General features: G+C 50.1%; 4 protein-coding genes across 22 annotated transcripts; 2 read left to right on the plus strand and 2 right to left on the minus strand.

Moving 5' to 3' along the window:
- Positions 1-2,524: 2,524 nt before the first annotated feature.
- Positions 2,525-70,304, plus strand: CASTOR2 (cytosolic arginine sensor for mTORC1 subunit 2). The gene is made up of 9 exons (XM_054496598.2): positions 2,525-2,783; positions 46,888-46,958; positions 56,221-56,414; positions 56,613-56,745; positions 57,600-57,723; positions 58,883-58,993; positions 60,704-60,786; positions 63,312-63,406; positions 63,509-70,304. The coding sequence occupies exons 1-9, from the start codon at positions 2,671-2,673 to the stop codon at positions 63,572-63,574; spliced, it is 990 nt and encodes a 329-aa protein (XP_054352573.1). The 5' UTR covers positions 2,525-2,670; the 3' UTR covers positions 63,575-70,304.
- A 7,432-nt stretch (positions 70,305-77,736) lies between these two features.
- On the minus strand, positions 77,737-111,338 carry RCC1L (RCC1 like). 3 transcript variants are annotated; one of them, XM_063668241.1, is made up of 12 exons: positions 110,900-110,971; positions 108,143-108,272; positions 105,009-105,198; positions 104,239-104,367; positions 102,104-102,170; positions 100,818-100,869; positions 98,723-98,807; positions 96,050-96,231; positions 92,986-93,073; positions 91,371-91,544; positions 88,057-88,142; positions 77,737-78,669 (listed from the first exon to the last, which is right to left on the minus strand). In XM_063668241.1, exons 2-12 carry the CDS (start codon positions 108,248-108,250, stop codon positions 78,592-78,594), a joined length of 1,239 nt encoding a protein of 412 aa, XP_063524311.1. In that variant the 5' UTR covers positions 108,251-108,272; positions 110,900-110,971; the 3' UTR covers positions 77,737-78,591. The 3 variants fall into 3 exon arrangements, with proteins under 3 accessions (XP_063524311.1, XP_054352574.1, XP_054352576.1); XM_054496599.2 differs by lacking the exon at positions 105,009-105,198 and having other exon boundaries at positions 110,900-111,337; XM_054496601.2 differs by lacking the exons at positions 91,371-91,544; positions 105,009-105,198 and having other exon boundaries at positions 110,900-111,338.
- Positions 111,339-129,767: 18,429 nt separating this feature from the next.
- Positions 129,768-187,473, plus strand: LOC129041219 (general transcription factor II-I repeat domain-containing protein 2B). 17 transcript variants are annotated; one of them, XM_054496605.2, is made up of 16 exons: positions 129,969-130,230; positions 146,962-147,065; positions 150,777-150,915; positions 159,299-159,418; positions 161,227-161,410; positions 161,579-161,607; positions 164,018-164,072; positions 164,443-164,486; positions 171,066-171,143; positions 172,753-172,809; positions 174,520-174,585; positions 176,675-176,752; positions 178,738-178,821; positions 180,113-180,296; positions 181,585-181,613; positions 185,349-187,473. In XM_054496605.2, the coding sequence occupies exons 2-16, from the start codon at positions 146,967-146,969 to the stop codon at positions 186,950-186,952; spliced, it is 2,850 nt and encodes a 949-aa protein (XP_054352580.1). In that variant the 5' UTR covers positions 129,969-130,230; positions 146,962-146,966; the 3' UTR covers positions 186,953-187,473. The 17 variants fall into 17 exon arrangements, with proteins under 17 accessions (XP_063524320.1, XP_054352580.1, XP_054352585.1 ...); XM_054496602.2 differs by lacking the exon at positions 129,969-130,230 and adding an exon at positions 130,457-132,485; XM_063668250.1 differs by lacking the exon at positions 146,962-147,065 and having other exon boundaries at positions 129,768-130,230.
- Positions 187,474-194,073: 6,600 nt separating this feature from the next.
- On the minus strand, positions 194,074-209,497 carry NCF1 (neutrophil cytosolic factor 1). The gene is made up of 11 exons (XM_054496612.2): positions 209,369-209,497; positions 206,109-206,189; positions 204,281-204,356; positions 204,015-204,180; positions 202,598-202,653; positions 200,380-200,502; positions 199,809-199,916; positions 198,145-198,262; positions 195,369-195,473; positions 194,757-194,902; positions 194,074-194,419 (listed from the first exon to the last, which is right to left on the minus strand). The coding sequence occupies exons 1-11, from the start codon at positions 209,438-209,440 to the stop codon at positions 194,298-194,300; spliced, it is 1,173 nt and encodes a 390-aa protein (XP_054352587.1). The 5' UTR covers positions 209,441-209,497; the 3' UTR covers positions 194,074-194,297.
- Between the last annotated feature and the right edge of the window lie 7,118 nt (positions 209,498-216,615).

The following is a 216,615-nucleotide window of genomic DNA, read 5'->3' on the forward strand; positions in this document are numbered from 1 at the left end:
TTGGCCTCCCAAAGTGCTGGGATTACAGGCGTGAGTCACCGTGCCCAACCACATTTCGAACTATCTGATAGCCAACTGCTTCACACATCTGTGTAATCTGTCTGGCCCCTGAATGCATTTCTGTTTGGGATTTCTAGATCTCTAGATTCTAAAGGCATAGATAGGTGCTTTGATGCATTCCACAAATATTGAATGAGTGTCTCTCACAGGCCAGTCACTATTGCTGACAATGGGAACACAGCCGAGAACAGACAAAAATCACTGCCTTTGTGGTGGTGAGATTGCGTCGGGGAGAGACAGATAAGCTTTAAAAAAAAATGCTGAGGCTGGAGGATCACTTGAGGCTGGGAGTTTGAGACTAGCCTGAGCAACATAGTGAGACACCCCTCTCTACAAAAAGTAAAAAAAAAGGCTGGGCGTGGTGGCTCACGCCTGTAATCCCAGCACTTTGGTAGGCCGAGGAGGGCGGATCATGAGGTCAGGAGGTCGAGACCATCCTGGCTAACACAGTGAAACCCGGTCTCTACTAAAAACACAAAAAAATTAGCCGGGCGTGGTGGCGGGAGCCTGTAGTCCCAGCTACTCGGGAGGCTGAGGCAGGAGAATGGCGTGAACCTGGGAGGGGGAGGTTGCAGTGAGCCAAGATCGCGCCACTGCACTTCAGCCTGGGTGATAGAGCGAGACTCCATCTCAAAACAAAACAAAACAAAACAAAAAAAAGGCCAGGCATGGTGGCTTATGCCTGTAATCCCAGCAGTTTGGGAGGCGGAGGTGGGTGGATCACCTGAGGTCAGGAGTTCAAGACCAGCCTAGGCAACATGGTGAAAAATACAAATATTAGCCGGCCGTGGTGGCCTGCGCCTGTAATCCCAGCTAGTTGGGAGGCCGAGGCACGAGAATTGCTGAACCAAGGGGGCGGAGGTTGCAGTAAGCCAAGATCGCGCCATGGCACTCTAGTCTGGGCGACAGAGCAAGACTCCATCTCGGGGGGGAAGAAAGAAAGTAAAAAAAAAAAAAAATTAGCTAGGCATAACTGTAGTCCTAACTGCTCGGGAAGCTGGGTTGGGAGGATCGCTTAAGCTCAGGAGTTCGAGGCTGTAGTGAGCTATGATTGAGCCCCTGCACTCCATCCTGGGCAACAGAGCTAGACCCTGTCTTTAAAAAATAAATAAATAAAAGAAAAAGAGTAAAAGAAAATAAAGTGGGAGGGGGATATGCATGCTCTAAGATCTATCTACCACAGATTACAGGCTTTTCACCCTTTTGTGGAAATGGCAAAACCTAGTATGTTCCTACCTAACAGAGGAGGGCTGAGGGAAGGTGAGGGAGCACAACTGCAATTTTCCCCTAAAAGAGAGTTCTCAGCCTGCCCTGGCAGATAGATCTCACCCATCGCGTCCCCAAATTACTCTGCCAAAGGTCGAAGCACCAATCACTTTAACCCAGAACATTTCAAAACCAGACAGCCGTGAAGGAGGAACCTCTGTGGACTGGGCGCGTGGGCCCTGGGGTTGGAAGTGCCTCAGACGCACTTTACATTTTCCCCGAGTTCAGCCTTCGCAGTCCCCATCAACCGCTCTCCGGTGGGATAAATGGCCACCTCATTAGCTCTGCACACATGACCCTCCCGACCTGACTCCTGGTGACTATGCCTGCCTTATCTCTTTTCTCTCCTCCCTCACATTTTCCGCTGCAACAAAGCCAAACACAGCACCGTGGGGGCTTTCACGCTTCTGTGCCCTAGGACACGCTGTTCCTGCAGCCTGGAAGGCCTCTGTCCTTCATCCGCGCGCCCTCACTCCCTTGCTACGAACTCCCATTCATCCTTCAAAACCCAGCCTGAGTGTCCTCTCCCCCAGGTCACCCCTTTTGACCTGTCAATCCCATCCCTCCGGGTCCCCAGCAAGCTTTTCGGTTTGGCTTCTCTGCACTCTCATGACCGATTGCCCTACATCTTGGCGCTCCCAGACTCGGGCCTTCTCCAGCACCGGAGTCGTCTGGTTTGCTCGCTTTACATCCAAGCGCCTAGTACCGAGCCTGAGTGGGTGCCAGAGGGCGCGCCTAGGCTCAGGCTGGCTCCACCAGTCCCGTGCCTCCCCTCGGCCTTCCCCGTGGTCCTGAGGTTGCCCGCGCTCCTGCATTTCCCGTGCACCGGGCTGCCGGTAGCTCCGGCCGCCCAGCCCCCGCGGCGGCGGCAGCAGCAGCAGCAGCAGCACCACCACCACCACCACCACCACCACCACCATCACCACCACCACCACCACCACCACCACCACCGGGGGATCCCCCCCCCCAGGCGGACTACAAGTCCCGGCAGGCCGCGCGCGAGCCGCGCATGCGCACCGGGGACCGGCGTTTGAGTGGCAAGTTGTTTGTTACAGCGAACACCAGCTGCTCCCCGCGCCGGGCGCCGCGCGCCGCTGCTCCGCCGCTCGGCCCCTCGGCTGCTGCTCCGCCGGCGCTGCCTCCCTCACCCCGCGGCTCCCCCTTGCAACTTGGCGGGCCTCCTCCCTTTTGTCCGGCCCGGCCCAGCCGCCGCTGCCCCCCGCGCCCGGCGCCGAGCTCCCGGGTCCCCGGGCCGGCTGTCGGTGCCGGCAGGGCGCGGAGGGGGCGGGGGCCGCGGCTCGTCCCCCCGCGGATGAGCCGCCGCGGACGGGGCGCGGGCGGACGATGGAACTCCACATCCTGGAGCACCGGCTGCAAGTTGCCAGCGTCGCCAAGGAGAGTATCCCGCTGTTCACCTACGGCCTGATCAAACTTGCCTTCCTGTCCTCCAAGACCAGGTGAGCGCGCGGGGACGCGGCGCCGGCCGGGGACAGACAAAGGGGGCGCACCCCGGGCCGCTGTCCTCGCCGTCGCGCCTCGGAAAACAACTTCGGGCCCCGGGAGCGCCCCCGCCCCGCCCCCGCCGCCGCTTCGCTCGCGTCTGACAAAGCCGGAGCCGCAGGGTCCTGGCTCCCGGACCCCCCGCAACCCTCCACCCCCCGGTGCGCCACCCCCCACCTCTGTCGTCCCCCCATCTCTCACCCCCTCCCCCATCGCAGCCCCCTCCCCGAAATCCGGGGGGCTGGGGCGGCTGCAGTGACGGATCCGTGAATGGATGAAGGAACGAACGAATGAATGAATGAAAAACAGGTGTGGGGAAGAGGCCGTGGAAAAAACAAACTAACGCCCCCATCCCCCCATCCCTCGGTTGGGCCGGCCCCCGTCGCCACGGCAGGGGGAGGGATTCCGCTGAGCGCGGTTACCCAGAGCAGAAAATCATAAAATCATTAGTGGGTGTTTATCTCAAGGTGCCTACGAGGCTTGCTGCGGACGGCCTGGAATTGGGAGGGGGGGGAAAGGGGAGTGGGCGAGGGCCAGGGAGGGGCTGCAGAGGATGTGATTCTTTCTCCTTGGGGTCCTGGAAAGGGGGTGGGGGGATGTTTTGCCCAACCGTAGAAGGGGAGGAGCAGGCATGTTTATGCATCTGCCTTGAGGCTGGGCTTGGATGCTGCAGGGGGAAAAATAGTTGAAGGCCTTGGAAGGTAAAAGAGGGAATCACACACACACAGACACTCACTCTCTCTCTCACTTGGATTTTCCCTATGCCAGGTAAGGGTTTGACATTGTGAGCCCCGGTGGGTGCTTGCATTAGGGTTTCGTTGTTGTTGTTGTTTAAGGAGCCTGAGCCGAGGGGAGTGTGAAGTGCCAGCTAGCTGCTGTAACTTAAGTCTCGTTTGCCCACCATTGTGACTGTTAAAAGGGAATGATAAAGTTGTTACTGGTTGGTTTTTCGCGGTTTGGGGCGGTGGTGGCTCTCCCTCACTGCAAAATGAATGAATACGTTTCGGGTCAAGGTTAGCGTGAAAATGACAGCCCCCTTAGGCTGCCCCCTTTGGCACTGAGCTCAAGGGACACAGGGAAATAATTCCATCCCAGCCTGTTATCTGCCTGTGAAAAGTTCTTGCTTGGAAATCTCACTTTGATGTGTGTGTCTGAGCCGGGTGCTCAGTCCGGCTATTGTTTGCGAGATGGAGCCAGATCTGCCGGTGGCATCTTGTTTACTTTCTTCTCCGGCTGCTCAGTAGGGTATGGAGATTTGAAATAGTCGCCAAGCCTCTGCCACGGAGCCTGTGCTCCCCGTTGATTGCAAAGGGTAATGATTAAACAGGTCATTTGAAAACAAAAGCCAACAGCTCGGATTCTGAACCGCGCCCCCACCCCTCACACAAAGCCCCCCTCTGGCTGTTGACACCTTCAGATCCTGCTTCTGCTTGCCCTCTGCCCCCCACTCCCTAGCCGGCCTTGACGTTCCACGGCTTGGAGGTAACAGAACAGCCTTGTTTTTCCAAGCCTTGGCCCTCAGCCCTGGGCAGCCCCCTGGCTGATTTCTCGGCCACCATTCAAATGAGGATGATGACTCAGGCTGCGGCTGTGCACAGGGCCTGGATGCTGGAAGGAGGGGGCATTTGGGGGCTTCTTAGAAAGGCAGCAAAGGGCAGGGTCCCTCAGCCCCTTTCCATTGGCGGAGAGACTGGCCTTCTTCCAGCCCCCAACTCAGGGTCCCCTTTGGGTACTCATGGATAGGCATGTCTCTGGGGTCAAGCCCCCCTGCTGGCCTCTGGGAACACAGGAAAACCTGCCCGTCAGTGGGTCCCCCTTCCTCCCTCCTGCAGAAAGCAGCCTGTCCTGTCCCAGGCCCAGGTGACCCAGCTGACTAGTCCAGTTTCAAGATGACTCAGAGGCCAAAGGCCGTCTCTGTGTTTCCATGGTCTGGCCTCAAAAGGTGCTGGAACATTCGTCAAATGCCTGAGGACCTGCCACCCCAAGCACTCTGAGCCCAGATCGTGGCTTCAGGTCATGTGTGACCAGAGCCCCCTGCCTGCATGGCTGAGGCGAAGTCTGTCTCCTCTGGCTCACACTTTGTCCGTCTGTAAAATAGAGATAGCACTACTTGGCTCCCTCATGGACACAGAACTGCTGTGTGGATGGTGTGGGATGATTGTGGGAAATGGCTTTTTAGCAAGTGTTAATGGGTCGCAGCCTGCGGACATAGCATTTAAACTGTTTTCAATAATCAGCCATCCAGGTAGAACCCCTTAGATTCTTCCTGCAATACCTGCCCCCAGGTGGTGACCCATAGCTCTGTCACCTCCCTCTCCAAAACCTAAGTTTAGCCCAGACTAGCACAGCATGCCCTGAGGGTCCCTGTACCACCTGTTTACTTTTTTTTTTTTTTTTTGGAGATGGAGTTTTGCTTTTGTCCAGGCTGGAGTGCAATGGCGCCATCTCGGCTCACTGCAGCCTCCGCCTCCCGGATTCAAGCAATTCTCCTGCCTCAGCCTCCCAAGTAGCTGGGATTTACAGGCATGCACCACCACGCCTGGCTAATTTTGTGTGGAGATGGGGCTTCTCCATGTTGGTCAGGCTGGTCTTGAACTCCCGACCTCAGGTGATCCACTGGCCTCAACCTCCCAAAGTGCTGGGATTACAGGCGTGAGCCACCGCGCCCGGCCTGTTTACAGTTTTGTCAGTCACTCTATAGCATCAAATCGTTGACATGGCATTCGAGGCCCTTTGGGATCTAGATCCTGAATCCTCATCTTTATTTTTTATTTTTCTCTTTTAGAGACAGAGTCTTGCTCTGTTGTACAGGCTGGAATACAGTGGCGCCATGATAGCTCAGTGCAGCCTCCAACTCCTGGGCTCAAGCAGTCCTCCCACCTCGACCTCCCAAAGTCCTGGGATTACTACTCCTGGCCTTGAATCCTCATCTTTAGCCCTCCCCCAGCAAATACACAATTTCCCTTATTGCTCCCTACATACCTCTGTGCCTTTGTATCTACCTCTCTTCCATCTGCCTGGAATATTCTCCCCCACCCACCCCTAGTAAATTCCTATTCAATCCTCAAGAGCTAATGATAGCACGCTGAAACCTTCCTGAACCTTTCCCTCCGCCCCTTAGCAGACTTAAGTCACTTCTCTCTCGTGGAGTGGAGTTGTGGAAAGGGAATGGCATTAGGAAACATTCACTCTGTGTAGGGGTGTGGCTGGGTCCAAGGGATGCAGAGATACCTTGCCCCTTCCTCTGCCAAGCCCTAGAGCCTGGTGGAGGAGAAAGAAAGAGGCCATCACTCTACAGCAGGGTGGAGTCAGGGAAGGGATGGTCTAGCAGGGTACCTAGAAGGCTGGGTGCCTACCTGTAGGAGGTGGCACTAGATCTTAGAGCTTTTTTGTTTGTTTGTTTTTAAGAGATGGGGTCTCACTCTGTTGCCCAGGCTGAAGTACAGCGGCACCATCATAGCTCACTGCAGCCTCGAACTCCTAGGCTCAAGCAATCCTCTCACCTCGGCCTCCCAAGCACCTGGGACTGCGGGTGCGCACCACCACACTCAGCTAATTTTTACATTTCTTGTAGCGATGGGGGTCTCACTGTGTTGCCCGGGCTGGCCTTGAACTCCTGGCCTCACATGATCCTCCCACCTCAGCCTCTCAGAGGTGCGTGCGGACATAACATTTAAACTGTTACAGGCATGAGCTTACAGGCATGAGCCATTGGCCCTTAGGGCTTTTGAAGTAGGAAAGCCTCACACTTGGAGTTAAAACTAGTTGGAAGAGAAGTTCTAGACCCCAGGACCCCCACGTACGTTCTGTGTATTAGGTATTAAACCTGCTTTGCAAACCAGGAAGCTGGGGCTCAAAGATTAAGTGACTTGCTCAAGGTCAGGCAAGAAGTGATAGATCCGGGATTTAAATTTGCAAATCTGCACCTTTCTGGCACAAGCTCCGAGTTTTTGCTATTGCAGGTTGCGAGAGATGCCCCCATTAAATGGTTATGTCCAGCCCTTCTGTCTACAGCACAGTGTTCTGAAAGGCTTAGGAGCACAGAACTGAAATGCTGGCCTTTCTGTATTCCTGCCTACTTGGCCTTGGTGGGCCTTTTCTTTATTTTTTTCTCTTTCTTTTTTGTTTGGAGATAGGGTCTTGTTCTGTCACCCAGGCTGGAGTGCAGTGGCGTGATCACGGCTCACTGCAGCCTACACCTCCCGGGCTTCAGTGATCTGCTACCAGAGCTGTTTTCTTCTCCCAGGGATACTTGGTCCTTATCACTCCCATCTAGATGGTCTACTTCTTTTTTTGTTGTTTTTTTTTGTTTTTTTTGAGACGGAGTCTTGCTCTGTCACCCGGGCTGGAGTGCAGTGGTGCGTTCTCAGCTGACTGCAACCTCCACCCCGAGAAGCTGGGATCACAGGCGTGCACCACCACGCCCGGCAAATTTTTGTATGTTTAGGAGAGACTGGGTTTCGCCATGTTTGTCAGGCTGGTGTCGAAGTCCTGACCTCAAGTGATCCACCCGCCTCGGCCTCTCAAAGTGGAGCCTCCCGCTGGGATTGCAGGCGAGAGTCACCACGACCTGCTTAGACATTCTACTTTGTTATAGCCTTAGATCCTATCTCAGATACTTACTTCCAGGCACCTTGCATATTTCTCAACTTTAGCCCATAACAACATGTTATTGGCTTGTCTTTTTCTCTTACCTAGATTATCAACCTTCAAGTTTTTTGTGCATGATTTGATCCACCCCTCCCCACCACATCACCACAGTACCTACCGGTGGTGATGAGAGCTACCGTTGACTTTGCCATATTTTGCAGAGCGGTGAAGACACTAGCTTTGGAGAAGTACAACGGCAAGGTCGCACAGCTGGAAAGAAACAGAATTGGGATTTGAACCAGGTCCCGTCTCCACTGTGTGTAGCACCCTGCTTTGTAGGCACTTAGTAAATGTCTGTTTGATGGATTTCTGACCATCAGAGTGATCCAGATTTTAACCCAAGTATTTGCCAGAATCTCATAGGAGTGCCCTGGGGCTGGAAGATACATCGTTGTAGAAGGCAGAATCACACCTGGTAGAAGCAGAGCCCAGAGACCTTGTCCCGGGTTTGCTGAACCAGGCCTCTGCCCAGGACCTTTGGAGGAGCATCTGGGTGTGGCTGGACTAGGCGAGGAATGCGCTTATTTATTCTCAGCATATAGCCAGAAGGCAAGACCCTGGGTAGGTCTGTCCGATGAGCTTCCTTTGTCCTTTGTGGTAACCCTGAGGCTCTGTGACCTAGCTGAGGGCCCTCTGTGGCACACCTCACCTTGTCTCTCCAGCCTCACCTCGAAGCTTCCAGCCACACCCTAGCGTGCCTCCAGCCTTCAGGCCTTTGTTCTTTCTGCCTAGAGTATTACTTCTTGCCTTACCCCTTTCTTCCCCGTGCATCCTTTTAGATTCCATTTCAGCTTCCCTGAGGGCACGTTGGGCTCAGTCTTCTTCTGGTAGGATGGGCTTAACTCAAAACGCTAAGGCCAGGCCCAGTGGCTCCTGCCTATAATCCCAGCATTTTGGGAGGCTGAGGTGGGAGGATCCCTTGAAGCTAGGAGATTGAGACTAGCCTGGGCAACAAAGCAAGACCCCATCTCCACACAAAAAAATTTTTAAATAATTTTTAAAAAAATAGCCAGGCATGGTGGTGCACACCTGTCTCAGGAGGTTTAGGTGGGAGGATCACTTGAGCCCGGGAATTTGAGGCTGCAGTGAGCTATGATGGTGCCACTGCACTCCAGCCTGAGCGACAGAGACCCTGTCTCTGAAAATAAAAAAAGAAGAAGAAATGTAACCAGGGGCTATCAACAAGGATGCTTTGTGGTTTTTGTTTGTTTGAGATGGAGTCTCACTTTGTCGCCCAGGCTGGAGTATAGTGGTGCAATATCGGCTCACTGCAACCTCCGCCTCCCTGGTTCAAGCAATTCTCCTGCCTCAGCCTCTGGAGTAGCTAGGATTACAGGCACCCGCCACCATGCCCAGCTAATTTTGTATTTTTAGTAGAGACGGGGTTTCGCCGTGTTTCTCAGGCTGGTCTTGAACTCCTGACCTCAGGTGATCCTCCCTCCTTGGCCTCCCAGAGTGCTGAGATTACAGGCGTGAACCACTGCACCCAGCCAGCAAGGATGCTTTGAGCTACAAACAACAAAAAGCCAGGACATAACCAATAAGAAGTTTGAACTTTGTGTGATCGGAGTTTATGGGTTGGGCTGCCCCAGGCTTGGGTAACTTAAAGGCTTGATGAGGTCATCAATTTATGCTTGGCTACCCATGGCACAGAAGCATAGCCCCACTGTAATGGCTGGGGTGACTCCGGGCATCCTGGGCAGTCAGGAGGAAACTCCATAAAGGAAGGAGCTGTTGCCTCTAGGGTGGCCCTGAGAAAACCTTTCCGGGGGTACTCCTATCCCTGCACAGACTTCCTCATCTCATTGGTGAGAACTGGGTCACATGAACATGCCTCAGCCTATGACAGGCACAGGGAATGAGACCATCATGGACCAATCAGGATTCACCACTCAAGGTGGGGCCTGCCATCCGGATGGATGCTGTCCACCACAGGGAGGTGGGGGACCCAGAAGCTGTGGGTGATGGCTATGTGGACAGTAGGACTGAGGCACTCAGTCCCATAGCTGACCTACCTGGGACAGGCCTGGAGGCTGACTCAGGTGTGAGGGGCAGAGAGATTACTGGGCACAGACCGCTGTGTGACCCCAGATCTAGGTGGGATCCCGGTGTGCCCCATCTGCCTGGCTTACCCCGACCCCTCTGGAACCTGCACCTACTCCCAGAGTCCCCTCTATTTTTTTATTAATATTGTTATGCAGCCACCTCTTTATCTGTTTATGTTGGAGACGGGCTCTATTGCCCAGGCTGGAGTGCAGTGGCACCATCATAGCTCACTGCAGCCTCAAACTCCTGGGCTCAAGGTATCCTCCTGCCTCAGCCACCCGAATAGCTGGGACTACAGGCATGCAGCACCGCACCTGGTTAATTTATTTTACTCTATTTTTAATAGAGACAAGGTCTCACTGTGTTGTCCAGGCTGGTCTTGAACTCCTGGCCTCAAGCAATCGTCCCACCTTGGCCTCCCAAAGTGCTAGGATTACAGGTGTGTGCTACCATGCCTGGCTAATTTTTGTATTTTTAGTAGAGATGGGGTTTCGCCATGTTGGCCAGGCTGGTCTCGACCTCCTGACCTCAGATGATCCACCTGCCTTGGCCTCCCCAAAGTGCTGGGATTACAGGTGTGAGCCACCATGCCCAGCCAAGCAGCACCCTCCTTTTTGCCCATGAAATGCTGTTATCTTTAGACTCCATTCTAGAAAGTCCATTGGATTGGTAACAACTACACAGGCAAGTATGTAGTAAGCATGGGCCCATCGAAACTTCCTGCTGCCTTCCTGGGCTGGATCTGCTGAATGCAGGTCTCTGGTTTGTTTTGGCCTGCACTGGGTCATTCGTGTTCCTACCTGCAGGAAATCTTGCAAACGAGCCATGGTGAACACTAAAGTCTTTTGTTTTTGTTTGTTTGTTTGTTTGTTTTTGAGACAGAGTCTCGCTCTGTCGCCCAGCCTGGAGTGCAATGGCGCAATCTCGGCAGCTAAAATGCTCTAGGACCACAGAGCTGCAAGCCAGTAAGGCTTCCTAGAGGAGGCGGCACCATCTGAGCCAAGAAGAATGGGGTGATGGGTGGCATGAGAAAATGTCAGGAGGTGCTGGGGATAAAGCAAGATGAGCAAGCAGGGAACAGGAGTGGGTGGCTACAGATGGATCAGGGGAGGGGTACGGGTGAAGAGGGTACGGGGTGAGCGCCAGAGCCTTTCGTGTGCCCACTCAGGACAGCCATAGTCTGCTGCTGCCCAGAGAAAGGGGCTGGCTCAACCCTAGCTCCCAAATCTTTTTCCTATGCCTTTTTCCTTTTTCCTCATCTCCTTCCTGAACTATCCGGATATCTTCCTGCCTTCTGCCTATAGGGCAGCCCAAATGCTCATTGCTGCCCCATCCCTCTGGGCTGGAGGAGCAAATGCCTGGAGGCTGGAAAGAGAAAGGTGTCTGCAGGGAATAAGCTGCTGTCCTGTGGCGGGTGCAAATTGGTATGCTCTGTTCACGCAGAAACCCCACAGTGTGTACCTGTTGTAGGCAGGGCCCAATAGGAAGCGCAAAAGGAGTTTCTGTCCCATGGGAGGAAAAGACGTGAGTCCTGTGTGTTCTCCAGCAAAGGTAGAGGGTGAGAGGACCAGAGGCCCACACAGGGGGCATGGCTGGGAGTGCAGGGGCAGGGGGGAGCCCGGGAAGATGGAGGGACACAACTGGAGTGGGTGCTGGGTGGACTTCGTGCATTCCTTCAGAATCCCTGGCCACATCTCTGCCTTGTTGGTTTTGTTTGTTTTTTTGAGACAGGGTCTCACTCTGTCACCCAAGCGGGAATGCAATGGCGTGATCTCAGCTCACTGCAACCTCTCCTTCCTGGGTTCAAGTGACTCTTGTGCCTCAGCCTCCCGAGTAGCTGGGATTACAGGCATGCACCACCATGCCTGGCTAATTTTTTGTATTTTAATAGAGACGGGGTTTCGCCTTGTTGGCCAGGGTGGTCTTGAACTCCTGACCTCAGGTGATCCACCCACCTTGGCCTTCCAAAGTGCTGGGATTACAGGCGTGAGCCACCACTCCCGGCCTGAATCTTTCTTGATCTTCTATCTATCTGTCTATCCACTCTGGCTCTGTCTACTCCCTTCCCAACACATGCCCTATTTTAGGTAACCATGGTAGTTTTGTTTTGTTTTGTTTTGCTTTTGTTTTTGGAGATGGAGTTACACTCTGTCTCCCAGGCTGGACTGCAGTGGCACGATCTCGGCTCACTGCAACCTCTGCCTCCTGGGTTGAAGTGATGCTCCTGCCTCAGCCTCCTGAGTAGCTGGGGTTACAGGTACCACTACCATGCCCAGCTAATTTTTTGTATTTTTAATTCAGATGGGTTTTACCAGGTTGGCCAGGCTGGTCTTGAACTCCTGACCTCAAGTGATCTGCCCACCTTGGCCTCCCAACGTGCTGGGATTACAGGCATGAGCCACTGCGCCTGGCCAACCGTGATAGTTTTCAGATTTTTTGTACAGAGGGGGTCTCACTCTGTTGTCCACGCTGGTCTCAAACTCCTGACCTTAAGTGATCCTCCCGCCTTGATTTCCCAAAGTGCTGGGATTACAGGCATGAGCCACTGCTCCCAGCTGCTGGTGGTTTTAAAAGCTAGGATCAGCTGGGTGCAGTGGCTCACGCCTGTAATCCCAGCACTTTGGGAGGCTGAGGCGGGCGGATCACAAGGTCAGGAGATCGAGACCATCCTGGCTAACACGGTGAAACCCTGTCTCTACTAAAAATAGAAAAATTAGCCGGGCGTGGTGGCGGGTGCCTGTATTCCCAGCTACTCAGGAGGCTGAGGCAGGAGAATGGTGTGAAGCTGAGATCGCGCCACTGCATTCCAGCCTGGGTGACAGAGCCAGACTCCGTGTCAAAAAAAAAAAAAAAAAAAAAAAAAAGCTAGGATCCCTCCACCCCCCTCTCCTTTAAATGTCTGTCTTGGCTACTTTCTTCTAAGTCACTAGGAGATGGTAAAAGCAATACTGCGAGACTTCCGAGGCTAGGGCACGAAAGGATAGCTTCTGCGTGGAGCTCCCTCTCTCCCAGATCCCTTGCTCTGTGGGAAACCAACCCCCAAGGCCTGAGGACACCCAAGCAGCCCCATGGAGAGGCCCATATGGAGAGGAACTGAGGCATCCCACCCTCAGCCGGCAGAGCGGGGCTTTGAAAACAGATCCTTCTGCCCCAGGCAAGCCTTCCAATGGATTGCAGCCCCAGCCAATGCCTTGAATTGCCAAGTTCAGCCACACCTAAATTCCTAACCCATAGGAACTGTGAGAGATAATAAAAGTTTGTTGTTGTTTCAAGCCACTAAGATTTGGGGTAATTTGTTATGCAGCAACAGATAAGGAATGAAATGACCCTGCCATTTATCATTGAGATGGGAACAAACATTTTTTAGAATAGCAGGAAGTACTTAAAATAATTACTAGATTGGCCAGGCGCAGTGGCTCACGCCTGTAATCCCAGCACTTTAGGCTGGTCGCTTGAGCTCAGGAATTGGAGACCAGTGGAGGCAACATGGTGGGACCCCGACTCTGCAAAAAATACAGAAAAATTAGCTAGGCATGATGGCGCCTGCCTGTGATCCCAACTACTCAGGAGGCTGAGGTGGGAGGATTGCTTGAGCCTAGGAGGTAGAGGTTGCAGTGAGCTGAGATTGCACCACTGTACTCCAGCCTGGACAACATAATGAGACCCTGTCTCCTCATCACCATCATCATCATCATCATCATCACAATAATAACAACAGCAACCTGCAGACAATAGGGCAAACCTGACTATGTGATCACGCCACCTTTAGTCCAGCCAGAGAACTCTCATGAGTCCTTAAACCTAACACAGACACTTCTTGAGGTCGGCTTCAGCATCCTCTCCTCCAGGAAGCCACCCTGGTGCCTGGTGAGTGGCTTCCTGGGATCACCCATGCCTCGGGGTGCAGGATGAGAGGGCTGGTCCTGATCCCCTTCTGTCCTCACCCCCAGGTCCATGTCCGGGGCTCAGGACTGGTCATCCCCCGGTGTTGACTCATCTCCCAGGGATCAAAAAAGTCAGTTGTAGCTGGGCGCGGTGGCTCACGCCTGTAATCCCGGCACTGTGGGAGGCCCAAGCAGGTGCATCACATGAGTTCAGGAGTTCAAGACCAGCCCGGCCAACAAGGTGAAGCCCTGACTCTACCAAAAATACAAAAATTAGCCGACATGGTGGCAGGCACCTGTAATCCCAGCTACTCAGGAGGCTGAGGCAGGAGAATCGCTTGAACCCGGAAGACAGAGGTTGCATTGAGCTGAAATCATGCCACTACACTCCAGCCTGGGCTACAAGAGTGAAACTCCATCTCAAAAAAAAAAAAAAAACCTTGTAAAAGGTTTAATTGGTCTCTTTTGAGCCTGCACACGGCTGGAAAGGTTTTCTCTTATAACAGATCTGCAGTATGAGAAACCACCCCAGTTGCATCCGCGCTGGTCCAGTGGGATTCTGGGTGTCCAAGGTCCCTGTGGGCCATCCACGGTGCTAAATTAAAATTTTTTGAAAAACATTCTTTTTGTTTTTGTTTTTGTTTTTTTTTTGAGACGGAGTCTGGCTCTGTCGCCCAGGCTGGAGTGGAGTGGTGCGATCTCGGCTCACTGCAAACTCCACCTCCCGGGTTCACGCCATTCTCATGCCTCAGCCTCCCGAGTAGCTGGGACTACAGGCGCCTGCCACCACTCCCGGCTAATTTTTTTGTATTTTTAGTAGTGACGGAGTTTCACCGTGTGAGTCAGGATGGTCTCGCTCTCCTGACCTCGTGACCCGCCCGCCTCGGCCTCCCAAAATGCTGGGATTACAGGCATGAGCCACCGTGCCCAGCCTGAAAAAAATTATTGCGACAGGGTGTCACTCTGTCACCCAAGCTAGAGTGCAGTGATGCAATCTCAGCTCACTCCAGCCTCAATTTCCCAGGCTCCAGCAATCCTCCTGCCTCAGCCCCACTGAGTAGCTGGGACTGCAAGCACTCACCACTACACCCAGATAGTTTTTGTTTTTTTTTGTAGAGATGGGGTCTCGCTATGTTGCCCAGGCTGGTCTCGAACTCCCGGGCCCAAGTGATCCTCCTGCCTCAGCCTTCCAAAGTGCTGGGATTACAGGCGTGAGCTACGGCGCCTGGCCTGAATGGAAAACTGGTGTCTAGGTGCCGTATACTCAGCCTTGCCCTCATCATAACACATTGAACGTACTCCAACCTCTGAGCTAGATCTCGGCTTAAAAACCTGCGGTTTTGCTTGCACACCCACTTTTTTTTTTTTTTTTTTTTTTTTGATACACAGTCTTGCTCTGTCACCCAGGCTGGAGTGCAATGGTACGATCTTGGCTCATTGCAACCTCCATCTCCTGGAGTCAAGCGATTCTCATCCCCCAGTCCCCCAGGTAGCTGGGATTACAGGTGCACGCCACCAAGCCTGGCTAATTTTTGCATTTTTAGTAGAGACGGGGTTTCACCATGTTGCCCAGGCTGGTCTTGAACTCGTGACCTCAAGTAATCCACCAGCCTTGGCCTCCCAGAGTGCTGGGATAACAGGTGTGAGCCACTGCGCCCAGCCATGCACCCACATTTACAGCAACCTTATTCACTAGGGCCTAAAGTTAGAAGTGACCCAGGTGTCTACTGATGGATGAACAGATCAACAAAATGGGATGTATTCACACAAAGGAATATTATTCAGGGGGGAAAAAGGAAGGAAGTTCTGACACATGCTACAACATGAATGAACCTTGAAGACATCATGCTGAGTGAAATTAACTAGTCATGAAAGAACAAATACTGCATGAGATCCCACTTGTATGAAATACCTGGTGCAGCCAGTCATAGAGTCAGAAAGGATGGTGGTTGCCAAGAGCTGGGGAGTTGGTGTTTAGTGGGTATGGAGTTCCCGTTGTGTAAGATGAAGAGTTCTAGAGATGGATGGTGGCAATTGCTGTCCATATTGCAAATGTGCTTAACACGATTGAATTGCACACTTAAAGATAGTTAAGATGGTAGGTTTTGTTGTGTGCGTTTTACCACAATTAATAAAATTTGAAGCCAGGCGTGGTGGCTTATGCCTGTAATCCCAGCACTTTGGGAGGCTGAGGCGAGTGGATTGGTTGAGCTCACAAGTTGGAGACCTGCCTGGGCAACATGGTGAAACCTCATCTCTACAAAAGATACAAAATGTAGCTGGGCGTAGTGGTGTGCACCTGTGGTCTTAGCTACTCAGGAGGCTGAGGTGGAAGAATCCCTTGACCCCAGGAGGTGGAGGCTGCAGTGAGCCGTACGTGCCACCGTACTCCAGCTAGGGCAGTAGAGCCAGACCTTGTCTCAAAAAAATAAAAATTAAAATTAATGTTTAAGATTTTATTTTATTTAGATTCAAGAGGTACACATGCATGTTTGTTACATGGATGTATTGCATACTGGTGGGGACTGGGCCTCTAGTACGCCCATTACCCAAATAGTGAACATTGTACCCGACAGGTAATTTTTTTTAACCTTCCTCCCCTTCCCAACCTCCCCTCTATTGGAGTCCCCAGTGTCTGATGTTCCCATATATATATTTTTTGAGACGGAGTCTTACTCTATCACCCAGGCTGGAGTGCAGTGGTGCAATCTCGGCTCAATACAGCCTCTGCCTCCTGGGTTCAAGTGATCCTCCTGCCTCAGCCTCCCTAGTAGCTGGGACTACAGGCATGTGCCACCACACCCAGCTAATTTTTGTATTTTTTAGTAGAGATGGGGTTTCACCATGTAGGCCAGGCTGGTCTTGAACTCCTGACCTCAGGTGACTTGCCTGCCTCGGCCTCCCAAAGGGCTGAGATCATAAGCGTGAGCCACTGCTCCCGGCCACGGCAGATCCTTCTGGAGCACCCACTATGCATGAGGCCTCCGCTGGGAGTTCCCATCATTCACCCTCATAGCAGTTCTACAGGAAGGAGCTGTCTGCCCCCAAGTCACACAGTGGACAACAGCAGTTTGGGGTTCAGCCTTGGCCCCCCCACTCCCAACTCCTCGCCGCCTATGCCCTCCACTCCTTTCCACTGTTAACCCAAGATGGAAAAGCTTATGCCAAGGGTCATTTCTCAGGATGTGCACATAACAGGAAAATGTGTTTTTATCCAAATTCCCACAACCCACCAGCCATGTGATCTTGGGCAACTTAGAACCTCCAAGGAGGGTCTGGCTCTGTTATCTATGCTAGAGTGCAGTGGCGTGATCATAGCTCACTGCAGCCTCAACCTTCCAGGCGTAAGCAATCCTCCTGCCTCAGCCTTCCAAGTAGCTGGGACTACATACAGGTGTGCACCGTCATGCCCAGCTAATTTTTAAAAAAGATTTTTAGTAGCAACAGGGTCTTACTATGTTGCCCAGGCCAGTCTCGAGCTCTTGAGCTCAGACAACTCTCTTGCCTTGGCCTCCCAAAGTGGGGGAATTATAGGCGTGAGCCACCACACCGTGGCCTGGTTTCAACTTTAAAATAGGGATAAGGTGAGGCATGGTGGCTCACACTTGTAATCCCAACACTTTGGGAGGTCGAAGCGGGAGGATTGCCTGAGCTCTCAGGAGTTTGAGATCAGCCTGGACAACATAGTGTGACCCCATCTCTATACCAAAAAATAACCGGAGATAATACTATCAACATCTTGGGTGGTTGCGAGAATTAAATGGGGAATTTTATGTTAGGGACTTAGTGAGGTGTTGATTACATAGTGAACCTATTATTCACAGAAATTCAATGGATGTTTATTGAGGTGTCCTGTACTTGATGCAAACCTCGGCGAGGTGGCAGTGGTGGCCTCTGTCCCCATGGCGTGGATGGTCTGTTCTGCTTTGGAAGCACTGGAAGGGCACATCTGACAATTGCAGGATGGCTGATTTTTATTGGAGGAAGGGAAGCTGTTTATTTGTTTCAGATTGACTGAGCTGTGGGGATGTGGGAGGCTGGCAGGAGGGGAGGGCTCTATAGTAAGGAGACTGGAGAAACTTTGGGGCCAGGCAGGCAGCCCCCTGGTAAGAGCTGCTTCTTGGAACACAAAGAGCCGTTGCGTCCTCCAGCCGGACTTGAGGAAGGTGGGACCTCTCTGCTCCCAGCAACATCTTGGGGACCCTTCTCTGCCCTGCACACCAGCTCTGCCTGCAGGGTGCCTGGACACTCTGGGTGTCTACTGTGTCCCCATATGGTGCTTGCAAGTCTTCCTCCCAGATTGCCCCCTGCTTCTGTGTCCCCTCCCTGGTGCACAGCACCACACCCAGCCCACCCAGGTCCTGCCCATTTGACCCCCAGTCTTTCTCCAGTCGCCCCTCCTCTGCATGTTGACTGCCATGTCTTGTCCTCTTTTTCTTTTTTTTTGAGACAGTGTCTTGCTCGGTCATCCAGGCTGCTGGAGTGCAATGGCGCAGTCTTGGCTCACTGCAACCTCCGCCTCCCGTGTTCAAGTGATACTCCTGCCTCAGTCCTCCCTGGGACTGCAGGTGTACACCACCATGCCTGGCTAATTTTTATATTTTCAGTAGAGTCAGGGTTTCACCATGTTGGCCAGGCTGGTCTCAAACTCCTAACCTCAGGTGATCCACCCGCCTCGGCCTCCCAGAGTGCTGGGATTACAGGCGTGAGCCCCCATGCCCAGCCTGTCCGCTTCTATTCTAGCTCCCCTACTCCTGATCCCCTGACCCCGAGGCCTCAGGACGAAGATCTCATCCCCTCCAGGCAGACTCTCCTTGGCAGGGCAGCTTCAATTTGTATAGGAATCAAATCCATCCTGTTGGGGTTTTACCATGTTCCCCAGGCTGGTCTTGAACTCCTGGGCTCAGACAGTTCTCCTACCTTGACCTCCTAAAGTGCTGGGATTACAAGTATGAGCTACCACGCTGGGCCTATTTTTTTTTTAATAATTTTTTTTTCTTTTAATGTGGGAGAGTTCAAATGTGAAATCAAGGCCCGGTGCGGTGGCTCACGCCTATAATCCCAGCACTTTGGGAGGTGGAAGCAAGAGGATCGCTTGAGGCCAGGAATTCACGACCATTTAGGGCAACATAGCCAGATCCCGTCTCTCAAGAAATTTTAAAAATTAGCCAGATGTGGTAGTGCGCACCTGTAGCCCCAGCTACTCTGGAGGCTGAGACAGGAGGATCACTTGAGCCCAGGAGTTGGAGGCTGCAGTGAGCTATGCTCACACCATTGCACTCCAGTCTGGGTGACAAAGTGAGACCCAGTATCAAGGAAAAAAAAAAAAAAAGTGGGAAGAAGCGTACCCCACCACCCTTCTTTGGGGTTAGAATTTTGGGCCTGCACTGGAATGTGGAACGCTGATAGGGCGTGGGGACAGGTGGAGGTGTCAGTGGCGCCCTCAGACTCTACCCTCCTTCATTGCCTTAGAGGTGAGGCTGGGGAACGACCCTGGGGTAAGGGGATTGCCCGTGCCCACTCCCCTGCATACAGGAGCTGGATCTCTGATTCACTCTTTCCTTTTCCTGATGGGAACTTGCTCCTGCATTTGGCCCCTGGGCCTCCAGGTAACCTGCCCCAGCCACCGCCCCAGGCGAGTGCATCTCTAAGGGCAGATCCCGCGGTGAGCTTACTGGGTGACTCCTTTGCACACACCCAGGCTGGACTCCCTCCACCCCCTCCCAGCTGAGCAATGCTTTTGGGCTGTTTCGTCCACTAGAGCAGCACAGTCAAGAATGACGGGGTGTATGGGCTGGGCGCGGTGGCTCACGCCTGTAATCCCAGCACTTTGGGAGGCTGAGGTGGGCAGATCACGAGGTCAGGAGTTCAAGACCAGCCTGGCTAATATGGTAAAACCCCGTCTCTACTAAAAATACAAAAATTAGCCAGGTGTGGTGGTGCACGCCTGTAATCCCAGCTACTCGGGACGATGAGGCAGGAGAATTGCTTGAACCCGAGAATCGGAGGTTGCAGTGAGCAGAGATCGCACCGCTGCGCTCCAGCCTGGGCAACAGAGTGAGACTCCGTGTCAAAAAAAAAAAGAATGAGGGGGTGACACCTCGGAGAACAAGCTGCAGGCCTGGTGTCACCTGCAGATGACAAGGCCACTGTATCCATTCCTCAAGTCAGGCCTCTGAGGAGCCCTGGTGGGTAGGGTGCTGGAGGGAGAACTCGAGCTTGCAGGCAGTAAAACGCATTTTTCTTTTTTTGGTGACGGGGACAGAGTCTCACCCTGTCGCCCAGGCTGGAATGCAGTGGCGCAATCTCAGCTCACTGCAAACTCTGACTCCTGGGTTTGAGTGATTCTCCTGCCTCAGCCTCCCGAGTAGCTGGGATTACAGGTGTGTGCCACCACACTCAGCTACTTTTGGCATTTTTAGTAGAGACGGGGTTTCACCATGTTGGCCAGGCTCGTCTCAAACTCCTGACCTCGGGTGATCAACCCGCCTCAGCCTCCCAAAGTGCTGGGATTACAGGCGTGAGCCACTATGCCCGGCCACATTTCTTTCTTTTTTTTTACTCTGTGCTTTTCTCCACCCTCTTCAGACTTTGTTCTAGTCCACAATTTCCCTCCTGCAGCTTCTCTCTGATGACGTCCCCGCCCCGCCCCCCACCCAGCCCCTCAGTCCAAATTAGCCTGGTTTAACTGCCTTTATTTGTCAGTTTCTGTAGAAAAATGAAGAAGGTGATAGCACCCACGTTATAGGGCTGTTCACGGGAGGTTTAAGTGAGATCTTACAGAGAAAGTGCTTAGCAGGTGCCCCAGGTCCAGAGTCTGGGGTTGGCTGTGAGTTGTGTGCATCTCCTGTCCTGACCCCCTCTGCAAACTTGGTTCTGAGTGCTTGAGTGAGGCACACTTGACCTGCTTATGTGATTCCCATGGCAGCATGGTGTGGGGAATGTCTCCCAACAAGGCACCTTATCAAGCGCTCTCTCTCCACTCTGCTGTTCCTACCACATATCCCCAGGCAGGTCACCCTGCCTTTCTTGTTTTCTTTTGAAGACAGGGTCTCGCGCAGTCACCCAGGACAGAGTACAGTGGCAAAATCATAGCTCACTGCAGCTCCTGGACTAAAGGGATCCTCCTGCCTCAGCCTCCTGAATAGCTGGGGCCGCAGGTGTGCGCCACCACACCTGGCTAATTTTTACGATATTTTGTAGAGACAGGGTCTCACTTTGTTGCCCAGGCTGGCCTCAAACTCCTGGCCTCAAACGATCCTCCTGCCTCGGCCTCCAAAAGTGCTGTGATTTCAGACGTGAGCCACCTCGCCTGGCCTGACCTGGCCTTTCTGAGCCTTCAGCCCTCACCTGTGTTTGGGGGCATTCTAAAAACCAAGGAATAGAATACCAGGGTCAGACTCAGACTTTGCATTCAGCAGGCCGTCAATACTTAGGTTTTCACTCAGTTTCTGGGGCATTGAGACTGATAGAAGCAACTGACCCCCTTAGCTAAGGCAGGCAGGCAGGTATTGTCACCAAGAGACCCTGGAGATCAGGAGAGGTTATTTGGGGTTGGGGATCTCCAAGGAGGGACAGGGAAGTTAGTACCATCATCGGGCTGGAAATGGGAAGTGTTTGGCTTGATGAAAGTGGTGAGGCTGGGGTGTGGGACCCTGGCCATGTGACCTACATGGGGTGATCTCAGTAGAAATTGGGACCCGCCAACCATGGTTGCCTGGGAGAGTTGAAATGCTGGGTGATACAGAACGACAGGCCAGCTGCCGTCTCCCCACTTTTGGGAGGGCACTCTCTGATGATGGATCCCTGGAGGAAGGTTCCCAGGGACCCAGGAGCCAACACCTCCCTTCCTGCTCCTCTCACTGCTGTTGATGAAGATGACAGTGAGGCCCACCTTGACTCAGGTTCCTGTGGGCCAGGCCCACCGCCATGCCCTTTGGATGCATTATCAACTCAGGTGGGTATGTGACCTCCCCCTTGTCACAGATAAGGAAACTGAGGCCCCAGAGGGTGAGGAACCTCCCTAAAGCCATCTGTATAACTTAGTCGAAGAAGCTAGCTTTGGGCTCAGAAGTCCGATTTAAGAGCCACTCGGGCACAGTGGCTCACACCTGTAATCCCAGCACTTTGGGAGGCTGAGGCAGGCGGATCACCTGAGGTCAGGAGTTCAAGACCAGCCTGGCCAATGGGGTTAGTAGAAACCCCATCTCTACCAAAAATACAAAAATTAGCTGGGTGTGATGGTGCACACCTGTAATCCCAGCTACTCAGGAGGCTGAGGCATAAGAATCGTTTGAACCCAAGAGGTGGAGATTGCAGTGAGCTGAGATTGAGCCACAGCACTCCATCCTGCGCGACAGAGTGAGACCCTGTCTCAAAAAAAAAGAAGAACCACTCTAGACTGTGCCACTCGTCTCTCTATGCAGGGTGGGCCAGTGAGGCTCTGAAAGATGGGAGGTCTAGCCCCTTCTCAGGGCAGGTCTGGTTCTGGTCCTCAGGGCTCCCACAGAAGTAAAAGTTGAGCCCCTTTCAAGAGTCACTGTCAGGGGGTTGGGGGCAATGGCTCACACTCAGCACTTTGGGAGGCTGAGGTGATGGAGTTGCTTGGGCTTAGAAGCTCGAGACCAGCCTGGGCAACATAACGAGACCCCCATCTCTACAAAAAAATATACAAGTAGCTGGGCATGGTGATTCCTGCCTGTAGTCCCAACTATTCTGGAGGCTTAGGTGGGAGGATTGCTTGAGCCCAGGAGGTTGAGGCTGCAGTAAGCCAGGATCATGCCACTGTACTCCAGCCTGGGGGACAGAGATTGAGAAACAGCCTGGCTCAACAACAACAACAACAAAAATCATTGTCAGGGGATCTCAGTTCTGCCCTGATCCTCTCATCCCAGCTCTGTCCTCGCTAACTGTGACGGTGAGCATGTTCCATTACCCCCCAGGCCTCAGTGTCCCGTCCGCAGAGGGGCATGGCAGAACCTTCCTTAGGGTGGCCTGAGGGTTAGATGGCATCACGGACAGACCAAGCCCAGCACCGCATCTACCAGAGGTGGTTGCTCCAGATGGATACCTGGATAGCTCTTTTTTCCTTAAATCATTTTAGCCAATTTCAGCTTTTCATTGACTCCTTCAGCAGATGCTCACCAAGACACCAATGACACCTTTATTTATTTATTTATTTGGATTTTTTTGAGACAGAGTGTCACTCTGTTACCCAGGCTGGAGGGCAGTGGCACAATTTTGGCTCACTACAACCTCCACTTCCCCAATTCAAACAATTCTCCTGCCTCAGCCTCCTGAGTAGCTGTGACTACAGGTGTGCACCACCACACCTGGCTAATCTTTTTGTATTTTTAGTAGAGATGGGGTTTCACCATGTTGGCCAGGCTGGTCTCGAACTCCTGACCTCAGGTGATCTGCCCGCCTTGGCCTCCCAAAGTGCTGGGATTACAGGCGTGAGCCACTGCATCTGGCCAGCTCTTTTTTTCTTAAATCATTTTAGCCAACTTCAGCTTTCCATTTACTTCTTCAGCAGATGCTCACTGAGACATGGATGCCACCTTTATTTATTTATTTATTTGGATTTTTTTGATACAGAGTCTCACTCTGTCACCCAGGCTGGAGGGCAGTGACGTGATCTCGGCTCACTGCAACCTCCACCTTCCCAGTTCAAGTGATTCTCCTGCCTTAGCCTCCCAAGTAGCTGTGACTAGAGGCACGCACCACCACACCCAGCTAATTTTTTTGTATTTTTAGTAGAGATGGGGTTTCGCCATGTTGGCCAGGCTGGTCTTAAACTCCTGACCTCAAGTGATCAGCCCTCCTTGGCCTTCCAAAGTGCTGGGATGACAGGCGTAAGCTGCCGCACCCAGCTGGTTACTGTCTTTAGAACATGCCTGCGGGGGTGGATCACGAGGTCAGGAGTTCAAGACCAGCCTGGCCAAGATGGTGAAACCCCATCTCTACTAAAAATACAAAAAAAGAATTAGCCAGGTGTGGTGGTGGGTGCCTGTAATCCCAGCTACTCGGGAGGCTGAGGCAGAGAATTGCTTGAAGCCGGGAGGTGGAGGTTACGGTGAGCCGAGATCGCGCCACTACACTCCAGCCTGGGCAACAGAGCGAGACTCTGTCTCAAAAAAAAAAAAAGAACATGGCTGCAAGTCTCAGTGTTGCAGAAGGTTCCCATATCTAGAGCCCCAGGGGCCATGCACTGAGCTCAGGTACTGCCTGTGGTACTTCTGATCACCTGCCCCTTATGCCCCCTTCGAAAAATGTGGGTCTGGGAGAAGGTGGTGATTTTAAGACAGCGCAGCTCCTACCTGTACTGCAGGCCCTGCCCTGCACACCACTTGTGTTCCTAGAATATCCCATGAAAAACAAACGGTTTGGCCAGGTGCAGTGGCTCACGCCTGTCATCCCAGCACTTTGGGAGGCCAAGGAGGGAGGATCACTTGACATCAGGAGTTGGAGACCAGCCTGGACAATGTAGTAAGACTCCCATCTCGATAAAATTTTTTAAATTTTTAAAAATCAGCCAGGTGTGGTGGCACACGCCTGTAGTCGCAGCTACTCTGGAGGGCAAAGTGGGAGAATCTCTTGAGCCCAAGAGTTTGAGGCTGGCAGTGCACTCCATCGTGGGCGACAGAGCGAGACCTTGACTTTAAATAACAACAAAAAAATTCAGCCATTAAGATCTTCCCCTGTGTTTATGCTACCAAGGAGTCTTTGTTCTCCAAAGCCAGCACCGGCCGGGCGCAGTGGCTCACACCTGTAATCTCAGCACTTTGGGAGGCCAAGGTGGGCAGATCACTTGAGGTCAGGAGTTCAAGACCAGCCTGGCCAACATGGTGAAACCCCGTCTCTACTAAAAATACAACAATTAGCTGGGCATGGTGGTGGAAGCCTGTAATCTCAGCTACTCGGGAGGCTGAGGCAGGAGAATTGCTTCAACCTGGGAGGTGGAGGTTGCAGTGAGCCAAGATCATACCTCCAGCCTGGGCAACAGAGTGAGACTCTGTCTCAAAAAGAAAAAATAGATGCCAGGACCCCTAAATCCTCCCATAGAAGAAGGAAGGTTCTTAAGTCGCTCAAACACACACATCTGTTGGGAGGGCAGATTCTCCTGCAGTCTGGCCTTTCTCCCGCAGAGGGCAGGGACAGGTGGCCCAAGGGAGAGCAATTCAGGCAATTTGTGTGATCCAGGAAGGCCATGCCTCTGGTCTCCCGAGGGCCTGTTCACACCCCCATGGGGAGTCAGGCCCCTCTCACAGTGGCTGGGGAAGACAGAGACTGAGCAGTGAGAAGGTTCTGTCTGGTTTTCTTTTTTTCTTTTAATTTAATTTTTTTTTTTTTTTTCGAGATAAAGTCTTGCTATGTCACCTAGGCTGGAGTGCAGTGGCATGATATCGGCTCACTGCAACCTCCACCTCCCAGGTTCAGGCAATTTTCCCACCTCAGCCTCCTGAGTAGCTGGGATTATAGACACGCACCACACAGCTGGCCAATTTTTGTATTTTTAATAGAGACAGGGTTTCACCATGTTGGCTGGGCTGGTCTTGATCTCTTGACCTCAAGTGATACACCCGCTTTGGCCTCCCAAAGTGCTGGGATTACAGGCATGAGTCACTGCACCTGGCCTTTTTTTTTTTTTTTAAATAATATTTTACAAAAATTGATATTAAAATGTTCTCACTCTTGGCCTCTGGCTTTAACTGCTCATTGCTCATCTGTTGTTCAGAGATGGCCGATGGTCACGAGCCACTTCTTTTTTTTCTCTCTTTTTTAAAAGAGATGGAGTCTCGTCCTGTCACCCAGGTTGGAGTTCAGTGGTGCCATCTCGGATCGCTGCAACCTCCGCCTCCAGGATTCAAGCAATTCTCCTGCCTCAGCCTCCCAAGTAGCTGGGATTACAAGTGCCCGCCACCACACCTGGCTTATTTTTTTTATTTTTATTTTTTATTTTTTTTGAGACGGAGTCTCACTCTGTCGCCCAGGCTGGAGTGCAGTGGCGTGATCTCGGCTCACTGCAAGCTCCGCCTCCTGGATTCACGCCATTCTCCTGCCTCAGCCTCCTGAGTGGCTGGGACTACAGGCGCCTGCTGCCACGCCCGGCTAATTTTTTTGTATTTTTAGTAGAGACGGGGTTTCACTGTGTTAGCCAGGATGGTCTCGATCTCCTGACCTCGTGATCCACCCGCCTTGGCCTCCCAAAGTGCTGGGATTACAGACGTGAGCCACCACGCCCGGCCACCCGGCTTATTTTTGTATCTTTAGTAGAGACGGAGTTTCACCATATTGGTCAGGCTGGTCTCGAACTCCTGACCCCACCTTGAAGGCAGCCCTGGAGCCCTGAGTCATCCTGCAGGGACTTATCTCCACCTCTTTGGTGCTCTGGGCACTGACCTCACCAGTGGTCACACACTGCCACTCATTACCATGCAGGAAGTCAGCTGCCCTTAAAACACAAGGCACTGAGCGCCTTTGGGGGTCCAGGAAGAGAAAACAGCCTATCTCTAGGCCAGGCGTGTTTTCTTTGGCCCACCCAGTGTGTTTTTAAACAATTCCACCAGCATTTAAACATTGAGAAAGAATATACAAATCTGGCTTTCCATCTTTTCTTGAAAAACTGGGAGACCTTGCAACTCAGGGCCCATAACGGCAACAGTTTATCGGAGCAAAGTGGCAGCTGTCCCCTCCTCTTTCAGCAGGGAGGGGGCCCCGGGTGGCCTCAGTTCCTTCCACTCCCGGTGTCCCCGACACGGAAACCAGGTCATGGGTGCATTTGTCATGGTACTCGTACGGCCCCGTTCCTTGGGTACAGGAAACATGTCTCTACTGTTCCTTCCCAAAAGCGCAAGGAAGAGAAATAGACTCAGAGGGGCCCCCTGTTTCTTCGTGAATGTGGAGAATGTTCCTGGGTGTTTACTAGGCAAATTCTGTCTGAGCCCATCTCTTCACCTGAGTATCTCAGCTGCCTGCCCTTTGCAGGCCTGAGCTGCAACCCCTGCTCTAGACGCTTCTTTTGTTTGTTTGTTTGTTTTGAGATGGAGTCTCAGAGGGGAGTCTCGCTCTGTCGCCCAGGCTGTGGTGCAGTGGTGCGATTGCGGCTCACAGCAACCTTCGCCTCCCAGGTTCAAGCGATTCTCCTGCCTCAGTCTCCCCAGTAGCTGGGATTACAGGCGCCTGCCACCACACCCAGCTAACTTTGTGTATTTTCAGTAGAGATGGGGTTTCACCACGTTGGCCAGGCTCATCTCGAACTCCTGACCTCAAGCGATCGTCCCGCCTCAGCCTCCCAACGTGATGGGATTACAGGCAGGAGCCACCAAGCCTGGCCCCTGCTCTAGACGTTTCCAAGTTCTTCCTTGATTGAGGTCCTCTCCCTCCTCCTCCACCGCCAGAACCTACTATGGAAACACAAGCATATCCGTGTCCTGACCCCCATCGCTAGCAGAGCTCTAGCAGGCACTGTTGACTTCAGTGACAGTGACGGCTGGGTGGACTCCTCTTGACGCTCCTGGCCATCCTTCCAGGCTCTCAGCTGGAGGGGCACAGAGGCTGCGGTCTGCATCCGTGTCAGCCCAGACTTGGCCAGGCTCAGGGGCTTTGGTTTCTGGGCCCTGCATCCCCTGGGGTCTCTTCTTTGGGCCACAGTGGATGGAACCTGCAATGGTTCATTTTAGGTGGCCGCTTGCCTGGATGAAGGGATGTGCAGATAACGGGTAAGGCGTTATTTCTGGGTATATCTGAGGGTGTTTCCAGAAAGACTGCCATTTGAATCAGTGTGGACAGGCACCATCCAGTCAGCCGAGGGCCTGGATAGAACAAAAAGACAGAGGAGAGCTGAATTTTCTCTCTCTGTCCTGGAGCTGGGACACCGTCCTTCTCCTGCCCTTGGAAATAAGGACTTGGGGTTCCAGGCTTTGAACTCTGGACTTGCACCAGCGGCAACCCGGGTTCTCAGGCCTATGGCATGGGATTGAGAGTTACACCATCGACTTCCCCAGTTCTGAGACCTTCAGACTTGGACTGAGCCACAATACCAGCTTCCCTGGGTCTCCAGCTACAGATGCCCTCCTGGGGGACGTCTCAGCCTCAATAATTGCACGAGCCAATTCCCCTAATAAATTCATTCTTACGTATCTCTGTTTCCTAGTGGTTCTGTCTTTCTGGAGAACCCTGACTAGAACAGATCCTGAGCCTGGCTCCCCTGCTTGAGAGAAGACGGAGCCCAGACAGGAAGCACAGGGGGGTGTTTAGAGATTGAACAGGGTAGCCCTCCCTGAGCTGCAGGAACCATTCTTTTCCAAGCAAGTGAGCTGCTTAAAACAGATCACATCTAGGCCAGGAGCGGTGGCTCACACCTGTAATCCTAGCACTTTGGGAGGCTGAGATGGGTGGATCACTTGAGGCCAGGAGTTCGAGTCAACATGGTGAAACCCTGTCTCTACTGAAAATACAAAAATCAGCCGGGCGTGGTGGCGGGCGCCTGTAATCCCAGCTACTCGGGAGGCTGGGGCAGGAGAATCACTTTAACCTGGAAAGGGGAGGCTTCAGTGAGCTGAGATCGCGCCACTGCGTTCCAGCCTGGGCAACAGAACGAGACCCTGTCTCAAAAAAAAAAAAAACAGGTCACATCTGCTGTCACCTACCCTCAAACATTTCAGACCCTTTTTTTTTTTTTTTCTTTGAGACGGAGTCTCACTCTGTCTCACTCTGTCACCCAGGCTAGAGTGCAGTGGCACGATCTCGGCTCACTGCCAGCTTTGCCTCCCGGGTTCACACCATTCTCCTGCCTCAGCCTCCCGAGTAGCTGGGACTACAGGCGCCCGCCACCACACCCGGCTAAGTTTTTGTGTTTTTAGTAGAGACGGGGTTTCACCATGTTAGCCAGGATGGTCTCGATCTCCTGACCTCGTGATCCACCTGCCTCGGCCTCCCAGATTGCTGGGATTATAGGCGTGAGCCACTGCACCCGGCCCAGGCTCCTTTTTTTAAATGGACCTCAGGCGTGCAGAATTTGATGACTCAGAATTTTTGGTTCGTGACATACTTATTGATCCTGCTTTTACTTTATGTTTGTTTATCATTTGAATAACACTGCCCCCCACAGCGACCATGACATTGATGGTAACTGCTGTCTACCTACATTTATCTTTCCCTTGATTTTTGCAAAGACTTTCATCCCATTTATACGTATGGAAAAGATACCTGGCAGCCTGCGATCTTCTGAGGCATGCTTTTTTTTTTTTTTTTTCCATTCCACATTGCATTTCAAAATGCAGAAGATATTCTGTGTTTCTATTACTGTAGGATATTAGGGCATTCAGCCATAACACTGGAGGGAATTTTTCTTTTTTCTTTTTTTTTTTTTTTTTTGAGACGGAGTCTTGCTCTGTCACCCAGGCTGGAGTGCAGTGGTGCGATCTCGGCTCATTGCAAGCTCCGCCTCCCAGGTTCATGCCATTCTCCTGCCTCAGCCTCCAGAGTAGCTGGGACTACAGGCGCCCGCCACCACGCCCGGGTACTTTTTTTGTATTTTTACTAGAGACGGGGTTTCACCGTGTTAGCCAGGATGGTCTCGATCTCCTGACCTCGTGATTCGCCCATCTCGGCCTCCCAAAGTGCCAGGATTACAGGCGTGAGCCACCGTGCCTGGCACCAAAACATGTTTTTAATGAGATAAAATCTGAGCTTGGGTCATGGTTTCTTATAGATATGTATTTTTTTTTAACTCCAAACTCGGTTTTACAATTGCAGCATAACTAAAAATACAAAAAATTAGCCGGGCATGGTGGTGGGCGCCTGTAGTCCCAGCTACTCGGGAGGCTGAGGCAGGAGAATGGAGTGAACCCGGGAGGCGGAGCTTGCAGTGAGCCAAGATGGCGGCACTGCACTCCAGCCTGGATGGCGAGACTCCATCTCAAAAAAAGAAAAAAAAAAAAAACAACATGTTTTGGCTAGGTGCAGCGGCTTATACCTGTAATCCCAGCAATTTGGCAGGCCAAGGCAGGAAGAGCTCTTGAGCCAGGAGTTCAAGACCAGCTTGTGCAACATAGTGAGACACTGTCTCTACAAAAAATAAAAAATTAGGCTGGGTGCGGTGGCTCACGCCCGTAATCCTAGCACTTTGGGAGGCCAAGGCGGGTGGATTGCTTGAGGTCAGGAGTTTGAGACCAGCCTGGCCAACATGGCAAAATCCCGTCTCTAATGAAAGTACAAAAATTAGCCAGGTGTGGTGGTGGGTGCTTGTAATCCCAGCTACTCAGGAGGCTGAGGCAGGAGAATCACTTGAATGTGGGAGGCAGAGGTTGCGGGGAGTTGAGATCGTGCCACCGTACTCCAGCCTGGGTGACAGAGTGAGACCCAGTCTCAGAAATAAATAAATAATAAAATAAGAAATTAGTTGGGTGTGGTGGCACGCACCTGTACTCCCAGCATAGATAAAATAAAAAATTAGTTGGGTGTGGCGGCATGCGCCTATAGTCCCAGCTACTCGGGCAGGAGGATCACGTAAGCCCAGGAGTTAGAGGCTACAGTGTACTGTGATTGGTGCCATTGCCCTCTCAGCCTGGGTGACAGAGCATGACCCTGTCTGGAAAAAAAAAAAAAAAAAAAAAGGAAAAGAAAAAGAAAATCCCCACGCACCTAACCACCAGCCACACTATAGTTGGGCGAGCTGGAAGGTGTGAGCATCTGTAGGTCCTCAGCCCATGAAGGTGCCCTGCTTGCCTGGTGGTGGGAGACGCAGTGGCCTTTATCACATTCTCCATAATTGGATATGCGGGAAGCATGGGACCATGACCCCTGGAGGGACTGCAGGGATTGCCCACGCCAGTCATCTCACTGTACAGCTGGAGAAACTGAAGCCAGAACAAGGAGTGGGCCAAGGTTCCGTAGTGAGCAGGGGATGCTCTGTCTGTCTGGTGCACCACCTTCCTGTCCAGCCCCCAGTGCCCCCACCCACCCCACCCCAGGCCAGGAGCAGCCCCTGGCACCCAAGGCAGGTGCAGAGTCAATCAGCAAATACTACAAGGCTCGCCCAGAACTGGGAGCTGGGGTAGCAGTGACAAAGCCTCCTTGGTCTCTGCACACTCAGCAGCCCAGGCCAGGGTGGAATTGGTCAACTTCAGCGGTGATCTAATGGCCAAACACAGGTTGGAGGGGAAGTATGGGTAGTGTTGAGGAGGGGACGTAGTGGAGCATGGTTCGTGAAGGTGTCAACCCTGAGACCTGAAGGCTGGGGAGTGGAATGAGGGTCCCGGGGGAGGATATGGCACACTAAGGAACGAGGAGGGGCCCAGCAGTGGCCATGTGGGGGCAGGACAGAAACAGCCCAAATCACAGAGCTGGAAGCCATCCTGGGGCCCTTGATGTTATCGTGGAAACAGTGGGAGCCCCGGGAGATGCTTGACCCAAGGAGCGAGGTCATCACATTTGTGTTTTGAGAGGTGCCTTTGCCTGTACTGTACAGCGTGGATGGACAGGGTCTCAGGAGACCCAGGAAGAGGCTTGGGAGATGACAGCAGGGATGAAAAAGGCTGGATTTGAGGTCCCCAAGGGGTCAATCGAAGAGGGCTTGGTGAAGGGCAGGCTGGGGGCATGGTGAATCGAGTGGCACACAGCAGGTGGACACCAGGAAGAGTTTGGGTGGGGGTCAGGGGGATGGGTCACTGCTGGAGGTGAAGGGTCTTCCCAGTTCTGGTCGTGGCTCGTGCAAAGTGTGACCTCTGGCAGATCCCATCGCTTCTCTGATCCTGGGTTTTTGTCTAAAGATGATCTATTCCATGCTAAAATTCTTTCCCCTTAAGATGTTAATCAAGGGACTGTAGGGCCCTGTATGGTGGCTCAATCCTGTAATCCTGACTCTTCGGGAGGCAAAAGTGGGAGGATGGTTTGAGGCCAGGAATTCAAGACCAGCCTGAGCAACATAGTGAGACACTGTCTCTACACAAAAAGATTTTTTTTTAAGATGGAGTTTTGCTGTGTCACCCAGGTTGGAGTGCAGTGGCATGATCTCGGCCCACTGCAACCTCTGCCTCCTGGGTTCAAGCGATTCTTCTGCCTCAGCCTCCAGAGTGGCTGGGACTACAGGTGCACGCCACCATGCCCAGCTAATTTTTGTATTTTTAGTAGAGACGGGGTTTCACCATATTGGCCAGGCTAGCCTCGAACTCCTGACCTCGTGGTCCGCCCACCTCGGCCTCCCAAAGTGCTGGGATTACAGGCGTGAGCCCCCGCGCCCGGCCTCAAGATTTTTTTAAATCAGCCTGGTATGGTGGTGTGTGCTTGTAGTCCCAGCTACTTGGGAGGCTGAGGCAAGAGGATTGCTTGAGCCCAGGAGTGCACGGCTGCGGTGAGCTATGATCGCACCACTGCACTCCAGCCTGGGAGACAGAGTGGGACACTGTTTCTTAAAAAACAAAAAGGGGCTGGGCATGGTGACTCATGCCTGTAATCCCAGCACTTTGGGAGGCCGAGGCGGGTGGATCATGAGGTCAAGAGATCGAGACTATCCTGGCCAACATGGTGAAACTCTATCTCTACTAAAAAAATACAAAAATTAGCTGGGTGTGGTGGCGCGTGCCTGTAGTCCCAGCTACTCGGGAGGCTGAGGCAGGAGAATCGCTTGAACCCAGGAGGTGGATGTTGCAGTGAGCAGAGATAACACGACTGCACTCCAGCCTGGCGACAGAGCGAGACTCCGTCTCAAAAAAAGAAAAAGAAAAAGGAAGGCACATAGAGCTTCTAGAAATCATCTACCCCCAGGATGGAATTAATTGCTCCAGAAAGAAGTGAGTTCCCCATCCCTAGGTGTATGCAAATGCAGGCTGGGCCACTCTGTTCAGGATTCCAGTACTGGAGGAGGCAACACAGAATAGTTTTCCAAACTTGATTCTGGGCTTCCCCATGCCCCACCTGTACATCTGGGTGGCTCCCTGAAGGTCCTTGTTTGTCTTTTTTTGAGAGTGAGTCTCACTGTGTCACCCAGGCTGGAGTGCAGTGGTGTGATCTCTGCTCACTGCAACATCCACCTCCTGGGTTCAAGCGATTCTCCTGCTTCAGCCTCCAGAGTAGCTGAGATTACAGGCACCAGCCACCACACCCAGCTAATTTTTGTATTTTTAGTAGAGACAGGGTTTCACCATGTTGCCCAGGCTGGTCTCGAACTCCTGGTCTCAAGTGATCCACCCACCTCTGCCTCCCAAAGTGCTGGGATTGCAGGTGTGAGCCACCGTGCCTGGCACCCCCCTTTCTTATTTGCTGGTGAACTGGTGGTAAACTGTGCCACAGATTAAAAAACAAACAAACAAACAAAAACTTGTAATTCTCTTCTCTCTGCTACTTTAGCTGGTTCATAAATCTGACATCTCAGAAAAGGTTTTGCCAGGCAAGTTTACCTGGAAGTGTCTCTCCCCTGCTGCACCCTCCCTCCCCCTCTGCCTTGGGGTTTCAGGTCTGCTGCTGGAACAGGGCTCTGGCTGGGCCAGGGCTCCTCGCCCAGGATGCCCGGGGAGAGGCCCCGTGTGAGGGCCTCACTCTGCGGGCTTAGGAATCCCAGAGTAAACAGATCAAGTTACCCGTGTCAGCCGGGCCGTCCACAACAGGCAGCCGCAGCGATTGAAGATGGGAATGTTCTTCTCAGAGATGACTCAGCTACTCAGCTTCTCTGCCCAGATCAGGGGCCGCCCTGGGCCTCAGCTCTGCCCTGGTGCTTGGCTCTAGGCCAAGGCCGGGGTTGGATGGTGGGGGGAACAATGGATTTTGAGAGTCAGCGACTGGTGTGCAATTCTCTTTCACCCCGTCAGGGTGAGGGCACATGTCAACAACTCTGGCAGAGTGAGGGGACCAGCTGCGACCTGGGTCATCTGTAGGGTGGTGGCTCAGCCTCTCTAAGCCTCAGTTTTCTCATCTGTCAAATGGGCAGCAACAACTATGTCAGAGAGTTGATGGGACGAATGAATCAACCGCCTGGGTGTGGTGGTTCATGCCTGTAATCCCAGCACTTTAGGGGGCCGAGGCGGGTGGATCACTTGAGATCAGGAGTTCGAGACCAGCCTGGTTAACATAGTGAAACCCCATCTCTACTAAAAAATACAAAAATTAGCCAGGCGTGGTGGCAGGCGCCTGTAATCCCAGCTACTTGGGAGGCTGAGGCAGGAGAATTGCTTGAACCTGGTAGGCAGAGGTTGCGGTGAGCCAAGATTGTGTCACTGCACTCCAGCCTAGGCAACAAAGCAAGACTCCGTCTCCAAAAAAAAAAAAAAAATCAACCAAGGCGGTTGAAGCCAGGGTGCAGGGAGAGAAGCGCAAGTCTGCAGGGAGAGCCTGGACCACAGTGGTTGGAAGCCCAGGAGTGAGCATCTGGGGACAGAGTGTAATAGGAGATGAGAGAGGACCCCTTGAGAGCTGCCTACGCTGGAGAGGAGAAGAGCAGCCACCACAAAAAGCAGAGGACTGTCAGTGTCCAAGACGTCAGAGGAGACCGTGCGGGAGATTGCAGATTCCAGGGAGGCCTTGGCCAGCCATGTGGGTCCAGGCAACAGGTCAAGGGCAGGAAGGCATGAGGGAAGACGTCATTGGGCTGGGCTCAGGGAGGTCACTGATGAACGGAGTGGGATGCCCTGGAGGGCTTGAGGAGGTGGCCCAATGGCAGGGGGTCGGGGTAAGGAGGTGGCCTCAGGAGGAGATGGGGATGAAGGAAGACTTTTTTTTAGGACAGAAGAAACTTGATCCTATTTATTGCTAAGACTAAGAAGCCAAGTATGAAACCGACAGCTCAGGGAGGTGCTTGGGAGGCTCATGAAAGGAGGAAGGGGTTTGCCAGGGTGCTGTTTTCCTGAGGCTAGAGAGAAGGGATCAGATGGGTGGACAGGCCTGACACAGTGGCTCACACGTAACCCCAGCACTTTGGGAGGCCGAGGCGGGAGGATCACTCGAGGCCAGGAGTTCGAGACCAGCCTGAGCAATATAGTGAGACCCTGTCTTTACAAAAAAATGGAAAAAAAAAAAAAAAAAAAAGGCCGGGCGCGGTGGCTCACACTTGTAATCCCAGCACTTTGGGAGGCCGAGGCGGGTGGATCACGAGGTCAGGAGATCGAGACCATCCAGCTAACACAGTGAAACCCTGTCTCTACTAAAAATACAAAAAATTTAGCCGGGCGCAGTGGCAGGCGCCTGTAGTCCCAGCTACTTGGGAGGCTGAGGCAGGAGAATGGCATGAACCCGGGAGGCGGAGCTTGCAGTGAGCCGAGATCGCGCCACTGCGCTCCAGCCTGGGCAACAGAGCAAGACTCCATCTAAAAAAAAAAAAAAAAAAAAAAAAAAAACTTAGCCAGGCATGGTGGTGTGTACCTGTAGTTGCAGCAACTTGGGAGGCTGAGTTGGGAGGATCCCTTGAGCCCAGGAGTCTGAGGCTGCTGCAGTGAGCTATGATTGCACCACTGCACTCCAGCCTGGGCAACAAAAAAAAAAAAAAAAAAAAAAAAAAGATGGGCGAATGATCAGAGACTTTCTGAGAGGGTGCCCTCCTCAGTTGGTCTGTGTCTTAGGAAATCTGGGGTGTGTGATGGGGTGCTGAGCATGGCAGAGGGGCAGGGGTGGAAGAGGTCTGGGGGAGGGAAGGTTAAGCTGACCCAGCAAGGGGTAGATGGGCCCTGGTGGCAGGAAGGGGGATTTCTGAGCTGCATGTCTTTGCTGAGGGTGGGTTTGGGCAGGGGTCATCTAAGGATGGGGCCAGCCGAGGGGGCCCCCAGGAACACCGAGCCCCACAGGCCAGCAGTACACGGTAGGGTTGGAGTGGTGGTGGCTGCAGGAGATGAGTGTGACCGGGAACCAGGGCCATTCCCAGAGTTACCAGGTGACAGGACAACAACTCCAGCCCATGCCCCAGCGTGTCCCCAAAGTCCTTTAATAGCAAGGCCTCCAGAGAATGTTTCGTCCCAATTCATAGTGTCAGGGCAGGACTGCAGGTTGCTTTAGGGTCAAATATTTCCATTGTGGTCTTCAGCATGTTGACACAAACTGTCTGCGTGCTTGGAAAGGTCAGAGGTTGTGTGTCTCAGTGTGCGTTCTCAGCTCTGGTGTAAGGAACACAGAAGGTTGAATGAGCTTCTGGTTATGTCGGGAAAACACCAGGGAAGTGTTGTGCCATTAACCAAAACCAGAAATGGATGCTGTTTATGAAAGCAACCATAGCATGCCTGGTGCTTTTTTTTTTTTGGAGACAGAATCTCGCTCTGTCACCCAGGCTGGAGTGCAGTGGCGCGATTTCGGCTCACTGCAACCTCCGCCTCCCAGATTCAAGCAATTCTCCCACCTCAGCCTCCTGAGTAGCTGGGATTACAGGTGCCTGCCACCACGCCTGGCTAGTTTTTTTTGTGCGTTTTTAGTAGAGACGGGGTTTCACCATGTTGGCCAGGTTGGTCTCAAACTCCTGACCTCAGGTGAACCACCCCCCTCGGCCTCCCAAAGTGCTGGGATTGCAGGCATGAGCCACTGCGCCCAGCAGCCTGGTGCTTTTTAAATTTTATTTTTTATTTTTTGAGACAAGGTCTTACTGTCACCTAGGCTGGAGTGCAGTGGTGCAGTCACAGCTCATCACTGCAGCCTCGACCTCCTGGACTCGAGCAATCCTCCTTCCTCAGCCTCCTGAGTAGCTGGGACTACAGGTGCATGCTACCAGGCCCTGCTAATATTTTTTTTTAGATTATTTTTTGTAGAGACAGGGTCTCACTGTGTTGCCCAGGCTGGTCACCTGGTGCTTTTATCTACAAAGGGACACTGATTCCTCACTCTGGTTTCTGAAGGCAGACAGTATACCCCTCTTGGAAGTTTGGGGAACAGGCTTAGGAGCTGTGTAAATATGCCCAAGACCACAGGATCGGACCGCCAACTCCAAAGCATTGCCTTTTTTTTTTTTTTTTTTTTTGAGACAGAGTCTCGCTAGTCCGGAGTGCAGTGGCGTGATCTTAGCTCACTGCAGCCTCGATCTCCCAGGTTCAAACGATTCTCATGCTTCAGCCCCCCCAGGTAGCTAGGATTACAGGCATGTGCCACTACGCCAGGCTAATTTTTGTATTTTTAGTAGAGATGGGTTTTCACCATGTTGGCCAGGCTGGCCTCGAACTCCTGACCTCAAGTGATCTGCTTGCCTTGGCCTCCCCAAAGTGCTGGGATTACAGGCATGAACCCACTGTGCCTGGCCAGGTGTTTTTGTTTTTTTTTTTTAATCATAGGTACTTGTAACTCTGTAAAAAGTGTACCCTGCCATACACAATGTTTGGGGACTTGTTTTTCCACCCACAGTGCTGTGGCATTGCTGACACTTGTTTATCTCTTTGCTTAACACTGTGGATGGTTCATGTTGCCTACTGGGTAATATTCTGCTATTCTTCATGTCCTCTCCTGCTGATGGGCATCTGGGCTGTGGCCAGGTTTTTGTTACTGAGAACAGGCTGTCACGGATCCTCTTGTCTGTGTCTCCCGTTACATATCTGTAAAGGGCGGATGTCTCAGAATGGAAACGCTGAGTCATGGGGCGTATGCTACAAGTCCCCCCTGCCTTCAGGAAGCCCCCAACCCGTAGAGGCAGCTCAGCCCTGGCTCGGGAGACCCCAGGCAGCTAACTCCCTTAACCCAACTGAGCTTTGGTTTTCCCTTCTGTGAAATGGGAATCATTCTACAGCACATTCATTAGGGTCACACTGATTACAGACCTCGTACCAAGCCCTGTGCTGGGCATGGCGGCCCTGGAGGAGGGAGATGCAACCTTGTCTCTTGCTCGCAAAGACAGAAATGGGGCCGGGCGCGGTGGCTCACACCTGTAATCCTAGCACTTTGGGAGGCTGAGGTGGGTGGATCACCTGAGGTCAGGAGTTGGAGACCAGCCTGGCCAACATGGCGAAACCCCATCTCTACTAAAAATACAAAAATTAGCCGAGCGTGGTGGCACACGCCTGTAATCCCAGCTACTTGGGGGGCCGAGGCAGGAGAATCGCTTGAACATGGGAGTTCGCAGAAGTTGCAGTGAGCCGAGATCGCACCACTGCACTCCAGCCTTGGCGACAGAGTGAGACTCCATCTCAAAAAAAAAAAAAGGCAAAAAAGCAGACAGACATGGAAGTGATTAATGTCAGTACTATGATGGATATCGCCATGGCTGGGGAGGTGATAGGCTGGTGGAGGTGAAAGGAAGTCGGGCTGGGGACCATGAGAATTGGGGAGATCCAAAATCAGTGATCATTTTGCACCAAGACCTGACAAGCAGAAGGTATACTCTTGTCTACAAGGACTGAGATCTCCTGGGAGGGAGCCTGGGTTCCTGGGGCTTTCCCCAGATCTTTGTGATTTCTTCTGCCCTATCCGTCCCCTTTGGTAGCCCTGCCTCTCCATAATCACCCTGGAATTTGCCAGACACCATCACCCACACTGTCTGATTGGATTCTCCTGGTCGCCCGTGACACAAGCACATTTTATTTTCTATCTTTTTTTTTTTGTTTTTTGAGATGGAGTCTCACTCTGTCGCCCAGGCTGGAGTGCAGTGGCGCGATCTCAGCTCACTGCAAGCTCCGCCTCCCGTGTTCACGCCATTCTCCCGCCTCAGCCTCCTGAGTAGCTGGGACTACAGGCTCCTGCCACCGTGCCCAGCTAATTTTTTGTATTTTTTTTTTTTTTAAGTAGAGACAGGGTTTCACCGTGTTAGCCAGGATGGTCTCGATCTCCTGACCTCGTGATCCGCCTGCCTCGGCCCCCCAAAGTGCTGGGATTACAAGCGTGAGCCACCGCGCCCGGCCTTATTTTCTATCTTAAGGCAAAATAACTCCTGTTCAGGATCGCCCTTCCAATTGCAGAACCAATTAAGGGCTTTTTTCTAAGTAAAACTTGAAAGGGCAGCTTCTAGTTGCTAAAGACAGGAGAAATGAAATGTAAATAACACGAGAGACCCATTGAAAACCCAGGAGAAACAGATGAGGAAGCTGCAGCTGGTTAGCAGAACAAAGCCGGGCACTCACCCTCCCCCTGATTTTCCTCTGGGAAGAAAAGCCCCATGAACCGTGGTCCTGAAACACCTCTATCACTCACTCCTTTTTTTTTTTTTTTTGAGACGGAATCTCGCTCTGTCTCCAGGCTGGAGTGCAGTGGCTGGTGTGATCTTGGCTCACTGCAACCTCTGCCTCCCAGATTCAAGTGATTCTCCCGCCCCAGCCTCCCGAGTAGCTGGGACTACAGGCGCACACCACCATGCCCAGCTAATTTTTGTATTTTTAGTAGAGACAGGGTTTCACCATGTTGTCCCGGATGGTCTTGATCTCTTGACCTTGTGATCCGCCTGCCTTGGCCTTCCAAAGAGCTGGGATTACAGGCATGAGCCACTGCGCCCGGCCACTCACTGCGTGTTTTAAAAGGCCCCTGTCAGCCGGGTGCACTGGCTGGCACCTGTAATCCCAGTACTTTGGGAGGCTGAGGCTTGGGAGGATCGCTTGAGGCCAGGAATTCGAGACCAGCCTGGGCAACATAGCAAGACCCCGTCTCCACAAATATTTAAAAATTAGCCAGCCATGGTGATGTGCATCTATAGTCCCAGCTACTCAGGAGGCTGAGGTGGGAGGATTGCTTGAGCCCAGGAGTTGGAGGCTGCAGCGAACTATGATCATGCCAGTGCACTCCAGCCTGGGTGACAGAGCAAGACCCTGTCTCTAAAGGAATGAATGAAGGAATGCTACTATTAGCCACATCAGAAAAACATCAGCAGGGAGGCAGCCAGAAGTTGGCTGGCAGGGGCAGGGGTGGGCGGTCTCTGGAAGCAGGTGAGGCCCTGATCCCTTCATTCCCTCACTTGGATAGGCTGCAGGAGATGTGGCCAAACCTCCCTCATTCCAGACAGGACGTGCCACACTTTGCAAGAAACACCCCTGTCCTTCCAGGCTGGTGCTGTAATCCCAAGTGGGCTGAGAAAGGACCTGCTTTAAGTAAGGCCCGAGAATGTTTTGTAAACAGGCGCCCATAACATCCAAGACGCCTGTCTTGGGGCCTGTTTGCAGAGCCTCTCTGGTTTGGGTGGGTGGCTCACTTGAGCAGTGAAGGCTCTGGGCTTGTTTCAAAACCCTGCTGGCCAGGCTCTTTTTTGTTTGTTTGTTTTTGAGATGGAGTCTCGCTCTGTCACCCAGTCTGGAGTGCAGTGGCACGATCTCGGCTCACTGCAGTCTCCACCTCCCCAGTTCAAGCAATTCTGCGTCAGCCTCCCGAATAGCTGGGACTACAGGTGCGCGCCACCACGCCTGGCTAATTTTTTGTATTTTTAGTAGAGGTAGAGATGGGGTTTCACCATGTTGGCCAGGCTGGTCTTGAACTCCTGACCTCAGGTGAGCCACCTCCCTCTGCCTCCCAAAGTGCTGGGATTACAGGCATGAGCCACTGCACCCGGCAGGCCAGGTTGTTAATTCCAAAGGTCCTGGCTTGTTCCCAGGCAAGCTAGCAGGTGACCTTGGCAGAGTCTGGCTGACACAGGGCATGGTGACCCTGCAGGAATCAAGCCTGCATCTTTTATTTTATTTTTTAAGACAGGATCTCACTGTGTCACCCAGGCTGGAGTGCAGTGGTGCAATCACGGCTCACTGCAACCTCTGCCTCCCGGGCCCAAGTGATCCTCCCACCTCCACCTCCTGAGTAGCTGAGACTACAGGGGCACACCACCATGCTCAGGTAATTTTAAAATTTTTTTGTAGAGATGGAGTCTTGCCATGTTGCCCAGGCTGGTCTCAAACTCCTGGGCTCAAGTGATCCCCCTGCCTTGGCCTTCAGAAGTGCTGAGATTACAGATGTGAGCCACCACGCCTGGCCTCCCACCTGGAGTTTCTTAACAGCACTTAGCACCCACACTGGGTACTTTCTGGCATTTGCTCCTCTTTCCAGCTCTTTGTAGACAGAGTACAGGGAGGCCACAAACCCCGGGGGCCCGGCATCTGGGGTGTGGACCTGGCCATGACTCATTAGAAAAGGCAGAGAAAGAATTAGAACTGGAGACCTTAGCCTCTCCAAGAGGAGGGTTAAGTCAAGGTGATACCACATGAGGGCGGGCAGGGTTTGTTCTCATTGAGGCTTCTCTGATTTTGAAGGCAAGTGTGTGGCCACAGTCCATCCTTTTGCTCAGCAATCCTTGAGTGTTGATTCCATGCCCAGCCAGTGTCAGATACAAGGTGTGTGTACAGAGGACCCTCTGTCCTTGCTTCTGAGAGCTGTGGTCTACTGAGGGAAGTAGACCCTTAAAGTATGATTTGTAATAGATTGTGGGAAGCACTCGGCACTGTCATGCGCAGTTGCGTGGGTTGTGCACTGCACAACTCTAAGGGCATACTTCACATAGACTGTGAGATGAACTGTGTCTTAGGGCTGTGATGCACCACCAGCCCAGCTGTCCACAGTGGCCTGAAAGTCATCTCATAGACATAGTATGGGACTGTAGGCTGTCAAAGGAGGACAACCTCTATGATGGGAGATGAGGGAAAAGAGGTGGCTGGTGTTGATCAGGCAGGGTTTTATTTTATTCTATTTTTTGAATTTTTAGTAGAGACAGGATTTCATCATGTTGGCCAGACTGGTCTTGAACTCCCAACCTCAAGAGATCCATTCACCTCCACCTCCCGAAGTTCTGGGATTACAGGTATGAGCCACCATGCCTGGCCAGGAAAGGTTTTACCCCAGAGGAGATGTTTGAATTGGGTCTTAAAGGATGAGCATGAAATCTTCAGCCAACAAAGTTGGGAGGCTATGCCGGGTAGTTGAAAGAACATTCAGGCGGGGCGAGGTCGGTCATGCCTGTAATCCCAGCACTTTGGGAGGCTGAGGCGGGTGGGTCTTCTGAGGTCAGGAGTTTGAGACCAGCCTGGTCAACATGGTGAAACCCCCTCTCTACTAAAAACTCCAAAAAGTTAGCTGGATGTGGTGGCGGGCACCTGTAATCCCAGCTACCTGGGAGGCTGATGCAGGAGAATCGCTTGAACCCCAGAGGCAAAGGTTGCAGTGAGCCAAGATGGCACCACTGCACTCCAGCCTGGGCAACAAGAGCGAAACTTCATCTCAAAAAAAAAAAAAAGAAAGAACATTCGTCACTGTTGGAGGCATGAGACTGTGGAGGCAGTGGCGTTGAGGCCAGGAGTGGAAGAGGGAGACAAGACAGGAGGGTAGTCCAGCCTTGAGTTTGCTTTGTGGGGAGTGGTGGAGAGGCGAAAACGGATCTCAGAGTGACCTTTGAGTAAAGAAGACGTGGGGCCGTGTGGAGTGGCTCACACCCATAATCCCAGCACTTTGGGAGGTGGAGATGGGAGGATCGCTTGAGGCCAGGAGTTCAAGACCCACCTGGGCAACATAGCAAGATCCCATCTCTATAAAAATTTTAAAAATTAGCTGGGTGTGGTGGCGTGCACCTGTAATCCCAGGTACTTGGGAGGCTAAGGATGGCCCGCAAGGGGGTGCTGTGCTTGGACTGGGGAATGGCCAACTGCCCAGCAATAGGGGGATGACTTCCAGAAGCAAGGATAGGAGGGTTAAGCTTGATAAGACAAGAAACGCAGCAGATGTAATCCAAAGGCAAAGGGGGACCTGTAGCTTGAATTAAGAAGTGGTGTGGGCCGGGCGCAGTGACTCACGCCTGTAATCCCAGCACTTTGGGAGGCCAAGGAAGAAGGATCACTTGAGCTCAGGAGTGCAAGACCAGTCGGGGCAATGTAGTGAGACCCTGTCTCTACAAAAAAATAAAAATTAGCCGGCCGGGCGTGGGTAGTGCATGCCTGTAGTCCAAGCTAGTTGGGAGGCTGAGCTAGGAGGACTGCTTGAGCCCAGGAGGTCAAGGCCGCAGTGAGCCAAGATCACGCCACTGCATTCCAGCCTGGGCAACAGAGCAAGAGCCTGTCTCAAAAAAGAAAAGAAAAAAAAAAATAGGCTGGGCACGGTGGCTCATGCCTATAATCCCAGCACTTTGGGAGGCCGAGCTGGGTGGATCACGAGGTCTGGAGATCGAGACCATCTTGACTAACATGGTGAAACCCCGTCTCTACTAAAAATACAAAAAATTAGCCAGGCATGGTGGCGGGCGCCTGTGGTCTCAGCTACTCAGGAGGCTGAGGCAGAAGAATGGTGTGAACTTAGGAGGCGGAGCTTGCAGTGAGCCGAGATGGCGCCACTGCACTCCAGCCTGGGCGACAGAGCGAGACTCCGTCTCAAAAACAAAACAAAACAAAACAAACAAAAACAACAGGGAGGTCAAGGAGAGGGAGGGGTCTGGGGGCTGACTCCTGAGGGTAGTGACCAGAGCGATGGCAGCAGGTGCCTCCGGCTGATCTGCCCTCCCCGAAGCCCACCTGTGCCAAGGTGCACATTCTGAGATGTCCCATAGCTGGCAGAGCCACAGATTCGCTCAGCCCCTGGGGACAGGTCACTTCAACAACATATTTATACTCCATTTACACACAGGCCACTGTTGCCTTCTGCTGGTGTTTATGCCCTCCGGAATAATTTGTGTGGTCTATTTCTGGAATGTCCCTCAGAGCTGAGGGCACCGGGAGCAAGGGCCGTGTCTGTTTGCCTCCCCAGGACTCTCGGGCAGCTGGGCAGCCCCACCCCACCCAGGGAGTACCAGCTCATGGCAGTCTGGTGACTGTGGGAGTCCAGGGCTCTTTCTGAGTTCATGGGGGTCCCTAGGAAGGGTCCAGGCCTGACCAGTGATTGCCACTTACTGTGGTGATAATTTGCTGTTGTCCTCAAAGCAATTATAGATTTCACGTATCCAGGCAATACTTGCAAATTGGATATGGGACAGGCAGGGACAGAGACGTAATTTGAAAACCGAAGAGCCGGAGGGAAATTGATGAGCGTGGGTGGTTTGTTCCAGCAGAATGCCTTACACCCCTCCCAGGGGGAGAGAGGCCACCTCATGGATGAACCTAGCACAGGATTTTTTTTTTTTTTTTTTTTTTTCCCTGAGACGGAGTGGCACTGTTGCCTAGGCTGGAGTGCAGTGGCACGATCTCAGCTCACAGCAACCTCCCAGGTTCAAGTAATTCTCCTGCCTCAGCCTCCCAAGTGGCTGGGATTACAGACGCCCACCACCACGCCAGGCTAATTTTTATATTTTTAGTAGAAATGGGGTTTTGCCATGTTGGCCAGGCTGGTCTCAAACTCCTGACCTCGAGTGATCCTCCCACCTCAGCCTCCCAAAGTGCTGGGATTACAGGCATGAGCCATCGCAGCAGGCCAAGCATTTTCTTTACATTCAAGTTTATCAAGGTATGACTTAACATACAGCATAATTCACAAATTCACCCCTTTTTAGCAGACAATTCTTTGGGTTTTGACACATTTATATGATCTTGTGAGGTTTTTTTTGTTTTTTTTGAGATAGAGTCTGAATGTAATCACCCAGGCTGGAGTGTAGTGGCATGATCTTGGCTCATTGCAACCTCCGCCTCCCGGGTTCAAGCGAGTCTTCTGCCTCTGCCTCCCCAGTAGTTGGAATTACAGGTGCCCACCGCCATGCCTGGCTAATTTTTGCATTTTTTTGTAGAGACAGGGTTTCACCATGTTGGCCAGGCTGGTCTCGAACTCCTGACCTCAGGTGATCCGACCACCTCTGCCTCTCAAAGTGCTGGGATTACAGGCGTGAGCCACCATGCCCAGCCTAAATTTATGTGAATTTATATGATCTTGTAACCACCGCCACACTCGAGGCCCATCCCCCCAGAATTTCCCAGTGCCCCTCTCTAGTCAGTGTCTACCCGTCGTCCCCTGATAACTGCTAATCATTTGTCCCTATAGTTTGGCCTCTTCCAGAATATCATATGAATAGAAACATACAGTATAGAATCTTTTGAGCTTGGCTGCTTTAACTTAGCAAAATGCACTTTAGATCTGCCCGTATTAATGCATGACTCAATAGTTTATTCCTTTTAATTGCTGACCCGTATTTCCTCATGTGGACGTGCCTTAGTTTATCCTCTCTCCAGTTGAAGGAAGGACATTTGGGTTGTTTCCAATTTAGAGCAAATACAAACAGGCAATATGTATTTGCATCTAAGTCTTTGTGCGGGCACCTGTTTTCACTTCTCTTGGATGAATACCCAGGAGCAGGATAGCTGAGGCTGGGTGGTCAGTGTGTGCTGAACTTTATAAGAAATTGCCAGCTGGGTGCAGTGGCTCACGCCTGTAATCCCACCACTTTGGAAAGCCAAAGAGGGAGGATCGTTTGAGAACAAGAGTTAAAGACCAGCCTAGACAACATAGCAAGACCTCATCTCTACAAAAACAACTTCAAAAACTAGCTGGACAGTCTGGGCACAGTGGCTCATGCCTATAATCCCAGCACTTTGGGATGCTGAGGCGGGTGGATCACCTGAAGTCAGGAGTTCGAGACCAGCCTGGCCAACATGGAGACACCTTGTCTTCACTAAAAATACAAAAATTAGCCAGATGTGGTGGTGGGTGCCTGTAAGCCCAGCTACTGGGGAGGCTGAGGCAGGAGAATCACTTGAACCCGGGAGGTGGAGGTTGCAGTGAGCTGAGATCATGCCACTGCACTCCAGCCTGGGTGACAGAGTGAGAGACTCTGTCTCAAAAAATTTAGCTGGACATGGTATTATGTGCCTGTAGTTCCAGCTACTCAGGAGACTGAGGCAGGGGGATTGCTTGAGCCCAGGCATTCAAGGCTTCCATGAGCTGTGATTGCATCACTGCACTCCAGACTGGGTGACAGAGCAAGACCCTGTCTCTAAAAAGAAGAAAGAAACTGCCAAATGAATGTTTGAAGGGTTGGGCCATTTTGTACTCCCACCAGCAGCATAAGAGAGTTCCAGTGGCTCCATATCCTTGTGAAAATTTTCAGGAATAAGTTTTAAAAAGGAGCTGGAGAGGTTCTGTAGATGAGGGGGCTGCAGGGCAGCTGGCAGGAGAGAAGGCCAGGGAGGAGGGCGACCCATGGATACACCAGCCATCCCCGTCCCCTGCAACACTGTCCACTCAAAGATCCCTTTTCCATTTGCATCTTTGAGAGAGTGATACTTGCCGTTTGCCTGGTGATATGGTTTGGCTGTGTCCCCACCCAAATCTCACCTCGAATTGTAATAATCCCCACGTGTCAAGGGTGGGGGCAGGTGGAGATAATTGAATTAATTGAATCATGGGAGTGGGCTCCCTCATACTGTTCTCTGGCAGTGAATAAGTCTCACGAGATCTGATGGTTTTATAAAGGGCAGTTCCCCTGCACATGCTCTCTTGCCTGTTGCCATGTAAGACGTGCCTTGGCTCCTCCTTTGCCTTCCGTCATGATTGTGAGCACCCTCCCCACTCCGCCCCGCCAACCACCAGCCAGCCATGTGGAACTATGTGTCCATTAAACCTTTTCCCTTTATAAATTACCCAGTCTTGGGTATGTGTTTATTAGCAGCATGAGAACAGACAAATACACCTGGGTTACTCGTGGGCTTCTTTCTATCCCAGCTCCCCTCAATGGGTGGGGGTGCAGAGCCAGTTCCCGGCTTTGTGCTGGAGAGCGGGAACACCAGATAAGTGGCCAGGGGTCAGTTTCCTGCAAGCCTCTGCCTGTGCACGCTTGAACTTGCCATCTCTGCCTGCAGTACTCTCTAGGGTGCTGTGGGGGTGTGGTTCTGGCTAAATGGGGAACAGGGACACGGGCATTGAGGGGGTGATGACCCCCATCACCCAAGGACCAAAAGCCTTGAAGCCCACCCCGAGGGCCGCCTGGACACAGACCTGGGCACCAAAACCATGCCCAGGACCGAGGCCAGCAGGGTCACAGTTCTGGTCCCTGTTTTTGGGGAATAGGTGGTCTCGTTTTGGGGGTAGATGAGCAACATACCTCCCAGGCTGAGCAGTGCTATCAGAGGTGATGTGAGGTGGGGCAGAGATCTATGTCCCAAAAATGTCACGGATGGCCACATTCCTCTCTCTTTAGGGATGGAAAGTAAACCGAGGGCTGGGCTGTCAGTCAGCTGGTGGGAATTAGGCATTTTTATGACTTGGAGCTCCAGAGTTGCTGAGGAGGAGGGCCAAGACAATGGGAGGGGAGATGGGAACAGACACCTAGAGGTTACAGTGACAGGGCCATGGAAAAGACGGCTCCTCTGCCTGACCCACACTGGAGCCACCCTTCGGCCACTTCTTCCCTCCGAGAAAACTTGGGATCTCGGGCCCTCAGGCCTGGACACAATCATAGGGGCTGACTGGCTCAGAGGTCCCCAAAGATTGCGGGGGTACAGTGGGGACAATCAGCATCTCTGTGCCTCTCCTGAGTCAGAACTGAGTAGGGGGACATGAAGGGAGAGACAAACAACTTACCCGCAGTCACCCAGCAGCCTGGGGCCGGAGCTCTGGGTAAACTGAGTCATCATCTCCGGGGCACGGGTGGGCAGCTGCCCCAGGGGACCTGCCTGGACTAATGAGATATTCTGTGTCTGTCTGTCCATCCATCCAGGTGCAAGTTCTTCAGTCTGACTGAGACGCCAGAAGATTACACTATCATTGTCGATGAGGAAGGATTCCTAGGTAAGTGCTTCTCTCCCTAGGGGCTCGGCTGGACCATGCCCTGAAGTCAGGGCTGGCTGCCCACCTCCTTATTTCTGTCCCCCACCCACTTCCTTATTTCTGCCCCCACCTACCTCCTTATTTCTGCCCTCATCTGCTGGTCAGCTAGAAAAACAGCAGAGTGTATTTCCTTATCTCCCTGGGTTCTGGAGGGTCCCCTGCCCTCCTGCTCTTGAGATTGCCCTAGGAAAGACTCCTGAGTAGTAAGTAGGTACGGCGCTAACCAGCTGAGAATTAGATCAACCCAGAAGAAAAGGAACATGTTTCACTGAAACCTGCAAAGTGCTTTAGAACATCTTCAGTCAGGCGCAGTGGCTCACGCCTTTAGTCTCAACACTTTGGGAGGCTAAGGTGGGAGGATCACTGGAACCCAGGAGTTCGAGACCAGCCTGGGCATAGTGAGACCCCGTCTCTACTAAAAAATTACTTTAAATTAACTGGACATGATGGCATGTTCCTGTGGTCCCAGCTACTTGAGAGACCGAGGCAGGAGGATCGTTTGAGCCCAGGAGTTGGAGGCTGCAGTGAGCTGTTGTGGAACCACTGCTTTCCAGGCTGGAAGACAGAGCAAGACTCTATCTCTTAAAAATAAAAAAAAGAGAAGTGTCTAGCTGGCAAGGGCACAGTTTAGGAGGACTTCCCAGAACTCAAGCAACACTTGAAGTGAACCCAGCTAAGAGTAAAGAGCCAGGCATGGTGGTGTATGCCTCTACTCCCAGCTACTTGGGAGGCTGAGGTGGGAGGATTGCTTAAACCCAGAAGTTTGAGACTGCAGCGTGCTATGATCATGTCTGTGAATAGCCACTGCACTCCAGCCTGGGCAACATAATGAGACCCTTTTTTTTTTTTTTTTTTTTTTTGAGATGGAGTCTCACTCTGTCATCCAGGCTGGAGGGCAATGGCATGATCTCGGCTCACTGCAACCTCCGCCTCCCAGGTTCAAGACATTCTCCTGCCTCAGCCTCTCAAGTAGCTGGGATTACAGGTGCCCGCTACCACGCCTGGCTAATTTTTGTATTGTTTAGTAGAGATGGGGATTCACCCTGTTGGCCAGGCTGGTCTTGAACTCCTGACCTCAGGTGATCCACCCACCTCGGCCTCCCAAAGTGCTGGGATTACAGGCGTGAGCCACCTTGCCTGGCCTGAGAACTTTTTTTTTTTTTTTGAGACGGAGTCTCGCTCTGTCGCCCAGGCTGGAGTGCAGTGGCATGATCTCAGCACTGCAAGCTCTGCCTCCCGGGTTCACACCATTCTCCTGCCTCAGTCTGCTGAGTAGCTGGGACTACAGGCATCCGCCACCACGCCCAGCTAATTTTTTGTATTTTTGGTAGAGACAGGGTTTCACTGTGTTAGCCAGGATGGTCTCAATCTGACCTCGTGATCCACCTGCCTCAGCCTCCCAAAGTGCTGGGATTACAGGCGTGAGCCACCATGCCCAGCCCTGAGAACCTATTTCTAAAAAAAAAAAAAAAATTAAGTGCCCCTCCCGCCCCCCACCAGGTGGAAAACATAATGGAGGGGCACTTTCCAGGCAGATAGAACCCCATGTGTGTACAGCCACAGCTTCTAGTACTGGGGACACACTTGGCATCCCCAGGGAACTAGAGTGTGGGAAGAGAGACAGGAGGACAGGGCTTGCCTGGAGGAGGAGGGATCTTTCCTGATCCCTCCATGTGGCTGCACACACATGGGCTTCTCTGCCTGGAAAACACCCCTCCCTTTATGGTTTCCACCCGGCATGCGGGCACTTAAATTTTTTTTATTTTTTTTATTTTTATTTTTTGTTAGAAACAGGTTCTTGCTGTGTTGCCCAGGCTGCAGTACAGTGGCTAATCACAGATGTGATCATAGTGCATAGCAGCCTCAGACTCCTGGGCTCAAACAGTCCTCCCACCTCAGCCTCCCGAGTAGCTGAGAGTAGAGGCGTGTACTGCCGTGCCTGGCTCTAGACTTTTTCCTGAACTTCCCTCCTATACTTTATTTGGGTTAGAAGCAGCATGGGGAGACTTCTGCAGCATGGCTCTTTCTGGGGGCTCAAAAGAGGAAGTTCCTGGTAAGCTCATGTGGTCATGGAGGACTTCCTGGAGGAGGTGATATTTTTGCTGGCCTTTTGGGGAAGGAAGAAAACATGTCAGAGGAGAGTTGAATGAGAAAGTACAGGAGCAGAAGCAAGGACCAGGTCCAGCCTCTAAAAAAGGGGAAGACAGAGGTAGGCAGGGAAAGTTTGGATCTTATTCTTTAGGCATTGGAGAGCCATTGAAGGTTGTTGGACTGGGTTAGGGCTGAGTTGGGGTAGAGTCCCCTGGGGTGTGTGTATGTAGGAGAGGGAACGGGGAGTGAAGTAGGAAATTCCCGGGGGTGAGTAAGCTCGGTTCAAATAGAGGTCCCTGGGCCCAGGCTGAGACCCTCAGCTTGGCCCAGGGAAGGAATTGCCCGCAATCCCTCAACCCTGCCATTCCCCAGAGACATCCATAATGGCCTTGTGACTTTTGAAACTGCCTTGCCCTGCCCCTCCCTGAGCCTTTCCCAGCTGCAGGCGCAGCACTGGGGAAGCAGATTTCAATTAGCCCAGCAAGGCCGGAGGCTAGCCAGCCAGCCTTACCTCTGTGACTTCAGGGTAAGGCCTTCCCTTCCAGGGTGTGTTTCCTGGTCAGCAAACCAGGCTGCTTGGAAATCCATTATTGCTCAAGAAAAAAAAAATTGAGTGGATTTGTTTTCTCTCTCTCTTTTTTTTTTGAGACGGAGTCTCACTCTGTCACCCAGGCTGGAATGCAATGGCATGATCTTGGCTCATTGCAATCTCCACCTCCCAGGTTCAAGTGATTCTCCTGCCTCAGCCTCCTGAGTAGCTGGGATTATCACCCGCCACCATGCCCAACTAAATTTTTGTATTTTTAGTAGAGATGGGGTTTGGTTTCACCATGTTGGCCAGGCTGGTCTCAAACTCCTGAACTCAAGTGATCCGACTGCCTCGACCTCCCAAAGTACTGCCAAAATATTAGCATTTTGGCCAGGCACAGTAGTTCACATCTATAATCCCAGCACTTGTGAGGCTGAGGCAGGCAGATCACCTGAGGTCAGGAGTTCGAGACAAGCCTCGTCAACATGGTGAAACCCCGTCTCTACTAAAAATACAAAAATTACCGGGGCATGGTGACACATGCCTGTAGCTCCAGCTACTCAGGAGGCTGAGGAAGGAGAATCGCTTGAACCCACGATGCAGGGGCTGCAATGAGCCAGGATCATGCCACTGCACTCCAGCCTAGGCGATGGAGCAAGACTCCATCTCAAAAAAAAAAAAAAAAAAAAAAAAAAAGGAGTTCGAGGCCGAGCGCGGTTCCTCACACCTGTAATCCCAGCACTTTGGGAGGCCAAGGTGGGTGGATCATGAGGTCAGGAGATTGAGACCATCCTGGCTAACATGGTGAAACCCTGTCTCTACTAAAAATACAAAAAAAATTAGCCAGGCGTGGTGGCACGCGCCTCTGGTCCCAGCTACTCGGGAGGCTGAGGCAGGAGAATGTCATGAACCCGGGAGGCGGAGCTTGCAGTGAGCCGAGATCGTGCCACTGCACTCCAGCCTGGGCGACAGAGCTAAACTTTGTCTCAAAAAAAAAAAAAAAAAAAAATGGAGTTCGAGACCAGCCTGACCAACATGGAGGAACCCCGTCTCTACTAAAAATACAAAATTAGCTGGGCGTGGTGGCGCGTGCCTGTAATCCCAGCTACTCGGGAGGCTGAGGCAGGAGAATCGCTTGAACCCGGGAGGTGGAGGTTGCAGTGAGCCGAGATCGCGCCATTGCACTCCAGCCTGGGGGACAGAGTGAGACTCTGTCTCAAAAAAAAAAAGAGTAAAGACCCATTTTACAAGCGAGAAAGCAAGCAGACATTAACTTGCCCAGAGTTAGTGAGGGACAACCAAGCCAGGACGGAAAGTAGGAAATGCTCTCAAGGCGTCTCTAGTCTAAATAAGGAGAAAGTGCTGCCGGAAAGTAATGTGAGAAGACGGTATACCACCATGTGTGGCCTAGGACAGTCTGAGAAGACTCTCAGGGGGCTGTGGCAGGATTTGGGGTGGGCCTAGGGGCTGCAGTATGAGGCTAGGAGGACAACTGTACCCCTCATCTCCTTGGACGTTCTGAGTCAGAAGGATAATTTAGTTTTTGTTGCTTGCTTTTCTCGACGCAGTCTCACTTTGTCCCCCAGGCTGGAGTGCAGTGGTACAATCTCGGCTCACTGCAGCCTCCACCTCCCGGGTTCAAGCGATTCTCCTGCCTCAGCCTCCTGAGTCGCTGGGATTACAGGCTTGCACCACCACACCCGGCTAATTTTTTTTTGTATTTTTAGTAGAGACAGGGTTTCACCATGTTGGCAAGGCTGGTCTTGAACTCCTGACCTCAGATGATCCTCTTGCCTCGACCTCCCAAAGTGCTGGGATTACAGGTGTGAACTACTGCACCTGGCCCACTGGCTAGTTTTTGGGATTTTTTGTTTTTTGTTTTTTTATTTTGTTTTGAGATGGAGTCTCGCTCTGTTGTCCAGACTGGAGTGTACTGGCACGATCTCAGCTCACTGCAACCTCCACCTCCTGGGTTCAAGCGATTCTCCTGCTTCAGCCTCCTGAGTAGCTGAGACTACAGGCATGCACCGCTATGCCCAGCTAATTTTTGTATTTTTAGTAGAGACAGGGTTTCACCATGTTGGCCAGGCTGGTCTCGAACTCCTGACCTCAAGTGATCCACCCGCCTCAACCTTCCAAATTTCCAAAGTGCTGGGATTATAGGCGCGAATCACCGCGCACAGCCCACTGGCTAGTTTTTGTGTTTTTTGTAGGGGAGTCTCACTGTGTTGCCTATGCTGGTCTGGAACTCCCGGCCTCAAGCAATCCCTCACCTTGGCCTCCCAAAGTGTTGGGATTACAGGCGTGACCCCAGGAAGAAGGATGCTGGCTCTGGCATGGGGAATGAAGGCCGGTGCCCTGTCACCCCATTCTGCAAACCTTCAGCGCTGCAAACATTGCTTTCCACCAAAGGGCCTCTTCTGCCACTCTTAACATGAGCCAGGGTGCGTGTTCACTGGCAGCTTTGATATTTAGAAGCTAGCAGCTGGCCAAGGTTCAGTGGATGCTGGGTCTTTCCTGGGATGGCAGGGGATGGCTTGTAAATGACATTAACCAGCAGAGTTCCTTGTTCAATGTGAACGTTGTTAAGAGATTTTGGTCTGAGCACAGGGGATCATGCCTGTAATCTAGCCCTTTGGGAGGCTGAGGCAGGTAGATCGCTTGAGCTCAGGAGTTCAAGATCAGCCTGGGCAACATGGCAAAGCCCCGTCTCTACCAATACAAAAATTAATCTGGTGTGGTGGCACATGGCTGTGGTCCCAGCTACTTGGTGGGCTGCGGTGGGAGAATCACTTGAGCCTGGGTGGTTGAGGCTGCAGTGAGCCATGATTGTACCACTGCACTCCAGCCTGGGTGATAGAGCAACACCCTGTCTCAAAAAAAGAAAAAAAGAAGGTCTTGGCTCAAATGGATGCAGTAAGTCTGTGTGGCAGACAGAGGGGTTGTACATGTGTATATTCTGATTTTTTACGTGTGTGTGTGTCTGTGTGTGTGACTGAGTCTCACTCTGTCACCCCGGTTGGAGTGCAGTGACACAATCTCGGCTCACTGCAACCTCCGCCTCCCGGTTCAAGTGATTCTCATGCCTCAGCCTCCTGAGTAGCTGGGACAGGTGCCCACCACCATGCCTGGCTGATTTTTATATTTTTAGTACAGACAAGGTTTCACCCATGTTGGCCAGGCTGGTCTTGAATTCGTGATCTCAAGTGATCTGCCTGCCTTGACCTCCCAAAGTACTGGGATTACAGGCATGAGCCACTGTACCCAGCCTCTTTTAAGCATTTAATGAGCACTGTGTGCAGTGCTAGGTGTCCTGACAGATTCAGAATAATGTTAGAAGCCTCTGGGTAATGGGTGGAAGCTTAGACTTGGAGTTAGAGGGTCCCAGTGCTCATTTAGGCTCCACATCACCAGCCCTCAACCCATCACAGTCCCCTTGTCTGTGAACTGGGGACAGCGGTACATCATTGTGATCCATGCCACGCGTGGCAAGGCATGGTCAGCAGGCAGTGACCGATCAAAAGGTGGAGAGGTGGCCAGGCAAGGTGGCTGACACCTGTAATCCCAGCACTTTGGGAGGCTGAGGCGGGCAGATCACTTGAGGTCAGGAGTTCGAGACCAGCCTGCCCAACATGGTGAAACCCCTTCTCTACTAAAAATACAAAAAAAAAAAAAAAAAAAAAAAAATGAGCCAGGCATGGTGGTGCGCACCTGTAGTTCCAGCTACTCAGGAGGCTGAGACACGAGAATCGCTTGAACCCGGGAGGCAGAGGTTGCAGTGAGCCGAGATCGCACCACTGCACTCCAGCCTGGGCGACAGAGTAAGACACTCTCGCTCAAAAAAAAAAAGCAGCAACAGCTCTGGGTTCTTCCCACGGCTGAGGCCGTGAGCAGGGTGGGTAGACCAATCCATCAGACAGGCTGCCTGCTTCTGGCCAGCTGCTGATTGACCTGAAATCCTCCAGCCAGCAGCAGCCGCCTGTTCCCCCGCACCCATGTTTCCAGCTGGTCTCAGGCCTGGGCTTCTCCCCAAGACCACTCTGGGAATCGTCCAAACCTGCCAAGAGACTCCTAGTGGCAGAGTCTTGGTTATGTCAGCACCCCCTCAAGGTGCACATATGCACCCCAGCACTTCACCGCCTCGGAGGCTATATCAGCAGCCGCTTCCGCTGGGGAGGACAGAGCCAGGATTGGCCCCTCAGAGCCCGAAGCCTGCGCCTTTGATAAGAGACAGGCCTCCCACTGCTCAAGATTGGGGCCGCCCTTTCCCATTTCTGTGCAGCCGCCTGCCTCTCTAGCCACCCACTGGCTGACCACTGGTCCTTCTCAGCCAGCGGGACCAATGGGCTCCCTGGGCTGTGGTCACCATGGTGACCGGAGCTGGGCAGGTAGGGACAGGCATGGGCCTCACTCAATTTCCCTCCTGTCAGGCCATCTTGCCTGCCAGCAGAGCCCAGCCCGTCTTTCCCCAGGAATCTTCATCACAGCTGCCTTAGCTCACCCATCTCTGAGCCCCTCTCTCCCTTTTTATCGATTTATTTTTTGAGACAGGGTCTGGCTGTGTCACCTAGGCTGGAGTGCAGTGGTGCAGTCATAGCTCACTGCAGCCTTGAAATCCCAGACTCAAGCTATCCTCCCACTTCAGCCTCCCAAGTGTCTGGGACCACAGGCATGTACCACCACGCCTGGCTCATTTATTTATTTTTTTTATTTTTTTAGAGATGGGGTTTCACTACATTCTCCAGGCTGGTCTCAAATTCCTGGCCTCAAGCGATCCTCCCACCTTGGCCCCCCAAAGCAGTGGGATTACAGGCGTGAGCCACTGCCTCCAGCCTCAGCACCTCTCTTTTTAGCCCCCTATTTTCTTAGGGACTTGGTACTTTTCATTTGGTGCCCAAGATAGAGCCTGGGTTCTTGAGCCAGACCCGCACTGGAATCCCGGCTCTGTTATTTCCTAAGTGATCTTCGGCAAATCACTGAGCCTTCCAGGTCCAGGGTTTCTGGACCGTTGAGTGTACAGTGAGCAAAATAACCCTGCCTTGGCCAGGCGCAGTGGCTCACGCCTGTAATCCCAGCACTTTGGGAGGCCAAGGCGGGTGGATCACTTGAGGCCAGAAGTTTGAGACCAGCCGGGCCAACGTGGCGAAACTCCGTCTTTACTAAAAATACAAAAATTAGCCGGGCCAACGTGGCGAAACTCCGTCTTTACTAAAAATACAAAAATTAGCCGGGCCTGGTGGTGGGTGCCTCTAATCCCAGCTACTCGGGAGGCTGAGGCAGGAGAATTGCTTGAACCAGGAGGCAGAGGTTGCAGTGAGCCAAGATCATGCCAATGCACTCCAGCCTGGGTGAGAGTGAGGCTCCTTCTCAAAAAAAAAAAAAAAATCCTGCCTCCTTGTGGGATGCAGTGTCAGAGTTCACCTCCCTGTGCCGGGCCCCCTTCCCACTCGGGGCCTGGAACTGGGTGGGTTTAGGCAGGTGCCCGGTGATGCATGAAGAGCCCCGAATGCAGCCTGGGCTCGAGTCTGCGGCTGTGTGTGGACACACGTAGTGTGTGCCTGTGTCCCACGTTCAGGGCTACTCAGGGACTCTGTCTGCAGGGCAGGGTGAAAGGGATGGCTCCGACGTTTGGATTCTGGGTTTTCATGAGCTAGGTAAGGAGGCTTAGCAGTTGCTGCTGCTCTGGCCTCCCCACCCTGCCAAAGTCAGTGCCAGCCCCCGGGACTTCCAGGCTCTCAGGAGGGACATGGGTGACAGTCACTGCCCCCCATGATGCAGCATCTTCAGGGGCCCTCCTGGAGTTGCCTGTTCTTCCAGAGAAGCCCAATGTGCAGGGCTGGCTGAAGGGGGAAGAGAAACCCCAAAGCCCCACCCAGCCTTTTGCTGGCCTCCCCTCCACCCAGAGCCTCCCTGGGAGGTCTCCAGGAACCCAGTTTGAAAGCCAGTTACACGTGAGACAATGGGCATGATGACAGCATCAGACCCACAAAAGGGTTGTAAGAACTAAAGATAAGGGCATTACCCACTACTGATGCCATCGTTTTACGGCTGAGGAAACAGGCTCGGCGCAGATCAACCACTTGCCCACGTGGCTGCCTGGGATGTCCTGTGTCATCTGAGGGCCTTCCCTGCCCAGTCCTCCCAGAAAGCAGCCTTTGATTCAAATCCCATCCTGTTGAAGGCCGGGCGCGGTGGCTCACGCCTGTAATCCTAGCGCTTTGGGAGGCCAAGGCAGGAGGATCCCTTGAGATCAGGAGTTCGAGACCAGCCAGGCCAACATGGGAAAATACCATCTCTACTAAAAATACAAAAATTAGCTGGGTGTGATGGTGCATACCTGTAATCTCCGCTACTCAAGAATCACTTGAACCCAGGAGGTGGAGGTTGCAGTGAGCCGAGATCGCGCCACTCCGGGCACTCCAGCCTGGCGACAGAGCAAGACTGTCTCAAAAAAAACAAAAAATCCTGTTGGAAAGTGAGGCAAGGCACAGGGTGGAGCTGGCCCCAGAGCCTCACTCTCCACCTCTCTGGCCTGCCTTGCCCTGCCCTTGGGACAGCTGGAACCTCAGCAGTCACAGGGCTGCCTTCTGTGTCTCCCTCCAGAGCTGCCCTCCTCGGAGCACCTGAGTGTGGCGGATGCCACCTGGCTGGCCCTGAACGTGGTGTCCGGCGGTGGCAGCTTCTCCAGCTCCCAGCCCATCGGCGTGACCAAGATCGCCAAGTCAGTCATCGCCCCACTGGCCGACCAGAACATATCCGTGTTCATGCTGTCCACGTATCAGACAGACTTCATCCTGGTGAGCTGACCGTCACAGACACGCCTTGCACACTCACGCCTGCCTCTGACACACTCACTCCCATCTCCCACCCCTTGCAGCCTTGCCCTTCCACGCTATTCCAGGGTGGGGGCAGAGTCTCAGGGTGAGAGGTCGGTGCCCCAGACCCACATCCCCCAGGGCCACCAGGCACACACGGCCTCAACTTCTTGCCCCTAGGTGCGTGAGCGGGACCTGCCCTTTGTCACCCACACGTTGTCATCAGAGTTCACCATCCTGCGGGTCGTCAATGGCGAGACCGTGGCAGCCGAGAACCTCGGCATCACCAACGGCTTCGTGAAGCCCAAGCTGGGTGAGCTGGGGGCGGGGGTTTGTGCAGGGGAAACCTCACGAAGTTACCAGGCCCAGCCGCAGACCAGCCTTGCTCTCAGCACGGTCTTCTGCCCACTGAGTACGAATGGAGTGCCAGGCAGAACGGGATGCAAAGGGCCCGGCACGGTGGCTCATGCTTGTAATCCCAGCACTTTGGGAGGCCGAGGCAGGCAATTCACCTGAGGTCAGGAGTTTGAGACCAGCCTGACCAACATGGAGAAACCCTGTCTCTACTAAAAATACAAAATTAGCTGGGTGTGGTGGTGCATACTTGTAATTCCAGCTACTGAGGAGGCCGAGGCAGGAGAATCACTTGAACCCAGGAGGCAGAGGTTGCAGTGAGCCGAGATCATGCCATTGCAGTCCAACCTGGGCAACAAGAACAAAACTCCATCTCCAAAAAAAAAAAAAAAGAATGTAATGGAAAGGTCCTAGGCAGGCCCTGCTGCCATGTCTAGCAAGGGTGGTGGATGTGCATGCAGGCAGCAATGGCCAGAGGCCACTCCTGCTGCAGTCCAGGTGTCAGGGTGGGTTTCCCAGGCAGGGACTGTGGTGCTGAAGCCTGGAACACAGGTAGGAATGGAGCCAGGTGGTGCCGGTTGGGAAGGGCATCCCAGGCAGCCAGCCCAGCATGTGCAAAGGCCCAGGGGCCTGAGGGTGAGATGGAGAATCAGGACGGTGGTAATTGGTGGTAGAGGCTGGAGAAGCAGCGGTGAATGAGTCTCTCGGGGCCTGTGGCTGAGCCCTCCCCAGCCCTCTTCCCAGGCCCTGCACTCACCAGAGCTGCTGCTTTCAGTCCCAGCCTCAGTGCCTGACATCTTTGTGCTCTTACAGTCCAGAGGCCGGTCATCCACCCACTGTCCAGCCCGAGCAACAGGTTCTGTGTCACCAGCCTGGACCCTGACACGCTGCCTGCTGTTGCCACACTCCTCATGGATGTCATGTTCTACTCCAATGGGTAGGGCTGCCTTGGGCGTGAGGGCTCGCAGGGTGGGCCAGAGGGAGGCACGGCTCCACCTAGGAGTCTTAGTCTGATGGGGGAGGCTTTGCCAGGAGCTCATCTGAGGGAAGAGACATAGACCTTCCTTGGAGCTAGTCTGAGCAGGGAGACATGGACCCACCCCGGAGCTAATCTGAGTGGGAAGGCAAGGACCCGTTCCAGAGCTAGTCTGAGGGGGGAGACAAAGACCCATCCCAGAGCTAGTCTGAAAGGGGAGACAAAGACCCACCCCGGAACTAGTCTGAGGTGGGAGACTTGGACCTGCCCCGGAGCTAGTCTGAGGTGGGGGAGACAGACCTGCCCCGGAGCTAGTCTGATGGGGGAGACACGGACCCGCCCCGGAGCTAGTCTGAGTGGGGAGACAGAGACCTGCCCTGGAGCTAGTCTGAGGTGGGAGACATGGACCTGCCCTGGAGCTGGTCTGAAGCAGGAGATACAGACCAGCCCCAAAGCTAGTCTGAGGTGGGAGACAGGGACCTGCCCTGGAGCTAGTCTGAGGTGAGAGACACGGACCCGCCCTGGAACTAGTCTGGGGTGGGAGACACGGACCCGCCCTGGAACTAGGCTGAGGGGGAGACACAGCTCTACCTAAAAGCCCCAGTCTGAGGGGTGAGACATCCTACCCTGGGAACCCCAAAATTTGGTGAAGCCCCAAAGACACATTGGGAGCTGTAACAAACTCCCCACTCCCCACTGAGCTCCAAGGACAGGCACAGTCTGTTGAGGAGCTGAGAACTCAGATTTTTTTCATTTGGTGAACAACAGACATTGTGTCACTTCCTCAGTGGATTTTGTAAAGTTTAGGCCAACACGAGGTGGGGCGGGGCAGGGTCCAGCATGCTGACAGTCACCACAGCCTGTGCCCTGAGATGCGGGCAGGGGCCGGTGTAGCCTGCGTGGGAGGCCGGCCGGGCCTCCAGCACTGCAAAGTGTAGCACCCACCTCTGTGAATGTGGTGAAATCATCCCCATGGCATAGCGAGCAGGATGAGAAGGACACTGGCCCAGGGTCACCCAGGTGGCATCAAAGCCTGGGCAGGGCCCAGCTTCCCTGGGCTGGTGTGAATGGGGCAGGGGCCACAGGGGCCCCATCCTTACCAGCTGCCTCCGGTCCCCAGAGTGAAGGACCCCATGGCCACTGGGGATGACTGCGGCCACATCCGCTTCTTCTCCTTCTCCCTCATCGAGGGCTACATCTCCCTGGTGATGGATGTGCAGACGCAGCAGAGGTGAGCCAGGGTCCTGGGGTGGACATTCAACCCAGGGTGGACCCCGGGGTCTGGGGGGACTATGTGATGGTACATCACCCACTTTGTCTTTTTTGTTTTTTTGTTTTTTTTTTGAGACGGGGTCTCGTTCTGTCGCCCAGGCTGGGGTGCAGTGGTGCGATCTCGGCTCACCGCAACCTCCACGTCTCAAGTTCAAGCAATTCTCCTGCCTCAGCTGGGACTACAGGCATGTGCCACCATGCCCAGCTAATTTCTGTATTTTTAGTAAAGACAGGGTTTTGCTATGTTGGCCAGGCTGGTCTCGAGCTCCTGACCTCAGGCAATCCGCCCACCTCAGGCGTGATTTTTTTTCTCGCCCTGTTGCCCAGACTGGAGTACAGTGGCACGATCTCGGCTCACTGCAAGCTCTGCCTCCTGGCTTCACGCCATTCTCCTGCCTCAGCCTCCCGAGTAGCTGGGACTACAGGCGCCGCTACCACGCCTGGCTAATTTTTTGTATTTTTAGTATAGACCGGGTTTCACCATGTTAGCCAAGATGGTCTGGATCTCCTGACCTTGTGATCTGCCCGCCCCAGCCTCCCAAAGTGCTGGGATTACTGGCGTGAGCCACCGCAACCAGCGTGATTATTTTTATTTTTATTTTTGTTGAGACAGGATCTCGCTCTGTCACCCATGCTGGAGTGCAGTGGTGCAGTCTTGGCTCACTGCCACCTCTGCCTCCCAGGTTCAAGTGATCCACGTGTCTCAGCCTCCTGAATAGCTGGGAGTACAGGTGCCTGCCACCACACCTGGCTAATTTTTGTATTTTTATTTTTATTTTTTATTTATATATTTATTTACTTTTTGAGACATGGTCTCACTCTGTCGCCCATGCTGGAGTGCAGTGGCGTGATCTCAGCTCACTGCAACCTCTGCCTCCCAGGTTCAGGTGATTCTCCTGCCTCAGCCTCGCAAGTAGCTGGGACTACAGGTGCACACCACCATACCCTGTTTATTTTTGTATTTTTTGTAGAGACAGGGTTTTGCCATGTTGGCCAGGCTGGTCGTGAACTCCTGACCTCAAGTGATTCATCCACTTCAGCCTCCCAAAGTGCTGGGATTACCGGCATGAGCCACTGCGCCCGGCCAGTTTTTGTATTTTTAGTAGAGATGGGGCTTCACCATGCCGACCAGGCTGGTCTCGAACTCCTGACTGCAAGCGATCTGCCAGCCTTGGCCTCCCAAAGTGCTGGGATTAACGGGCATGAGCCACCACACCCGGCCACTTTGTCTCTAATAAACCCTCACCATAGCCCTTCATCATAAGTGAGCTGGTCCCCCAGCTCAGAGAGGTGCAAGGGTTGCCCGAGGTCCACTGTGGGGTGGTGGCAAAGTGGGGATTTGAACCACAGCCCCGGTGCTATTTCTCCCTCAGCTTCTGCTCTGGACCTGGGAAGAGGTGTCCAGACCAGCCTTAGCAAGGGTTTGGGGAGGGGCTTGTTCCAAAGCCCAGCCTGACATCACCCTCCCCATACACCTCCCCCCAAGACGAGGAGGCTGCGAGGTGAATGGGTCCAGGGTGTCCAGAAGGGATTGTTTTTGGGGGGCCCTGAGCTCTGCCCAACCCTGCCTGGCCAGCCCCACGCCTCGCTCTGGCTGGTGCACCAGCACGCCAAGGAGGGAGCGCAATTCACATCAGCCTCGGGGATTCTTCTCTCGTTCCTTTTGAAGGTTTCCTAGTAACTTGCTGTTCACAAGCGCATCCGGAGAGCTCTGGAAGATGGTCCGGATTGGAGGACAGCCCCTGGGGTTTGGTGAGTCCTGGGGGGATTGCACGGGGGATTGAGGGAGCCGGCATTGCTGAGCCCACTCACATAACGTTGTCCGCGGTGACTCAGCCCCTGCTGGGGGGCACAGATGGGGAGACTGAGGCCTGGGGAGCCTAAAGTTTCTGTTGCTCCCCAGTGTGTGGCAGGTGTACACAGGCCTCTTGGGGACGTGGGGAGCAGGCTTCAATCAGAGTGCTTTTATTTTGCCCCCTCTTGAAATTTAATATGTTGCTTATTATTAGAAAATTAAGCAGCTGGGCGCGGTGGCTCATGCTTGTAATCCCAGTACTTTGGGAGGCTGAGGTGGAAAGATCCATTGAGCCCAGGAGTTCTATACCAGCCTGGGAAACATAGCGAGGCCCTGTCTCTACCAAAATTTTTAAAATTAGCTGGGCATGGTGGCTGGCGCCTGTAATCCCAGCTACTCAGGAGGCTGAGGCAGGAGGATTACCTGAGCCTAAGAGTGCAAGGCTACAGTGAGCCATGATCATGTCATTGTACTCCAACCTGGGCGACAGAGCAAATCTTTGCCTCTAAAAATAAAAAAAGAGGCTGGGTGAGTTGGCTCGTGCCTGTAATCCCAGCTCTTTGGGAGGCCGAGCAGGTGGATCACCTGAGGTCAGGAGTACAAGACCAGCCTGGCCAACATGACGAAACCCCATGTCTACTAACAATATAAAAAAATTGGCCAGGCACGGTGGCGTGTGCCTGTAATCCCAGCTACTCAGGAGGCTGAGACAGGAGAATCGCTTGAACCCGGGAGGCAGAGGTTGCAGTGAGCCGAGATCGCTCCATTGCTCTCCAGCCTGGGCAACAGAGCAAGACTCTGTCTCAAAAAATAATAATAAATTTAATTTAAAAATGAATAAATTGGGGCTGTGATAAAAATTAAAGAGAAAAAAAAAATCACTCTTTAGTTCCACAGCTCAAAGATAATAACTGTTGGCAATTTTTTAACGTGTTTTCTTCACGTAAATACATGTAATTGTCAGATATCTCCCAGAGAGTCTGACACCCAACACTTTACCCCTAAATGCCTCGCCTTTTCCATCCTGAGAAGAAGCACCGGGCGAGGTGGCTCACGCCTGTAATCCCAGCACTTCGGGAGGCCGAGGCAGGAGGATCACAAGATCAGGAGATTGAGACCATCCTGGCTAACACAGCGAAACCCTGTCTCTACTAAAAATACAAAAAATTAGCCGGACGTGGTGGCGGGCGCCTGTAGTCCCAGCTACTTGGGAGGCTGAGGCAGGAGAATGGCGTGAACCCGGGAGGCGGAGCTTGCAGTGAGCCGAGATCGCGCCACTGCACTCCAGCCTGGGTGACAGAGCGAGACTCCATCTCAAAAAAAGGAAAAAAAAAAAAGAAGAAACACTTTCTCCTGTATAACCACAACGACAGGATTCCACAGGAGAAAATTTTCAGTCATTCCCTAAGACTCAGTCTTTCCTCTGTTTCCACAGTTGTCCAGACAATGTCTTTGGTGGATAGCATTTTTTTTTCTTTTCTTTTTTTTTTTTTTTTTTGAGACAGGATCTTGCTCTGTCGCCCAGGCTGAAGTGCAATGGCACAGTCTTGGCTCACTGCAGTCTTCGCCTCCCAGGTTCAAGTGATTCTCCTGCTTCAGTCTCCCAAGTAGCTGGGACTATAGGCACGTGCCACCATGCCCGGCTAATTTTTGTATTTTTAGTAGAGATGGGGTTTCACCATGTTGGCCAGGCTGGTCTCAAACTCCTGACCTCAAGTGATCTGCCCGCCTCGGCCTCCCAAAGTGCTAGGATTACAGGTGTGAGCCACCACACCCAGCCAAGGTGCCACACTTTTAAACAGCCAGATCTCGTGAGGACTTACTGTCACAAGAACAGTACCAAGAGGATGATGCTAAACCATTCATGAGGAATCCACCCCCATAATCCAGTCATCTTGCACCAGGCCCCACCTCCAATACTTCAGATTACTGTTGGAGGATTTGGGCAGGAACACAAAGCCAAACTATTTCACTGGCCAGCGACCAGAGAAGGCTCCTGGTTGGGGGACATCTGGGTTAAGCCTTCAAGAGGGATGGCGAGTGGGAGGCCGGGTGCAGTGGCTCACGCCTGTGATTCTAGCACTTTGGGATGTGGAGGTGGGTGGATCATTTGAGTACAGGAGTTCGAGACCAGTCTGGCCAACATGGTGAAACCCCGTCTCTACTAAAAATACAAAAAAAAATTAGCCGGGCATGGTGGTACACGCCTATAATCCCAGCTATTTGGGAGGCTGAGGCACGAGGATTGCTTGAACTCAGGAGGCGGAGGTTGCAGTGAAGTGAGCTCACACCAGTGTACTCCAGCCTGGGCGATGGAGCGAGACTCTGTCTCAAAAAAAATAAAAGGGATAGCAGATGGGAATTCTCTAGGAGGATGGTGGGTGCAGGGTAGGCACTGGCCACAGAGGGTAGAGGCTGAAGAGCCACACAGGCAAGGGTAGCCAGGTTCCGCAGAGGCTAAGGACGGTCTCTCCTGTTCTAGATGAGTGTGGCATCGTGGCCCAGATCTCGGAGCCCTTGGCCGCTGCGGACATCCCAGCCTACTACATCAGTACTTTCAAGTTTGATCATGCACTTGTGAGTGTCCAGCCCCAGACCCCTCCAGGGCAGGGCCGGGGTGGGGAAGCGGGTTCCTGGGCTCACGGGCAGGCATCTGCCTCCTCTCCCCCCCCCGCACAGGTCCCAGAAGAGAACATCAATGGTGTCATCAGTGCCCTGAAGGTCAGCCAAGCAGAGAAGCACTAGAAGGGTCTCTTCTGCTCCTCCCTGCCGCCGCCCGGGCCTAGCCCTAACCCTGAAGATTGATCTTGCAGTATTTCTCTACAGACTGGAAAATCAGCCTGGGGACCCTGAGGAAGGGGCCTCTGTGGGAGACTCCCTCGATTGCCAATCCCTCCAGGGCAGGGGCCCACGCCAAGGCCTCTCCATGCCCTCCTGCCTTCCCGGAGCCCCCCGACCCTCCAGAGAATGACCTTTCTCTTCCCCACCTCCCCCACCCCAGAAAATGCTTTTGGAGGCCCAGGGAGCTTGTGAGCTGATCCGCCTTCTCATCCGGGCTCACCTACGGCCAGGGGCAGATGCCGAGGGAAGCTGGTCCCTCCTACGAGACACTGGTGTGCCAGCTGTCATGTCACCTTGCAGGGCTGGGGCTGGCAGGGTGGGGCCGAGTTTGGGGTGCCTGGGAGGGTTTGGGGGTGAGTACTGTGATCACTGGTCTCTGCTTCCATCAGCTCAGGGCTGGTTCCCTCGGAGTGGAGGCCAGCATGGCCCCCTCAGGTCATCGGGGCTGGTGAGGCTCAGACAGGAATCCAGGTGGGATCCCCGAGCTGGGAAGGACCCAGACTCCCCCTATACCTCGCCTGTCAACCACAGGGCCTGGGCCCAACTCCCAGCAAGACTCCCAAGAGGGCCCTGTCCAGACCCTCCCCGACAAGCACTCAGTCCTTGGGGGAGGAGGGAGGGTCCCAGGAGACCCACCAGCCTGGAGCATCAGCTCCTGTCCCCTCGGCTCTCCCTGGACCCGACTTGGGCAGGTAGAGCCTCAGCTTCCCCCAGCAGGGACATCCCTGGCTTTCCGGGCCTGAGGTTTCTTAGGTGGTGTCCCACCTCCCCAACAGACAACTAGACCAGCATAGGACTCCCCACCGTCCTCCTCCCTCCTCTGCCCCCAACTCACCTGCCTGCCCACCTGCCCCTTGGTCGGGGGCTGTGGCATCATGATTACTTGACCCAGGAGGCAGCTTAACTGAGCCTTAATAGAGAAAACCGTACTTTGTTTTAGTTTTTTATTTAATGTATTTGCACCCAGGCTGCTCTTGGCGGTAGTTTCTGTTTGGCGGGGATAGGACCTATTTGAGTTCTGTCAAGGGGGCCTGGAGGCTCCGTGTCTAGGCTGGTGCTCTGTGGCTCCAGGGGCAGGCAGTGGGAGTCGGGAGATGTCACAGGAGCCTTGGCCCTCTCTTCTGAAGGGAAGCTGGGAGCAGAGATCTCTTACAAGACGCTGGAGCTGCTGGCACCCCACATGGGAACTCCCAACCAGCTGTGGTTCTATCTGAGCACCGGAGGGGGTGAGGGAACCCGAGGGCCATGGAGAGGTGGACAGCCGGGTGGCGGGCCAGCTGAGTGGTCATGTCCAGGAGGCATGGGGTTAGCTGTGGTGTCCCTTCTAGTGGGGTGGTTTTCTGAATGAGCAAGACCAAGGGCCCCTGTGGCTTTCGCTCTGGTGGGTTTTTTTTTTTTTTTTTTTTTTTTGAGATGGGAGTCTGGCTCTGTCACCCAGGCTGGAATGCAGTGGCACGATCTTGGCTCACTGCAACCTCCTCCTCCCAGGTTCAAGTGATTCTCCTGCCTCAGCCTCCCGAGTAGCTGGGATTATAGGCACACACCATCACGTCTGGCTAGTTATTGTATTTTTAATAGAGACGGGATTTCGTCACGTTGCTCAGGCTGGTCTTGAACTCCTGAGTTAAGTGATCTGCCTGCCTCGGCCTCCCAAGATGCTGGGATTACAGGCATGAGCCATCACACCCAGCCGAGTTGTGCTGTTTCTGTGGTCAGAGGAGAAGGGATATTTCTAGTCCTGGCGAAGTGCTCCCCGCTTCTCTGAGCTGTGTAGAATCCTCTGAGCCCTGGAAGCCCACCAGATGGAGAAGCTGTTCTTTAAAATCCTTGTGGGTGTTCGAGCCCCACCACATTAATTAGAAACCAACTTTTTTTTTTTTTAAGTTAATTCGTTTTGCACAAAACTCCAAAACAAAACTCGTACATTGCTGGTCCCAAAAGGGAGGTGGCCGAGTGGGGCAGGGCTGCGGTGGAAGCCCTGAGTCCCCTTTCTGACCTTGCAAGGCCTTGATTTTCCTTTCTGTCATTTCCCCCTGACGGTGTCACTTCTCTGCCTTTCCTTCCCGCCGTGCAAGTGTGTCGGCCCCGTGACCCCAGAGTCGTGTGTCCCCTAGACTTCCTAGGACGTATCTATTGTACACACCTATAAATACCTGTGTTTTATGTTGATAGAGATATATACTGTAAATAGCATATATACTTGAGCAATATATATGTTAATATATACTGTGTGCGCAGTCCGTGGACACAGCCCCCCGCTGTGTGTGCACACGTGTATGGGCGTGACGGCCTCCACCCCACACCGTCTGCCATGCACGCGGGCACATTTGAGCCACCATATATTTTTAATTCAAGTATATAGGCAATACGATTATTACAGAAGCCGATGGGTTCCCTCAGACCTGACTTGAGAGAACAAAGCCAGCAGCTCAAAGAGCCTGCGACATGGGACATGGGATGGGTGCCGAGAGCCCGCTGTGGCGTGGGTCATGCCTCCTGCACCCCACTTTCCCCAGCCAAGGTCCCTGGGCGCCCTTGTTTTATTTGGGGGGACGTTGATCCCGAGGGAGGAGTATTTGGAACTTCTTGCTTTTAACCAGAATGACCCCTCTCCCCTGCCCCCGCCAGCGGCCTCGCCCTGAAGACCTGGGCCTGCTGAATGGGCCACACGCTGCCTGCGTCCCGCCTCCGTGGGTGGCACTTTTTACGCAGGCGGCTTCTCTGTTTTTTTTTTTGTTTTTTGTAACCTGCAAGCTTAGAAATCTCAGGTTCTGCTCCCGGGGCTGCTCCTGGGGACTGGCCTCGTGTCATGGAGAAAAGCACGCATGTCGGGGTGTGCTGGGGCCAGGGTATGGCTCTCCGCCCTGGCTGGCTCTGCAGGGGTGGTCCCTGTTCCAGCCTGCTCCGTGGGAGCTGCCCCCTGGGGACCCTGCTCCTCGGTCACAGGGGGACCCTTTAGTTTTCCCGTCCCCATCCTGCTCGTGTAAAGCTTGGTTTATCTTCTCGGCGTTCTGTGTGTAGCGTAGTCTTGGTTTGGTCTCCACAGCTCTTCGGGGTGGGGTATGAGTGTGGGTTTTCCCAGGCAGGGGCCGTCTGCCCTTGTCCCCCGGCCATCTCCTGGTCTGCTGGGTGGGAGGGTCTCTCCAGGCCCCAGACCCCACTTGGAGGGGCATGTGTTTCTCGGAGGGGCTCCATCCGCAGTTGCATGGAACTCCTTACCTGTTTGCCGTCCGTCCCCTGGAGGTAATCAGAGGAGTGGGCCCGTTGTATTGGCACTGGCGGATGGGGCAGATGCCTGGCGGGGGAGGAAGAGGGCTCTCTAGTATGTGGATTTTTTTTTTTTTTTTTTCCAAGATGGAGTCTTGCTCTGTCGCCCAGGCTGGAGTGCAGTGGCACGATCTCAGCTCACTGCAGCAACCTCTACCTCCTGGGTTCAAGCGAGTCTCCTGCCTCGGCCTCCCAAGTAGGTGAGATTACAGGCACTCGCCACCACACCCGGCTAATTTTTGTATTTTTAGTAGAGACGGGGTTTCACCATGTTGACCAGGTTTGTCTCGAACTCCTGACCTCAAGTGATCCACCTCGGCCTCCCAAAGTGCTGGGATTACAGGCGTGAGCCACCGTGCCCGGACTTGTGGAATTTCTAGGGGTGAGCAGGTGACCCTGGGGCTGCCACTTGAGCTCCTGGAGTGTGTGTCTTGGCCCCTGTGTGGTTCTCCAGTAAGAAAAGCTCAGACAGTCTCAACCCCACCCTCTCCCCTTCCTGCACTCCGAGTACCAGTGGGAGCTGAAGGATGGGGAGGAACAGAGCAGTGACCACCCCCTCCCTGCCACTGATAAGTTCTGCCTCGTTGTGGGGCTCCCCTGTTCCCAAGACACCCCTTTCTCCCTCAGCCCCTCGTCCTGACCCAGCAAAGATCTGGGCATTGCCGACTCTGCACCTCCTTCCTCCATGGGCATCTCCAGGACCGCCCTCCTTCAAGGGGCACTGCCCACACCACCATCCTCAGCCCGAGGCATGCATCCGAGCTGGAGAGGCTTGCAGGCCTGACCCTGGTAGCCTCCCCTCCCCAAGATTCAGAGGTGGGGACCCAGAGCCTCACTCCAAACCACTGGCATTTTTACCTCCTCTCACCTCCAGGCACCAGGCTGCTGGTGGGAAAGGAAGGAGCTGGGGGATCAGAGGCTCCCAGTGTGGCCTCCGGAAGCAGCAGCATAGCCAGGGTGACATTTGTTTAGCAGGAGGAGGCTTGGTCTGGAGGGGCTTGCCCCTCTGAGGTGACACAGGATGCCCTGGAGGTCAGGAGAGAAGACTGGGAAGACAGGAAAGGCCAGGCCCCTGTTAAAGCCCAGGGCACTATTTGGTGATCTTCAAAGGTGAACACTGGCCCCCTCCTCCTGGCCACATTTTCCAGGGATACCCTGGGGAGTCCTAAGGTCACCCTGGGCCCCTTTCTGAGCATTGAGATCTGGATGTGGTGACAACCAGGGCTTTTCTCAGCCCTGCAATGGGGGAATCTTTTTTTTTTTTTGAGGCAGAGTCTCACTCTGTCACCCAGGCTGGAGTGCAGTAGTGCGATCTCGGTTCGCTGCAACCTCTGCTTCCCAGGTTCAAGCGATTCTCCTGCCTCAGCCTCCTAAGTAGCTGGGATTATAGGCACCCACCACCACGGTCGGCTAATTTTTGTATTTTTAGTAGAGACAGGGTTTCACTATGTTGGCCAGGCTGTTCTCGAACTCCTGACCTCAGGTGATCCGCCCACCTTGGCCTCCCAAAGTGCTGGGATTACAGGCATGAGATACCCCGCCCGGCCAATGGGATTTTTGACGCCACTTCCTGAGTGAAGCACTTTGCATGGGGATGGGAAGAAGCACCCCCAACCTTCTAGCCCGCTCCGAGCAGGGCCTGGAGCATTGGAGACATTGGTTAGTGTAATAGGCAGAGCCTGAGTGAGGCCGGTGCGCTTCTCCAACAGAGGTACTATGCTGAGGGAGGGGGTTAGGCCTGGCGGGGGCCCATTCAAAGGAGACCAGGCTTGGTAGCTTAGGCCTGTCATCCCAGCACTTTGGGAGGCCAAGGCGGGAGGATAGCTTGAGGCCAGGACAGCAAGACCCTGCCTCTACAAGAAAATAACGAGAGGCCCCAGGGAAGGAAGCCAGCCAGGAGCATCCTGGAGCAGAGGCAGGAGCCTGAGGCCTGAGCCATGGCATCCAGGGACAGCCTGGTGGCCGAGTCAGCTTGTGGCTGTCACTACAAGGGAAGAGGAGCTATGGAAGTTGGAAGTGCAGGGCGGCCTGTGTGCTAGGAGTGAGGATGCAGGCCTAGGTGTGTTTATGCACACGTATGTGCATGTACGTGTCAGCGTGGATGTGTTCCTATGCATTAAGAGTGTGTGTGTGTGCACGTGTGCAGAGCCCACACCTGAGATACGGGACTGGCTGTTGGAGTATTTTGAGTTCTCAGTAGCAGTCTTGCTGTCGGGCCTCAAGTGCAGAAATGATTAGGTGAGTGAGGGCAGGACTCGAATGCAGACCCTGGCTCCAGGGGAGAGGGTGGGGCATCTCTGGTAGGATGGCCTTACCCCACTTGTCAGAACTACTTTGGAGGGGGGCAAAGGTATCAGGAACAGTTAGAGCAGTTCTGGCTCAGGGTCACTCATGAGGTTGCTGTTGTCTGAAATCTTAGCTAAGGATTGGAGGATGCACTTCTAAGTGAGGCCTGGCTGTAGGCAGAAGGCCTCAGTCCTTCCCCAGGTGGGCCAACCCACGGGGCTGCTTGAGTGTCCTCACAGTATGGCGCTCGGCTTCCCCCCAGAACAAGAGATTCAAGGGCCCAGGGTAAAAGCCAAAGTGTTATTTTTATCCCTAGACTCAGAATTCACACGCCGTTGCCTCCACCATGCTCTGGTTTGATACAGCCCAGCTCTGACTGGAAGGGGCTGGGGCTCCCTGTGCTGACTCTTCAAAGGCATCCCATCCTGAAGATGGCGTTCACAGGGAGAGTTTGTGGGGCTGGCGCTCCCTCATCTACTGGGGCTCATTCTGGAAGAAGGTCCAGAAGAATTGGAGACCCCTGCCCCTCACCCAAACTTTGGAGGTGGCAGGGTGAACAGCAGGCCAAGTTCAGGTCCCAAGACAGGCCAAGGCCAGTGCGGTTTACCGTCCACTGCCTCAGTTTACCTGTATTCAGAAGACGGTCTAGGAAGAGTTGAGCAGAACAGTCCCAAGCCCTCCTCTGTCTCTATGCCAAAATCATTTCCGTTATCCTGAGATGGGGGTAAGTGGATGGATGGTGTACTGAGGGGCCTCTGCCCTGCCCAGAGCCCCCCATCATAGTGGGGGCAGGGGACTTCCTGCCCGCGGCCCCCTCCAACCCTCACCTGGCATGCCCGGCTCACCAGCAGCAGCAGCGGCGTTTCATCGGTCCCAAGATCTGGGTGAAGGGGAGAACCTGCCATCTTATCCCTACCCCCTGGGGCCCTCAAGCTTATTTTCTTGTTGAAGAAACACAAAACCCTCGAGATTCATGTACTGTATGTTGGAGAGAAAAAAATTACCTAATGTTCCCCCAAAAAAGACAGTATATTTTGTACTTTGTAAAGTGTTAATTAAAATGAAAAGGAAAAAAAAAAACGATGCTGGCTGGTGGCTGTCTGGTTTTTTGCTGATCTAGCCAGAACCTGGTCTCATCGCTTTCTCCTCCACACTGTGGTCGGGGGAACACAGGCCAGGGGCTAGAGGCGGGTAGAAAAACACCCAGAATTTGAGGAAGGGCCCCCAGAGCCGGAGGGGTTGTATTAGTTACCTGGTGCTGTATAACAAGTTGCCCCCAAACTTAGCGGCTTAACATGATCATTATTTATAGATCACATTTTCTCTGGGTCAGGAATTCAGGAAGTTTGGCTGAGTGATTTTGGCTCAGAGTCACTCATGAGGTTGCCGTTGTCTGAAATCTTAGCTAAGGACTGAAGGATGCACTTCTAAGTGAGGCCTGGCTGTAGGCAGGAGGCCTCAGTCCTCCCCCACGTGGGCTAACCCACGGGGCTGCTTGAGTATCCTCACAATATGGCGCCCAGCTTCCCCCAGAGCAAGAGATTCAAGGGTCCAGGTTAGAAACCAAAGTGTTATTTTTATTCCTAGCCACAGAATTCACACGCCATTGCCTCCACCATGCTCTGGTGTGATACGGCCCAGCTCTGGGAGGGAACTACATAAGTGGGTGGAAACCAGGAGGTAAAGATGACTGGGGGCCATCTTGGAGGCCAGCTACTATGCCCAGCATCCCCACCCAGACCTTGGGCAGAGCCAGGCCTGGGAGTGGGGATGGTGGGGGGAAGGAGTTCGACGGAGCCTTTCTGATGGCAGGGGAAGGTCAGGGGCTGGTTGCCTGGCCGAAGGGTCTCTGACCGAAACCTAGAGCCCTGCATGGACATCACAGCTCCAGGTAAGTTCCAGAAGCCAGGAGCTGATACCTCCAGATTAGATATCCTGAGGGCAGAAAAGAGGGGCACCGTGCTTCTGGCCCCTGCCCTCTTGGTAGGCAGGACACTGGGGCTGTGCCAGCAAGAATAGATGGGCTTGAGACCTGCATGTTCTAGACCTGACACCCTTCCCCTTCTCCTCTCTGAGATTTTCCATGGGGGGGTAGCTGTGAGCAGGGCAGAGTTGAAGACCCATACCTGCCCTAGGCCCCATCAGCCCCTGCCCCAACCAGCCTCACCCTTGGCCCACAGGAAGAGACCCTGGAGACCAGGAGTGAAAATGGAAGCTGAATATTCTTCCATCACCCCAAGCCCAGGAGAGTTCTAGCTGCTGGGAAGGTTTTATGCCTGGGGTCTGAAAACAAGTCCTGTCACTCTGGCCTTCAGATAATACCACAGGAGGGCTGGGTGTGGTGGTTCACACCTGTAATCCCAGCACTTCTGGAGGTAGAGGCGGGAGGATTACTTGAGGTCAGGAGTTCAAGACCACCCTGGTCAACATAGTGTAACCCTATCTCTACTAAAAATACAAAAATTAGCTGGGCATGGTGGTGGGCACCTGTAATCCCAGCTACTTGGGAGGCTGAGGCAGGAGAATGGCTTGAATCCGGGAGGTGGAGGTTGCAGTGAGCCGAGATTGTGCCACTGCACTCCAGGCTGGGCAACAGAGTGAGACTTTGTCTCAAAAAAAAAAAAAAAAAAAGATAATTCCACTGGAGCCGGAACATCCATGGGCGATCTTGACTGCCCCAAAACTCTCAAAATCATCCCCTTGTGCTGGTGCTGGGGACCCACCATAGCCCCTGCACCAGGGGGTCCTTCCCGGAGCATTACAAGGGATGCAGTGCTAGGATGGACCACAAGGGGGTGCTGTGCTTGGACCAGGAAATGACCAGCTGCTGGCCAATAGTAGAGGGAAGACAGAGAAGCAGGGAGGGACGGGAGAGTTAGACTTAGTGAGACAAGAAACAGCAGGTAGAATCCAAAAGCAAAGAAGGACCCATAGCGGTAATTAAGAAGTGGGGTGGGCCAGGTGCAGTGACTCAACGCCTGTCATCCCAGCACTTTGGGAGGCCGAGGCAGGCGAGGTCAGGAGTTCGAGATCAGCCTGGCCAAAATGGTGAATCCCCGTCTCTACTAAAAATATAAAAATTAGCCAGGCGTGGTGGCAGCCATCTGTAATCCCAGCTACTCAGGAGGCTAAGGCAGAAGAATCGCTTGAACCCGGGAGGCAGAGGCTGCAGTGAGCCGAGATCGCGCCACTGCACTCCAGCCTGGCAGCAGAGTGAGACACCATCTCAAAAAAAAAAAAAGAAGAAGAAGTAGGGTGGGCCAGGTGCAGTGACTCATGCTTGTCACCCCAGCACTTTGGGAGGCCGAGGTGAGCAGATCCCTTGAGCCCAGGAGTTCAAGACCAGCCTGGGCAACATAGGGAGACCCTGTCTCTACAAAAAATAAAAAATTAGGCCAGGCACAGTGGCTTACACCTGTAATCCCAGCACTTTGGGAGGCTGAGGCAGGTGGATCACCTGAGGTCAGGAGTTCGAGACCAGCCTGGCCAACATGGCGAAACCCCGTCTCTACTAAAAATACAAAAATTATCTGGGCGTGGTGGTGGGCGCCTGTAATCCCAGCTACTTGAGAGGCTGAGGCGGGAGAATTGCTTGAACCCGGAAGGCAGAGGTTGCAGTGAGCCAAGACCACGCCATTGCACTCCAGCCTGGGCAACAGAGCAAGAGTCTGTCTCAAAAAAAAAAAAATTAGCCAGATGTGGTAGTGCATACCTGTAGTCCCAACTACTCAGAGGCTGAGGCCAGAGGATCACTTGAGCCCAGGAGTTGGAGGCTCCAGTGAGCTGTGATGGCACCACTGCACTCCAGCCTGAGTAACAGAACAAGATCCTGCTCTAAAAAGCAATAAATTCCAAAAAAAAAAATTAAATTAAAAAATAAAGCAAAGGCCACAAAAGGAAAGGGCATCATCTTTAGTCACTTTGCCCACCCTGGTTTTGTCATGTGAATTTCAGCTGACTCGGGCAGGGGAGGGAGTGTTGGATCAGCTCACATGGTGAAGAAAGCGGAAAAAAATATGCACCAAAAGGGAATGTGTGCAATGAAATCATGGTGACAGCTGCACAACACAGTTTGCGAAAAACCACTGAGCTGTGTGCTGTAAATGGTTTTATGTTATGTGACTTATATCTTGATGTTTTAAAGAAGGAATGTGGTAGAAAAAGCAACAGGTGTGAATGCACATTGGAGGACAGCTGAGAAAGAAAGGTGATTGCGGCCGGGCGTGGTGGCTCACACCTGTGGTCCTAGCACTTTAGGAGTCTGAGGCGGGCGGATTATCTGAGCTCAGGGGTTCAAGACCAGCCTGGGCAACACAGTGAAATCCCATCTCTACTAAAATACAAAAAATTAGCCGAGCATGGTGGTGTGTGCCTGTAATTTCAGCTACTTGGGAGGCTGAGGCAGGGGAATCGCTTGAACCAGGGAGGCAGAGGTTGCAGTGAGCTGAGATTGCACCACTGCACTCCAGCCTGGGCAACAGAGCGAGACTCAATCTCCAAAAACAAAACAAAACAAAAAAGGTGATTGCTCTGACGGTTCTTGGCAGCTGAATGTGGAGGTCTTCACCTTGTAAAGGTTGGTAGCAGAACATCACATCTGAGATGTTTTTCCAAGAGATGTCTACCTGAGCTGAGTGGGAAACTCAGGCAGCATCAGCTAGACCCAGGGCCTGGTTTGTTTTTTTTTCTTTAAATTTATTTGCTCACTGCAGCCTCGAACTCCTGGTCTCAAGCAATCCTCCAATCTCAGCCTCCAGAGTGGCTGTTAACTATAGGTGTGCACCACCACATTTGGCTAATTTTTTTATTTTTTGTAGAGATGGGGGTCTTGCTATATTGCCCAGGTTGCCCTTGAACTCCTGAGCTCAAGTGATCCTCCCACCCCAGCCTCCCAAAGTGCTGGGATCACAGGTGTCAGCCACCATGCCCGGAGCCCATTTCTATGTACTTGCTCATTATAAGCTCTGATGACTACTGGGCACCAAGAGGGTTTCCTAATTTATTCATTTACATTTATGTATTTATTTAGAGATGGAGTCTCGCTCTGTCACCCAGGCTGGAGTGCAGTGGAGCAATCTAAGCTCACTGCAGCCCCCACCTCCCAGTTTCAAGTGATTCTCGAGCCTCAGCCTCCCCAGTAGCTAGGACTATAGGCACACACTGCCACACCCAGCTAATTTTTAAATTTTTAGCAGAGACGAGGTTTTGCCATATTAGCCAGGCTGGTCTCAAACTCATGACCTCAAGTGATCCGCCCGCCTCAGCCTCCCAAAGTGCTGGGATTACAGACATGAGCCACCGTGCCCGGCCTGGGTCCCTACGTTAGAGGCACAAACACCAGAAAAGCAGGCAGAAAGCCTGCCATGAGCCTGCAAGGAACAGCCCAAGTTGTATGCAGGGAAATAAATATTCAGTAGCTTGGAACTTACAGAGTATGTTGTAGGTTAAATGATGCAAATGTCAAAACTCAAAAAAATTAAATGAATGAGCGGGAACTCCACTCCTAGGTATACATCCATGAAAATTGAAAACTTAGGTTCACACAAAAACGTTCCAGAAACAAAACGCTGGGCCAATGTGAAACTTATACATGAATGTTTTGACACTATTTATAATGGTCAAAAAGTGAAACCAGCCCAAATGTCTAGCAACTGATGAATAAATATGCAAAATGTTATATTATATTAAAAAAAAAAAAGGCGGGGCGAGTTGGCTCACACCTGTAATCCCAACACTTCAGAAGGCTGAGGCAAGAGAATCATTTGAGCCCGGGAGTTCAATACCACCCTGGGCAACATAGCGAGGTCCCCCCATCTCGACAAAAAAATTTTAAAAATTAGCCAGGCATGGCCTAGCGTGCCTGAAGGGTTTTCATGCCAGTGAGACCCATCTCTTCCCCGCAGAAATCAGTGTGGAGTGGCGGTCTGCATACCTGCAGGGGCAAAGAGGATGGAAAACTGGACCTACGACCCCTGCAAACTGTCCGAGGGAGATGGGGTGGGGGGCCTCCTCGAGGCTGACAACCTGGACACGCTACGTCTTCCACCCGGGTGCCTCTCTGACCTTGGTTACTGACACCATCAGAGAGAAAGGGATAGAGTCCGTGTGTATGGAGAATGGCCTTGGGGACACATGGGGTCGGTACAAGGCTCACTCCATCGCGGGTGCCATTCACGTGCTCGCTAAAGCGAGAGGAGACAGGAGCTTGCAAACACTGATTTTTCGCAGGAACACGATGATCGAGCCTAGCAACCGAGCTAATGGCATAGTAGGGTTTCTATGGACGTGTGTGTCAAATGCTGGGGTTGGGGGAGGGGCGGCACTAGGGAAAGAGAGGACAGATGCTGAGATGCAGGCACAGGTGACAGCTGGGGAGAGGGCTTGGTCCACTGCAGAAGAGCTCCAACCAGGAGCCCTCATGACCCACAGAAGGCACAGCCAAGCAGCCCTCCTGGGCAGACAGAGCCCAGCTGGAAGAAAGAAAAGACAAACCCAAGGACGTCCCTGCTTCTACACTGGTTGCTATGTCCAAAGTCAAGATCATTACTGGGGCTGGACCCGGTGGCTCACGCCTGTCATCCCAGCACTTTGGGAGGCCGAGGCGGGCGGATCTCTGGAGGTCAGGAGTTTGAGACCAGCCTGGCCAACATAACAAAACTCCGTCTCTACTAAAAATAGAAAAATTAGCCGGGCGTGGTAGTGCATGCCTGTAGGCCCGGCTACTCGTGAGGCTAAGGCAAGAGAATCGCTTGAACCCAGGAGGCAGAGGTTGCAGTGAGCTGAGATCGCGCCACTGCACTCCAGCCTGGGTAACAGAGAGAGACTCTGTCTCAAACAAACAAAAAAGATCATTACTAGATCTGTATCTTGGTTGCATTAGGGTGGGAGGTTTATTAAAAACTCACCTTCTCCAGAGACCCTCCATCCCCCATCCTCACCTGCCATCCCGAACCACGCCCAGTGTGACCCGGGTCTGGCCTCCAGGGGCACTAGATCAATACGTGCTTTGCGGCTTGAGTTTCACTGAGGTGGGATTACCCTGCTTCACTGCAGGGGCGACTTTAGACCCGGCCCCAGTAACGGTTTCAGGAAGGAAAAATGACACACGGTTTTCAATTTCTATTTCAAGTTTATGAGAAAACTTGACTGTAATAAACCTAAGAATGGGGTTCGCAGCCCAGGTGAAGGGCCCCTCCCCTAGATATCTGAGTGGCTGGTTCTCATGGCCACAGGTCACAGCAAGGACACCGCTGGCTGGGTGACCATTCCAATTTAAAGTGCAGCTCTAGGCCGGGCACGATGGCTCACGCCTGTAATCCCAGCACTTTGGGAGGCCAAGGTGAGCGGCTCACCTGAGGTCAGGAGTTCGAGAACAGCCTGGCCAACATGGCAAAACCCCGTCTCTACTAAAAACACAAAAATTAACCGGGTGTGGTGGCGGGCGCCTGTAATCTCAGCTACTCGGGAGGTTGAGATAGGAGAATTGCTTGAACCGGGAGGCGGAGGTTGCAGTGAGCCGAGATCGTGCCACTGCACTCCAGCCTGGGCAACAGAGCGAGACTCCGTCTCATAACTAACTAACTAAATAAATAAAGGGCAGCCCTCCCGAGATCCCATCCCCTCCTCCTGCTTTCTCTCCACGGCCCACAGAACCATTTCACATGCTGCTTCTCGTTTTTCCCGTTTCCCTCCCTAGAATGTAAGCTTCACGGTGCGGGGATTTTTGTCACCACATGCCCCAGCATGAGGACAGTACTGGGCACTGACGGGGCACATGACAAGTATCTGTTGTGAATGCATTAAAGGAACAGGGTAAAGGCAGGCAGGGCATGGGAGTCCAGCCTGTGACATGAGTACCACGTATTTTCTCCTAACTGAACTGCGGGAGTAGAATCTGTTCAGAAAATATTTGTCAAGTATGGCTGGGCGCGGTGGCTCACACCTGTAATCCCAGCACTTTGGGGGACCGAGGCAGGCACATTGTCTGAGGTCAGGAGTTCGAGACCAGCCTGGCCAACATGGTGAAACCCCATCTCTACTAAAAATACAGAAAACAAATTAGCTGGGTGTGGTGGCGCACACTTGTAGTCACAGCTACTCGGGAGGCTGAGGCAGGAGAATAATTTGAGCCCAGGGGGTGGAGGTTGCAGTGAGCTGAGATCGTGTCGCTGCACTCCAGCCTGGGCAACAAAGCAAGACTCTGTCTCAAAAACAAAAAAAAAAAGAAAAAAGAAAATATTTGTCAAGTAGGACTGTCTTCTAAACTATTTTTCAGTTGAGCACGGTAGCTCACACCTATAATCCTAGCACTCTGGGAGGCCTAGGCAGGAGGATGGCTCGAGGCCAGGGGTTGGAGCCTAAGCAACATAGCAAGATCTTGTCTCTGTAAAAAAATAAAAATAAAAAGACCTCATCTCTATAAAAGTATTTTTCACTGGCTTCTGCCTCTGTATCAAAAGGCTTGTTTATAAAAGCAAAACTCTAAATGATCAAGTAAGATTTAAGAAGACCTCTTCAGAGCTTAAAAACCAAAAGGCAGAAAATAGACTTTATTCCAAGACAGATTTGTAAAAGATGTTTTTAAAGGGAAAGGCAAGTCACGCTACTAAATCAAACGTTGTTCACAATTTCTGGATCTCCCTCCTCCGCCTGGCACTGCAGCTGAGCCTTGGCGGATGTGCTCGGGGCCCTCGGCCCACAGGAACTTGGCCTCGATTCTCTTCCTGAGGGGCTTCTTAACTTTTCCAAGCCAGGCAGTGAGCGTGGTGGGAGGCTGGGGCTGGCGCCTGCGGACAGCTCCAGATGGAATCCCAGGCCATGGTGCTTCTAGTGTCCCCCCAGAGAGCTTGCGGTGTGGCAGGCGGCCAGGAAGGGCCATAAGCAGGGTGGCTTGAATGAAAACCGAGGGCTGAAGCCAGCCTGACTCCCTCGCCTAAGCTGGGGCTCGGTCCGAGGCACACGCATGGCCTTGGCCAGACACAAACCAAGAGACTGCCATGACAGACAGAGGAGGAACCTGAGCACTGTGTTCAAGCTAAGCTTTCCTAAGACAGGCTTCTCAGGCCAGACGTGACACCGGACACCGTCGCATGTTACTTGGAGAGAGCAGAGACGCGTGGGCCACAGCGGCCCACCAAAGGCTGCCGTCCCGTGCTGAGTTCCGCAGGCCTCACCTGCAGCTGGAGAGGGACCTTGCCCCGATCCTCCTGGTAGGTACCTGCTAAGGGATTCAGGACAGAGCGTCACACTGCACGCAGGGTCCTCCGCCACCACCATCCAAGAGCCCCGGGGGGCTGGCCACACGCTGGCCTCTGCCAAGGAGTGCCAGTGGTTCCCGGGATGGGGCCACTGAAGCAGGTGAGGGAGGTTTAGATGAATGACTTGGCCAGGGTCACCATGTGGTCCACGCCACACGCCACGTCCACGGGCTCCCCAGGCATCGTCACCTGAAAAATAAGATCCAGCATACCATGGGTGGGGGTGGCGCACCCGGAGGAGACAGGCGCTGGTGTTGGCCGACCCGGCCCTGCCTCTCAGTAGGACACAGCTTCTCTGAGCCTCGGCTCCCTACCCTCTGGGAATGGGGGCACTTATGCCTCCCCAGCAGGTCCATCAGGACAACTGCGTGTGGTCACGAGGACAAGGCCATCCCAACTCCCTCCAGTCAATGGCAGCCATCACCATTCACATCAGCCTGAGAGGCCACGCTGGGCAGGAACACGGGCCTGTGTGCATCCCTGGAACCTGCACGCCCTACAGGGGCTGCTCCCCTCTGACCCTAACCCCACCAGGCTGCATGCCCCCAGGCCGGGTGTTCAGAGATCTCTCCTGGGAGCCACTGCTATGGCTCACTAAGAAGCTCCAGGGGCTGGGCGCTGTAGCTCACGCCCATAATCCCAGCACTTTGGGAGGCCGAGGCAGGCGGAGCACGTGAGGTCAGAAGTTTGAGACCGGCCAGGCGTGGTGGCGGGCGCCTGTAATCCCAGCTACTCGGGAGGCTGAGGTGGGAGAATTGCTTGAACCCAGGAGGTGGAGGCTGCAGTGAGCCAAGATTGCACCACTACACTCCAGCCTGGGTGACAGAGCGAGACTCCGTCTCAAAAACAAGCTCCAGAAACCCTGTCTCTTGCCTTGCAGGTCCACTCTGGGAACCAGGCCCCACTGGCCCAGCATCTCCACTCATCTTACCCGCCACCCCCAGCTCCAGTCACAGGCAGGCTGCATCCCAAGTCACGACCACCAAGCAGGGGCACTGGCTGTGTCTCAAAGACCCTTGCCAGGAGCCCTGATCACACTGCCTGTCTGGGCTGACAACGTGGCATCAGAGGACAGCCCAAGCCTCAAGGGAGCAAGAAGATGGCCTCGCTGAGACATGGAGGCTCTAGCCTGTTTGAAGAGCGCCCAGTGTTCTATAGCCTCGCCATGGAAACAGACACCCTCAACAACTCCAGGTGTGCCCAGGGCCATGGCCAATCCAGCTATCCAGGAAAGGGGCACTCTGCCTTCTCTTTCTTGTTTATTATGACTAGGCAGTGCATTCACATAGCTGCAAGATAAAAGGACATTCAGTGAAAAAGAAGAAAAAGCTATTAAACGACTTTTATGCTGGGTGCAGTGGCTCACACCTGTAATCCCAGCACTTTGGGAGGCCGAGGCAGACTCCACTTGAGGTCAGGAGTTCAAGACCAGCCTGGCCAACATGGTGAAACCCTGTCTCTACTAAAAACATAAAAATTAGCTGGGTGTGGTGGCGCACCCCTATAACACCAGCTACTCAGGAGGCTGAGGCAGGAGAATCGCTTGAACCTGGGAGGTGGAGGTTGCAGTGAGCTGAGATCACACCACTGCACTCCAGCCTGGGCGACACAGCAAGACTCTGACTCAAAAAAAAAAAAAACAAAAAAAAGTCTTTCATTACCACCCCTATCACCAGCTGCTCCAGTCCCCATCTGCCTCTGAACTGAAAACTACTTTTAACTGATTTCTTATTAAATTTCCAGAGGTTTTGTTTTTGTTTTAAGAGACAGGATCTAGGCCGGGCGCGGTGGCTCACGCCTGTAATCCCAGCACTTTGGGAGGCCGCGGTGGGCCGGAGTTTGAGACCAGCCTGGCCAACATGGTGAAACCCCGTCTCTACTAAAAATGCAAAAATTAGCTGGGCGTGGTGGCAGGCGCCTGTAATCCCAGCTACTCAGGAGGCTAAAGTAGGAGAATTGCTTGAACTCAGGAGACAGAGGTTGCAGTGAGCCGAGATCGTGCCATTGCACTCCAGCCTGAGCAACAGAGCAAGACTCTGGCTCAGAAACAAAAAAGAGGCAGAGTCTTACTTTGTTGCCCAGGCTGGAGTCTAGTGGTGCAATCACTGCAGGCTTAACCTCCTGGGCTCAAGTGATTCTCCCGCCTTAGCCTCGCAAGTAGCTGGGACTACAGGCACATGCCACCATGCCTGGCTAATTTTGTTTGTTTGTAGAGACAGGGGTCTCACTATGTTGCCGAGGCTGGAGTACAGTGACACAATCATAGCTCACACTGCAATGTCGAACTCCTGGGCTCAAGCTATCCTCCCACCTCACCCTCCCAAGTAGCTAGGACTACTGGCATGCACCGCTATGCTCAGCTTATTTTTGTATTTTTTGTAGAGACAGGGTCTCGCCATGTTGCCCAGGCTGGTCTCGAACTCCTGGGCTCAAGTGATTCTCCTGCCTCAGCCTCCCGAAGTGCTGGGATTCCAGGTGTGATCCCCAGGCCTGGCCTTACAGAGGTTCTTTATGCAAAGAAGCAGATATGCATCTCTTCCTTTCTTTTTTTTTTTTTTTGAGACAGAGTCTTGCTCTGTCACCAGGCTGGAGTGCAGTGGCGCAATCTCGGTTCACTGCAACCTCCGACTCCCTGGTTCAAGCGATTCTCCTGCCTCAGCCTCCCAAGTAGCTGGGATTACAGGCATGCAGTACCATGCCCAGCTAATTTTTGTATTTTTCATACAGATGGGGTTTCACCATGTTGGCTAGGATGGTCTCGATCTCCTGAACTCGTAAGCCACCTGCCTTGGCCTCCCAAAGCACTGGGATTACAGGCGTGAGCCGCTGCACCCGGCCTTCTCTTTCTTTCTTAAGCGCCAACTGCAAAGAAAGTGACCCTGCCTGGCTTGGCCCGAAGACCCCTGCCAGGATGCTGGCACTTGATCTACTGACCAGATCCGAATTCGACCACCCTCCCCTGGTGGCAGCACGTAGCCAGGTGGTGTGACAGCTGGAAAGGGGATCTGTCACAGTCTGTGGAGTTTACCGAGCTTAAGAGGGAAACCGCCTAATCCAGATTGCCTGGCCCTAAAAGCCGAGAGGCACTAGGCACCGACCCTGGAGCTTTGCGCCTATGCCAGGAGACAAGACCATTAGGGACTCCTGGCCACAGGCAGATGGATGCTGGAAACCAAGTCATGCTGTCCTCCCCCAGCCCTGTCCCTAAACAAATGAATGTCTTTAGCAGAACCTATTACAGGAATCACTAAACAAACAAGAACGGGGCCCAGTGAATCGCAAAGGCACGTCGATGCAGAGAGCCTGCGAGGCTGGCAGGAGAAGACAACAGGCTGCCTCTGCGGTGACTGGGCCCCGACTGCCTCTTAGCAACCTCCCCAGCCATTAGGGAGCACTTTATTTACCTTTCCCGGGACAGTGTGCTTTCTCACAGCTGCACTTAAGCCCTCAGGTCCTTGCTCCCCGAGGGCTCTGCCCATTCAAGCCCAAAGCAAAGGAAGCCACGATGGTCTCTGCTATGGGTGGCGTGGGCAGCGAGGGCCCGGCTCCTGAGAGCCCTCCCTGGGGACCAGCGGGAGGCTCCCCAAGGTTTCAGCTCCCCCTGGCGGACAATCTCACACAGTCTCTGAACTGAGTCCAAGAGGAGACTGCCCTCAGCCATGTTTTATTTTTGTCCTAGGCAAGGTTAAATGGCGTTTTTCTTCTAAGCCAATTTACACTCACAACTCTGCTGCTGAGGGAAACAGCTTCAAAAAACAGAACCATATTTAGCCTTGGTGACTCTCTTAAAAGTCTCAGCAGAATCCATTTAGGAACATTCCTATCCACAATTACAAATTGCTAAAACAAACGCCCACCAGGTGAAAGACGGGGGTGCGGGAAGAAGGAACCCTGAGCGGTGAGTCCTTCGTGGGGACGAGAGCCCGAGAAAGGGAGATTGCTCCGGCGCCCAGCTCTGCAGTTCAATGGCACCAGCTTTTCTATTTTTTTTTTTCAATGAGACGGAGTCTCGCTCTGTCACCCAGGCTGGAGTGCGGTGGCACGATCTCAGCTCACTGCAACCTCTGCCTCCCAAGTTCAAGCAATTCTCCTGTCTCAGCCCCCCAAGTAGCTGAGATTACAGGCATGAGCCACCACACCTGGCTAATTTTTGTATTTTTAGTAGAGACAGGGTTTCACCATGTTGGCCAGGCTGGTCCCAAACTCCTGACCTCGTGAACCGCCCACCTCGGCCCCTCAAAGTGCTGGGATTACAGGCGTGAGCCACCGCGCCCAGCCACTTTTGTATTTTTAAATTTTTGTTTAGAGACAAGGTCTTGCTCTGTTGCCCCGGCTGGAGTGCAGTGGTGTGATCATAGCTCACCACAGCTTCCAACTCCCGGGCTCAAGTGATCCTCCTGCCTCAGCCTCCCAGGGAGCTGGAATTACAAGCACATGCCACTGCACCTGGGTCATTTGTTTTTTTGTAGAGATGGAGTCTCACTATGTAGCCCAGGCTGGTCTCGAACTCCTGGCCTCAAGCAATCCTCTCGCGTCAGCCTCTCAAGGAGCTGGGATTATAGGCGTGAGCTACCATGCCTGGCCTGTGCCCAGCTTTTAACCTGCACTCGTCTCCTGCATTGTTAGAACCACCTAGGTGGGTACATATACAGATGAATAAATAAAATAATTTTTTTTTTTTTTGGAGACAGAGTCTTACTCTGTTGCCCAGGCTGGAGTGCAGTGGTGCAATCGGCTCACTGCAACCTCCACCTCCCGGGTTCAAGCGATTCTCCTGCTCAGACTTCTGAGTAGCTGGGATTACAGGTGTGCACCCCCACACCCAGCTAATTTTTGTATTTTTAGTAGAGACAGGGTTTCACCATGTTGGTCAGGCTGGTCTCGAACTCCTGACCTCGTGATCTGCCCGCTTCGGCCTCCCAAAGTGCTGGGATTATAGAGATGAGCCATCGCGCCTGGCCAATAATTAAAAAAAAAAAAAAAAAAAAAAAAAAAGAACCACCGGCCAGGAGCAGTGGCTCACGCCTGTAATCCCAGCACTTTGGGAGGCCGAGGCAGGTGGATCACCTGAGGTGAGGAGTTTGAGACCAGCCTGGGCAACATGGTGAAACCCCGTCTCTACTAAAAATACAAAAATTAGCCAGGCATGGTGGCACATGCCTGTAATCCCAGCTACTGGGGAGGCTGAGGCAAGAGAATCACTTGAACCCGGGAGGCGGAGGTTGCAGTGAGCCAAGATTGTGCCACTGTACTCCAACCTGGGTGACAGAGCAGGATATCATCTCAAAAAAAAAAAAAAAAAAAGCACCACCTAAGATCCGGGGCCACAGAAGCAGTTGTATAAGCGAGGCTGGAAGTCAGCGAGCCCCCCAGCTTGTGTCTCCAGACCCCACCGGTCCTGACCTGCAGAGCCCACGGGGAGAAGCACTGTCTACAGGCAGAGTCGCAAGTTCAAATTGTACCCAACTCGCTCAGGGGCCGTGAGACCTGGGGCAAGCCCCTTCGCTCCTGACATCGGTGTCCCCGTGTGCACACTGTGGAGGGAGTAACCCCACCCTCGAGGTGTCTGTAGGATGAGAGAGAATGGACGTCATGTGCCCAGCACGCTGTCCATGCCCCGCCCTCCCTAAAGCCAGGCTGGAATGTTTGTCTGTGGAAAGCCAGGGCGCTCCCTGGGGGATGAGGGGTGAAGACCATTCCATACCCCCTCATCGCCTGCTGTAGGTCTACGGCACTCCCCCTTAGGTCGGAGGGTCCTGAAAGGCCAGACAACGCCTGGTCGAATGTTTCGTGCCACTGCGTGCTGCCTTCTCTCCACACCAGCTTCAGGCTCGCCCAGGGAGGTGGGCGACCGTGGAAAGACCATCGTCTTAAAAGTCAGATGTAACTGAGTCCAAATCCTGGCTCTGACTCCAACTTAGATGTGTGACCCTGGGAAACCACTGAACCTCTCTGAGGGATAAGTCTCAACATGTAGCAAAAAAACATGTCCTGGAAAGTTTCTGGAAGCAGAGGTTTGAATCAGGTGGCTCAGATGTCACCTCCCGGGCCCACATACTCAGAAAAGGCCAAATTCTGCGAGTCTAAGAATAACTAGTTGGTACCAGTGTACGAGCTACAAGTAGAGTTTTACTCTTTTTTCCTCTTCTTTTCTGGAATACTTTTTAAATGATGTAATATATCCCCTACGGAAGATTAATTTGAACATAGTTGTTTTAAAGAATAAAGATCACCCAAGCCGGTGACTCACCCCTGTAATTCCAACATTTTGTGAGGCCAAGGTGGGAAGACCACTTGAGGCCAGAAGTTTGAGACCAGCCTGGGCAACATAGCAAGACCTCATCTCTCAAATAAATAAAATAAAACAAATAAATATAAATAATAAAATAAGTCAGGTGTGGTGGCACATGCCTGTAATCTCAGCTATTCCGGAGGCTGAAGCAAGAGGATCACTTGAGACCAGGAGGTTGAGATCAACACATAAGACCCCGTCTCTTAAAAAAAAAGAAAAAAAAATTATTTGGGTGTGGTGGCACATGCCTGTCATCCCATCCCACATCTCAGTTACTTGGGGGGCTGAGGCAGGAGGATAGCTTGAGCCGGGGAGTTTGAGGCTGCAGTGAGTGTGATCACACCATACTCCAGCCTGGGCGACAAAGCAAGACCCTGTCTCAAAAAAAAAAAAAAAAAAAAAAATCCTGGGCAACACGGCAAGACCCCATCTCTACAAAAAATACAAAAATCAGCAAGGTGTGGTTGTGCAAGCCTGTAATCCCAGCTACTCGGGAGGCTGAGATAGGAGGATCACTTAAACCCGGGAGACAGAGGCTGCAGTGAGCCGAGATCCTGTCACCGCACTCTAGCTTGGGTGACAGACCAAGAAGACCCTGTCTAAAAGAACAAACAAAACAAAGAAAAGAAAAATCACTTGTAATTTTTTTTTTAAGTGAGACATCAGAAGGGACTGGACTCTCCCACCCCCAATCCAAAGAGGACAGGGGTCGAGGCCACTCCCTGCACAAATGCTTAGGGGCTCCCTGAATGTGCAAGAGGAAGGACAATGGTTTGGCGCCAAATGCCGCCGTCACGGGGACAGGCTGGGGTGCTCTTTTCCCAACGGCACAAATGTGTTTAAAAAGCAAATGACAGCCAGGCGTCGTGGCATGCACCTGTAATCCCAGCTACCAGGGAGGCTGAGGCAGGAGAATCACTTGAACCCGGAAGGTGGAGGTTTCAGTGAGCTGAGATCATGCCACTGCACTCAAGCCTGGGCAACAGAGCAAGACTCCATCTCAAAAAAATAGTAATAAAATAAAAATAAAAATAAAAAGCAAATGACCAGAAGGACACTTGGTGCGTGGAGAGCCAGGGCAAGTGACCCAGACGGAATGTCAAGGGGATCGGGCTCCAGCCACTCCCTGCCCGCACAGGGACCAGCGCTTTGCACATGCCCTTATGGCAGGGGCAACGTGACCTGAGTCAAATCTCAGGCTGATCACTCTGATTTGAAGGAAATGAGGGCGGGGGGCAGACCCTCGTCAGCGTTCTTTCACCCAAAACCCAGCTGCTTTAACTGTTTTCCAAGCTCCCCCCTCAGAAGGAAGTCCTTTTCGAAAGGAAGGGCAAAGTGAGAGAAGAGAGGAGTCAGTGAGAAAGCAAGTGAGCATGTAGATGACTGATGCTCACATTATCTGAGCCACACCCACTGCCCGACTCTCTGTTCCTCACACCAGCGGTTTCCAGGCTCAGGAGAAAGCCGGCAAGCCCCACCACCTTGGGAACAACTCTATTATACACACAGCTTTCCAACAAGGCTAAAGTTGGCCGGGCGTGATGGGTCATGCCTGTAATCCCAGCACTTTGGGAAGCTGAGGGAGGCAGATTGCTTGAGGCCAGAAGTTTGAGACCAGCCTGGGCAATATAGTGAGACTCCCATCTCTACTAAAAATAAAAAAATTTGCCAGGTGTGGTGGTGTACGCCTGTGGTCCCAGCTATTCAGGAGGCTGAGGTGGGAGGATCACCTGAGCCCAGGAAGGTCAAGGCTGCAGTGAGCTGTGATCACATCACTGCAATCCAGCCTGAGTGATAAGAGTGAGACCCTGTCTCATAAAAAGCAAAAACAAAAAAACAAAGTTAAAGTCTCCATTTCAACTTGCTTTCTCAGAGCCTCCACCGATAGTCTTGGGAAAAAAAATATATATATATATTTAATATATATATAAATGTATAATATATATTTATGTGTGTGTGTATGTATATATATATATGTACACATTTCTTTTGCAAGGCCTTTGTTTTGTTTTCAGACAGAGTCTCCCTCTGTCGTGCAGGCTGGAGTGCAGCAGTGTCTGATCTCGGCTCACTGCAACCTCCGCCTCCCAGGTTCAAGCGATTCTCCTGCCTCAGCCTCCCAAGTAGCTGGGATTACAGGCGCGCGCCACCATGCCTGGCTAATTTTTGTATTTTTAATAGATATGGGGTTTCACCATGTTGGTCAGGCTGGTCTCGAACTCCTGACCTTGTGATCCACCCGCCTTGGCCTCCCCAAGCGCTGGGATTACAGGTGTGAGACAGCACACCCGGTGCAAGTCCTTTTTAAAAACACTTTTCACAATTTCAAAACAAATTAAAATCCAACCTTCTGATAAAGTACACCCATATGCACACTGCACACACACACACACACACACACACACACGCACTCATGCACATGAGTCTCTATGCAGACACTATCTCTGGAAAGGAACATAAAGAAATCAGGACCAGTGGCTGCCTCTGGAACAAAAACTGGGTGGTGGGAGACTCATTTTCCATAGTGCATTTTTTTGTACCATGAACATATGTTTCATGTTCAAAAAACCCCAAAAACCTCCTTTTTTAGAATGCCTTAAAGAACTGACTTAGTAAACAACACTAAGGTAAACTACAATTTTAGAACGAGCGTCTCTTCCCCTGTAATTCTGGAACGAGCCTTTTTGTCTAATTGCATACTACAGCCCCTAAGGAAGCGACTTTATTTTTTCACTTCATGGCTGCGGTTGGGCCATCTAAATATTAAACATCCTGCTTTCTTTTAAATTCATTGTGAAGCATTCCCCCACATGGGCTTCTGTAAACAGCTCCTAGCATGCCGACTTCATCCAGTATCTCCCCCTCTCCGGAGCCTCATGGCACCCTACCAGAGCCTTTGCACCATCGTGCCTCTGTTTCCCCGATCCACCCCAAGGACAGCCTCTGACAGGGCTTCTTATAGGACTGGATGCTTGAGTGGGCTACTCCCTCCAACCTCCCAGTCAGTGGGCCGGGATGGGTTGACCCAGTTCCTGCACCCCGAGAGCCTGGTGTCACTCCCCCACCCATCACACCATGCAGATGCACCATGGTTATCTCATGGGTGTCACCACAGAGTATGCAATGACATAGCATGCCACGCTGCAGGAGTGCAGCCAGGACCCGGAAGGGGGAGCAGGTCCCGTGGCCCTCGTCCTGGCCCATCTGCACGCGAGGTGTCTGCAGTGATGTCAGGTGACTCTACTCTTAGCACCCATTCTCAAGACCGCCCCGGCCAGCCTTACCCTCCATGGGAAATACTGGTCCTCCAGGCGACCGATTCCCAGGCACCCTCGGATGTTCTTGCCCCATACAAACAGCTCTCCTTTGTCTGCAAAGGGAGGAAAACAGGTGTTGGTTGGGACTGTGTGAAGAACAAGTCTCCAAGGAGAGGATGGGTCATGAGAACAGGCTTTCTAGAACCAGATACCTACAGAGCCCACTGTTCAGCTTTTAACAGGCGTTCATGCTTTCTTTGAAGGCAAAAGTAAGGGTCTGAGATGCTGTCCCCATATCGAAAACAGGTCCATGGCCAGGACTTCTGCTGCATCCACCCACATGGGAGATGAGCACTCAAATGAAGATAGGGCAGGGGGTGGTGCACGGGGCTGGGGGTGGTGCACAGAGCTGGGGTCTGGGGGTGGTGCACGGGGCTGGGGGTGGTGCAGGGAGCTGGGGTCTGGGGGTGGTGCACAGGGCTGGGGGTAGTGCAGGGAGCTGGGGTCTGGGGGTGGTGCACAGGGCTAGGGGTAGTGCATGGAGTTGGGGTCTGGGGGTGGTGGACAGGTCTGGGGGTGGTGCATGGAGCTGGGGTCTGGGGGTGGTGGACAGGGCTGGGGGTGGTGCATGGAGCTGGGGTCTGGGAGTGATGGACAGGGCTGGGGGTGGTGCATGGAGTCGGGATCTGGGGGTGGTGGACAGGGCTGGGGGTGGTGCATGGAGCTGGGGTCTGGGGGTGGTGCACGGGGCTGGAGGTCACTGGTGCACACGGCCCACTCTGCTCACCCCTTGTGCCCCACACCACAATCGTGTGCCACCAAACTCTGCCCTCCACAAATCCTGGTGACACCCTGGGCTTCCTGATTTGACAGTGAAAAGTAAGACAATTTGTCATTCCTGGATTGATTGTCCATATCTTGGGAGCATTCAGCCACAGGGCATCTAATGACCAAGTGCCTGCTTGTGCTGGGTCTAGGTCTGTGTTCCAGGAGCTGGGGACTGGCCAGAGACGGAACAGACAGATGATTTTAATATATGTTTACAAACTGTAAAAACTGTCATGAAGAAAAAGTACAAGATGCTGTTTAAGAGGTCAACCCAGGAGATGGACTCTCCTAGCCCGGCCTTCAGGTGGGACTCTGTCTGCACCAGCTGGGGCACTCCTGGGCTGTCGGGCAAAAGGCTTGGGTCATGGGAGGCAGAGGAAGTGACATGGAAAAGCCAGGACTACAAGACCTGGGGCTGATGAAGTACGGAATAATTACAAGCTGTCTTAGGCCCCTGATCTAAGCGTGCCCCTTGTTCTCCACACTCAGACCTTAGATAGTTTTTGTGTGTGTGTGTTTGTTTGCTTGCTTTTGAGACAGGGTCTCACTCTGTTGCCCAGGCTGCGACGCAGTGGCACAAACATCGCTCACTGCAGCCTTGAACTCTCAAACTCAAGCAATGCTTCCACCTCAGCCTCCAGAGTAGCTGGGACTACAGGCGCACACCACCACACCCAGCTAATTTCTGTATTTTTTGTAGAAAAGGGATCTCACTATGTTGCCTAGGCTAGTCTCGAACTCCTGGGCTTTAGGGATCCTCCCATCTTGGCCTCCCAAAGTGCTGGGATTACAAGCATGAGCCACTGCACCCAGCTAGACCTTAGGTGTTTAACAGAACAATTCGGCCTGGCTCCCCAAAATGCTAGCAGACCACAGGATAAACCAACCAACTCTAATTCCCAGATGGCTATCTGCAAATGCCAGGCACACAGGCAGGAAGACAGCCACGCTCTGTCTACCAACAGGCAGTAACTCGCCCTTAGAAGGAGGCCTGCTGAGTCTTGGGGAGAAATCCAGACAGGGATTTCATTTCGCTGTGACCTGAAATGGCTACATGGCATGAGGGTAAATAGAAAAGCCTCTGCTCTAGTCAATGCTTCACACAGATTTCTAAACACGTGTCTCTGCCCATAGTTTAGGCCTTAAGAACTTTCTGGAAAGTAGATATTTGTTTCCCCAAAAATTAGTCCATACGACTCTTATTTATCAAATCAAAATAGCTTTAAGAATTCATGACACCGAATTAGCCGGGCGTGGTGGTGTGTGCCTGTAATCCCAGCTATTCGGGTGGCTGAGGCAGGAGAATCGTTTGAACTCGGGAGGCGGAGGTTGCGGTGAGCCAAGATCGCGCCATTGCACTCCAGCCTGGGCAACAAGAGTGAGACTCCAACTCAAAAAAAAAGAATTCATGAGACCTACACTCAGCTGCAAATGCAAGTGGCCGCTCTGGCTGGGCAGTGGCCAGGAATTCTCTGGCTTAGTCATGACCACTGCCACTTCAGTGCTTCAACCTAGAGCCAGATAAAACTCCAGCCGGCAGCCATAACAACCCAGGCCTGCCTGTTTGACGGCCTCTGGAGCCTGGAATTCAGACAATAAGTGAATAGCAGTTAGGACCCTGGTACAGAGGGTGAGCATCTGGGACAGGCCCCACATGGGAATGAGGCCAGAGAACTCAACCAAAGATGACACCAACTGACTGTCCCGGCCCGGATGTTTAAAAAGAAAACAATTACTTGCCATGAGATGAAAAGATTCTTTTAATTGCAAGGAAATAACTAATTTACGTGAGAATCACAGAATGAAATTAATTCAGGACAGTTTTACTATTCAAGTCAACTAAAGAGCAGCAAGTTGAACCCACGGTAACTGTGGTGGAGTAAGAGATGTAACCAAGAAAAGGACACATTCCTCACCCTTACCCTGCAGGGTAAGCGGATATTCTGTGGGTTTGTAATCTGGCAGGCCTTTGGGAAAAACCTCCATTTCGCTCTCCCCTTTCATCATTCTCTGCCCCGGCACTTTGGAGAAATCGGTAGATTTACCTCTGTGAAACCACGGGACAGTCTGACAAATCGGCCTTTTGCCATCCCATATCCTGGGTCAGATCAGGGTCTGGGCTCGGCCGGGGAATGGGATTAAGCCCCACACATTCACTTCCTAATCACCCACCCGTGGATCCGCCAAGCCTCTGCTGGTTTCCTCCGGCACCCGACGTACTAGCAGTGCCCCTTCCTACCACCAACGGGTGCTCTCTTGAGAAAATGCATGTTCACGTTAGCCTACCCACAAACCAAATGAACCAAAATTAAAACTCCAGAGGGGGAAAACAAGACACATTATACAACCTCGAGGCAAACAACTTCTGGCTTAGCCCTCGCTTGAGTTATCAGTACAAAGGCGCCGTTCTGTTGGATGGGTGGAACCTGAGAGCTGCCCGCAGTCTGGGGTTGAACTGGAGAGAGAGAACCTCTGCCGGGCTCACACTGGGGCTGTCGGGCTTGGTAACTTACTGGTCAGTGCAGCAAAGTGGCTGAGTCCACATCGGATGCGGGAAACCTGGATTTCTGGGTTGAACTCCCTCAAGCCAAAGAGAGTGGGTGGAATCATTTCAGGGACGGCACTTTCCACTAGGTTTGGACCTTTCCCAAGAATTCCATAGCCCCAGACAAAAACATGTCCTTCTCCTACATTACAGTAAAAACAAGGGTCAGTAAGTCCATCCAAGTAAGAACCCTCCCTCACCAGAAACTCGAACTACACCACCAAGGTTTATGACATCCACACGGTTTTTTGTTTTTTTTTTTTACTCCTTGCTTGGCAAGAATATGCAGACAGAGATTTAGAATAATAATTCTCTCTCCCCTGCTTAAATTCTTGCTGGGGGAGTCTGTCTCGCCAGCTCTCCTGGCTCAGAACACAAACTTCCCACATCTTGAGGGTTAGTAACCTGGAGGGGATGAGCACATAAATCATCCAGAAAACCCATACGAATACCAGAGAATTGGAGGATGTTTTCTCCCCCTAATGACAGCTCTGTGTTTCACACTGATCAGAAGGCCAAACACATCAACAATGTCTGGCCAGATTCTTAAAACTCTTAGAAATGATGTTTTGGTTATAGAAAGTTTAATATTCATCAGTGGTGCCAGACATTTCACCGTTATCCAAAGCTGAAGGCTGTTTTCCCATCTGCCTTTGATTTTTTGGCTGGAGAAGGCAGAGCTGGAGTCTCTCTGGCCCAGGCTGAGGGAGGGGAATGAAGTAGTTCGCTCTCCACTCCAGAGGTTTGCTCTAGGATGACTCAGCTCTGCGGCCATGTGTCTACAGATAAATCGTAGACTATTCGCTTTTTGTTAAGAACTTCATTCACACCCTGTAATGACTGAGCTCAATCCAATGCCATCTTCCCATGGCCATAGTCCCTTCCTTTTTTGAAACAGGGTCTCGCTGTGTTGCCCCGTGCAGTGGCATGATCATAGCTCACTGCAGCTCGAACTCCTGGGCTCAAGGGACCTTTCTGCCTCAGCCTCCCGAGTAGCTGGGACTACAGGTGTGCACCACCATGCCCAGCTAATTTTTCATTTTTTCTTTTTCTATTGAGACAGAGTCACCCAGGCTGGAGTGCAGTGGCGTGATCTCGGCTCACTGCAACCTCTGCCTCCTGGGTTCAAGCGATCCTCCCACCTTAGCCTTCCAAGTACTAGGATTACAAGCATGTACCACCATGTCTGGCTAATTTTTCTATTTTTAGTAGAGACAGGGTTTCACCATGTTGGCCAGGCTGGTCTTGAACTCCTGACCCCAGGTGATCTGCCCGCCTTGGCCTCCCAAAGTGCTGAGATTACAGGTGTGAGCCACCACACTCAGCCTTCCAGCTAATTTCTCCATTTTTTGGTAGAGACGGGGTCTCGTTACGTTGCCCAGGCTGGTCTGGAACTCCTGGCCTCAAGCGATCCTCCTGCATCAGTTCCCCAAACTGCTAGGATTACAGATGTGAGCCACCGCGCCCAGCCATGTTACCCTCCTAAGGCTAAGGTCTACAGCCTGCAAATCCAATGGACACTGACCACTCCCTATGCAATCTACCTACAGCTTCCCAATGAGTCACCGGAAAGAAGGTCTCACCGTTTAACACTGCACAGCCCGTGCCACCGCATGCAGCCTGTCGCACCTTCCCCACTCCTGAGAAGTGTAAGCAGCGGGGCACATTCACCTGAACCAAAGAAAGGAGCCACACTGTTAGGAAAGCAAGCCAGTAAGGACCGGGAAGTGTTCTGGTCTTAGGTACAGAGTAGCTGAGTCCCAGTTCATTCATTCACTCCAAAGATACTCCCTGAACATCACATGCCAAGCATCATACTAGGTGCTGGGGTAGAATGGGAAGCAAAAGAGACCCAGTTTCCACCCTCAGAGAGTTCTAGTCTAGTGGAGGAGGCAGATGTCAACCAAAATTAACATAAAATGACATCTGGGGCCGGGTGTGGTGGCTCAAGCCTGTAATCCTAGCATTTTGGGAGGCGGAGGCAGGCGGATCACTTGAGGTCAGGAGTTCGAGACCAACCTGGCCAACATGGTGAAAACCTGTCTCTATTAAAAATACAAAAGTTAGCTAGGCGTGGTGGCAAGTGCCTGTAGTCCCAGCTACTCGTGGGGCTGAGCCAGGAGAATCGCTTGCACCCAGGAGGTGGAGGTTACAGTGAGCTGTGATCACACCACTGCACTCCATCCTAGGTGACACAGCAAGATCCTATCTCAAAATAAATAAATAAAGTGTATTGTTTTAATCCACTAAGTATTGGGGCCATTTGTTATGTGACAATACATAACAATGGCATGCCACTGGATCTGTCCCCCACAGGAAGGCCACGGGTGACATTTCTCTCAGGCCTTGGTATCAGGGAGAGCCGTACTTCTCCCCAACACCTTATCTGCTATTTATCTTATGCAACAATGAATCATTTAAATGACCATGTTTCTTCTTTGCTTTGCCTACTAGGAAGCTCATAGCCAAATTTGTAACCACATCTAGCTACTGTACCAGACCACAGAGGAGGCTTTTTAAAATCTTATTAGCTGACCTTTACTTTCCCTTTGTGCAGATTTCTCTATCTATTAATATATATTTAAAACCCTGCTGGGCCAGGCGTGGTAGCTCATGCCTGTAATCCCAGAACTTTAGGAAGCCGAGGCGGGTGGATCACTAGGTCAGGAGATCGAGACCATCCTGGCTAACACGGTGAAACCCCGTCTCTACTAAAAATACAAAAAATTAGCCGGGCACAGTAGCGGGTGCCTGTAGTCCCAGCTCCTTGGGAGGCTGAGGCAGGAGAATGGCATGAACCTGGGAGGTGGAGCTTGCAGTGAGCTGAGATCACACCACTGCACTCCAGCCTGGGTGACAGAGCGAGACTCTGTTTCAAAAAAAAACAAAACAAAACCCTGCTGTATGTTGTCAGAAATCTGATCATATTAAAGAATGTAATATGTTTGTTTATTAGAGATGGGACCTCACTATGTTGCCCAGGCTGGAGCGCACCAGCTATTCACAAGTATGATCACAAAACACTGCAGCCTCAAACCGCAGCACCACACCAGCCAGGTACAGCAGTGGTCGTGCCTATAATCCCAGCAGTTTGGGAGGCTGAGGTGGGAGGATCGCTTGAGCACAGGAGTTTGAGACCAGGCTGGGCAAAAAAGCGAGATCCTGTCTCTACAACAAAAAAAAAATTTTTTTTGAGACAGAGTCTCGCTCTGTCGCCTAGGCTGGAGTGCAGTGGTGCAATCTCGGCTCACTGCAAGCTCTGCCTCCCGGGTTTACGTCATTCTCCTGCCTCAGCCTCCCCAGCAGCTGGGACTACAGGTGCACATCACCACGCCTGGCTAATTGTTTTATAACAAAATTTTTTAAAAAATTAGCAGGGTGTGATGGTGTGCACCTATAGTCCCAGTTACTAGGGAGGCTGAGGAGGGAAGATTGCTTGAGCCAGGAGTTCGAGGCTGCAGCGAGCTATGATAGCACTCCAGCCTGGACAACAAAGTGACACCCTATGTCGAAAAAAAACAAAACCAAAATCAAAAAACAAATAAACAAAAAACTAGCCATTAGCAGTATGGGGTTTTTGGAGGAGTGACTAAAATGTTCTGAAATTAGATAGTAGTAACAGTTGCACAGCCTTGTGAATATGTGAATACTAAAATCCACTAAATTGTAAACTTTAAAATGGTGAATTATGGTATGTGAATCATATCTCTATTTTTTGAATTGGCCATTAGTTGGTAATTGTGGAACATAAGTGATGGGAAGAAAGAGATTAGTTATACGATTGATATGGTTTAGATCTCTGTCCCCACCCAAATCTCACGCTGAAATGTAAACCCCAATGCTGGAGGTGGGGCCTGGCGGGAGGTGACTGGATCATGGGGGTGGTTTCTCACGGTTTACCACCACCCTTTTTGGTCCTCCTGAGATCTGGTCACTTAAAAGTGTGTGGCGGCTGCCCTGCCTATGAAGTAGTCATTCTTTATTCCTTTACTTGCTCTTTTTATTTTTTATTTTTTTTGAGGCGAAGTCTTGCTCTCGTCCCCCAGGCTGGAGTGCAATGGCGCAATCTCGGCTCACTGCAACCTCCACCTCCCAGGTTCAAGTGATTCTCCTGCCTCAGCCTCCCCAGTACATGGGATTACAGGTGCCCGCCACCACGCCCAGCTAATTTTTGCAATTTTTTTTTTAGTAGAGATGGGGTTTCACCATGTTGGCCAGGCTGGTCTTGAACTCCTGACCTCAGGTGATCCACCTGCCTTGGCCTCCCAAAGCGCTGGGAGCCACTGCGCCCAGCCTATTTGCTCTTTTTTTTTTGAGACAGAGTCTTGCTCTGTCACCCAGGCTGGAATGCGGTGGCACGATCTCAGCTCACTGCAATCTGCAAGCGATTCAATTCTCATGCCTCAGCCTCCCCAGTACCTGGGATTACAGGCATGCACCACCACACCTGGCTAATTTTTGTATTTTTTTGGTAGAGATGGGGTTTTGCCATGTTGCCCAGGCTGGTCTTGAACTCCTGACCTCAAGTGATCCACCCATCTTGGCCTTCCAAAGTGCTGGGATTACAGGTGTTAGCCACCACACCCGGCCCCTTAACACTTTAATGTTTCCAAACCTCCCAGCACCACACCGTCGGTGACTGCATACCTGTGTGGAGTCAGTGACAGAGGCCAACTGCAGGTACTCCGAGTTTCCCCAACCAAAAAGTCCTCCGTCGGCAGACACGGCCAGGCAGCAATCACCGTAGGTGGCAACTTGGATAATGTTCACTCCCGCCAGGTCTCCACCTAGCTTGGTGGGCGAGCTGGTGATATTGTAGTGACCCAGACCTAACACAGTGGAAAATACGGATTTTTAATTATTCGCTCTTTTAACAAACACATACACAGACTTACTATATACCAAGTGCAGTTTTAAGCACTTAACAAATATCAGCTCAGAAATCCTAATCTGGGGCTGGGTGCAGTGGCTCATGCCTGTAATCCCAACACTTTGAGAGGCTGAGGCAGGCAGATCACTTGAGGTCAGGAGTTCGAGATCAGCCTGGTCAACATGGCGAAACCCTGTCTCTACTTAAAAAAAAATTACAAAAATTATCAGGGCATAATGGTACATGCCTGTAATCTCAGCTACTCAGGAGGCTGAGGCACAAGAATTGCTTGAACCTGGGAGGCGGAGGTTCCAGTTAAGCCGAGATCACACCACTGCACTCCAGCCTTGGCAAGAGTGAGACAAGGAAGAAAGAAAAGAAGGAAAGGAAAGGAAAGAAAAGAAGGAGAGGAGAGGAGGAGGAGAGGAGGAGGAGAGGAGCGGAGGAAAGAAAGGAAAAGAAACCCTAATCTGCTTATTTGTATGCTCATACAACTTTTTTTTTTTTTTTGAGACAGAGTCTCACTTTGTTGCTCTGGCTGCAGTGCAGTGGTGCGATCTCGGCTCACTGCAATCTCCACCTCCTGGGTTCAAGCAATTCTTTAATTCTTGTGCCTCAGCCTCCCAAGTAGCTGAGATTACAGGCACGCACCACCACACCCGGCTAATTTTTGTATTTTCCATAGAGATGCGGTTTCGTCATGTTGGCGAGGCTGGTCTCAAACCCCTGACCTCAGGTGATCTGCCCGCCTCAGCTTCCCAAAGTGCTGGGATTATAGGCGTGAGCCACTGCGCCTGGTCTAAATTTTTTTTTAAATTGAAATAGAGACAGCATCTCACTATGTTGCCCAGGCTGGTATTGAACTCCTTGGCTCAAGCAATCCTCCTGCCTCAGCCTCCCAAAGTGCTTACTTAGATTACAGGTGTGAGCCACCTGCCTGATCACAACGAGCAATTTCTAATGCACTAGTGGTCTTGCTAAAAATAAAGAAAATCTCTAAGAGCCCATGCCATCCCCAACACCACTCCCAAAAAACAGGGAACTTAAAATGGCATGGTTAACAGTAAGCAGAGAGGCCGGATGCGGTGGGTTCACACCATTCTCCCGCCTCAGCCTCCCAAGTAGCTGGGACTACAGGCGCCTGCCACCACGCCCAGCTAATTTTTTTTTTTTATATTTTTTTAGTAGAGACCGGGTTTCACCGTGTCAGCCAGGATGGTCTCGATCTTCTGACCTCGTGATCCACCTGCCTAGGCCTCCCAAAGCGCTGGGATTACAGGCATGAGCCACCGTGCCCGGCCCGGATCTTTTTACTGTCTCCATAGTTTGTCTTTTTCAGAATGCCATATAGCTAGAATCCTACAGTATGTAGCCTTTTCAGATAGGCTTCTTTTAATCAGTATCATGCATTTAAGTTTCCTCCATGCCTTTCCATGGCTTGGCAGCTTATTGCTTTTTAGTGCTAAATAACAAACATTACGTTGTCTGGATGCGCCACGGTTGATCCATTCACCTGCTGAGGAACAGGCCCCTTTGAGGACCCTGGTTGAAGGCAAGAGTCTACAGTTCAGTGCTCTGCCTTGGGCTGCTGCCCAGGGGTTACCCCCATAGCAAGTGCCAATAATGACATTTGCCTTTGGGCAGGTCCTGCCTGTCCTTTTCTCTGCTGTTTGTGTTTGTTTGTTTGTTTTTGAGACGGAGTCTCGCTCTGTTGTCCAGGCTGGAGTGCAATGGCGCCATCTTGGCTCACTGCAACCTCCGCCTCCTGGGTTCAAGCGATTCTCCTGCCTCAGCCTCCCTAGTAGCTGGGATTACAGCCGTGCGCCACCAAATCCAGCTAATTTTTGTATTTTTAGTAGAGATGGGGTTTCACCATGGTGGCCAGGCTGGTCTCAAACTGCTGACCTCAAGTGATCTGCCCACCTCGGCCTCCCAAAGTGCTGGGATTACAGGTGTGAGCCACCGCACCCAGCCTTCTCTCAGTTCATTTCTATGGGAGCCAGGGCTGAGGGGAATGGAAGGGATGCAAAAAAACAGTATTACAGCAGGGCAGAGTGGCTGCCGCCTGGAATCCCAGCCTGCCAAGAGGCCACAGCAGGCAGACTGCTTAAGGTCAGGAGTTCAAGACCAGCCTGGGCAACATGGCAAAACCCTGTTGCTACAAAAAATTAGCTGGGCTTGGTGGCTCACACCTGTTGTCCCAGCTATTCTGGAGACTGCGGTGGTAGGATCACCTGAGCCTGGGCATTTGAGACTGCAGTGAGATGTGATCGCGCCACTGCACTCCAGCTTGGGCGATGGAGCCAAGAATAGCGTTCCTCAGAAAGTGATAAGAGGTAAGAGCTGAATTAAGGAAGAAGGGTTCTAGCCCATAAATGCCCTACAGCTCACAGCTCCACATGACACGGGCTGAGAACTTTCACGACCCCAGTGCATGAAAACAACTCTACCTGTTTGCCCATCAGCGCCCCATCCACAAGAATAGACTTCTCCTTTATCCGTCAGGAACAGACTATGATCCTGACCACAGGCAACCTAGCAGACAAACAGAGGTAAAGGGGATGAGAAGAAATACTTAGAACCCTGGTGTCCTCATCCAAAGAAGGACCAGCACCATCGCCTGCCGCTCCTGGGTACCTGGAGCATGGTCCAGGCAGACTGCTCCATGCTCATCTTACTCCTTCTTAATCCACCAGTCTCCCACTGCATTGAAACTGCTCTTGTTAAAGTAAAATGCAGATCTCCAAAGGGGCAAATCCAAGAGCTCTGCCGTCCATCCCACGCCATCTCCAAAGAACCACCCCTTCTCCATAACCCTTCTCCTCCAGCCCTCTCTTCTACTTTCACAGCTTCCGGCCTTGCTCACGCACTCAGCCTCTACTTCAGACCCTTTGCTGTTGGGATCTCTCTCCAGGGTCTGTCTCCTGCCCTCCTCTCTCCTCACTCCTCATGCTACCCTGGGAGATGGCAGCCATTCCCAATGCTTAAATGTGGCCTCCGCACTGTGATCTCTGGTCTCAACAACTCTCCTCAGTGCCAAACTAATTTTTCTAACTGCCTAAAGAAAAGCACCATCTATTGAACAATTTTTACACCAGGCACTGTGCTAAGTCAATAGCCAAAACCACCTAGTAAGAAACTGAATCTCAGCTGGGCACAGTGACTCACTTCCGTAATCCCAACACTTTGAGAGGCCAAGGCAGGCGGATCACTTGAGGTCAGGAGTTCAAGACCAGCCTGGCCAACATGGTGAAACCCCGTCTTTACTAAAACTACAAAAATTAGCCAGGTATGGTGGCACATGCCTGTAATCCCAGCAACTCGGGAGTCTGAGGCACGAGAATCACTTGAACCCAGGAGGTGGAGGTTGCTCTGAGCTGAGATTGTGCCACTGCACTTAAAAAAAAAAAAAAAGAAAAAGAAACAATCTTAGAGATGTCTGGTAACTTGCACAAAGCCACTCAGTCTAACAGGTGAAGGAGGCCTGACATGGTGGCTCACACCCATAATCCCAACAGTTTGGGCAGCCAAGGTGGGAAGATGGCTTGAGGCCAAGAGTTTGAGACCAGCCTGGCCAACACAGTGAGAATCTGTCTCTTTAAAATAATTAGCCGAGGATGGTGATGCATGCCTGTAGACCCAGCTACTCAGGGGGCTGAGGCAAGAAGATCACTTTGAGCCCAAGAGTTCAAGGCTGCAGTGAGCTATGATCGCGCCACTGCATTCCAGCCTAGGCAACAGAGTGAGACCCTGCCTCTAAAAAATTTCCAAATAAAACCAAAAAGCCAGCCATATCACAGTATAATTAGTGCTGTGGTGTTCTAGGCCAGTTGTATTTTGCTTTCCATTTTATTCTCATCCCCAGAATAGTGCCTGGCTCATGCATGGTAGGTACCTATAATAAATACTTAAAAGCACATATGCATGAATACAGCAAGTGCTGTGATACTTTTGCCTCAGCCTCCCCAGAGGCTGAGGTTACAGGTGTGAGCCACCACATCCGGCCTCAGTTAGCTTTTTAACTTGTTCACTCACTAGAGTGTCAACCCCAAAAATCTTTTTTTTTGAGACAGAGTCTTGCTCTGTCATCCAGGCTGGAGTGCAGTGGTGCAATCTCTCAGCTCATTGCAGCCTCCACCTCCCAGGTTCAAGCAATTCCTGTGTCTCAGCCTCCTGAGTAGCTGGGATTACAGGCATGTTGCCACCACACCCGGCTAATTTTTGTATTTTTAGTAAAGATGGGGTTTCACCATGTTGGCCAGGATGGTCTGGAACTCCTAACTTCAGGTGATCCACCTGTCTCGGCCTCCCAAAGTGCTGGGATTACAGGTATGAGCCACTACGCCCGGCCCCAAAATCTTATTAAACTTTGTATCCCTAGAATCTAGCATAAATCCTGGCCTATAGTAAGTAGGCTATAATTTTTACTAAAATAATTTAATTCAGAAAATCCCCCTAACAAATTTGCCATCACCCCACCCAAATCTCAACTTTTCAAAAGCACCCCGGGAACAGAACAAGTAGCCCTCGGCCCGTCTCGCTCACCTGGACCACGTGGCCATCGAAGTCCTGCATTCTGTGGATTCTGTGACTTTCGCTACAGCCAGGAACACATTGGGAAGAAGCGAGGGATGCGGTCATGACAAGCACTGGGCAGCCCTTTCCCTGCCGCCCCAACTGATGGTCCATCCCCTCCGCACACACAGTAACTGTTAGGGTAACTCTCAAGGTCAAATTTGAGGTCGAGTCAGGCCTCGGCATGAAAGTAAAGCCGAACAAAATCCTAGGTGATTTTAACACATGGCCAAAGTTGAGAGTGGCGTTAAGGCCCTCCAACGTCATACCAGGGAAGTGTTTTTAAACACTAAAATGAAAAGAACGGGCCGGGCGCGGAGGGTCACGCCTGTAAATCCAGCACTTTTAGAGGCCGAGGCGGGCGGATCTCTTGAGGTCAGGAGTTTGAAACCAGCCTGGCCAACATGACGAAACCCCATCTCTACTAAAAATACAAAAAATTAGCCAGCTGCGGTGGCGGACGCCTGTAATCCCAGCTATTCCGGAGGCTGAGACACGAGAATCGCTTGAACCCAAGCAGCGGAGGTTGCAGTGAGCCTAGATCTCACCACTGCACTCCAGCCTGCGTGACACAGAGAGACTCCATCTCAAACAAACAAACAAAAAATAAATAAATAAAAATAAAATGAAAAAAATGAAATAAAAATAAAATGAATAAAGGGGAATGTTTAAAAATCAATTTGGTAAAATAAAAACTTAATTTGTAAAAATTCATCCTAAGAGGGCAGGGCACGGTGGCTCATGCCTGTAATCCCAGCACTTTGGGAGGCCAAGGCAGGCAGATCATTAGGTCAGGAGATGGAAACTATTCTGGCCAATATGGTGAAACCCCATCTCTACTAAAACTACAAAAATTAGCCGGGCGTGCTGGCACGTGTCTGTAGTCCCAGCTACTCAGGAGGCTGAGGCAGGAGAATCGCTTGAACCTGGGAGGCGGAGGTTGCAGTGAGCCGAGATTGTGCCTCTGCACTCTGGCCTGGCGACAGCGCAAGACTCCATCTCAAAAAAAAAAAAAAAAAAATGTATCCGGAGGTTTTACACATTAAAACCAATGCTCATGCCTCCTCCTCTCCCACCACGCTAACGCATGGCGCTCAATCTGAACAGACAGCACTCCCCCAGCTTTCTGCTGAGTTCTCATGGCCCCCTCTCAGGCATGCCTCTGACAGCCCCGCCGGTTTACCACAGTCATCTCCCTAGAAATGTTCTGACACTTAACTCAACATGGGGAAGGGGTAGGCCTTTTAGGAACTCACCTGTAAATTTCATTTTCGACCACCTTTCTTCCACATTGCCCATAAGAATTGTTTCCCATGCTGAAGACTAAAAATAACACCACCGATTAAATCAGTTCTGCAGGTTTGTGGAATCCTAGAATGTGAGGACTGGAAGGGGTCTCGCTGGTGGTCCCATCCTGGTTAGCTCACCCCCACCCCCCCAACTGCCCCTGGGTTTCCTTCTCCAACTTTCTCAGGCTCTGCAGAAACTCCCAAGGGGCATGGGGTAATCTAGACCCACCTTCCCCTCCTGGCCCTAGATCCACTTCTTGGGAATTCCACCTTCTGAGGCTAGAACTGGACTCCCCACACCTGTCACCAGGCTGCCCTTAACACCAATCCCCTCTAGAAAGAGCTCCTAAATGCAGTGCCTCTGCCCTGTCCGGGAAGTGAGGAGCGTCTCTGCCCAGCCGTCAACTGTCTGGGAAGTGGGGAGCACCTCTGCCTGGCCACTGCGCCATCTGGGAAGTGGGGAGCACCTCTGCCTGGCCACTGCCCCATCTGGGAAGTGAGAAGCACCTTTGCCCAGCCGCTGTGCAACCTTCCAAGTGTGAAGTGACAGCCTTGTCTGTGATCTTTTCTGTCTTCCCCGAGTTTGCATTTTCAACATTAAAGTTTACTTTTTAATTAAAAAAAAAAAAAAAAAAAAGAAAGAGCTCCTAAATGCCACCTCCACCTTCTCCTACAGAGCACACTCAGCCAGAAAATGAAATTTGAGGCTAGGCACAGTGGCTCATGACTGTAATCTCAGCTTTTTGGGAGGCCAAGGCAGGTGGATCACTTGAGGTCAGGAGTTCGAGGCCAGACTGGCCAACATGGTGAAACCCTGTCTCTACTAAAAATACAAAAATTAGCCAAGCACAGTGGTGGGTGCCTGTAGTCCCAGCTACTCGGGAAACTGAGGCAGGAGAATCACCTGAACCCGGGAAGTAGAGGCTGCGGTGAGCTGAGATCGTGCCACTGCCCTCCAACCTGGGTGGCAGAGCAAGACTCCGTCTCAGATAAAAAAAAAAAAAAAAAAAGAAAATGAAATGTGAAAAATGTGATCACATTGACCTTTCCCTGGAAAAACCCCTTTTCTAAAAAGGGGCCGTGTTACCCAGGGGCCCAGACTCTGAAAGCCCCCAACCACTTAGAAGATGTGTTAGCAAACAGGCTTCTTTCAATACCAATAGAAAAAGCCCACTTCTGGCCGGGCACAGTGGGTCACATCTGTAATCCTAGCACTTTGGGAGGCCGAGACGGGCGGATGACCTGAGGTCAAGCGTTCAAGACCAGCCTGGCCAATGTGGTGAAACCCCGTCTCTACAAAAAATACAAAAATTAGCCAGGCATGGTGGCGGGCACCTGTAATCCCAGCTACTCGGGAGGCTGAGGCTGGAGAATTGCTTGAACCTGGGAGGCAGAGGTTGCAGTGAGCCAAAATCACACCACTGCACTCCAGCCTGGGGAGCACAGTGAGACTCTGTCTTAAAAAAAAAAAAAAAAAAAGAAAAAGCCACCTCTACACACCACCCAGCTCAGTGACTTCATAGCAAATGGATCAGGCTGTCTTGTGTGCAGTTACATTTATAAATACATGTGATTTTCCAAGAACCAGAAAGCAGAGCACATAAGAATCAACAAGGTGGCCAGACGCGGTGGTTCACGCCCGTAATCCCAGCACTTTGGGAGGCCAAGGCGGGTGGATCACGAGGTCAGGAGATTGAGACCATCCTGGCTAACACAGTGAAACCCCGTCTCTACTAAAAATACAAAAAATTAGCCGGGTGTGGTGGCGGGCACCTGTAGTCCCATTCGGGAGGCTGAGGCAGGAGAATGGCATGAACCCAGGAGGCGGTGCTTGCAGTGAGCCGAGATTACGCCACTGCACTCCAGCCTGGGCGACAGAGCGAGACTCGGTCTCAAAAAAATAAAAATAAATAAAAAAGAATCAACAAGATTTGTCCAGCTGTCTTGCGCAATCCCACTGATCAGCTCAGGAAATGCCACGTTTCACTCATTAGATGTGGCTCAATCAAACAAGCCACTCAGGCCTGATCTGAGGCTGAGGCTCCAGTTCACAGTGAAATGGTCCCTGCACTCTTCCATCACCCTTCAATAGGTCAACTCACCTCCTTCCCTGTCAGTCAACACAAGAGAGTGAGCTCGGCCGCAGGAGACCTGCAGCACCCGTGTCTCCTGAGGTCTGTCCAGAGGCAGGGAGACGGGTGAGGGCTCCAACACATACTCATAGCCCCTTGCTGGAAAAGACACAGGACACTGATTGAGGCATGCATTTCTACCACTGGAAATCATACTGTCCAACTCCACACTACTACACTGGAAAAAAGAGAGTCGGAGGTAGGAAAGACTCATCAAGGCAGGTAAGTTAGCGGCAGAGCGAGGACCAGAAGCCCAACTCCCAGCCCATGGCATGGGCTGCCTCTATGACACGATGCGGATTCCAGAAAAGCATACTTGTTCTTCTGGCCTGGCGCAGTGGCTCACGCCTGTAATCCCAGCACTGTGGGAGGCTGAAGTGGGTGGATCACCTGAGGTCAGGAGTTCGAGACCAGCCTGGCCAAAATAGTGAAACCCCGTCTGTATTTAAAACACAAAAATTAGCAGGGCGTGGTGGCGGGCGCCTGTAATCCCAGCTAATCGGGAGGCTGAGGCAGGAGAATTGTTTGAACCTGGGAGGCGGAGGCTGCAGTGAGCTGAGATCACACCATTGCACTTCAGCCTGGGGGACAAGAGCGAGATTTCATCTGGAAAAAAAAATGCATATTTGGTCTTCTTATTAAAGAAATCTTGGCCGGGCACAATGGCTCATGCCTGTAATCCCAGAGCTTCGCAAGGCCAAAGCAGGTGGATCACTTGAGGTCAGCAGTTCGATACCCACCTGGCCAACATGGTGAAACCCCCGTCTGTACTAAAAATACAAAATTAGCCAGACATGATGGTAGACACCTGTAGTCCCAGCTACTCAGGAGGCTGAGGCAGGAGAATTGCTTGAACCCAGGAGGCGGAGGTTGCCAGTGAGCCAAGATTGCACCACTGCACTCCAGCCTTCCGGGAGACAGAGCGAGACACTGTTTCAAAAAAAATACAGAAATACAAAAATCAGCCGAGCATCATGGTGCATGCCTGTGGTCCCAGCTACTTGGGAGGCTGAGGTGGGAGGATCACTTCCAGCTACTTTGGAGGCTGAGGTGGGAGGACCACTTGGGCCAGGGAGATTAAGGCTACAGTGAGCAGTGATCATGACACTGCACTCTAGCATGGGTGACAAGGCAAGACCCTGTCTCCCCTCATCCCCCAAAAAAATTAAACTGTTGGAATTTGCTTCAAATTTATTGAGGGGGAAGGTGGGAAAAATGAAAAAAACAAGATTGGCATGAGTTGATGATGCCTGAAGCTGGTGATGCCACATCATACTACTCTGTACACTTCTGTACATCTAAAATTGCTCTGAATAAAAGGTATAAAAAATGTAATGCGGGCAGGGCACGGTGGCTCACTCCTGTAATCCCACCACTTTGGGAGGCCGAGGCAGGTGGATCACCTGAGGTCGGGAGCTTGAGACCAGCCTGACCAACGTGGAGAAACCCTGTCTCTACTAAAAATACAAAATTAGCCAGGCACGGTGGTGCATGCCTGTCATCCCAGCTACTCGGAAAGCTGAGGCAAGTGAATTGCTTAAACCCAGGAGGAGGAGGCTGCGGTGAGCCAAGATCACGCCATTGCACTCCAGCCTGGGCAACAAGAGTGAAACTCTGACTCAAAAAAAAAAAAAAAAATGTAATGTAACATCTTACAGCTAATAAAGGCTTCAATACTGACTTACAAAAGACATCTGATCTATAGGCCGGCCATGGTGGCTCACACCTGTAATCCCAGCACTCTGGGAGACCAAGGCAGGCGGATCACTTGAGGTCAGGAGTTCAACACTAACCTGGCCAACAAGGTGAAACCCCCGTCTCTACTAAAATCCCCAAATTAGCCAGGAATGATGATGGGCGCCTGTAGTACCAGCTACGCAGGAGGCCGAGGCAGGAGAATCACCTGAACCCAGGAGGTGGAGGTTGCAGTGAGCCGAGATCGTGCCACTGCACTCCAGCCTAGGTGACAGCAAGACTCCATCTCGAACAACAAAAAAGACATCTGATATAAAATAAATGAAAAAAGACAGAAAACAAAATATATGCTATGTACGTAAAAATGTATGTCTGTGAACAAGGGAACAGGAAAAAACAAAAATGAAAGGTTTGTCCAGTATCTATTTCTGGGTAATTTCCTATTTTATTTTATTATTATTTTTTATTTATTTATTTTGAGACGGAGTCTTGCCCCGTCGCCCAGGCTGGAGTGCAGTGGTGCGATCTCCGCTCACTGCAACCTCTGCCTCCCGGTTCAAGCGATTCTCCTGCCCCAGCCTCCCAAGTAGCTGGGATTACAGGAGCGCGCCTCCATGCCCAGCTAATTTTTGCATTTTTAGTAGAGATGGGGTTTCACCATGTTGGTCAGGCTGGTCTCGAACTTCTGACCTCGTGATCCGCCTGCCTTGGTCTCCCAAAGTGGTGGGATTACAGGTGTGAGCCACCGCACCTGGCATTTCCTCTCTATTTTAGGAACTCTCTCTTTTTTTCTTTTTTTTTTTTTAAGAGACATGGTCTTGCTCTGTTGCCCAGGCTGGAGTGCAGTGGCGCAATCATTGCTCACTCAGCCTCAAACTCCTGGGCTCACGCAATCCTCCTACCTCAGCCTCTGGAGTAACTAGGATTATAGGTGCATACCACCATGCTCAGCTAATTCTTTTTCTTTTTTTTTTTTAGAGACAGAGTCTCGCTATGTTGCCCAGGGTGGTCCGGAACTCCAGGCCTCAAGCAATCACTCCCACCTCGGCCTCCCAAAGTGCTGGGATTATAGGCGTGAGTCCCTGTGCCTGGCCAAGGAAATATTTCTTACTGTTCTCATAGTAATTTTTAGCTAATGTCTACTTTTCTGTTTGTTTGTTCAGGACAGTCTCACTCTGTCACTCAGGCTGGAGTGTAGTGGCATGATCTCGACTCACTGCAACCTCCACCTCCCGGGTTCAAGAGATTCTCGTGCCTCAGCCTCCGAAGTAGCTGGGACTATACAGGCGCGTGCCACCATGCCTGGCTAATTTTTTACATTTTTAGTAGAGATGGGGGTTTCACCATGTTGGCCAGGCTGGTCTCGAACTCCTGGCCTCAAGTGATCTGCCCTCCTCGGCTTCCCAAAGTGCTGGGATTACAGGCGTGAGGCACCATACCCAGCCAGGCTAACGTCTACTTTTTAAAATGCCATTATAAGTTATTTCTAACATTTTTACAATCCAAGGCTCAAACATTTGGAATAAAGCCTCTATGTTAACAATTTCACTGCCTTTTCCCCCCTAAAACATATTCTAGGCACTGCAGAGTACTTCAGGCTGTCTCCAAGCTAGGAAAAAAAGGTCATCTCTTTCAGGCCACAAGAGAACATCTTTACTTATCTGCAAATGCCAGGTGCTTGCCATTTGCCTGATGGTTCAACATTGTTACCAAACAGGCTAAAAAATAATCTAGCCCAGATGGTTTCAAACAACGTCCCTTTAAGTCTTCGTCTATTTCTTTGCTATGGCTTGGTTTATGTAACCGTGTTCTTGAACACCAAAAGGAGGGCTGGGCGCTGTGGCTCACACCTGTAATCACAGCACTTTGGGAGGCTGAGGAGGGTGGATCACCTGAGGTCGGGAGTTCAAGACCAGCCTGGTGAACATAGTGAAACCCCAACTCTACTAAAAATAGAAAAATTAGCCAGGCATGGTGGCGTGCGCTTGTAATCCCAGCTACTCGGGAGGCTGAGGCAGGAGAATCACTTGAACCCGGGAGGTGGAGGTTGCAGTGAGCCAGGATCTCGCCACTGCACTCTAGCCTGGCAACAGACCGAGACTCTGTCTCAAAAAAAATTAAAAAAAAGAGCTTTCTCAGACCAATTCCAGCAGAGAGGAGACAAGGTAGGGATGCTCACTTTTATCTTTCCGGCTCCTGTGAAATCCAAGCTGAGAATCTTTGTTGAGTCCCATCCCCCAGACTTTCGTAACATCCGCGGTCTTAGAGGACAGCAGTGTGAATCCATAGCCGCAAGCAGCAGACGAAATCTGAAAAGCAGTTCCCACAAAGCATGAACTGATTTATAATGTCAAGTTTGTTCAGTAACAAATGACAGGTTATTTATCAAATCCAGGAACACATACTATTTACAGGGGTTTTGTTTTTGTTTTTGAGACAGTCTCACTCTGTTGCCCAGGCTGGAGTGCAGTGGTGCAATCTCGGCTCACTGCAATCTCCATCTCCCAAGTTCAAGCCTCCCGAGTAGCTGGGACTACAGGTGTGCACACCACGTCTGGCTAACTTCCGTATTTTTAGTAGAGACAGAGTTTCACCATGTTGGCCCAGGTGATCTCAAACTCCTGGCCTCAAGTGATCTGTCCGCCTCGGCTTCCCAAGGTGCTGGGACTACAATGCGTCAGCGACCGTGCCTGGCCCAAGAACATATATTATTAAGACAGCAACTAGCATTTATTGAGCATTTACTATATGTTTGATAAGTATTATCTCATTTAATCTTTATAATCACTCTGTGAAGGGTGATTTACACGTAGACCATAAATATAGTGGTAAATGCCAGCTTACCACTAGGTATTACCATCCCCATTCACCAAGATCAAGACACTATCTAGCAGCAGCTAAGTATGGTGGCTCACACCTGTAATCCCAGCACTTTGGGAGGCCGAGGTGGGCAGATCACTTGAGGTCAGGAGTTCGAGACCCGCTTTGGCCAACACAGTGAAACCCCATCTCTACTAAAAATAGAAAAATTAACTAGGCATGGTGGCGTGCGCCTGTAATCTCAGCTACTCGGGAGGCTGAGGCAGGAGAAGTGCTTCAACCCAGGAGGCAGAGGTTGCAGTGAGCCAAGATGGCGCCACTGCACTCCAGCCTGGGTGACAGAATAAGACTCTGTCTCAAAAACAAAACAAAACAAAACAAAACAAAAAAACACCACCATCTCTTAGCGCGGTAGGTAAGTTGACAAATCTCCTTAGTTTTGAATCCTGGCTCCATCCTTACCAACTGTGTGATCTAAGATAGATTACTTTATCTCTGTATCTGTTTCTCCTTCTCTAAAAAGTAAAGATGATAATAGTACCATCTCTCTCATTGAACTGTTGTGAAGACTAAACGAGTTAATACAGCTAAAGCCCTTATGGGGAATAGTACCCATCTCAAGGTAAGAGCTATATTTTGAGCCTGGGCAACAAAGTGACAACCTGTCTCTATGAAAAAATCAAAATTTAAGCTGGGAATAGTAGCATATGCCTGTGGTCCCAGCTACATGGGAGGATGAAGCAGGAGGGTCACTTGAACCCAGGAAGTCGAGGCTGCAGTGACCCATGATCATTCCACTGCACTCCAGCCTGGGCAACAGAGCCAGATCAAAAAAAAAAAAACAAACCTGTATTTTGTACTTTATTTTGTTATATATATATATATATATAGAGAGAGAGAGAGAGAGAGAGAGATGAGTTCTCACTATGTTATCCAGGCTGGTCTCAAACTCTTAGGCTCAAATGATCCTCCTGCCTTGGCCTCCCAAAGTGCTGAAATTACAGCATGAGCTACCGCACCTGGCCTATATTTTATGCTTTTTGTTGTTGTTGTTTAGTTTTTGTTATTGCTTTTTTTGTTATTATATTTTCTATTTCTTATTGCTGTTAGCAGTAGTATAAGGTAGATGAGAAAGTGTGGCTCCTAAAGGTTGAGTAACCTGACTGCATGCTTTTCACTGACACTACACCGTTGCGTTCTCAGGCTACTACCATGAAAAGGAAAACTCAGTACTACAGCTACTGCGAATTTAACACAGTGACAACCCCAAGGTCTTTGTTGGGTGTTTTAACTACACTCTCATCAATCCTCCCTTGACTGACCCGATGAGAAAACCGGGGCTTCCAGTGGGGTTGGATACAGACCAAAGATGGTTTGATTTTAAAATCAATCCTTTTTCAGCCGGGCACATTGGCTCACGCCTGTAATCCCAGCACTTTGGGAGGCCAAGGCGGGCGGATCGCTTGAGTTCAGTTCAAGACCAGTCTAGCCAACATGTCGAAACCCCATCTCTACTAAAAATACAAAAATTTGCCGGGCGAGGTGGCAGGACGATCTCTTGAGCCCAGGAGGTCGAGGCTGCAGTGAGCTATGATACCACTGCACTCCAGCATGAGCGACAGGGCGAGACCCTGTCTCTAAAAAATAAAAAATAATAAAAAAAATTCCCTTTCTGAGTTGTTCATTGAAATACCTCAGCTGATATACATTTTCAATGGACTTTTGAATTTTGCTTTCCTAACATCAGAACTCCTGCAGTCACGCTGGCCTGAGTGAGAATCCCACCGCATATAAACAGCTAGCAGCGGTGGGGCCTCGGGCCTCCACCTCTCTGGGCCTCCACTTCCTCCCCTGTAATTGGGGATAACAACTGTCGACTCACTGGGTGCTAAGCGAATGACACGACCCGGCACAATATCTGGCACTGCCACCCAATAAATGTTGATGGCTACCCCTAACGCCTTCCCCTCCTGGGCTTGCAGCCAGCTCGCGGGTCGTCATCCTGGAAGTCTGGCCACCCAAAGGAGCCAACTTCTTGAAGAGAGCCGAACAGGTCGAGGGAGGCCGGGAGTGCGGAAGAGAGAGAGGGAGGGAGGGAGGAAGCAGCGGCCCGCACCTTTTGGTCCAGCTCCAGGCGATAGGGCACGGGCTGGATCCTGCGGCGCGGCCGGGCGCCGGCGCGGGGCCCGGGCCCGGAGCTGGGCGCCACAAAGGAGGGCACGCCTAGCGCCCCCGAGAAGCTGAAGCCCCACACGAAGACGCGATCGGCGCGGGCAGCGCGCTCGCCCACGTACTGGAACACGGGCACCTCCGCCTCGGCCTCTGCCGCTTCGCGCCGGCTCCGCGAGCGCCCGGCCGCCGTCCAGTGCCCTCGCACCGGCCCCGGCCCGCTCAGCCGCCGCCCCAGCCGAGCCCCGGCCACCAACGCCACCAGCGCCATCCTCCGTTCCACGCCTCAGCAGCCTCTGGGCGCCGCCATCTTGCGTGACCCTTAACACTACGCCTCGGCGGAAGAGGTTGCGGCCGCCTTTACTCCTGGTTGAAAGCAAAGGCGCTGACGGCCGCCCAAGGCTCAGGGAGGCGGGGCGTGGCGATGGTGAGGGGCGGGGTTAGGATGCTTGTCCCTTAGCAGAACTCCGTGTCCTGTTTTGCTCCCTTGCTATTGCCCCTCGACATTTCCCACCTGGCCTTGCTGCAGCCGTCCCCGCTCCGGTCTGCTCCCACGCCGCCCCAGGCCGTCCTCCAGCGACAGCGAGCTGGAGTGGGCGATTCCCTGCTGCCTTCGCATCCCCTGCCCAGGTCCCCTCAAACCTATCACTCACCTTGAGACAGACAGCTCACTGCAACCACCCCCTCCCGGGTTCAAGTGACTCTCGTGTCTCAGCCTCCCGAGTAGCTGGGACCACAGGCGTACGCCACCACACCCGGCTAATTTTTGTATTTTTAGTAGAGACGGGGTTTCACGATGTTGGCCAGGCTGGTCTTGAACTCCTGACCTCCAGTGATCCACCCACCTCGGGCCTCCCAAAGTGCTGGGATTACAGGCATGAGCTACCACCCCCGGCCTGTGCAGGCCTATTTTATGGAAGGCGACTGGGGAAACCCCACTGATAAAATGTGGTGACCACAAGGCTGCTCATGGAAAGCCTCTTACTACAGGGAGTAAAATTCATGAAGGCACTGAAACCACCAGTCTGCCGGGCTATGAAATCTGTTCTCTGCGGCGGACCCAGTCTTCCAGCACTTTGGAAGACAAAGGTGGGAGAATCACTTGAGAGTTCAAGACCAGCCTGGGCAACACAGTGGGACCCTTTCTCTACAAAAAAATTTAAAAATTAGCTTGGCGTGATGGTGTGCACCTGTGGTGCCAGCTACTTAGGAGACTGAGGCAGGTGGATGGCTTAAGCCCAGGAGTTCGAGGCTGCAGTGAGCCATGATTGCACCACTGCACTCCAGCCAGGACAGCAGAGTGAGACCCTGTCTCTGAAAAAAAAAAATTAAATTAAATGTAAATATAAAAGTAAAAATAAATGTGTCTATGGTCCCACCTGGTAGTAAGTTCCCTGGCACCCAAGGACACATTTGGGATAGATAAACTTAGCCATTCACATCGGTCCCCTTACCCTGTCTCGACCCAGCCAGTATTCAATCAGAACACACACTTTTTGCCACATGGAATTGTAGATGCTAGTGCCACCTTCAAAGATGTAAAAGATTCAGAGGGGTGGTGATTTCTATCCAATGGGTAGCTCCCCATTGAATTCACCTGTTTGGCTCCCAAAAAAACTGATAGATTGGCCAGGCGCAGTGGGTCACGCCTGTAATCCCAGCACTTTGGGAGGCCGAGGCAGGAACATCACGAGGTCAAGAGATGGAGACCATCCTGGCCAACATAGTAAAACCCTGTCTCTACTGAAAATACAAAAATTAGCTGGGCGTGGTGGAACGCACTGTAGTTCCAGCTACTCGGGAGGCTGAGGCAGGAGAATCGCTTGAACCCAGGAGGCGGAGGTTGCAGTGAGCAGAGATCGCACCACTGCACTCCAGCCCGGCGACAGAGAGAGGCTCCGTCTCAAAAAATAAAAAAAGATGGACTGTGGTAGGGGACAGGGGACCACCATACATTTAGGCAAGTGCATGGTCCAACTCATAGCTGCTGTGTCAAGCGTGCCGTCTCTTTTTTTGTTTGTTTGTTTTTTGAGACAGTCTCACTTTATCACCCAGGCTTGAGTACGGTGGCACGATCTTGACTCACTGCAACTTCCGCCTCCTGGGTTCAAGCAATTCTCCTGCCTCAGCCTCCCAAGTAGTTGGGATTACAGGCGTGCACAACCACACCCGGTTAATTTTTTGTATTTTTAGTAGAGATGGAGTTTCACCATGTTGGCCATGACTGGTCTCCAACTCCTGATCTCAGGTGATCTGCCCGCCTCCACCTCCCAAAGTGCTGGGATTACAGGCCTGAGCCACCACGCCCAGCCATGGCATCTGTTTTACCAGAAGAGATCAACACACCCTCTGAAACATGATACAGGACACTGATCTGGTGAGTGGATTCTTTTCAATCCCTAACAGAAAAGAGGACCAAAAACAGTTTGCTTCTGCATGAAGGAAAGCATTACTCATGAACTGTCCCACTGTGTCACTCCCGACACCACCCACATTAAGTATCTGTTACAGGGGCGGTGGCTTATGCCTGTAATCCCAGCACTTTGGGAGGCCGAGGTGGGCGGATCACGAGGTCAGAAGCTTGAGGCCAGTCTGGCCAACATAGTGAAATCCTGTCTCTACTAAAAATACGCAAAAAATTAGCCGGGTGTGGTGGTGTGTGCCTGTAATCCCAGCTACTCAGGAGGCTGAGGCAGGAAAATCGCGTGAACCCGGGAGGCGGAGGTTGCAGTGAGCCAAGATCGTGCCCCTGCACTCCAGCCTGGGTGACAGAACGAGACTCCATCTCAAAAAAAAAAAAAACCTTATCTCCGTCTCTATTCCTTTATTCCTTATCTCCGTCTTTATTCCTTTATTTTTTATTTTTTTGAGACGGAGTTTCGCTTTTGTTGCCCAGGCCGGAGTGCAGTGGCTTGACCTCAGCTCACTGCATCCTCCACCTCCTGGCTCAAGTGATTCTCCTGCCTCAGCCTCCTGAGTAGCTGGAATTACAGGCGCCCACCACCACGCCCCGCTAATTTTGTTTTGTATTTTTAGTAGAGACGGGGCTCCACCCTATTGGCCAGGCTGGTCTCGGACTTCTGAACTCAGGTGATCCACCCGCCTCGGCCTCCCAAAGTGCTGGGATTACAGGCGTGAGCCACCATGCCCGGCCTATTTATTCATTTATTTACTCATTTTTTAGAGACAGAATTTGGCTGCACTTGAGTTGATAAATCTGAGACATATATTGATAAAGGACAATTATATAAATATAAATATAGTTAATATTAATAGTTAATATAGGGAATATTTATATATTTACGAAATGCATACACAGTTCAGCTGGGTGGAGTGGCTCATGCCTATAATCCCAGCACTTTGGGAGGCTAAGGCAGGAAGACTGCTTGAGCCCAGGAGTTCAAGACCAGCCTGGCAACATAACAAGACCTTGTCTGTATACAAAATTTAAAAATTAGCCTGGCATGTTGGAGCCCGCCTGTGGTCCCAGCTACTTGGGAGACTGAGGCGGGAGGATTCTTGAGCCTGGGAGGTCGAGGCTGTAGTGAGCTGCATTTGCACTACTGCACTCCGGCCTGGGTGACAGAACAAACTCTATCTCAAAAAAAAAAAAAAAGAAAAGAAAAATTTTGAACTGTCCTTTCATAAGCAGGACTGTCCTTTTATCTGAGTTTATGTCCTTTCTAGTTTTTTGGTTTTCAACATCTGATTTTTTTTTTTTCAGAGTCTGGCTTTTTCATCAAGGCTGGAGTGCAGTGGCACTGTCTCGGCTCACTACAACCTCCACCTCCTGGGTTCTGAGTGATTCTCCTACCTCAGCCTCCCTAATAGCTAGGATTACAGGCACTCACCACAATGCCTGGCTAATTTTTGTATTTTTAGTACAGACGGGGTTTCACTATATTGGCCCGGCTGGTCTCGAACTCCTCACCTCAGGTGATCCACCTCCTGACCTCAGGTGATCCACCTGCTTGGCCTCCGTAAGTGCTGGAATTACAGGCATGAGCCATCCCACCTGGCTCAACATCTGGTCTTTTACAAACTCATAATGACAATAGGATAGTAGGTTTTAAAATTTTTTTTACTTGTCAATATTTTAATAACCCTATGTGAGTCTCTCAAATTTCTAAAACATTTTACTATTAGGGGATATCCAAAGGACACAAGCCTTGGTTTAGTATTTTGAAGACAAAAGGACAAACTGCAATGTGAACTGCAGCCACGGGGTGGCAATACTTACCCACCAATTCTGTCTCCTGTGAAAGGCTAAAACATCCTAAACGTCTGTTTGGCCAATAAAGAGCTGGATTTGTAGCCACAACTGGGCTTTTCTATTTTGCTATCAAAACTTGGTCGGTTTTGTAGACTGCTTCTATGCTAGAAAATACTTGCTTTTCTGGCTGGGCGTGGTGGCTCACGCCTGTAATCCCAGCACTTTGGGAGGTCGAGGCAGGTAGATCACCTGAGGTCAGGAGTTCAAGACAAGCCTGGCCAACATGATGAAATGCTATCTCTACTAAAAATACGAAAAAAATTAGCCGGGCGTGGTGGCAGGCGCCTTTAATCCTAGGTACACAGGAGGCTGAGGCATGAGAAATGCTTGAACCCAGGAGACAGAGGTTGCAGTGAGCCGAGATCGTGCCACTGCTCTCCAGCCTGGGCAACAGAGACAGACTCTGGCTCAAAAACAAACAAACAAACAAACAAAAATGAAAAAAACTTGGCTGGTTTTGTAGACTGGTTCTATGCTAGAAAATACTTGCATTTCTGTCCAAATTTTTGCTTGGAAAAGATGGTACTACTGTCAAACTATCAGCTATCTCAGAGTATCCAAATGTCTGCTAATGTTAGCCAAGCTAATTTCTTTGCCACCTATGATGACATTTTCCTGTACACATTCTAATTATTTTGACGTTTGATGTAGCTGAAATTCTCTAGTCTGGGAAAGAGTGAACTTAACTAACCTTACATTTGTTTGTCTGTTTTTGAGACAGAGTCTCACTCTGTTGCCAGGCTGGAGTGCGGTGGCAGGATCTTGGCTTACTGCAACTTCCTCCTCCCAGATTCAAGCGATTCTCCTGCCTTAGCCTCCAAGTAGCTGGGATTACAGGGACCTGCCACCACGACCGGCTAATTTTTGTATTTTTAGTAGAGTCGGGATTTCACCGTGTTGGCCAGGGTAGTCTTGAACTCTTGACCTCAAGTGATCTACCTGCCTTGGCCTCCCAAAGTGCTGGGATAACAGGCATGAGCCATGGTGCCCAGCCTAAACTTACATGTTTTTATTTGTATTATTATTAACTTTAATTATACAATTAATGTATCATGCAGTTCCTTGTTAAAAAATAATAAATCAGCCGGGAGCAGTGGCTCATGTCTGTAATCTCAACACTTTGGGAGGCTGAGGCGGGCGGATCACCCTACGTCAGGAGTTCGAGACCAGCCTGGCCAACATGGTGAAACCCAGTCTCTAATAAAAATACAATAATTAGCTGGGCGTGGCGGTGGGCGCCTATAATCTCAGCTACTTGGGAGGCTGAGGCAGGAGAATCACTTGAACCTGGGAGGTGGAGGTTGCAGTGATCCAAGATTATGCCACTGCACTCCAGCCTGGGCGACAGAGCAAGACTCCGTCTCAAAAAATAATAATAATAAATTTAAAAATATTATATATGGGTACGACTAAAGGCTCCTTTAACCACAGTCTCACATATACATCTTGCCATATAAAAAACATTATTTTGGCCAGGTGTCATGGCTCACATCTGTAATCCCAACACTTTGGGAGGCCAAGGCTGGAGGATGGCTTGAGGCCAGGAGTTTGAAACCAGCCTGGGCAATAGTGAAACTCCGTCCCTAAAAAATTTTTAAAAATCAGCCGAGTGTGATGGTGTGTGCCAGTAGCTACTTGGGAAGCCCAGGCAGGAGGATTGCTTGAGTTTAGGAGTTCAAGACCAGCTTGAGCAACACAGCAAGACTCCCATCTCAAAAAATAAAGTAAAATAAATAAAAATTTATTAAAAATAATAATAAATAAACATGTTAATATACATATTCTAAGAGATGACCAAAAAATAAAAATAATTTTTAAAATGTTAATAGATGTTTTCCATTTGTTTTTCATAAGTTGTGCTTCAATATTATGAGTGGGATTTGCTTTTACATATCCCCCTGTTACACAACTTGGTTTTTTTTTTTTCCCAGACAAGGTCTCACTCTGTCAACCAGGCTGGAGTACAGTGGTGCCATCGTAGCTCACTGCAGCCTCTGCAGATTGAATCTTGCCAGCTCTCGTGATCCTCCTACCTCAGCCTCCCAAGTAGCTAGGACTACAGGCACGCCCCACCACACCTGGACATTTTTTTAAATTTTTTGCGGAGACGGGGGTCTCTCTATGTTGCTCAGGCTGGACTCCAACTCCTGGGCTCAAGCAATCCTCCTGCCTCAGCTTCCCAAAGTGCTGGGATTATAGGCATAAGCCACTGTGCCTGGCCCACGTTTTTCAAATGTTTGCCAATCTGCTACTTGAAACATATCTCATTTTTTATTTACTTTATATTTCTGTAATCTCTGGAAAAGTTGAACATCTTGTAGTTTCACGTCTCCTCTACTGAGAATTGCAAATCTACTCATATCCTTGGTGACATTTCTATTGGGTTGTCTCTTTTTTTTTTTTTTTTTTTTGAGACAGAGTCTCACTCTGTGGCCCAGCGCCCAGGCTGGAGTGCAGTGGTCCGATCTCGGCTCACCACAACCTCTGCCTCATGGGTTCAAGTGATTCTCATGTCTCAGCCTCCTAAGTACCTGAGACTGCAGGCGTGCCCCACCATGCCTGGCTAATTTTTGTATTTTTAGCAGAGACGGGGTTTCACCATTTTGGCCAGGCTGGTCTCAAACTCCTGACCTCAGGTGATCCGCCCGTCTCAGCCTCCCAAAGTGCTGGGATTACAGGCGTGAGCCACCACCGTGCCTATACTGGGTTGTTTGTCTCTTATTACTTTGTAGGAGTACTTGATATATTTGCATAAAACCCTTCATTACCTGTCTAAATACTTTCTCTTGTCTTTTTTTTTTTTTTTGAGACTGAGTTTTGCTCTTGTTGTCCAGGCTGGAGTGCAACGGTGCGATCTTGGCCCACTGCAACCTCCGCCTCCCAGGTTGAAGCAATTCTCCCGCCTCAGCCTCCCGAGTAGCTGGGACCACAGGCATGCACCACCACGCCTAGCTAATTTTTTTTTTTTTTTTTTTTTGTATTTTAAGCAGAGACAGGGTTTCTCCAAGTTGAGGCTGGTCTCGAACTCCTGACCCCAGCTGATCCGCCCACCTCGGCCTCCCAAAGTGCTGGGACCACAGGCGTGAGCCACCGTGCTCAGACTCTTGTCTTTTTACTTAATTTTTTTTTTTTTTTTGAGATGGAGTCTCACTCTGTTGCCCAAACTACAGTGCGGTGGCTCAACATCGGCTCACTGCAACCTCCGCCTTCTGGGTTCAAGTGATTCTCCTGCTTCAGCCTCCCAAGTAGCTGGGTTCACAGGTGCCTGCCACCATACCTGGCTAATTTTTTTTGTATTTTTAGTAGAGACGGGGTTTCACCATGTTGGCCAGGCTGGTCTTGAACTCCTGACCTCAAGTGATCTGCCCACCTTGGCCTCCCAAAATGCTGGGATTACAGGTGTAAGCCACCGCGCCAAGCCCTTTTTACTTAATTCATGGTGTCTCTTGTCACACAAAATTTTATCTTGATGTAGTCAGCGTTATTAATCCTATTCATTAGCGTTTTGGTTTTCTGTATCATGTTAACGAAGAATGTCTATTACCCAAGGTATAAAGATAATTTTTCTATTTTTTGTAGAGACAGGGTTTCGTCATGTTGTTCAGGCTGGTCTCAAACTCCTGGGCTCAAGCAGTCCTCTCACCTTGGCCACCCAAAGTGTATAGGCCTGAGCCACTGTGGCTGACCTACTTTCATTTTTTATATCCAGGGTTTCATTTGTTTGTTTTGGGACAGAGTCTCACTTTGTCACCCAGGCTAGAGCACAATGGCGCTATCTTGGCTCACTGCAACCTCCGACGCCCGGGTTCAAGCGATTCTCATGCCTCAGCTTCCGGAGTAGCTGGGACTACAGGCGCCCGCCACCACACCTGGCTAATTTTTGTATTTTTAGTAGAGATGGGGTTTCACCATGTTGGCCAGGCTGGTCTCAAACTCCTTACCTTGTGATCTGCCCACCTCAGCCTCCCAAAGTGCTGGGATTACAGGCGTGAGCCACTGCGCCCAGCTATATTCAGGTTTAGAGCTGACTTTTATGAATGGCATGATGCCAGGCAGCATACTTGTTAATATTTTTTCCAAAGGCATGTCTGATTGTCCATAATAATTTATTGGCTAGTAAGGGCTTTATCTGAAGATTCAAGATGCCATTTATAGCATATGGTTAATTTCCAAAAATACATAGGTCAATTTTATGGAAGCTATTTATTTCTACTGCTTTATTCTTATATTAATGTGACAAGGTTTCAATGGCTGCAACTTTATAATATGTTCTGATTTTTATTCAGTCAAATGTCTTCTTTGTTCTTGTCTATTCCTTTACAAAAATGCCTTTGCTATTCATAACATTTACTTTCATATAAATTTTAAAATCATCTTGACAAGCTGCATTAAAAATCCCACTAGGATTTTGATTGAAATTACATTAAATTCCTAGGCTCATTGTGAGAAATTAACTAGGAGAAATCACATTTTACAATCTTCAGTCTTCCCATTCAGAAACGTGGTATCTACTGGCCCAGCATGGTGGCTCTGCCTGTAATCCCGGCACTTTGGGAGGCTGAGGTGGGTGGACAACTTGAGATCAGGAGTTGGAGACCAGCCTGGCCAACATGGTGAAACCCCGTTTCTAGTACAAATACAAAAAAATTAGCCAGGCGTGGTGGGGTGCACCTGTAATCACAGCTACTTGGCAGGCTGAGGCAGGAGAATCACTTGAACCCGGGAGGAGGAGATTGGATGAGCCGAGATTGCGCCACTGCACTACAGCCTGGGTGACAGAGAGAGACTCTGACTCAAAAAAGAAAAAAGAAAAGAAAAGAAAAAAGAAACGTGGTACTACTCATGTTACGATTGGCTTCAGTCATCTACTTCAGTGGATTCAACTCTCTGCTTGTAGATAAATTATTTCCATTTCCTGAGAAAATAATCCGCCTATTTTTTAGGCCAGTGGTCTCCAAATTATTTTGATTACACATTCCTGGCCAGGCGTGGTGGCTCACACCGTAATCCCAGCACTTTGGGAGGCCGAGGTAGGTGGATACCTTGAACCCTGGAGTTTGAGGCCAGCCTGGGCAGCATAGCAAAATCCTGTCTCTACAGAAAAATACAAAAATTAGCCTATAGTCCCAGCTACTCGGGAGGCTGAGGTGGGAGGATCGCTCGAGCCCAGGATGTGGAGGTTGCAGTGAGCCAAGATTGTGCCACTGCACTCCAGCCTGAGCAACAGAATGAGACCCTGTCTCAAAAAATAATAATAATAATAATAATAAATAAAGGAGCTTAAATTGATTCTTTTTTTTTTTTTTCTTGAGACGGAGTCTCACTCTTGTCACCCAGGCTGGAGTGCAGTGGTGCGATCTCCATTCACTGCCACCTCCGCCTCCCGGGTTCAAGCAATTCTCCTGCCTCAACCTCCCAAGTAGCTGGGATTACAGGCACCTGCCACCACACCCAGCTAATTTTTTGTATTTGTAGTGGAGACAGGGTTTCACTATGTTGGCCAGGCTGGTCTTGAACTCCTGACCTTGTGATCCGCCCACCTCGGCCTCCCAAAGTGTTAGGATTTCAGGCGTGAACCACTGTGCCTGGCCAAATTGATTCTTATGAGTAAAATTTGCGAGCATGAAAAAATACATATAAATTATTTACATATACTATTATACTAATATATACTTTATAAAATATACCAAGGAATATTTTAAATAAGATAAAGATTAAATAAATAATAGTTTTATTTTTTCTTTTAAAGGTATTTTTATTTTAAATGTTTGTAGGAAACAATAGTTTTAAAGCAAATATTTTATTTTCATTTTTAATCCATTTGCTCTCATTAAGGACAGTAGTGGTGGCCGGGCATGGTGGCTCACGCCTGTAATCCCAGCACTTTGGGAGGCCAAGGCAGGTGGATCACCTGAGGTCAGGAGTTTGAGACCAGCCTGGCCAACATGGTGAAACCCTGTCTCTACTGAAAATATAAAACTATCCGAGTGTGGTGGCACATGCCTGTAGTCCCAGCTACTCAGGAGGCTGAGACAGGAGAATGGCTTGAACCCAGGAGGCGAAGACTGCAGCCGAGATCACGCCACTGCCCTCCAGCCTGAGCAAGACAGAGTGAGACTCCATCTCAGAAAAAAGAAAAGAAAACAGTAGTTATAATACAAATATTTTCTTGTGGTTTTTAATCCATTTGCTCTCATTAAAAACAGTAGTAGTGGCCAGGTGCAGTGGCTCACACCTGTAATCTCAGCACTTTGGGAGGCTGAGGTGAGTGGATCTCTTGAGGCCAGGAGTTCAAGACCAGTTGGGGAAAAAAACCAAGCTAAAACTTCACTCCTAATAGAAACACTATATTCATTGAGCAACAATTCCCTTTCTCCTCTTCTACCCAGCTTTTGGTGACCTCTAATCTACTTTTTGTCTCTATGAATTTGCCTATTCTAAGTACTTCATGTAAGTAAAATAACACTTTTTTTCTTTTCTTTTTTTTTTTTTTAATAGGCAGGGTCTTGCTCTGTTGCTCAGGCAGTAGAGTGGCACGATCACAGCTCACTGCAGCCTCAAATTCCTGGGCTCAAGGGATCCTCCCACCTCAGCCTCTCAAGTAGCTAGGACTGTAGGCACACACCACTACACCCAGTTAAACTATAAAAATAAATTTTTTTGGCTGGGCACAGTGGCTCACATCTGTAATCCCAGCACTTTGGGAGGCCAAGGAGAGCAGATCACCTGAGGTCAGGAGTTTGAGACCAGCCTGGCTGACATGGTGAAACCCCGCGTCTACTAAAAATACAAACAATTAGCCAGGCATGGTGGCGGGTGCCTGTAATCCCAGCTACTCGGGAGGCTGAGGCAGGAGAATTGCTTGAACCTGGAAAGTGGAGGCCTCAGTGAGCCGAGATCGTGTTATTGCACTCCATCCAGCCTGGGCAACAAAAGCAAAACTCCATCTCAAAAATATAAATAAATAGGGGCCGGGCACGGTGGCTCATGCCTGTAATCCCAGCACTTTGGGAGGCCGAGGCAGGCGGATCACGAGGTCAGGAGATCAAGACCACTCTGGCTAACACGGTGAAACCCCATCTCTACTAAAAATACAAAAAATTAGCCAGGCGTGGTGGTGGGCACCTGTAGTCCCAACTACTTGGGAGACTGAGGCAGGAGAATGGCGTGAACCCAGGAGGCAGAGCGTGCAGTGAGCTGAGATTGCGCCACTTTACTCTAGCCTGGGCGACAGAGCGAGATTCTGCCTCAAAAAAAAAAAAAAAAATATATATATATATATATAGATAGATAGATAGATAGCTAGATAGATAGAGATAGATAGATATGTAAATAAATAAATAAATAAATAAATTTTGAGGGGGGTAAAGATGTTATCTCGCTATGTTGCCCACACTGATCTCAAACTCCTAGCCTCAAGCAATCCTCCCATCTCAGCCTCCCAAAGCAACATTTGTCCTTTTGCGTCTGTATTACTTCATGTGGCATAATGCTGTCAAGGTCCTTTCATGTTGTAAGATGTAGCAGAACTTCATTCCTTTTTTTTTTTTAATTTCAGCTCACTGCAACTTCTGCCTCCTGGTCTCCTGCCATCACTCCCAGCCATCCTCCCACCTCAGCCTCCTGAGTAGCTGGGACTACAGGCACGCACCCCCAAGCTAGGCTTATTTTGTATTTTTAAATAGAAACAGGGTTTTGTCATGTTGCCCAGGCTGGTCTCGAATTCCTGAGCTCAGGTGATTCACCTGCCTCAAACTCCTGGGCTCAAGTGGTCTGCTCACCTCAGCCTCCCAAAGTGTGGGGATTACAGGAGTGAACCACCACGCCTGGCCCTTTGCCTATTTTATTTTATTTTATTTTATTTTATTTTATTTTGTTTTATTTTATTTTATTTGAGACAGAGTCTTGCTCTGTCATCCAGGCTGGAATGCAGTGGTGCAATTTCAGCTCCTGCAACTTCCAACTTCCACTTCCCGGCTTCAAGCGATTCTCCAGCCTCAGCCTCCTGAGTAGCTGGGATTACAGACGTGAGCCACCACACCAGGCTAATTTTTGTATTTTTAGTAGAGATGGGGTTTCACCATGTTGGCCAGGCTGGCCTTGAATTCCTGACCTCAGGTGACCCTCCTGCCTTGTCCTCCCAAAGTGTTGGGATTACTGGCATGAGCCACCGTGCCCAGCCCCTTTTCCCATTTTAGAATTGGGTCGTGTGGGGTATTGTTGTTTCTGCTATTGTTGTTGAGTTATAGGAGTTCTTTATATATACTGGATATTAATCCCTTATCAGATATATAATTGGCAGATATTTTCTCACATCCTGTGGGACTCCGTTGATGGTGTCCTTTGATGCCTAAAAATTTTCCATTTTAATGAAGTTCAATATACCTATACCAAATCTAATGTCATAAAATTTTCCCCCATTTGCTTTTAAGAGTTTTATAGTCTGGGCACGGTGGCTCAAGCTTGTATGTAATTCCAGCACTTTGGGAGGCCAAGGTGGGCAGATCACTTGAGCCCAGGAGTTCAAGACCAACGTGGGCAACATGGTGAGACGCCATCTCTACAAAAAACAAAAACAAAAGTTAGCTGGGCATGGTGGCACACACCTATAGTCCCAGCTACTCAGGAGGCTGAGGTGGAAGGATTACTTGAACCTGGGAAATTTGAGGCTGCAGTGAGCCATGGTGGTGCCACTGTATTCCAGCCTGGGTGACAGAACAATACTTTGTCTCAAAAAAAAGAAAGAGGAAAAAAAGAATTTTGTAATTTTGGCTAATACATTTAGCTCTTTCATTCAGTTTGATTAATTTTTGTATATCATGCAAGGTAAGGTAAGGTAAGGATGCCACTTCATTTTTTTGCATGTGGCTATCCAGTTTTCCCAGCACCATTTATTGAAAAGACTGTCCTTTCCCTATTGAATGGTCTTGGTACGCTTGTCAAAAATCATCTGACCATATGTGTGAGGGTTTATATCTGGGATTTCTATTCTATTCCATATGTCTGTCTTTATGCCAGTACCAAACTGTTTTGATTACAGTAGCTTTGTAATAAGTTTTGAAATCAGGAACTGTGAATCATCCAATTTTGTTTTTCCTTTTAGAAATGATTTTGGCTATTCATCATCCCTTGAGATTCCATACACATTTTTTTATGAGGCAGAGTCTTGCTCTTTCACCCAGGCTGAAGTGCAGTGGCATGATCTTGGCTAACTGCAACCTCCACCTTTTGGGTTCAAGCGATTTTTGTGCCTCAGCCTCCTGAGTAGCTGGGATTACAGGCACCTGCTATGATGCCCGGCTAATTTTTGTTTTTGTTTTTTGTAGAGATGGGGGTCTCACCACATTGGCCAGCTTGACCTCAAACTCCTGGCCTCAAGTGATCTGCCGAACTCGGCCTCCCAAAAGTGCTGGGATTACAGGCATGAACCACCGTGCCTGACCTGTAGAAAGGTTTTAAACTATAATTTCAATGTCTTTAATAGTTATAGGGCTATTCAAGTTATCCTTTTCTTCTTGAGTGAGCTTTGGTAATTGGTGTCTTTCAAGAAATATGTCCATTTCATCTAAGTTGTTGAATTTAATACCATAATCTTGCTTATAGTTTTCCCTTATTATCCTTTTAATGCCTGTAGAATCTGTAGTGATTTCATCTCTTTAATTCCTAATATTGTTAAGTTGTGTCTTCATTTTTTTTCTGTCCAGTCTAGCTAGAAGTTTGTCAATTTCATGCACATCCCACAAAAGCAGCTTTGGGCTCATTGATTTTCTCTACTGTTTTTCTGTTTTCTGTTTCATTGCTTTCAGATTTTACCTTTATTAGTCCCTCTCCTCTCTCCTGCTTAATTTGTATTTAATTTTCTCTTAATTTTCTTGTTCCTTAAGTAGTTGAATTTATTAATTCAAGGCATTTTCTTTTTCCTAATATAGGTGTTCTGTGCGGCATCTCACCAATTCTGATGTGTGTATGTGTTTTTATTTTCATTTAGTTCAAAAGACTTTCTAATATCCCTTTTCATTTCTCCTTTATTCCATAGCTTATTTAGAAGTGTGTTATTTGGTCTCCAAATATTTGGGGATTTGTCAAGCATCTTTCTGTTATTAATGTCTTTTCTTTTTCTTTTTTTTGAGACAGGGTCTCACTCTGTTCCCCAGGCTGGAGTACAGTGGCGTGATCTTGGCTCACTGCAACCTCCACCTCCTGGGTTTCAAAGCGATTCTCCCACCTCAGTCTCCCAAGTAGCTGGCACTATAGGCTCATGCCACCATGCCTGGCTTATTTTTTGTATTTTTAGTAGAGATGGGGTTTCCCCATGTTGGCCAGGCTGGTCTCCAACTCCTGATCTCAAGTGATCTGCCTGCCTCGGCCCCCCAAAGTGCTGGGATTACAGGCGTGAGTCTCTGCACCCGGCCTGGTTTATAGTTTTTATTATGTTCGGACAATTGTCTCTCCTCTCCTTTACAGATTTCAATTATTTGTATATTAGGTTACTTGAAGTTGTCCCAAAGCTCATTAATGTTTTTTTTTTCTAATTCTTTTTTCTCTGTGTGTTTTTCTTGTTGTGGTAGTTACTATTGCTGTGCCTTCAAATTCACTAACCTTTTCTTCTACAATGTCTAATTTGTCATTAATCCCATCCAGTGTACTTTTTAGAAAAAAATCTCATTGTAGGCTGGGTGCAGTGGCTCACGCCTATAATTCCAACACTTTGGGAGGCTGAGGTGGGAGGATCACTTGAGGTCAGGAGTTTGAAACCAGTCTAGCCAACATGGTGAAATCCCATCTCTACTAAAAATACAAAAATTAGTCGGGCGTGGTGGCATGATCTGTAATCCCAGCTACTTGGGAGGCTGAGGCAGGAGAATCACTTGAGCCTGGGAGACAGAGGATGCAGTGAGCCAAGACTGAATCACTGCACTCCACCCTGGGCAACAGAGCGAGACTCCGTTGCAGAAAAAAAAACCTCATGTAGGTTTTATCTATAGAAGTTCAATTTGGAGGCCGGGCGTGGGTGCCTCACACCTGTAATCCCAGCACTTTGGGAGGCCGAGGCAGGTGGATCATGAGGTCAGGAGATCGAGACCATCCTGGCTAACATGGTGAAACCCCGTCTCTACTAAAAAATACAAAAAAATTAACCGGGCATGGTGGCGGGCGCCTGTAGTCCCAACTACTCGGGAGGCTGAGGCAGGAGAATGGTGTGAACCCAGGAGGCAGAGCTTGCAGTGAGTGGAGATCGCACCACTACACTGCAGCCTGGGCGACAGAGCGAGACTCCATCTCAAAAAAAAAAGAAGTTCTATTTGGGTCTTCTTAATATTTCCCACATCTCTAGTTAACTTCTGAGCATTTGAAATAGTTATAATAACTGTTTCAATGTCCTTTTCTGCTAATACTAATATCTGGATGAGTTCTGGGTTGATTTACATTGTTTACTCTCCTCATTACCAGTCACATGTTCCTGTTTCTTTGTATGTCAGTAATCCTTGCTTGGACACCAGACACTGTGAATTTTACCTTTCTTGAAGCTGGATATATTTGTATTACCAGAACTCTTCTTGAGCTGTGTTCTGGAATACAGTTAAGTTACTTGGAAACCATGCCGAGCACAGTGGCTCATGCCTGTAATCCCAGCACTTTGGGAGGCCAAGGCAGAAGGATCATTTGAGGTCAGGAGTTTGAGACCAGCCTGGCCAACATGGTGAAACCTCGTCTCTACTAAAAATGCAAAAAAATTAGCTGGCTTTGGGAGGCCAAGGCAGGCAGATCATGAGGTCAGGAGTTCGAGACCAGTCTGGCCAACATAGTGAAACCCCATCTCTACTAAAAATACAAAAAATTAGCCGGGTGTGGTGGTGTGCACCTGTAATCCCAGCTACTCGGGAGGCCGAGGCAGGAGAATCGCATGAACCCAGGAGGCAGAGGTTGCAGTGAGCTGAGATTGAGCCACTGCACTCCAGCCCCAGGCAACAGTGTAAGACTCTGTCTCCAAAAAAAAAATTAGCTGGGTATGGTGGTTCACACCTGTAATCCCAGCTACTAGGGAGGCTGAGGCAGGAGAATCGTTTGAACCTGGGAAACAATGGTTGCAGTGAGCCGAGATTGCGCCACTGCACTCCAGCCTGGGAGATTCTGTCTCAAAAAAAAAAAAAAAAAAAAAAAGCTACTTGGGAACCATTTGATGCATTCAAGTCTTGCTGTTATGCTCTGTTAGGTGGGTATTAGGCAGTGTGCAATCTAAGGCTAATTTTCCCCTCTAATGAGGCAAGACCTTGCTTAGTCCTCTACCCAATGACCTGTGAATTCTGAACAGGCATTGTTCTTGGCCCTGAGTGTCAAGCACTATTCCAATGCATTCAGATGGTTCTTTCCCTAGAAGCAAGTAACTATGTCACACGTGTATGCTGATGTACTCTGCTACATACTCCAGGGGTTCCTCTGCAGATCTCTGGGGTTCTCTCTCTGTGCAAAACTCTCTCTCTGGTACCCTTCCTTATAAGCTGCAGTTACCTTGTTCTTTCTGGACTTAGCTCTGTTACAACAAAGGAAGTCAGCTGGTCTCTGTCTTAGTTCTCCTTCCCCGTGTGATGACCTGATAAACTCTCGAGTCTGTAAGCTAAGCAATTGCAGGGCTCACCTCACATTTACCATCTTTCGAACACTATCTTTTGTCACCTGATGTCTAGTGTCTTGAAAAAAACATTGTTTCATGCATTTTTTTGTTTATTGTTGCAGCTGGGAGGGTATATCTGGTCTTTGTTACTTTGTCTTGGACAGAAGCGTAAATTAGGACCTTTACTCTGAAATGGACATTTTTGAGAAGAGTGAAATGAGTTACACTTTACAAGATTCTTCTTGTTGCTGTGTTAAGAATGGAAGAAGGTTAAGGGCAGAATTAGGGAGACAAATTAGGAGTCTACAGCAAGATACAGTGTTGGCTTGGTAGTAGTGGGGTCCATTAGAAAATGGTAGAGGCCAGGCTTGGCGGCTCGTGCCTGTATCCCAACAGTTTGGGAGGCTGAGGAAGGAGGCAGGAGGATCCCTTGAGAACAGCAATTTGAGACCAGCCTGGGCAACACAGGGAGACCTTGTCTCTACAAATAATTTTTTTTTTTTTTTTTTGGAGAGACAGAGTTTCGCTCTTGTCGCCCTGGCTGGAGTACAGTGGTGCGATATCGGCTCACTGCAACCTCCGCCTCCTGGGTTCAAGCAATTCTCCTGCCTCAGCCTCCCAAGTAGCTGGGACTAGAGGCGCATGCCACCACTAATTTCTTTTGTATTTTAGTAGAGACGAGGTTTCACCGTGTTGCCCAGGCTGGTCTTGAACTCCTGAGCTCAGGCAATCCGACCGCCTTGGCCTCCCAAAGTTCTAGGAATATAGGCGTGAGCCACTGCACCCAGCCTCTACAAATAAATTTTTTTTTGAGATGGAGTCTCGCTCTATCGCCCAGGCTGGAGTGCAGTGGCGTGATCTCGGCTCACTGCAACCTTTGCCTCCCAGGTTCCAAGATTCTCCTGTCTCAGGCTCCCGAGTAGCTGGGATTACAGGAGTCCGCCACCACGCCCAGCTAATTTTTGTATTTTTAGTAGAGATGGGGTTTCATCATGTTGGCCAGGCTGGTCTTGAACTCCTGACCTTGTGATCTGCCCACCTTGGCCTCTCAAAGTGCTGGGATTACAAGCGTGAGCCACTGCGCCTGGCCAAATAATTTTTAAAATTTGCCGGGTGAGGTGATGTGCGCCTGTGATCCCACCTACTCGGGAGGCTGACGTGGGAGGATTGCTTGAGTGCAGGGGGTTGAGACGGCGATGAGCTATGATTGTACCACTGCACTCCAACCTGGGTGACAGAGCAAGCCCATCTCCCCTCAACACACATAGCAAAAAAAAAAAAAAAAAAAAAGAGAGAGAAAGTGGTAGAATCTGGGCAAAGTTAGAGCTGCCGGAGGTGTCTGAAGGAATGGTGTGGGGCGTGGGAGGAATAAGATGCTTCCAAGGCTTCTGGCTTGAGTAAGTGGAGGAATGGAGTTTCATTCATTGAGCTGGAGAGGACTGCAGGAGGAAGTGTGGGGAGCGTGAGACATCTTCTTCTTGGGATGCCTATTCATTCTCCAAGAGAAAAATTTTTTTTCTTAAGTCGCTGTACAAGTGATTTCAAAGCAGGCAGTTGGCTATATAGATGTGGAGTTTAGGGGAATGGTCTGGGCTGGAGATGAATATTTGGGAGTCATAACCACATGAAAATGTAACCTGGCCGGGCGCGGTGGCTCACACCTGTAATCCCAGCACTTTGGGAGGCCTAGGCGGGCGGATCATGAGGTCAGATCGAGACCATCCTGGCCAATACGGTGAAACCCCGTCTCTACTAAAAAAAAAAAAAACAAAAAATTAGCCGGGCGTGGTGGCTGGCGCCTGTAGTCCCAGCTACACCGGAGGCTGAGGCAGGAAAATCGCTTGTACCCGGGAGGCTGAGGTTGCAGTGAGCCAAGATCGCGCCATTGCACTCCAGCCTGGACAACAAGAGCCAAACTCCGTCTCGAAAAAAAAAAAAAAAAAATTAACAGCAAGCATCTGCATGCATGTCTGGGGGCGGTGTCCGGGGTAAGAAAGGCCCCGCCAGCAATCCATCCCACAATCAGCGATGGCTGAGGGGGTCTGGACCTGGCGGGACGGGGCTGCACGCCTCCAAGCAAATGCACAGCGCGGCTAAATTGGATTCGACAGCACCGGAAACGGCGACTCCCACTTGGGGCGCTGCGGACACACGAGTCGAGGCTGCCTTCCAGGAAGCAAACAAAAAAAGGGGGGAAAAGGGGGGGAAAGAAAGAAAGAAAGAGAAAAAGGAGGGCGAGTGGCGAGCAGGGGCCTCGGCCGCCACCCACACGCCCCGAAGCGTGCTCGTCCCCCGCGCGGGGCTCCCGGCCGCCGCCCTCGGCCATCGGCTGCTCCCCGGTGGCCCAGGCCTCGGACTCCGCGGCCGGCCCGGCGAGGCCCGGCGCCCTCAGGTGCGTACCCCGCCCCCGCCGCCGACGCCGCCGCCATTAAGGGCGGGTTGCCTTTCGGAACGTCCTCCTCCTGAGGGCCTGGGGAAGGGAGGCCGCCCGGCCGCAGCGGGAGGTGGCTCCCCGGGACACCCCGGCGCCCCGAGGCGAGGCACCCCCGAACCCCGATCCCCGCTGGCAGGACCAGAGGTGTGAGGGTGGGGGCGGGGAAGCCTTGCCGCGGGGGCAATGGTCCTGCGCACGGAGCGCACATCCCTCTCCTTCCTGATTGGCCAAGCCGGGGTGTGCGTGTGTCACGCTCCGCCCGGCGTACGTGGGGCGCTCGCGCTGCGTGCAGACGTGCTTGATTGGTTAGATAAGGGGGCGGGGCCGCCGCTGTTACCAGGCAACCGCGCCCCGGATCCGCCCCCTGACGTCACGCTTTGCCTAGAGGCCCAGGTTGTGGGTTTCGTCCGTGGGTATGGTCCTCGCGACGGCCTCCGCGGATCTGTTTGTTGGCGGAAAACCAATCCAGACTTCCAAGGAAAAAGGCCGAGGCCCGGGAATTTCCCGTTGCAATTCTGGTTTCGAGTTCTAGGGGGAAAAAGGCTCGCAGGGCTGTATTCTCCACCCCTCAAGCCCAAGCTTTCGTGTTTCTTAATAACAGCTTCGTTGAGATCCATTGTAAAATTCACGTTTTAAGAGTGAATAATTCAGTGCACAGAGCTGTGCAACCTTTGCCACTAATTGCAGAACGCTTTCAGCACCCGAGGAGAAGAAACTCCAACCCCATTAGGCCGTCATTCCCCGGTCCCCACCCCGTCCCTATCCCCAGCCCCTGGCAATCACTTTTGTCTCCGTGGATTTGCCTATTCTGGACATTTCGTGTGGATAGAATCATCCCAAGAAGTTTTTTGTGTGTCTGGCTTCTTTCCTTCTTTATGGCTGAATAAAAATCCATGATATGAATACACAGCATTTTGATTTTCCATCCATTGATGGCTATTTGGGTAATTTCCACCTTTTGGCTGTTATGAATAATACTGCTGTGAACATTGATGTACACGTTTTTGTGCGGACATTTGTTTTCAATTCTCATAGGTGTATACCAAGGACTGGAATTGCTGGGCCAAGCTTTGTGTTTTAAGGAAAAAAAAATCATGTTTTAGTTTCGTGCTGGTAATTTGAAGTAAGCAGATGTCTAGATATAAGCTTGGAAACTGGCCAGTTGGAGATTGCTCACGGCTGCAATTGAAGACTCCAGCAGCCTTTTCTTCTCTTTGCTACCATTTGGAGAGGAAGGCATCATAGGCTATGTGACTTCCGTGGACGCGGGGCTTGGCACCGGCTTGCAGTTGGGATCAGTCTTCAGTGGCGATTTGGAGTGGGTCACGGTTCTTCCTGCCTGCCTGTCAGTTTAGTCCCTGACGTCTGCTCCCCAGGGTCCTGGCTCTTCCCCCACGCCTTCAGCCTGCACAGTCCCTTCTCTCATTCTCAGGCTGCAGAACCTGGAAGTACTGTTGTCCCCCCTTACCCGCTGTTTCAGTACCTGAGGTCAACCGTGGTCTGAACATACTACATGGAAAATTCCAGAAATAAACAATTCATAAGTTTTAAATTGCACGCTGTGATGAAATCTCGCGCTGTGCAGCCTGGGCAGTGAATCGTCCCCTTTGTTCAGCGTCCCCACGCTGTGGACGCTCCACACCCATAGTCACTTAGTAGCTGGCTCGGTTATCAGATCGACCGTCACAGTGTCCCAGTGTATGTGTTCAAGTCACCCTTATTTTCCGTCATAATGGCCCCAAAGCACAAGAGTAGTGATGCTGGGAATTTGGATAGGCCAAAGAGAAGCCGTAAAGTGCTTCCTCTAAGTGAAAAGGTGAAAGTTCTCGACTTAATCAGGAAAGACAAAAAATCCTATGCTGAGGTTGCTAAGATCTACGGGAAGAATGAGTCTTCCATCCGTGAAATTGTGAAGAAGGAAAAAGAAATTCGTGCTAGTTTTGCTGTCTCACCTCCAACTGCTAAAGTGACGGCCACAGTGCGTGATAAGTGCTTAGTTAAGATGGAACAGGCTCTGCATTTGTGGGTGGAAGAGATGAACAGAAAACGTGTTCCCATTGACAGCAACATGTTGCGCCAGAAAGCCTTGAGCCTATACCAAGACTTCAGCAAGGGATGCTCTGAAACTGACACCAAGCCATTTACTGCGAGTAAGGGATGGTTACACAGATTCAGGCATAGATTCTCACATCATTACAAGAAGAAGAAGAAGGGTAAGTACGTTACAACAAGTTATATTGAGAGAGAGAGATCTAGAGACAGAGATCACATTCACATAACATTACAGTACTTGATATACTTATTCTATTTTATTATTGTTGTTGTTAATTTCTTACTGTGCCTAATTTATAAATTAAAATTCATCGTAGGTATGTATGTACAGGTTGAACATCTCTAATCCAAAAATCCAAAATCTGATCTGTTCCAAAATCCAAAACTTATTGAATGCTGACCTGATGCAAGTTGAAAATTCCACACCTGTCACCTTTGCCTTTATTATTTTTTTTAATACCATCTCGGCCTGTCGCCCAGGCTGGAGTGCAGTGTTGCCATCTCTGCTAACTGTAAGCTCCACCTCCCGGATTCAAGCCATTCTTTTGCCTCAGCCTCCAAAGTAGCTGGGATGACAGGCATGCACTACCACGCCCGGCTAATTTTTACGTTTTTAGTAGAGACGGGGTTTCACCATGTTGGCCAGGCTGGTCTCAAAATCTTGACCTCAGTTGATTCACCCACCTCAGCCTCCCAAAGTGCTGGGATTACAGGCATGAGTCACTGCGCCTGGCTGGCCTTCTTTTTTTTTCTCTTGAGACGGAGTCTTGCCCTGTTGCCCAGGGTCTCGCCCTGTTGAAATGGTGGGATCACAGCTCACTGCAGCCTCGACCTCCTGGGCTCAAGCAATCCTCCCATCTCAGCCTCCTGAGTAGCTGGGACCACAGGCATACACCCCCACACCTGGCTAATTTTTAATTTTTTTGTAGAGGCAAAGTCCTATTATGTTGCCGGGCTGGTCCCACTATGTTGCCCGGACTGGCCAACATGGTGAAACCCCGTATCTACTAAAAATAAAAATATTAGCCAGACATGGTGGTGCACACCTGTAACCCCCAGCTACTTGGGAGGCTGAGGCAGGAAAATCACTTGAACCTGGGGGGCGGAGGTTGCAGTGAGCCAAGATCACGTCACTGCACTCCAGCCTGGGCGACAGAGCGAGATTCCATCTCAAAAAAAGAAAAAGAACATAATAGATTTAGGGTTTGGCACTATCTGCAGTTCCAGGCATCCACTGAGGGTCTTGGAATGAGTCTGCCGAAGATAAGGGGGAGAGTCCTGGCCCTTCATTTCTCTTGTCCTCCCAGTGGATTCATCTGCGTTCCTACATGCCCTGAGGCCATTTCATGGGTGTCTGGCTCCTTTTACTGTATTGCTTGTGATTCCCCTCCACTCCTTGCCATCAGTATACTTTTTTTTGGGGGGGGGGGACAGAGTCTTGCTCTGTCACCTAGGCTGAAGTGCAGTGGCACGATCACATCCCACTGCAACCTCTGCCTCCAGAGTTCAAGAGATTCTCCTGCCTCAGCCTCCTGAGTAGCTGGGGTTACAGGTGTGTGCCACCATGCCCAGCTAATTTTTTTTTTTTTTTTTTGAGATGGAGTTTTGTTCTGGTTGCCCAGGCTGGAGTGCAATGGCATGATCTTGGCTCACTGCAACCTCCGCCTCCCGGGTTCAAGCAATTCTCCCCGCCTCAGCCTCCCGAGTAGCTGGGATTACAGGCGCCCACCACCATGCCTGTCCTTTTTTTTTTTTTATTTTTAGTAGAGACAGGGTTTCACCATGTTGGCCAGGCTGATATGGAACTCTTGACCTAGGTGATCCTCCTGCCTCGGCCTCCCAGAGTGCCGGGATTACAGGTGTGAGCCACCTCGCCTGGCTACTAGTATTCATTTTTACATCGCAGGTGCTCATTACATTTTTGTTGAATGGTGAAACATGTACTCTTGAGTTTGTACTTGTAGGCTGAGCTGTGAAGAAGGTAGAATTTATTAATTAAAACCAAGCCCTGCGGCTCGGTGTGGTGGCTCACGCCTGTAATCCCAGCACTTTGGGACGCTGAGGTGGGAGGATTGCTTGAGTCTAGGAGTTCAAGACTGGCCTGGGCAACATGGCAAAACTCCATCTCTACAAAACAAAACAAAAAACAACAACAACAAAAAATTAGCTGGGTACCTGTGGTCCCAGCTACTTGGGAGGCTGAGGTGGGAGGATCACTTCAGCTTGGGTGTCCCAGGCTGCAGGGAGCTATGATCATGCCACTACACTCCAGTCTGGGTGATAGAGCAAGACCCTATCTCAAAAGAAAAAAGGCAAAACAAAACAGAAAACAAGTCCCGGGTCTGGGCACAGTGTCTCATTCTTATAATTCCAGTATTTTGAGAGACTGAGGCAGGAGAATCGCTTGAGCCTAGGAGTTCAAGATCAGCCTGGGCAACATAGTGAAACTTTGTCTCTACAAAAAAAAAAAAAAAAAAAAAAAAAGTCAAAATTAGCCAGGTGCATGGTAAGCTGTGATGATACCACTGCACTTCAATCTGGAGGACAGAGCAAGACTCTGTCTCAAAACCAAAACAAAACAAAAAAACTAAGCCCTTTAAAACCTGAAAAATTAATCTTTGGAAAAGAAAATCTAGAAACAGTTTTTGAAAATAAACCAGTCCTCTATTTCAAGATTTCAGAGTTTTCATAAAGGGAGTGGATGACATTCCAAATGATGAAAGGTTGTAAGGGATAAATGCAGATTCTAGATCAGTGATGGGCAAACTTTGTTTGTAAGGATAGTAAATATTTTTGGCTTTGGGAACATGGGGTCTTTGTCACATGCATGCAAACCTTCCTTTGCAGGAAAGCAGCTGTAGACAAGATGTAAACAAGTGAACGTGACTGTGTTCTGACAAAGCTTAATTTACAAAAATAGGCTGCAGTCTGGATTTGACCTGTAGGCTGGAGATTGTTCTAGGTATTTGCTTTTCGTTAGTAAAATATTACATTAGAAGGATAGAAACGCCTCCAGGATTGCTGGGAAGACAAAATGAGATTAGGAAGTTTTTGGAGTTTACATCTACAGTTTTAAAAGAGCAAAAAGGGCCAGGCATGGTGGCTTATGCCTGTAATGCCAGCACTTTGGGAGGCTGAGTGGGGCAGATCACCTTAGGTCAGGAGTTCGAGACCAGCCTGGCCAACATGGTGAAACCCAGTCTCTACTAAAAATACAAAAATTAGCCAGATGTGGTGGCACGCACCTGTAATTTCAGCTACTCGGGAGGCAGAGGTTGCAGTGAGCTGAGATTGCACCACTGCGCTCCAGCCTGAGCCACAGAGCAAGACTCCATCTCAAAATAAAAGAGCAAAAAGTTAAGTACTATGTAAAAATCTGTGATCTCAGTAAATGGTGCTGGCACTTTAGATGTGAGTAAAAAAAGGGTTAATAACTATATTGGCTTTGGGAGATTTTATTCTGTGGTACAAGTTCTTATGGTGAAGTATTTCTGAGCTTTATTAGAGTGCAGTGAAATTTTCTCAGGAAAATGTACTTGGGACGGGAAACACAGTGTTGGCTTATAGTCATGTTTCATTATTTTCAATTTTCTATTAATGCATGCTGCGTTCCAAATCATAAAATATAAAAGACAACATTCCTGCCTCCATTTGTTGTTATGTACAAAATGCAAAGAAAGCACAATAGTTATGAAACACTCAGCCCAGCGCGGTGGCTCACACCTGTAATCCCAGCACTTTGGGAGGATGAGGCAGGCAGATCACTTAAGCCCAGGAGTTCGAGACCAGCCTGGGCAACATGGCGAAACCACCTCTCTACAAAAAATACAAAAATTAGCTGAACATGGTGACGCATGCCTGGGATTCCAGCTACTCAGGAGGCTGAGGTGGGAAGATCATCCGAGCCCAGGGAGGCAGAGGCTGCAGGGAGCTGTGATTGTGCCACTGCATTCCAGCCTGGGTGACGGAGTGAGACCCTGCCTCAAAAAAATGATAATAATTATTATGAAACACTTGTTTTTTAAATGATTACTGGTAGCATAGTTGACGTCAACTGATAGTATCTTTTTTTGAATTCCACCTGGTATCATCCTGCCTATTATTTTATTATTTGGTTTTTTCAATTTTTTTATTTCTATTTTTGTTTGTGTTTTTATTTTTATTTTCTTTTTTGTAAAAAAGCAGACTTTTGACATCAGAGCCTGTTTAGGGATTATTGTGGTATAATATTCTGGGGATGACAGAACTGTTTTATACCTTAATTTTAATAGTAGCTATGTAACTTTATATATGTCAAAATTCACAGGGGCCAGGCAGGTGACTGACACCTGTAATCCCAACACTTTGGGAGGCCAAGGTGGCGGATCACCTGAGGTCAGGAGTTTGAGACCAGCCTGGGCAACATGGTGAAACCTCCTATTAAAAAAAATGCAGAAAATGAGCTGGGCATGATGGCACGTGCCTGTGGTCCCAGCTACTCAGGAAGCTGAGGCACGAGGATTGCTTAAGCCCGGGATGGGGAAGTTGCAGTAAGCTGAGAGTGCACCACTGCACTCCAGCCTGGGTGACAGAGTGAGACCCTGTCTCAAAAAAGAAAAAAAAAAAAAAAAATCGGCCGGGCACGGTGGCTAACGCCTGTGATCCCAGCACCTTGGGAGGCCGAGGCGGGTGGATCACGAGGTCAAGAGATCGAGACCATCTTGGCCAACATGGCAAAACCCCGTCTCTACTAAAAATACAAAAATTAGCTGGGCGTGGTGGCGCGTGCCTGTAGTCCCAACTACTCAGGAGGCTGAGGCAGGAGAATCGCTTGAACCACGGAGGCGGATGTTGTAGTGAGTCGAGATTGTGCCACTGCACTCCAGCCTGGTGACAGAGCGAGACTGCGTCTCAAAAAAAAAAAAAAAAAAATCATAGAACTGTACACTGAAAAGGGTGAACTTTGCTATATAAAAATTATACTTAAATATTAAAACATTTTTGGCTGACTCTGGGCACACTGCCTATGGGTCAGCCCTGCTCCTCAAGGTGCATTAAAAAAAATTAAGTGACATAAACAAGTATTTCACCTTTATAAATAAATGAAACATATCCTCATCTAGTCTAGTTTACATCAGGTAAAATCATTTTTATTTAAAAACTTTTTGCTTTATGTTAGACTGGGCGAGGTGGCTCATGCCTGTAATCCCAGCACTTTGTGAGGTCAAGGCGGGTGGATAATTTGAGGTCACGAGTTCAAGACCAGACTGGCCAACATGGTGAAACCCCGTCTCTACTAAAAACATAAAAACTAGCCGGGCATTGTGGCAGGCGCCTGTAATCCCAGATACTCCAGAGACTGAGGCAAGAGAATCGCTTGAACCAGGGAGGCGGAGGTTACAGTGAGCCAAGATTACGCCACTGCACTCCAGCCTGGGCAACAGAGCGAGACTCCGTCTCAAAATAAATAAATAAATAAATAGATAAATGAAACATAATCCTCATTTAGTCTAGTTTACATCAGGTAAAAGAATTTTCGGCCAGGCGTGGTAGATCATGCCTGTAATCCCAGCACTTTGGGAGGCCGAGGCAGGTGGATCACCTGAGGTCAGGGGTTCAAGACCAGCCTGACCAATATGGGGAAACCTCGTCTCTACTAAAAGTACAAAAATTAGCTGGGCATGCCAGGAGCGGTGGCTCACGCCTGTAATCCCAGCACTTTGGGTGACCAAGGCGGGCGGATCACAAGGTCAGGAGATTAAGACCATCCTGGCTAACACGGTGAAACCCTGTCTCTACTAAAAATACAAAGAATTAGCTGGGCACAGTGGCACGTGCCTGTAGTCCCAGCTACTCAGGAGGCTGAGGCAGGAGAATTGCTTGAACCCGGGAGGCGGAGGTTGCAGTGAGCCAAGATCAAGCCATTGCATGCCCGCCTGGGCAGCAAGAGCAAAACCCCGTCTCAAAAAAAGACAAAAAAAACTTTTATTTAAAACTTTTTTTTTTAATTTCACAGGAAATGGATTGCATGATTGTTTTGACCATTTTTCTTCATGCTACATAAAGTACGAAGACTTAAGCATTGAGTTAAGAGATCGGTGTTTTGATTGCCTTTTGGTTGGCATCAGGGAGAGACCTCTCTGAGTTTGGAGGTTGTTTTAAGGACACGGGGTGCCATGATTCTAGTAATTTTGTGTGTGTGTGTGTGTGCATTTCACACAACAACCCATACATAAATATCTTATAATTCATCTTCCAGGCACTTGAGAATGAAGGGAGCATTGTTAATAATTTCACTGGCAGGGCGGGCCTGGGCTAGGACTGTCCCACCTGGGACATGTGGTCACCCGCCTTATTTTCCCCTCCTGGGGCCTTTCTTCTGTTTGCCTTTCTGCTCCTCCACTGTGGTTGCAGCCTCTGCCATTCCTTAAACCATCTGCACAGCTGCCAACAGGCTCCCATGCTCTCTGCGTCCTATCACGGAAAATATTTCCCTTGGAGGGTGTGTGGATTTTAAATTGGGTGATCGTAAAAGCATCGGCGCATAGAGTGTAGTTCAGTACATGTTAATTTTCTTTTTTTCCATCCAACCTCTCTTTGATTTTATTTGATTTTTAAAAATCTCTTTAGCTGGGCGCGGTGGCTCACGCCTGTCACCCACCACTTTGGGAGGCCAAGGAAGGCAGATCGCTTGAGGTCAGGAGTTTGAGACTGGCCTGGCCAACGTGATGAAACCCTGTGTCTACTAAAAATACAAAAATTAGCCAGGCATGGCGACCCAAGCCTGTAATCTCAGCTACTTGGGAGGCTGAGGCAGGAGAATTGCTTGAACCCGGGAGGCGGAGGTTGCAGTGAGCTGAGATCATGCCACTTCATTCCAGCCTGGGCGACAGAGTGAGATTCCGTCTCAAAAACAAATAAATAAATACAATAAAAACTGTTTTATTAAGATATAATTCATATACTTATACAATTCACCCATTTGAAGTGTACAGTTCAGGCCGTACACAGTGGCTCATGCCTGTAATCCCAACACTCTGGGAGGCTGAGGTGGAAGGATCGTTTGAGCCCAGGAGTTTGAGACCAGCATGGGCAACATAGTGAGACCTCTCTACAAAAATAGAAAATTAGCTGAGTGTGGTGGCACATGCCTGTCATCTTAGCTACTCTGGAGGCTGAGGCAGGAGCATTGCTTGAGCCCAGGAGGTCAAGGCTACAGTGATTGTGCCACTACACTCCAACTATGATCATGGCACTGCACTTCAGCCTGCGTGACAGAATGAAACCCTGTCAGAAAAAATAAATAACAATTTAAAAAATAGGGGTGGGCATGGTGCCTCACACCTATAATCCCAGCACTTTGGGAGGCCAAGGAGAATGGATCACCTGAGGTCAGGAGTTCAAGACCAGCCTGGGCAACATGGCAAAACCCTATCTCTACTACAAATACAAAAAATTAGCTGGGCGTGGTGGTGCACGCCTGTAATCCTAGCTACTCAGGAGGCTGAGGCAGGAGAATCGCTTGAACCCAGAAGGCAGAGGTTGCAGTGAACCATGATTGTGCCACTGCACTCCAGCCTGGGAGACAGAGCAAGACCCCATCTCAAAAAAAAAAAAAGAAAATTAAAAAAATAAAGTGTACTGTTCAGTGGTTTCTTAAAATATATTCACAGAGTTGTACAACAATCATCACAGTCAATTTTTGTTTTGTTTTGCTTTTTTGTGAGACGGATTCTCGCTCTGTTGCCCAGGCTATAGTGCAGTGGTGGGATCTCTGCTCACTGCAGCCTCCGCCTCCCGGGTTCAAGAGATTCTCCTGCCTCAGCCTCCCGAGTAGCTGGGACTACAGGCATGCGCCACCACACCCAGCTAATTTTTGTATTTTTAGTAGAGACAAGGTTTCACCATGTTGGCCAGGATGGTCTTGATCTCTTGACCTCGTGATCCATCCGCCTCGGCCTCCCAAAGTGCTGGGATTACAGGCGTGAGCCACCACGTCCGGCCATCACAGTCAATTTTTGAACATTTTCATCACTCTGAAACCTTTTACCCTTTAGCTATCAACCTGAAATAACCACTAATCTACTCTCAGTTCCCATAGATTTCCCTATTCTAGAAATTTAATATGAATGGAATTACATAATATGTGACTCCTTTGGATTTTAAGTTGAGGGGATTCATAAAAGGTCAGAAGTGAAACATTCATAGGAAGTAGTTGATTGAGCCAGGTGTAGTGGCTCACAGCTGTAATCCCAGTGTGGCTGAGGGGGAAGAATGGCTTGAGTCCAGGAGTTGGAGGCTGCAGCGAGCCATGAGCGAGCCACTGCACTCCAGCCTGGGTGACATTGTGAGACTCTGACTCTTAGAAATAAAAAAGCTGACCAGGCTCAGTGGCTCATGGCTGTAATCACAGGGCTTCGGGAGGCCAAGGCAGGTAGATCACTTGAGGTCCGGAGTTCGAGACCAGCCTGGCCAACATGATGAAACCTCATCTCTACTAAAAACACAAAAAATTAGCCGGCCATGGTGGCAGCTGCCTGTAATCCCAGCTACTTGGGAGGCTGAGGCAGAAGAACTGCTTGAACCCCAGAGGCGGGGGTTGCAGTGAGCCGAGATCATGCCACTTCACTCCAGCCTGGGCGACAGAGCGAGACTCCATGTCAAAAAAAAAAATATATATATATATATATTATATATTATATATATAATATTTATATATATATATAAAATAAGGCTGAGCATGGTGGCTCACGCCTGTAGTCCCAGCACTCTGGGAGGCTGAGGCATGTGGATCAGCTGAGGTCAGGAGTTCAAGACCAGCTTGGCGAACATGGTGAAACCCCGTCTCTACTAAAAAATACAAAACTTAGTTGGGCCCGGTGGCAGTTGCCTATAATCCCAGCTACTTGGGAGGCTGAGACAGGAGAATTGCTTGAACCTGGGAGGTAGAGGTTGCAGTGAGCCGGGATCGCACCACTGCACTCCAGCCTGGGTGACAGAGTAAGACCTTGTCTCAAAAAATACATATAAAAATAATAAGCAGTTGATTTAGTATCTTCTTCAATAGACTAGATGCCTGAGTACAGCCCGTGGCTCTCCTGGCGTGTGGTCCCGTGGGGACCAGTGCATCAGGTGCTTCCTAAGCTGGCGTCACCTGCCTAGCCGGATGCCTCCTCTGGTGTTCATTGTTAATTAATGCCACCTCCTGATGGCAGTTTCTTTCTGGGAAGAGGAGAGAAGAGAGGGAGCTGTCCCCAAGTGAAGGGTGCAGGGAAGGCTCCATGAATAGTCTCAACTAAGGACTGTCCCAGGAAGGAACCTCAGGACGAGCAAAGAACAGTGAACTTCCAGTGTGACCCGGATGCACCCATTTCCAGAGACCAGGAAGCACAGAGAAGGCCCATGGGTCACCATCCCCAGAGTGCTTTCCATCCTGCAGGGCTCGCTGCATGCCCTGAAGGTTATGATAAAGACATAGGACTGGCCAGGCGCGGTGGCTCACGCCTGTAATCCCAGCACTTTGGGAGGCCGAGGCGGGCAGATCATGAGTTCAGGAGATCGAGACCATCCTGGCTAACATGGTGAAACCTCATCTCTACTAAAAATACAAAAAATTAGCCGGGCATGGTGGCGGGCGCCTGTAGTCCCAGCTACTTGGGAGGCTGAGGCAGGAGAATGGCATGAACCCGGGAGGCGGAGCTTGCAGTGAGCAGAGATCGTGCCACTGCACTCCAGTCTGGGCGACAGAGCGAGACTCCGTCTCAAAAAAAAAAAAAAAAAGACATAGGACCTTCATCACCAGGGGTGCCCTGTGGGCTGTTGTTGTGGCGTCTCCCTTTTTTTTTTTTTTTTTAGACGGAATCTTACTCTGTTGCCCCACCTGGAGGGCAGTGGCACAATCTTGGCTCACTGCAACCTCCGCCTCCTGGGTTCAAGCAATTCTCCTGCCTCAGCCTCCGGAGTAGCTGGGATTACAGGTGTCTGCCACCACGCCCGGCTAATTTTTAGTAGAAAAGGGGGTCTCACCATGTTGGCCAGGCTGGTCTCGAACTCCTGACCTCAAGTGATCCACTCGCCTCAGCCTCCAAAAGTGTTGGGATTATAGGCGTGAGCCACCGCGCCGGCCCCTTTTCTTATTACACATTGAGTGTGATGACATCATAGATCAATGGCAATTGAAGGTGTGAAGAAGTGGAAATAGCACTAGGCAAAAATTGTCCTGGTGTATGTTCTAGCTTTGCTTGGACAACTTGCTAAGTTGTAAAATGAGAATACTTCTACGCCCTTTTCTCTCCCGGGGTTGCTAAAGACAAAATAAAGATTACGAATGGAAATTCTCTGAGCTTCCAAAAGAATAAGGATGGAGCATGATCTAAGGGAGTGTTCTGGTGAATGGGAACATAACACGCCTTTGCCGTTACATATTCTTTGATGTGCATTTGCTTGGTGAGTGGAATCTGGAATGCTCAAGAAAAGACTTTCTAGGACCTACGCGTCTCATGGCTGGATGCCGCTTTTTCTACTCTTCATCTTAGCCAAAAAGCAGAGAGGCAATTGAGGCTGCTTTTTCTGACTCCAGCTCTGTTGCCAGAACAGAGCCTTTGCTATGAAAAACAATACTGGCCGGGCGTGGTGGCTCACACCTGTAATCCCAGCACTGTGGGAGGCAGAAGCAGGAAGATCGCTTGAGCCCAGGAGTTGGAGACCAGCCTGGGCAACATAGTGAAACCCGGTCTCTACTAAAATGCAAAAGTTAGCCAGGTGTGGTGGCATGCACCTGTAGTCCCAGCCACCCGGGGGCTGAAATGGGAGGATCAACTGAGCCCAGAAGGTCGAGGCTACACTGAACCATGGTAACACTCCAACCTGGGTGACAGAGCAAGATGCTGTCTCAAACAAAACAAAACAAAACAAAACGAAACAAAAAAACAGACCAGGCATGGTGGCTCGCACCTGTAATCCCAGCACTTTAGGAGGCCGAGGCGGGCGGATCACTTGAGGTCAAGAGTTCGAGACCAGCCTGGCCAACATGGTGTAACCCTGTCTCCACCAAAAATACAAAAATTAGCCAGGTGTGGTGGCTCATGCCTGCAATCCCAACTACTTGGGAGGTTGAGGCAGGAGAATCGCTTGAACCCAGGAGGCAGAGTTTGCAATGAGCTGAGATCGTGCCACTGCACTCCAGGCTGGGTGACAGAGTGATACTCCACCTCAAAAAACAAACAAACAAACAACCAAATCTTTCCCTATCCCTCCCTTCCCCCTACTATTCTGTTTAATAATAATAGAGATATAGAGATTTATAAAAATTTTTAACGATAACAATTTGCATTCTACTGGTTCAGCGTAGCTAATGTTCTCAGATTATAACTCTAAGGGATCCTCGAGTGTCTTCAAAGAATTTTGGTAGATAGTTGCATTTTTAGAATTTCTTTTCAACCTTCTGTAACTGTCCAGACTGGCTAGGGTGTGCTGTGGTTGCAAACAACACCAGACTTTGGAGGATTAAAGGAGCAAAGACTTATTTCTTGGTTGCACTAAAAGTCTGTTATGTGTTGGCTGTGAGTCTGTTTCATGTTGTCTGCAATCTGGAACCCAGGCTGCTGTAGTGGTTCCATATGGAAAGTTCCCAGTGACCACCGAGGAGGAAGAGAGAGTGTGGCAAAGTGAAGTTACTTCCCTGACATCCTCAGTCCACGAAAGTCATGTGGCCACACCACATTCAAGTGGGCAAGAAATCAGACCACATGATCTGAAAGAGACCTTTGTGAATATTTCCAAATAACCCCATGTGACCTCCACACTTAGCTCCCTTAAATCTTCAGTTTTGGTTGGGCTCAGTGGCTCACGCCTGTAATCCCAGCACTTTGGGAGGCTGAGGCGGGCAGATCACCTGAGGTCAGGAGTTTGAGACCAGCCTGACCAATACGATGAAACCCCGTCTCTACTAAAAATACAAAAATTAGCTGGGTGTGGTGGTGCCTGCCTGTGATCCCAGCTACTTGGGAGCCTGAGGCAGGAGAATCGCTTGAACCCAGGAGGCAGAGGTTGCAGTGAGCAGAGATCACACCACTTCACTCCAGCCTGGGCGACAAGCGTGAAACTCAAAAGAAAAATCTTCTGTCTTCCTTCCACATGCACACTTATGTTGATCTGTTTATCTTTTGCTTACAAATAGAATTAAGCCAAATATTGGAGAGACATGATGGTAGCTGACAGGTACTTAATTTGCATGTTCCATTTCAAAAAGTTGTTTTTAAGATTTCAGAGAATTTTTTTCAAAGAAATTTCTTAAAGCTAACTTCATTTAGAGCTTGGCAAAATGTATCAGCCAGGCACAGTAGCTCACGCCTGTCATCCCAGCACTTAAGGAGGCCGGCACAGGAGGATGGCTTAAGCCCAGGAATTTGAGATCAGCCTCGGCGATAGAGCAAGACCCCATCTTTACAAAAAAATGTTAAAAAATTAGCTGAGCCTGGTGATACATGCCTGCAGTCCCATATGCAAAACATAGCTGGGGCTACTCAGGAGGGTGAAGCAGGAAGATCACTTGAGCCCTGAGAGTTGGAGGATGCAGTGAGCCATGATTGTGCCACTTCACTCCAGACTGGGTGACAGAGTGAGATCCTGTCTCTAAAAACAAAACAAACAAAAAGCTAAAAAAAAAAAAAACTTGGCAAAATTTAGAGTGAGCTTTTAGGAGACAGAAGTCCAAAGGAAAGTGGGAAAGAAGGAATTTTCTCTTCCTATCTTTAGCACACAAACCCATTATATCCTTTCTATGTGTAAGTGAAATAGTGTGGTAGCTGTCACAACCATGCTGAAATCTGACTAAACATCATTGGATCAATAAGGTACAAATCCTCCTCTCCTCATCTGGGAAACAGCATGCTCCTCTCACATAATACCTGAGTTTGTTTTATGGGGAGGTCATGTGTAGGTTTAGTGGAAAATATATTCTATAAATTAGCATAAAAATAAATGTAAAAGGCTGGGTGCGGGCCAGGCGCGGTGGCTTACGCCTGTAATCCCAGCACTTTGGGAGGCTGAGGCGGGTGGATCACGAGGTCAGGAGATCGAGACCATCCTGGCTAACATGGTGAAATCCCGTCTCTACTAAAAATACAAAAAATTAGCCGGGCGTGGTGGCAGGCGCCTGTAGTCCCAGCTACTCAGGAGGCTGAGGCAGGAGAATGGTGTGAACCTGGGAGGTGGAGCTTGCAGTGAGCGGAGATCGTGCCACTGCACTCCAGGCTGGGCGACAGAGTGAGACTCTGTCTCAAAAAAAAAAAGGCTGGGTGCGGTGGCTCACGCCCGTAATCACAGAACTTTGGGAGGCCTAGGCAAGTGGATCACTTGAGGTCAGCAATTTGAGACTAGCCTGGTTCAACATGGTGAAACCCCATCTCTACTAAAAATACAAAAATTAACCAGGCGTGGTGGTGGGAGCCTGTAGTCCCAGCTGCTTGGGAGGCTGAGGCAAGAGAATCGCTTGAACCCGGGAGGCAGAGGTTGCAGTGAGCTGAGATCGCGCCATTGCACTCTAGCCTGGGCAACAGAGCAAGACTCCGTCCCCCAGAAAAAAGGCTGGGCATGGTGGCTCATGCCTATAATCCCAGCACTTTGGGAAGCTGAGGCAGCCAGATGACTTGAGACCAGGAGTTCAAGACCAGTGTGGGCAACATGGCAAAACCCTCTTTCTACAAAAAAAAAAAAAAAAAAAAAAAAAAAATCCAGGTTTGATGGTGTGTGCCTGTAGTCCCAGCTGCTTGGGACCCTACAGTGAGCTGAGATGGCCCCACTGCACTCCCGCCTGAGCGACAGAGCAAGACCCTGTGTCTAAATAAATAAATAGTTTTAAAAAAAGAAAGTTGACTGGGCACGGTGGCTCACGCCTGTAATCCAGCACTTTGGGAGGCCAAGGCGGGCGGATTGCCTCAGGTCAGGAGTTCGAGACCAGCCTGGCCAACATGGCAAAACCCCGTCTCTACTAAAAATACAAAATTTGCTGGGTGTGGTGGTGGGCACCTGTAATCCCAGCTACTCGGGAGACTGAGGCAGGAGAATCACTTGAACCCAGGAGGTGGAGGTTGCAGTGAGCTGAGATCGCGCCACTGCACCAGCCTGGGCAACAAGAGTGAAACTCAGTCTCAAAAAAAAAAAACAAAAAGAAAGAGAGTTAGCAGGGTTGGGTGTGGTGGCTCACACCTGTAATCCCAGCACTTTGGGTGGCCAAGGAAGGCAGATTGCTTGAGCTCAGGAGTTTGACACCAGCCTAGGTAACATGGCGAAACCCTGTCTTTACAAAAAATACAAAAATTAGCCAGGCGTGGTGGCACTCACCTATAGTCCCAGTGACTGGAGAGGCTGAGGTGGGAGGATCGATTGAATCCAGGGGGCAGAGGTTACAGTAAGCTGTGACTGCGCCACTGCACTCCAGCCTGGGTGACAGAGCAAGACCCTGTCTCAAAATAAAATAAAATAATTTAGCATTACTATTCAGAAGCTCATGGACAAGTCACTAAATGCCTTTAAATTTCAGTTTCTTCAACTCGAGAGGAAAGTTTGAACTAGATCTTTAGTGAGCACCCTCACAGCTCTGAATGTGGGTTTCAGACTCTGAATTTTTGCCACTTTCTTATTGCTTCTCTTGCACAGGGATCATGGCCCAGGTAGCAGTGTCCACCCTGCCTGTTGAAGAAGAGTCCTCCTCAGAGAGCAGGATGGTGGTGACATTCCTCGTGTCTGCCCTCGAGTCCATGGTGAGACAGCCTGACACTTGTCTGACTTTCCATAGATGGATCATTGTTGAAATGACAGAATCATGAAACACTTTAGAATCCCTTTTCTTTTTTTTTTTCTTTTTTCTTTTCCTTTTTTTTTTTTTTTTAAGACAGCGTCTCACTCTGTCGCCCAGGCTGGAGTGCAGTGGCACAGTCTCAGCTCATGGCAACCTCTGCCTCCTGGGTCCAAGCAATTCTCCTGCCTCAGCCTCCCAAGTAGCTGGGATTATAGGCACCAGCCACCACATCCAGCTAATTTTTGCTTTTTTTTTTTTTGAGACAGAGTCTTGCTCTGCTGCCCAGGCTGGAGTGCAGTGGCATGATCTTGGCTCACTGCAACCTCCGCCTCCCGGGTTCAAGCAATTCTCCTGCCTCAGCCTCCCAAGTAGCGGGGATTACAGGCGCCTGCCACTACGCCCGGTTAATTTTTTTGTATTTTTAATAGAGACGGGGTTTCACCATGTTGGCCAGGCTGGTCTCGAACTCTTTACTCTCAGGTGATCTGCCCACCTCGGCCTCCCAAAGTGCTGGGATTACAGGCGTGAGCCACCATGTCTGGCTGCTTCAATATCACTTTTGATGTTTGCCTTCTGCCTGATATCTATATAAGGGTATCCTTTATAGAGGATAATGGGCTTGTCAGATTATTTATGTATTTGTATATTACATTGTGGATGCAATTATATAAACTTAAGCTTCCCAGATCTGAAATGTAATGAATGGTAACCTTTGTTACCATGTTTGAGAATATTTTTAAAATCTAAATTCAAAAGTAAATAGGCCAGGCACAGGGTCTCACGCCTGTAATCCCAGCACTTTGGGAGGCCGAGGCGTGTGGATGACTTGAGGTCAGGAGTTGGAGACCAGCCTGGCCAACATGGTGAAACCTGTTTCTACTAAAAATACAAACATTAGCTGGGCGTGGTGGTGGGTGCCTGTATTCCCAGCTACTCAGGAGGCTGAGACACAAGAATCACTTGAACCCGGGAGGCGGAGACACAAGAATCACTTGAACCCAGGAGGCGGAGGTTGTATTGAGCTGAGATTGTGCCATTGCACTCCAGCCTGGGCAACAGAGTGAGGATCTGTCTCAAGAAAAAAAAAGTAAACAGCCTATTTATATGTATCTATTTACATCCAAAAGGTAAATTTTACCTGGTGGGTGAAAATTTGATGAGAAATTTACATAACTCCGAAGTACCTGATCAGAAGATATTTATTGATTAAAAATGGAAAATCAGTAACTTTACAGTGCAGAAGCCTGACAGACACCACCTCATTCAAGTGATCAAAATGAGCATAGTCAGCCTGTAATCCCAGCGGTCTGGGAGTTGAGGTGGGAGGTTGGCTTGAGGCCAGGAGTTGGAGACCAGCCTGGGTAGCATAGTGAGGCCTTGTCTCTACAAGACTATTTTTTAAAAATTAGCTGGAGAGCGGATGGTGCTATAGTTCCAGCTAGTTGGGGTGCTGAGATGGAAAGATTGCTTGAGCCCAGGAGTTCAAGTCTGCGGTGAGCTATCATGAGCTATCATGACATTGCACTCCAGCCTGCACAACACAAGACCCTGACTCTAAAAAAAAAAAAAAAGTTGGAATTAATTTTAGAAGAAAGCATTAGGGGTAGGCAGGGTGGCTCAACCCCGTAATCCCACCACTTCGTGAGGCCGAGACCAGAGGATTGCTTGAGCTCAGGAGTTTTGAGACCAGCCTGGGTAACATAGCAAGACCTTCTGTCTACTAAAAAAAATTTTTAGGCCAGGCGCGGTGGCTCACACCTGTAATCCCAGCACTTTGGGAGTTTGGGAGGCCAAGGCAGGCAGATCACAAGGTCAGGAGTTTGAGACCAGCCTGGCTAACATGGTGAAACCTCGTCTCTATTAAAGATACAAAAAATTATCCAGGCATGGTGTCACATGCCTGTAATCCCAGCTACTTGGGAGGCTGAGGCAGGAGAATCGCTTGAACCTGGGAGGCAGAGGTTGCACTGGTTCGAGGTCACGCCATTGCACTCCAGCCTGGGCAACAGGGCAAGGCTCCGTCTCAAAAAAAAAAAAAAAAAAAGTAAAAATAAAAAATTTTAAAAATTAGTCAGGCGTGGTGACACATGCATATAGTCCCAGCTACTGGAGAAGCTGAGGCAAGAGGATCGCTCCAGCCTAGGAGATCAAGGCTGCAGTGAGCTAGGATTGCACCACTGTACTTCAGCCTGGGTAACAGAACAAGACCCTCTCTCAAATAATAATAATAATAAAAGAAAGCATTAGGATCTGTTTGAAGAAAACTCGAAATATCTTCCCCAGGGACATTGTTTAAGAACTGATCACATTCCTTTCATTTGACAAATATCCATGAAGCACTTCCTAAGCCAAGGCCCTCTTCTAGGAACTGGAGTCACAAGACCTGAGAAGGTCCCCCTCACAGAGATCTTATATCCTACTTGGGGGACAAACAACAAACAAATTCGGCTGGGCGTGGGGACTCACGCCTGTAATCCCAGCACTTTGGGAGGCTAAGGCAGACAGATTGCTTGAGTCCAGGAGTTCAGGACCAGCCTGGCCAACATGGTGAAACCCCATCTCTACTAAACATACAAAAATTAGCTGGGCGTGGTGGCGCATGCTTGTAGTGTTAGCTACTTGGGAGGCTGAGGTAGGAGGATCACCTGAGCCCAGGAGGTTGAGGCTGCAGTGACCCATGATCACACCACTGCAATCCAGGCTGGGCGACAGAGTGAGACCTTGTTTCAAAAAAACCTCAATAAATTCTATGTGTGTGTTTCTTATCAGTAAATAAAATATTATAAAGAAAAGGAGGCTGGGTGCGGTGGCTGTAATCCCAGCACTTTGGGAGGCCGAGGAGGGTGGATCACCTGAGGTCAGGAGTTGAGACCAGCCTGGTCAACTTGGTGAAACCCCCATCTTTACTAAAAATACAAAAATATTAGCTGGGTGTGGTGGCAGGCACCTTTAATCTCAGCTAACATGGGAGGCTGAGGTGGAGGTTGCAATGAGCAAATCGCACCACTGCCCTCCAGCCTGGGTGAAAGAGCGAGACTCTGTCTCAAAAAAAAAAAAAAAAAAAAAAGGCCTGTATATATGAAGAGGTAACCAGAAAGTCTGCAGCCAAAAACGTAGGGAAAAGGCATATTGGAGTTCCATGTCAGGCAGTCAATAAAAATATGTTGTTTGGGTTTTATGATGTTTATGGTGTTTGCTTGATAAATTTCTTTTGGTTTCCTTTCTCGGTGATTTTTCTCATTCTAAATAAATATTCCTGGCCAGGTGTGGTGGCTCACACCTGTAATCCCAGCCCTTTGGGAGGCCAAGGTGGGCAGATCACAAGGTCAGGAGATCGAGACCATCCTGGCTAACACGGTGAAACCCCGTCTCTACTAAAAATACACACACACACAAATTAGCCAGGCGTGGTCACGGGGGCCTGTAGTCCCAGCTACTCGGGAGGCTGAGGCCGGAGAATGGCGTGAACCCGGGAGGTGGAGCTTGCAGTGAGCCGAGATCGCGCCACTGCACTCCAGCCTGGGTGACAGAGCGAGACTCCTTCTCAAAAATAAGTAAATAAATAAATATTCCTTTTGCTACCTAATTTTGTATTCTTAAAGCAGGCCTCCCAGGCCCCACGAACTTGGATCTGCCCTTGTAGATAATACATCGCTTTTTGTTTCTGTTTCAGTGTAAAGAACTGGCCAAGTCCAAGGCAGAAGTGGCCTGCATCGCAGTGTACGAAACAGACGTGTTTGTCGTCGGAACCGAGAGAGGATGCGCTTTTGTCAATGCCAGGACGGATTTTCAGAAAGATTTTGCAAAATACTGTAGGTGTTGTAATTTTATCCTTTGTATTCCCAATCTCAAAAGGATCGCAGGCAAGACTTCCACAGTATTTTCTTCTAAGATATCATAAGCATTCTCCTAGAAACGATCCTAAAACATCTTTTTGGATTCAGCTTACCAAATAAACACTGCTTAACACTGCAGAGTCCAAGACAAATGGTCATTTTATTTTGTACTAGGTCCTCAGCAGTACTCTGCTTTATTAGAATAAATTTCAAGGACATAGAACAAATTATCTTTAATTCCTAAAATAAACACCATTTTACAGAATACTCTTACTTTAGTCCTTTCCAAAGGAAGGGGAAAAACTTTTTCAGAGCTTGTTGTGTATTACTGCCTGTTAATAGCCATTATACAATTACTCCTTTTTTCTTTTCTTTTTTTTTTTTTTTTTTTGAGACAGAGTCTCACTGTGTCACCCAGACTGGAGTGCAGTGGTGTGATCTTGGCTCACCGCAACCTCTGCCTCCCAGGTTCAAGTGATTCTCCTGCCTCAGCCTCCCGAGTAGCTGGGATTACAGGCACCTTCCACTATGCCCAGCTAATTTTTATATTTTTGGTAGAGATGGGGTTTCACCCTGTTGGCCAGGCTGGTCTCGAACTCCTGACCTCAAGTGATCTGCCCACCTCTGCCTCCCAAAGTACTGGAATTACAGGTGTGAGCCACTGCACCTGGCCGTTTTTTCCTTTTCTTAGTATGGCAGTTTCAGAGCCTTCAATATGCCAGGGTGTGCTGCAAGCATCCAGTGTGAGTGAGCATATGTGGCCATATGTCAAGGAACTACTCTACAGTGTTAAAAACTACACCTTCTGCCGGGCACAGTGGCTCACTCCTGTAATCCCAAAATTTTGGGAGGCCGAGGCAGGTGGATCACTTGAGCTCAGGATTTTGAGGCCAAGCTGGGCAACATGGCAAGACTCCATCTCTACTAAAAAATACAAAAAAATTAGATGGGTGTGGTGGCACTCGCCTGTTGTCTTAGCTTGCTCAGGAGGCTCAGGTGGGAGGATCGCTTGAGCCCAGAAGGTCAAGGCTGCAGTGAGCTGTGATCACACCACTGCACTCCAGTCTGGGCCATAGAGCGAGACCCGGTCTCAAGACAAAACAAAACCAGACAAAAAACTACACCTTTTATGGTGGTAATCTCTAACACTGTAGGTTATTTACCAAGTATTGATATATCAATTTAATATTCCTTATAACCATGGAAGGATAAAAATCAGAAAGGTTTGTCAGATGGTATAAGGGGGTGTGTGTGTGTGTGTGTGTGTGTGTGTACAGAGAGAGGGGTCTCTATGGATTGGCAGAGGGTATATAAAGTGTGTGTGTGTGTGTGTGTATACATAGATTAGATAGATGGGTAGATAAGAGAGAGGAATTATATACATATGTATGTAGACAGATTAGATAAATAGATAGATGATGGATAGATACGAGAGAGGAATTATATATATATGTATGTCAATAGCTTAGATAGATGGATGGATAGATAGATAAGGGAGACAGGAATTTTATATAGGTAGATAGATAGATAGATAGAAAGATAGATTAGATGAATGGATAGAGAGAGAGAGAGAGAGAGAGAGAGATATGAAAGAGGGGAGAATTGAGTGATTGATTCAAATTTACTTCCAAGATCCCACATTAAGGTCCCCACTAACAAGAAGATAGATTAAAAAATGAAGCCATCTTTAAATAATACAGTGTGTAATTGATACACAAGAAGGGTATTCTCAATTCATTAATGTCAGATGCCAGTTGAATTTCTAATCATTGAAATTTACTTATAGATTTTTTTAAGATTCATAGCTGCATGTCAGTTTCGTTGTCGCAAATATTTTCTCTAGTATTCATCTTGTAATGAAACTTCTGAAATTGGTGTGATAATCTTTTTATATTTTCTTTTCTTTTAATAACGTCAACTTTTAGTTTAGATTCGGGGGGCACATGTGTAGATTTGTTACGTGGGTATATCGTGTGATGCTGTGGTTTAGGGTACAGTAGTGAGCATAGTACCCCATAGTTCATTTTGCAACCCTTGCCCCCACTTCCCTCTTTCCTCTAGGAGCCTCCAGTGTCTGTTGTTCCCATCCCCATCTTTATGTCCATGTGTACCCAAAGTTTGGCTCCCACTTACAAGTGAGAACATGGGGTATTCGGTTTTCTGTTCCTGCATTAATTTACATAGGATAATGGCCTCCAGCTGCCTCCACATTGCTGCAAAGGATATGATTTCTTTCTTTTTCATGGCCGCAGGTTTTTCGTTTTTGTTTTTGTTTTTTGAGACAGAGTTTTGCCCTTTCGGCCAAGCTGGAGTGCAATGGCATGATCTTGGCTCACTGAAACCTCCACCTTCTGGGTTCAAGCCATTCTTCTGCCTCAGCCTCCCAAATAGCTGAGATTACAGGCAGCTGCCACCACACCCAGCTAATTTTTGTATTTTTTAGTAGAGACAGGGTTTCGCCATGCTGTCCAGGCTGGTCTTAGACTCCTGACCTCAGGTGATCCACCCGCCTCTGGCTCCCAAAGTGCTGGGATTACAGGCGTGAGTCATCGTGCCCAGCCTCTTTTTTTTTTTTTTTTTTTTTTGAGACAGGGTTTTGCTGTATTACCCAGTCCAGTCATAAATTCCTGGGCTCAAGTGATCCTCCTGTCTTGGCCTCCCAAGCAGCTGAGATCTACACCTGGCATGCATGCTAAATATTTGGTCAAGGGTTTATTTCTGGACTCTCTATTCTGTAGATCTATTTGTCTTTATGCCAGTATCACGATGTTTTGATTACTTTGTAATGTGTTTTGAAATCAGGAAGTATGTGACCTCCAAATTTGCTCTTTTTCAAGATTGTTTCTGTTATTCAGAGTCCCTTGGTGTTCCATATGATTTTTTTTTTTTTTTTTTTGAGACAGAGTCTCGCTCTATCGCCTGGGCTGGAATGCAGTGGAGAGATCTCGGCTGACCACAACCTCCGCCTCCCCAGTTCAAGCCATTCTCCTGCCTCAGCCTCCCGAGTAGCTGGGATTACAGGCACATGCCACCATGCCCAGCTAATTTTCTTTTTTTTGTATTTTGAGTAGAGATGGGGTTTCACCACGTTGGCCAGGATAGTCTTGAATTCCTGACCTCGTGATCCACCCTCCTCAGCCTCCCAAAAGTGCTGGGATTACAGGGTGAGCCACCGCACCCAGCCCTATGTGAATTTTAGAGTGGATTTCTTAATTTGTATGAGAAATACCCTTGAGATTTTGATGGGGATTGCAATAATTCTGTAGATGGCTTTTGGTAGTACAGATATCTTAGCAATATTAAGCCTACCAATCCATGAACATGAGATGTCTTTCCATTTGTTTGTCTTCTTTAATTTCTTTTCTTTTTTTTTTTTTTTTGAGAGACGGAGTCTTGCTCTGTTGCCCAGGCTGGAGTGCAGTGGCTTGATCTCGGATCACTGCAACCTCTGCCTCCCAGGTTCAAGCGATTCTACTGCTTCAGCTTCCCAAGTAGCTGGGACTACAGGCATGCACCACCACATCCAGCTAATTTTTGTATTTTTAGTAGAGACGGGGTTTTGCCATGTTGCCCAGGCTGATCTTGAACACCTAACGCAAGTGATCTGCCTGTCTTGGCCTCCCAAAGTGCTGGGAATATAGGATTATAGGTGTGAGCCACTGCTCCCAGCCTGTCTTCTTTAATTTTGTTCAGCAGTGTTTTATTGTTTTAGCATACAGATTTTCCCTTCCTTGATTAGGTCTATCCTTAAGGATTTTATTCTTTTTGATGCTATTGTAAATGGAATTGTTTTATTTCCTTTGCAGATTGTTCATTGTTACTGTATAGAAATGCAGTCGATTTGGTGTGTTGATGTAGTATCCTGCAACTTTGCTGAATCTGTTGGAGTTTGAATAGATTTTTGTGTGGAATTTTTAGGGTTTTCTACATAAAAATCATGTATCATCTATGAACAGAGATAATTTTACTTCTTTCTTTCAAATTTGGAGGCCTTTTTTTTTCTTACCTAATTTAATTGCTCTGGCTAGGACTTCCAATACCGTGTTGAACAGAAGTGGGGAGAGAGGGCATCTTTGCCATTTCTTTCTTTCTTTTTTTTCTTTGAGATGGAGTCTCACTCTGTTGCCCAGGCTGGAGTACAGTGGCACGATCTCTGCTCACTGCAACCTCCGGATCCCAGGTTCAAGTGATGCTCGTGCCTCAGCCTCCTGAGTAACTGGGATTACAGGTGTGTGCCACCACACCTGGCTAATTTTTGTAATTTTTTAGTAGAGGTAGGGTTTCACCACATTGGCCAGCATGGTCTCGAACTCCTGACCTCAAGTGATCTGCCTGCCTCTGCCTCCCAAAGTGCTGGGATTACAGGGGTGAGCCACCGCACCTGGCCCATCTTTGCTATTTCTGATCTTAGCTATCAGTCTTTCATTGTTGAGTGATATTAGCCGTGGACTTTTTATAAATGGCCTTTATTACATTGGTCATTTCCTTCCACTTCTAGTTGGTAGAGCGCTTTTATCATGAAAGGATGTTCAATCTTGTCAAATGCTTTTTCTGCAGCAATTGAGATGATCATGTGGCTTTTGTCCTTTACTCTGTCAATGTGGTATGTTACACTGATTGATTTAAATATGTTGAACCCTCCTTGTATTTGAGGAATAAATTCCACTTGGGGCCGGGCACGCCTGTAATCGCAGCATTTTGGGAGGCCAAGGTGGGCAGATCACTTGAGGTTGGGAGTTCTAGACCAGCCTGGTCAACATGGGAAAACCCCGTCTCTACTAAAAATACAACAATTAGCCAGGTGTGTGGTGGCAGGAGCCTGTAATCCCAGCTACTCGGGAGGGAGAGGCAGGAGAATCACTTGAACCCGGGAGGCGGAGGTTGCAGTGAGCTCTCACCGGCCTGTGATGACCAATAGCATTTGGGATACCCAGTGTGGCACTCATTCCAGTGAGCTTTAGTGACACCCCCACCACACACAGCTTCCCAGTCACTTCCACTAATACTCCAGCTGGCTTCCCAGCAAGTCTCATCGAAGTCCCAGAAAATTCCAGAAGGGGCCAGGCGCAGTGGCTCACATATGTAATCCCAGCACTTTGGGAGGCTGAGGTGGGAGGATCACTGGAGCCCAGGCGTTTGAGACCTGCCTGGGCAACATGGCAAGACCCTGTCTCTACAAAATACATATATATACATTTTTACATTGGCCTTTTTTCTTTTTTATTATTATTTTTAAAATATATATATCAGCCGGGTGTGGTGGCTCACACCTGTAATTCCAGCACTCTGGTAGGCTGAGGCTGGCGGATCACCTGAGGCCAGGAGTTCGAGACCAGCCTGGCCAACATGGCAAAACCCCATCTGTACTAAAAATACAAAAATTAGCTGGGCGTGGTGGCATGCACCTGTAATCCCAGCTACTCGGGAGGCTGAGGCAGGAGAATCACTTGAACCCAGGAGGTGGAGGTTGCAGTGAGCCAAGATCATGCCATTGCACTCCAGCCTGGGTGACAGAGCAAGACAAAAAAAAAAAAAAAGAAAGAAAGAAAGGAAAGGAAAGGAAAAAGGAAGAAAGAAAATTCCAGAAGGAGGTTTCGCAGTGAATTTCAGCGGCACCATACCCACAGGCGGTTTCCTAGGGAGTTCCACCAGTTCCCCAGAGCATGGCTTCCCAGCAAATTCTCTTGGCATCACCCTCCAGGTAGCTTCCAGAGAGTTCCACTAGCACACTAGAGGCCATCTTCCTTATAACGCCCAGAAAGTGTTGCAGGCACCCACAGGGTAACTGTCTGGTGATTTCCTCCAGCACCCCCAGAAAGCAGGCCCCTGCTTACCAGTCACCACATGGACGCCCCAACAGGCTTCCCCACTATCCAGTGGGCCGTGGCCAAATCCTGTTTAATGAGGTCTGGATCTTGGCCCTGGGGGGCCACCCCATTCCTGGATTTGCTCCCTCCTGGGTCCCCTGCCTTAGCCCAGCAGTCACAGATGCTCTTGCAACCTGCTGCTTATGTTCTCTTTAGAGTCCTCAGTCCCTCTAGCAGCTAATCCCATGTTACCAGTTGACGACTCTTCTAGGAAACTTCACCTGTTGGTGTAAATTAGTACAAGCTCTATGGAAAACAGTATGGAGATTTCTCAAAGAACTAAACATAAACCCCCATTCAATCCAGCAAGCCCACTACTTGGCATCTACCCAAAGGAAAATAAATCATTCTATCAAAAAGACACCTGCCTTGAACATTTATCACAGCGCTATTCACAATAGCAAAGACGTACAATCAAGCTAAGCATCCATCACCAGATGATGGGACAAAGAAAATGTGGTATGTACACTATGGGATACTATTCAGCCATAAAAAAGAATGAAATAGCTGGGCATGGTAGCTCATGCCTATAATCCAAGCACTTTGGGAGGCCGAGGCGATGGATCACTTGAGATCAGGAGTTCTAGACCAGCCTGGCCAACATGGCGAAACCTCGTCTCTACTAAAAATATAAAAATTAGCTGGGCGTGGTGGTGCGTGCCTGTAATCCCAGCTACTCGGGTGGCTGAGGCACAAGAATTGCTTGAACCCGGGAGGCGGAGGTTGCAGTGAGCCGCGATCATGCCATTGCACTCCAGTTTAGGTGACAGAGTAAGACTCTCTCAAAAAAAAAAAAAAAAAGAATGAAATGATGTCTTTTGCAGCAACATGGATGGAATTGGGGGCTATTGTCTTTATCATTTGACTTAAGAAGGCAAATGCTGCATGTCCTAACTTACAAGAGGGGCTAAATAATAGGTACACATGGACATAGAATGTGAGGCTAGGTGCAGTGGCTCACGCCTATAATCCCAGCATTTTGGGAGGCCGAGGTGGGCAGATCACTTGAGGCCAGGAGTTCGAGACCAGCCTGGCCAACATGGTGAAACCCTGTCTCTACTAAAAATACAAAAATGAGCCTGGTGTAGTGGTGGGTGCCTGTAATCCCAGTTACTAGGGAGGCTGAGGCACAGGAATCTCCTGAACCCGGGAGGCAGAGGTTACTGTGAGCTGAGATTGCGCCACTGCACTCCAGCCTGGACGACAGGGTGAGACTCTGTCTCAAAACAAACAAACAAAAAACAAACAAACAAAAACATGGCCATAGAGTGTGAAATAACAGACACCGGAGACTCAGAGGGGTGGGAGGCAGGAGGTGGGTAAGGGATGATAAATTACTTCATGGGTACAGTGTACATTATTTGGGTGATGAGTACTCTAAAACCCCAGACTTCACCAACGACACCGTATATCCGTGCAAGAAAACTATACTTGGCAGAGTGCGGTGGCTCACGCCTGTAATCCCAGTACTTTGGGAGGCCGAGGCGGGCAGATCACGAGGTCAGGAGATCGAGACCATCCTGGCTAACACGGTGAAACCCCATCTCTACTGAAAAATACAGAAAAATTAGCCGGGTGTGGTGGCAGGCACCTGTAGTCCCAGCTACTCAGGAGGCTGAGGCAGGAGAATGGCGTGAACCCAGGAGGCGGAGCTTTCAGTGAGCTGAGATTGCGCCACTGCACTCCAGCCTGGGTGACATAGCGAGACTCTGTCTCAAAAAAAAAAAAAAAAAAGAAAACTATACTTGTGCCCCTTACATTGATACCAAAAAAAAAAAAAAAAACCTTTCTGTGTTCAAATTACTATGTGGTTTCTCTCTTCTGACTAGACTGATGAAAACAATCAGTTTTAAAACTTTTGGAGGAGCAATTGATTCCGGGGCTGGTCTGGAATGGGTTCAGGGGTATAGTCTTCCTATACAATTATTGTCACGTTTCAACTGTATAGCAAATCAGATTTCTGTTATAAAGATAATTTCTGGCTGGGTGCAGTGCCTCACATCTGTAATCCCAACACTTTGGGAGGCTGAGATGGGAGGATCACTTGAGGCCAGGAGTTAGAGGCCAGCCTGGGCAACATAGTGAGATCCCATCTCTAAAAAAATTTTAAAAATTAGCCAGGTGTGATGGGGCACTCCTGTAAGCCTAGCTACTCTGGAGGCTGAGGTGGGAGGACTGCTTGAGCCCAGAAATTTGAGGCTGCAGGGAACTTTGATCATCCCATTGCACTCCAGCCTGGGCAGCAGAGTGAAATCCTGTCTCTAAAAATAATAATTTCCTTAAGCTACTACTATTTCTTTATATGTTGATTTTTTTTATAGTTCTTTAACCTGTTTATCATAAATACCATTTTTTCTTGTTTTTCTTTAAAAGATCTTGTTTTATATTTATTCACTTTTTTCCCCTTTTTTCTGTCAATACCAGAAACAAAGTACGGAAGTGTACAGCACAAATGCTTAGATACTGACCTAATGCCAATCATCCATTTGCAGGTGTTGCAGAGGGGCTGCGTGAGGTAAAACCTCCCTGCCCTGTGAATGGAATGCAGGTCCATTCGGGCGAAACGGAAATACTCAGGAAGGCAGTGGAGGACTATTTCTGCTTTTGTTATGGTAACGTTCACTTTAAGCATGAATTCTATTTTTTTTTTTTTTTTTTTTGAGATGGAGTCTTGCTCTGCCACCCAGGCTGGAGTGCAATGGCGTGATCTTGGCAACCTACCCCTCCTGGGTTCAAGCAATTCTCCTGCCTCAGCCTCCCAAGTAGCTGGGATTACAGGCGCCCACCACCACACCCGGCTAATTTTTGTATTTTTAGTAGAGATGGGATTTCACCATGTTGGCCAGGCTGGTCTTGAACTCCTCACCTTGTGATCCGCCCGCCTTGGCCTCCCAAAGTGCTGGGATTATAGGCATGAGCCACCGCGCCCAGCCAAGCATGAATTCTCTAAGTGGTTCACCCAGGAGTAGGACAGTGTCACAGACAGTCTTATTGCTGTGACTACCTAGAATGTTTTGAACATTTCAAAACCCATATGCTTATCAAGCGAGGAGCTAGTTCTTTTTTTTTTTTCTGAGAGGGAGTCTTGCTCTGTCACCCAGGCTGAAGTGCAATGGCGCAATCTCAGCTCACTGCAAACTCTGCCTCCTGGGTTCAAGCGATTCTCCCACCCCAGTCTCCTGAGTAGCTGGGATTACAGGTGCCCACCACCATGCCCAGCTAATTTTTGTATTTTTGGTAGAGACGGGGTTTCACCATGTTGGCCAGGTTGGTCTCGAACTCCTGACCTCAGGTAAATCCTCCTGCCTTGGCATCGCAAAATGCTGGGATTACAGGCGTGAGCCACCGCACCTGGCCACCAGTTCTTAATTACCAGATTAAGTGTTCTTATAGAAGGTGATGTAGATCTTGGATCTTCTGCTCTGTGGAAACTTCTGTATTGATCACTCTTTTTTCCTTGATCCCATTTTAGAGAGCACCCGCATCAAGGCCAGTGTATGGCTAAAGACAGTCAATGTTGGCTCAGTCACCTCCCTCACCCCTCAGTTGTCGCTCCACCTACCCATGTCTTTCCATAGGCAAGAAGATGGGAATTAAAAAAAAAAAAATACACTGGGCGTGGTGGCTTGAGCCTGTAATCCCAGCTACTTGGGAGGCTAAGGTGGGAGGATCATTTGAGCCCAGGAGTTTGAGACCAGACTGAGCAACATAGTAAGACCCTGTCTCTACAAAATAAAATAAAAATAATTTTCAAAAATCCTTTGCAGTGTTTTAAAAAGCTACATAACAGGCCAGGCGCGGTGACTCACACCAGCTACTTGGGAGGCTGAGGTGAGTGGATCACCTGAGATCAAGAGTTCGAGACCAGCCTGGCCAACAGAGTGAAACTCCATCTCTACTAAAAATACAAAAATTAGTCGGGCATGGTGGCAGGCAGCTGTAATCCCAGCTACTCAGGAGGCAGAGGCAGGAGAATTGCTTGAACCCAGGAGGCAGAGGTTGCAGTGTGCCCAGTCGAAACCCTGTCTCTTAATTAAAAACAAAAAAACTAGGCTGGGCTCGGTGGCGCACGCCTGTTATCCTAGCACTTTGGCAGGCTAAGGTGGGTGGATTGCCTGAGCTCAGCAGTTCGAGACCAGTCTGGGCAAGATGGTGAAACCTCATCTCTACTAAAATACAAAAGAAATTAGCTGGGCATGGCGGTGTGTGCCTGTAGCCCCAGCTACTCGGGAGGCTGAGGCAGGAGAATTGTTTGAACCCGGGAGGCGGAGGTTGCAGCGAGCCGAGATCTCGCCGTTGCACTCCAGCCTGGGTGGCAGAGCGAGACTCCGTCTCTACAAAACAAAACAAAAAAAACCCAAAAAAAACCTGGTAGAACGTTAGGTTCACACCATCTAAAGACGTTCGCATCTTCTTGTAGGTAAAGCCTTAGGGACGACGGTGATGGTGCCTGTTCCCTATGAGAAGATGCTGCGAGACCAGTCGGCTGTGGTAGTGCAGGGGCTTCCAGAAGGCGTTGCCTTTCAACACCCTGAGAATTACGACCTTGCAACCCTGAAATGGATTTTGGAGAACAAAGCAGGGATTTCATTCATCATAAATAGGTGACACACTCTGCACCCCCGCCCCCTCAGTTCATTTAAAGATGAAACTGATAGCTTAATTTTAATTCACTCATGCATTCCGACTGTTGCGTTTCAGAGCTGACTGTTCAGATGTGTCATGCCTTTTTCATTTGTCCATGCTGTGTAACGGTGTTGCTTTTCTTGCAGACCCTTCCTAGGACCAGAGAGTCAGCTGGGTAAGTGACAGCTTCTCAGGTTTGGTGGCTCTTCTGAGCTGCTGAACTACTTCTTTTTCATTAAAACTTGAACTGGGGGCCAGGTGCGATGGCTCACACCTGTAATGCCAGCACTTTGGGAGGCCGAGGCGGGTGGATCACAAGGTCAGGAGATCGAGACCATCCTGGCTAACACGGTGAAACCCAGTCTCTACTAAAAATACAAAAAAAAAAAAAAAAATTAGCCGGGCTTGGTGGCGGGCGCCTGTAGTCCCAGCTACTCGGGAGGCTGAGGCAGGAGAATGGCGTGAACCCGGTAGGTGGAGCTTGCAGTGAGCGGAGATCGTGCCACTGCACTCCAGCCTGGGCAACTGAGCAAGACTCTGTCTCAAAAAAAAAACAAGACTTGAATTTGGGTGAGGGGAGGGAACTTAGAGGACGGGCCAATAGGTGCAGCAAGCCACCATGGCACACATGTGCCTAGGTAACAAACCTGCATGTTCTGCACATGTATCCCTCCCTTTTTTTAAGAAGAAATAAAGAAAATTTTTTAAAAAGAAAAATACATTTGTAGCTATTAAAAAAATTTAGGCTGGGCACAGTGGCTCACACCTGTAATCCCAGCACTTTGGAAGGCAGAGGTGGGCAGATCACTTGAGGTCAGGAGTTCGAGACCAGCCTGGTCAACATGGTGAAACCCCATCCCTACTAAAAATACCAAAGTTAGCCAGGCGTGGTGGCGGTTGCCTGTAATCCCAGTTACTCAGGAGGCTGAGGCAGGAGAATCGCTTGAACCCAAGATGTGGAGTTTGCAGTGAGCCGAGATCGTGCCACTGCACTCCAGCCTGGGTGACAAAATGAGACTCTGTCTCAAAAATAAATAAATAAATAAATAAATAAATAAGAATAAAAGAGGATGTCTTGCTGAGACTGCCTAGGTGGAGTAAGGAGACGGCAGGGGTGGGGGGGTGGCACAGTTCACAAGGCACCTGCTGAGTGTATGACATGCTTCAGTTCTTCTTAGCCAGGGACTAAACACAGTGGAAAGTCTGTTTCGGGAGGGATGGTGAGTTCCTGTTATCCTCTAACTCACATTAAAGGAGAAATGAGAGGGGCAGGGTGGCAGGTGGCCATGGACTGTTGTCCCAACTGACTTGTATCATCATCATAGAAAAACAATAATACAGTGGTCCCCCCTTATCCTCGGGGAATATACTGCAAGACCCCCAGTGGATGCCTGGATCCATGGGTAGTACAGAACCCTTCATATACTATGTTTTCCCCTATATGTACATACCTATGAGAAAGTTTAATTTATAAAGCACAGGCCGGGCGCAGTGGCTCACGCCTGTAATCCCAACACTTTGGGAGGCTGAGGCAGGTGGATCACCTGAGGTTAGGAGTTTGAGACCAGCCTGGCCAACATGGTGAAACCCTGTCTCTACTAAAAATACAAAAATTAGCCAGGTGTGGTGGTGCGCGCCTGTAGTCCCAGCTACTCGGGAGGCTGAGGCAGGAGAATTGCTTAAACCCGGGAGGCAGACGTTGCAGTGAGCCGAGATCGTGCTGCTGCACTCCAGCCCAGGCAACAGAGCAAGATCCATCTCAGTAAATAAATCAATAAATCAAGCACAGTAGGAGATTAACAGTAATAACTAAAGACAAAATAAAATGATTATAACAATATGCCCTCATTACTACTCTTGCACTTTGGGGCTATTATGAAGTCAAATAAAGGTGACTTGAGCACAAGCACCCTGGCCTTCCTAGGACCGTCAGTCTGATAACAGAGCCAGCTACTCAGTGACTAGTGGGCGAGTAGTGTAGACAGCGTGGATTGCAGGACAAAAGGATGAGTCACGTCCCAGGCGGGACGGCACGACACTTCATCACGCTGCTCAGAACAACATGTGATTTCAAACTTCTGAATTGTTTATTTCTGGAATTTTCCGTTTACTCTTTGCAGACCTTGGTTGACCTTGGGGAGCAAACCGAGGACCGCAAAACCACAGATCAAGGGGGAGCTCGTGTCATAGCAGCTGTAACTTAGTGCTTACAACGTGCAGGCACTGTTCTAGTCATTTTGCTTATATTCATGAATCCTCCCACAACCACCGTATTCACGAGGAAGCGGAGGCTGAGGGAGGTTTAGTGAGTTGCTGGAGGCAGCCCAGCTGGTGAGCTGAGGCTCGGCCGCACTACCGTGCTCTGGCCCCAAAACACTCCTCGGTAACCCTCATCCTGCCCACACAAATGGCCCTGGAACACAGGGGCTGCTTTGAGTCAGTTTCTCTCTCCATGACTTTTCCACGTTGGCTTCGATCTGGGAGTTCCGTTTTCTGTGTATTTGCTGTCAATTTCTATGCTTTTGGATGTTAGTCATTTTCCAAGGTGCTAAAAGGGGCTGGTGTGTGTTTTTATTCCTCTACAGGTGGCCCTGGGATGGTAACAGATGCTGAGAGATCCATAGTATCACCAAGTGAAAGGTAAAAGATAAATCACAGCAACCAAAACCCACAACTATGCAGTGTTCATTTTTGGATGACAGAAAGGCCTCCTTACAGCATTTAAGGGGAATGTAAAGGGTTAATGTGCTTCTTCTCTTCCTTATTTTCTATCCTATTCTTTGTCCAAAAGGACCTTTGGAATTAGAAGACTATTTTCAGTAGACACGTTTATTTTGGGAACAACTTATTAAGAACGTTAATATTAAAGTGGAGGCATTGTTGCATTTGATTGAGGGGAGGAGGGGGATTTGGTGCTGCGGAGATCCAGGGCATTTGAGCTCAGCGTGTCCAGGCGACTGTGCCTGTTCCTCACCCTGCCCATCTGACCAGGGTTCCCTTCTCCTTGCAGCTGCGGCCCCATCAATGTGAAAACTGAACCCATGGAAGATTCTGGTGGGTACCGTGATGCTTTTAGAATCAAGTATCGGCCAAGAGTGGTAGCTCACGCCTGTAATCCCAGCACTTTGGGAGGCCGAGGCAGGCGGATCAGGAGTTCAAGACCAGCCTGGCCAACATGGTGAAACCCATCTCTGCTAAAAATACAAAAATTAGCCAGGCGTGGCTGTGCATGCCTGTAATCCCAGCTACCAGGGAGGCTGAGGCAGGAGAATTGCTTGGACCTGGGAGGCTGAGGCTGCAGTGAGCTGAGATGGCGCCACTGCACTCCAGCCTGGGTGACAGAGCAAGACCTTGTCTCAAAAAAACAAACAAGGCTGGGCACGGTGGATCACACCTGTAGTCCCAGCACTTTGGGAGGCTGAGGCAGGCAGATCGCCTGAGCTCAGGAGTTCAAGACCATCCTGGCCAACATGGTAAAACCCTGTCTCTACTAAAATACAAAAAATTAGCTGGGCATGGTCGTGTGTGCCTGTAGTCCCACCTACTTGGGAGGCTGAGGCATGAGAATTGCTTGAGCCCCGGAGATGGAGGTTGCAGTGAGCCAAGATCGCACCACTGCACTCCACCTTGGGCTGCAGAGTGAGATTCTGTATCAAAAACAAAAAAAACCAAAAAACAAAAAAAAGAACCAAGTATGTAGCAGGTTATCATTTGACACCTTTCTTTTGTTTTATCAAATAAATACATAAATAAAGACCAGGGCAACCTCAATGGGGCCTCATTTGCAGAAGAACCATTGTTTTACTCAAATATCTAGAAAACAAGCCTTGGCAGGGTGCGGGGGCTCACGACTGTAACTCCAACACGTTGGGAGGCCGAGGCAGGCGAATTCCTTGAACCCCGGAGTTCAAGACCAGCCTGGGCAACATGGCGAGACTTCATCTCTGCAAAACATATAAAAAATGGTGGTGCATGCCTGTGATCCCAGCTACTTAGGAGGCTGAGGTGGGAGGATCGCTTAAGCCCAGGAGGTCGAGGCTGCAGTGAGCTGTAATGGTGCCACTGCACTCCAGCCTGGGTGACAGAGACATTGTCTCAAAAAAAAAAAAAAAGAGAGAGAGGGAGCCTTCTAATTCAGTACACACTGGGGACTAAGATGTTATTAAATACACATATTTGTGGACAGAATATTATTTTATTTATAGTTGAATTAGAACCTGAATTTGAAATGAGTAAAACATTTTGAATATAAATTTGGAATTATTATTTGACTCACAAATAGAGCAGTGTTTTCATTTTTGGACATATATTACTGCTTTTTTGGACTTTTCTGTCATTTCTAAATGTTTTACAATATAGGTACATTACTATGACAGTGTATACTGGAAAAAAAATCCCTCTTCAGTGGGATTGACCCCATTCTTGCTTCTCCTCACTCCTCAATAAAAGAAAACCAGCATTAATTAGAGGAAAAATGTTAACAGGTTAAGATTAAAAAAAAAAAAACTTAGGCTAGGCGGTGCAGTGGCTCACACCTGTAATCCCAGCACTTTGGGAGGCCAAGGTGGGCAGATCACTTGAGGTCAGGAGTTCGAGACCAGCCTGGCCAACATGGTGAAACACTGTCTCTACTAAAAATACAAAAAATTAGTTGGGCATCATGGCAGGTGCCTGTAATCCCAGCTACTCGGGAGGCTGAGGCACAAGAGTCGCTTGAACCCAGGAGGCAGAGGTTGCAGTGAGCCGAGATCACGCCACTGCACTCCAGCCTGGGTGACAGAGCAAGACTCTGTCTCAAAAAGAAACAACAACAACAAAAATAATTTAAAACCCAAATGTTCAATCAAGGGATGGGAAAATACTGAAAGCATTAAAAGTGGAGAGGTTCACGCCTGTAATCTCAGCATTTTGGGAGGCTGAAGCAGGAGGATCACCTGAGTCCAGGAAGTTGAGACCAGCCTGGGCAACAGAGTGAGACCCTGTCTCTACAAAAAATATTTATAAATAAAAAATTAGCCAGACATGGTAGCATGCACTTATAATCCCAGCTACTTGGGAGGCTGAGGTTGGAGGATCACTTGGATCCAGGAGATAAAGGCTGGAGTGAGCCATGATTGCACCACTGCACTCCAGCCTGGGTGACAGAGCGAGACCCTGGCTCCAAAAAATAATGATCATAATCCAAAAGAAAAACAATATTCTGTGTTAAGAAACAAAGATCTGGCTGGGTGCAGTGGTTCACGCCTGTAATCCCAGCACTTTGGGAAGCAGAGGCAGGCAGATCACCTGAGGTCAGGAGTTTGAGACCAGCCTAGCCAACATGGTGAAACCCCATCCTTACTAAAAATACAAAAATTAGCCGGGCGTGCATGGTGGTGCACGCCTGTAATCCCAGCTACTTAGGAGGCTGAGACAGGAGAATCGTTTGAACCCGGGAGGCAGAGTTTGCTGTGAGCCGAGACTGCGCCATTGCACTCCAGCCTGGGCGACAGAGTGAAACTCCGTCTCAGAAAAAGGGAAAGAAAGAAAGTTCTAGAAAAAGGAAAAATAGAGCCTTTAGCATGAGTAAAATGAAGGAAGGACAGCGGCATCTCTAAGACAGTGAAGATGTGGTTTATGCTTCGCAGTTCCTGGGATTCCTTGGGAGGGTCCAGGGACACAGTGGACGAGTCTCCTTGGCCCGGCTCCTCCTTTGTCACACCCAAGGATCTTTTCGTCACAATGGTGCTTAGCAGAAGCTCCAGCTTCAGATGAGAGTCTGAACAAAAAATGGTGCTTCTCCTGTGCAGTGGTTCTAGGTCAAACCAAGACAAGTTGAATGGAAAGAAACGGGCACAGTATTTCAGCTCGGCACAATTCAGCGGTGAGCACAGGTCAGCTGTGGAATCTTAGTCTTGTTTCTGACATAACAGACCTCAAACTCTTGCCCACTCAATTTTAGCCTCGGATGTTTTCAGAGCTCAGATATCTTCTGCCTGTGTCTTACCTGGTCACAGAGAATTTAAAAAATACCCCAAGCCACAGGCTCCACATACAAACTGGGAAGATGAGGCCAGGCACGGTGGCTCACGCCCATAATCCTAGCAATTTGGGAGGCCAAGGTGGGCAGATCACCTGAAGTCAGGAGTTCGAGACCAGCCTGGCCAACATGGTGAAACCCTGTCTCTACTAAAAATACAAAAATGAGCCGGGCGTGGTGGCACACGCCTGTAATCCCAGCTACTTGGGAGGCTGAGGCAGGACAGTTGCTTGAACCCAGGAGGCGGAGGTTGCAGTGAGCCAAGATGGCACCACTGCACTCCAGCCTGGGTGACAGAGCAAGACTCTGTCTCAAAAAGAAAAAAAAAAGAAGAACCTGGGAAGATGAAGGGGGTGAGAGTGAGAGGTGATCAGTGTCCCCAGGGGCCGAGTTTCCTTCCTCACCAGCTGTTGGGCTAGATCTGTGTTTCCCACGTGCCTTTGTTGGAGATGTGGTTTCATTTGAACAAAAATATGCTTCCTTATTCACAAAACTTCCTACTGTAGACTTTATAAAGCAATATGGATTGCTGCCAGCTGCCAGCAGGCTCCTGAGAGCTGGTCCTTAATTGGTCCTTATTTCTTGTGATATGTATATAGCATTTGCTACATAGAACAAACATCTCCCTGGTTTTAATTTCTTTTCTTTCTTTCTTTTTTTTTTTGAGAGTCTCTCCAGGCTGGAGTGCAGTGGCGCGATTTCAGCTCACTGCAACCTCCGCCTCCCAGGTTCAAGTGATTCTCCTGTCTTAGCCTCCTGAGTAGCTGGAATCATAGGTGCACGCCATCACATCTGGCTAATTTTTTGTATTTTAGTAGAGACAGGGTTTCACCGTGTTGCCCAGGCTGGTCTCAAACTCCTGAACTCAGGCAATCCGCCCTCCTCAGCCTCCCAAAGTGCTAGGATTACAGACATGAGCCACCGCACCAGGTCAATTTTTTTCTTTTCTTGAGACAGAGTCTCGCTGTCGCCCAGACTGGAGTACAGTGGTGTGATCTCAGCTCACTGCAACTCCTGCCCCCTGGATTCAAGCGATTCTCTTGCCTCAGCCTTCCGAGTAGCTGGGATTACAGGCACCCACCACCACGCCTGGCTGGTTTTTGTATTTTTAATAGAGACGGGGTCTCACCCTGCTGTTCAGGCTGGTCTCGGACTCCTGGCCTTAAATGATCTGCCCACCTTAGCCTCCCAAAGTGCTGGGATTACAGGTCTGAGCCACCATCCCCGGCTGACAATCAGATTTTTAAATGTTTAGCTTCACTATCCTTATACCAGCAGAGCTGTTAAAGGTTTTCAGACGCCCCCTCAGAACTTATAAATTATGTTAAACAATGAACCCTAAGCTGTGCCACAGTTTTTTTGTTTTGCTATTATAAACATTCATGGTTAAATTACATGTACATTTTAGTATCAGTCATCTATTGCTGTATTTAAAAGTACCCCTGAAATGAGGCTGGGTGCGGTGACTCACGCCTGCAATCCCAGCACTTTGGGAGGCCGAGGCAGGCGGATCACCTGAGGTCAGGAGTTGGAGACCAGCCTGGCCAACATGGTGAAACCTGGTCTCCACTAAACATACAAAAATTAGCCAGGCATAGTGGTGCGCATCTGTAGTCCCAGCTACTTGGGAGGCTGAGGCAGGAGAATCACTTGAACCTGGGAGGTGGAGGCTGCAGTGAGCCAAGATCGTGCCATTGCACTCCAGCCTGGGCTAGAAAGGGAAGGGGAAGGGCTCCAATGGAATGGAATGGAATGGCTGGAATGGAATGGAATATTTAGTCATTCCTACATTTCTGTGTTTTGGCTGGACTGGCTCAGCAAGGGCTGGATGGCTGTGTGTCTGAGGCCCCGGCTGGGACATCAGGGTCTCTCTCCTCATGGCCTCATACCCTTTGGAGGCACCCCAGGCTGGCTCCCATGGTGATGAGGTTCTAGAAGCAGCAGCCACAGATGATCAAGCCTCTTCTCAAGCCTCTGTTTGCATCCCATCTGCTGATGTCCCATTGACCAAAGCAAGTCACACAGCCAGGCCCAGATTTAAACGGCAGAGAATGGCCTGGCACCATGGTTTACAGCTGTAATCCCAACATTTTGGGAGGCCAAGGCAGGCAAATTGCTTGAGTCCAGGGGTTCGAGACCAGCCTGGGCAACATGGTGAAACCCCATGTCTACAAAAAATACAAAAATTAGGCAGGCGTGGTGATGCATGCCTATAGTCAGCTACTTGGGAGACTGAGACAGGAGGATCGCTTGAGCCCAGGAGACAGAGGTTTCAGTGAGCCGTGATCGTGCCACTGCGCTCCACTGGGCAACAGAGCAAGACTCTGTCTCAAAAAATAATAACAAAATGGCAGAGAAACAGACTTTACTTCTAGAAAAGAAGCATGGGAGAGTCACATTGCAAAGGGATGTACATCCTGGGATGGGAGAGGTCTTGAGCTAATTTTTGCAGCCTACCACACCTTTCTCTGATAAAGGCGTTTGGTTTTACTGATACAGCTTCTCCAGGTTTTGAAATCCATTCCATTATAGTGGGTAAGTTAAGATTATAAGTGCCTGGCTGGGCACAGTGGCTTATGCCTGTAATCCCAGCACTTTGAGAGACCAAGGTGGGTGGGTGGATCACCTGAGGTCAGGAGTTTGAGACCGGCCTGGCCAACATGGTGAAACCCCGTCTTTACTGAAAATACAAAAATTAGCCAGGCATGGTGGCACCGGCCACTTGGGAGGCTGAGGCAGGAGGGTCGCTTGAACCTGGGAGGTGGATGTTGCAGTGAGCTGAGATCATGCCACTGCGCTCCAGCCTGGGCAACAGAGTGAGACTCTGTCTCAAAAAAAAAAAAAAAAAAAAAGGTTATGCATGTCAGTTCAGGCTCCATGACAAAAGAATCTTCATAGCATTTCATGTAAATGCACTTGGATATTCAGCCACCCTGAAGGAGAAAATCTCCCAAAACTAGGACTAGAACCAGGACTAAGCTCTCCCGCCTTCATGACGCCTTCCTTCATCCTCCTCTCCTTCCTTCCTTTTTTTTTTTTTTTTTTTTTTTGAGATGCAGTCTCGCTTTGTCAACCAACTGGAGTGCAGTGGCTCGATCTCAGCTCACTGCAACCTCCACCTCCTGGGTTCAAGCAATTCTCCTGCCTCAGCCTCCCATATAGCTGGGGCTACAGGCGTTCGCCACCACTCCCAGCTGATTTTTGTAGTTTTAGTAGAGACAGGGTTTCACCATGTTGGCCAGGCTGGTCTCAAACTCCTGACCTCAAGTGATCTGCCCGCCTCAGTCTCCCAAAGTACTGGTATTGGAGGCGTGAGTCACTGCTCCCGGTCCCCTCCTTCCTTCTTTCGTTTTCTATTGATTTTACAATTGATATTATTTTTATACAAATATACATAAATACACAAATGTATGTTTTCTATATGTATATTATTTTATATTTATAGTATTTCTATTTTTGTATCAAGAGGTCAAATTTGTTCATAGTGAGTGAGCTACAAGTTCTTTTGCTGATTGTAACATTGCTGTATTAATCAACTCATATTAGCTAGTCATATTTCTCTGTTGGCAAACTTAACCTAACATACAATTTTATAATTTCCATTGCATTCCAAGGCATTTCACTGAAAGCAGAAGCTGTCTCAGTCAAGAAAGAATCAGAAGATCCTAATTATTATCAATATAATATGCAAGGTAATACTGTTTGATAATAATTTTCTTCCCCAAAAGTTATTTGGGATGGAAGATTTTAATTACTACCTGTCTGAAAAACTGGCGAACACCCATGTATGTTTACCTAGGATATAGCATACTGCCATTTAGAGTAAATAATCCTACAGTTATAAAATGGATTCTATTTAGCCTAAATCCATGTACTCTTTTGTTTGTTTTTTACAGAGATGAGGTCTCACCTTGTTGCCCAGGCTGGTCTCTAACTCCTGGGCTTAAGTAGTCCTCCAGCCTTGGCCTCCAGAAGTGCTGAGATTATAGGCATGAGCCACCATGCCTGGCTAATTTTTTGTATTATTAGTAGAGATGGGGTTTCGCCATGTTGGCCGGGCTGGTCTCGAACTCCTGACCTCAGGTGATCCACTCACCTTGGCCTCCCAAAGTGCTGGGATTACAGGCATGAGCCGCCACACCTGGCCCATAAGGCTTTTAAAAAGAAGTCATAAATTGTCATGACTGTCATGATTTTGCACCACCTAATGAAGCAATGCATCTTGGCAATAATTGTCAGTGGCCATTAAAACCGTTTTATAAAAGTCGATGGGGACTTTGTCATGGGCAGACCTGACTGACAGTTCCTGAACTGACCGGTCACTGGTCTCCTGACAGGGTCCAGTAGGAGGTACACCACACCACCTTTGTCAAGGATTCTTAAAAAAAATATCAAACCTGGCCAGGTGTAGTGTCTCATACCTGTAATGCCAGCACTTTGGGAGGCCAAGGCAGGTGTATCACATGAGCCCAGGAGTTCAAAACCAGTCTGGGCAACATGGCGAGACCTTGTCTCTACAAAAAATACAAAAAGTAGCCGGGCGTGGTGGCACATGCCTTTAGCCCCAGCTACTTGGGAGGCTGAGGTGGGAAGATCACTTGAGTCTGGGAGGTCAAGGCTGCAGTGAGCTGTGATCACACCACTGCACTCCAGCCTGGGTGCTGGAGTGAGACTGTGTCTCAAAACAATAACAACAACAAAAACAAAACAAAACAATCAGACCTAAGTCTGATCCAGCCTTTAGATCTAACCAGCAATTTTTAGGAGATGCATGGAATACAGGCACATATGAAAACATCACCACAAGGATGTAGTCAATAAAATCCAGAATGTGAGAAACTCAGAGAAATTAATTGGTTTACATTTTTTGTTTGTTTTTTTTAAGACAGAGTCTTGCTCTGTCACCCAGGCTGGAATGCAGTGGCGTGATCGTGGCTCACTGCAACCTTCACCTCCCAGGTTCAAGTGATTCTCCTGGCTCAGCCTCAAGATTAGCTGAGATTACAGGCGTGTGCCACCACACCCGGCTGATTTTTGTATTTTTTTGTAGAGAAGGGGGTCTCACCATGTTGGCCAGGCTGGTCTCGAACTCCTGACCTCAGGTGATCTGCCCACCTCCACCTCCCAGAGTGCTGAGATTACAGGTGTGAGCCACCGCGCACAGCCAGTTTTATTTCAAGGAGTAGAAGTATTTCAAGTGTATTCCTGTGTGGGTATTGACTTGTTTGCATTGTATTCAGTGATTTCTTTTTACATTTTTGTATTTCTCCGTTTGTTATATATTATTTATTTTTCTTTCAGGAAGCCACCCTTCTTCCACAAGCAATGAAGTAATAGAAATGGAATTACCAATGGAAGGTTAGAAAAATGCAGCATTTTTTCTCTCTCTCTTTTTAAAAAAGTTTATAGCATTTTACAAAGAACATACTTTTTTTTTTTTTTTTTGAGACAGAGTCTCGCTCTGTCACCCAGGCTGGAGTGCAGTGGCGCGATCTCGGCTCACTACAACCTCTGCCTCCTGGGTTCAAGTGATTCATGTGCCTCAGCCTCCTGAGTAGCTGCAATTACAGGCGCACGCCACCACACCTGGCTAATTTTTGTATTTTTAGTAGAGACAGAGTTTCACCATGTTGTCCAGGCTGGTCTCGAACTCCTGACCTCAAGTGATCCGTCCGTCTCTGCCTCCCAAAGTGCTGGGATTACAGGCATGAGCCACCGTGCCTAGCTGAAAGTTTATAGTATTTTACACAGAACATACTCTTTTATACATGTAAGTTGGAAAATAAGGAAGGTGACTTTCTGGCATGCCTGTCTTCTCAGAAAACTATGAATAGTTGAGCTCTTGCCCTAAGATATAACATGAAGGGCTCTATCACTTCTTGTGCTTCTGATCTGTGAGTGATTCTACTTAAAGCACCCGAATATGGAAATTAACTTTGCAGTGGTGCTGTTTCTTGCTTTGTCTTTTGCTTGGCATGACAGAATTCTTTTGGACAGAGTTGAATAGTATTTAGGAAATTCTTGCATTAGAAGTAAAATTTGGTAATTTTCCCTCCATTCATATATAAATCTTGAGCATCATATGAATAAAACCTAAATTCCTAAGGTGGTTTGTGTATGTCCAAGATAAAATTAATAATTAAAAAAAAGGGCCAGGCATGGTGGCTCACGCCTGTAATCCCAGCACTTTGGGAGGCTGAGACGGGTGGATCACCTGAGGTCAGGAGTTCAAGACCAGCCCGGCCAACATGGTGAGACCCTGTCTCTACTAAAAATACAAAAATTAGCCAGGCGTGATGGCAGGCACCTGTAATCCCAGCTACTTGGGAGGCTGAGGCATGAGAATTGCTTGAAACTAGGAGGCGGAGGCTGCAGTGAGCCGAAATCACACCATTCCACTCCAGCCTGGGCAACAGAGTGAGACTGTCTCAACAACAACAACAACAATAATAATAATAATAAAGATTTCCTTTCCAAACCTAGAGGCATGGGACATCTTTGTCCATTTATAGGCAATGTGATCTTACTTTTAGTTGTATATCTGCCTTAGAGAGATAGTGACACATGGACTACCAAAATGATTCTATTTTTTTTTTTTTTTGAGACAGAATCTCACCCTGTCACCCACGCTGGAGTGCAGTGTGTCATGACCTGGGCTCACTGCAGCCTCCACCTCCCAGGTTGAAGCAATTCTCCTGCCTCAGCCTCCTGAGTAGCTGGGATTACAGGCGTGCACCACCACGCCTGGATGATTTTGTATTTTTAGTAGAGATGGGGTTTCGCCATGTTGCTCAGGCTGGTCTCAAACTCCTGGCCTCAAGTGATCCACCCACCTCGGCCTCCCAAAAGTGCTGGGATTACAGGTGCGAGCCACCATGCCCAGCCCAATTACTGTTTATTATCCTATTATTATTGCTTATAAAATTAAAATTATGTTTATATTTATTATATATGAAATGTATTTAAAATGCCAGGATAAGCTACTTTTTTGGTATAGGAGCAGTCATGTGTTGGAATATGAGGAGAATACTTAATAATGAATGTCATTTTAGACATTTTTTTTTCAAGATTCCACTCCGCTGGTCCCTTCAGAAGAATCAAATAAGGACCCTGAAGCTGAGGTGAAAATCGAAGGTTAGTTGCCCAAAACCCCATTGCCAAGTCTGGTTTTCATTCTTTCTAACAGGATTAATTGTGGAGAGGATGGCAGAGCTCAGTGGCTCAAGCCTGTAATCCCAGCACCTTGGGAGGCCAAGGCAGATGTATTGCTTGAGCCCAGGAGTTTGAGACCAGCCTGGGCAACATGGTGAAACCCTGTCTCTACTAAAAATACAAAATTAGCCAGGCTTGGTGGTGCATGTCTGTATTCCCAGCTACTTGGGAGGCTGAGACAGGAGGATTGCTTGAACCTGGGAGGCGGAGGTTGCAGTGAGCCGAGATCTCACCATTGCACTCCAGCCTGGGTGAAGAGCGAGATTCCATCTAAAAAAAAAAAAAAAATTGTGGGGAAGAGATTGAAATCTCTAATGTGTGTATATATAATAGAGCAGCCCATATTCCCATTAGGGCCCAATGCTTTGGGCTGTTGTAGACAACATAATTAGCTGTGCAAAAAAATTAGAAAGAAAAGAAAAATAATAACCAGGCATGATGGTGCATGCTTGTACTCCCAGCACTTTGTGAGGCCAAGGCAAGAGGATCATTTAAACCCTGGAGTTCTAGATCAGATTGGGCAACATAGTGAGACTCTATCTCTGCAAAAAATAAACATTAAAAAAAATTAGGCAAGGCATGGTGGCTCACGTCTGTAATCCCAGCATTTTGGGAGGCTGAGGTGGGCAGATCACTTGATCCCAGGAGTTTGAGACCAGTCTGGGCATAGTGAAACCCTGTCTCTACTAAAAATACAAAAAGTTAGCAGGGCATGGTGGCACACACCTGTAGTCCCAGCTATTCGGGAGACTGAGGTGGGCCAATCACCTGAGCCCAGGGAAGTCGAGGCTGCAGTGAGCTGTAATTGTGCCATAATACTCCAGCCTGGGTGATGGGAGTGAGATCCTGCCTCAAAACAAACTAACAAAAATATTAGCCAGGCATGGTGGCATGCATCTGTAGTCTCAGCTACTTGGGAGGCTGAGGTGGGAGGATCACTTGAGCCCAGGATTTCAAGGCTGCAGTGAGCTGTGATTATGCCCCTGCACTCCAGCATGGTCAACAGAGCAAGACTCCATCTCTAAAAATAAAAATTAAAAAAAAAATTTTTTTTAAGTCTTGCACATTGGCACTGACCCACAACTGGGCCTCAACTGTGCTGTGTTCACTTGAGGAAAGAATGAAGGGTCGAGGGTACATAAGGGGGGAGAATGGAAAGAAAAGGACGATTCACTCAGACATAGCCCCTTTGCTACCAGAGAGGACAGATAACTATCAAAGGTAACTCCTCAGGCCTGCAGCCAGTGAACTCAGTTTAAGTGCAAGTATCTAAAAGAAGTGAAGTTGAAAGTGTGATTTAAGGCTGGCGTGGTGGGTGGCTCACACCTGTAATCCCAGCACTTTGGGAGACCCAGGTAGGTGAATCCCTTGAGGCCAGGAGTTCGAGACCAGCCTGGCCAACATGGTGAAACTCTGTCTCTACTAAAAATACAAAAATTAGAACCGGGCCTGTTGGCTCACGCCTGTAATCCCAGCACTTTGGGAGGCCCAGGCAGGTGAATCACTTGAGGTCAGGAGTTCTCAACCAGCATGACCAACATGGTGAAACTCTGTCTCTACTAAAAAAATTACAATTATGAGCTGGGCGTGGTGGTGGGCATCTGTAATCCCAGCTACTCAGGAGGCTGAGGCACGAGAATCACTTGAACCTGGGAGGCAGAGGTTGCAGTGAGCCGAGATCGCACCACTGCACTCCAGCCTGGGCGATAGACTTAGTCTCAAAAAAAAAAAAAAAAAATTAACCAGGCATGATGGTGCATGTCTGTGGTCCCAGATACTCACAAGGCTGAGGTGGGAGGATCACTTGACTGTGGGAGGTCGAGGATGCAGTGAGCTAGGATCACACACTGCACTCCAGCCTGGATGGCAGAGTAAGCACCTGTGTCAAAAAAAAAAAAAAAAAAAAAAAAAAAATTCAGTCTGGGCTTCTGATCAAAGCAGCACTTAGACATATTTAAAGGAGAATTGGTCTTATTCTTGGTAAATTCTAAACTTCAACTTCTGTTTTAAGGAAACACAAATTCATCCAGTGTTCCAAATTCTGCAGCAGGTGTTGAAGATCTTAACATCGTTCAAGTGACTGTTCCAGGTATGGACTAATGTTACATTTTTCCTTTTGTCTTAATTATTTTTTGACGTAGGGTGGTCTCTTGGACCTGCCATTTTTCACTTAGTTCACCCTGACAACTAAGAAATGACAGTTTGGGAATATAAAATATTCTGCAAGTTGCTACACACCAAGCATCTTGCTCATATCAGACATTATTAATCAGATATTTTGCTTCTCCTGGCCAAGCCCGAGCATTACCTGGAAAATGCATCTCAGAGCAGGCAGCATGGAGCACCAGCTATGGTTGAACTGGAATTGGCCACAGAGGTGAAATGTTTTGTTACTCATCATTAATAATCTTCTGGCCGGGCACGGTGGCTCACGCCTGTAATCCCAGCACTTTGGGAGGCTGAGATGGGCAGATCGTGAGGTCAGGAGATCGAGACCATCCTGGCTACCACGGTGAAACCCCGTCTCTACTAAAAATACAAAAAAATTAGCCAGGCGTGGTGGCGGGCGCCTGTAGTCCCAGCTACTCGGGAGGCTGAGGCAGGAGAATGGTGTGAACCCAGGAGGCGGAGCTTGCAGTGAGCCGAGATCACACCACTGCACTCCAGCCTGGGCGACAGAGCGAGACTCTGTCTCAAAAAAATAAATAATAATAAATCTTCTTTTCTGAATATGTGTACATGAAATGTATCTGGAAAGATACAAGAGAATCTAATAACATAGTTCCTCCAGGGAAGGAAACTGACCACTGAGATAGGGATGGGAGAGAGACATTTGAGATGTTTCTGTATATTACTCCTCTTGAATGTTGAGCTATGTGATTGCTTTAGTTATTCAAAAATAAATAAAGTTTTAAAGTGTTGAAAAATGTCTAAAAAATAAAAACAAAAAAAAAGGACCAGCATGGTGGCATGTGCCTGTAATCTCAGCACTTTGGGAAGCTGAGGCAGGAGGATCACTTGAGCCCAGGAGTTTGAGACCAGCGTGCACAGCACAGTGAGACTCTGTCTCTAAAAAACAAAAAGAAAAGAAAAACAGACCAGATGCGGTGGCTCACACCTGTAATCCCAGCACTTTGGGAGGCTGAGGCAGGTGGATCACCTGAGGTCAGGAGTTCGAGACCACCAGCCTGGCCAACATGGTGAAACCCTGTCTCTACTAAAAATACAAAAATTAGCTGGGTGTGGTGGCAGGTGCCTGTAATCCCAGCTACTTGGGAGGCTGAGGCAGGAGAATTGCTTGAACCCAGGAGGGGTGCAGTGAATTGCTTGAACCCAGGAGTTTGCAGTGAGCCAAGATTGTACCATTGTACTCCAGCCTGGGCGACAAGAGCAAAACTCAGCCTCAAAACAAAAACACAAAAACAAAAAACAAAACAAAACAAAACAAAAAAACAAAAAAGAAAGAAAAGAAAAGAAAAAAAAGAAAGAAAATAAAAATATACCTTACCTTCTAATCCTAGTACCTCTTATTCCTTTTACTTGTCATATTTCATTGGCTAGGATTTCTATTTTAAGGCTGAAAAGTGGTGGTGGAAGTAAACATGCTTGTCTTGTATGATATTGAAAATATTCCTTAAAAGTAGTATGTAGTATGTTTATATAGGGTTATAATTTGGAAAATTCTCTATTTTCTATAATAGCTTCCATTTCCAAATTTCCAAGATGCTTAATTATTGCTAAAAGTAAACTGAATAACAATCCAGGTTGGGGGGAGGGGGGAGGGATAGCATTGGGAGATATACCTAATGCTAGATGACGAGTTGGTGGGTGCAGCGCACCAGCATGGCACATGTATACATATGTAACTTACCTGCACATTGTGCACATGTACCATAGAGCCTAAAGTATAATAATAATAATAATAAAAGAAAAAAAAAAAGAAAAAAAAAAAAAAAAAAAAAACAATCCAGGTAACGCACTTTCTCGGGTGCTAACAGGCATTTCTCCCAACAGCTTTCTTGGGAGAAAATACATGAATAACCTTGGTTTGTTTATTTGTTTAATTATTTTTAGATAACGAGAAGGAAAGATTATCAAGCATTGAAAAGATCAAACAGCTAAGAGAACAAGTTAATGACCTCTTTAGCCGAAAATTTGGTAAGTTTTTATATCTTTTTATATCCAGAATTCATATACCTAAAATACTTCTTTTTAACAGAATACTTGGCCAGGTGCATTGGCTCACACCTGTAATCCTAGCACTTTAGGAGGCCAAGGCTAGAGAATCACTTGAGCCCAGGAGTTTGAGACCAGCCTGGGCAGCAAAGTGACACCCCAGGTCTACAGAAGAAAAAAAAAATACTTTATCTTATAAGAAATTGATCTTGGCTGGGCGCAGTGGTTCAGGCTTTTAATCCCAGCACTTTGGGAGGCCAAGGTGGGTGGATCACTTGAGGCCAGCAGTTCGAGTCCAGCCTGGCCAACATGGTGAAACCCCATCTCTACTAAAAATACAAAAAATTAGCTGGGTGTGGTGGTGCGCGCCTGCAATCCCAGCTACTCAGGAGGCTGAGGCACGAGAATCACTTGTAACTGGGAGGAAGAGGTTGCAGTGAGCTGAGATTGTGCTATTGCACTCCAGCCTGGGCAACAGAGTGAGACCCTGTCTCAAAAAAAAAAAAAAGAAACTGATCTTTTTGTGAAAGAGCTATGATAAAAATTAGTCAATATGTCTTTTTACAGAAGAGCTTTTGCATGGTAGCATTGACTAATTACAATAAAAATAATAATAGCTATCTTTGTTTTACTGAGTGCTTACCTTGGGTATTATTTTTTGTGTTCAACATGTGTTTGATCATTTAATCCTCACATGAAACCTTTCAGGTAGGCGCCATGATAACCCTGTGTGATGGATGGAGAAACTGAGTTTGCCTCCTACCCATGCTAATTTCAAAATTTTAAAATTATATTCACACATCATAGTACCACTGGGAAATAAAATGACTGATCATAAGTATTGTCGTTTGATACTTCTAAATCCTGACATTAAAGATGAATCCTCGTTTAGGAAATGTAAGGAACAAACTCAGCTAGTTTTATTTGTGTTTTTTTTTTTTTAATTTGTTGTTTTATTTTGTGTTGTTTTGTTTTGAGGCAGGGTCTTGCTCTGTCTCCCAGGCTGGAGTGCAGTGGGGCGATCTCGGCTTACTGCAACTTCTGCCTCCTGGGTCCCTCCCGTGTAGCCGGGATTACAGGCATGCGCCACCACGCCCAGCTAATTTTTGTATTTTTAGTAGAGACAGGGTTTCACCATGTTAGCCAGGCTGGTCTCGAACTCCTGGCCTCAAGTGATTCACCCGCCTCAGTCTCCCAAAGGGCTGGGATTACAGGTGTGAGCCACCGCGCCCAGCCAAACTCAGCTGGTTTTATGCTGCTCATCCCGTCACAGGTGAAGCAATTGGCGTGGATTTCCCTGTGAAAGTTCCCTACAGGAAGATCACATTCAACCCAGGCTGTGTGGTGATTGATGGCATGCCCCCGGGGGTGGTATTCAAGGCCCCCGGCTATCTGGAAATCAGTTCCATGAGGAGGATCTTGGAGGCAGCTGAGTTTATCAAATTCACAGTCATCAGGTAAGTGAGTCAAGAGAAGGAATCTGGAGACTCTGACTTGCCCGAGGTGGGCATTTGGCTGCTCAGGAATGTCTGTCCCATGATTTGGGCTGGGGGTTTATTCCCGCAGTTGATCGCTGGGCCATGCTGCCTCTCACACTGACTTCATCATCTTCTGCTTCCTTGAGATGTATCCATGTCCGTGTTCCTCGGTGATCACGGGCAGCCCATCCCAGTTTTAGCTCACACAGCACCTAGCATAGAGTTAACACTCCGCAAAAGTTTGTCCAATAAAACTAAGTGGGGCCGGGCGCGGTGGCTCACGCCTGTAATCCCAGCACTTTGGGAGGCTAAGGTGGGCAGATCGCCTGAGGTCAGGAGTTTGAGGCGAGCCTGGCCAACATGGTGAAACCCCGTCGCTACTAAAAATACAAACGTTAGCCGGGTGTGGTGGCGTGTGCCTCTAATACCAGCTACTCAGGAGGCTGAGGCATGAGAATCACTTGACCTGGGAGGTGGAGGTTGCAGTGACCTGAGATGGCACCACTGCACTCCAGCCTCGGCAGCAGAATGAGACTCCATCTCAAAACATAAATAAATAGGCTGGGCATGGTGGCTCAGGCCTGTAATCCCAGCATTTTAGGAGGCCGAGGCAGGTGGATCATTTGAGGTCAGGAGTTCGAGACCAGCCTGGCCAACATGGTGAAACTCCATCTCTACTAAAAATAAACATTAGCCAGGTGTAGTGGTACGTGCCTGTAATCCCAGCTACTCAGGAGAATCACTTGAACCTGGAATGCGGAGGTTGCAGTGAGCCCAGATGACACCACTGCACTCCAGCCTGGGTGATGGAGTGAGACTCTGTCTCAAAACAAAAACAAAAACAAAAACAAAAAGCTCGATGTAGTGGCTCATGCCTGTAATCCCAGCACTTTGGGAGGCCAAAGTAGGTAGATCTTCTGAGGTCAGGAGTTCAAGACTAGCCTGGCCAACATGGTGAAACTAAAAATACAAAAAAATTAGCTGGGCGTGGTGGCGGGCACCTGTAATCCCAGCTACTCAGGAGGCTGAGGCAGGAGAATGGCTTGAACCCGGGAGGCGGAGGTTGCGGTGAGCTGAGATCGCGCCACCGTACTCCAGCCTGGGTGACACAGCGAGACTCTGTCTCAAAAAAAACAAAAACAAAACAAATCAATAAATAAATATTCTTCTGTAAAAAAATAAATAAGTAAAAATTAAAAAAAAAAACTAAGTAGACAAAAGAGGAAACATGAGCTTGTCGCATTTATCAATGTGTCTTTCTCTTCAGGCCGCTTCCAGGGCTTGAGCTCAGTAATGGTGAGTATTCTACATGGTGAGAAGAACGTTCTGGCAATGTTGGGCCGTGGGAAGTGTCTCGGTGGGCGCTCACCACAGGGTTTTTGCTTCCGTGAGCCTGAGACCCAAATATGCAGCCTTCGATGCATGCTTTATTTTTCCGGCATGTGATAAAGTTAGATAACTCTGTTACTTGAGTTTGATTAACCAGGCATTTTTTTTCTCATACGACAGTCTGAAGGAGCGTGATCTGTATCACACCATGAGTGTGATGTGTGATGTGGCACATTCTTTTTTTTTTTTTTTTTTTTGGAGACGGAGTCTTGCTCTGTCACCCAGGCTGGAGTGCAATGGCACAATCTCGGCTCACCGCAACCTCCGCCTCCCGGGTTCAACCGATTCTTCTGCCTCAGCCTCCCGAGTAGCTGGGACTATAGGCGCATGCCACCACGCCTGGCTAATTTTTGTATTTTTAGTAGAGATGGGGTTTTGCCATGTTGGCCAGGCTGGTCTCGAACTTCTGACCTCAAAGGATCCGCCCGCCTCCACCTCCCAAAGTGCTGGGATTACAGACATGAGCCACCATGCATGGCTGATGTGGCACGCTATTCAAGTGTGCTTTGTGGTGGGGGCTCCCCTGAGGCCACCCGCACAGCTGCACTCAGGATCACAGTACCGATCTCCTCTGTGTTAGTTGGTAAATAGTGCCTGCCTGGCCACCCGGTCCCGCCCTAATACCCCCCAACCTTGGCTTGACCTTCCTACAGTGCTGAAGCAAAAGGGGTTCCACCGGGCACAGCAGGGGCCCCCAGAACCCTTCCAGTGCTGAGACTAGCGTCTGTTCTTTTTTTTTTTTTTTTGAGACAGAGTCTCGCTCTGTCACCCAGGCTGGAGTGCAGTGGCAAGATCTCGGCTCACTGCAACCTCCGCCTCCCGGGTAAGCGATTCTCTGCCTCAGCCTTCCGATTAGCTGGGATTACAGGTGGGGGCCGCCACATTCGGCTACTTTTTGTATTTTTTAGTAGAGACAGGGTTTAGCCATGTTGGCCAGGCTGGTCTCAAACTCGTGACCTCAAGTGATCCACCCGCCTTGGCCTCCCAAAGTGCTGGGATTACAGATGTGAGCCACTGCACCTGGCTCAGCATCTGTTCTGATTGAGCAATGCCCAGGCACTCTGCTTCTTAAATATTCTCTTTTTTTTCCCCTTCAACATTTATTTTAAGTTCTAGAGGATGTGCAGGTTTGTTACATAGGTAAACGTGTGCCATGGTGGTTTGCTGCACCTATCAACCCATCACCTAGGTATTAAGTCCAGCATGCATTAGCTATTCTTCCTGATGCTCTCTCTCCCCCCACCTGCCCCCACCTGCCCGCACCCTGTTAAATATTCTTAATGTCTTCCCCGGAGCCCTTGCAAGTGAGTCAGTATCCTGTCAAGTAGAATACAGAGAGGTGTTCTCACAAGCATGAGTCACCAGGGAACCTCCTAATGTAACGTTTGAAAACCAAAGTAGGCTGGGCGCGGTGACTCATGCCTGTAATCTCAGCACTTTGGGAGGCCGAGGCGGGTGGATCATAAGGTCAGGAGATGAAGACCCTTCTGTACAACGCGGTGAAACTCCATCTCTACTAGAAATACAAAAATTAGCCAGGCATGGTGGTGCGTGCCTGTAATCCCAGCTACTCGGGAGGCTGAGGCAGGAAAATCACTTGAACCAGGGAGTTGGAGGTTGCAGTGAGCCCAGATCGTGCCATTGCACTCCAGTTTGGCTACAGAGCAAGACTCTGTCTCAAAAAAAAAAAAAAAAAAGAAAACCAAAGTATCTTATTAAAATGCTCCATTCTTATTCCCAAACGCATCTGATTGCTAAATGATTTTTTGATCTTTTATAATAGCTTTATTTATTTATTTTATTATTATTGGAGTTCTTTAGAGACAAGGTTCACTCTGTCACCCAGGCTGGAGTGCAGTGGTGTGATCATAGCTCACTGCAGCCTGGAACTCCTGCCCTCAGGTGATTCTCCCACCTCCACCTCCCGAGTAGCTGGGACAGCACTGCCATGCCCAGATAATTTTTTTTTTTTTTTTTCTGTAGAGACAGGGTCTCGCTATGTTTCCCAGGCTGGCCTTGAGCTTCTGGCTTCAAGCGATCCTCCTGCCTCAGCCTCCCAAAGTGCTGGGATTATAGGCATGAGCTGCTGTACATGGCCTACATTTTCTCAAGGTGCACTTTTATGTGTGTGTACTCTGGAAATACCTTGATTACTTGCAGGGTGGCCAGGTTCTTTAAATCTAAAACACTAGCCCCTGTACACTCAAACACACTTATATGAATGAGTTTTGTGTGGGTCTGTGGCCGTCAACCTCGTCATTTGAGACTCACAGTAGGTAAAAATCATATGCCTTTCTGTGCTCATTCCCATCTCTGTTATTGCAAAGTTTTCTTGGGAATCAAATGAGAAAATATGTTAAAATGCTCACGCCTATAATCCCAGGACTTTTGGAGGCCAAGGCAAGAGGATTGCTTGAGGCCAGGAGTTCGAGACCAGCCTGGGCAACATAGCAAGACCCCATCTCTACAGAAAATTTAAAAATCAGCTGGACACAGTGGCTCACGCCTGTAGCCCCAGCTACTTGGCAGGCTAAAGCAGGAAGATCACTTAAACTCAGGAGTTTGAGACAGCAGAGAGCCATAATTGCAATACTACACTCCAGCCTGGGTGACAGAACAAGACCCTGTCTCTAAAAAGAAAATGCAAACATATTATCAAATAATTCCTGTTTAAACTGGACATAACAAGCACAGCTACATGCTGAACCCCATTAAAGGTGTCTTTTGTTTGGCTCATGTACTTTTAAAAATAAGAATGAGGCTGGGCACAGTGGCTTCTGTAATCCCAGCACTTTGGGAGGCCAAGGGGGGTGGATCGCTTGAGCCTGGGGGTTTCAGACCAGCCTGGGTAACATGGTAAGACTCCAGCTCTACAAAAAAAAAAAAAAAAGAAGAAGAAGAAAAAAAGAAAAGAAAGAAAGAGAGGAAAATAGCTCCGTGTGGTGGTGCATGCCTGTAGTCCCAGCAACCGGGGAGCTGAAGTGGGAGGATCACCTGAGCCCAGGGAGTTCCAGGCTTCAGTGAGCCATTATCACACCACAAACCAGGCACTCTTTCATAGAAGTCAATCTTCAGGTTTTCTTTAGAAAACCTGAAGATCTGGCTGGGTGCAGTGGCTCATGCCTGTAATCCCAGCACTTTGGGAGGCTGCGGTGGGCGGATCACCTGAGGTCAGGAGTTCGAGACCAACCTGGACAACATGATGAAATCTCATCTCTACTAAAAATACAAAAATTAGCTGGGCGTGGTTGTGGGCGCCTGTCATATCAGCTACTTAGGAGGCTGAGGCAGAAGAATCGCTTGAACCTGGGAGGCAGAAGTTGCAGTGAGCTGAGATTGAGCCACTGCACTCCAGCCTGGGCGACAGAGCAAAACTCCGTCTCAACAACGACAACAAAAATTTAGTCTTCAGGTTTTCTTTAGAAAACGTGAAGATCTGGCCACAGCTGGCGTCCTGGCAGCGCTTTGCTGGAGTTGAGGGTCAGCCGTCCCTCTCTGCAGGGTGGGTCACCCTCCTGTTAACCACACCCCTCCCCGCCCGCTTCCTCCCTCACGTGCGTCATCAAGCATTTGCTGTTGTTTTCCTCATAGTAGTGATAAGAGAAAAGTGAAATATCTTTGTCTCCCTTTCTCTGTCAAAAGTGGGAAAACGAAAGATAGACCAGGAGGGCCGTGTGTTTCAAGAAAAGTGGGAGAGAGCCTATTTCTTCGTGGAAGTACAGAATATTCCAACATGTCTCATATGCAAACAAAGCATGTCTGTGTCCAAAGAATATAACCTAAGACGCCACTATCAAACCAACCACAGCAAGCACTATGACCAGTATACGGAAAGAATGCGTGACGAGAAGCTTCACGAGCTGAAAAAAGGGCTCAGGAAGTATCTCTTAGGCTCGTCAGACACCGACTGTCCCGAGCAAAAACAAGTATTTGCAAACCCAAGTCCAACCCAGAAATCCCCCGTGCAGCCTGTAGAGGACCTGGCTGGGAACTTATGGGAGAAGTTACGTGAAAAAATCAGGTCTTTTGTGTCATATTCTATCGCAATCGATGAGATCACGGATATAAATAATACCACCCAGTTGGCCATATTTATCCGCGGCGTCGATGAGAACTTCGATGTGTCCGAAGAACTTCTGGACACGGTGCCCATGACGGGTACAAAATCTGGAAACGAGATCTTTTCGCGTGTTGAGAAGAGCCTGAAAAAGTTCTGTATCGACTGGTCGAAGTTAGTAAGCGTGGCCTCCACTGGCACCCCAGCGATGGTGGATGCCAATAACGGGCTTGTCACGAAACTGCAGTCCAGGGTGGCGACGTTCTGCAAGGGTGCGGAACTGAAGTCCGTCTGTTGTATAATTCATCCGGAATCACTCTGTGCTCAGAAGTTGAAGATGGACCACGTCATGGACGTGGTAGTGAAGTCCGTGAACTGGATATGCTCCCGGGGACTGAACCACAGCGAGTTCACAACCTTGCTCTATGAGCTGGACAGCCAATACGGTAGCCTCCTGTACTACACGGAGATTAAGTGGCTCAGTCGCGGGCTGGTGCTAAAGAGATTTTTCGAATCGTTGGAAGAAATCGACTCCTTCATGTCATCCAGAGGGAAACCCCTGCCTCAGCTGAGCTCCATAGATTGGATCCGAGACCTGGCCTTCTTGGTTGACATGACGATGCATCTGAACACTTTGAACATCTCTCTCCAAGGACACTCCCAAATCGTCACGCAGATGTATGACCTGATCCGGGCGTTCCTAGCAAAACTGTGCCTCTGGGAGACTCATTTGGCGAGGAATAATCTGGCCCACTTTCCCACCCTGAAATCGGTTTCCAGAAATGAAAGCGATGGCCTGAACTACATTCCCAAAATCGCGGAACTCAAGACTGAATTCCAGAAAAGGCTGTCTGATTTCAAACTCTACGAAAGCGAACTGACTCTGTTCAGCTCCCCGTTCTCCACGAAGATCGACAGTGTGCACGAGGAGCTCCAGATGGAGGTTATCGACCTGCAATGCAACACGGTCCTGAAGACGAAATACGACAAGGTGGGAATACCAGAATTCTACAAGTACCTCTGGGGTAGCTACCCGAAATACAAGCACCATTGCGCAAAGATTCTCTCCATGTTCGGGAGCACCTACATCTGCGAACAGCTGTTCTCCATTATGAAACTGAGCAAAACAAAATACTGCTCCCAGTTAAAGGATTCCCAGTGGGATTCTGTACTCCACATCGCAACGTGATGGAGAGAAAACTCCTGGCAGGGCCCTATGGTGGGAAAGGCTGGAGTCTTCTAGTCCCAAGGGATTGGGAGATGATAAAATGAATTTTTTTTTTCTTTTTTGAGGTGGAGTCTTGCTCTGTCACCCAGGTTGGAGTGCAGTGGCATGATCTCGGCTTACTGCAACCTCCAGCTCCTGGGTTCGAACAATTCTCCTGCCTCAGCCTCCCGAGCAGCTGGGACTACAGGCGTGCGCCACCATGCCCGGCTAATTTTTGTATTAGTAGAGATGAAGTTTCACCATGTTGGCCAGGCTGGTCTCCAACTCCTGACCTCAGGTGATCCACCCGCCTCGACCTCACAAAGTGCTGGGATTACAGGCATGAACCACTGTGCCCAGCCGACAAAATGAGTTCTTAAACATTTGTTTTTTTTTCAGTTTTTTTTCCACTTTGAATCAAAAATATAATCTGCAGTATCATACTTGTTTATATTACATTGTATGCCTCACTATTCAGTAAAAATCAAGAAAGTTTTATTGTATTATTGGTAGTTGCCTTTTCTTATGCCTGGCCTGTTTCATTCATTCACATTACCTGCTTGCCACCCTGATAGTCACTGTAGTTGGCATCTTGAAGTTTAAATCAATCAACAGAGAAATAGGGAGAGAGACGTGTATATTTGCTTTTTGGTTTTGGGGGTTCTTTTTTTGGGACGGAGTCTCACTCTGTTACCCAGGCTGGAGTGCAATGGGGCGATCTGGGCTCACTGCAGCCTCTGCCTCCTGGGTTCAAGTGATTCCCTTGCCTCAGCCTCCCGAGTAGCCGGGGTTACAGGTGCCCACCACCACACCCAGCTCATTTTTCTATTTTTAGTAGAGATAGGGTTTCACCATGTTGGCCAGGCTGGTCACAAACTCCTGACCTCAAGTGATCTGCCCGCCTCGGCCTCCCAAAGTGCTAGAATTACAGGCGTGAGCCACCGTGCCCAGCCCGAGACATGTATATTTGTGGAGGAGTATATATGAACCCACATTTATCCCCCGTTCCCATCTGCGTGGTATCCCACATGGTCTAATATGTTTCCAAGTTTCAGGAGAAATAGTTGAAAACATACTGACATACTATAATCCTATGTTATCTGTCTCTGCCTTCACCTGGAACCAGAAAGGTCAGGTTTAAAATGGAAAACCCCAGAGCCAGAAAGGTCAGGTTTAAAATGGAAAACCCCAAAGCAAATAACATAGGCTTTGTCTATAAAAGTTAGACAAAGTAAGTTAAGGTTTAGAGGTTTTTTTTGTTGTTGTTGTTTCTTTTCTATGAATAGTTACAGAAAAGTTGTGGCCAAGCACGTGGCTCACACCTGTAATCCCAGCACTTTGGGAGGCCAAGGTGGGTGGATCACTTGAGGTCAGGAGTTCGAGACCAGCCTGGGTAACGTGGTGAAACCCTGTTTCTACTAAAAACACACAAATTTGCCGGGTATGGTGGCACGCGCCTGTAATCCCAGCTACTCAGAAGGCTGAGGCAGGAGAATCACTTGAACCCAGGAGACAGAGGTTGCAGTGAGCCGAGATTGTGCCATTGCACTCCAGCCTGGGCGACAGAGTGAGACTTTGTCTCAAAAAAAAAAAAAAAGAAAAGTTGCAAAAATAAAAATAGTATGGAAAATACTCACATGCCCTTTAGCCAGACTCTCAATTGTTAACATTTTACCCTTGTTTCATTATTGGATCACTTTGTCTCCCTCCCTGCTTCCCTCCCTCTCCCTCTCACTCATATGTGTGTATGTGTATCTATAATCAGTGCCTATGGTAAGTGTGTATAAGCAAATGTCTATGAGTATCTATGATATGTGTATAAATGGATGTGCATTTTTTTTCCTGGACCGTTCAAGGGAAAGTTACATACATCATTTACCCCTAAATACTTCAGTGAGTATTTTCAGAGAACAGGGATATTTTCTTACACAATAACGTTTCCTTTACCAACTTCAGTAAATTGAACATTGTTGCAATTATTTTATCCAGTTTACTGTTCATACTCTAGTTTTCTCTGTTGACCCAATAATATCTTTCCCTTTTTTATTTTTGGAAACAAGGAAATGGGCTTGCTCTGTCACCCAGGCTGGAGTGCAGTGGTGCGACCTTGGCTCACTGCATCCTCTGCTTCCTGGGTTCAAGTGATCCTCCCACCTCAGCCTTCCAAGTAGCTGGGACTACAGGTGCATGCTACCATAACCAGCTAATTTTTGTGGGGTTTTTTTGTTGTTGTTGTAGAGACGGGGTCTCCCTTTGTTGCCCAGGCTAGTCTCAAACTTCCGGGCTCAAGCGATCTACCCGCCTCGGCTTCCCAAAGTGATATCTTTCCCTTAAGAGCATTTTTCTCCTGGCAGGTTGTCATTTGAAGGTGTGTGTTTGTGTGTTTGTGTGTGTGTGTGTGTGTGTGTAATCTCTATTAGTCACTGGAATTAGTGACACAAAATTGTGAATACTTTCCAGATCGGGGGAATTCATGTGACCAGGGTGGAGGAAGGCTGTGGATCTCCATCTAATGACCCACTCAGGAAGCGATGGAGAAAAGGACTTTGATAAAAATGACACGGGGTGCAGGAGGGAGAGAGCAACCCCCAGGCCAGGAGCCCAGTTGGAGCCCAGGTGCTTATCCTTAGACACAGGGAAATGACCCCCCTCCACGCGGTTCCTGTCGTTGACTTCAGGTACAGCTGGGTCTGGCAAGCTCAGCGCTCTTTTGGAGAAGGAATCCCAGATGGGCTGGTTTATAATGGGAGTTGGAGGGGAGTCCAGGTCTTGATGGAAGTGAGCACTTGTTCACACCACATATCAGAAGTGTGGCCGTGCAGCAGGACCAGAGCAGCCCCCTCTTTCATAGACAGGAAACTGAAGCTCAAGAGTGGCTAAGTGGCTCGCTCCAGGTCACACAGCCATTATAGGAGTTGTCAGGATTCAAACCAGGGTCCATGTGACTCCAAAGTCCATGTGCTTCACTTTTTGTTTTTGAGATGGAGTGTCGCTCTGTCGCCCAGGCTGGAGTGCAGTGGTGTGATCTTGGCCCAATGCAACCTCCGCCTCTCAGGTTCTAGTGATTCTCGTGCCTCAGCCTCCCGAGTAGCTGGGACTACAGGCATGCGCCACCACGCCCAACTAATTTTTGTATTTTTTAGTAGAGACGGGGTTTCACCATGTTGGCCAGGCTGGTCTTGAACCCCTGACCTCAAGTGATCCGCCCACCTTGGCCTCCCAAAGTGCTGGGATTACAGGCATGAGCCACGACACCCGGCCCATGTGCTTCAATCCTAAGCAGCCACTGTGCCTGACACGGAGACCTAGCAGGTATCTGTCATGCAGCCTCTGTCCTAATCATCTGTCATGTGTGTGGCTCCCTGGTGGTCCACCAATCAGATGATAGGGAGGGGACAGTAGGGTTCGGCCTAGGCTGCCTTCTGTTGGCCGGACCATTCATGAAGCTGTTCTGCTTAGAATCAGTTCCCAAGGCCCCAGGAATGTGTGTTGGGACCAGGATGGCTTGAGATATGATGGCCACTGACATGCACTGTCACTCTTGGGACTGAGCTGAGACTGTGGGAATGACTGAATGGCTGGGAAAGGTTTTTCGTTTGTTTTTTTTTTTGAGATGGAGTCTTGCTCGGTTGCCCAGCCTGGAGCGCAGTGGCACGATCTCAGCTCACTGTAACCTCTGCCTCCCGAGTTCAAGCAATTCTCCTGCCTCAGCCTCCCGAGTAGCTGGGATGACAGGCGCCCCCCGCCACACCCAGCTAATGTTTGTATTTTTAGTAGAGACGGGATTTCACCATGTTGGCCAGGCTGGTCTGGAACTCCTGACCTCAGGTGATCCACCCAACTCAGCCTCCCAAAGTGCTGGGATTACAGGCGTGAGCCACCGAGCCTGGCCGAGAGAGGTTTTTAGTAGGGCAATGGGGTGTCTCAAGAGCCCTTGAGAGTGGTGTGGTCCAGGGAGATGGGCAGGGGCCCAGCCTAGGAGTAGGGGCTGGATTTGGTGGGTCTTTGTCAGTTTTCAGGGGCAGGGGTTGCACTGCATCTATCCCAAGTCCCCGACTTCTCATCCCAGGATGGGCAGAGGAAAGAGCCAATCTCTCCGCTAACACAGGCCCTGGGACTAGGGGTCTACAGAGGGCCCTGGAAGCCAGACCCCCTCACACTTGGGCTGGCACGTACCTGTGTGTCGTATTCCCTCCTCTGAGCCACAGGCCTGAACCACAGATCCTGAGCTCTGCAGGGTCAGGATAAAGTACTGGATCTGGAAGGCCTTAGAATCAAAAAGAAAAGCCTAGGCCAGCCGCGGTGGCTCATGCCTGTAATCCCACCACTTTGGAAGGCCAAGGCAGGCGGATCACCTGAGGTCAGGAGTTCAAGACCAGGCTGACCAACATGGTGAAACCTCATCTCTACTAAAATTACAAAAAATTAGCCGGGCAGGGTGGCGGGCACTTGTAATCCCAGCTGTCCTGGAGGCTGAGGCAGGAGAATCGCTTGAACCCGGGAGGCAGAGGTTGCAGTGAGCTGAGGTCACTCCATTGTACTCCACTTGGGTGACAAGAGCGAAACTCCATCAAAAAAAAAGAAGAGAAGAAAAACCTGGTTCCACCTCCCAGCAGTGTCACTTTCTTGCATTATTTCATAAGCAAACCACTTCATTAATTTTATGAGCTTTGGTTTCCTCATCCATAAAACACCTACCAGACAGTGTTGGTCTCAGAGCTGGAGATGATGCAATGAGCCTAGCACTATGACTGGCCTCAAGAAAATTGTTGGCTAAACAGAGGTGCAGCCCTTAGAACAGGCAACTTTAGTTTTTTACTCCCTTCCCTGTGGGCGTGGCTTCCCAATCACCCACCCACGGAGAGGCCTCCTCCCCAGCACGCTGCAAGGGCCACTTTAAGGGGATTAGAAATATACAAAAACCATGGGGAAACATTTGGTCAGGACCTCAGCTTGGAAAAAAATGAAACAATCACGAAAATAAGTATTTTCTCTTCTTTTTTATATGTATGTATATTTTTTATTTTTATTTATTTATTTATTTATTTTTGAGACAGAGTCATGCTCTGTCGCCCAGGCTGGAGTACGGTGGCGCGATCTCGGCTCACTGTAACCTCTGCCTCCCGGGTTCAAGCGATTCTTCCGCCTCAGCCTCCTGAGTACCTGGGATTACAGACGTGTACCACCACACCCGGCTAATTTTTTTGTTGTTGTTGTATTTTTAGTAGAGACAGGGTTTCACCATGTTGGCCAAGCTGGTCTCGAACTCCTGGCCTCAAGTCATCCACCTGCCTCGGCCTCCCAAAGCGCTGGGATTACAGGCGTGAAACATTGTGCCTGGCCTTTAATTTGTTTTTTTTAGAGACAGGGTCTTGCTCTGTCACCCAGGCTGAAGTACAGTGGCACAATCACACCTTACTGCAGCCTCAAACTCCTGGGCTCAAGTGATCCTCCCACCCAACCTGGGACTACAGGTGCACACTACCACACCTGTCTAATTTTTAAAAATGTTTGTCTAGACGGGTCTCACCATGTGGCCCAGGCTGGTCTTGAACTCCTGGCCCCAAGCAATCCTTCCACCTTGGCCTTCCAGAGCACTCGGATTAGAGGTGTGGTATTTTATACTGTATTTAATAAAAGGGTTATAACTGCAACTGAACAAGCAGAAGGAGTGAGAGTTGGTGATTCAATTTCCCACAGCTTTGTATGATAGCCTTTGGTGCTGGGCTTTTCCAGCAAACCAGGGTCTGCAAAAATGCAGAACTAGTTTAGAGCTGCAGTGGTTTTTTTTTTTCTTTTTTTTTTAGAAGGAGTCTTGCACTGTCTCCCAGGCTGGAGTGCAGTGGAACAATCTCGACTCACTGCAGCCTCTGACTCCTGGGTTCAAGCCATTCTCCTGCCTCAGCCTCCCGAGTAGCTGGGATTCTAGGCTTGTGCCGCCATGCCTGGCTAATTTTTATATTTTCTGTAGAGATGGGGTTTCACCATGTTGGCCAGGCTGGTCTCGAACTCCTGACCTCAAGTGATTCACCCGCGTCAGCCTCCCAAAGTGCTGGGATTACAGGCCTGAGCCACTGTGCCCAGCCGTCCAGTGGTTTTCTGAAAGCTTCTGCCAGTCCTTCGATGGTCAGCCTATTCTCTTGACAACCATCTGCTCCCCTTATGATTTTCTCTTATATCTCCCCTTATGATTGTCTCTTATCTCTAAGGGACCCGCCTCCCCCGTCCTCACATAGCCACTTCCGCAAATGTGGGACAGCTCTCCCTGCCACTCGTGGCCTTCATGACAAGTTACATCTTTTGCAAGACTGGCAGCTTCACTTTGCACCTTCGTGTCTGCATTTTGGGGAAAGACCTGCCCTCAAAGCAAAGGCTTTCAGGCTACAGGCTGGCAGCAATGCTAGGGTGAGTGGTGAATAGTGTGCATAGTGAATATTTGCTTTCTGGTACAACCTCATAACCGGGGCACGGTCTCAGTGAATAACAGAGGACATCCTGCCCCTAAGTTACTTTTTTTTTTTTTTTTTTTTTTTTTTTGAGATAGAGTCTCGCTCTGTAGTCCAGGCTGGAGTGCAGTGGCGCCATCTCGGCTCACTACAACCTCTGCCTCCCGGGTTCAAGCGATTCTCATGCCTCAGCCTCCCCAGTAGCTGGGATTATGGGCGCGTGCCACCACGCCCAGCTAATTTTTGTATTTTTGGTAGAGACGGGGTTTCACCATGTTGGCCAGGCTAGTCTCGAACTCCTGAGCTCATGCGATCCTCCCACCTCGGTCTCCCAAAGTGCTGGGATTACAGGCGTGAGCCACCGCGCCCGAACCTAAGTTACAATATTTTTTTAATCCCAGCTATAAGGTCACCCCTGCACCCTGGACAGCAGCCTGTCGCCTGTCATGAGACAGGGCTGCCCCGCTGCACTGTGTCCACCCATCTTCAGGACTCTTCCGCCAGAGTCCAAGCAGGTGGTTTCTGACCAAACGGTCAGCAGGAAACCGGGAGTTCCTCTTGAACTTGGCCTTGTGCAAACCTGTTCTTGGCCAAGACCAGGGCAACATGCAACCAGACCTTGGCTCTTGCAACTTCCCCCAAGCAGAACTCACAACCTCCTGTCCTCAACTTAGAAATAAACCTGGGGCGGAGCCCGGCCCTCCCTGCATCCCTGCAGAGCCTCGGTCCACTCCAAGCAACATTTATTGAGGGTGGCGGGAGCCGCGCTGGATAGGGGCCGGGGCTGCCCTCGGCGTCCAGACACCAGGCTCTATAGAACACCTATACACAGGCACGGGGCGGGAAGGGCCGAGACGCTAGCTGGGGACTGCGCTCCAGCCTCAGACGGCAGACGCCAGCTTCCTCTTGGTGCTCTCGCTGCAGCGGTTCAGGATGAGGTCGGCGCTCGGCCGCGGGGGCACCGCTGGCTGCGGTTTAGAGCGCTGCGTCTGCCGCTCCTCCTCTGCCGGCAAAGAGCGGGGCCGAGTCAGACGCCCCGCCCCACACACTGGCCCCGCCCACAGCGCTCTCTGGCCCCGCCCCGCCGCGTTCTCTAACTCCTGCTCCGCGCTCTGGCCTCGCCTCCCGCTTGTGCCTCTCCCTCTGACTCCGCCTCTTAGGGATCGCTCCGCCCCCCTAGCTCTCGCTCCTCCTCTTGCCCCGCCTCCAGTCCCCGCCTCTCCCTCTGACTCCGCCCTCTGGTCCCGCCCCGCTACTCTCTAGCCCTGCCTCTGGCCCCGCCTCTCCCGCTGACTTTGCCCCTAGGGCTTGCCCCTCCTGCCCTCTCCCGCTGCACTCACCGAGCAGGCTCCCGGGGCTCTGCGGTCCCGGCCGTGCCTGGCGGCGTCGCTCCTGCAGAAAACGGACGCTGTTGCGGCGATAGGCGTCCTGGCTGAGGCGCTTCCGCGACCGCTGGTGGATGCTGTGCGCGTTGCGGATGGACGACCTGGCCCAGCGGGACGGGGCGTCGTCAAAGCCCGAGCGCGCCCCTGCCCCCAGGGACTCGGATGGGCACCCCTGGTCCGAGGAAGTGGGGGGCAGCAGGGGGCCGGTAGTCTGCACGACCCGGGCAGGACAAGAGGCGGCTGCCCTCGTCACGACACGGACCCTTAGCCTGCAGCAGAGTCCGGGCGGTTTTCCACGCCCCTCACCAGCCTTCGGTCTGCCCCCCTCCCGGGGAGCCCCCCTGGATTGCCCATCCCCAAAGCCCCCGGGCATCGCCGCTTTCCTTCCGCCCCCGTGCCAGCCCCACACCGCGGCCAGGCGCGTCCAGCCCCTTTCCCCGGTGAGGGTCCTGCCTCTCCTCCCAGGCTGAGAGCCCCTGCCCCGGCACTGCCAAGCTACGGCCTAGACAGAGCGAACCCGTGGTGCGCCCCCCTCGACCCCGCCCAGCCCCGGGGACCCCCGCTCACCTGCGGGGCGGCGCCCCCCGCTTGATCTGGCGTTGGGCCTGGGACACGTCTTGCCCCGACTTTTGCAGGTACATGGACGGGAAGTAGCCTGTGACATCGTCTTTCCTGCAACAGAGGCAGCCCTTGAGGCTGGGGCAGTCACCCGGGGGCGCTCAGAGGAGGGGGTTTCAGGGCTCTCTCTGAACAATTGGGGTTAGGACAGGCTGAGAGGTTGCAAACAACCGGACACCTGCCTCTGTGGACCTCAGTTTCCTGGTCTGTGCAACTGAGACCCTTCTAGCAATCCTTCCACAGTCTAGGCAGTGGTGGGGGTTAGCAGATCCAGGTCACCGCAGGGGACAGGTATTTGCTATAAGACATTGGCAAGAATGGGCAGGGCACGGTCGCTCACGCCTGTAATCCCAGTACTTTGAGGGATCTAGGTGGGAGGATCGCTTAAGGCCAGGAGTTCGAGATCAGCCTGGGCAACATAGCAAGACCCCTATCACTACCTCCCAAAAAAATTAAAGAAAAAAGAAGACATTGGCAGATTATATTTGCCAGTTTTTTTATGTTAACTGCCTTCTGTCTCCTACGAACCTTTGCCTACCTCCAAGCCACCAAATTCTATGCTTTCTTCCAAATGCTTTTCCCCCGCCCAACCCCAAGACAGAGTTTTGCTCTTGTTGCCTAGGCTGGAGTGCAATGGCATGATGTCGGCTCATTGCAACCTCTGCTTCCCGAGTTCAAGCAATTCTCCTGCCTCAGCTTCCCAAGTAGCTGGGATTACAGGCATGCACCACCACACTTGGTTAATTTTGTAGTTTTTTAGTAGAGACGGGATTTCACCATGTTGGTCATGGCTGGTCTTGAACCCATGACCTGAAGTGATCCATCTGCCTCAGCCTCCCAAAGTGCTGGGATTACAGGCGTGAGCTCCCCGTCTGGCCCCAAATGGTTTTTAGTTTCAGGTTTTACTCTGGGATAAACCCGTGATCCATCTGAAGTAAACGTGTGTACAGTGTGAGGCAGGGGTCTAGGGTTGTTTTTTGCTTTTTTTTTTTTTTTTTCAGTATGGAAATCCATCTGTTCCAGCACCATTTGTTGAAAAGACTTTCTTTCTATTCTCAATATTATATTTGGGAGTAAAAAAACCAAAACAAAACTTTGCATAATACAAGGTTCACATAAAACCCAATTCTTGGCTGGTGGGAGAATCACAAGAAGATTATCAGGGACACAGGATGGGGGTTAACAGAGTGTGTATCTAAAAGGCTGAGAAATGCTGCCTCAAAGCCCTCTGGCCCAGGGCCCAGCTGCAGGTATGCATATTGTGGTCCTAGCTTTAAGATAAGCTTGTGGCAGGGCGCCAGGCTGGCCCTGTGACCTAGGGCTCTGAAGATGCCAGCAAAGGCCCAGTAAGGAGGCTCATTCCTGTAATGCCAGTACTTTGGGAGGCCAAGGCAGGAGGATCTCTTGAGGCTAGGAGTTTAAGACTAATCTTGGCAGCATAGTGAGACCCTGTCCCTACAAAAAAATAAAAAAACATTAGCCGGGCGTGGTGGTGCTCACCTGTAGTCCCAGCTACTTGGGAGCCTGAGGAGGGAGGATCGCTTGAGTGAGCTATGAGTGCTCCAGCCTGGGAGTCAGAGCAAGATCCTGTCTCAAAAAAAAAAAAAAAAAAAAATTGTAAAAAATGAAGACACAGGAAAGGACCTGGGAGGCCCTGTGGCTCCAGGAAAATGGCTCCACAAGCCGCTAGAATTCTGTGTTCCCCAGAACCAGAAAAAGGATAATTATTTCTGCATTCATTTGGAGGATAAACAGATGGGAATTGCAATGGAAGCTTTTATTTTTTTTTGAGACAGGGTCTTGCTCCATCACCCAGGCTGGAGTGCAGTGGTGCAGTCATAGCTCACTGCAGCCTCCAACTCCTGGGGTCAAGTGATCCTTTCACCTCAGCCTCCTGAGTAGCTGGGGCTACAAGTGTGTGCTACCACATCCAGCTAATTTTTAATTTTTTTTGTAGAGACAGAGGTCTCCCTACATTGCCCAGGTTGGTCTTGAACTTGTAGCCTTGAGTGATCCTCCCACCTCAGCTTCCCAAAGTGTTGGGATTACAGGCATGAGACACCACACCTGACCGCAAGAAAGCTTTAAAAGATAAAGGGATGATAAAAATAAAAATAATGTAATCTTTTTTTTTTTTTTTTGAGACAGAGTTTCGCTCTTGTTGCCCAGACTGGAGTGCAATGGCGCGATCTTGGCTCACTGCAACCTCCACCTCTTGGGTTCAAGCGATTCTCTTGTCTCAGACTCCCGAGTAGCTGGGATGACAGGCTCCCGCCACCACACCCGGCTCATGTTTGTATTTTTAGTAGAGATAGGGTTTTGGCATGTTGGCCAGGGTGGTCTCGAACTCCTGACCTCATGTGATCGTCCTGTCTTGGGCTCCCAAAGTGCTGGGATTACAGGCCTGAGCCACTGCGCCCAGCCAGGAATGTAATTATTTATACAACAGTTCACCACGTTGCCAGAGAAAGAAGAATAATAGATGGTTGGGAAGGGACCCTAAATCACAAAGGAGAAATGCACCCACTTGGACAAGGACATTGGATCCCCACAACACAGGCAAGGGTGGGCTCATCCCTCCCTGCTACTGAGATGGAAACTAAGCCCAGAGAGGGGCAGTGGCTTACCCAGAGTCCCAGAGACAAGTCACCCCAGATCCCCAAACACCCCGTCCTGGCTGGGGCTGACTCAGGTGGGTGCTCTGGATGGAGAGGGGCCCTCCTACCTGATGACCCACCAGCCGTCCAGGAGCTTGTGAATGACCTCAACAGCTTCACCCTCGAGCAGGGACACCTCGTCCCCCTCCACCGCATTGTAGGCCTTGATGGCGACGTACGGCTCACCTGGTCCACGGCGGGGGCACAGAGCACAGTGTGAAGTTGGCCCAGCCTGGGGCTCGCCACCCATCCCGTCTTCTCTCTGCGCCTGGGCTTCCTCCAGGCACTCCAGACCCACCCAGGGCCCGCAATTACCCCTCTTCTGGGTCTCCTCCCTCCACCCTCCTGCTCCATCCCAGATCCCTCGGCAAGCTCCTGCTGGCACCCACTCTGGGGGTACACTCTGGACTTCTGCCCTCTGCCCCCTACACCCAGGTGAGCTTGTCCACTCCCATTCATTGCCACCCACTCTGGGGACCAGAGATCCCGTAATGATGAAGGTCTGTCCAGACACCTAACTATGACAAGAGATCAGCCATGAGTAGGTGGGTGGAGCATCCGTCTACGTGGTACTGGGAACTGCTCAGCTGCAGCTAACTGTCGGCCTCGGGGCTGCAGGACTTCCCAGTGTTTAAACAATAGCCACAGGCTGGGCGAGGTGGTTCCCACCTGTAATCCTAGCACTTTGGGAGGCCAAGGCGGGCGGATCACCTGAGGTCAGGAGTTCGAGACCAGCCTGGCCAACATGGCGAAACCCCATCTCTACTAAAAATACAAAAAATTAGCCTGGCGTGGTGGTGCATGCCTGTAATCCCAGCTACTCGGGTGGCTGAGACAGGAGAATTGCTTGAACCCAGGAGGCTAAGGTTGCAGTGAGCTGAGATTGCATCACTGCACTCCAGCCTGGGTGACAGAGCCAGACTTCGTCTCAAAAAAAAAAAGCTGTAAATCCACATAAAAGGGTGAAATCACTCCATTTTAAAATGTGGGTAACCAGGCCAGGGACAGTGGCTCACATCTGTAATTCCAGCACTTTGGGAGGCGAAGGCAGGCAGATCACCTGAGGTCAGAAGTTTGAGACCCGTCTGGCTAACGTGGTGAAACCCCGTCTCAACTAAAAATACAAAAATTATCCAGGCATGGTGGCGCATGCCTGTAATCCCAGCTACTCGGGGAGGCTGAGGCTGGAGAAACACTTGATCCTGGGAGGCAGAGGTTGCAGTGAGCTGAGATAGCACCACCGCACTCCAGCCTTAGCAAGGGAGTGAGACGCTGTCTCAAAAAAGTAAAATAAATAAATAAATAAATAATAAAATAAAATGGTAACCAATTCTATTATAGTTTTTTTCAAGTTCAATGCAGGCCCCATCCCGCCCTGGCACTGCCAGTTTTCCCTTTCTGGTCAGTGATGACACCCCCACTTCCAGGCAGCCCTCCTTCCTGAGCCTAAGGTCTGCTCATCCTTCAGCTTCCCACTGAACCTGGCCACATACCCACAGACACCACTGACCTCTCACTCTCCCCACTTGTCCGCTCCTTCCTCCTGGTTCCCTGTCCAGACCAAGAGCATCGCAACCTGCCAGAGCCCCCAAGCCAGAGCCGATGAGGTCTCAGCCCTGACTTTTCTGCCAAGCCAGCAACCAGCCCAGACTCCAAAGCAGTCACTCAATATCCCTGAGCCCCGCCTGCCCCTTTCTCCCACACCCCTATGGCCTCGGAGGGCAGGGGGCACCTGCATAGTTGGGCTCAGGGTCTTCCGTCTCGTCGGGACTTTCCAGGGGCTCGAGGAAGGACGCTGGGATCCAGCCTCGCTTTGCTTTCATCTGACAGAACCACCAACCTGTGCCAGAGGTGTGGGAATGTGACTGAGGGGCAGGGCCCAGCGGCTCCCTGCAGCCATCAGGGATGGTGAGGACACAGGGACACAGACACACTGATGTCCAATGCTCAGATTTGGAAATGTCACCTTCACCACACTGGACAATGAGGTCACATGCATGCATGCACATATGCTCACAGAATCACAGCCCTGAGCCCACTTCATAATGAGCAGATGGTCCCATACCCATCCAGACAGAACACGCAGACATGCCCCGCCCCGGCCTGCCATGCACAGATGCCCACAGCCACCACAGGGTGCACACTCAGAGAGAGGGTGACCCGCAGTGTGGGGAAGACATTCAGGGCCCCTAACGGAGCCGGAGTCCTCCCAGGGGCCAGGCTGCCTAAGCCTTGGCAGGGGGCTTGTGGCTGTGGGTTCCTGAGCACCAGGGGAAGGAGCCCTGTAGGGTGGGAGGTCTGACCGCTCTCGCTCTTCTCCACGACCTCCACCACGTCACCCGCAGACAGAGCCATCTCGGAGCCCGAGGTCTTCTCGTAGTCGGCAATGGCACGGTACGTCTGCAGGATGATGGGGCCGGTGATGTCTGGGGCAGAGGAAGGCCAGGGTGAGTGGGCACTGCAGGGCCCATCTGGGCCTCCAGAACAGGCGCTGGCATCCTGAGTCTCTGCTGCCCTGCATTTCCTGGGCGCATAGCGTTCTCCAGGCTCCGGCCTCACACTTCAAACGTGTCCTTGTTCTCATCTGATGAAGTTAGCAAGCCTTTCCCAACTTTATTTTCTTTTTTGGAGACAGAGTCTTGCTCTGTTGCCCAGGCTAGAGTACAGTGACGTGATCACAGCTCACTACAGCCCTGGACTCCTAGGCTCAAGCGATCTCCCTGCCTCAGCCTCCCGAATAGCTGGGACTACAAGCATATGCCACCACACCTGGCTAATTTTCTGTAAAGACAAGGTCTTGGGACAATGCCCAGGCTGGTCTTGAACTCCTGGGCTCAAAGGATTCTCCCACCTCAGCCTCTTAAAGTGTTGGGATTACAGGCATGGAGCCACTGCACCTGGCCTTTTCCCAACTTTTTTTTTTTTTTTTTGAGACAGAGTCTTGCTCTGTCGCTGGAGTGCAGTGGTGCAATCTTGGCTCACTGCAACCTCCACCTCCCAGGTTCAAGCAGTTCACCTGCCTCAGCCTCCCAAGTAGCTGGGACTACAAGCACCTGCCCACCCGCCACCACACCTGGCTAATTTTTGTATTTTTAGGAGAGATTGAGTTTCACGATATTGGTCAGGCTGGTCTCGAACTCCTGACCTCAGGTGATTCAACCGCCTCGGTCTCCTGAAGTGCTGGAATTACAGGCATGAGCCACAGTGCCTGACCTTTTCCTAACTTTAAGGTGCACCCGAATGCCTGGGATTTTGCTAAAATGCCTATCCTGTTCAGTAGGCCCACCGTGGGACCTGAGTGTGCATTTCTGACCAGCCCTTCATCCAACCATGGAGGTGCTGATGCTGTTTGTTATTGGCTGAGATCCGTCTTCTCAAAATTCATATGTTGAAGTCCTAACCACCCAGTACCTTACAGTGTGGGTGTATTTGGAGATAGGGTCTTGCAAGAGGTAATTAGGTTAAAATGAGGTCATTAGAGTGGGTCCTAACCCAATGGGCCTCGTGTCCTTATAAGAAGAAGAAAAAGCCAGGCACAGTGGCTCATGTCAGTAATCCCAGCACTTTGGGAGGCTGAGGCAGGAGGGTTGCTTGAGGCCAAGAGCTTAAGACCAGCCTGGGCAATGTAGTGAGACCCCATCTCTGCCAAAAAATTAAAAATTAGCTGGTCATGGTGGCACACACCTGTAATCCCAGCTACTTAGGAGGCTGAGGTGGGAGGATCGCTTCAGCCCAGGAGGTCGAGGCTGCAGTGAGCTATAATCACACCACTTCACTCCAGCCTGGGCAACAGAGCGAGACCCTGTCACTGAAAACAACAAAAACAAAACAGTGGCTGGCACAGAGTAAGCGCTCCATTAATGTTAGGTATTATTATTATTATTGTTATTAGCAGTGACTGTGCAATAAGTATTAGAAACTGCCACAGCCCTGCATCGCCTCTGAAGACCACGTTGGCCTCCAAAACCTGTTCATGCATTCAGCCATAAACACGCCCCCGGCTGCCAAGAGCAAGGGTCTGCGCCGGTCTCTGCACTGCCACCTGCAAAGGGCTCTTTTCAGTCTCCAAGGACCTTCCAAAGACCCAATTCCTCTTTTTTTTTTTTTTTTTTTTGAGATGGAGCCTGGCTCTGTCGCCCAGGGTGGAGTGCAGTGGCACGATCTCGGCTCACTGCAAACTCCGTCCTCTGGGTTCAAGCAATTCTCCTGCCTCAGCCTCTCAAGTGGCTGGGACTACAGGCACCCACCACCACGCCTGGCTAATTTGGATTTTTAGTAGAGACAGGGTTTCTCTATGTTGGCCAGGCTGTTCTCAAACTCCTGACCTCAAGTGATCCGCCCGCCTCGGCCTCCCAAAGTGCTGGGATTACAGGCATGAGCAACCGCACCTGGCCCAAAGACCCAATTCTTCAGCAGGGTAGCTATGAGCCCTCCCAGCCTGCTCCCAGCCCCTGCTTTTTTCCCTGAACACTCTGGGTCTCCTCAGGGTGACCCCGCCCCTGGCTGCCCCCGTCCTCTCACCTGTCGCGGTACTCTTGCTATCTTTGGGCATCAAGTATGTCTCTGGCTTTTTTGTCCTGAGGAGAGAACAGTCTGGGTGAGACCCTTGGCTTCCCACGGAGGAAGGAGAAGCGCTGGGTAGACCTACAAAAGAACTTCCCAAGAGAAGAGGGACCCGGGGAAGGGAAGGGGCACTGCGGAGAGAAGACAGCAACTGGACTGGCTGAGGAAGGGCTTCAGGAAGTGACGGGGGTGGGCAGATCTGCTTGGGCAGCCCAAGGGAGGGACATGAGGAGGACACTGCATAGCTTTCTGCAGACCCAAAGGATGCCCTAAGCCTGGAAAATGCTCTTGTGGGCTCCCAGGCCATCTTCTTTCTTTTCTTTTTTTTTTTTTTTTTTTTAGACAGAGTCTGGCTCTGTCACCCAGGCTGGAGTGCAGTGGCACAATCTCGGCTCACTGCAACCTCTGCCTCCCAGGTTCAAGCGATTCTCCTGCCTTGGCCTCCCAAGTAGCTGGGATTACAAGCGCACGCCACCGTGCCTGACTAAATTTTTATATTTTTGGTAGAGATGGGATTTCACCATGTTGGCCAGGCTGGTCTCGAACTCCCAACCTCAGGTGATCTGCCCACCTCAACCTTCCAAAGTGCTGGGATTATAGGTGTGAGCCACTGTGCCTGGCCTCTTCCTCCTTCTGGAGCCCTGAGAGAGCAGGCAATGAGGAGTGGACCCCACTGCAGAGTTCATCCTTCCCCCGCCTCCCGGGATGATGAGAACTGCCCTTCCTTGGACCAGGGGACACCTTCAAGCGTCAATAAGTGCCGGCCGGAGCAATGCTGCTTGTCTCTGTCTTGGCAGCCTGGGTGCCTTGACGAGGGGTAACGTCCTGTCCTCATGCTCCCCACTTCGAGCTTCAGTGACCAGAGAGGGGAGGAGAAGGGGACTTCCCCAGCCTGCCTGGAGCTCCCTCAGCCTCTCAGGTGCCTTCCACACAGGGTCCTGGGTATAGGAGACCCCAGACATGCTCAGCACTTAGCAGAGGCATCAACCCCACATCCTTCTGGGGGGCTCCGCAAGACACCCAATGCTTCATCTGATCCTCACTGCCCATTATAGAAATGGAGAACCTGCATTCAGAGAGCAGGGGTGACCGGCTCCAGGTCCCATGGCCAGGTGGCCGTAATGTCAGGATGAGGACCCAGGACTTTGGACCTCCAGCCCTGAGTGCTTCCCCCAGTGCCCTGAGGTGTGAAGGATTAAGGTGGAGGCTTGGCGGGGTCACAGGGGCTGGAGGTGGAATCCGCCTCCTCTTTCTGGCTGTGTGGCTCTGGGAAGGTGGCTTTCCCTCTCTGAGCCTCGGTTTCCTCATCTGCAAAACACAGAAAGTCCCACCCCTCCTTCCCTCTCCCGCCTGGCAGGGTGAAAAGGTCACTCACTGGTTGTCCGTGGGGAGCTTGAGGTCATCGGGGCGCACCTTGAAGAAGTCGAGGAGGTGGGGACAGCGGGAGATCTTGGTGGGCAGGCTCATGAGCATGCTGCAGTACTCGGTAAGCGTGCCCTGGCGGTTCTCGGCGGCCCGTTGCCCATCGTACCACTTGGGAGCTGGCACCAGAGAACAGGAGGTCAAGCCCGAGAGGGGCTGTGAGGGAAGGTGAGCCCCCGCCAATCACCCCCCGACAGGCGGCTCAGCCCCCGTGCTCACCTGGGAGGTGGGGGATGATCCTGTTCTCTGCATTGATTGCCCCTGCCTCAATAGGGAACATTTCTTTTAAGGTTTTCTAAACATTAAAAAGACAAGAAGACGTGAAGGAATATTTGTAGTTTACAACACTTGGAAAAGCACGAGATTGGAAGTGACCTAAATACCTCTCAAAACCACCTAAAAGGCCGAGTGTGGTGGCTCACAACTGTAATCCCAGCACTTTGGGAGGCTGTCGTGGGTGGACCACTTGAGGTCAGGAGTTCAACACCAGCCTGGCCAACATGGTGAAACCCGTCTCTACTAAAAATACAAAAATTAGCCGGGAGTGGTGGCACGTGCCTGTAATCCCAGCTACTCAGGAGGCTGAGGTGGGAGAATCGCTTAAACCTGGGAGGCGGAGGTTACAGTGAGCCGAGATGGCGCCACTGCACTCCAACCTGGGTGACAGAGTGAGACACTACCTAAATATCTCGGGCCTAGAAATTTCGGTGGCAATCTGGATTCCTTGATTAGCAGAGGCACTGACCTCTCTCTCTCACATGTGCAAGTCACCAGCAAATCCTTTTGCTTCCAATCCCCAAATCTCTTTGGGATCTGACCCCTTCCCACCAACCCCATCCTCCTGGCCCTAGCCACTACCAGGCCTGGATAACGACAATGGCCTCCTTGTGTCCCCTGTCCACTCTTGTCTGTCCTCAATCCAGTCGCCAGAGGGATCCTCTTAAAACTCAGGTTGGCCAGGTGCAGGGGCTCAAACCTGTAATCCTAGCAATTTGGGAGGCTGAGGCGGGAGGTTCACTAGAGTCCAGGAATTAGAGACTAGCCTGGGCAACATAGCGAAACCCCATCTCTACAAAAAACAAATCAGGAAAAGGAGCCAGGTGTGGTGGTGCACGCCTGTGATCTCAACATGGGAGGCTGAGATGGGAGAATCGCTTCAGCCCTGGAGGTTGAGGCTGCAGTGAGCCGTGATCGCACCACTGCACCCCAGCCTGGGCAACAGAGCAAGACCCCATCTCAAAAGAAAAACAAATATAAAAAACTGATAACTCATTCTTAAAAAGGTACAAATGTAAAATTTAGGAAAATAACTAACATAGGGATGAGAACCACAAGGAGAATGTTTACCAGCAGGTGCATTAATTTGGGATCTAGAACTTGGCTTTGTTTTTCAAAAGCGACAAGAACGGTTCCATTCTAGGAAGGTTCTGGGAGATCCTGTCTGTTTTACTTTAAAATGAGAATCTGGTGTTTCTGTGTTTTATTGTTTTCAGTAAGACTACTTAAATGTTTCAGGGGGAAAAATGTTTTTTTCTTATAATGCCCCTTTAGCTTTGGGAGGCCAAGGAAGGAGGATCACTTGAGGTCTGGAGTTCAAGACCAGCCTGGGCAACATAGTGAGATCCCCATCTTTATAAAAAATACAAAATTTAGCCACACATGGTGATGCGCACCTACAGTCCCAGCTACTCAGGAGGCTGAGGCAGGAGGATTGCTTGAGCCCCAGACGTTGAGGCTGCAGTGAGCTATGAGTGTGCCCCTGCACTGCAAACCTAAATACCTCTCAAAACCACCTAAAAGGCTGAGCATGGTGGCTCATGCCTGTAATCAGAGAACATGAGGTGTTCAGAGTGGTGACAGAGCAAGACCCTGGGTGACAGAGCAAGACCCTGTCACAAAAATATATATAAATAAATAAATCCCCTTTAACTGTGGTCTGGGAGGGGATTCTGGGTTCTGCAGTTTCCCCACCACCTGGGCTAAGGTCCTCCCCAAAGGGTGGAGCTGGAACGGTGGGTCCCTGTCCCTCCTCTGTCCCCACACTCACATGGAACTCATAGATCTCGGTGAAGCGCCGGTAGACCACCTTCTCTGACAGGTCCTGCCATTTCACCAGGAACATGTACACCTGGGGGAAAGCCAGAGTCGGGGGACCCCATTCAGCTTCCAAAGAGGCTTTGCTGTGTGCACCCAGGATCCCACTACCCCCGGAGGAAGCCCAGAGGATTGGGGTGAGGAACATCTTTGCTGTTGTCCTGGATTGCAGAAAGGGCACAAACGTGGAGCCAAGTGCTGCCACACCCCAGCCTTGAGACCCAGGGCAAGATGGTCAGCTTCTCTCAAATGGACTCATCTGTAAATTTGAGATAAAAGTAGGACCTAGGCTGGGCACGGTGGCTCACACCTGGAATCCCAGCACATTTTAGGACCGAGGTGGGAAGATCGCTTGAGTCCAGGAGTTTGAGACCAGCCTGGGCAACATAGCGAGACCCCCATATCTACTAAAAACACAAAAATTGGCTGCACACCTGTGGCTCCAGGTGAGGCAGGAGAATTGCTTGAGCCTTGGAGGTCGAGGCTTTAGTGAGCTATGATTGCACGACTGCACTCCAGCTTGGGTGGGGAGGGGAGGGGAAGGGAGGGGAAGGGAAGGGAGGGGACAGGAGGAGAGGGGAGGGTAGGGGAGGGGCAGGAAGGCTGGGCATGGTGGCTCCCGTCTGTAATCCCAGCACTTTGGGAGGCCAAGGCCGGTGGCTCACCTGCGGTCAGGAGTTCAAGACCAGCCCGACCAATATAGTGAAACCCCGTCTCTACTAAAAACACAAAAATTAGCCGGGAGTGGTGATGGACACCTGTAATCCCAGCTATTTGGGAGGCTGGGACAGGAGAATTGCTTGAACCCGGGAGGCGGAGGCTGCAGTGAGCTGAGGTTGTGCCACTGCACTCCAGCCTGGGTGACAGAGCGAGACTCCCTCTCAAAAAAATTAAAAAGAAGACAGCATCGCATCTAAGATCCACTGCCCTGGATACACAAACTGAATCTAATGAAGATAAACCCAAACTAAGGGACATTCTACAAAGTAACTGGCCTGCTCTCTGCAAAACATCAAAGTTGCAAAAGACAAAGACTGATTAAGACCGATTCAGAACCGGCTGGCATGGTGGCTCACGCCTGTAATCTCAGCACTTTGGGAGGTCGAGGCGGGCAGATCACCTGAGGTCAGGAGCTCGAGATCAGCCTGGCCAACATGGTGAAACCCTGTCTCTACTAAAAATACAAAAATTAGCCAGGCATGGTGGCGTATGCCTGTAATCCCAGCTACTCGGGAGGCTGAGGCACGAGAATTGCTTGAACCCGGGAGATGGAGGATGCAGTGAGTGGAGATGGTGCCATTGCACTCCAGCCTGGGTGACAGAGCAAGACTCCATCTCATTAAAAAAAAAAAAAAAAAAAAAAGCTGATCCAGAATCAACATGGCAAAACCCTGTCTCTACCAAAAATTACGAGCTGGGTGTGGTGGCAGGCACCTGTATTCCCAGCTACTCGGGAGGCTGAGGCAGGAGAACCTCTTGAACCCAGGAGGCGGAGGTTGCAGTGAGCCAAGATTGCACCACTGCACTCCAGTGTGGCGACAGAGTGAGACTCTATGTCAAAAAAAAAAAAAAAAAAAAAAAAGACTGATCCAGATTAAAGAAGGTTAAAGGCTATGACATTGATCCTTGAATGGATCCTAGACCTGAAACAAGTATTTACTGCAGAGGACAAGTAGGATAATCGGGGAAACCTCAGTAAAGTCTGTGGGTGGATAATGGTGTTTTGTCCATGTTAATTTCCTGATTTTGACACGTGCGTTGTGATTATGTAAGAGAATGCCTTGATTTTAAGAAATGCCCAACAACTAGTATTTAGAGGTAAAGAAACACGGCTTCAACTCACTCTCAAATAATTCAGAAAATATCCCCAGAAAGAGAGGTGTGGATGAAGGTGGGTGAAAGACTATTGGAGTGACTGGTACCGTTTTGACACCCAGTAGCCTTTCTGTAAATTTGAAATTTCAAAACTGAAAGTTACAAAGAAAAGGAGAAAAGTGACTAGGCACGGTAGCTCGCGCTTGTAATCCTAGCACTGTGGGATCCTGAGACCAGAGGGTTGCTTAAGCCGAGGAGTTCAAGATTAGCCTGGACAATGCAGTGAAACCTCATCTCCACAAAAATTTTAAAAACTAGCCAGGCATGGTGGTATGCGCCTGTAGCCCCAGCTACTCAAGGGGCTGAGGCAGGAGGATCGCTTGGGCCTGGGAGGTCGAGGCTGCAGTGAACTATGATCGCACCACTGCACTCCAGACCTCATTTCAAAAAAACAGGCCAGGTACGGTGGCTCATGCCTGTAATCCCAGAACTTTGGGAGGCCAAGGCGGGTGGATCACTTGAGGTCAGGAGTTTGAGACCAGCCTGGCCAACATGGTGAAACCCCGTCTCTACTAAAAATACAAAAATTAGCCAGGCGTGGTGGTGGGCACCTGTAATCCCAACTACTCCGGAGGCTGAGGCAGGAGAACCGGTTGAACCTGGAAGGCGGAGGTTGCAGTAAGCTGAGCTCGTGCCACTGCACTCTGGCCTGGGCAACAGAGCAAGACTCTGTCTCAAAAAACAAAAAACAATAAAAAAGAGAAAGGTCTTGGCACGTAGGACTAAATGTTCCATACAAGCTTCATTCAATTTCCTAAATGTAGTTCCTCCCTGGCCTTCCTATGGGATTAGGGGACCCAGTGGACTTGTGTGTCTGAGCAGGCATTTGTCCAGCCTCCTGGGGGACAGATGGGAGGACTCTATTGGCCCCTGTGGTGGTGTCACCCTACTGGAGAGGATAAGACTCTAACTGACACTACAGGCAGCTGGGGAGAGAGAGAGCTTTAGTTTCCAGGCCTCCCTCCTGGGAGGGCCACTCTCTGATAGCTGGGCTAGTCAGGGAAGGCTTCCTGGAGGAGTGGGCCTTGGACCTGAGAGAGCGCTGGGCTGCCTGACCATGGCAGGGGAGCAGAAAGAGGACTCCTGGCTAAGGCTGAGGGCCTGGCTGGGGACATACGCGGGGACAGTAAAGGGCTGGGGCCCAGGGAGGGTCCAAGGGAACTGTCTTCCCAGGGATCAGAGGGGTAGATCCAGGCTCAAAGACCAGGGTCCGGGTGCCCAAGACCCTGCCCCGTTAGTCCTCACTGGAGCTGGTCAGCCCTGGGACTGCAAGGGTGGCCGTGCTGTCCCTCCCGTATCCCCACCCCCGCCACGGGATGCCCTCCACCAGCTACTCACATAGTGCTGGCTGGGTACGAAGCGCTTCTCAAAGCCCAGCAGGACGATGTGACGGATGAAGGTGTCCCCCATGACTGGGTGGCCTCCAGTGCTCCCTGGCACTTCCAGGCTGCACCTTAAATGCACTGGAAAGAGGAAGTCGCTTTTGTCGCGGTCGGGACAGGGGGCAGGGAGGGTACAGAAAGGGCTTTGCTTCTTCTTTCAGTTTCTGGGGACTCTTCAGGCTTGCAGGGTGTAAACATGGGCAGACTCACATTCACACACACCTGCAGGGACAAGGAAAAGGGTTTACACTTGTCCTTCCCGTCGCCTGCACGGGCCCCAAGGGTTTTGGGGGTGAACCAAGCTGCTCCTGCCTCAGGGCCTTTGCATTTGCTGCATCCCCTTGACCATCTTTCCCCCCTTGACCATATTCCTGGTCTTGACCATGTTCCCCCCGTTCACCATCTTCCCTCCATAACTCTCTCCTCCATTTCTCTGCTCAAATATCACCTCTTCCAAGAAGCCTTCCTTGATAACTTCACATTGCATAGCAAACCTCATACCTTCCTCAGCCTCTTCCTGCCTCCTTTTTCTGCAGAGCACTTATCACTGATGCATCACAAATTGCATTTAATTTTTCTTTATTATTATTGCTGTTGTTATTTGAGACAGGGTCTTGCTTTGTTATCCAGGCTCAAGCGCAGTGGTGGGATCACAGTTCGCTGCAGCCTCCAACTCCTGGGCTCCAGCGATCCTCTTGCCTCAGCCTCTGGAGTAGCTGGGACTACAGGTGCGTGCCACCATGCCCGGCTAATTTTTTAAAATTTTTTTATACATACAGGGTCCTGCTATGTTGCCCAGGATGGTCTCAAACTACTGGCCTCAAGTGATCCTCCTGCCTCTGCCTCCCCCTCCCTTTTTTTTTTTTTTTTTTTTGAGATGGAGTCTCGCTCTTGTTTCCCAGGCTGGAGTGCAATGGCGCGATCTCGGCTCACCGCAACCTCCGCCTCCTGGGTTCAAGCAATTCTCTTGCCTTAGTCTCCTGAGTAGCTGGGATTACAGGCATGTGCCACCACAACCGGCTAATTTTTTTTTTTTTTTTTTTTTTTTTTATTAGAGACTGGGTTTCTCCATGTTGGCCAGGCTGGTCTTGAACTCCCGACCTCAGGTGATTCACTCGCCTGGGCCTCCCAAAGTGCTGGGATTCAGGCATAAGCCACCGTGCCTGGCCTGACTTAATTTTTTTAGTCTCCCCTTACCACAATGTGTGTCCCAGGAAAGCTAGGGCATGGCCGAGTTATCGGGGGCTCTAGCCCCAGCCCCTCCATCTCGTGCCTGGCACACAGAGGCCATAAATATTTGGATCGTGACTGCAACATGCACTGAGTGAATGAATGAATGAGTGAGTGAATGAATGAATGAGTGAATGAGTGAGTGAATGAATGAGTGAGTGAATGAATGAATGAGTGAATGAGTGAGTGAATGAATGAGTGAATGAATGAGTGAGTGAATGAGTGAGTGAGTGAATAAATGCGGACATGGGAGTGTGCACGCAAGCGTTAGGTGCTCATCCTTGGGTGTGTGTGGATGAGGGCCAGTGACAGCTGGGACGAAAATGGCACAGACTTTGAGTGAGACTTGAGTTCCAATCCTCAAGTAAGCAAATGGTTCATTGAATTGTTCCTTAGGGCTGACTCAGTTTCCTCTAGAGTGATATAAGACTGTCAGCTTTGCCAGGAAGGGGATTTGGGACAAAGAGGTGAGGAGGGGAAAGCGTGCCCAGCGACAGGCTGAGGCCTCTCTCTCCCACTCCTCCTAGAGCCTGGGAGGCCCAGAGCTTTTGGAGCTCATTCAAGGTCATGAGTTCGTGAGTGGCCGGCCTCAGCCCCAGGCAGCCTGCTGCAGCCTGTGCCTCCCAGCAGGCCGGGGCTGCACCAACTCACCCTTGCCCGAGTCCAGGGTCAGCTCGTGGTCTGGACCTGATCTCCTGGGGGTGAGGGTTGAGGTCTGGCAGATGAAAGCCAAGACATACTGGATGCTTATTTATTTGTTTGAAGCGAAGTTTCGCTCTTGTTGCCCAGGCTGGAGTGCAGTGGCACGATCTCGGCTCACTGCAACCTCTGCCTTCCGGGTTCAAGCGATTCTCCTGCCTCAGCTTCCCGAGTAGCTGGGGTTACAGGTGTGCGCCACCACGCCCGGCTTATTTTGTATTTTTAGTAGAGAAGGGGTATCACCCTGTTGGCCAGGCTGGTCTGGAACTCCTGAGCTCAGGGGATCCACCCGCCTCAGCCTCCCAAAGTGTTGAGATTACAGGCATGATCCACTGTGCCTGGCCGTTTTTTGTTTGGTTTTTTTTTTTTTTTTTTTTTAAAAAAAAGACAGGATATCCGTCTGTCACCCAGGCTGGAGTGCAGTTGCCTGATCATAACTCACTGCAGCCTCCAACTCCTGGGCTCAAGCAGTCTTCCTGCCTTGGCCTCCCCAGTAGGTTGGGACTACAGGCACGTGCCACTGCACCTGGCCTGTTCCTGCTTTTATTATCCAGTGCGTTTATTATCCAAGAGGTGTAGGGTCCACTCCATTTGCTCTGAAAGATTTGCTTGGCAAGTGCTTCACTTCTTTTTTTTTTTCCGAGACAGGGTCTCTTTCTGTCCCCCAGGCTGGTATGCAGTGGCGTGATCTCGGCTCACTGCAACCTTCACCTTCCGGGTACAAGCAATTCTCCTGCCTCAGCCTCCCGAATAGCTGGGATTACAGGCATGCACCACCACATCCGGCTAATTTTTTGTATTTTTATGGTGATGGGGTTTCACCAAATTGCCCAGGCTGGTCTTGAACTCCTGACCTCAAGTGATCTGCCCACCTCGGCCTCCCAAAGCGCTGGGATTACAGGAGTGAGCCACTGCACCCGGCCTTCACTTCTTTATAGAGAAGAAAAGTCACATCACCTGCCGGCACTTGCTCCCTCTGGCCCTTACTGTCCCCCACCTCCACCCTGAGGTCCCCAGCCCTGGGTGTGAGCAGCTTTGCCAGACCTTCCTATGGTGATTTCCATCTATGTATCTTGGATCTTTCCATGAAGAGAGATAGGCATTTGAAACAGGTTCTACTCAGCAATGACAAGGACCTGTCCCACAGGGCGACACAGTGGAATCTTCCAGACACATCACTGACGGAAGGAAGGCAGGCACAGAGTACATGTTCTGGAGGATGTCATTTATACGAGGCTTGAAAACTGCCCAAGCCAGGCTGTGGTATTGGAAGCCAGGGTGACCTCTGGGATGATGGTGGGGACAGTGGTGACAGGAGGGAGCGGGAGGTGGTGGGCGATGTTTGCCTCCTCTCCAGATAGATGCTAGTTCCACAAGTGGGGCCAGGTGCGGTGGCTCATGCTTGTAATCCCAGTACTTTGGGAGGCCGAGGCAGGTGGATCACCTGAGGTCAGGAGTTCGAGACCAGCGTGGCCAACATGGTGAACCCCCCGTCTCTACTAAAAATATAAAATTAGCCGGGCGCGGTGGCACATGCCTGTAATCCCAGCTACTCGGGAGGCTGAGGCAGGAGAATTCGCTTGAACCTGGGAGGCAGAAGTTGCGGTGAGCTGAGAATCCGCCATTGCACTCCAGCCTGAGCAACAAAGGCAAAACTCCATCTCAAATAAAATAAAATAAAATAAAATAAAATAAAATAAAATAAATAATTAGCTGGGCACGGTGGCACCTGCCCGTAGTCCCAGCTACTTGGGAGGAGGCTGAGGCAGAAGGACTCCTTGAGCTCAGGAGTTCAAGGCTGCAGTCAGATAAGTTCAAGGTGATTGGTAGGGTGGTCCTGCAGCTCAGGCACTGGGCTCACCCACTGAAACTCGTGTGCTCTCCTGTAATTTTTCTATCAACATCCCTTCCCTGACACTCAATTTGTCTCTCATCTTCCCTGACAAATGCGTCCTTGAAAGGCCCAGCACAGTAGCCGGGCATGGTGGCTCATAGCTCTAATCCCACAACTTTGGGAGGCTACGGTGGGCGGATCACCTGAGGTCAGGAGTTCGAGACCAGCTGGCCCAACACGGTGAAACCCAGTCTCCACTAAAAATACAAAAATTAGCTGGGCATGGTGGCACACACCTGTCATACCAGCTACTCGGGAGGGTGAGACAGGAGAATCACTTGAACCAGGGAGGCGGAGGTTGCAGTGAACCGAGATCATGCCACTGCACTCCAGCCTGGGAAGCAGAGTGAGACTCTGTCTTAGGGGAAAAAAAAAGGCTCAGCACAGAGGCCAGACCTGCAGCGGTGCTCTCTTGGGCATGTGAGGCGGGGCAGAGGAAGGTTCTAGTGGGGCTTGTTGTAAGCAGAGAATTTTGTGGGCTCTCGGCACTTCCTTCCCTTCCTCTAGCAGTCTTTCCACTCTTGTGTAACTGCCAGGGTGCTTGTCCTGTAGACACCCTGAGCCCCTGGCTGTGATCTTTCCACTCCCCTCTTGTGGCGTCCCGAGACCCCATTATGTTCCCTCAAAGTGCTCTGCAGACGGGGGGTATCCAGCAAGTTTGTTGGATGAGCAGAGGCAGGAAGAACTCCGAACTTGAGTTTGACCTTGTAATGACCTCTGTAAGCAGGCTCACAGCCTTTTTTCAGGATGACGTAAGATTTTTTTTCCACTTTTTATTTTTTATTATTATGATGATTTTTTTTTTTTGTAGAGACGGGGTCTCGAGATGCTGCTCGGCCTGGTCTCAAACTCCAGTATCAAGCAGTCCTCAAGCCTCAGCCTCCCAAAATGCTGGGATTACAGGCATGAGCCACTGTGTCTGGCCAGGATTTAATTTAATGCATGGATGAAACAAGGTACCAAATAATTTTTTTAATTAAAAAAAAAAAGATAAGTGCAGTGGCTCATGCCTGTAATTCCAGCACTTTGGGAGGCCAAGGTGGGTGGATCATCTGAGGTCAGGAGTTCGGGACCAGCTTGGCCAACATGGTGAAACCCGGTCTCTACTAAAAATAAAAAAATTAGCCAGGCATGGTGGCGCAAGCCTGTAATCCCAGCTACTTGGGAGGCTGAGGCAGAAGAATCGCTTGAACCTGGGAGGCAGGGGTTGCAGTGAGCCGAGATCACGCCATTGCACTCCAGGCTGGGTGATAAGAGTGAGACTTGGTTTCAAAAAAATAAATAAATAAAATAAAATAAAATAAAGTTAAGGAAGGAAGTAATAAAGAGATAAGAGAGTTTTTTCAGGGGAAGGAAATAGAATTTCTAAAAATGTTTGTATTGTGAAATATGTAGAAAACCACATCTCTTACCTAATTATTATAAAGGAGACAGCTGGTGAACCATCACTGGGTGTTAGAACAATACCAGGGCTCCAAGAATTCCCCCACGTCCTGAGTGCTAACAGGAAGGGCCCCCGCACCCCGCCGCCCCGCCCTACGTCAGGCACTATTCTGAGTGCTTTCTATTTATGATCACTTCTTCTCCTCACAAGGAGGCTGGCAGGGAGTGGGTACAATTTTCCCCACTTCACAGATGGGAAAACAGAGAGGAAAACAGATTGCCACAGCTGGTATATGCAGAACTGGGATTTGTTTTGTTTTTGTTTTGAGACAGAGTCTTGCTCTGTCACCCAGGCTGGAGTGCAGTGGAGCAATCCTGCCTCACTGTAACCTCCGCCTCCCTGGTTCAAGAAATTCTGCGTCAGCCTCCCGAGTAGCTGGGATTACAGGCTCGTGCCACCACGCCCGGCTAATTTTTGTATTTTTTGTAGAGACGGGGTTTCACCGTGTTGCCCAGGCTGGTCTCGAACTCCTGACCTCAAGTGATCTGCCTGCCTCGGCCTCCCAAAGTGCTGGGATTATAGGCGTGAGCCATCGCGCCAGGCTAGAACCGCGATTGAACTTGGGCAGTCTGGACCCAGGCCCACGATTTAACTGTTGCACTCCCCTGCCTTGCCCTTGAACAATGTGAATGAATGAATATGAATGAATGAGTGGGGGTAGGGGGCTCATGAAGGAGGCTCTCACCTCAAGCCAGGCTGGCAGGGAGTGGGGGCTTCCAGGTCTGAGCTGCCGGTCCTGGCCTTTTTCCAAATGTCACCTTCTCCACCCTCAGGCCACTTGGACTTCCCCAGATGGGCTGAGCTCGCTCTTTCCTTAACCAGGAAATCCCCAAGGCCAGGCCAGTGGGGACCGTATCGGGAGAAAGGGGGCTTGGTGTCAGGGCATGGGACCCACGCAGTACCCTCTGGGACATTTTCTCAGGAGAGGGAATCTAGCAGTTCCCAGGACTGGAGCAAATCAGCCTTTGTGTGGGACAGTTCTTTCCCAGATCTAACGTAAGCCCCTCCTGCTGCCTCTTCTTGAGCGAGTGACAGCCAGGATCCATCCCCTTGGACAGCTCTGGGTGATGGTCTCCTGGGCCAGCCCACAAGACCAGCTCTCCCTCCTGCCTAGGGCAGCACGATGGGCCCCAAGGTACCTATGATGCTGGCTCTGTGTGACCGACCCTGTATTGGCAGTCAGGTGTCAGTAGGCAGAAACGCTGGCCACTCCAGCCTGGCCAACATGGTGAAACCCCATCTCTACAAAAAATACAAAAATTAGCTGGGCATGGTGGCAGGTGCCTGTAATCCCAGCTACTCAGGAGGCTGAGGCAGGAGACTCGCTTAAACCCGGGAGGTGGAGGTTGCAGTAATCCGAGATCATGCCACTGCATTCCAGCCTGGGAGACAGAGTGAGTGAGACTCCACCTCAAAAAAAAAAAAAAAAAAAAAGCAAAGAAGAAACATGGGCCACTCACTGCCTCCCCAGAGACCCGTCTTCCCGTCTTCCTTTATCAGCCAAATCACCTGCGCTGGGCTCTGCTTGGCAGGGGTGGACCCTGAGGCCTCGGCAGAGGGGAATCAGGGACCTGCCCTTGGGAGACTGTCCCAGGACACACCTGAACCACACCCCTGGGAATTCCCTTCTCCCCTAGACCTGATTTCCAGCCCTTGGCCTAGGGACACGAGAGAATGGGCTCCAGGGCCCCAGGCATTCAACTCAGGGGAGTCAGACAGAGGCCCAGGCCCTGTGGGCAGACGTGCAGGCTGATGGCTGAGCTTTGCACATGCCTGAAGCTCCCTGAGCCTCCGTCTTTTCATCTGTGAAATGGCACTAACCACTGTACCCACTTCATGGGCTGCCGTGAGGATTAAATAGGGTCAAGTACTAAGGTGGCAAACGTTGGCCATCACCAGATGCCAACTGCGCAGGGGCTGCCTCCAAGGTGCGGGG

Source organism: Pongo pygmaeus, chromosome 6 (genome assembly GCF_028885625.2).
Source record: "Pongo pygmaeus isolate AG05252 chromosome 6, NHGRI_mPonPyg2-v2.0_pri, whole genome shotgun sequence".
Taxonomy (NCBI): Eukaryota; Metazoa; Chordata; class Mammalia; order Primates; family Hominidae; genus Pongo; species Pongo pygmaeus.

What these genes read in the sequence shown, in the direction of transcription:
- LOC129041219 (XM_054496602.2), top strand. Translation starts at nt 132,005, where the DNA reads ATGGCCCCAAAGCACAAGAGTAGTGATGCTGGGAATTTGGATAGGCCA. An exon ending in AGGACCAGAGAGTCAGCTGG is followed by an intron (nt 161,608 to 164,017) that starts GTAAGTGACAGC and finishes ATTCCTCTACAG; the next exon opens with GTGGCCCTGGGATGGTAACA. An exon ending in AGGGCTTGAGCTCAGTAATG is followed by an intron (nt 181,614 to 185,348) that starts GTGAGTATTCTA and finishes CTCTGTCAAAAG; the next exon opens with TGGGAAAACGAAAGATAGAC.
- CASTOR2 (XM_054496598.2), top strand. Translation starts at nt 2,671, where the DNA reads ATGGAACTCCACATCCTGGAGCACCGGCTGCAAGTTGCCAGCGTCGCC. An exon ending in TTCCTGTCCTCCAAGACCAG is followed by an intron (nt 2,784 to 46,887) that starts GTGAGCGCGCGG and finishes CCATCCATCCAG; the next exon opens with GTGCAAGTTCTTCAGTCTGA. An exon ending in GTCATGTTCTACTCCAATGG is followed by an intron (nt 57,724 to 58,882) that starts GTAGGGCTGCCT and finishes TCCGGTCCCCAG; the next exon opens with AGTGAAGGACCCCATGGCCA.
- NCF1 (XM_054496612.2), bottom strand. Translation starts at nt 209,440, where the DNA reads ATGGGGGACACCTTCATCCGTCACATCGTCCTGCTGGGCTTTGAGAAG. An exon ending in AAGCTCCCCACGGACAACCA is followed by an intron (nt 202,654 to 204,014) that starts GTGAGTGACCTT and finishes TTCTCTCCTCAG; the next exon opens with GACAAAAAAGCCAGAGACAT. An exon ending in TAGCAAGAGTACCGCGACAG is followed by an intron (nt 200,503 to 202,597) that starts GTGAGAGGACGG and finishes CCTCTGCCCCAG; the next exon opens with ACATCACCGGCCCCATCATC.
- RCC1L (XM_054496599.2), bottom strand. Translation starts at nt 111,223, where the DNA reads ATGGCGCTGGTGGCGTTGGTGGCCGGGGCTCGGCTGGGGCGGCGGCTG. An exon ending in CAGGAGCCGGAAAGATAAAA is followed by an intron (nt 104,368 to 108,142) that starts GTGAGCATCCCT and finishes TGTCTTTTCCAG; the next exon opens with CAAGGGGCTATGAGTATGTG. An exon ending in GGGCGCTGATGGGCAAACAG is followed by an intron (nt 96,232 to 98,722) that starts GTAGAGTTGTTT and finishes CCACTGTGTTAG; the next exon opens with GTCTGGGTCACTACAATATC.